At 45.9% G+C, this 260,206-nt stretch overlaps 5 protein-coding genes across 14 annotated transcripts in view; 2 read left to right on the top strand and 3 right to left on the bottom strand.

Annotated features, from left to right (window-relative positions):
* The first annotated feature begins 34,309 nt into the window (after nucleotides 1-34,309).
* On the top strand, nucleotides 34,310-178,135 carry CLPB (ClpB family mitochondrial disaggregase). 2 transcript variants are annotated; one of them, XM_061380738.1, is made up of 17 exons: nucleotides 34,311-34,857; nucleotides 38,891-38,942; nucleotides 68,786-68,872; nucleotides 89,835-89,938; nucleotides 96,266-96,355; nucleotides 111,560-111,688; nucleotides 140,124-140,221; nucleotides 153,626-153,740; nucleotides 163,231-163,308; nucleotides 164,530-164,585; nucleotides 170,194-170,238; nucleotides 170,604-170,765; nucleotides 175,968-176,124; nucleotides 176,892-176,965; nucleotides 177,131-177,250; nucleotides 177,340-177,444; nucleotides 177,821-178,135. In XM_061380738.1, the coding sequence occupies exons 1-17, from the start codon at nucleotides 34,455-34,457 to the stop codon at nucleotides 178,067-178,069; spliced, it is 2,124 nt and encodes a 707-aa protein (XP_061236722.1). In that variant the 5' UTR covers nucleotides 34,311-34,454; the 3' UTR covers nucleotides 178,070-178,135. The 2 variants fall into 2 exon arrangements, with proteins under 2 accessions (XP_061236723.1, XP_061236722.1); XM_061380739.1 differs by lacking the exon at nucleotides 96,266-96,355 and having other exon boundaries at nucleotides 34,310-34,857.
* Nucleotides 178,136-210,232: 32,097 nt separating this feature from the next.
* On the top strand, nucleotides 210,233-216,194 carry PHOX2A (paired like homeobox 2A). 2 transcript variants are annotated; one of them, XM_061380735.1, is made up of 4 exons: nucleotides 210,233-211,977; nucleotides 214,145-214,334; nucleotides 214,872-214,906; nucleotides 215,174-216,194. In XM_061380735.1, exons 1-4 carry the CDS (start codon nucleotides 211,761-211,763, stop codon nucleotides 215,671-215,673), a joined length of 942 nt encoding a protein of 313 aa, XP_061236719.1. In that variant the 5' UTR covers nucleotides 210,233-211,760; the 3' UTR covers nucleotides 215,674-216,194. The 2 variants fall into 2 exon arrangements, with proteins under 2 accessions (XP_061236719.1, XP_061236718.1); XM_061380734.1 differs by lacking the exon at nucleotides 214,872-214,906 and having other exon boundaries at nucleotides 214,145-214,332; nucleotides 215,224-216,194.
* A 71-nt stretch (nucleotides 216,195-216,265) lies between these two features.
* Nucleotides 216,266-231,224, bottom strand: INPPL1 (inositol polyphosphate phosphatase like 1). Its single transcript, XM_061380733.1, has 29 exons — nucleotides 231,118-231,224; nucleotides 229,916-230,317; nucleotides 227,104-227,167; nucleotides 226,862-227,012; nucleotides 226,513-226,633; nucleotides 226,145-226,285; nucleotides 225,806-225,899; nucleotides 225,611-225,700; nucleotides 225,342-225,440; nucleotides 225,079-225,229; nucleotides 224,882-224,988; nucleotides 224,486-224,588; nucleotides 224,207-224,403; nucleotides 223,800-223,917; nucleotides 223,123-223,219; nucleotides 222,710-222,848; nucleotides 222,496-222,595; nucleotides 222,308-222,396; nucleotides 221,994-222,075; nucleotides 221,772-221,861; nucleotides 221,092-221,205; nucleotides 220,867-220,955; nucleotides 220,361-220,448; nucleotides 220,113-220,268; nucleotides 219,791-219,869; nucleotides 219,557-219,697; nucleotides 217,580-218,252; nucleotides 217,191-217,324; nucleotides 216,266-217,085 (listed from the first exon to the last, which is right to left on the bottom strand). Exons 2-29 carry the CDS (start codon nucleotides 230,110-230,112, stop codon nucleotides 216,995-216,997), a joined length of 3,795 nt encoding a protein of 1,264 aa, XP_061236717.1. The 5' UTR covers nucleotides 230,113-230,317; nucleotides 231,118-231,224; the 3' UTR covers nucleotides 216,266-216,994.
* A 1,669-nt stretch (nucleotides 231,225-232,893) lies between these two features.
* Nucleotides 232,894-236,628, bottom strand: LOC133226807 (folate receptor beta-like). Of its 2 annotated transcripts, none has more exons than XM_061380736.1 (5): nucleotides 236,495-236,628; nucleotides 235,168-235,341; nucleotides 233,939-234,127; nucleotides 233,691-233,826; nucleotides 232,894-233,541 (listed from the first exon to the last, which is right to left on the bottom strand). In XM_061380736.1, the coding sequence occupies exons 2-5, from the start codon at nucleotides 235,315-235,317 to the stop codon at nucleotides 233,255-233,257; spliced, it is 762 nt and encodes a 253-aa protein (XP_061236720.1). In that variant the 5' UTR covers nucleotides 235,318-235,341; nucleotides 236,495-236,628; the 3' UTR covers nucleotides 232,894-233,254. The 2 variants fall into 2 exon arrangements, with proteins under 2 accessions (XP_061236720.1, XP_061236721.1); XM_061380737.1 differs by having other exon boundaries at nucleotides 235,168-235,258; nucleotides 236,495-236,616.
* A 17,907-nt stretch (nucleotides 236,629-254,535) lies between these two features.
* The window catches only part of LOC133226804 (folate receptor alpha-like), a 21,518-nt gene continuing 15,847 nt past the window's right edge, over nucleotides 254,536-260,206 (bottom strand). For 6 of the 7 annotated variants that reach the window (XM_061380728.1, XM_061380726.1, XM_061380729.1 and 3 more), the window contains 4 exons: nucleotides 258,508-258,681; nucleotides 257,371-257,559; nucleotides 255,051-255,186; nucleotides 254,536-254,918 (listed from right to left, as the gene is read on the bottom strand). In XM_061380728.1, the coding sequence (XP_061236712.1) occupies nucleotides 254,638-254,918; nucleotides 255,051-255,186; nucleotides 257,371-257,559; nucleotides 258,508-258,681 (780 nt within the window). In that variant the 3' untranslated portion in view covers nucleotides 254,536-254,637. Of the gene's footprint in view, nucleotides 254,919-255,050; nucleotides 255,187-257,370; nucleotides 257,560-258,507; nucleotides 258,720-260,206 lie in introns of all 7 variants that reach the window. The other variant, XM_061380731.1, reaches the window with a different exon arrangement.

Raw genomic sequence — 260,206 nt, 5'->3', positions numbered from 1 at the left:
ATTCCCATATATTGAATTTTTAATTTCAATTATTTTATGACTTTATTTCTAGAAAGTCTATTTTTTTCTTATTCATGCATGCTTTATAATTCTTTATAGTTTCTTATTTCCTATACATAGTTTAAAAGACTTTCTGCTGTTTATTTAAGTTTATAGAATATGGTATTATATAAACTCTGATAATTCTACATTTGGAATTTCTTATGCATCTATTTCTGCTGTCATTTCTGCAGGCTCTTGTCCATGGTACCTTATTTTTGTGTGTAGTTAATTATTTTTCACTGTGAGTCAATTGTTTTCCTTTGAATTGTATTTGTTAAACTTTAAAAGGGTTTTCTATTGAAATGTAACTACATCAGTAAAGTGCACAAATCTTAAGCTCACTGAATTCTTACTTATGTGTATATGTGTGGAACTATCACCCAGATCGAGATATAGAATATTTCTAGCATCCCCAAAGACTCCTTGCACCTCTTCCCAATCAGTACCTACACCTACAGTAACCAGTTTTCAGATCCCATAACCATACTTTCATTTTGCCAGTTTTTGAATGTCATACACATGGGATCATATAATATGATCTTTTTATATGACTGGCTTATTTCACTTAACCTCATGTCTTTGAGATTCATCCCCGTTTTTCGTATATCAGTAGTTGATTAGTTCTCCCGATTGTTTAATGTTTCATATATTTATATACATATATATTCTTTAAATATTCTATATGATTCCTTTGTCAGATATAAGTATTGCAAATATTTGCTCCCAATGTATAGCTTGCCTTTCTACTCTCTTAATGATATCTTTTGATGAACCAAAGTTATTCATTTTAATGAAATCCAATATGTCAATCTTTTTTTAAATAAGAAAGCTTTTCCATCTATATTTTCCTATAGAAATCTTACTGCTTTGTTTTAAAATCCACATTTAAGTCTGTGATTTCTCCCAAATTAATTTGTGAATGTTGTGAAGAAAAAGTCAAAGTTCATTTTTTTCAACTTGGTTTTTCAATAAACCCATTTATTTACAAGACCTTTGGTAAATTTGAGTGGAGCCTTTGTCATAAACCCCACACATAAATATATGTGTGAGTCTATTTCTGGATTTTCTATTCAATTCTTTTGGTTGATTTGTTCTGTTTTTGTTGTTGCTGTTTTTCCCAGAGGAGCAATAAAAAGCTGTATGAAGGAAGAATGAATAGTCTTGCCACCTCCCCCTCTGAGGTAACCACCACATCATTGGTCTGGGAGGCATTTATCTTTCTTCCAGCTCTTACAAACATACGTGCTCGTACACAGTGTGCAGTTACAAAATTTTAATCACATGAGGACATGTTTACTTGTAAAGTGAACAGAGTAGAATTTAAATGTTTATGTACCAAACAATAATAACAGTAATGGTAATAACTAACAGCACTTGCCATGCACCTCTTAAGTGCTCTTCTAAGTGTTTTACATTTGTGAATCCCCGTAACAACCTTAAAGGATAGACACAAACTTTTACTCCCACTTTACAGAAGATGAAACAGAGGCACAGGGAAGGTGGAACTTGTCCAGTGCCACACAGTCGATACAGAGTGGAGCTAGAATTCGAACCCAAGTTCTCTGGTTCCGGAGTCCATGCTAGTAACCAAAAATGGTTAGAACCCGTTATATTACCTCTGTGAGTTACTACCTTATTTATTCCTTGCTCACCACTATGTGTTTTCCTGATATTAGGGCCAAGTTCTTTTCAGCCTCCAGTCCTTTTCAGTCCAATCGACAGTTTCTCCATACTCACCACTCTATTAATTGTTATTCAGTCTTTAACTGTCAGCCCAAATGTTCCTTCCCCGTGAAGCCTGCCCTGACTTCCTACACAAGGCTGGCTTCCTCTACAAAGATTTCGCAACTTCCAGTCTTATGCTTCTCCTCTTCAGTACCCAGCATGTACTTAGTGACTTCTGGAATAAGTTTTTTAAGCAGCTGTCTTCCTTGCCATCCCTCTTCCCCTCTATTGGAAGCCTGTCTTGTTCACCTTCAGGTGCCCAGAACAACTCCTGACCCACAGTAGGTGTGCGTGAGACTTGTCATGTAGCAGACCCATCAGGAGGCGGCACAGCCTGGAGACCCCTCTGTCTGTGGATTCTAATGTGGATGAAATGAAGGTGCTAGAATCATACAGATAGCCCTGAGTTAAAATATTGACTCAGCAGGCTGTACAAAGTTGGACTAGGACTCTCACATTCTGAGATCTGCTTTCTCTCCTATGACGTTGGGTTGATAATATTAGCTCACACATACAAGAGTGCCTGACGCGTAGTAGGTACTCAGTAGTTAGATGAGTTACTTGAGTGTTTTGGGAAGAATTAAAAGTTAATTTTTACTTTTCTGTACCTCTGTTTTATAACCTATAACATGAAGTCTGTAACATGAGATCTCATCTATCTGCTGGAATTATTGTGAGAATTCAAGGAGATAATTCACGCACTGCACAGAACCCAGTGTCTGGCATAGAGCAAATGCTCAATGATGGTTAACTATGATTATTATGATGATTAAAGAAGGCTGAACTGTGCTTTTAGAGAAGAATCTTGAGAGTCCCTTGGACTGCAAGGAGATCAAACCCGTCAATCCTATAAGAAATCAACCCTGAACTATTCACTGGAAGGACTGATGCTGAAGCTGAAGCTGAAGCTGAAGCTGAAGCTCCAATACTTTGGTCACCTGATTCGAAGAGCCGACTCATTGGAAAAGACCCTGATGCTGGGAAAGATTGAGGGTAGGAGGAGAAGAGCGAGACTGGGGATGAGATGTTTGGATAACATCACTGACTTAATGGACATAAGTTTGAGCAGACTCTGAGAGATGGTGAAGGACAGGGAAGTCTGGTGTGCTGCAGTTCATGGGGTCACAAAGAGTCGGACACGATTGAGTGACTGAATGACAACAAACGATTATTACTGCCATGAGTAAAGCACCTTCTGCGGTGTATATCTAGTGGGTATTCCTAGATAGATGCTGTCTAGTGTTACTGACTTGGCCTGGGCCACGTTCTGCCCAGTTTCTCCTAGATCAGTCCTGGCCCTAGGTGCTCTCCTAAGTTCCAGAGTTGGTACTTCTCAGACACCACCCCCTGGTCACTATCAGCTACTGCAGCCTCAGCCTTGGATCTTCCCCTACTCCAGGGTTATCCTTCCTGGTTCCATCCAAACTTTAAAAACACCTCTGTGCATTTCCTTGGGAGACCAGGAACACTGGAAACAGAGCAGAAGAAATAGATTTGGGAGATAATTCCAGAAGGTATGTCCAACAAGACTTTATGACCAATTAGATGTCCAGTGGGGGAGGGAAATGTCCACCTACTAAGACAGTGATTCTCAGCTAGGGTGATTTCCCCCAACAGAGGACATCTGGCAATGTCTGGAGACATTTTTGGCTGTTCACTACTTGGTAGAGGGGGTGTCACTGCATCTAGTGAGTAGATACCAGGGCTGCTACTAAATTCAGTGCCTAAGACAGCCCCCTGACAATAAAGAATTATCTAAGCCTAAGTGTCAGTAGAAATATGCTAGTTTAGGATGATTCTCAGAGTCCTACCAGGGCATTCAGGGCATCAAGAAAAGCTGAGAAAAACCTGCCACGTGAGATCTCAGTACTGTGTAAAACTCAAGGCTCGGCTAAGTCTGAGGAAAACCCTACCCATAACCTAACACAGCCTGTACACATCACAGGCTTCTGTGATCTAAAATCACAGAAGAGGAAACATTATAATAGATCATTTATTTCTTCAACTTACACTATTAGTGATCCCAACATATATCTTTAATGCTGGTCCTAACAGTATATAGTTATTAATCACATCAAAGGACTTAAACACAGAATATACATCAGATTAGCTAGAAATTCTCAAAGGATTATATAATCTTCTAGTTCAATTAGGAGATTTGAATTTCTATGTGGATAACAAAAGCAGTAACTAAGAACTAAGGAAAAGATTCCACTTTTAATGCTTCCTAATTCTTGCCATAACAAAGGAAGTAGTCAGCCCCCCATCTGTTGCTTTTACATCTGTTCTCCACTGAAGAAAGGGTAAAATCAGGAAGCAGGTGAGGACTTCTGCTCAGCAGGAAGCAGCAGGACCAGGAGACCAGGAAAGAAAGGGGAGAAATGCTTCAGAATGTCAGCCTCTCAAGATTTTTCCAGCCACACACATCGGTGAAAAATTCAAGCAGAGGGGCTCTTCGGTCCACTTCTCCTGACTCACAGCTGGAATCCCCTTTCACCTAACAGGAATTTCTGAGACACCCAGAAAGATCCCAGGGACATTGTCCTTTTGTTCTCAGGAAATTCAAACCCAAGAAAGTCTCAGTGTTGTGCTGTTAAGTCTGATGGGCAACTTAGTCTCTTCCACTTCTAGGTCTCAGTGTTTCAGGCTGCAAGTCCTCATTTCCAAGCCACCTGGGCACCCTGGGTGCTGCTCCCTGTGAGACAGCCCTTTTCTGACGGATCCTGGAGCACCTCTGATATCGTGGGGGCCCCCTGCGCTTGTCTCTCTTTACCCCTAAAAGATTCTGACCTCCTGGAAATTCTATTATTTGCAACAAATTCTTTCTCTGCCCAATAGGACTTTGTGAAATATTTGTTATACTCACATGTTAATTGTTTTTCTGACTCTTGTTGAAATCTGGCTTCGTTACCAGTGTCTGGTGGTAATCATTTGATCTAACCAACTGGGTAGCATCTTTTCTCGGCCGCCCCATTTATCAGGTCTCCATTAAGACCTGATGTGAATTTTAAAAGCTTGTAAAAACTCCTTGCAAAGGCTCAGAGCTCCCCTGGACTCACTCCCCGAGTTTCTGTTTTCTGTTTTTAGAATGCTTCTATTATCTAAAGAAATTTCAGAGTACACTTCTATAGAAATATCCTAGAGTCTAATCAGAACTTAAAATTCTCCACTTGTGAAGTCTCAGGGTCCACTGAACTGGTTTCTGACCATACCCCTTAGTCTGTCCATCTTTCATTTTCTTCCTCCTAGTACACCTTGTTGACCTAAAACAGACTGCCAGGTAATTCTCTAGCAAATGTGGGTTTATTTAGGATGAGCAAAGAAGAGCAATTTGGTGTGTGCAACCATGGCAAGCCATGTGCAAGTCCTGCAGGACCAGGGAAGAACTCTTTTATAGAGACAAAAAAGGCAGTTGGTATGCCTATAAAAAACAAATAGTCCATGGCTTTTTGTTGGTTGAGTCCTTACTAGGAAAGAAGACAGGTCTTTCTCCTTCCTGTGGGCCTCTGCCACTGTCACAGTGTGTGAAAGACCCCTTTATGGCCTCCCTCTCATGCTCATTCTCAGTCATTCAGCTGTGTCCAACTTTTTGTGATCCTATGTTCTGTAGCCTGCCAGGCTACTCTGTCCATGGGATTTTCCGGGCAAGAATAATGGAGTGAGTTGCCATTTCCTCCTCCAGTGGATTTTCCTGACCCAGGGATCAAACCCACATCTCCTGTGACTCCATACATTGGTAGATAGATTCTTAACCACTGAGCCACCTGGGAAGCCATGCTATGGCCTCCCAACTCTATTTAATTGAATTTCTGTTTGATTTTTCATAACCTCTTGGAGAACACCAGTTCCCCAATCTCCCTATATCTCCACAGCTACTGCCTCAGTTCATCCACCTGGATATTTTCCCAGATTACTATGACAGCCACACCACTCTGCCTGGACCAGCTCTTCCAACTCCCCTGACCCTTTCCTTTGCTGCACATTCCAGTTTTGTCCATGACTCCTGCCCAGCATGTCTTTCTGACCCTCTGCACAGCAGAAAGGTTGGGAGCTTGGCTGGACTAGAAACTGTCTCAGCTGCTCTCTATTCTGGGATACCAGCCCACTCTTTCTTCTGCAGATGGTTGGCGGCCCCATTGTTCTCAGCTTTGGTGGCTTTGATAGCAGAGTACCCCTTCTATTTCATCATGGCCCCACTGCTCCCACCTGGAACACAGCTACTGGAGAAACAGCTAAAATTGTTGTCATTTTTTAAAAATTTCAAGGTTAATATTTAAAAATTTTTCCAAGTCAATGTGTAGAAAAATATGGAGCTTTGTGTAGGCTTGTACTCTATAATCACATCTCATGAGCTAATATTTTAATGACACCTCCTGGATAATAATTAGCTCAGCTCCTTACTTGTCATCTGCAAAGTACAGTCACTGTTCCAAGCTCACCAGACTCTGTTTTTTCCTCTTTTGTTCCCCAGTAACTTAGATATTAATAGTCTTCATTTGGAAAATGCTTCTTCCACCCATGCTAAAATTTCACCCTTGTACAGAATTTCCTAAGTCTTATTAGGTGTACTTTGGTTGTGAGAGCAGACTTAAGTACAGTAACAAAAGAAATTGTCTAATCTTTCATTTAAATACATTGGATTCAGCCAGAAGAATCTGGCTAATTGCAGTATTTTGGTAAATAGCTTTTATTTTCTTCTTAAGAGCCTAGAGTATAGATCTATACTCTGTTGGTTTCTTTTTATTTTTTTAAATTTCATTTTATTTAATTTTTGGCCACACCACACAGCATGTGGGATCTTAGTTTCCTGACTAAGGAGTGAACCCATGTCCCCTGCATTGAAAGTGCAGAGTGTTAACCACTGGACCACGAGGGAAGTTCCCTCTTTTTATTTTAAAAGCATTTGTAAAATAAGGGGGAATGCAGAGTTAGCCAGCTCTGGCTTATCCATACATTGAGCTTTACTGACAGTCTTTTCAAAGCAAACTTTGACATTTCTCAGTGATTTTAATATTTGAATGTTGAGAGAATTCTGTGGGCTCATCTAAATGTCAAATTTTGATAAGGTTATGCTCTGTCCCAAGAGCCCTATAATGCCTGAATCAATGCTGCTGTAGTGGGAACCATTGCTCTAGGGGTCAACTGAAGGACAAGAGGGAAAATAGCTGGTATCACCTAAGCTTCAAAGAAGACTGGCTCATAGAGAATCAAAATTGCAGATTATTATAAAAACTTCCTCTCTGTACTCTGTGCTCCTACTCTCCTACTGAGCAGACAGCTGAGGCCAAGGCTCCGTTTGTCATGTGACTTTCATAAGCTTTCATTCTAACCAGTAGGCCAAGGTGGCATTTTGCAGCCCAGTGGTTAGCGTCAACTCAGACTCAGTATCTAAGGTATCTAATAGCTCCCAAAAGTGTGGGACATTCTCCTTTCCAATGCATGGTTATTCTAGTAATTGGCTTCAGGTCTTTCTGTGGGGAGGCTTAGAGGAGAAGTTTATAATATACTCTTGAGAAACCTGTATGTAGGTCAGGAAGCAACAGTTAGAACTGGACATGGAACAACAGACTCGTTCCAAATAGGAAAAGGAGTGTGTCAAGGCTGTATATTGTCCCCCTGCTTATTTAACTTATATGCAGAGTACATCATGAGAAACGCTGGGCTGGAAGAAGCACAAATTGGAATCAAGATTGCTGGGAGAAATATCAATAACCTCAGATATGCAGATGATACCACCCTTATGACAGAAAGTGAAGAGGAACTCAAAAGCCTCTTGATGAAAGTGAAAGTGGAGAGTGAAAAAGTTGGCTTAAAACTCAACATTCAGAAAATGAAGATCATGGCATCTGGTCCCATCACTTCATGGGAAATAGATGGGGAACAGTGGAAACAGTGTCAGACTTTATTTTTCTGGGCTCCAAAATCACTGCAGATGGTGAATGCAGCCATGAAATTAAAAGACGCTTATTCCTTGGAAGAAAAGTTATGACCAACCTAGATAGCATATTCAAAAGCAGAGACATTACTTTGCCAACAAAAGTCCGTCTAGTCAAGGCTTTGGTTTTTCCAGTGGTCATGTATAGATGTGAGAGTTGGACTGTGAAGAAAGCTGAGTGCCGAAGAATTGATGCCTTTGAACTGTGGTGTTGGAGAAGACTCTTGAGAGTCCCTTGGACTGCAAGGAGATCCAACCAGTCCATTCTGAAGGAGATCAGCCCTGGGATTTCTTTGGAAGGAATGATGCTAAGCTGAAACTCCAGTACTTTGGCCACCTCATGCGAAGAGTTGTCTCATTGGAAAAGACCCTGAGGCTGGGAGGGATTGGGGGCAGGAGGAGAAGGGGACGACAGAGGATGAGATGGCTGGATGGCATCACTGACTTGATGGACATGAGTCTGAGTGAACTCCGGGAGTTGGTGATGGACAGGGAGGCCTGGTGTGCTGCGATTCATGGGGTCGCAAAGAGTCGGACACGACTGAGCGACTGAACTGACTGAACTGATGGCTGTATTGCAGGGTCCTTCCTTAAAGGGACCCAGCCTTTCCTTCAGTCAAGGGCCTCTAGGCCTGTCCACAGCCTTTCTACCCCTGGAACCTATTATGGTAATTCACCTACCTTGACTGTGAAGTAAAGAGCCACCACCTGGCCTCCGCCAATCCAGAATCCTGTTAGTCTCAGGGAAATGGGAAAGCCCGGTTCTAAGGTGGGATCTCCCACTACCACTTTGGCCATGCTTTTCACTGGTGCTTTCATTACTATGCATATGGGGAATGTAGCATCCTCTGGCCCTTCCCAGGGTATGGATAGGGTGGCTGGGGAAACTGGACATTTAGGTTCACTCCAAGATTCTTATCTCTCTGAAATTTTGGCCCTTCAACACCTTATTATCTGTAGGCCACCACTGAGTCCAAGCTTCAGTAAACTAGCCAACGAAGCTGTTAAAGCTAATTGTGGGTGCTCAAGTTAAATTCTGTTGCTTGAATCCATATAAATACACCCCCAATGTTAATATGATGCCTATTCAAACTTATATTTCATCCTCTTCAGTCTAATGTACTTAGAATCTACTTCCACCATGATATCCAGCTTTAATGAAACAGTCTCTACACATTCTGACCTACATACAGGCTAGCCACGAAAAGAAATAAATTTTAGAACTTTCAAAATAACATAGAGTATATTAGGATTTTGAAAAAAACTAAACTCCTGTTGGACAGGACACTTCTCTTTCAGCTCACATCTATCAGTCCTTGTAGAATATCTTTCCATTTCTCACAATCAAAAATTGCATGGTAATATTGAAGAGCCTTATCCACTTAAATATGGAAATAAGGACAATAAAGATCCTCCAGAAGAGTTAGTGCTTTGAAACAACACATAATGCGTCCAATTAGAAACATAAAAAATCATTTTAAGGAGTAGTACCCAGGCTAGTAGGACTCGACTTTGCTTATATAACTGGTTCCTAACCTATATTAGAGAGCAGATCACTTTGAAAATCTGACAAAAGCTATGAATCCTCTCTAGAGAAAATGTATATAGATACAAAATATGTATTCAATATTCAGGTGCTCGAGTCCCTCATTATCCTGTTCATGAACCCATAGTTAAGAACCCATACCTTTCTGGAGTGGCTCAAGGTATTAAAAACATCTAATAATAGAAAGTGTCCATCAGAAGATTTTTGGGGACTTTCCTGGTGGTCCAGTGGTTAAGACTCTGGACTCCCAATGCAGGGGGCCTGGATTCAATCCCTGGTCATGGACTAGATCCCATATGTTGCAACGCAGACCCAGTGTAGCCAAATAAATAAACACATTTTTTTTTTTAAAGAAGATTTGTTGGTTAGACATGAGTATAGAAAAAGGAAGCTCATAAGCTACACACTATCAGTGTCCTTTCAAATATCATCAATGGAAGAGAGGACTCTGGTTAAAAAATCCATCAAATGTTCTCGTCCTGAGAGCAGGACAGGAGAGTCATCCTAAGTTAATCTGAAGCCATTAACCACTCAGATGATCAAATTCCATTTGTTCTGGTCTCATGCACACTAGACAAATTTCTGTTTATCATTTGACCCCTTGGGTAGCCTGCCTATGAGTCAAAAGGGCTTTGACCAGAGAATATGAACAGAAAGAATTCCAGTATGAATTAGCAAATTGGTATTCTGTCCTTTCCTTTAATAGGCATTCTCTGTGAGTTTGGTTAATTAAAGTCCACATATAAAAGATAATTCTACGTTTCTGAACTTGCATAGCAGAGGGAAATACCTCTATGAAAGATCACTCTTGATTTCTAAGTCTGCAAGGCAGAGAGAACGTAATAGATTTGTCAAGTTTCTAATTTAAATCTCTCAAAGGTGTTGTCTTAGGACAAAGAATCTGCCAGAGTCACTGAGCTTATTAATTTTATCCTGGGCCTAAATAAGAAGAGTAAGATGTAGAATTTTGAGACTATTCTACAGAACAAAGGGATTTAGGCTATTTATATTACCTTCAGGAATTATAGGCACCAGTTACAGTCATGCAGTTTCCCATGACAACCAATTATTATGCAGTACTTTGAGATTCAAAGTTTCCTACCAGAGGAAATAATAAATTTTTGAAGATCCATGTTTTAAGGAGACTTTTCAGATAACCTTACAAAGTTGCTCTTTAAAAAGGCTATAAAATATTGAACAGGATGGATACAAATAAAAATCCTCTCATGAAAGATATAGTCTTGTGACTATTCTCAGCCTTCATCTTTCTCTAACAAGGTCTTGAGAATGGCTTCATTGCTCTGAATTCCATCTCTTATACCTTAAAAACATTTTCTCTTCAGACTTTCTCTTTACTGGCAACAAGCAGATAAGACTACCATCTCTGACTTCAGACAAGATTTTATTAGACAGAAGTCAGTGGAAAATGCAAGATATGTAGAAATCTAGGAATTCCTAGTTCGTCAAATGTGAAAATAATAAATTGTAGGAAAAATATTCATGTACCACTCAGTGCATGAATGTTCTCCTAAACCAAGTCTAAAAACTCTCAGTCTGGTATCTGAGTCCTTAAACACATTGCCCCCTAGTCCCACCCATATGTCGTCTTTCTCTCAGAGCAAACTCTGTTCCAGCCAGCTAAACCCGTGTCTTACTGTGGATTCCCTCTGAATCTGACTGCAAGACGCTAATGTAGGTAGTTTATTTAGAGGGAGAAGGGGCCATCTGCAGGGGAGTTAGGGAAGTGACACCGGAAGGCAGCCAGTGAAGGGTGTGTTACTAAGCCCTGCAGCTTGAAGGCCAACTGGAGCTTAATTCCACAGGAGAATTCTGGAAAAGGGTACAAAGCATACCTCAGGATTATCTCACTGAGAGATAGGGAACCTGGGGTATTTTCCTCCAAACTGCATCAGTCTTTGGCTGAGGGCTGGGAGTGCTAATCTCCCCGACACATCCAGCCTGCTGAGTGTGGGTGAGCAAGACAGCTTTCCGTGGTTCTGGAGCAACCCTCAGGTACAGAGATGGTGAGGTCTGAGGGAGACACAGGCTGGGCACTGAGAGTGTCTGCTGTATTTTGTCCCTGCTCTAAATTAGTCTGTGCACTCCAGGCTTCTCTCCAAAAACCAACTTCCTTTCTTTCTTCAGAATTGTCTGGAAATCTTTCTCTCCCAAGAAGCTTTCTCTGAGTAACCCAAGCCCACTCTCAGGGTATCTGCTAAGGGTACATGCCTTGAATGAGTGAAGGAGACTCCTACTTGGAGAAGTGAAACAAAGTGCCCTCCACCTCCCCAGCCCCTGCGGGCAAGAGCTTTGACAAGTGGACAACGTCTTTATAAAGAAAATGGTGCTACTGCTGAGGCAGCTCCTACAAGCGTACACAGCTTGGCGGGTAGTCAGGGGTTGAACTGCGAATTAGCAACCTTCACTCACCAACTCAGCCAGGCATTGTTAGGCAGTGCACATACTGGACAACAGTACTGTGGCAGCCCCGCCTACTATGATCGTTCCTTTGCTCTAGAGTCAGCCAGAACTTACATGTAGTAGAGCTGTCCAGTGGAGCTTGATCAGATAATCAGTGTGTAAACTTGGCAGCAGTTCCCCAAGTATCTGTTTGTATTAATTGATGTATTTTGTGACTAAAATTACGGAGAAAGTAGGTGGTCCAGAACCAACTGGGGAAGAGACAGAGGAAAATGTCTCTAGGCTTCCCTGGCGCCCCAGTGGTAAAGAATATGGCTGCAATGCAGGTCACATGGGTTTGATTCCTCAATCAGGAAGATCCCCTGGAGAGGGAAATGGCAACTCACTCTAATATACTTGCCTGGGAAATCCCATGGGCAGAGGAGCCTGACTGGCTACAGTTCATCGGGACTGTAGCCCGATGTAAGACATGACTTAGCGACTAAAACCACCACCACCTCTTCCTGAGACCTGCAAATATCCCCCACCAAGACACTGGAACAAGATCCTTGTCTAAACTTGACATGCCAAATGTCCATTTCATTTCATCTTCAAAGGGATATAAAAGGAGGAGGCAAAATATTGAGAGGAAACACTCACGAACTGTTCACCCATTGAGAGCATGTGGTGAAACCTGAAATGGGTAGCAGTTCTGAATGTAGGTATCTGCTCACTGACTAGGTACAATGGGAAAAGTTCAGTGGATTCTTTTTTCCTCTTAACCGTTTAAAGTTACAATTTACAACATTATGAAAATTAACTTAAAATTTCATCTAAAATCCCTTTACAAAGAAACTATTTTAATATCTGCGCTTCCTTTTTCATTTCTCCTCATGAATACGCACTTGCAATTTTTACAGAGTCATCATTTTAACTGCCACATAATGTTCTAGTACCTCTAGTACCATGACTTGTTTTTCACTATCCCAAGTAAATTTTTATAAGCATCCTGTTTATAGATGCTTATCTATAGTTAGTAATCATTGGCCATCTTCCACATCCCAGAGACATAAAAGCCTTTCTGGTTTCTAGCTTCTGCAGCCCTTCTCTAAAGTCAGGCTCACCCCATCTTCATGTTTAGCCTTACACCGGGCAGTAGAGTGAGTCCTGACCTTAGATGTGTGGTAGTTAAGCATTTCTGGCTCAATACTCACTGGTACAGATGTCACTACTCTGGCACCTTCTCTGTGCTAGATGCCAGACCAGGTTCAGGGAATTACAAAGATGTGTGAGAGAGATTCCTACTCTCAATTATTTTCTCATCCTGAAGTCTCAGAGTGCTCTTTTACAGACCTGCACCCATTATGCTGAACTCAATAATACTGAGTCACTGGAAGTGTAGCAGAAGTGTCTATTTCATATAGATCTGTTTTTTCCTACCAGCCAATATTTTGTAGTAGTTAGAAGTCTGAGCTTTAGATTCAGACAATTAGAGCCCCAGTTTTGCCATTTACAACCTGGGTGGCTCTGATCAACTTAATCTTTCCACACTTTGGTTTTCTTATCTGCAAAATGGACATAAGATCGTGATTATCTTCATAAAGTGGCTGTTGGAGTTAAACACTAAAAAGAGACACATAACACATAACACTAAAAATAGAGTCTTGCTCATAATACCATTCAGTAAACCCATGACTTGTACAGGGTCAGACATAGGGCTACCACTGAGAGACAGCTTTCAAGTTCAAGGCTTGCCCCACTCCACCCTGAGCACCAGGGAAGCTGGAGGGATGGAGAGAGGTTCTGCTGCAGGGGTCATTCTCATTGACTTGTTTTATCCATCAACATGACCAGAGTAACAGTTCCTCTGAGACCAGTTAGCAACTTGGCACCCAAAGAGCCTTCCCTCTATCCTCCTCAGCACCAAGGCAGGAGCAGACAAGCAGTGTGGAAAGAGGGAAGGAGGGGGAGAGAGGGGGAAGGAAAGAAGGAAGGAAAGGGAGGGAGGGAGGGAAAGAAGGTGGGATGGAGGGAAGGAAGAAGGAGGGAAAGAGGGAGGGAGAGAAGGAAGGAAGGAAAGAAGGGACAGAGGGAGGCCCAACTTTGGGCCTGGTTGGGGAGAGCAGAGCATTAGGTGAAGGCCCAGGAAAGCCTCACAGAGCAAAATCTTCATAGTGAGAATGAGAGGAAGCACTGGAGTCATTTAATTCTGAGTTAAATGGCAACCCACTCCAGTACTCTTGCCTGGAAAATTCCATGGACGGAGGAGCCTGGTAGGCTATAGTCCATGGGGTCGCAAAGAGTTGGACACAACTGAGCAACTTCACTTTTTTTCTTTCAAATTCTTGGAATACCACGTACTTGCTGAGAGAACCTAGTAAATTGCTTAACCTCTCTGGTTAACCCACATTTCTCACCTCTTAGCCCCTGCTGCTCCACGCTCAGCCACACTGAACATGCTGTGTCTCAAACATGCGTTGCACACAAGAAAACTACTGTCTCTGCAGATTTGCATGTAGCTTTCCCTTTACCTAGAGTAACCTGTTCTCCCAGCACCCTCGGCCCATCCTAGCTGTTGCAGTCCCTTTCTTCTGGCCAATTCTGGCTCTTCCTGCAGAGCTCAGCTCCAATGTCACTTCCCTGACCACTCAGCCTGCTGTGTGCTCCCAGAGACACCGGAGTTGTCTCTGCTGGAGCATGTACCATGCTGCTCTGATGTTTCCTGTTGACTGTGGGCTCCATCCAGAGCTCCATACCCTGATGGCTGTTTCAGTACCTTGGGCCTCACTGCTGTTCAGTAAGTGAGGTTGAATATTATTGGAACTGTGTCAGCTTTAAAGGGTTGGTTGGGTCAGCTTACCCAAAAGGGTAAGCATTCAACAAATATTTGTTGAGAAGAGCAGAGTGAGGGAGTGAAATTGAGTAGAATGGTGGCTTAGAGGGTAAAAATCTGCCTGCAATGTGGGAGACTTGGATTCGATCCCTGGGTTGGGAAGATCCCCTGGAGAAACGAATGGCAACCCAGTCCAGTATTCTTGCCTGAGAAATCCCATGGACAGAGGAGAGGAGTCTGGCCATCTATTGTCCATGGAGTTGCAAAGAGTTGGACATGACTGAGTGACTAACACTTTCATTTTCTTTCACTGATTATATTTAGCCACATTATCTTTAAAGTCCACAAGATGTCAGTGTTTCTACCTGAGATAAAGGAATGCAATAGTCTGAGATGAAAGGCACTGTCACTGATGCCAGAAATTAATTTAAAGTGAATATTGATATACAGATAATTGATTGATTGATTTAACTGAATAGGCAATATATGCCCATGCCACAAAATTCAAAATGTCTATGGTGAAATGAGTTGGACTGTGAAGAAAGCTGAGCGCCAAAGAATTGATGCTTTTGAACTGTGGTGTTGGAGAAGACTCTTGAGAGTCCCTTGGACTGCAAGGAGATCCAACCAGTCCATTCTAAAGGAGATCAGTCCTGGGTGTTCTTTGGAAGGAATGATGCTAAAGCTGAAACTCCAATACTTTGGCCACCTCATGCAAAGAGTTGACTCATTGGAAAAGACTCTGATGCTGGGAAGGATTGGGGGCAGGAGGAGAAGGGGACGACAGAGGGTGAGATGGCTGGATGGCATCACCGACTCGATGGACGTGAGTTTGAGTGAACTCTGGAAGTTGGTGATGGACAAGGAAGCCTGGTGTGCTGCAATTCATGGGGTCGCAAAGAGTCGGACACAACTGAGCGACTGAACTGAAATGAACTGATGGTGAAAAGTAAATTCTTCCTCCCTCCCTGCTTCCTTTCCTAAGCACCACCGCCCCCCACCACCCCAGCCATTTTGTCTACCTCAAGGGCAACTATTTTTATTATCCTTCCAGAGATATCCTAAGTATGTAATCATATAAATTTTTTTTTCCCAAATAACGTCAGTGATTGTATACAAGTGTTCTGTGCCTTGATTTTTCTCCACTTAAAATGACTCAGAGTATTCACATTAAAAGAGATAAGATTACCCTGTTAGGAAATAATAATATTTTTAGCTGTTCCTAATAGATGGCACCCCACTCCAGTACTCTTGTCTGGAAAATCCCATGGACAGGGGAGCTTGGTAGGCTGTAGTCCATGGGGTCGTGAAGAGTCGGACACGACTGAGCGACTTCCCTTTCACTTTTCACTTTCATGCATTGGAGAAGGAAATGGCAACCCACTCCAGTGTTCTTGCCTGGAGAATCCTAGGGACAGGGGAGCCTGGTGGGCTGCCGTCTATGGGGTCGCACAGAGTCGGACATGACTAAAGTGACTTAGCAGCAGCAGCAGCAACATATTTACTGTAAAATATATATTTGCCAATCTGATAGATGAACCATATCTCATTACAGTTTTAAAAAACCGTTTACTCGACTACAACTATGTTTACTGACATACAGTAAACTGCATATAAATTTAGTGTTGACCTGTTTAGCATGTGAAACCATCACCACGACCGAGATAATAAACATACCTCATCACCCTCAAAGGTTTCCTTGTGATCCTTTCAATCCCTTCCTCCCACCAACATTTCTTCCCCCTCCCCATGCATCCACCATAGTGCTTTATGTTACTATAGTTTTTATTTCCTAGGATCTTATATATAAACAGAATAATATAGTATGTAGACTTTTAAAATCTGATTTTCATTCAGCATAATTATTTTTAAATGCACCTCTGTCATTCCTTGGAGAAGGCACTGGCACCCCACTCCAGTACTCTTGCCTGGAAAATCCCATGGACAGAGGAGCCTGGTAGGCTGCAGTCCATGGGGTCGATAAGGGTAGGAAAGGACTGAGCGACTTCACTTTCACTTTTATGCATTGGAGAAGGAAATGGCAACCCACTCCAGTATTCTTGCCTGGAGAATCCCAGGGACGGGGCAGCCTGGTGGGCTGCCATCTATGGGGTCTCACAGAGTCGGACATGACTGAAGCGACTTAGCAGCAGCAGTTGTATCTGTTAGGTAGTTAGAATAGGGAAAAGGAGTCCAAAATGGCGGTGGCTAAAAGACAAGGAAGGGAAAAGCCCGAGAAAATAGAACAAAGGAAGGTCAAAGGAAGGTCCGAGGACCGGAGTGAAGACCTCAAGTAGAACAAACAGCACTCTTGGCTAAGCCCAATTTGCATAGGGCAGGCCCAGGGGGAGGAAAAAACAAAAGGAAGAGCCAAAGTGCTTTCTCTCTCTCTCCTGTGTGCATGGGCTCTTTCTCTCTATCTCCCCTGCCCACCACCCCCACCCACCCCCACCCCGCCTCCATGCACTGGGGCGTTCTTCTCTTCGCGTCTTTGGGTCAGCATGCCCTCAGGCCTGGAGGATGAATTCTCCCGCCATTTTCTAAATAAAATAGAGCTGTAACACTGATTTGTCCAAGAGCTATAACACAGTCTGTTCGAGACCTGAGCGTTATAACACGGTCTGTCCAAGACCTGAGAGCTGTGACCCTCCAAGGGCTTTAATGTCCGTCACTCCAAATCTTTGTTGTGATGAGACAGAACTGAGGCGCATACACTCGCCTGACATATCCATCCATTGTGTAGATATACCACAATTTGCTTATCCATTCTTATACTGATGAACATTTAGATTGTTTCCAGTTTATAACTATCACAAATAAGACAGTGACTTAGAAGTCATTTATGTTTCTATTTTACTTGAGTAAATACCTGGAAGTGGAATGACTGAATCACGTGATAGGTGTATGTTGAACTTTTAAAGAAACTGCCAAACTATTTTCTAAAGTGATTGTACCATCTTACATTCCTATCAGCAGTGAATGAGTGTTTGGTTGCTCTTCATTCTCACCAATATGTGGGGTCAGCATTTTTAATTTTAGACACTCTAACAGAAGTGTTACAGTAATTCATTCTGGTTTTAATTTTCATTTTCCTAATGAGTAATAATATTGAGGGTCTCTTCATGTTCTTATTTCACTCTGATGAAGTGTGAAATATTCAACATATTTTCTCTTTTTAAAATTGGGTTGTTTTCTTCTTATTGAGACTTCAGAGTTCTTTGTATGTACTAGTACACGTCTTTTATTGAATATATGATTTTCATATATTATCCCCCTTTTGTGGCTTTTAAAAAGACTTTTGATTAATTGCCTATATTATTATTACATAATCCTCAGTAGATAAGTCAGACTTCTGTTCTACGGGTGGGGATATTGAGGTACAAAGTTGAAAAAGTTTACAAAAAGTATTTACAGTATTCATTTATCTCATTGGATTTTGCAGAAATCAGCTATAGAACTTGTGTAAATTCAGTATAGAGTGGCACTGGCTCCTTGTAAGTTGGACTTTTTTTTTTTGGCTGTGCTGGGTCTTCGTTGCTGGGCAGGTTTTTCCCTATTTGCAGCCAGCAGGGTGGTTGTGGTGTGCAGGTTTCTCGCTGTGGTGGCTTCTCTTGCTGCTGAGCAACAAGAGAAGGCTCTAGGGTGTCTGGGCTTAGTTGCTCTGAGGCATGTGGAATTTTCCCAGATAAGGGGTGGGACTGGGGTCTCCTGCATTGGCAAATACATTCTATACCACTGAGACACCAGGGAAACCCTAAGTTAAACATTTTGATAGTCAGTGGTTAGGTTTTTTTCCCTTTCTCACCAAATATAACTCCCAGTTAATGTACAATTGTGTCTTAAGCCATCCCTCTTTATATCCTGATACCTTGATGATGGGCTTCCCAGGTGGTTTAGTGGTAAAGAATCCGCCTGCCAATGCAGGAGACACGGGTTCAATCCCTGGGTGGGGAAGATTCCCTGGAGGAAGAAATGGCAACCCACTCCAGTATTCTTGCCTGGAGAATCTCCATGGACAGAAGAGCCTGGCAGGCTACAGTCCATGGGATCACAAAGAGTCGGACATGACTGAGTATGCATGAACCTCAACAGCGGCTTTTGCAGAGTACAAGTTTTCAGTTTTGATGAAGTCTAATTTATCTCTCTTTTTTTAATGAATGTTTTTGGTGTTGTATGTAAGAAATCTTAGCCTTACTCAAAGCCACAAAGATTTTCTCTGTTTTCTTCTAGAGCTTTTAGAATTTAGGTTTTACCTTTGGGTCTATGACCCATTTTGAGATCATTTTTGTATATGGTACAGGATATGGATCATTATAGTTTTGATTCGTACGTTTCTTATCACAGGTGTTGTTGAGCATGTTTTTGTATTTAAATATAATTTTCTTTCTTCTGAGCTCTTTAGTCGAGTCCTTTGTTCCAGGCTACTGTGATTGGATATGCAGTTCACGTGCAGCTCAAAAGCCTAAGCCAATAGAAGAGGTGGAAGCAGAAATCTGGCAGCACAGGACTTGCTGAACCCCTTTCCCTAGTTCATCCCCAGGAAGACCCTGCCTCCACTGTGCACAAGGTGTGGTATAAACTAACACAGGCATCGCTCCTGCCCATTTATTTCTTTTCTTGCAGGTCTTTTCATATTTTATAGGCATTCTTTTATTACTTAGCCCTTCATCACTATGGTGCGAATATATTTTTCCCAGACTGTCATTTATGTTTTTCACTGTTTATGGTATTTTTCCATCATAATTATATTTCATAGAGTCAAATATACTAGTCTTTTCTACTGTGGGTTCTGAATTTTGTGTCATACTTAGAAAGCTTCTCAATTTCAAAGTCATTTTAAAAACCATATAGTGTGTATTCTAGCATTTTTATGGTTTCTTTTTTCACATTTCAACATTTTGATTCAGTAGGCATTTATTTTGGTGGAAGGGTTAAGATTGAAATCCAATTTTTTTTCCCAATTGGCTCCCTAGTTGTCCCAACACCATTTACTAAATAATTCACCTACAGAGTTTTCATAAACAAATTTCTCATCCTTAGTGTAAAAAGTAACCATGTTACTCTGCCCAGAGGCTACATACTTCACTTTGAGTCCATGAGAAAGAGGCAGATGAGAAGAAAAGGAGGTGATATAAGAGATTTATTCTGCAAAATATTTCCCATGCGTGGTTAATGCTCATGATCTCTACATTTACAACATGGTACATTAAAAAAAAATCTGTTGTGATAGCAATAACCTCAGCCATCAGAAAAAGATTAAGTTATATTCACTACCTTCTATTTGTTAATACAGGAAAGTGGGCAATGTATTTGAGGAAAAGAATAATCCAGAACATTTTTTGCACATATGCTTACACACATAGACACAATACACACACACACATTTTGTTCCTCAGGAAAGCATGCTGTGTAATGGCTTAAAGTTTGGGCTCTGAGTCAGACAGATCTCGGAATTTTAATAGTATCTAACTTCTAGGGTTAAAGTAGCAATTAAGAGAATTTGCTCATATAAAGTGTTTATTAGCTCAGGGTTCAGAATAAATCTCAGCATTCAGTACACATTAACTTCTTCTGTTTTTGGAAAATGCTTAAATATGTTTCTCCAGAATTTCTCAGATGTGGCTTACAGGTTGTTGTTGGGGTAATGTGCCTTAATTGACTAGAGAGATAGCATGAAAGAAAAACAAACTACTCAGCAAAACCTGGGGGAAACTTATCTGAGTATTTATATAAATAACAGGTGCAGGTGGGTTATTTGGCACAATGGTTGGAACATAGAAAATACTTAATAAAATTTAGGTGCTATATCAATAACCTCAGATATGCAGATGACACCACCCTTATGGCAGAAAGTGAAGAGGAACTCAAAAGCCTCTTGATGAAAGTGAAAGAGGAGAGTGAAAAAGTTGGCTTAAAGCTCAACATTCAGAAAATGAAGATCATCACATCTGGTCCCATCACATCATGGCAAATAGATGGGGAAACGGTGGAAACAGTGTCAGACTTTATTTTGGGGGGCTCCAAAAATCACTGCAGATGGTGATTGCAGCCATGAAATTAAAAGACGCTTACTCCTTGGAAGGAAAGTTATGACCAACCTAGACAGCATATTGAAAAGCAGAGACATTACTTTGCCAACAAAGGTCCATCTAGTCAAGGCTATGGTTTTTCCAGTGGTCATGTATGGATGCAAGAATTGGACTGTGAAGAAAGCTGAGCGCCAAAGAATTGATGCTTTTGAACTGTGGTGCTGGAGAAGACTCTTGAGAGTCCCTTGGACTGCAAGGAGATCCAACCAGCCCATCCTAAAGGAGATCAGCCCTGGGCGTTCATTGGAAGGAATGATGCTAAAGCTGAGAAACTCCAGTACTTTGGCCACCTCATGCGAAGAGTTGTCTCATTGGAAAAGACTCTGATGCTGGGAAGGATTAGGGGCGGGAGGAGAAGGGAACGACAGAGGATGAGATGGCTGGATGGTGTCACCGACTCGATGGACGTGAGTTTGAGTGAACTCTGGGAGATGGTGATGGACAGGGAGGCTTGGCATGCTGCAATTCATGGGGTTGCAAAGAGTCGGACATGACTGAGCAACTGAACTGAACTGAACTGATTACTAGAAAATCTGTTCATCCACTTATTCAAAGAAGAACTGTGGGAGAGTGTGCACCGAGTTAGAGGTATGACAGTATCCAGCAAGATCCACAGGAAATTAATTGTTTCCAGACCCTATTCATCAACCCCTAGGTACAGAGCTAATTCTGTAGCTCTGTACCTTTGACTCATGAAACTAAAAGATCTTTGACTCATGAAACTAACCAAAATAAGCTAACCAAAATAAACTATTTGTCAGCCACATTTGATATTTGAAAGAATACCTTATTTTAAAATTTTATGTTCTGCTACTGTTAACTGACCATATAACTTGTAGAAAAAGAATTGTTTTCAAAGGTTTCCACTGGAACACCATAAGAGGATCTGGGACTGTAGCCACCATTATCCATGTAAGCCTGAAGTTTCTTTGAGAACTCATGTATTTTATCTCCACCGCCCCAAATCATGTAAATGGTGTATTTGAATTCATACCATAGAATGCTTTTTGAACCGAATGATGCCTACCCAAAATGGAAAGGAGCATGATGTGGTGGAAGGAGACTTTGGAATCACTAGGAAGAGGACTCTCATCCTAGAGCCATCACTCACTAGTTTATGACATGGACGAGTCATTGAATCTGTTTCTCCATCTATGAAATGGGGAATCCCACTTCATACTTATTGTCAGAATTACATAAGAACATTCATGCCTTCTGTGTGCCAGTCACAGTGCAATGTGCTTGGGATATATAAATAAGACATGGACCCTATCCTCAAGGAGTTGAGTGGGTACTCAACAGATATTTTGTTTAAAGGACTAATAAATTAATAGTAAACTCTTAATACATGTCAGTTTCTTCTTCATTTCCCCTGCCTATCCCAAGTGCCAACTGATTTGAAATTAGACTAGAGTACATTTCCCTTTTAAAAAACATTTTATTTTGAATTAATGTTCAGTTCAGTTCAGTTGCTCAGTCATGTCTGACTCTTTGCAACCCTATGGACTGTAGCATGCCAGGTCTCCCTGTCCATCACCAGCTCCCAGAGTTTACTCAAACGCATGTCCATTGAGTTGGTGATGCCATCCAGCCATCTCATCCTCTGTCGTCCTCTTCTCCTCCTGCCTTCAATCTTTCCCAGCATCAGGGTCTTTTCCAATGAGTCAGTTCTTCACATCAGGTGGCCAAAGTATTGGAGTTTCAGCTTCAGCATCAGTCCTTGCAATGAATACTCAGGATTGATTTCCTTTAGGATGGACTGGTTGGATCTCCTTGCTGTCCAAGTGACTCTCAAGAGTCTCCTCAAACACCACAGTTCAAAAGCATCACTTCTTTGGCACTCAGCTTTCTTTATAGTCCATCTCTCATATCCATACATGAGTACTGGAAAAACCATAGCTTTGACTAGATGGATCTTTGTTGGCAAAGTAATGTCTCTGCTTTTTAATAAGCTGTCTAGGTTGGTCATAGCTTTTCTTCCAAGGAGCAAGCATCTTTTAACTTCATGGCTGCACTCACCATCTGCAGTGACTTTGGAGCCCCCCCAAAAATAAGATAGGACACTGAAAGAGGAACTCCCCAGGTCAGTAGGTGCCCAATATGCTACTGGAGATCAGTGGAGAAATACCTCCAGAAAGAATGAAAGGATGGAGCCAAAGCAAAAACAACACCCAGTTGTGGATGTGACTGGTGATGGAAGTAAAGTCCAATGCTGTAAAGAGCAATATTGCATAGGAACCTGGAATGTTAGGTCCATGAAACAAGGCAAATTGGAAGTGGTCAAACAGGAGATGGCAAGAATGAACATCGACATTTTAGGAATCAGCAAACTAAAATGGACTGGAATGGGTGACTTTAACTCAGATGACCATTATATCTACTACTGTGGGCAAGAATCCCTTAGAAGAAATTGAGTAGCCATCATAGTCAACAAAAGAGTCTGAAATGCAGTACTTGGATGCAATCTCAAAAACGACAGAATGATCTCTGTTTGTTTCCAAGGCAAACCATTCAGTATCACAGTAATCCAAGTCTATGTCCCGAACAATAATGCTGAAGAAGCTGAATTTTAACCATTCTATGAAGACCTACAAGACCTTCTAGAGCTAACACCCAAAAAAGATGTCCTTTTCATTATAGGGGACTGGAATGCAAAAGTAGGAAGTCAAGAAATACCTGGAGTAACAGACAAATTTGGCCTTTGAGTACAGAATGAAGCAGGGCAAAGGCTAACAGAGTTTTGCCAAGAGAAAGCACTGGTCATAGCAAATACCCTCTTCCAACAACACAAGAGAAGACTCTATATATGGACATCACCTGATGGTCAATACCAAAATCAGATTGATTATATTCTTTGCAGCCAAAGATGGAGAAGCTCTGTACAGTCAGCAAAAACAAGACCGAGAGCTGACTGTGGCTCAGATTATGAACTCCTTATTACCAAATTCAGACTTAAATTGAAGAAAGTAGGGAAAAGCACTAGACCATTCAGGTATGACCTAAATAAAATCCCTTACAACTATACAGTGGAGGTGACAAATAGATTCAAGGGATTAGATCTGATAGACAGAGTGCCTGAAGAACTATGGATGGAGGTTCATGACATTGTACAGGAGGCATTGATCAAAACCATCCCCCTGAAAAAGAAATGCAAAAAGGCAAAATGGTTGTCTGAGGAGACCTTACAAACAGCTATGAAAAGAAGAGAAACTAAAGGCAAAGGAGAAAAGAAAAGGTACAACCATTTGAATGCAGAGTTCCAAAGAATACCAAGGAAAGATAAGAAAGCCTTCCTCAGTGATCAATGTAAAGGAATAGAGGAAAACAACAGAATGGGAAAGAATTAATTTTAGATTTACAGAAAGATTGCAAAAATAGTACAAAGAGTTTCCTTATAGTCCCCATCCCACTTTCTCAGCTTTAACATCTTAAATAGCCATGGTACAGTGATCAAGAACAGGAAGTCAACATTTGTACAATATTATTAACTATAGCATATATTTGAAATTCACCAATTTCCCACTAACATCTTTTTTTTGGTCCCCAAATCCTATCCATGTTCACACAAGGTATTCAATGAACTATCACTCCTGTGATTATATTTCTTATAATTTAACATGGATTTATCAAGAGAGAGATTACTTGGGTGGACCTGACCTAATTACTTGAGGCCTTAGAAATGACAGGGTCCTTTCTGAGGTCAGAGAGACTGCAAATAAGAGTGGGTCTCAAGTGGTGGTCACATGGCAGAGACCTGAGAGGTCCTCATCTGACAAGAGCCAGCATGACAATGGGAACGTTAGTCCCACAGCTGCTAGAAAATGATTTCTGCCAACAGCCTGGAGGAGATTGGAATTGTGCTTTTCTCTAGTTGAACTTACAAATGCTGCTATTGCTGACCAACACCTTGACTTCAGTTTTTGTGAGGCCTTGAAAAAAAGGACACAGTTAAAATATGCCACACTCCTGGCTGACAGAAACTGTGATATTAAGTAGGTATTGTTTCAAGCTGCCAAATGTAAGGTGATTTGTTGTATAGCAATAAAAACTAATACAGATATTGATCAGTTATTTATAGACTGTCTCTCAATTTAGATTTGTCTGATGTTGCCTCACGACTGGAGTGGGGTTATATGTGCTTGGCAAGAATGCCACAAAAATGATACTGTGTTCCCAGTATCAAAGGATTAATGATGTCTATATCTTTTTTCCTTTTTTTTTTTTTTTGGTTGTGCTGGGTCATTGTTGCTACACGTCTCTTGTGGTGAGAGGGGGTCACTCTCTAGTTGTGGAGTGTGAGCTTCTCACTGGGGTGGCTTGTCTTGTTGTAGAACATGGGCTTAGTTGCCTGTGGCATGTGGGGTCCTAGTTCCGTGCCAGGGATTGAACCCATGTCCCCTGCGTTGGCAGGTTGATTGTTAACCACTGGACCACCAGGGAAGTTTTACTATGTCTTTTTACAAATCCTGTTTGTCCTCAAACTTTGACCCACTAATTTTAGCATGGTTTGAGGATTTTGTCTGAAATGTTTATAACTGTGATATCTGCATAATGATGATCTCTATTTCCTTCTTCCTTCTATCTATATTAATTCAGTTTCTATTGTAAGAAAAAGCTGTCTCTTTACCTCATTCCTCCCCCAATCTATTTATTTATTTGATTATATGTATCAGTATGACCTTGTGGATATTTGTTTTACTCTCTGGGTAAAAAACCCATACTGTCATTATTTTTTGCCTGAGTGTTCTGGTTTGGGTCATCAGTAAGTCCTTCACGTTGGCTCCTGTGTTCTTTTGATCAGCATGTATCTGGTTTTTCTTTCCTTTCTGGCACACAAGATAGTCCTGTGTCATTTTGTATTTTTCCTACCCCAGTTCTGAAGAGAACCATTTCTCCAAGGAGAACTGTTTCCTTTAATTGGAGGATAGTGTTTGGATCTGGGTAGTGGTGTATTCAGTGTTTAAGATGTCATTGCTTCTATACTCTCTCAGGAGACAGAGAGAGGTCATATATGGAATATACTAACCCATACATCAAATTGCCAACATCGCTGGATCATGGAAAAAGCAAGAGAGTTCCAGAAAAACATCTATTTCTGCTTTATTGACTATGCCAAAGCCTTTGACTGTGTGGATCACAATAAACTGTGCAAAATTCTGAAAGAGGTGGGAATACCAGACTACCTGATCTGCTTCTTGAGAAATTTTTATGCAGGTCAGGAAGCAACAATTAGAACTGCACATGGAACAACAGACTGGTTCCAAATAGGAAAAGGAGTACGTCAAGCCTGTATATTGTCACCCTGCTTATTTAACTTATATGCAGAGTACATCATGAGAAACGCTGGGCTGGAGGAAGCACAAGCTGGAATCAAGATTGCCGGGAGAAATATCAATAACCTCAGATATGCAGATGACACCACCCTTATGGCAGAAAGTGAAGAGGAACTCAAAAGCCTCTTGATGAAAGTGAAAGTGGAGAGTGAAAATGAACATTCAGAAAATTCAGAAACATTCAGAAAATGAAGATCATGGCATCCGGTCCCATCACTTCATGGAAAATAGATGGGGAAACGGTGGAAACAGTGTCAGACTTTATTTTTTTGGGCTCCAAAATCACTGTAGATGGTGATTGTAGCCATGAAATTAAAAGACGCTTACTCCTTGGAAGGAAAGTTATGACCAACCTAGATAGCATATTCAAAAGTAGAGACATTACTTTGCCAACAAAGGTCCATCTAGTCAAGGCTATGGTTTTTCCTGTGGTCATGTATGGATGTGAGAGTTGGACTGTGAAGAAGGCTGAGCACCGAAGAATTGATGCTTTTGAACTGTGGTGTTGGAGAAGACTCTTGAGAGTCCCTTGGACTGCAAGGAGATCCAACCAGTCCATTCTGAAGGAGATTAGCCCTGGGATTTCTTTGGAAGGAATGATGCTAAAGCTGAAACTCCAGTACTTTGGCCACCTCATGTGAAGAGTTGTCTCATTGGAAAAGACTCTGATGCTGGGAGGGATTGGGGGCAGGAGGAGAAGGGGACGACAGAGGATGAGATGGCTGGATGGCATCACCGACTCGATGGACGTGAGTCTCGGTGAACTCCGGGAGTTGGTGATGGACAGGGAGGCCTGGCGTGCTGCTATTCATGGGGTTGCAAAGAGTCGGACATGACTGAGCGACTGAACTGAACTGAACCCATATATACTTACATATGGATATTTCTCTATGAATATATCTGTATATATTTTAAAACCATGAGTTTATACTGAATACCCCTAATTCCAATCCAATGCCACAAGGTTCATTTTGGCTTTCTCTCTTTCTTACTTATAGCTTCTTTCTCTAACAGTGAAAAACCCAGCTTTAATTATCTCCTACATATCTAATTATTTTGTTTAAAAATGAGTGTGTTGCTGTTTTTCAGGAAAAGTGTTTTCCTTAGAAGCCTGCAGAATGGCTTCCAACTTTATCCTAGTGGAAAGTGACCACAGCAATGGCACTGATCTTCCACTTTCTGCCTCCTCTTGAACCCCAATATCTCTAGTCACCTCACCACAAACTAAATGAAATGAGTTATCTGTGCTCCAACCCAAGAGCTAGAAGCCCAGGTAGGGTAACTACAACCTGATACAATAAATTCTTGCATTCTGAGCAGACCAAAAGGAAGTCATCATGAACTGATGATCTTTTTAAAAAATATATATTATTTATTTATTTTAGGTTGTGCTAGGTCTTCGTTGCTGTGTCCAGGCTTTCTCTCTAGTTGCTGTGAGCTGGGCCTCCTCTGTCGGGTGCATGGGCTTCTTACTGTGGTGGCTTCTCTTGTTGTAGAGCACGGGCTCTAAATGCGTGGGCTTCAGTTGCAGTATCCAGGCTCAGTAATTGTAGTGCACAGGCTTTGGCTGCTCTGAGACATGTGGAATCTTCCTGCACCAGGGATCAAAGCCATGTCCCCTGCATTGGCAGGCAGATTCCTATCCATTGTACCACCAGGGAAGTCCCTGAACTGAAGATCTTTTTAAATGTTATTAATGTGACCTAGGGGATTTTGAATTGTTTGTTGAAGAATTAGAATTCACTGAGTCCTGGCTGATTTTAATGGGTGATTCCCCCATGCTGCTCCACTACTTCTCATTCAGCCAGGCATTGATCATTTAACCTCTCAGTACTCCCTACCAAATGCTAATAGTGATTCAACCCTGCCTTGCTCTTTCAAAGATGTTATTTGTGAAAACCATATGAGAGAATAACTGGATGTGTGCTTGGAAAGTTAGGCAATTGTAAGTAAACTGAAGGACCTTGGAATGTGTCTGCAGCAGAGGAGTTGAACACTGCACACTCACTCTGTGACCCACCTGGTAATGGAACTCAGAGACTGCTTTCCCTGTTGCGACCAACCCTAAGCTGGGAGGCAGAGATACTCTAAGAATACAGGGAAGGTGAAGCTGCGATAGTGAATAGAGTGGCTAAAAAGACAGATAACATGGGAATCTCTTAAAATAGGAAAGTCAAAATGCTTCATCTATTGCGTACTTTTAAAATATTCATTCATTCAACAGTTATTTACTGAGTGCCTTCACTAAGGGATGAGGAAATGAGGAACTCCATTTCTTCCCACAAGCAGTTTACAGTAGGAGATCCAGTAAACCCCTAGAGCGGGGAATAAAACAGCTGCCATTTCTTGAAGATTTACTGTGAGCCAGGAATATTAGTGGTCTACATATTATTTCATTTAATACAACTAATTGCCTTGAAGGTAGGTATTATCTTTGATGATAATGAGGAAGTTAATAATCAGAGAGAGAAGACATACAGATGGCTAACAAACACATGAAAAGATGCTCAACATCACTCATTATCAGAGAAATGCAAATCAAAACCACAATGAGGTACCATTTCACACCAGTCAGAATGGCTGCTATCCAAAAGTCTACAAGCAATAAATGCTGGAGAGGATGTGGAGAAAAGGGAACCCTCTTACACTGCTGGTGGGAATGCAAACTAACACAACCACTATGGAGAACAGTGTGGAGATTCCTTAAAAAACTGGAAATAGAACTGCATTATGACCCAGCAATCCCACTGCTGGGCATACACACTGAGGAAACCAGAATTGAAAGAGACACGTGTACCCCAGTGTTCATTGCAGCACTGTTTATAATAGCCAGGACATGGAAGCAACCTAGATGTCCATCAGTAGATGAATGGATAAAGAAAGCTGTGGTACATATACACAATGGAGTATTACGCAGCCATTAAAAAGAATACATTTGAATCAGTTCTAATGAGGTGGATGAAACTGGAGCCTATTATACAGAGTGAAGTAAGCCAGAAAGAAAAACACCAATACAGTATGCTGCTGCTGCTAAGTCGCTTCAGTCGTGTCCGACTCTGTGCGACCCCAGACACGGCAGCCCACCAGGCTCCCCCGTCCCTGGGATTCTCCAGGCAAGAACACTGGAGTGGGTTGCCATTTCCTTCTCCAATGCATGAAAGTGAAAAGTGAAAGTGAAGTCACTCAGTTGTGTCCGACTCATATTGAACCCATGGACTGCAGCCCACCAGGCTCCCCTGTCCATGGGATTTTCCAGGCAAGAGTACTGGAGTGGGGTGCCATTGCCTTCTCTGAATACAGTATACTAATGCATATATATGGAATTTAGAAAGATGGTAACAATAACCCTGTATGCGAGACAGCAAAAGAGACACAGATGTATAGAACAGTCTTTTGGACTCTGTGGGAGAGGGAGAGGGTGGGATGATTTGGGAAAATGGCATTGAAACAGGTATAATATCATATATGAAATGAATGGCCAGTCCAGGTTCGATGCATGATACAGGATGCTTGGGGCTGGTGCACTGGGATGAAGCAGAGGGATGGTATGGGGAAGGAGGTGGGAGGGGGGTTCAGGATGGGGAACATGTGTACACCCGTGCCAGATTCATGTTGATGTATGGCAAAACCAATACAATATTGTAAAGTAATTAGCCTCCAATTAAAATAAATAAATTTATAGGTAAAAAAAATCAGAGAGGAAAAGAAATTTGTCCAAAGTTACACATGTAGTAAACACAAGAGTCATAATTGAAATTCGGGTCTGCCTTCAGTCTAAAGGTCATATTCTAATATGACCATGCTAATATAGTGAGAGTAAGCTATTCAGTGAATGAATACGTATTGAGTACCTCTTTGTTCCAGACATTGTTCTAGTGATGTGAAAGTGAAAAAAAGAAAAGTCCCCTCTTTCCCTGGTGGTTCAGTGGTTACGAATCCACCTTGCAATGGAGGGGACTTGGGTTTGATCCCTAGTTGGGTAAGTAGGATCCCACATGCTTCAGGGCAATGGAAACCTTGAGCTCTATGCCATGGCCTGTGCACAGGCTAGAAAAGAATTTCCAGACATGAGGCAAAATGAAAGGAGAATAAAATTTATTATAGTGGGAGATGCTATTCTAACAGTGGGCCAGCTCAAGAGAGAGCCTACCCTTTCATGAGCTAGTAGCCAATTTTTATAACCTCAAAACAGAAAATTCCTACTAGAATGGTGGCATTAGGTGATTGGCTAGGCTGCTATTGGGTGGTTAATAGGGTGAGTATTTACCTAATTAGGGCCAGGGAACTGGCGGTTTAGATCCACAGGCTCACAGCAACAGTTGCTATGGGGCTCAGTCAGTTCCAGAGATTTTTGTCCTGACTTTGGTACAGGGCTCCACACTCTAGAGCCCATGCTTCACAACAAGAGAAGCCAGCACACCACAATGAAGATGCAGTGCAGTAAAAATAAAACAATTATGTTAAAAGTCCTGTCTTGTGGGACTAACTTCTACTGGAGAAAGACAATAAACAAAACAAATATTTAGTATATCAGGTGGCCCTTCCCTGGTGGCTCAATGGTAAAGAATTCACCAGCCAATGCAGGAGACTTTGGTTTGATTCCCGAGCCGGGAATATCCCCTGGACAAGGAAATGGCTACCCATTCCAGTGTCAACTACAAATTGATACTCGACAAGAGCATTACCAGCAACCAAACAACAGGGGCATTTGCCTCTGTGGAAACTGTGTCTTCCCTGATAGCTCAGTTGGTAAAGGATCTGCCTGTAATGCAGGAGAGCCCAGTTTGATTCCTGGGTTGGGAAGATCCCCTGGAGAAGGGAAAGGCTACAAAATCCAGTATTCTGGCCTGGAGAATTCCATGCACTGTATAGTGAATGGATTCTCAAAGAGTTGGACATGACTGAGCGACTTCCCACTCCAGTGTTCTTGCCTGGAGAATCCCAGGGACAGGGGAGCCTGGTGGGCTGCCATCTATGGGGTCGCACAGAGTCGGACACGACTGAAGTGACTTAGCAGCAGCAGCAGCAGAGCGACTTTCACTTTCTGTGGAGATTGAACCTCATGCTGCTGCAGCTGTTGACCTTTAACACCCTCTGAGGGAGTTCAGGGTGGAGTGAGGTACTCTGTGCTCCAGGGAATCTATCTGATGGGACAGGTCTCTAGATAGTTGGATATTTTTCAAGAACTTATTTCATGATTCCAATCCTTGCATCTCCTCATATCTAGAAAAGCACTAAATCCCTTCATGATGACATCAGATCCTTGTGACTAGTAGAAAACCTCTTGTAAAGTAACCGCTTGATTGCATTGATTTCCCCCTTCACTGAAATCTTATATATTGACCTTCCCCGACTGCCTTTTCCCATCACTTCATGGCAAATAGGTGGAGAAACAGTGGAAACAGTGGCAGACTTTATTTTTGGGGGCTCCAAAATCACTGCAGATGGTGAGTGCTGCCATGAAATTAAAAGACACTTACTCCTTGGAAGAAAAGTTATGACCAACCTAGACAGCATATTAAAAAGCAGTGACATTACTTTGCCAACAAAGGTCCATCTAGTCAAGGCTATGGTTTTCCAATAGTCATGTATGGCTGTGAGAGTTAGACTATAAAGCAAGCTGAGAGCTGAAGAATTGATGCTTTTGAACTGTGGTGTTGGAGAAGACTCTTGAGAGGCCCTTGGACTGCAAGGAGATCCAACCAGTCCACCCTAAAGGAAATCAGTCCTGAATATTCACTGGAAGGGCTGATGCTGAAGCTGAAACTCCAGTACCTGGGCCACCTGATGTGAAGAGCTGACTTATTGGAAAAGAGACTGATGCTGGGAAAGATTTAAGGTGGGAGGAGAAGGGGACGACAGAGGATGAGATGGTTAGCTGGCATCACCAACTCAATGGACATGCGTTTGAGTAAGCTCCGGGACTTGGTGATGGACAGGGAGGCCTGGCATGCTGCAGTCCATGGGGTCGCAAAGAATTGGATGTGACTGAGCAACTGAATTGAACTGAACTGAACTGATTGCCTCTTTGGAGCTATCTCTCAGAGCTATCTGAGGTGCTGCCTCCTGGGCTGCAGTCCTCATTTTGCCCCAAATAAAACTTAACTCGAAGCTCTCAAGCTGTGCATCTTTTTTAGTTGACACCAGTATTCTTGTCTGGTAGATCCCATGGACAGAGGAGTTTTCGGGCAACAGTCTATGGGGTCACAAAAGAGTCAGACATGACTTAGCAACTAAACAACAACAACATGTCAAGTGCTTCATGATATGAAGACAAGTAGGCAGGATAACAGAGAAGGCAATGGCACCCCACTCCAGTACTCTTGCCTGAAAAATCCCATGGACGGGGGAGCCTGGTGGGCTGCAGTCCATGGGGTCACTCAGAGTTGGACATGACTGAGCGACTTCACTTTCACTTTTCACTTTCATGCATTGGAGAAGGAAATGGCAACCCACTCCAGTGTTCTTGCCTGGAGAATCCCAGGGACGGGGAGCCTGGTGGGCTGCCGTGTCTGGGGTCGCACAGAGTCGGACACGACTGAAGCAACTTAGCAGCAGCAGCAGCAGCAGCAGGCAGGATAAGAAAGATGTGGAAAGGAAGATAGCTTATTTAAATAGAGTCATCTGGGAAGGTTCAGATACTTTGAAGTAAGTGCAGGAACAGGATCTAGAACTGATATAAAAAAGAACCTTCTCAGTTACAGAAGATAGACCATTGCCCTTCTGCTTCCCATAAGAATATGGAGTAAAATCTGAGGGTCAAATGAAACAGGAGGGAAGGAGGCAGGGCACAATCTTTGAAAGAATGACATAGCCCGAGGACACAACATAAACTGACTAGAATCAAATGGGCCTAAGATGGCAGATAAGTCAACTTAGACTAGACCTTGATCCTCAGTATATACTCATTGTAGTACATCAGCAAGGTAAATGACACACCTAGAGGTGCCTTGACAGTTCCCAAAGCCAACAATCAAAGACCAAAAAGTGGGCAGTGGCTCAATTCCTGGAAATCACTCCTACCCCCTCACCAAAATAGTTAGGGAATAATCCTCCCTTGCTGTTGTTCAGTTGCTCTGCAACACGCCGGGTTTCCCTGTCCTTCATCATCTCCCGAAGTTGCTCAAACTCATGTCCATTGAGTCGGTGAGGCCATCTAGCCATCTTGTCCTCTGTTCCCCTTCTCCTTCTGCCTTCAATCTTTCCCAGCATCAAGATCTTTTCCAGTGAGTCAGTTCTTCACATCAGGTGGCCAAAGTACTGGAGCTTTAGCTCCAGCGTCAGTCCTTCCCTGAATATTCAGGATTTGTGTCTTTTAGGATTGACTGGTTTGATCTCCTTGCAGTTCAGGGGACTCTCAAGAGCCTTCTCCAACACCACACTTTGAAAGCATCAATTTTTCAGCGCTCAGCCTTCTTTATAGTCCAGCTCTCACATCCATACATGACTACAGGAAAAACCATAGCTTTGACAATTTGTATCTTTGTCGGCAAAGTGATGTCTCTGGTTTTTAATACGCCGTCTAGGTTTATCACAGCTTTTCTCATTCGCCTGTGAAAAATAACCCAGCCTATAAAAACTAACCATACTGCATTTCAAGACTACTCATGCCCTCTGCAACAGCCCACATTCTAGTTTGTGGAGTGTGTTTCTCCCAAGGCTGCTCTTCCTTCTGAGAAGGCTGGAGCTCTGTGGAGTGTGCTTCTCTTTAAATAAATCCACTTCTCACCTAGAAAAAAAAGCACTTCATCTTTCGCCTGCTCACGGGTTCAATCAGGGGAAATGAGGGCAGGATGAGGGTGCAAGTATCAAAGAGGCGATGGCTTGGAGTTGAAGGCTTGAGCTTTACGTATTGATTTATTGACAAATTCTTTTATTTTTGAGCCTAAATTCCCTTCCCTGTACACAGGAATAATAGTCCTAGCCCAGCTTCCCTTATTCAGCTGCCACCTTAAATATTTTAGGTAAGTGGGAAAGCAAGATTAGGCATCAACTTTTTAACAGAAAGGATGTCTGTGTACAAAAAACAAAAAGAGAGAAAAGAAAAGGAGTTCCTATTTCAGGTGCATCCGTTACCCTAGCTATCTTTGTGAAAAGCAGTCCCAGGCTAAAAAGAGATACAGGCTAAAAGAAGCACAAGTTTCATGACTGGCCTCTGCTGAAGAGTCCCGTTTAATTTACAATACTCAGAAATTGCATCGCATGTTTTAGCTAAACTTGGAAGACGACTCTGGGACTCCCACCTTAACTCTAATGCCCGGGCCCTGCTAGGTGTTTCCCTTCTTGCCACGCCCCCATGTCCAAACTCCATTTCCCAATACGCCCCAGGATGCTGTAAGTCTGCAGTCATTATGACGCAAGTTCCACAGCCTTCTGGGCAGTGTAGTTTATTTCTCCCCCCGCTACGTCAAGGTCTGCGGTTAGGGACTACCACTCCCGTGAGGTAGTGCGTAATTCCACTCCGCGGCGTCTTCGAACGCGCCGCGGCAGCCATGTTGGAAGTGGTCAGCACAGGGGCCGGCACCAGAGGGTTATCGAAGCAGCTGTCACGATGCTGGGGTCCCTGGTGTCGAAGAGAACAGCGCCGGCGCCGCGGCTCCTTCTTCAGCTGCTTAGGTCCCCATCGCTCCGGAGCCACGAAAGTGCCACCGGCCAGAGTGTGACCACCGGGGGTCGCGGGGAGCCTCAGTGGCTGAGGGCGGCCGTCGGGGGGCACCATGGAACGTCGCCGGCCCTACTCACCGGAGGAGGGGCAGCCACTGGAGGGCGCCAGAGAGGACGTACCGAGACCCCCTGCCTTGCAGCTGCCACGTGGGGACGTCTTCCTAGCCCCGAAGACACACTCCCTGGGCAGGACAGCTGGAATGGAGTCCTCAGCAGAGCCGGCTTGGGCGTGTGGGCCCTGGCCACGGCGCTGGTGGTTCATTGTTACAGCAAGAGCCCGTCCAGCAAGGGTGATTATCGGGACAGTCTGGTTTTGTGCAAGTGAGAGGCGGGAGGTGGGTCCTGAGTCCATGTGGTTGGAAGGTGGGAGTTGCTTATAGATTTAGACCACTAGAGCTTCAGTCCTGGTAGGACCCAGACATAATTTGGCTGAGGAGTTCAGTGCCTCCGAGTTGTGTAATTTCTCAAATTATGCAACTGTTACTGTATTAGAATAATAATTGCATGCGTGCCTAGTCGCTTCAGTCGTGTCCTACTGTTTGGGACCCTGTGGACAGTAGCCTGCCAGGCTCCTCTGTCCATGGGATTCTCCATGCAAGACTACTGGAGTGGGTTGCCATGCCCTCCTCTAGGGGATCTTCCCTACCCAGGGATCAAACCTGCGTCTTCTGTGTCTCCTGCATTGGCAGGTGGGTTCTTTACCACTGGCGCCACCTAGGAAGCCCATAATAATAACTATTGTATTGTAATAATACAGTTATTAAAGGTCAGCCTCTCTTCTTGGAGTATCACCTTATCCATCTGTACAATGGGAGCATTGGACGAAACATCTGAAATTAGCATGTGGCCTATTTCTCTACCATTCTACCTGGTTCAGTTCCTCCTTTAAGAGGTCTCCAGGGAACCTGTTTGGCTTCCCATGTGGTGCAGTGGTAAAGAATCCACCTGCCAATGCAGGAGATGCAAGAGACGTGGGTTTGATCCCTGGTCTGGGAAGATCCCCTGGAGTAGAGAATGGCAACCAGCTTCTGTATTCTTGCCTGAAAAATTCCATGGACAGAAGAGCCTGGCACGCTACAGTCCTTGGGGTCCATGGCCTAAGAAGGGAAGAGACTTGGTTTCAGTGCCAACTTTGGCTCTGCTCTCTAGATTGTTTCCCCACAGGTGAAGGGTGATTTCTCAGGTCTCTTACAGTGCTGTTATTCTGATTCCTTTTGAAGTTCGGCAGTGTGGGTGTGTTCATCAGGGAGACTCCTAGGGTTCTGCTGTGCCTGGTCTCAGGCATGAGGTGATCTTGCTATGTGGGGAAGTTGGCAGGACAAGGAATACAGGGAGGTGGCTCTCTAGAGAACCAGAGCAACCACGGGGGCTGGCTGACCCAGGTTGGCATCACCCCTAGGTGCATGGAGCCTAGCAGGGAATGGGAGATCAGGCAGAGAGCTAGACTTCTAGCCTACATGAATCCAGCTACTCAGGTTCTCAGCTCTTCCTCAGAGAGAAGAGTGAGGCATGGTGTTTCAAGATTCCATGCATCTCAAGCTCTGAGACTTTGGACCAAGAGGAGGGACGCCCTTGATATTCATTTGTTTATTCAGCAGGATGTGGCCAGCTGTATAGGAAGAGCCTCAGCAGGGAGTAAGGTCACCTGGGGTCTTGTTTTGGTCTACCTTTAATTGCCACGTGACTTTGGACTTCTGCTCTTTCTCATGGTCCTGTTTCCTCATCTATAAAATGAGGGTGTTGAAACAGAGCTCCTAACGGTTCTTCTAGCTTAGCCACACTATGATTCTGTTACTTCCACACCCACAGAGGTATAAATACCCTCTGTGCGCCTACTTTAAAGCTTGATGTGGAACTCCTGACTTAACACAATGCCAGTTAAGGGGACGGTGCGGGCCTTTATCGGAGAAGGCAATGGCAACCCACTCCAGTACTCTTGCCTGGAAAATCCCATGGATGGAGGAGACTGGTAGGCTGTAGTCCATGGGGTCGCTAGGAGTCAGATACGACTGAGCGACTTCACTTTCACTTTCATGCATTGGAGAAGGAAATGGCAACCCACTCCAGTGTTCTTGCCTGGAGAATCCCAGGGACGGGGGAGCCTGGTGGGCTGCCATCTATGGGGTCACACAGAGTCAGACACGACTGAAGCGACTTAGCAGCAGCAGCAGCGGGCCATTAGACCTGTGCATCTGGTGAGTCATCTGACAGTGTGTTTTGGGGGATCAGAAGGCCAGCATGGTCAGGAAAGCCTTCCTGAATGATTGGAGACCTTCCTTGAGGATGGGGAATTTGAATTTGAGTTCTGAAGGATAAGGCAAGAGATGAAAAGGAGAGTGATACTGTGAGCTCCTTGAGAGCAGGGAGTGCGTCTTGATATTTTCAGGTTGATGCCAGTTCCTTTCCTTAATACTTTTGCATTGTCCATCATAGTCCCTGGTATTTAGTGTAGGTACTTAGTAAATGTTCCACAAGATGGTTTGTATTCTATGCAGATGTTTCCAGGAACAAAGCTCAGGTCAGCATAGTACGTTTAGAGGCTAGCAGTTTGTCCAGCCTGGTTGGAGGAGAGGAAGTCTTTCAAATGAGGTGAGAGCAGATGGGGTAGGGTCTGGATATCAGGCATGAGGGTTTGGAAGGTTTGAAATTCTTTAGGTGATGGAAAGCCATGGAAAATTGATGAGCAGGGAATGTCCCAAGTCCAGCAGGTTTACACAGATGGGGAGAAAGTGTCCAAGGTCTTGCCTCAGAGCTTTTGGGGGGCTCCAGATTGGACTCTGTGGCATATGAACCCCAGCAAAAGACACTGGGGTTTTTTTTTTACCAAAATATATGACGTTTAGCAAACCATGACCAGTCCCAACGCTTCTGACTTGCCAGTTCCCTTGTCTCCTGACTTGAGAGTTGTGAGCCAAGGCCCTCAGTGCAGCATAATCAGTACTGCCCTTTAGGAGCCAGGGGACCCCGGTTCTAATCTCAGTTCATTCCTCATTCCCTCTGGGACCTTGCAGAAGCTACTGTTTTTTTTAAAGAGTGAGGGGAGAGAGAATACTGCAGTATCTGAGGAAGGCTTGTTCCCCTTCCAGCTGGGGGCTGCCCAAGCATGCCTAGGTGTATGCTGGGGGAGCAGCTGGGGAACCGAGGAAGACCTGGCCCTGGAGCCTAGAGCAGGAGGTGGCATGGAGGCCTATGCATCGGTCTGAACCACAGGACTGGTTTGCATATGTCTGATAAGGTGGGTATTGTACACAGGAGGTTAGGTGAGTGAGCCAGGTCATACAGCAAGTAAGTGGCAGAGTTAAGACTAGACCCAGGTCTGCTCTTCCACCCTGCCCCAGTGCGTCCTCTCTTTCACTTGGTGATTCTCTTGGCTGGATTGAGAGCTCCCTGAGACAAGGCTGGGTCTGAGTCTGTCTGGTGCCCATCAGTGGGAGCTCAGGACCAGCTGAGCTCAGTGTTGCAGCCTCCTGGGAGAGAAAATGTGCCTCTGCTGTTGGCAGCTTTTCCTCATGGCCACAAGGTGGTGCCAGCAGCCCACACGCTGCCCAGGCCAGGCCAAGCTTGCCATTGCCTTTCTACCAGGCCTGGTGACTCCTAAGGGATGGATTGGAATCCTCTACTTTGGCTCTCCCTTCGTTGGGTTTGGCACTGGGATGTCTGCAGGCTTTTCAACCGTTATTTCTTTAGCATCCTTGTAAGGCTGTCAGGGCAGGGATTAGTGCCCCTGCTTTATAGTTGGGGAAGCTGGCGTTGAGGGGGGAAAGGCCGCCACAGAACAGGGTGAACAGTGGACGGGCTGTGGTGGAGCCTGGCTCCTGCTCAAGGGTCTCTCCACTCTCGGAGGGGTCCACACCCCTGCCTGCTCCTCCCTATTCTGTCCTCCTCCTAGGTTTGTGACCTGTAACATCAAGATTCAAAACTAGGCTGGTAAACTGAAGTTGGAAGAGAAAGTGGGGCAAGGTAGGGGGATGATTAATAATGTATGATAGTTACATAAACCTGCAGAGCTTTATAGCTAATGAAGGGCGAAGGCGTTCACACACGTTTACTGTTGGCCACACGTGGTACTAACACATTCCTTGGATCACCTGTGTGATGAGAGTTCTGAGTCTGGGCTCTAATGGAAAGATGTGGAAGACAGGTTGTTAACAGAGGCTTTCACGTGGACAGGGGAGGACTAGCTTTCTCTTTGTGTATCTTGGCATCTTTTTACTTGTTAAAGCCCATGTATCTGAAGTGCCTTCCCTTCCACTGTCTTTCTGGGCCCTCCAGGAAGCTCTGAGGGTTGGCCAGGGATCTGATTGGTGCCCCCTCTCTCTTCAGATGCAGCCCTGATGGAAGCTGCTCGAGCCAACAATGTCCAAGAAGTCAGCAGGTGAGTATCGAACCCCAGGCCTTGCCCTCCCATGCAGGAGGCCTGAGTGGGGTGGGGCCCTTGCTCTGGTGGTGATGCCTTGGAGGAAATCCTCACACTGAGCTGGGAACCAAACTCACTTCCTTGTAGTCAGTGAGTCACTTGGGCTCCTTTGGCCCCCGCCCTTAGGTATCTTAAGGTAGAGAGTCAGCCCCTGTGTCATTTTTTCTGGCCCCAAACAGCCCCGATCCCTCAGTTGTTCTGTTCTTCTGAGGGCGTGGTTTGGGATCCCTCCTACATCTTGTGGGTTCCTCGGTGAATCTTCCTCTTTGTTCTTGTTTCTGTGGGATTGGCCACAGGTAATTGCTTATTGACCAGATGGAGTGCGGGTGGGCAACAGTGGAGACACTTGGAGGTTTGGGAGGGAGCTGGAAGAGATCTTTCTGCCAGAGCCACCTGCCTGCGGGGCTGGGTGCCTGTGCTGGGTGCCTGTCTGAGGGCTGACTGCATTTCTCCAGCTTACCTAGCTCATCTGTTCCCCTAGCGACCACTAGCGGCCAGTTAGATCGGAGGCTTGTTCCTGCGCAGGGACAGGACTTGACCCAGGCCTCAGCCAGGTGCCAGGGCAGAATAGAGTCTGTCCTGGATGGATGCTCTGACATGGGGCATCAACGTGGGGCTGTTCGTTAGGGGCATAGGCTTCATTCTTGGTGAAACTTGGTGCCCGGCATTACTGAACTTTGGCCTTTTTTTTTCCACTGCCTTTTGTGTAGAGCTAGGTGGCCGTGGGACACCCTCCCTTCCCTGCCGCCATGTCCACATTTTAGACAGGAAATTAGGTGATTGGAGTGGCTATCACCGCACCCAGCGCCGCACACCCGTGGTGCTCCTCCCCACTCCAACTGCCTGAACGTGAAAGAAAGTGTTGAAAGGCAGCCACAGCCCCCATCAAGACTTACTGCTTTGATTCCCTTTCATTTTATCTGCCATATTACTATTGACTCTCGAGGGTGCTTTTGAGTATTAATGTTCAAGGCTTAGTTTTTAATAAACCACTTTTGGAAGTATGGGCTGGGAGTTGTTTCGTAGCCAAATAAATATGATGGAGCAGTAGTTTAATAAACATGCGATGATGCATCTTGAAAACCAAGCACAGATGTCAGCTTGCTGTTATAAGAGCCATTCATAATTGCAGGCAGTGTTTGGCATATTCATTCCCTCAGAAACAGATGAGCATCGTTTCCTTCTGCTGCAGTATGGTGGCACGATGGGTGGCAGCTGGCTGTGCCCCTCATTTAAGGCCTTTGCTGACCCTTTAGTCACCTGTTGATGACCGCTAGGTGACTGCTGCCAGGCTGCTGCTTTCCTCTGGCAAGCCAGGACAGGCCATGCATGTGCAGAGCAGCAGGGCTGTGAAAGCATCTGTTCTCACCAGGGGAGGCTGTTTTGGTCAGTCCCTCAGTCGTGTCTGACTCTTTGTGAACCCATGGACTGCAGCACACCAGGTTTCCTGTCGTCCGGTATCTCCCGGAGTTTGCTCAAACTCATGTCCATTGAGTCGGTGATGCTATCCAACCATCTCATTCTCTGTCATCCCCTTCTCTTCCTGCCTTCAGTCTTTCAGTCTTCAAACTGAAGAGGCCTTCAGCCTCAGGGTCTTTTCCATCAAGTCAGCTCTTCTCATCAGGTGGCCAAAGTATTGGAGCTTCAGCTTCAGCATCAGTCCTTCCAATGAATATTCAATATCAATATCCAATGAATATTGATTTCCTTTAGGATTGAGTGGTTTGATCTCCTTGCAGTCTAAGGGACTCTGAAGAGTCTTTTCTGGCACTGCAATTTAAAAGCATTAATTCTTCGGCGCTCAGCCTTCTTTATGGTCCAACTCTCACATCTGTACATTACTACTGGAAGAACCAACCATACCTTTGACTGTACGCACCTTTGTCAGCAAAGTAATGTCTCTGTATGCTGTCTAGATTTGTCATAGCTTTTCTTCCAAGGAGCAAGTGTCTTTTAATTTCATGGCTGTGGTCACCAGCCGCGGGGATTTTGGAGCCCAAGAAAATAAAGTCCATCACTGTTTCCATTGTTTCCTCATCTGTTTGAAGTGGGCACTGGATGCCATGATCTTCATTTTTTGAATGTTGAATTTTAAGGCAACTTTTTCAGTCTCTTCTTTCACCTTCATCAAGCGGCTCTTTAGTTCTTCTTCACTTTCTGCCATAAGGGTGGTGTTATCTGCATATCTGAGGTTACTGATATTTCTTCCTGCAATCTTGATTCCAGCTTGTGCTTCATCCAGCCTGGCATTTTGCATGATGTATGTACTCTGCATAGAAATTAAATAAGCAGGGGGACAATATACAGCCTTGACGTATTCCTTTCCTGTTTCACTTAACCCCCAAGGGCTGATTGATTTAGCTCTTTCAAATACACATTTTTCTTAATAACGATTAAACCTCCCACCCTCAAATTACAGAAAGTGATTGAATTTATGATATGTGTGTGGTTCAGAACATTTGTTCTTGCCTATGTGGCTAGTGTCTGCAAGGATTTCCCTGTATGTCCCCAGTCTCTAAAAACATACAGTCTCTTGTGTGTTTTTCTCCTGCCTCCTCTTGTCCTATCCCTGTTGATCATGAAGACTCAGTCAGAATCTCCCTTCACCCCTTGTGAGGGAGGCAGAGATGAGCAAGGCACAGACCCGGCCCCTCAGAACTGACAGTCTCCCTTCACCTTCATCATGTGGTCTCAAGGAAACAATCACAGCTCTTCCTGCTCAGAGAGCTGGACCTACATGAAGTGGGAGCCTGACCACCCTTGCTTGAAGGAAACTTCCTTGAATTCCTACCACAGGTCCTTGTTTATTTAGCCTTTTTACACTCCAGACTCTGCACAGGTGCTTAACACTACCATTAATTTCTTCCTATCTGTGTCCTGGCCTTTAGCTCTACCCAACAGAGCTGCTAATACCAGGATAGAATTCCATTCTCAATTTTTAAAAATATTTACTCATAGTTTATACACAGTTGGGTCACCACGTGTATGATCTGTGTGGTCAAATCAGTATTTGGAATAAAACTCAGACCTGGAGTAATGCTGTCTCTCCCTCCCTTTTCTCCTGTCCCCCTCTGGGTTATGGGCTGTGTGTGCCTCTGCCTTGATGATCCCCTACCTTCCTAGAGCCTTGGGAGAGCTCTTGCTAGTGAAGGGAAGCAATCCAAAGCTCTTCTGTTCGGAGGTGGGGGGTTTCATCATCTTCTAGACGCATACTCTGGAATCTGCAGTTTCTGGGTTCTAGGTGTGGGCCCTCCACACAGACCGCTGTGTGTACACTGTGCTCCTTACACCTTTGCTTAAAGCCTCCCAGCCTTCGCTCAAGTACTTCAGACTCCTCCCAGCTGAGTGTGATCTGCCCATTGCCCTGCACCTTCTGCTGGCCTGGCGTGGGGGCGGGGGCGGGGGTGGAGGGGGGTTGGTGGTCAGGTCATCTAGGAAGGGCCGTGCCAGCCGTGCAGGAGAAGACTGCTTTACTAGTAGAGAAGTTGGAGGTCAGGTGGGAGAAGCTGGGCTGAACATCAGGACTGAGGAGGCACTCAGCCCATGAACAGGAAAACCAGTGTGGTTCACACACTGCCCAAATCAGGAACAGATGAGGGATCCTCAGGCAGCGTGAGATGATCAAACCAACAGCTCTGAAGTGTGGGCACTGTTGCCTGTTTTACGTGGAGCTGGCTAACCATTCGTGGTGTGGGCCTGCCTGGCTAAAGGCACAGGGAAGGTTCTGCCACTCACCATGTTCTTCTTTATATTAAGGAACTTTGGACTGGCCTTCACCTTAAACACTGGATTGTGTGCCTCCCCATGGCAGGGACAAGGTCTGGTTCCACACGTGTCTTATCCTCTTTTCCAGTACAGTGAAAGTTGGGGAAAGCTACTTTTTACTGACTTTCTAGCAAACCGGAAGCAGACAGTCCAGAGTCTTATTTTCAAACTCCAGCTGGCTATATCAGAAGGAGACTGGATCTCTTTTCCTTCCCGTCCTCCTCTCCTTTCTCTTTGTGTGGCAGCTGTTTCCTTCTTCCCCCAAGGCACTTAAACATCGTTTGCAGGTCCAGCTGTGGCTCTTCAGGAGTGGGAGCCCGGTCCTGAGGCCCCATCCCACCTGTCGGCAGCGTGAGCAGGTGGCCCTGCTCCTGGGCTCAGCCCACCCCACTCCTGGCTCCTGGACTCAGGAACCACTCAACCGAAACCTAGGGCCCAGGGCAGTCTGAAGGCACATCTGTCCAGGATCGGACAGAGCCAAGTGAGGAGCCGTCAGGGCTGGGAGTAGTGAGGCCTCCTATTCTTGCCGCAGAGATCACATTTCTTTTCGAACAAATCTGGGTGAAAGACTATACCCCTGCCCACTTCCCTTCTCCCAGCAGGGAGCTAGGGCTCTGCTGAGTGCTTAACTCAGTTGTTTCCATCGGCACAAACATTTTTTAAATGAAGAAAATATGGTGGTATCAGTCTTGAACTTCAGACTTCCTGCCCTTTCTCTCCAGGATTCATTTGTTTGTTTGATGAAAGCTTACTGAGCACCTGCCACATGCTGGGTGGTTTACCTGGCATCAGGGACAACTGACCAGACACACTTCCTGCCCTCAATTAAGGAGTCTGGGGAAGACTGGTAACGCAGCATGATCTGTGCTGAGACAGGAGGGCTTCCTTGGTGGCTCTTATGATGAAGAGTCCACCTGCCATGCAGGAGACCCAGGTTCAATTCCTGGTCGGGAAGATCCTCTGGAGAAGGGAATGGCTACCCACTCCAGTGTTCTTGCCTGGAGGATTCATGGACAGACACCATGCTCTCCAGTAACTATGCAGGTCCTTAGTCTGTGTCCACTCATAGTGCTGAGACAGGAGCCCAGCATATGGCCCTCATCTACTGGGCGGACCGGAGAAAATGTCCCAGAGGAAATGACGCCTGATCAGAGTCTTAAAATATTAGGAGTGTTTAGCAAATAGAAGGCAAAGGCATTTTAGGCAAAAGGAACAGTGTAAGTGATAGCACTGAGGCTGAGGCAAGAAACAGCCTACGTGTGTGGTGAGGAGGGGAAGCTGTATACTGTTACACTGTTCGGTGTTGCTGGATCAGGGTCTGAGGCCAGGAGACACTGGAGATGAGTAGGGACCTGGTTATGGAGAGCATTGTCCCTTTGTCCCTCAGTCACTCATCTGTCCAGCCTGTCTCTTCTGCCTAGCCGTGAGCTGAATTTGTGTTGGTGGCAACAAAATGAGGAAGGAGAAGCAGTCCTTGCTCTGAGGAGCTCACTAATCCGCTTCTCAGGTGAGGAGGGAATACTTAAGTCAAAAATTGAGAACCAGCAGAACAAGGCACAGGTTGCCCAACTTCTGTAAGCCTAAGTGATGTGGAAATGATAATACCTATAACTCATAATAGAGTTGTTCGTGTTTATTGTTAATAATAAATGTATTATGTTCAGCCAAAATATCTGAGTGCTTATTAGGAGATAGGTATTGGATTGAGTGTGGAGATACAGTGGTGAACAGGATGGGCACAGTTCCTGCCCTCCTGATACTTACAGTCCAACTGGGAGCCAGGGACTATGCAGTTACAGTTACGTACTTTAAAATGAAGTACAATTTGCCCTTTGAACAAATGGTGCTGGGACAACTGGATATCGCCGTGTAAAAAAAATACAACTGTAGCCCTACCTCATCTGTACACAAAAATTAACTTAAAATGGATCATAGATTTAAATGTAAGAGTTAAAACTATAAAACTCTTAGAAGAAAACATAGGAGTAAATCTTTGTGACTGTGGGCTAGGCAAGCCTTCTTAGATATGGCACCAAAAGCACAGGAAATCAAAGAGAAAATGAGATAAATTGGACTTCAAAAGTAAAAATGTTTGTGTTCAAAGAACACTTTCAAGAAGGTGAAAAGTCTCTCCCACAGAAAGGGAGAAAATATTTGCAAATTAGTAAGAGATTTGTATTAAGAATACAGAAACTCAACAATAAAAAAAGATAGCCCAACTTAAAAGTGGACAAAGGATCCAAATAGACGTTTCTTCAAAGAAGATATTCAAATTGACCAATAAGCACATGAAAAGATGCTCAACATCATTAGTATTAGGGTGCTTGTGCTTAGTCACTCCATCATATCTGACTCTTTGAGACCCCATGTGCTGTAGCCCACCAGGCTCTTCTGTCCATGAGATTCTCCAGACAATACTGGGGTGGGCAACTATTCCCTTCTCTGGGGATATTTAATACTAATCAAAGCCACAATGAGATACCACTTCTCACACATTAGGATGACTGTAATCAGAAAGACAGATAATAGCAAATGTTGGTAAGGATGTGGAAAAGTTGGAACCCTTAAATATTGCTGGTGGGGATGTGAAATGGTGTAATTGCTTTGGAAAGCAATTGGCAATTCTTCAAAATATTAAACATATGACCCAGCAAGTCTACTCCTGGGTGTGTACTCCAGAAAAATGAAAACGTACATGGATGTACTTGGTACAAGAATGTTAATAGCAGCATTATTCATAATAGCCTAAAGAGGGAAACAGCCCCAAAGTCCATTAACTGATCAGTGGGTAAATAAAAGTACGATATAGGCATACAGTGGAATATTAATCAATATGAATATTGCCTGTGTGCTACATTAAAGAACCTTGAAATCATTATGCTAAGTGAAAGAAGCCAGACACAAGAGACCACATATTAAATGATTCAGTTTATATAAAATGTCCAGAATAGACAAATCTATAGAGACGGAAAGTAGATTGGTGATTGCCAAGGACTGGAGAGGCTGGGGTTGGGAGGGAATAGGGAATGACTGCTAATGGGTCGAGTTTTTTTGGGGGGGCTAATGAAAATGTTCTGGGGTTGGTAGTCAAGATCACAGAACTCTGAATCTACTAAAAACAAGTTGTGCACTTTTAATAGATGTCTTTTATAGTATGTGAATTATATCTCAGTAAAACTTTGTTAAAAAGTGAAGCACAAGACACTTGGGAGTCTAACCTTGAGTATGAGAGGGGTGGAGGGTGGGGGTATGTTATCAGTAAGCTAAAGCATCTGAGTGAGGTTAAAGTGAACTCTGAAGGATGACGAGAAAGCTAGAAGAATATTGAGTTAAAAGGACAGTAGGCCCTGAGTCAAGAAAAGATGGAAAAGAATTGAGGGAAGTCCAGAATGACTGGACTGTAAGTGGGAGAGGGCATGAAATAAGGTTGGGGAGTTAAGCAAGGACCATATCACACTGGATCTGTTGGCCATGGTAATGGTTTTTATTTTTACTAAGAACAGTGGGCAGCCATTGAAGAATTTTAAGGTGTGTGTATGTGATAGAAAGAGAGAGAGAGACATGTGGTGACATGATCTAGATCTGTAATTTTAAAAGATCACTCTGGCTGCTCCATGGAGAATAGATTGATAGGGAGCTGTGGTGGATGCAAGAAAACCAGTTGATAGTGACTGAAGTAGTCCAGACCAGAAAGGATGATTGCAGGTGGTGACTTGGAGTAAGGTGTCAGTAGCAGAGATGGAGGAGGTAAGTTAGACAGGACTTGGTGATGTTCAGAACAGTATCAGTGCCTGGTATGTAGGAGGTACTCAGTAAGTGAATCTTGAATGAATGAATTTGCATATAGTTGATGAGGGAGAAGAAGGTGTTAAGAATGAATTTCTGTTTTCTGGCTTGATCAGCGGTGGAGATGCTGTTGCCGTTCTCTGAGATGAAGCTGCTGGGGGAGGAGGACTGGGTTGGGAGGAAAAGATTGAGTTCAGTTTTGAACATGTTGAATTTAACATTTCAGTGAGAAATTCAAGTGGTGATGTCAAGTAGACAGTTGAATGGAACCTTCTGACTTTTCCTGCTGTACATGCTATGCTGCCTCAAAGATCAGTCTAAAGATTGTTTTGACATCTTGTTTTGATTTCTGGTTTGATGGTTTTAGACATTAAAGTACTTCATACCAGCTAAAACTTGTTTATTAGATACCTTTGGAAAAAAGTCTGATTTGATTTGCAACACAGGAAAGAAGAAAGGGTTGAGTTTTGTTGGAGGCCAAACACATTTATTCTAGCTTTGCATTGATGGCTTGGTTTGGTTCTTGTCCCCGGATGCCCCAGCTTGGGGCTTGAGGCACTTGCTGTCATTGTGCCAGGATTAAGGTGTCCAGAATGTACTTAGCTCCAATATAGGTAAATGTTCTGCACGTTGATCCAAGGATTTTATCTAATTAACAAAAACCCTGGCTGGTAAATACATTTGGCTGTCTCGGGGCCTCTGAGAGGCTATTTATCGATTGTTGTATCACTTTGGCTGGATGGGAAAATATTAATGATGGCATGAGAGCAACCAAAACATCCAACTCTCTTAACCAGTAAATATGTAAATGTTCTTGTGGCTTGCAGTAGGTTGAAACAAAAGCTTTATTCTAGACTGAAGGTCAAGGCCGCACTGGCATCACTCTTGTAATTTGAAGCTTATGAGTGTATCTTGAATGCTAGGGTATAACCTACACAGGTTTCTTTTTGAATGCTGGGATGTTGGAAGGCAGCATACTGTTACCAAAAAAAAAAAAAAAAGTACAAGGATTTTAGAATTAGAAGACCTAAGTGCCACTTCTGTCACAGTTACTGTCTTTGGGACTCTTAATAGATCATGAAAAAAATTAAAGTGTTAGTCGCTCAGTCATGTTCGACTCTTTGTGACCCTATGGACTATAGCCCACCAGGCTCCTGTGTCCATGGAGTTCTCCAGTCAAGAATACTGGAGTGGGTAGCCATTTCCTTCTCCAGGAGATCTTCCCGACCCGGGGATTGAACCCAGTTGTCATACACTGCAGTCAGATTCTTTACCATTTGAGCCACCAGAGAAGCCTTTAATAAATCACAGACCTTCCCTTTTCGAATCTTTGTTTCAACATCTTGTTAATGAGGTCCCCACTGAGAACTTTGAAATATAGTTCTCAGTGTTAAACTCTACAGAGAAAACTGAGCCCTTTGGGGAGGGTCCAGATCACGCACTCAAACTCCAGGGCTTACTCAAGTGGGCCTTTACCAGCCTAGCAATATTGCAGAGTGGTCCATGGTCTGGCATGTTTTCTGAGGTGTGAACTTAAACAGAATCTGTTTGCTTGCTCCCTGGTGATAGAAAACTACTGGGGAAGATTGGGTTAGCAGCTTTTTCAGAACTTTATGAGTAGGTGAGTTGTGGAAACAGCCAGTCAGCTGCTGAGAACCCCCGAAGGATCAGGTTGTTGGCCAAGCCCAGGAGCAAAGAACAGCCAGGGCCTACTGCAGTGGCTTGCGGCAAGGAGGGATGCCCTGAAGGGAAGCCCAGCCCTGCAGTGGAGCCTCCAGTGCTGGCCCCACTGCTTCTTGGCTGTGTGGTCTTGAGCTGGTAGTCCCTTAACTTCCTCAGTAACCCTGACTGTAAGATACTTGCCAGGCCACCCTCCCAGGAACTCATGAAAATTCCAGGAGGGTGAACTCCTGTGGTCTAGAGAATTATTCATCCTTTGGGTCATCAGTGTCACGTCTTCCAGGAAGCCGTCCCTAGCCCTCCAAGTACTTTTATACTTCCTCTGTGATAGCACTTATCACCCTCTTTTGGGATGGATCATCTGTTTCCTTCTCTCTCTTTCTCTCTCTCGCTCTCTCTTTTTCACACACACACACACACACACACACACACACACACACACACACGCTACTGTGAGTTTTGGAGGTGGCAGACCATTGCTGTGTTGTTTATCACTGTTCACGTAAATAGTTAACAAATATTTATTGAGTATTTTTAAAGTGTTTTGTAAATGGTAGGAGTTAAGCAAATGTTAGTAGTTATTTACAGTCATAATAAACTTGTAAACAAAAGAATTGACATCCCCCTAGGGAAAAAGAAAATTAAAATGGTGATTTAATTCAATCATTTATTTATTCAACAAATAACGCCTACAGTGTGTTGACACTGTGCTAAGCCCTGATGGATCCGTGATAGGCCAAAAATGTACAGACCTTGTCTCATGAAGCTTAAAGCTTAGTCAGACATTAATCATGTAAATATGAAATTACAGCTGTCACAAATGCTGCAAAGGAATGATATAGAGAATCTCAAGTGTCTCTGAGAGATTTCCTCTGGCCAGGGAAAAATTCCCAAAGGAAGTGAAGGAGTTAACTTAGGTGAAAAGACAAGAAGAGCTTTCCTGGCAGAGGAAACTTTTGTTTATAGAGGCCCCATGGCGGGAGGAACAACAAAGCAAGTGTGAAGCAGCGGCAGCTGAGTTGGTGTGGTTGGGAGGGGATTGCACATCAATTCTGATTGCTGAGAAACATTGGGAACCACTCTGAGTGCCTACCAGCTGTGTGTGTCAGCATCTTCTTGGGCACTGATCTAGCCACGGAGGCAGTGAGGACGCAAAACTGCAGTCCCTCAGGGCTCCCCAGCAGGGGCAGCTGTCTGGCTCAGTCTCCCAGCCACCATTGTTATGGCCCAAGTGCTGCTTCTCCAAAGGCCCGGCTCAGTCATGGCCATAACACAAATCCTACCAGTGAGGAACAGAGAAATGTAAGAATATTGAAATTAGTCAAACTGATATGTTATGGGTTTACCGTATTCAGTTTAGCAGTTTGCCTCACAGTTCTGCTGTCTCAGAAAATCTTACTTTTGAACTTAAACTTGTCTACATCCTGGTTCCTTCCCTCTCCTCCTTTTGGAAAAGGGTCCCAGGCCCAAAGTCCTACTAAGGCATGTAAAGTGGTTCTCTTCTTGTGCCTCTGTCAGTGGGTCTGCCTGAGAGGTTTTCATATCATTAGCAGGAATCCTCAGTTCAGTTCAGTTCATTTCAGTCGCTCGACTTTTTGCAACCCCATGAATCGCAGTACGCCAGGCCTCCCTGTCCATCACCAATTCCCGGAGTTCACTCAGACTCACGTCCATCGAGTCAGTGATGCCATCCAGCCATCTCATCCTCTGTTGTCCCCTTCTCCTCCTGCCCCCAATCCCTCCCAGCATCAGAGTCTTTTCCAATGAGTCAACTCTTCGCATGAGGTGGCCAAAGGACTGGAGTTTCAGCTTTAGCATCATTCCTTCCAAAGAAATCCCAGGGCTGATCTCCTTCAGAATGGACTGTTTGGATCTCCTTGCAGTCCAAGGGACTCTCAAGAGTCTTCTCCAACACCACAGTTCAAAAGCATCAATTCTTTTGCATTCAGCTTTCTTCACAGTCAACTCTCACATCCATACATGACCACTGGAAAAACCATAGCCTTGACTAGACGAACCTTTGTTGGCAAAGTAATGTCTCTGATTTGGAATATGCCATCTAGGTTGGTCATAACTTTCCTTCCAAGGAGTAAGCATCTTTTAATTTCATGGCTGCAGTCACCATCTGCAGTGATTTTGGAGCCCAGAAAAATAAAGTCTGACACTGTTTCCACTGCTTCCCCATCTATTTCCCATGAAGTGATGGGACCAGATGCCATGATCTTTGTTTTCTGAATGTTGAGCTTTAAGCCAACTTTTTCACTCTCCACTTAGACTTTCATCAAGAGGCTTTTTAGTTCCTCTTCACTTTCTGCCATAAGGGTGGTGTCATCTGCATATCTGAGGTTATTGATATTTCTCCCGGCAATCTTGATTCCAGCTTGTGCTTCTTCCAGCCCAGCGTTTCTCATGATGTACTCTGCATGTAAGTTAAATAAGCAGGGTGACAATATACATCCTTGATGTACTCCTTTTCCTATTTGGAACGAGTCTGTTGTTCCATGTCCAGTTCTAACTGTTGCTTCCTGACCTGCATACAAATTTCTCAAGAGGCAGGTCAGTTGGTCTGGTATTCCCATCTCTTTCAGAATTTTCCACAGTTTATTGTGATCCACATAGTCAAAGGCTTTGGCATAGTCAATAAAGCAGAAGTAGATGTTTTTCTGGAACTCTCTTGCTTTTTCCATGATCCAGCGGATGTTGGCAATTTGATCTCTGGTTCCTCTGCCTTTTCTAAAACTAGCTTGAACATCTGGAAGTTCACGGTTCACATATTGCTGAAGCCTGGCTTGGAGAATTTTGAGCATTACTTTACTAGCATGTGAGATGAGTGCATTTGTGCGGTAGTTTGAACATTCTTTGGCATTGCCTTTCTTTGGGATCGGAATGAAAACTGACCTTTTCCAGTCCTGTGGCCATTGCTAACTTTTCCAAATTTGCTGGCATATTGAGTGCAGCACTTTCACAGTGTCATCTTTCAGGATTTGAAATAGCTCAACTGGAATTCCGTCACCTCCACTAGCTTTGTTCATAGTGATGCAGGAATCCTGGCAGTAAGGAATTCAGAGTCTGAGGAAACAAGCTTTGATTCCCAGTGGTGAGTCTCAGAAGACAGGGTTTGGATCCCAGCTGTGCCATTCGTTAGCTTTCTGTGGCCTTGGGAAAGTAGGCTAAGATTCTAGCCCGAGATTCTTCATCTGCAGAGTGGGATGGTGATTGACCTACCTCACACGATTGCTGTGAGTATTCAGTGAGAAAATTAAATGAGAAAAACCAGCGAGTGCTATGCCTAATATTTACTAGGTGCTCAGTGCTTAGTAAGGGTTGTTTTTGAGTGTTGTTAATTATACCAGGTTTTTTCCCCTGAACTAGCAAAATAAGATAATGGATAGAATTCTCTGGATATTCAGTTTTTACCCTCTACAGTTTTATTAAGCTCCTAGTGTGATCATTCAGAAAGACCCGAACTAATGAACACAAGGTAAATGAATTAAGGTGAAGCAAAAAAACACCCAACCTATCACCTTAGTTTTATTACTTTTTTTAAGAACCCACATTTAGTCAGAGTTTCATTTAATGTTTCTAGCATATTACTTTAACAGTATAATTTTGTATATTTTTAACATGTATTCTTTGTATGTGTATATTAAAATACATAAAATAGTAATGTTTTAATAACATTAACTATTACTAATAGTGGCTGGTGTTTATTAAATGCCTTTTTTAAAATAGGCATTACATGAGACTTAAATTACTAAATCCTTAACAACTGTGAAAGTAGTATAGCCCCATTTCACAGATGATAAAACAGAAATTTGGATTGCTTGAGTAATTATCTAAAGTTGCCCCCCTTAGAAGTGTCCTAGCACTTCATTTTATAGATGAGGATGCTGTGAGGCCTGAAGGAGAATGGAGCTTGCCTGGGTCACAGTTTCCTCCCAGTGCTTTTCCAGGCTTCAGTTCAGTTCAGTTCAGTCGCTCAGTCGTGTCCAGCTCTTTGCGACTTCATGAATTGCAGCACGCCAGGCGTCCCTGTCCATCACCAACTCCTGGAGTTCACTCAAAGTCACGTCCATCGAGTCAGGGATGCCATCCAGCCATCTCATCCTCTGTCGTCCCCTTCTCCTCCTGCCCCCAATCCCTCCCAGCATCAGAGTCTTTTCCAGTGAGTCAACACTTCACATGAGGTGGCCAAAGTACTGGAGTTTCAGCTTTAGCATCGTTCCTTCCAAAGAACACCCAGGACTGATCTCCTTTAGAATGGACTGGTTGGATCTCCTTACAGTCCAAGGGACTCTCAAGAGTCTTCTCCAACACCACAGTTCAAAAGCATCAATTCTTCCGTGCTCAGCTTTCTTCACAGTCCAACTCTCACATCCATACATGACTACTGGAAAAACCATAGCCTTGACTAGACTGACCTTTGTTGGCAAAGTAGTATCTCTGCTTTTGAATATGCTATCTCAGTTCAGTTCAGTTCAGTCGCTCAGTCGTGTCCGACTCTTTGCAACCCCATGAATTGCAGCATGCCAGGCCTCCCTATCCATCACCAACTCCCGGAGTTCACCCAGACTCAAGTCCATCGAGTCAGTGATGCCATCCAGCCATCTCATCCTCTGTTGTCCCCTTCTCCTCCTGCCCCCAATCCCTCCCAGCATCAGAGTCTTTTCCAATGAGTCAACTCTTCGCATGAGGTGGCCAAAGGACTGGAGTTTCAGCTTTAGCATCATTCCTTCCAAAGAAATCCCAGGGCTGATCTCCTTCAGAATGGACTGTTTGGATCTCCTTGCAGTCCAAGGGACTCTCAAGAGTCTTCTCCAACACCACAGTTCAAAAGCATCAATTCTTCGGCACTCAGCCTTTTTCACAGTCCAACTCTCACATCCGTACATGACCACTGGAAAAACCATAGCCTTGACTAGACGGACCTTTGTTGGCAAAGTAATGTCTCTGCTTTTGAATATGCTATCTAGGTTGGTCATAACTTTCCTTCCAAGGAGTAAGCATCTTTTAATTTCATGGCTGCAGTCACCGTCTGCAGTGATTTTGGAGCCCAGAAAAATAAAGTCTGACACTGTTTCCACTGCTTCCCCATCTATTTCCCATGAAGTGATGGGACCAGATGCCATGATCTTTGTTTTCTGAATGTTGAGCTTTAAGCCAACTTTTTCACTCTCCACTTAGACTTTCATCAAGAGGCTTTTTAGTTCCTCTTCACTTTCTGCCATAAGGGTGGTGTCATCTGCGTATCTGAGGTTATTGATATTTCTCCCGGCAATCTTGATTCCAGCTTGTGCTTCTTCCAGCCCAGCGTTTCTCATGATGTACTCTGCATATAAGTTAAATAAGCAGGGTGACAATATACAGCCTTGATGTACTCCTTTTCCTATATCTAGGTTGGTCATAACTTTTCTTCCAAGGAGTAAGCTTCCAGGCTTAGGGAGATGTTTTGTAGCTCAAGGGAGAACCATTTCAATCTGCCTTACTAGGACTGTACAAGGTTCCTGAAGATGAATGTCAAATCTAGATCCCTAATCTCTCCTGCTCTCAACTCTGCTCTTCATTGACAGCGCCCCTCCCCTCTTCCCCGCCCTGCATTCCTGCCAGCCAAGCCCGACTCCCCTCCATCCCAGGAACCCCCATTTCAGTCAGAGTTGGCTTCTCTGGTCCTAAACATGCAGCTTACTTCTTCCTACCTGTTAGCTTTTGTAGTGCTTCCAACTCCACCCATGTTCTTTTATTTAGATCCAATTCATATTTTATTGCCCCCTTCAAGCCTTTTCTCTTCCAGAAAGCTCACCTTCCCTAGTAGTAATAGCTGCTGTTTATTAGATACCCATTCTGTGTATGTGCACGAGGCAGAGTACCAGATACTGTATATGTATTATCTTCAGTTCTTGCTGCAGTTTTGCAAAACAGATTGTGCTGTGACCATTTTCCACATGGGCTTCCTTGGTGGCTCAGACGGTAAAGAATCTGCCTGCAGTGCAGGAGACCCAGGTTCAATCCCTGGGCTCGGAATGATCCCCTGAAGAAGGGAGTGGCAAACCACTCCAGTATCCTTGCCTGAAGAATCCCATGGAGAGAGGAGCTTGACGGGCTACAGTCCATGGGGTCACAAAGAGTCGGACACGACTGTGCGTTTAATACCCTGCAGCTGATAAGGACTAGAGCTGTGATTTAAACCAAGTTCCACATGAATGCAAAATGTATGCTTTTCTCATTGCAGTTAACTTATCAAAATTCCCAAAGCCTCAAAGTCTGAGCCAGATGGTATCATGTTGAGTCTTCACCTCCTTGTCTTTTTCCACAGTTGCTTCATGCCTGTGTCTCCTCACCCAGGCCATGCTGTCCCAGCCAGGTGGACAGCATCTCTTCCTGCCTCCACCATGGCTACTCACACAAGGCTGATTGGGCACTCAGAAAGCACACAGTACAGATGGAGTCTGACCAGTTGATTGACTGATTGAATGAAACCTTGTTTATTCTCCAGAGTTTCCCCAGCAGGGTCCAGCAGCTGGGCAGACTGACTGGTCTCCATGATCCTCCATTCATGTGGATGGGAGGCCCAGGAAGGCTGCATAAGAATTCCTCTCTGAGGCTGAGCTCAGGCTTCCATCTCAATGCCCTTTTGTTTGTGGGGATAGCGCCCAGGCCTCCTGGGAAATCTGTGTATTTGACCAGCCTTTGCAGATAGTGAGCAGGACCAAATGTAAAGCACACATAGTTGGAGGAGCCCCATGGAATCCCCACGGGTCAGAGTCCAGCAGGCAGAACAGTATCCTTCCCAGGGCCACTGGGACTCAGGTACAGCCCCTGATGGGTCAGACAGAACCCAGGGCACTGTTGTCTTCAGCCTCACTTCCGCTCCAGTGTTCTTGTCTCCTCTTCAGGCTCTCTGATGGGCACCATCCAGTCCGCAGTTGGGCTCCTCTAGGTGTGAGGGATGCTCTATCTCCTGAGTAATAAGCTTACTCTGAGTAAACATTTACTCATTCACTTATTCTTTTTCCTTTTGAGATATAATTCACACATCATAAAATTCATCTTTTTAAAGGATACAGTGCAGTGGCTTTTTAATATAGACATGAGATTATGCAACCATCTCTGTGTCTTAATTCCAGAACATTTTCATCACTACCTCCCCCCTCCCCCACCAAAACCCAGTCCCATCAGCATTCGCTCCCCATTCCCCGCTCTCCCGGCCTCTGGCAACTACTAACTGACTTTCTTTTCCCCTGGATTTCCCTGTATGGGTATTTCATATAAATGGACTCATACAATATTTGTCCTCTGATGACTGGCTTCTTTCACTTATTATGTTTTCGAGGTTCACCTCTGTTGTAGCATGTACAGTACTTTGTTCCTTTTTGTGACTGAACAGTATTCCATGTATAGATATATTACATTTTATTTACACATTCATCAGTTGATGAACATTTGTGTTTTCATTTTTCAGCCGTTATGAATAACACTGCTATGAACATGTGTGTACAAATTTTTGTGTCAATGTATGTTTTTATATATCTTGGCCAGATACCTAGGAGTAGAACTGCTCCATGTGGTAACTCTGTGTTTAACATTTTGAGAAATGGTCAGACTGTTTTCCAAAGTAGCTATACCATTTTAACATTCTCACCAGCAATATAAAATGTGAGGCTTCTGATTTCTCCACACCTTTGCCAGCACCTCTTACTGTCTTTTTATTAGAGCCGTTGTGTGAAGTGATACCTCTTGGTGGTTTTGGTTTGTATTTCCTTGATGGCTAATGATGTTGAACATCTTTTCATGAGTTTTTTTTTTGGTCATTTGTACATTTTATTTGGTATTTATTTATTCTTAAGGCCCATTATGAGCAGTATGCCCCATTCAGCATTGAATCGTGATGTATCGTGATGACCTTTGCCTTTCAAAGAACATTGGTAAGAGAATTGTAATTAGTACATACAAAAAGTTAAGTCTCTATAGACAAGAGGGGCATTCAGTCTGGGCCTGGAGATGTTAGTATTTGGATATAAGGAGCTGGGTAGAAAGACATTCTGGGCAGTTGGAGTAATGTAAGCATAAGCACTCTGTATGGAGGATGAAATGGCAACCCTCTCCAGTGTTCTTGCCTGAAAAATTCCATGGACAGAGGAGCCTGGCAGGCTATCTGGGGTTGCAAAGTGTTGGACATGACTGAGTAACTGAGCACACACAGCACTTTGTTATTAGAAAAATGCTTTATGTTGTGATGAATTCCAAGGTAATATTATGAAAGCACCTGGCATAGCACTTGACACCTGGTGGGCTGCTGTTACGTAGTTAGCTCTCTCTACAGCTTGCCTCTTTGGTCCTTGTTCTGTCCTCTAAGACTACACAGTTCCCTTTCCCTGTTCCAGACTTTTGAATGTTAATAGCTCCAAGCCAAATAAACCTTGGTTCTCCAAACTGTGGTTTCAATTCTTCTCTCATCCTAATCATTTTGTAATGAAATGGCCACAAAGTTTTTGGTGCCCTATTTGAATTCTGGTGTGGCGTGACTATCATTGTGTAGAGCAGGGCAGTGATCCACTTTTTAGAGATTTTATGAGGCTGTTAACATGGCCTGAGTTTGCATTAGCTTTCTCGGCAGATGCATTATACTCTGAGAGTCTGTTAAGCTTGTCTGCAGAGAACTAGGACTTCCTATACTTCTAAGACCTATTGATTAGGTTTGTTTGCCAAGGTTGTTTTAACCTAAAGTCAAGACCACTTTACAGTGTTATATTGCCATGCAGCTGTGAAAGTGGTGGTGGTACTATGGAGACTACCATGAAGGGATCTGGCCTTTCTCATCTTCAGTCTAAGAGAAGGGGTCCCTTCCAAGGGAGAAGGTTCTAGACAGCAGAACTAATCAGAGTATCTCCATTCATCATTTAACTTCCTTTCTATGTAAGGCTTTTCCTTTTTTATTTTTTTTATCATTTTCTGTCAGCTGATTGTTGTTCAGTCGCTCAGTCATGTCCAACTCTTTGTGACCTCATGGACTGCAGCATGCCAGGCTTCCTTGTCCTTCACCATCTCCTGGAGCTTGCTCAAACTCATGTCCATCGAGTCGGTGATGCCATTCAACCATCTCATCCTCTGTCATCCCCTCCTGCCTTCAGTCTTTCCCAGCGTCAGGGTCTTTTCTCCAGGGTCAGCTGATTAGGCCCCACAGATATTTGTGCTGATCCCAGGCTAAATGTGTGGAAAAAGAGAAGAAGTTGGGATATATACCCTGGAAGGCAGTGTGGTTCCATAGAGAGAGGGTGGGTTCCAGCCCAGGCTGCCACTTACTGACTATTTGATCTTAAGCAGGTCAGTTATCCTCTCTCTTTATGACTCCTTCTCTAATCACAGGACCAGATAAGATTATAAATGTCAAGTGCCTGGTGCGTAGTAGGCTGCTCTAGAAACACAGACTCTTTTGAACACCACAGTTTAAGAGTTTTGAAAGACCGGAAGAGCTAAGCATGTTGTGTGGTCACTGACCCTCTACAAACAGCTTTCAAAGCACCTGTGATCCTTAAAACACTTATTTGTGTTCCATTTCCCCACCACCAGTTCAGACCAGGAGCTCCTTGTGGGCAAGATCCATGTCTGATTCATCTGTACCCTCAATGCTCAACACAGAGCCTGACTTGGAGAAGAGCCTACTTTGTTACTGGGACAAACCTGAATTAATGAAGGCCAAATTTTGTTCCTATCTAGAGGGCCAGATACTGTGGTTGGCTTTGCACAGTCCATTTTTTTACTGAAAATCTCATAGGGTTCTGGAGCTTAGCAGTAGTAGCTCAAGTGCCAACCCAATTTTAGAAATTTGGGCTACTTCTGTGTCTCACTGCCATAGGATAACAGGCTTCCTGGCAACACCCAGCTGCCCTCTGTGGCAGCCTACAGGCCTGCTGTGGTGCCAGTAGGTGGCACTCATGGCCCTTTCCCACACTTCAGCTGCCTAGACAGTCCTTGCCTTCTTGTCACCACGGCAGCTGCTGAGTGGGACTTAGAGCCCTGAATAGAGGTACCCAGATAGGGGTGCCCTGGACCACTCCCTCCCCTTTCTGGCCTTGTATTGTTGGATTTGTGTTTTATTGAGCCCCCACCGTGGCACACACTGCTTGGGGAAGCAGAGCTGTCTCCCATAGAAGATCCCAGGAGTGCATTAAGGGAATCTGTGCTTCTGCGCATCCTTTCTGGCATGGCTCATGCCTCTGCCTCCAAGAAGTCATGCCTGTGGCCCTTGCTCTGCACTACACTCACAAGGTGCTTGCTTGTAATTTAGCTGTTTGCCAATAACTATGCAGTGAATACCTTGAAGATAAGAACACTGTAGAATTCATCAGAGTCCTCGGTATCCTGCTTACAGTCCTGTAATAACCAGTCTCGTGAAAAGTTTGTGCAGTGAATAGGTGAATAATAGGAAGTGGTTCCTCAATAAATTGTTATCCCAAGTGAAGAAGTCTACAGACAAACTAGCCTTATTCTGCAAAAATGTGTGTATCATGAATATATATCAAAGAAAGTTTGAGGGACTGTTCTAGATGAAAGAAAACTGAAGGCACAGGCAGTGTGTGATTCCAGTTTTGATCCTGGCTTATATCTGAGTCTGGGGTGAAGGGTGGATTGCTCTAAAGCATATTGTTTGGATAATTGAGGAAATTTGTATGGGTTGTATATTAGATAAAAATATTTTGTCAGTGTTAAAATGTACCAAATTTAATCATTACTGGTTAGTGCTTTGTAAGAGAATGTCCTCATACTAGGAAATACGTGCTGAAATATTTGGGAATAAAGGGGTATGATGTCTGAAATGAATTCTCACGTGGTCTAGGAAAAAACAGAAAAGGAGTGAGGCAAAATGTAATGATGTAATGAGAATCTGAGTGAAGGATATACCTGAGTTTTGTGTGTGTGTGTGTGCATGCTATTTTTTAAGTGCTGTGTGAGTTTGAAATAATTTCAAAATAAAAAGTTAAAAAAAAATAATCTATGCACTTTAATATGTACCAAGTTCCTGCTAGAAACTATAAGAAAGATAGGACAAAGTATGGTCCCCCCCAGCTTTGGCTTTTATTTTTTTAATCCAGCAGTATTCAGTGAAGTTCTGATACAGCTCCTCCGCTGTGTGCCTTTGAACACATAGAACAGTGGTAATGATGATAGCTAACACTAGAAGTGCACGTACATTTTTGGTTACCTCGGTTACCAGACTGATAAGGTAGGACGGCCGAGGTTCAGAGGTTAGCATGACCTGCCCACAGTCACACAGTCTGGAAGAGACAGGTGTGGGCTTATGTCCATATCGGGCTGTTCCAAGGCTGGTGCTTTCTGAGCCTCTGTATGTGTATCTATAAAAAGAAAGGATTGGGTAGACTGATCTCAGCACATCCTTCTTTACATTCAGAAACTGAAAAACTTTATGCGATTGGAAGTTAACTGGTTATGAAGCATGCAGGTACGTTACGCAGTGCACCTTCCTTGTTGTCAGTGCTGCATAAGTGCCAGTGCTCCCGTCTCACTGCCCACCCACTGCCCTCTGGAGTAGTCCAGGTATGGCAGTGCTGGGATGGGCCGCCTCACCAGGAATGAGAGCATCTGGAGAGATTCCTAGGGGCAAGGCCCTGAGGCGCCCTTGAAAGAGAGTGTTCAGTTGAAAGACTGATAGCAAAAGATGCCAGAGAGGCCCCGTGTCTGTGGAGTTGTAGCCCTGGGACCTGCCTGGAATTACCTAACCTCGACCGGGTTCTGAGAGCAGCCTTTCCTCCCTCGCCCCACCCTTCCCGGCCCACGGCTACCGGGTAGATAAGGCACAGATGGAGGATTCTAGCCCCAGGCACCTTGCCTCTGCTCAGACAGCAGGGCCTGGTGCTGTTATTACTGTAAACAGGACCTTCTGTGAGGCTCCAGCCAGGGCCCTGTAGCCCAGATAGCAATCATGATTGCGTCTGCATGGCTCACTGCTTCCAGGCCTCTGGTGCAGGTGGGATAGGGCTCCCCACCCTTCAAGCCCCTCCCCAGCTGCAGCTGAGGGCAGGTCATGTGAAGGGTCTGGAAACCAGATGGAACAATGCACGATTGAAGTTCAGTGGCTGCTTTGTATTGATTGGTCATAAGGAAGGAAGAAAAACCAAGTGGTACCTCCCTCCCCTGAGTAGAAGAGCTGATCAAGCCAGAATGACTCAAAATGCCCTGTATCCCTGTCTGGGACTCCCTCACTCCCGCCAATAGACAGCAAACCTGAGGAGTTCTCTCTTCTTTGGAAGTGACGCTGGTGCCCCTGACTGCTAGGAGTTCACTTCTCAACTTCTTTGATGCTGTGCGTATTTTAAATCTAAGATTTTAGTTCTGGCAGGGACTTGAGAAATCATTTAATTCAGTTCCCTTATTTTACCACAGAGAAAAGTGAGGCCCAAAGAGACAGATTTGTCTAGGTCACACAGCTAGTTGTTGAGAGAGCCATGACTAAAACCCATGGCCTCCAGCCTGTGTCTAAGTATCCTCAGCCCTGAGAGTGAGAAGCCACACCTATACCTTCCACATGTATCAGGAACCTGAGTTCTTGGGAACTGACAGGCATATGAGTATAGGGGAGAGATCTGTGTAGACATTTTGTAGAATGCCACAGGCATTTTGTCCAGCCCCTGAGCCACTGTGCCAGCACCAGGAGTCAAGAAACAAGGCATTTCTAGGGGGTCATGCTGACTACTGGGAATGTGGGACAGGGAAACTGACAGCTGTAGATACGGGCTAGCATAAGCCAACAAGGCTTTCTTAGGGAAGGCTTCTGGGAAGAAGAAGGGGCAAGTCTTTCTTTTTCTTTTTTAAAGTGATTTCTTTTTTCAAATGATTTTTTTTATTGGAATGTAGTTGGTTTACAATGTGTTAGTTTCTGCTGTATAGCGAAGTGAGTCAGATGTACATATACATATTTTTTCAGATTGCTTTCCCTACAGGCCACTATAAAGTATTGAATAGTGTTCCCCGTGCTATGCGATAGGCTCTTATTAGTTATCTATTTTGTATATAGTGTGTGTTTGTCAATCTCAAGCTCCCAATTTAGTCCTCCCCTACTGCCTTTCCCCCGTGGTAACCATAGTTTGTTTTCTACATCTGTGACTTGATTTCTGTTTTTTTTTTTTTTTTAATCTATTTTCGGTTGTGCTGGGTCCTTATTGATGCGAGGCTGGTTTCTTTAGTCGCAGTGAGCAGGGGCTGCTCTTTGTTGGGGTGCCTTGTCGTAGCAGTGGCTAGTCCTGCTGCGAGGCACAGGCTCTAGGTATGCGGGTTTCAGTCGTTGCCACCCTGCAGCGTGGGAGCCCATGGTTCCAGCTCTCGGGCTCTAGAGTGCAGGCTTGGTAGTTGTAGTGTACAGACTTAGTAGTCACGAAGCAGGTGGGATCTTCCCGGACCAGGGATCAAACCCTTGTCTCCTGCATTGGCAGGTGGATTTTTTACCACTGAGCCCCCAGGGAAGCCCCTGATTTCTGCTTTGTAAAAAGGTTAATTTATATCTTTTTTTTTTTTTTTAGATCCCACATGTAAGTGATATTACATATTTATCTTTCTGTGTCTGACTTGCTTCACTCAGTATAACAGTCTCTAGGTCCAAAGTTTTTCTTTTCCTAAGAAAGTTGTTTTTTTTTTTTTTTAAGGAGTAATAATATGTTCATTGTTATAAAAAATACAGCAACAAAACTTCTAACAATAGAGAAGCATTCACAGTAGGAAGTGAAAGTTTGACTCCCTTCCGCACCTGAGGTAACCGCTGCTGCCTGTTTGGTCCAGAGCCTCTGGACTCTCCTGAAGATAGATGGGATAGCTGCTGCTTTTTTATCCCCCCATGATTTGTTACTCTCCTGTGGAAATCATCAGCTTTGGGGCTGCTGTTGATGTTCAGTCGCCTAGTCGTGTCTGACTCTTTATGACCCCATGGACTGCAGCACGACAAGCCTCCCCGTCCCTCACCATCTCCCAGAGTTTGCCCAAGTTCATGTTCATTGCATCAGTGATGCCATCCAGCCATCTCATCCTCTGATGCCCTCTTCTCCTTCTGCCCTTAATCATTCCCATCATCAGGGACTTTTCCAATGAGTCAGCAGTTCACATCAGATGACCAAAATACTGGAGCTTCAGCTTCAGCATCAGTTCTTCCAGTGAATATTCAGTGTTGATTTCCCTTAAGATTGACTGGTTTGATCTCTTTGCTGTCCAAGGGACTCTCAAGAGTCTTCTCCAGCACCACAGTTTGAAGGCATCAATTCTTTGGTGTTCTGCGTTCTTTATGGTTCAGCTCTCACCATTGTACATGACCACTGGGAAGACCATAGCCTTGACTCTACAGACCTTTATTGGCAGAATGTTTCTGCTTTTCAACGCACTGTCTAGGTTTGTCCTGCCAAGAAGCAGGAAACCTTTATTCTACCATTGCCCTTGCCTGGGAATTTGAGACCATCCTAGAAATCCACAGAAAATTTGGAGCACTTATATTCTGAGTTCTGTGTGCGCCTTGGATATATCATCCTAGTTTACTGTTACTTCCATAAAATGGGGTAGATACTCATTAGAAAATGATGATAACAATAAAATAGGTTCTTCCATTTATATAATGCTTTATTGCATACCAAGTGCTTTTATATATTTTTGTCTCGTTTCTTCATGGTGCCCCTGCGTGACATACGGAGAAGGGCTGGTGGTGTCCTCTCCCTTTTTTAGCAGTTGTGGAACAGGCTCAGAGAGCATGAGCTGTTACTCAGATGAGACCAAACGAGATTCAGAGAAGCTAAGTCACTCGTTCGTCCACGGCTACCCACCATGAATTCCAGCTCATGTACAGCTTCCAGGCAGTAGCGCGGGGCAGGAAGATAAATGCCACAGCCTGCGTGTGAACCGAGGGGTCTCTCATTTATTTTCATGCCCTGCGCTGCTGCCTGGGAGTTGTACACGAGCTTGAATTCAGCTCTGGACTGCTAGTGTGTGGTTTCCTCTCCATCATCTCCCCTGGGTCACCCCCAATTAGTGTCACCCACCACTGCCCTGCCAAGCAGGAGACCTAGTTCATTAGGGAAGGGCCTTCCACAAGTCTGGAGTGCGTCCAGAAAGGCCTGCGGTGCCCACCCCCACTCCTCAGCCCCCGGCCACAGGCTGCTCTGTCCTGAGTGGCAGCCTGCATTAAGCATTCCACTCATCATCTCAGGGATGATGGAATCCTAACCTTTTCGGAGACACCGTGCTCTGTCACAAGCATTGCTCTTTTTAAAAGAGATTAATTCACTTGCCGCACTTTGTCCGTTGGTGAAAATCACAGGGGAGAGCAAGGGTGGCTTTCTCAGGCCTCAGAGGCCCTTTCAGCTGCTCTCAGCAGGCATCCACCCGCCCAGCTGTCCCAGGACTTTGAAATGACTGCCCGCTGGGCATTCACTTGCAAAGCAACAAAATGAAATGGAGGAGACCTGGGTTTGTGAAATCCTAACTTTTGGGGCTGCCCTGCACCCTGGGGGAAGTAGGGGAGGGGCCCACTCAGCTCTGAAAAGGGGAAAAGTTGTTTGGAGTTGGGGTCACTTGTTTTTGTTTGTTCTGGTCCTTCCTTGATTCACCAGGTGCCCCCACTCCTTGTGGAGTTCTGCCTTGTGGTATCTGTTTTAATCCTTACAGCCACCTTGCACAGTAGGGATCAATAGCCCCGGTGTCACAGCTAATAAGTGACAGAACCAGAATCTGAACTCCAGCCTTTGGACTCCAGGACCGTTACAGTAAAATTTACATCCTAGGAATGATCCCTCGGGTTTACAGAACCCTTTCCCTCAGATTGCAGTACTTGTGTGTGTGAGTGTGTGTGTGTGCACTCAGTTGTGTCTGGCCCTGTGCAACCCTGTGGACTGTAGCCCACCAGGCTGCTCTCTCCATGGAGTGGGCCTGTAAAGAGACTGAGGCTTAGAGGATAATATACCTTTCCTGGGGTGTCAGGAGGTGGCAGAACTAGAACTTGAATGCAGATCTTCTGCCCTGTGCTCTTTCTACTCTGTTCATTGAAAGGATAGCAAGTTTGGAGAAGCCTTCTCTCCTGGCATTTCCTCCTCTTAAAAGAAAACCCTGCAGTATACAGAAAAAGGAAACCTCAGCATGCTAATATGCATACAACAAGTAGCTCCAAATTGTTGCTAATCAGAGACATGCAGATTAAAAGGATAACATGAAATCCCTTTATACTTATTGCACTTACAGTGATTAGGAAGTTGGCTGCTGCCAAGTGTCCATGATACACAGGAACACCCCTGTCCTGCTGGTGAGAGGGTAGATGGAGCAGCTGTCCTGAGGAGGACTCTGGTGCTATTTAGTCAGATTAAGTGGTGTAAACCCCATAACCCAGGGATCACACTCTGAGTACATGCCCTGAGAAAAGACTCACACAGGTCCAAAAGGGCATATGCAACAGGATGTTCTTTGAGTGTTGCTTTTGATGACCAAGAGATGGATGTTACCTGGGTTGGTATGCCTGGGAGAGCAGAGAGGGAATATCTCTGATGGATGTGCTGTGGAGAATTAAGTTACAACTTAAAATGGAATTGTTATATACTTAGCAATGTGAACATATTTTAAAATGCAGTTATTTGTGGGAAAAAGTAATAAATACACACATGCACATTAAAAAAAGAAAACCCTACTTGGCTTAGGTCTTGGGAAAAAAAGGATTTCTGTCTTGTCTTCTCAGTAGCCAGCGTCAGCCAGGCACAGAGTAAGTGTGTGCCTGTTTGTTGAATAAATGAACAAAAGAGTGCCTGGCGCTGGCCTGGCCAAACTACCCAGGTCATCCTATGTGACCCTGTCTTAGAATTCCTGGGTACTTGCCAATTTGCCACTACCAACTTGAGGCCAGATCGCTTTGTTCCATCACAGAGATGAAAACAGGTTAGGGTGGCAGGCAAAAACCACTCTGTAATGAGTACCTGCTATATGCCAGGTACTGGGCTGGGATCCCTGCAAGTCAGAGATTATTGTCCCTACTTGATAGGTGAGGAAATTGAGACTCAGAATTTATTTGTTCAGCATTATCTAGCTGGACTAGAATTTGAATCCAGGTCTGACTTACTCCAGAGCCTTCTATTCATCTTTTTATTACACTACACTCAGCCCTTAAGGGGCAGGAAGAGGAAGTATCTCAATCTTTTTTCTTCAGTACAAGGTAATGGCACCCCACTCCAGTACTCTTGCCTGGAGAACCCCATGGACAGAGGAGCCTGGTAGGCTGCAGTCCATGAGGTCGCTAAGAGTTGGGCACGACTGAGCGACTTCACTTTGACTTTTCACTCATTGGAGAAGGAAATGGCAACCCACTCCAGTGTTCTTGCCTGAGAATCCCAGGGACGGGGGAGCCTGGTGGGCTGCCATCTATGGGGTCGCATAGAGTCGGACACGACTGAAGTGACTTAACACCAGCAGCAGCCTCCAGAAGAGTGCTGCTTCCAGAATTATCAGGGCCCAGGCAGGGAAATGCGGGTCACTGACCCAATTAAGGCATAAAGGGTTCTGGCTTCATTGAGTTTCTTCTGTCCAAACTCCTGTGTTAGCTCATCTCCCTTGGTCTATGTTATAGCAGCTTCCAAAGTGGTCTCCTTGTCCCCATTTTCTACTCTGTCTTCTTTTAGACTCAGCTTGCTTAAGCTATTAGGTTAATTCTGTAATTTCTTTTACCCCAAACTTCAGCGACAACCACACTTGCCTGTGGTGAGCCTCTAAAGAATGGCAAATAGGTTTCCTTTTATTGATGGTGGCTAATTGGAGCCAGTGTTGCGGAGGCTCTTTCAAGGGCTCCATAGGAAAGAGCTGTTAAGAGAGATTTGCGAATTCTGACTCAGATGCGGGAGCCCAGGACCACATGCCAGGCGTTTGTCAACCCTTTAGATTGAGTTTTTAATGTCGGGTCCACTATTGATTTTCTGAGGACCTATGAACCTCTGGATGTTGTATGTAAAGAAAGTTTTGTGGTTTTTTTTTTTGAGTGTATGTGTACCTATGCACTTTTCTGGAAAGGGTCATCAGCTTTGGTCATATTCTCAGAGGAGTCCATGGCTGGAAAAGGTTTATGCCCACTGCCTTGTCCTCCTAGCTTGGCTTTTGAGACCCTCTGTTAGGCCCTGCATATCTTGGCAGCTGCCTGTTCCTGTGCTGTTAACTGTCACATGGATGGATCTGCCTGGTGGTCTCTTTGAGTATACCTTCTCATTGCTTCCCCTGCTTCTGAACAGTATCTTATGTCTTTTGCCGTGACTGGCATGCATTTCCTCCTCCTCCCCTAAATTGTTCCTGTTCTTCAAGACAGAGTTCATGTCTTTCCCTCAGAAACCTCTGATTTGCTTCAGCCCTTCCTGATTTTCTAGTCTTGTGGACAGGGCCAGAAACATGAAGCCTGCCAGCCAGAATCACAGTTAAAATCAGAACTCCAGTCTCTCAGTTCTCAGAACCTTGCGCTCTCCACGGCACCACTTGACCTGCTATACAAGGGAAGGTTTTGTCCAAAAAGAGATTTTTGTCTCAGAAAATTACCCCCAGGGTTCTTAGCCTCTTTAACATTTTTGACTGTGGACACTTGTTTTTGCATAAAAGATGCTTAACAGTAAGTGGTAAGGTAAGAGGCCAAGGATTTTGCCCAGAAGAAACCTTTCAAACTAGAGGTGAGAGAAGAGGGTTTCCCAGCCTCCTATCTCAACACTTTACCCTCACACTTCGGCCTCAGTTCTGTAAGACCTCTTTCAGGGCCTCTTATCCCCCATGCTGCCTTCTACTCTGATCGAGAGGGTTTACCTCTGCCTGAAACATTCCTCCCCTCCCTTGCCCTCTTTTGTCTGGCTAACAGTTCTCATCACTTCCTCTGAGAGGCCTGATGGGTCATTAAGACTTGGTTAGGTTCCCTGGTTGTACACTTGTAACCTGCAGCCCCCATCCAAGCACTCGTCAGATGTGTGGTGATGTGCTTGCTGGTCTGTCTCCCCTCAGGCTTTAACTGCCTGTCTCATTGCCTGCAAAGGCAGGGAACAAATGAGTTCGCAGGCTGAGTGAATAAATGAGTACATGTTGTGTCTGTTCATCCTTCCAAGCCTTCATCACCTGCTTACTTCAACAGCACAGACATTAGACTTGGCTTGGTCCAGAGGGGCAGCTACTACAGTTTATGGCGTAAGAATGGAGCTAGGACTCAACCCCAAGCATCTGGACTCTCTGCCAGTGCCCTTTTGTCTGGAACCCATTGATGAGTAGACAGCCTCCCAGTTCCCCCAAACACCCATTCCCAGTACGCAGCTCCTGCCTTGTTGGTGAAACGCTCTTGACTGCTGGTCTCCTCCTTTCCTGGCCTCCTTCAACACTTCTGGTGGGAGACCACACACTACAGGCTTTGGTTTCCTATTATCCTGAGTCTTCCCTCCACAACTAAATTCCCGAGGGCAAACCCCCTGTCTTCTCACACCCCTATTCCAGAAATCAGCACAGGACCAAGTGCATATCACGCTGACTTGTTGGAGTCCATTTAGTCTTTTGTCTTCCATGTTACATGGAGCCAGGTTCAATGTAGAGGAGGGGTGGTGAGGTGAGAAGGGTTCAGGCTTCAAAGCCATGTTGACTTGGGTTCCAGTCACAGTATTGCCCCTTACCTAGCTTTGTGACCTTTATCGAGTCATTTCACCTCACTGAGCCTGTTACCTCATCCATGAAAAGAGGAGATTAATATCAGCTTCTTAAGCATGTGTGAAGCGTGAACGAGAGAATGTGTGCAAAGTTCCCAGGCAGTTCCTGCTTGTGGGAGGTGCTCAGTAAGAGCTGGTTCTCTTTACTCCCCTTCTCTCTGTCTACCCCCACATTATAGGGTCTCCTGCTACCAGGACCTAAAATACTCCAGGCTTTTAGGGGTATGGTTAAAACCTCATGCTTGTTCATTTATCCAACAGCTGCTGAGCTCCTACCACATGCTAGGCACTGGCATGTAGAGTCAAGTAGGTTCACATGGACTTTCCTAGAAACCTAATCTAGCATTTCTAACACTCTTTCCATCTTTCCTTGGGTTCAAAGAGTTCCAATTCCAAACAGCCACCATACAGATAAACTTGAGAAATGGGATCCTTCTATAAATTGGTAGCTACATAGATGAGAAGTGTCTTTGGACATTTGGTGCTAAGCACGGAAGAATTCTAAGGACAGAGATCTGTGGACTGGATGAGTCAGGAGAGCCTTGTTGGGGGAGAGTCCCCCAAGCCAGGATTGTACTTTGTACTTCCCATGAAAGTAGATTAAAATAGGCAGAGAGTCAGAGAGAGAGCATTCTGGATGGAGGGAAGACACATTCTTTCCTCAGAAGGCTGGAAGGATAAGAGTGGAGGCTGACTCATTTAAGGGGAGAGAGAGAGGAAGAGGAAGCGTGGGGTCAGAGGATAGTGACCAGAGGAGCTGGGATGGGTATTTGGTTCTCAGAGGTCCATAACTATTTCCAAATCTATCTAGCCTCCCTGTTGATTTTTCATGTCTTCCACTCTTATGTCCATGATAAACCATACACTGAAAATATTTCTGTCTCTCTCTAGACTATTGTCGGAAGGTGCAGATGTCAATGCAAGGCACAGACTTGGCTGGACAGCACTAATGGTGGCAGCCATCAACCGAAACGACAGGTGAGAGATCTCCTTCCACCCTCCCTTTGCCAGAATCTGCAGACCATGATCCTGAACCTTCTCCTACCCTTGGCCTGTCCCTCTGCTGTCTTCTCCAGAGGCAGGGAAATGGCCTCAGCCTAAAGGACTGTTCTTCACCTGGTGCAGTGGAACTTTCAGGAGATGTGGAGTGGGAAGCTCTAGCTCTGGATCCCAGCTCCATCATTCACTGACATTGTGACCTTAGGCAAGTTGTTTGCTTTACCAAAGCAACAAAATGTTTGAGAAGCCTGTTGTTAGGGGTTAAGTATACATGTTTAAGTTATCATCATGATTCTGCCATCGTGTCTTTTCATGTTGAGCAGTCCGCAGTCACTGTCCCCAGCAAGGACTTCTTTGGGCTGTTCCTTTGGAAGTTCTGATAGAAATTAGGGAAGGTGGGGTGTTCTGCCCTCTCATTGCAGGCTCTGCTATTTTCCTGCCCACTCCCCTAGTGCCCCAGCATGCAGCTGTTGGGTTAAGGTTGAAATAGTCTACTTTGTACAGAGAGTGAGCTCTACTACTCACAGCCATCCACATGATATGTATTAATTTTGCCGCTGAGACAACTGAAGCCCAGAGAGGCAGAGTGATTTGTCTGAGGTCACACAGATAGCATTTAGAACCTCGTCTGGCTTCCTGCAGAGTTTATGTTTTACTGTAACTCAATGCTGCCTCCCTCTGCCAGATCCCAGGCTCAGGCTGGATGCTTTGAGTCTCTAGTTGTGATTGTGCAAAAGAACTGACTGAAAAAGCAGAAAAAGATGCTTTCAAAGAAGGCAGACTGGGCACTTCAGTAGCAGCTGCAGATATTGATCGTGGGAGGTGCCAATTTTCATTTTCCCTTCAAGCAGATCTTTAAGGCTTTTATCTGCCAGCACCGACCACCTTTGTGCGAGTCATAAAGGTGGTAGAAATCAACCAAACTGGGACTTTATCATGTCGAGGTGGCACTGCCTCAGACTGGCTGAGAGACTTAGCTGTAGTGACCTAGTTCTCTCTTCTCTGCTCCTCTGTCATGAACTTGATCTCAGCACTCTGTCTCCTTATTTGCCTCTTTAGCTCCAAGCACATAGTCTTTAAAAGAAAAATTTGATGTAAATTGGCTCTACAAGTCAGAGCCTAGAGTCCAGTCCTGGCTCCGACCCTTGGTTGAATTTCAAAATTCTATTCCTTGTTTCTTCACCTGAAAGCAACTATTTCTGCAAACATTTGGTAGATAACTCCTCTGAGCCAGGCTCTGTGTTAATCACTGCGGAATCAGAGGCCTTGGGAGCTCATAGTCTTATGTGGAAAAGACAGGCAGGTAGAGAAGCAGAGTATAGTGTAATCAATGATGTCAGAGCAGTGTGGACAGGATTTTATCAAAGCAGAGGGCGTGAGGGGACTGAATCTGACAGTAGAGCAGATAGATTCTCACTGTATTCTTGTGAGAGTCAGATGAGATAATGTATGTGCTACAGGTTACAAATGGTGAGAAGTTATTCTCTGCTGCTAGACCTGTCCACACACAATCACAGTGGTGTTTGTTCTACCACTGATAACCTGCTTCTCCTGCCTCCACCCCCAGTGGAGAAAGACTCCACCAGTCTTTCCCAGCTTGCAGGTATCTCTATCTGCAAGAGATAACCAAGGATGGAGAAAGGGGAGTGGGTGTGAGCCCTTCTATGTGTGGTATTTTCAGCACTGATACAGGATAGGAAATAACACTAAAAGTAATGCCAATCATTGAGCAGACAGCTAATAGATGTGCTTTGAGGACACTTCTCTCTCAATCTAATGAGTTGTTGGTTTAACTGATTGCTCTGTCTTTATCCAGGGCCATTAGCAAATCAGTGATGCTCATTGAGCAAAGTGAGAGTGTTGGCTTGTATTTACTTGGTTCCTGGGACTAATTATTGGTGTTTTAAGCTTCTATTTTGTGCCCTCCTCTTCCTTCCAATACCCAGCGAGGACAGATTTTTACAGAAAACAGCATACTCTCAGGTTAGATTTATTTATTCATATCACAAAAATTGTTTGGTACCTTCTTTTTACCAGGCACTGTTCTTGATAGACAAATATCCCTGTCCTCAAAGAGCTTATTTCTATACAAGTGCTGGTCCTTGGGTAGAAAGAGGCAGAAACAAACAATAAACAGTAAATACAGTGCACAAGCAAGCTATATATGTTAGGAGATAAGAAGTGCTAGTGGAAAAAAAGTAGAAGTAGAATCTGGTATGCCAGGAATATACTGCTCAGGGTGGATAGGCCACATTCCTAAAGTGCTGTGGGAGTCTTGAAGGATTATTGTGTCCATCCCAGCACAATCTGCCGGTGTTTTTCCATATTAGAAGTGTGCTGATCCTCATCTTATCAGTCACCAAACCTGTCTGGAATCATACTGACGAGGCCTGAAATGCCACTACCTTTGAACTGGGTTTGTATCAAGGAAGAGTAGAGGGGCAGCAACCTGGGATTCAAGGCAAAAAACAGAGAGCCTTTACCTCCTTTCCAGTGTTGGCAGCCCACAAGCTCAAGGGAGATATCCTGAGAAGAGCCCAGGCGTTTCACCCTCCACTGCCTTTAGTGCCTGGCTGCTTAATGTGTTAAGTCCTTGGGGATATGAACACGATAGTCTCTATCCTTAAGGAGATAACTTCTTGTGAACTTTTATATATACATACATACATACATATATATATGTATGTATTATTTTATTTAATTTAGAATGGAGAAAGTGTTATTTAGTTTTGAATAGAAAATATAGTGCTATAGAACAAAGAAAATCATTTATCCCCTCCGTTTATTTCCAAAAAGGGTTTGAGGTGACTTAAATTAAAAAACAAACATAGATGTACACAGGAGAGTTAAAACTGGATCAAGATCAGAAATCATATTGGTAAAAGGAAAGATAATTCTATCAGAATTGAACTTGAGATTTTCTTTTCCAGAAATAGGTTTGTTGTTTTTGTAAAAATAATACAGAAAAGCAAGGAGCCATCAGGTGAATTTCCTCTGTCTAGAAACCAGTCACTATATATCTATATCTGCGTGTGTCTAATTTTACATAAATGGGACCCGGATGTACTCTGTCTAAGTCATGTAACTTGTGGAATAGAGTATAAATTTAGTTTGAAGTTTCCTGACCAGGCAAAAAAGGATACAGAGAATTTTGGTTCTTCTTGCCTGGAGAATCCCAGGGGCAGGAGAGCCTGGTGGTCTGATGTCTGTGGGGTCACACAGAGTCGGACATGACTGAAGTGACTTCACAGCAGGAGAAAGAAACTTGGTTCTGATGTACCTTTTTATTATCATGTTAGGCATCCAGCAACTTAAAAAAAAACTATACTGTGTCAGGTGCTGATGTGCTGGGCTAGAGGGCCTTCAGATACTAAGTAAGCATCCCAGCCTTTGCCTTAAGAAGCTTACTTGGACTGCTAACATCAAGGACTTGAGCATTGTGATGGCCATTGTCTTCAGTAGCCGTCCTGCCAAAGATTTACCAACATTCTGCTAGGACAGTCCTTTCACCAGCCTAGTAACAGCTTGGGTGTAGTATTGCCTTGAGTCGTCGGCAGGGGCGGGCCCCTTCTCCATAAGCCTCATGCCAGAGGCACTTGTTTAGCCTAAATCTGGGTGCCTCATTCCATGTTGCACTCTGACCCAGCCCAGCTAAAGGCTAAGCCACAGGGTCCAAGGATGACCACTGTAACTTAGCACAGCCTCTACTGGCTCGTGCAAATATACCCAGCCTTCAGCTAAATTCAATTAGTTTTTCTTTAAGAACGGAAAGAAATCCAATTTTACTAAACATGGACAGACGGTGGAAGGCACTTTGATGTTACAACTTCTCAGTGATGCTTTACTTAGTCACAAGTTCATAAGCAAGAAGGCTTAATTACTTGGGAAAACACGGGATTAAAACTGGACACAATGGCAGAGTATCCGCTCTTGGGCAACTTGATTCGAACCCATGCACCGAGTTCGTGTGTGGTGCAAACTTTGATGTGCGCGGTGACAAGCTGGAAGTCATGACCCCCTCAGGGACGCTCCTTCAGATGGCATTTGCAGGATGTGTAGGCGGAGAGGCAGGGCCTGCCAGGCCTGTTTGCTCTACTTTGATGTCCAGGCAGCCACAGGCCCCACTGTTTGCTCTTTCACTGAGGGATGGGTTGGGAGCCTCCTACCTTTCCCAGTGGACAATGGCCAGCAATGGAGTGTGACAACTGTTGACCATTCCAGGAGCCTGCCGGACCAGAACAGGGCTTTGGGAGGTGCCGAGCCTGGGGGGCCTTATAGGACAGCCGTTTCTCCAGATGTAGCTTTCTTTAAAGCCCAGTGGTGGTCAGGTGCTCATCGTGGAGGTGCAGACCATCTTGTGAGTTCTAACAGGTACTGAGTACTGCTTGGCCCTTTGCCCAGTGGCACTAAGGTAGTTATAAACTCAAAGTTTGTCTTTTCTGTTTTCTTGATCAACATGTATGTTCAGGGGATAGTGGTTTGGAATTGAAATGGTACGATTTCTGATTCCTCAAAAAAGAAGCTGTGAAAACACGTCTGATAACAAAATTATCCAGAAAGTATGAAGAACTCTTGGACACAACAGTAGTTAAAAGATAGCCCAGTTTTTAAAAAATAGGCAAAAGACTTGAGCAGATACTTTACCACAGAAGAGATCGATGGGAAATAAGTACGTGAAAAATACTCAGCATTTAGGGAAATGCAAGTTAAAATCATAGTGAAATGCTATTCCATTTGACCAAACACCTATTCCAATGACCAAAATTTTAAAAACTGACAGTACCAAGTGATGACAGTGATGCAGAACAATTGTCATAACTGCTGATGTGAATGTGTAATGAAATAGCCGCTTTGGAAAATATTTTAGCAATTTCTTGTAAAGGTAAAATGTACATTTATCATACAGCCCAGCAATACCAACTCCTAGGTATTTGTCCATGAAAAATAAAAACATATATCTTACCAAGAGACCTGTATGCAAATATTTATAGTAGCTTTATTCATAATCACCAAAAACTCAAAATCACCCAAATGTCCATAATCTGATGAAAGGACAAATTATAGTACATCCATACAGTGGACCTCTCAGCACTGGGGGGGAAAAAAAAGACTAACTTCTTGTACAGGTAACAACATGGTCAAATCTTGAAAGTCTTATGCTAAGTTAAAGCCAGACAATAAAAGCTACCTTCTGTATAATTCCATTTACGTGACAGTCTGGAAGAGGCAATATTATAGGGACAGAACTCAAGTTAGTGGCTGGTAGCATTTAGGAGTTTAGGGAAGGACACAAAGGAACTTTTCGGGTGACAGAAATACTTTAGAGTGTTAATTCTTAATTCTGGTGGTGGCCATACAACTCATCAAATTGTACATCTTAAAAGGATGCATTTTACTATGCGTAAAAGATGCTTCAATAAGCTGACATTAAAAAAGTTTTTCAAATGCCACCATCTTTCTCTATATTTTCACTGTTAATTGTGACCTTTGGTGTACTGAGAATTCATGATTGTAGTGTTAAAATGAAAAAAATCCATACTGTTTGTGGTCACCTAGAATGTTTTGAATCCTTATTGCTGGTGGTATCTTACATTGCAATACTGTATGTTCTAATTGTGAAGAGTAAAGACTTACGGAGTCACATGACCAATGAATAGTGATCAGTTCACTTTGTGAGTGGTATACGGCAGGCTCACAAAGTGTCATAGGGTTCTTCTTCATAGCAAGGAGAAAGAGCAGGGCTCAGGACTGGGAACTTGCCTCATCCCATATTATTCTTGGGTTCTTTGTTCCTCGACTGCTGTCCAGGGAGGACCGCCTAAATAGTATGGCCATTGGGGTGCTTCAGGAACCAGGGATCCTGAAAGGGTGGGGCGGTGGTGGGGCGATTGAGATTTGAGCCCGCTTGGGCTTGCTGGTTGCTTTGAAAACCCCTGCCTCAGAGAAGGTGAGTCCACCAAACAGAGAAGGAAGCTCCAGCAGAACTGTTTGAAATTCCCCACAAGAGTCTCCCTCCCTCCTGCTTTTTCTCCCGGAGTGCATTTCATCAGCATCGGAAGGACCGCTTCCCGGCACTGCCTTCCCTACTTGGCTGGGGTCCCTGAGGAGCTGAGCTAATGAGTGGATAACACGCATTTGCCAAGGCCTTCCTGGATGTGGTACCTGGGCTTTGTTAATTTTAAAATGCCGCCATCCTTGGCCAAAGACCATTTAATTCCCTCTCATAGCAGTCACTTATTTTTAGCATTGGCTTATTTTCCCTCCATCTTACTAAAGGGAGGGGGACATTATACCCTATCTTTAAGAACCCAGCAGCACAAGCCAGATTGCTGACCCTCAAGAGAGGTTTTATAGCCCTCTCTGTGTGGCTGACAACTCGGCAGGTGTTCTCTGAGCATAGAACTGATGCTGCTCTTGCAGCTGGACCAGGGCAGCCTCCTTGGGAAGCTCTTCTTTGCTGGCTGGCCAGAGGCTGAGCAGGTAGAGCACTTTGGACCCATGCTTCAGCTTAGGTCCTTAGGAGGCCTGACAGCGTGGAGGTCTAGCCTGTCTTGGAGGCTTCCAGCCTCTTCCCAAGATCCCTAGCCTATTCTCAGCCTGGCTGCTTGCTGCACAACGGTGCTTCCTTTGGCCTAAAGAGGCTGGCTTTGTGCTGTCTCATCCCCTGACCGTAGTGATGATGATGGTTGTGGTGTCTTCTGTGTGCCAGGCCCATGTCAAATACTTCCAGTATTGGCTGTGATCCTCACTGCAACCCTAAAAGGGATGGATTATTATCCCTGTTTTACATATAGAGAAAATGAAGTTCAGAGGTGCTCAAGCTTGTCCACTGGTGAAAGGGGGAGCCGGGATTTGAAGCCAGGTCCCTCCGAACCCCAAACCCTTTTTCTGTCCACTAGACTGCACTGCCTAGGGAAGATTCAGGATCAAAGCCATGTCAGGACCAGGTGTCAAGTCAACTCAGGCAAGGTTTCTTGATGACCCACTATGTGCTGGATGATTTTGAGAAATTTAAATACCAACAAACTACTCTCCTTGTCCTCAGAGAAGAAATAAAACAAGCCCCCTATAACTGTAGAATGAGGCAAAGTATGGTCAGTACCCCAGAGAAGACCAGCCTAGAGTGCTGGGGAGGGGGCGATCATGAAAGGAGGCCCTTTCACATGAGGTGGGCCTTGAAAGATGGACAGGATTTTGATCGGTAGAGGTGGAGAGTAGAAAGACAGCATTTTTGGAATAAGGACCATTGTGAGGATAGGCTCCTAAAGGTAAGAAAGTAGAGATGTACCAGAGTTGATAGGAGGCACTGGTAGGATCTGGAGACCAGTGAGCGTACAGGAAAGCCTTATCCAGCACAGGCCACTGTCCTCTCAGGCTGAGACTGTCCATCCAGCATGTGATGGAGTTGTGAGCTCGAGAGCTGAAAGATTGGGGTTCACATCCAGGCTCTTCCTCCTATTGATCTTGACAAATTCTTTCACTTACCTGTGATTGTTTCCTCAACCGTGATACAGAGATAACAAGGTGAGCTACTTTAAGTTTATAAATATATGTAAAAGTGTTTAGAATGATGCCTGCCACATAATAAGCACTGGAGAAGAGTTTGCTACTTTAGTTAATAGTAGAAGGCAATGGCAACCCACTCCAGTACTCTTGCCAGGAAAATCCCATGGACAGAGGAGCCTGGTATGCTACAGCCCATGGGGTTGCTAAGAGTTAGACATGACTGAGCGACTTCACTTTGACTTTTCACTTTCATGCATTGGAGAAGGAAATGGCAACCCACTCCAGTGTTCTTGCCTGGAGAATCCCAGGGACGGGGGAGCCTGGTGGGCTGCCGTCTATGGGGTCGCACAGAGTCGGACACGACTGAAGCGACTTAGCACCAGCAGCAGCAGTGTAGTAGTAGTGGTAGTGTCTTAATTATTATTATGACTAACTCTGCTGCAGCTGATTGTGGGTGACCTCATGAAGTTAGTAAATTTCGTGCAAGTAGACCTGTCTTTGAGGGAGGTGGCGCTATTACTTGCTTCTCACCAGTATCTCTTTTGTGTGATGCAGAAGCAGTAGGGCTTTGGAAATCCTTTTTCTACTCCTTTTCATCTCAGAAGCCATGCCTAGAACATGGGACCCCAGACCAGAGCATTTTGACGTGAAGCTGGCTATTGTCCCAGGTGGCCACCTGCCTGGTGAAGAACAGTTCCCAGTATTTCCCAGCAAGGAAAGGTGGCTGAGGGTGCTGGCCAGGTGCCCAGAATGCCAGCACTATGCCCCAAGAAAAGTGTGCCGTGCTTGATGTCTCTCCCACCACTGCTGCTGTGGCTGATTATCTCTGAGTAACAAAGAGTCATTTCTAATCCCATTTAGAATCATTGCCCAAGATAATCCTGTTTCATAGTAATGATATTCCAATTCCAGCATGCACCCGTTTCTAGTTTGGCAGACGCGTGCCTTGACCTCAGGCCACCCAGGCACTGCTCCTGGGAAAGCGATGCCAGCTCATTTGCCTAACCTGACAGTCTCAGGGTACCCACCCACTTTTCCTCCGCTGTATCCCATCCTGGGGTTCTGTGTTCAGGGCTGTCTTCACAGAGAGGATCGGTTGGGACAAAAAGAGCACCCCGTGTTCATCCCCTTCAGCAGCCTGGGGAGGAGTGTTCCATTTCTAGGGACTGTGATGTGGTGCGCTCCTGCACCTCCTCTCTAAAGACCTCAGACCCACTCTGTGCCATGAACTGTGCTCATTAGGGCTGCCAGGCTGGTGGCTCGGGGATACACAGTAAATATCAGTAAATACGGTGAGTGTGCCTGGGATGCAGCAAGGTTTTGGCTGTCTCTCATGCTATCTGCGTGAATAAAATATGATGTAGCAAATAGTTTAGCCAAAACTAATGAATGGTGAGTGATCTGGTTCATTGTTCATATATGAATGGATATCAGGCTGGAAAGCAGACTGTGCTTATGAACCACAGGGTTCTGTCCTATTCACTAGTCATATCACTGATTCTAATGAGACCAGTTATAAATGACAAACAAATTGGCAAATTAAATAAAGCTGATATGTTGGGTGAAAGAATTGGGAATGTGAAAAAAGAACTCAATGGGAGAGAGCAATGGTTAAATCTGTGGTGATAAAAATTAATAGGGGGGATGAGTGTTTCAGTCTGCAGTTAAAACCAAAACCAATGGTAACACCCAGGGCAACCCAATTTAGCAGTTCTGGCAAGTAAAGCCCAGGAGCTGACTGCAGCCTCAGTGTGTGCACCAGCAGTGCAGTGTTAAGGCCTCAGAAGTGAATTGATAAATATTTACTGGTTTGTACTCTGCCCTGTGTGCAAAGGAACAGATGGCCAGGCACAGTCCTTACTTTAGGGAGCACAGTCTAGATGTGTGTGACAGAGTAGTGAGGGCCAAGGGCTCCGGAAAAAGGACCTGAGTTTAAAATCTAGCTCTACCTCTTACCAACTGTTTCCTCATCGGCAAAGTAGGAACAATAATGGCACCTGCCTCAGCATCATGTGGTTGCAAAGATTAAAATGCACTTAAGACAGCCTAGTGCATAGTAAGTGTAGGAGCCCCAACATGCTCTTATGGATGATTTGCCTATGGAGAGCCTGGTCTAGCCCATACTGTGGAAAGAATCCCTAATAACCAGGGCCTGACCACTCTGGCCCATTGGTTTGGCGACTGAGTATTATGAACCACAGATTGAAAGGTATGGACCTGTGTTTGGAACTAGGTGAAGAGTGTGAAATTGCAATTGTCCTGGAAACCCTGTAATGGATAATCTTGGTTTGGTGGCCCACTTAACGTGTCATGCCTTCCTTGAGCTTTGCCCAAATTATCTAACCTTGTCTGGGCCCACTATTGATTTTTGACCCTTGTCTATCTAAATCAGATTCCCTCTTATTAACCCAGCTAGCTTTACGACTGTCTGAAAATATCACTGTCCCTGGTGCATAGTGAGGGCCCAGCAACTATGGGATGTTAGGACAGACTAATGGATGGTCAGGTGGGTGAGAACCAGTGTGGTTTAGGGGAATGTGCACCAGATAGTAATGAATTTGAATCTTGGTTCCTGTGTTTATTAAACATGTACACTTGGACAGCTCATGTTATCTTGCTGAGCCTCAGTTTATTCATTTATAAAATTGACTGGTACCTCATTGCGAGTGGTTATAATGATCTGGAATAGTAAATGTAAAAGTAAATGTAAAGTGCTCAACCCTCTATGGCTGTTTTATTATGATTATTGATCTTTGCCTTTCAAGGGAAGTAAATAAAATATCATCCTCATTCAAGAAAACTGGGACACATTTTCTATACAGGTACCTAGCTTCCTACCTAATCTTTAGTTTGTTTCCCAAGGAAGCTGGCTTTAAAAAGAAGACTGCACCCCATCCTCCCAAAAAAGAAGAAAAGAAAACCGCCCTCCTATTTCCCCACTACCCGCCCCTGCCCCAAGCTCATGGCCCCCCACCACAGGATCTCTAGATTCAACACGTGCCTTTGGTCGGCCACCCTGCTTTCCTGACCTCCCATAGACTGGCCAGTAGACTGAATGAGCCACAGCTCATTTGACTTCCAGCAAACCTCCTGAACTGTGACCTCTTTGCTTCCTCCCCTCACTGAGGTGTGCGCTGAGTTGAGAATAGGTCAACTCTTTGTCTTCTCCTTGGGACACAGTGACCCTGTGCTTGGATGTGGGGGGTAAAGGGGAGGGGGAGTCAGAGGAGCCTCTCCAGAAGCTCCACATTGTGTGGGGCCGACCTGGAGCTGGGATCACTGCCCTTCTTGCTTCACCAGCTCCAGCTGCTCACCAGCCGTCTCTGACACGTGCCTGGCCCAGCCTAGGTCTGAGCTCACACCACAGGTTTCCTCCCTCTTTCCTAAACAGTGTGATGACCCAAAGCCCCTCCGGCCACTGAGAGCAGAAAGCCAATCAATGCAACTGCCCTCTCAAGCTTTGTGAAAAGTCTTGAAAATGGGAGCTCATCTAGGTCCATATGAGCCAACTTCCTAAGGGTGTGTCCACCTCTAATCTAATTACAGCCTAATCAGCTAATTAAAACATGCCTCGTGGGGGCTTTTGCTCCACAGGGACTTCTGTGAGTCTCAGGAGCTGCAACTTAGAGACCACCCTCCAGTTCATTTCCTCATCTTTGTTTGGGAACTGCCTGGTGTAAGTCGGGAAGGGTCTGGTGCTCAGGAGAGGAAGATGGGGACGTTTTCCACAGCTAAGCTGCCTGCAACCCAGTTTGGACCCTCAGGTGGGAGAAGGCTGGGAAGGGCTAAGACAGTTGCCTTCCACCTTTCTCCCTTGTTTCTCACCAAATGAATTATTTCATTTATTCATACAGTCATTCAGAAAGCATCTGTTGACCACTTATTGTGATCTAGGCATTGGGCAAGAAGCTAGGAAAGGTTGAGACATGGCCCTTGCCCTGTGGTCTACTGGGAAAGGTAAATAAAAATAGACAGGCAATCACGATATGATATGGTGAGCGGCACCTTCCACTTGAGTGAGAATTGGGTTCTGTGCAAGCAGGAAGGGCGTGCACCTGGGCTGAGAGTCAGAGAGGCCTCAGTTGAGTTATGACTATGTCACTGAGGAGCCCTGAAGGTGAGTGAGCACTAACCAGTAGAACGGAAAGTGGGGCGGTGGGGGGGACTCCTAGCAGGAGGGATATATTTGATGATCTTTGGTGTACTTCAGGGAGTTCATTGATTTCACTGGGCCCTTAATTTTTCAGCCCCCAAGATCACTAGATCAACATAGGAATTAGAAGTTCGGCAGTTGAGAGACTCCCTGAAGGAATAAACTTTTAGAAGAAATGAGGGCAGGAAATCCGACCCTTTTAAGTTTTTTTGGTAATTTTATTTATTTTTGGCTGTGCTGGGTCTTCACTGCTGCACAGGCTTTTCTCTAGTTATGGTGTCCTAGCTCCTCATTGCAGTGGCTTCTTTTCTTGTGGAGTACAGGCTCTAAGGCACCCAGATTTCAATGGTTTCAGCTCATGGGCTCCAGAGCACAGGCTCAGTAGTTGTGGTGCACGGGCTTTAGTTGCTCCGTGTCATGTGGGATCTTCCCAGATCAGGGATCAAACCCATGTCTTCTGCACTGGCAGACATTCTTTTTACCTACCACTGAGCCACCAGGGAAACCCCTCAACTCTTTTTTAAAAATCATCTATTCTTGTGTCCAGCCTGTTGCTTCTAACTGCTGCATCATGTTTTATAGACCACATTTAACTCACTTGTTTCCTCAGTGATGGACACTTGAGTGCCTGCAACTCCCCACTGCCACAAAAGGTGTGGGGACATCTCCCATGTTTGGACCTGTGTAAGAATTTCTCTGAGATACATATACTCAGGAGCAAAGTGCTGGTTTATTGGGTCAGGTACTTGAGTGTGACAAATATTACAAGATGACATCTGGAATGGCTGCATCAGTCTGTCCCCAGGCAGTGCCTGAAGAATCCAAGATCCTCATGCCTTCACCAACACTGGGTATTTTTCAGCTTTCTCACTTTTGTCAGTATGTTGAATTTAAAGTGCTATCTCATTTTTAAATTATTTTTAAAGCAAGTCCTTGTTGGTTATCTGTTTTAAATACAGCAGTGTATGCATATCAACCCCAAATTCCCAATAAAGTGCTAGCTTATTTAAAAAATTTTTCATTTCTCTAATCACAAATGAGCTTGAGAATTTCTTCATATACTTAATCATCTTGTTTGTTTCCTCTTCTGGGTGTTTTTGCCTCATTTTTCTGTGGGACTTCCTGATCCTTGCCTTGTTGCTAAAACTTGAATTGAGGCAAGTCCTCCAGACTGTTAGCTACCTGGGAATCCATAAAGGGAAGTAAGAGGCAATATAGCTGAATGATAAGAACATGGACTTGGTAGCCAGACTGCCCTGGTTTGAATCCTACCTGTGCAGCTTACAACTGAGTGACCTTGGGCAGGTTACTTACCCCTTGGTTTCTGTTTAACCTCCCTCATAGGGTTGTTGTGAGGATTAAATGTTAGTATATATAAAGTATTAATATTTAAAATAGTGCCTGGTGGGTAGGAAGTATATACAGATGCTAGCTCTTATTATTAGACCACTGTCTTCTTCCTACTTAGCTCTACTGTACCCTTGAGAAATTGAATACTTATACCAGCAGGCAGTAAGAGAAAGTAGAAAGAAAACAGCTCTCAGCCTAGACTCAGAGCTCACTACTCCTACTCACTTGTATAACTCTTACCCAGGTCTTGGGTTCTGGACCTGCGTTTTCCTCCCTACCTGAGGCCAGTCTTCAATACCTGACCATTTCTGACTAGTCAGATTTCCAGGCCTGCAGTACCCGCCAGCCCCCCAGCCTGGCTAGCTCAGTCCTGTTGCTCTTCCTCTCCCAGCCTGTCAGCTGGATACTATCCCTCACAATCTTCACCTTCAGTATTCACACAGCTCAGTCTTTTTGGTAAGTCAGCTCACTTGGGCACAGATAAGACCAGAATAGATTGTGATGGACACACAGGAAGGCATGTACTGCTACCAGAGCCAAGTCACTAAAGGCCAACTCTAAACCTCCATCCTCTCGGGCTGCATACATTCTCTGGCTTTCCGGGTTAGTATTGGAAGTAGGGTATCTGGAGATTATCTCTAGCCTTTGAAGTTGATACTGACATTGGTAGGCATGTCTTTCCACAGACTACCAGAGGCCAAGTTCTGAGCTGGCTGGGAGAATTGCTGATGTTTGTAAGCCTTTGCCCAGTGAGAACCTGTGGAGTAGTCAGCATAATTCCTTTGAGTGTGTTACAGAAAAACATGAGTGAGTGGAATGGTGTACCCTGCCCCCTTTAATCCAGCTATTAAAAGCATGAAGACCTAGCCCGAACTAGGTACTGCCGATTTGGCACCAGCTGTTGACGTTTAAGGTAGTGATACCTAAACCGAAACCTCACGAGTGACAACCATCATGCCGGCGCCAGAACAGAGTCGGCTGCAGTTATTCTTTTGTGGATCACCTTGAATAGCAGTGCCTGCCTGCCTTTGTACCATCAGATCCGGTAACCCCTTGTCAGGCAGGTGGGCCAACTCACCATCCCTTACATGTCACCTTCTCCCAGATACATTTCTGAATTGGGGGTTTGTTTTGGCTTCAGCAAAAACAACGTCAGAGACAGAAATCTCTTCATTTCCAAAGTCTCCTCATTGCTGCTCCTGGTGTCTGCTTCTTTTGCCTTCCCTTGGCCTCATACTAGTGTGTTTCTTGGTTTCTGGTTGTTGACTTGTTTTGTGTCTGCTGTTTCCCTCTGTCTCTAGTCCTTAACATATGACCTGGCTTTTGGCTCTCTGCCTCACATCTCTGCTGCCTGGTCTCTGGCCCTTGGCTCTGTTTTGACTATGAACTTCTTGGCACTCCCTGGGCCTGACATGCTGCTAAACCTGTTCTCACCAGCCTTGCCCTAGGTTTCTCTTACCCGGCTGGCCTCTTACCCTATTTCTGCCCTGCTGCATATCACAGGTCCACAAAGTTCTTTTTTGTCTTCAAAGCTAACTATAGTCATGTAGTCCTTTAGGCTGATCTGGACTGACTTCTCCAAAAAAGACCTGATCCCCATGGAACTCTGGGTCAAATGCTTTTCAAGTATGAGATGGCTCCTGGACAAAAAGCTTATTGCTGTCTGATAAGTTGTTTGGTGCCACTCTGGACCACAGAACAGCCATGGTTCTTTTAGTCCTAGCTCTACCCCACCGTGGGGCTGCTGCCTTTTGCATTTATGAAAAGTGAAAGGAATCTTCTCCAAGGTTGCAGAATGAGTCACTCGCTTGGATGCTTACCCTCCTTGTCCTCCAAGTTTGTGAAGTGAATTGCCCATTCCTTTTGATTGGGTTAGCAGCCCCAGGGCCTAGCCTCATCACTTTTCTCTCCCCATCCTGCCAGACCACTGTCTGCCCCCTGGGGCCAAGGGTAGCATACTTGGTTGCTTGGACACGTCTTGCAGCCTGCAAATTGGACAGATGGAATCAATACTCAGGAACCTGGAGAGGCCCAGGTAGCACAGTTAGTGACACTAAATGCCTAGAGGGACAGCCTGCCCTGGGAGGGGTTGTGATTGAATGGTGATTGGACATAGCAGCTGAGCATTAACCAAATTATGTCCATTTGAGTTTAGATCGACAAACCCTCCTCACTTAAATTTTAAAACAAGCCAACTTGAGTAGAATATAGAAGAGCTGCCTTCTTAACACAGTGCTATGGCAGCACAAGTGCTGGGTATAGATTTGGAGCCCACTTTAGCCTATGTAATTATCACTAAGATTATATGGACACAGAGAAGAGAGCTCATATTTGTGAATCTCCTTTGATGTGCCAGGCACTGTAGAGTTTTTATCTGATAACTTACAAGGGGGAGGCATCATAATCCCTATTATTCTAGTAAGGAAATAGAGTTTCAGAAGTGTAATAATTTGTCCAAGATCACAGTTAGTAAGTGATAGTGTACTATGTTATAAAATGTACTTGTTATAAAATGTCACACCATCTTCCCTATTTGTGTGTCAGTTCATAAGTCTCTTGACTTGCCTACAGCCCAACCATAGGGTCAGGTACACAGTTATAATAACTAATGTCTGTTGAGCACTTATTGTGTGTCATATACTATGAAAGCACATTTTATGTACTAACAGAGTCATATGAGCTAGATATTCTTAATATCTGATAATTATGATACAGAGTGATTTTCTCATTTCATCATTTGTTCTACATTTATTAGTTGTCATTCTACAGTAAAAATAAAGCTTTCCCTTCCCCCTCACCCATTGACTATGTGGACTCTTGGAATCTTAGTGTGCAATGGGTGATAGTCCGTTAATGTCATTATTCATGTTGATGTTCATATTGACTCAGAGTTTTTTAAATTTATTTATTGATTTATTTTTGGTTGCACTGGGTCTTTGTTGCTCTGCGTGGGCTTTCTCTAGTTGCAGTGAGCAGGGGCTGCTCTTCGTTGCGTTGCATTGCTGTGCACAGGTTTCTCTTTGCAGTGGTTTCTCTTATTGTGGAGCACGGGCTCTAGATGCGCAGGCTTTGGTAGTTGTAGAATTTGGTCTCAGTAATCTCAGCAAGTGGGCTCGTAGTTGTGGCACACAGGCTTCAGTTGCTCCGAGGCATGTGGAATCTTCTGAGACCAGGGATCGAACCAATGTCCCCTGCATTGGCGAGCAGATTCTTCTCCATTTTCCCCAGAGAAGCCCATCTGTACCATGGTCTCAGATTTTAAAGCCAACATTATAACCACTGTGCCATACTGCATCCTTTGCCATGAGATATTTTTCTTACTGCCTGCAGTTAGTTTGCCCATCTCTAACAGCCTTTTTGAACCCTCTTAACTTTTCATCTTCTGGGAAACAGGAAGACTAATGACAGTCCTTTCCAAATTATTTGTAAACTATATAAGTAAATTACAATAAAAGATAGAAATGGTAAGGACCTAACAGAAGCAGAAAATATTAAGAAGAGGTAGTAAGAATACACAGAAGAACTATACAAAAAAGATCTTCATGACCCAGATAACCACGATGGTGTGATCACTCACCTAGAGCCAGACATCCTGGAATGCAAAGTCAAATGGACCTTAGGAAGTATCACTATGAACAAAGCTAGTAGAGGTGATGGAATTCCAGTTGAGCTATTTCAAATCCTAAAAGATGATGCTGTGAAAGTGCTGCACTCAATATGTCAGCAAATATGGAAAACTCAGCAGTGGCCACAGGACTGGAAAAGGTCAATTTTCATTCCAATCCCAAAGAAAGGCAATGCCAAAGAATGCCACACAGTTGTACTCATCTCACACGCTAGTAAAGTAATGCTCAAAATTCTCCAAGCTAGGCTTCAACAGTATGTGAACTAAGAACTTCCAGATATTCAAGCTGGATTTAGAAAAGGCAGAGGAACCAGAGATCAAATTGCCAACATCCGCTGGATCATCAAAAAAGCAAGAGAGTTCCAGAAAAACATCTGCTTCTGCTTTATTGATTACACCAAAGCCTTTAATTGTGTGGATCACAACAAACTGGAAAATTCTGAAAGAGATGGGAATACCAGACTACCGCACTTGGCTCCTGAGAAATCTGTATTCAGGTCAAGAAGCAACAGTTAGAACTGGACATGGAACAGCAGACTGGTTCCAAATCGGGAAAGGAGTACATCAAGGCTGTATATTGTCACCCTGCATATTTAACTTATATGCAGAGTATATCATGTGAAATGCAGAGCTGGATGAAGCACAAGCTGGAATCAAGATTGCTGGGAGAAATATCAATAACCTCAGATATGCAGATAACACGACACTAATGGCAGAAAGCGAAGAAGAACTAAAGAGCCTCTTAAGGAAAGTGAAAAGCAGAGTGAAAAAGTTGGCTTAAAACTCAACATTCAGAAAACTAAGATCATGGCATCCAGTCCCATCACTTCATGTCAAATAGACTGAAACAATAGAAACAATGACAGATATTATTTTCTTGGCCTCCAAAATCACTGCAGATGGTGACTGCAGCCGTAAAATTGAAAGATCGTTGCTCCTTGGAAGAAAAGCTATGACCAACCTAGACAGCAAATTAAAATGCAGAGACATTACTTTGCCAACAAAGGTCTATCTAGTCAAAGCTATGGTTTTCCCAGTAGTCATGTATGGATGTGAGAGTTGGATTGTAAAGAAAGCTGAGCACCGAAGAATTGACGCTTTTGAACTGTGGTGTTGGAGAAGACTCTTGAGAGTCCTTGGACTGCAAGGAGATCCAACCAGTCCATTCTAAAGGAGATCAGTCCTGAATATTCATTGGAAGGACTGATGCTGAAGCTGAAACTCCAATACTTTGGCCACCTGATGGGAAGAACTGACTCATTTGAAAAGACTCTGATGCTAGGAAAGGTTGAAGGCAGGAGGAGAAGGGGACAACAGAGGATGAGATGGTTGGATGGCATCACCGACTTGATGAACTTTAGTTTGAGTAAGCTCCGGGAGTTGGTGATGGACAGGGAAGCCTGGTGTGCTGCAGTCCATGGGGTCGCAGAGAGTGGGACACGACTGAGCAACTGAACTGAACTGATAGGCAAATAGTCTCCAACTAAAAACCTGACAGTGTCTGCTGTGAATTACATATCTGACTTTTAGATGTGAATTTTAGCTGCTTAGAGACCCTTCTCATTTCTCTTTAGGATCATAATTCATAGCCTGGATAAATTGCCTATAAAAGATAATTCTTAAAATCTTTTTAGGTGAGGGGTATTAGAGTCAGGAGACTGACTTGACCATGTTACTTATCTATGAGGACTGTGTGTATGTGTGTGTGTGTGTGCATGGGAGTTACTGAAATTCATTCATCCATTCAGCAGATAATTGGGCCAGGTCCTGTGCCTATTGAAGGTTATGAAATTCAAACCAGTTAATACAGGGAAAACCAACAACACTACTGACTACAGATACTGAAAAACTTAACAACAGAGAAAATCTAAATTACAGTTTGGCTTTTTAATAGTTACAATAATTAGAGTAATTTTTAAATTTTTATTTATTTATTTTTGGCTACATGTCACCACATGACTTGTAGGATCTTAGTTCTCTGACCAGGGATTAAACCCAGACCTGGTAGTGAAAGTACCAAATCCTAACCAGTGGATCACCAGGAAATTCCCTAGCATAATTTTTTTTAATGCTTGCAATTTATGCCTTCAAAAGCATTAATAGTTTTGAAGTCCAGTGAGCAAAAGATGAACATACTAAAAGAAAAATAGGCAAAGGACATTATTCATGAGAATAAAACCAATTGATTATTATAATTCATGAAAAAAGAAACACAACTGATTGCTAAAGATTTTTTTAGAGTCCAGCTTCACTAGTAATCAAAGAAATGCAAACTGAAACAGTGATGTGATTCCATTTTCTGTCTAACACATTTTCTGTGTCCAGATTAACACACTATTAAAAAGAAAAAAATGCCCTATTTGATGAAAGGGCTCCCCTCATAACTCAGTTAGTAAAGAATTCGCCTGCATTGCAGGCTGCCCTGGTTTGATTCCTGGGTCGGGAAGATCTGCTAGAGAATGGATAGGCTACCCACTCCAGTATTCTTGGGCTCCCCTTGTGGCTTCAGTTGGTAAATAATCCACCTGCAATGTGGAGACCTGGGTTCAATTCCTGGGTTGGGAAGATCCCTTGGAGAAGGGAAAAGCTACCCACATTCTGGCCTGGAGAATTTCATGGACTATTGCAAAGAATCAGACACGACTGAGTGACCTTCAGTCACTCACTCACATTATGATGAAAGGAAGGCACAATAGTTACCCTCATCCTTCTTCTTTTGATAGTAGAAAAAAAAATCACATTCTTTCTGAAAGGCAACTTAGTAACGTTTATCAAAAACCTTAAAAATGTTTATAGGTTTGATCTAGAAATTCATTTCTTAGGAATTTATTCAAAGGAAATTGTTATAGAAATATTAAAAATATTTATAGTTGGAGATTGGCTAAATGAAGTATGCTGCTGCTAAGTCGCTTCAGTCATGTCTGACTCTGTGCGACCCCATAGATGGCAGCCCACCAGGCTCCCCTGTCCCTGGGATTCTCCAGGCAAGAACACTGGAGTGGGTTGCCATTTCCTTCTCCATGAAGTATAGACAAGCCTTATGGTAGAATACTGTGCAGTCATTAAAAACAATGTCATAGACAAATATATAATAAATGGAAGAGGTATGTATATATTTAGGGAGAACTTATATATGACCCCATTTTTTTTTGTAAATAAAAATGTGCATATGTTGGAAAAAACTGCAAAGATGTTATATATTCTAAAACAGTTTTTTTTGATTAGCTGTATTTTCTAAATTTCTTATAGTGAACATGAACCTTTTTTGTTAGAAAAAAAAGTGGGGGGAATTATTAGCAGGAACATCACATAAGACAAGGGAAGCTAACATATAAAGAGCACTTCCTGGGTCAAGCACTGTGGTTGGTGCTTTATAAATTCACCTAATCTGATCTCACTGTGGAGCCTCCTGCCTGTCGTCTTCTCCCTTCAGTCCATTCTCACACGGCTATAGGAGTGATTCTTCTAATAGCAAAGATTTAGAAGAGAACACACCAAACTATAAATAGTAATTACTCCTGGAATTTAGATTGAGGAGATGGCTATAAGAGACTTTCATTTTTCAATTTAGTATTTCAATATGATTTGTACTGTGTGTGTGTGTGTGCATACATATGTAAGTGGGGAGGAAAAGCTTGTGTTGCCATGTCACTTCCCCAGCCCTTCAGTGGCTTACCTCATCTCCCACTTCTCTTCCACTTACACCCTCTGCTCCAGGTCCACTTTCTTCAGATGAAACTTCGTGCATTTTTGCCTCCCAGGATTTGTGAATGCATTGGGTCCTCCCACTTCACCAACCTGGATCTGGTTATTCAGCCTTTCACGTCTTTAATATCACATTCCCTGGGATGCCTTTCTTGATCCCCTCCCTTGGTTTCCTACCATACATGGTACTTTTCCCATCATAGCCTCCATCACACTTTGCTAGAATTTTATGGTAAATGTTGTCCTTCTCTGAAGAGACTGTAAGCTCCCTAAGGTCATGGACCCTAGTACCTAGAACAGTGACTTGAACATAGTAAGCATTTGATAAGTAGTTGTTGAATAAAAACACTTCATATTTTATAGTTGTGGATCCTGAGCCTTAGGGAGGTGTTAGATAACTTGTCCAGAGCCTCTCAGCCAGTAACATATCAGAGCCAACTTTGCTACCCTTGTGTTCGATACTTGTAAAGTTCCTGTTCTTTCCACTGTACCACTCAGGTGAACAGAGGCAGAGCCAGTCCCTAAACATGCCTCAGAATTAGAGTCTTTACTTCCTGGACCTTTCCTGTTTGTGACACTTATGTCTGTCTGATTTCTTCCAGTGTGGTGCAGGTCCTGCTTGCTGCTGGTGCTGACCCAAACCTTGGGGACGATTTTAGCAGTGTATACAAGACCGCCAAGGATCAGGGAATCCATTCTTTAGAAGGTAAGTGTGGACTACTGTGCTGTTCTGCGGGCCCTCCCCCCTGCGGCTTCTAGCAGCCGTTCTCCGTGCCAGTTCTACCAGCAACTCAGGTGAGAGCCTGCAAGTCGCTCATCCTCTGGGGACTTATGGATAACCCAAAGGCTTGGGGCAGATCCCCTTCACAGCCCCCTCTAGCTCTGTAATTTATGTCACTTCACGTCTTAAGGAATAAAATAGAGGCCTGATTTCGTAACTGAGGAGAGGAGTAGGAAAACCTTTTAACTGGTATTCTGCCAAAAGTGCCTCAACCTGTGGCGTCTCAGATGAGTGGACAATGAACCAGGTTTCCGTAAGATAATTAAGGCAACTGTGTGGAATGTGGATTCATTCTTTCTCTACTTCCTGCGGACTTAGCCTTCCCTAGCCCTGCCCCAGGACTAGAAACCAGCTTTACTGGTTCCCTTAGCCTCACAAGTCCCTCCACACTACCCTGAATACTATTTTTTCTCCCCCTCCTGTATGTGGAATATAGTCCTCTCTCTAGCACTGGCCCCTCAACTTACTCAGTGATCCAGGAAAAAGAGTGGACCTCCTCTGTACCTTGATGTCTGTGCTTGTAAAATGGAGTGGTCATCATTGCCGTGGTGGGGTATTGTGTGGGTGATTGCTTGGACTTCTCCAGAGGAAGGAGCCAATGTGCACATTTATCAGGGCTTGGTCACATCTGTTGGAAGGTACGTGGGCAAGTTAGTCTGAATTGCCTCTGGTGAGTAGTTTTTCGAAAGTGGAATTGAGAAGAGGGCAGGTTGATCTGACTGCAGACAGAGATGAATATTTTACGTTTGAGCTTTGCTTGTCCAGATTGACTCCGCCGCCCACCCATTATCCTGGCTTACTCACAGAGCCTGAGATTCCCCTCACTTTCCCGCAACAGGACAGCTAAGCTGAGGCTGCTTTAGAGTTTTCAATGATGCCAGGAGAGACAGCCTTGCTGACTGTTCGAGGGTCAGAACATTGACCTGAGGGGAGGTTCAGCAGAGGGGAGAAGTATGTATGCTCAGCCCTCAGAACCGTCAGCAAGGCTGCCAGACTGACGTGGGTGTGTGGTAGCCTAGGGCGGAAGTGTCATTGCTGCCCCAGCAAAGTTTCTCATATCAGTAGCATGAGAAAAATGTCAAAAGCAGCAGAGCATTGCTACCCAGGTGAAATGTGAAGTTGCCCTCCCCTGCCTCTCCACCTCTGAACCTGCTCCTTCTCTGTCAAGCTCCCTTGCTGTAGCCCGATCCTCCACAGAGCCTTCTCTGCAACCTGTCCTCTGCTGCTCCTTTGAATGTTCTCTAAATCTTAGCCCTTTATATGGTTATTTGAACTCTGATCTGCTCATATGTCTTTTCTTTCCTCGTGAGCTGACAGTTCTATGTGCAGGCTGTGACCTATGCCACCTGGATTCCTCACTGAGCTGGGGGACTTATATTCATTTTGTTTGCAGTCGAGGAGAATTTCATGAGTGCCAGACTTGCCCTATATTTGCAGCCTGATGTGTGGGAACTCAGCTTAAAGGCTGTCTACCATTCACTCAGATGCAGCATTGCTACCCTCAGCTCTAGCTTCTGTTCCGGTGCTTTCACCAAAAAGCAAGGAGGAGCATTTGCTGAGGGGCAGGGCCAGGTAGAAGGGAAGGAACTATTCAGGGGCCTTCTCATCTGCTCTTGGGATCCAAACACCGCCCAGTAAGCATTTTTGATTTCACAGAATCTCAGTACTGTGAAGCCATCTAGTCCTGCCTCTGCTGTCACACCGGTCCCCACCCCTGCATTTCAAGTTTTGAACCTTTATGTTCTGGGGCTTCCCAGGTGGCTCAGTGGATAAAGAATCTACCTACAGTGCAGGAGTTGCAAGAGACGTGAGTTCGATCCCTGGGTCAGGAAGATCCCCTGAAGGAAGGGCATGGCAACCTGCTCCAGTATTCTTGCCTGGAGAATGCCATGGACAGAGGAGCCTGGCAGGCTGCAGTCCATAAGTCACAAGAGTCGGACACGACTGAAGCGGCTGAGCATGCATGCACCTTGGTGTTCAGCTTTCCAGGATGATGCTCATGTTCAGCATTCTAGATCAGTGGCAGCACACTTTTTCTGACAAGTGCCAGATAGTAACCATTTTAAAGCTTTGTGGGCCAGTTGGTCTCAGTTGTGGCTATTTAGCTTGGCCATTGTAGCATAGAACGTAATACACAAATGAGTGTACATGGATGTGTTCCAATAAAACTTTATTTACAAAAGTTGGCAGCAGGCTGGATTTGGCCCATAGGCTGTAGTTTGCCAACTTTGTTTTAGATATTTTCTTTTTTCTCTCCTTCCTTTCTCTTTTCCTTCCTCCCTCCCTCCCTCCCATCCTCTCTCCTATCCTTCCTCCCTCCTTCCCTCCCTCCCTTGCTTCCTTCTCTTTCTTTGCCTTTTTAATCAACCTCCTTTGAATTTTTTTAACTCTTGTGCTAGCCAGCCTACATTCTAGGTAGGTAGGCAACAGAAATATTGGAACAGACTAATATATCTCTCATGAAATGCAGACTGAAATATTAACTATCTCTTAATTTATATGATCTGCAAATTTAGTGAATAGGCTTTCTATGGACTCATTTACTTATTCAAAAGTAATTTTAAAAACTTAATTGATTATTTTCCTATCTAGCAGGGACTGGTCTCAGCACTGTAAGACAAGCAAGGTCCCTGCCATCATGCACTTCATGTGCCAGTCTTTGATTACAGTGTTTATAAGGACTCTATTAAGTACAGAGCCCTGGAACTCATTCATGATCAGGATAATTTAGAAGCATTATTCAACAGTCAGAATTGTAAATCCTCCAAACTTCTTTCTTTTCTAGCCTCCATTTCTCCCATCTTGTCCACAAAATTGTAGGAGATTCTCTCAGATTTATTGCTGAAATAAAGACATGTTTAACATTTGTCTTAATTTGTTGCATAGGAATCCTTGCCCAGCAAGATGTTAGGTTATTCTGGCATGGTTTTGTATTATCCCTAGCAAACCCACACTGGTGCCCAGTAATCACCTAAGTGTTTCAGAACCATTAAATATAAATAAATTCTAGATTTAAGCAATAACTATCAACAGTCATTCATAAGTTCACTGCTCTGTGGCTTGAAAGATCTAACTCATAGCTTTTTCTCCATTTTGAATTCCAGGCTGCCTTTGCTGGCTGTGGTTTTCTGGCAGTTCCTCTGATTTCCCTGGTGTGTCAGTGTGGATGTACTCTGCACTTGGACTTCATGTGCTCTGCTTTCTGACTCGGAACCTGGAGAGTGATGGTCCTTTATAATCATCTCAGAGTTCTCCTCTCCTTACTAGCCTAAGCCTTTAGCTCCTTGATAAACATACTTTTCTTTCCTTTTCCCATTTAGAAATATCTCATTCATTCATCCATTCAACCAGTATTTATTGATTGCCTACTGTATGCAAGTCACTGTACCCAGCTCAGGGTCATTTTCACTGAGGAAGTAGACAAAAACAAGAGTCTTGGTTTTTGGGTTTTTTTTTTTTTTATTGGATTGACTTTTTCATGGGAAACTACCTGACCTGGGGATATGTGAGGAGGTTAAGGAGAAGAGTTACAAGCCCCTTGCCCAGAGTGTGTGCAGGCGAATTCATAGGAAAGTTCTTCAGTATTGGAGCATAGAGTCAGTGCCATCTAGTTCACTAAATTTCTAATAGATATTTCTGTGGGGCTCAGCCTGTGGTCAGTACTGAAGGGAAGTGTTGAGTTACAGTTTGACTTTGGCAAGACCTCCCTAAACCCCTGTAATATATCCCTTGTCTACTTTTTCAGTATTATTATGAAGTTGAAGAGATGTGATGTGTGAATCATAAAGTATTCTACAGTTACAACTGCTTATTAATTTGGTTCATTTATAATTAAGCATGTACTTCCTGAGTGCCAGGCACTCTGCCAGATGCTGGGAATAAATTAAAAGGAATATATATGATCTAGTCCCTCAATATATATGATCTGCTCTCTCAGTCAAGTAATAAGACAGACCTATGAACAGGCATCCCAGTGCAGACTGATAAATGCAAAGGTAGATGGATGTACAAAGGATATAGGTAGCACTTGTATAGGTAGTGATGCCCTCTTCCTGAGGGCAGACTGGTGTCTGGGAAGTGTCACAGGGTAAGTGACTTTGAATTGAGTCTTAAGGTTGAGTCAGAGACTGCCAGGCAGGCTAACCAGGATGGACTTTCCAGGCAGAAGGAACAACACATGCAGAGATAAGGGCTAAGTGATAGCAGGTAGAATCATCTGCCACAGTACTTAGAACAGCTAGAAGTAAGACCATAGGGGGAGGCAGGGTTCTACGTGGGAAGGACCCTGTAAGGCAATTCTAGGGAGCTCATAGTGTTTTCTAAAGGCCACTGAAGGATTTCAAGTAGAGGAATGCTCAGTTTACATTAGCAGTTTAGATGGACCATTCTTATGGGATGGGAATGAATTGGAGAGGAGAGGTTAGCAATGGTTCTTAATGTTTTGATCCCTTTGAGAACTGGTTGAGAAACCATGGTCCTCTCCCTCAAAATGCACTTCTCACTTCTGGGGATTTCTAAAAGAAATATTTGGGAGTGGAGAGAAATAGATATTTGAAAAAGGAGGATATTGAGTACTCCATGGAATGTGGGAATTGATGGAAAAGGAGGCACCTGTCACCTTGGTTTCTGCTTTGGATGAACCATTGGATGAGTGGGTCTGCAGTTCAAAGACATCTGGCAGCATTTGCTTGGTAGTTAAAATAATGAATGTGACTGAAACTGCTTGAGGAAAGGGGTTAAAGCAAAGGGATAGGAGGACAAGTCCCTCATTCAGGATACCAGCATTTAAGGTGTTGGGAGGAGGAACAAGGATCCAGGCAAGGAGACTGAAAGGTATTGGAGAAGTTGCGTGGTTTTCTTCTCTCAGAGAGGTGCTCTGTGTCTGTCCTGCCTGCTCAGAATAGGCAGAGCCTAGAGAGAAAAGAAACCTCTTTGTTGCTGAGGCTTTGCTATCAGCTGCCTCCTTCACCATTCCTGGTGAACTGCTTCTCCTGTTTGGTATTTCTCTAGCAAGAAGCCTGCTCAGCTGGCATGTTACAGTGTCTTCCACTCTTGTCAGTTTTGGTGTTTCAGGGTAGAGAGCAGGGCTGTTGGTGCAGGTGTTAGTGCAATAAGGCTGTTGGCCTCATTGGCTGACTGTTCTGTTCTCTTCAGCTCTCGGAATGTCATCTTCAGAGGCACAGTGAGGCTTCAGAGCCAGGAAGTTATGGTTCACTTAAGCTCTGCAACCAGTCATGGGACCTTAAGCCACTTGAATTTTGGTTTTCTCATCTATAACATAGGGATGACAATACCCATCCTAAAGAGTCATTTGAATGACTAGAAATAATCGCATGTAAAGCACAGTAGCATATGATGAAGAACTTCTCTGTGGAGTTGGGTCTTTGCTCAATGAAAGGCAGGAAATTTGCCATAGAGGTACTGAGCAACTCACCACTCATGGGGTACTGACAGAGGCTGGCTGGCTGGCTGCCCATCAGGGATTCTGTAAAGGGTCATTAGATTATATTGCTTCCAGGTTCCTGTCAGCCATGTGATTTCCAAGGTTCTGGAAACTTTAGGCTTATCTTCAGAGCAAGTAATGTACTTTGAAGTAGGATTTGAGCCAGGCTTTGGATAGTGGAGAGAGGAGAAAAAAAGAAAAGATATTCTAAGCAGGGATCACGCTTGAGCAAAGGCACAGAGGGGACACATGAAGGGGAGCTTGGAGATCACAGCTACTTCTCTACCACTTCATCCCCTGATTCTGACCACATTCTATGCGGTGCCTTGAGCCCCACTCTAGGAGAGTCCCACTTGTAGCTGGCTGCTGGGTGTGGGCCCCAATCCTCAGGTGGAGGAGGCAGTAAATTAGTGGTAACAGTAAACAAGTCACCCAGTCAGGGATGCCCCTGGCTGCTTGTAAGTAACTGTTATAAACCTTGGGTGTCTGGGGCTGTCAAAAATGCACGCGAGCACTCTGAGCGCCTCTCATATACACAATTAAAACAATAAAACACGGCAGAAACGTAGCCAGAGCAGGCTGTAAATCAGCTTCTCTTCTCAGCTCCAAGTGGCGGCTAAATAAAGATGAGTTGTGCAGAAGCTGGGTTGGCACAGGGCCCTTCCTGGGATAGGGGCCTGCTTTGCCCCGCTGGACCTGCCAAGGCCAACCCTAACCCCACCCCCAGCCCGGGTGGCTCTCTTCCCATAGCTCCAAGGGCTGCAGGTCCTGGCCTGCTCCAGCTGACCTCCCCATCTCTGTGTCTTCAGATGGGGGACAGGACGATGCAAGCTGGCACATCACAAACCAGTGGACAAGTGCCCTGGAGTTCAGGAGATGGCTAGGAGTCCCCACTGGCGGTAATGGAACTGCTCTCTATAATATTTTTCCCTCTCCCCAGAACATTGCTAAGGAGTAGTCTTACCTTAGCTCATCTATTCAATATAAGTTAACACCCAGCACCCACTGCATGCCCAGCCCTACCCAGGCACAGCAGAGAGAATCTGTGCCCTTGGAGACAAATTGAAATGGGAATAATAATGGTTCCAAGGACATAACGGAGAAGGCAGTGGCACCCCACTCCAGTACTCTTGCCTGGAAAATCCCATGGACAGAGGAGCCTGGTAGGCTGCAGTCCATGGGGTCACTAAGAGTCGGACACGACTGAAGTGACTTAGCAGTAAGGACATAAGAATCACCTGTCTCTGCTGCTCCCTTCAACAATTGCCCTCAATCCAAAGAGTGGCTTGGCCATCACCTGTGTGACCTTGGGCAATTGTCTATATCTCTGAGCCCTGATTTTCTCATCTATAGAGAATAAGATTTTTTACACCCTAGATGTAGCATGTCAAAAACACAGATTCCTGCCCCATTCCCAGATCCTGAGATTTTAATTCAGTGTGTCTGGGGTTGGACCTGAAATTTTGCATTTCTAACAGGCTCGCACTCTTTGAGTAGGTGATCTAGGCTATTTATGCTTGAACTGCTTTAAAAAAATTCATCTGGACCTTCTCCCTGGAAGAGACTCTTTTTTTCACTTGAAGTTTCATTCTTAGAGAGTCTGTGTGCTTAAGCATGGTATTATGGGTGTACAGAACACTTAATAGCTGTGACACCTAGGGCAATTTTCTGTACCTCTTAGAGGCTCTGTCTCCTTATATGTAAAATAAACATTAGTGGGAGAGTTAGAAGTAGTATGTTTATCCTTAGCCTAAAACCTAGAACATAGAAGGAATTCCATTAATGTAAATTTCTGTTTTTATATCATCATCATTATCGTCATCATACTCTTATAAAACTTCATTCAGTGTCTCTGACACAGTCTTCCAGTGCTTCAGTATCTCTACCACAGCCTTCAGCGGTAGCAAACTGTTATCTGTGAAGAGCTAAACATTATCTTCGAGTTCAAGGGATGGCTTGGCCATCACCGGTGTGACCTTGGGCAATTCTCTTTATCTCTCTGAGCCTTGATTTTCTCTTCTGTAGAGAATAATATATTCTATACCATAGGCTTATTACGAAGATCAAATTAAAATACTTATTAAATACTTGAGAAAATACAAGGTATCATACACATATAAGGTGCTGGCAATAATAATAATAAAGATTGATGACGTGACCAAGATTATGTTTGACAAGGGTCCAGTCAGAGATGCTGATAACAAGGACTATCAGAGCTCAAAGAAGAGAATCTGTCTGAAGCTTCAGGAAATAAAATGGTATTTGAGCCTTGAAGTATAAGAAGGTTTTATAGAGCAACTGAGTTTTATAGCAACTGAGTATAAATTGTGTATAATCAGAGAAGTGTTTGAGCTTCCCTGATGGCTCAGCTAGTAAAGAATCCACTGCAGTGTGGGAAACCTGGGTTCAATCTCTGGCTTGGGAAGATCCCCTAGAGAAGGGAACAGCTACCCACTCCAGTATTCTGGCCTGGAGAATTCTGTGGACTGTATAGTCCACGGGGTCGCAAAGAGTCGGACATGACTGAGCGACTTTCACTTTCACTTTTTCAGAGAAGGGCCTATGTTATGTCCAGAATTTTCAGAGGTGGGAAATGGAAAAAATATATTTCGGGGCAGCAAGTAAATTTGTTAGGGTGAAGCATCCATACAGCAGAAGATTCATTTTAGAGGGTAATGAGCAGTAAAGGTGCTGCTTTAAAGTGAGTAGGCTGGGGCCAGATCCAGATGCTTGGACTTAACCTCTTAGGCAGAGAGGAGCCTTGCAGGTCCTAGAGGAGAGGGTACTACAGGAACTGACTCCTTCCACAGTGGAGAAGCAGGGGGAAAGTGATGGTAATAAGATGTGATGATAATAGCTGCAGCAGCAGGTTACATTTATTGGTACTTAATTTATTGCATGCTCACAGCAACCCTGTGACGTAGGCACTGAGGGAAACTGAGGCAGAGAGATGATGTCAAATGCCAGCAGAACCATCTCATGCTCTCTAGAGAACCCAGCACCAATGTCAGGCAATATGTGCCCCACACTTGGCTCAAAACCTCTGATTTGTCCAAAGTCTTGGAAAATTTGGGAATCTGCCAGGCCAAAAGCTATTTGGGCAAGTTATTATTTTTAATAACGTCCCTGCCTCTTCCTCATCATTGTCAGAGCCTTGTCACACCTTCAGCACCAGTGGTTCTACATGTCATTTCTCAGCAGTGTCAGCCCCCGTAGAGTCACTCAAATGGACAATGCACTATCTATCCTTTAGGCCTTTTGGCCAACTTCAGGATTAAGTATAGCAGCTAGTTAGGTTAATTGTTTCCATCCTTTTAGCCCTCCACATCTATATATATGTTTGACTAGGAGGAGATAGACTAGTTGACATGTTTTATTAAAAATAATAAATTTGATGCATTTATAAAAATAAGGCAAAAATGGGATGGGGTGGCAAAGAACTATAGTCTTGTGATTTTTAACTGATTTACATATTTTGTATATAAATGTTTTTTCATCAAAAGTTCCAAATCAGGGGTGGGTCCCACACACCACGCAAAATATATTAGAGACATTTATATGGATAGCAGGAAGGGAGACAGAGAGCTGAAATTTTCCAGGCACCCAGTGATTGATGGGGGCTGAGGCTCCCCCTGACGCTTTATTGAGTTTCCGATGATTATCTCTCGCCGAGACATTTTTTACAGATGACGGTCGAGCTGTCACAATGGACCATGGGGGAAAAAAAACCAACAATAATAACACTTTAATCTTTTTACTGCACTGCTCCCTAGTATCTCAGATTCATCTTCCCTGACGCACGCAGTTCATTATTCTGCCCCTCCCTGGATGGGAAATAAAGGGAAATAAATATATATGTAGACACACTTACCCACATACATACACACACACCGAGTGTATATAAGAGACCACCCCAGAACCAGAGAGATGCAGAATTTATTGTTCTTTTTGCAAATGTTGAGGTTTATTAGTAGAGATGCTGGGTTGGCTTGGAATTGGCTATTAATTACAGCATTTTGTATTTGTTTTTTATTGCAAGTTTTTAGCATCTTGAAGAAAAGGCAGAAGAGAGGCAAGCAGGTATAGAGATGAGGAGCACACAGGGACCAAGTTTGGCCAACTGAGTAGCACAGCTGGCAAAGAGGACAGGCTCCTTCCTCGTATTGTGGCCCTGCCCAGAGGAGCCCTAGACCTGGAAGAACCCTGCTTTGGTCAGGATCAGCGTAGGAGCAGGGGGATGGGAGATGGTGAGCCCAGGGTAATTATAGGACAAATCACAGGGCTCTGGATACCAGGGAGGATTAGGAGAGATGGGAAGTGGTGGAAATGTTGGTGGGTCTTTGCTGCTGCTGCTGTTAAGTCGCTTCAGTCATGTCTGACTCTGTGTGACCCCAGAGATGGCAGCCCCCCACACTCCCCCGTCCCTGGGATTCTCTAGGCTAGAACACCGGAGTGGGTTGCCATTTCCTTCTCCATGGTGGGTCTCTAGCTAACAGTATAACAGATAACAGTAACAGATTCCTAAGAGTTTGCCCATGTTTAGATTTTGGTTAGGTGCAGGTGAGACGTGGGCTCTGGAAAGCTCTACCTGAGTCTGTGGTCAGATGAATGTCATAGGCCAGAGAAGATGCCACACTGACTGTCTGGGGTCACAGGCAGAGTCAGCAACCTTTCATCTTAAGGTTCCAGGCCGACCTTCCTGCTCTCCCCCTTCTCTTCCTTGGGATGAGAGAAGATGGGCTTGGGGGTCCCTCTATGGGAAGGCTGCCCTTGACATGTCTCCAGTAGAGTAAATGCTAGCTCAGTCTTCTCTTTAATTCATCAAACCTTTCTGACCTTCTGCTATGTGTTGGGTCTCATGTTACACTATGATTAGGTATAATGAGGTAAACAGGGTCCTGTTCTTAAGGAGAAATCTTCTAGTCTATGGGCAGGGAGCATGGTGTTTGTGAGAACCATTTTTAAGTGGGGTCTAACCCTCTAGCCACAGACCAGCCTAGATGACCATTCTCTAGATGAAGGGCAAAGAGACCTGTAAGACACAGGGTCTTTCAAGATCCTCTTTTCTACTTGGAGAGACATATTTATGGAACACCTGCAATGCTCAAGAGTGTATGCATGAAACAGTCTGAAAATACAAAAGATTATGTAAGAGAAAATGTTAACCAATTTGATGTGGACTGCACAATACTAGAAGGCAGAGAGGAGAGGGAGATCAGTGAAAATCAGACTTCTTGAGTTGTAAAAAATGGGTAAAACATTTATCTCCTTTTGTAGATAAACAAAAGGAAGAAATAGTGAAGCTGTGGTATAGAGAACAAAGTAACAGCCTTGGAGGTAAACAAACTAGCTTGGTTATTGACTGCCACCATGACCAGAAATAAGCTACATAACCTCTCTAAGTGCCAACTTCTTTTACTAAATAAGAATGATGACAGCCTAGTGTGATTCTTTCAAGGAAAATAGTTGTAAAGTTCCTCACACAGTACCTGGCACATAGTAAGTGCTCAGTAAATGGAGGCCATTATTTTCTTATTACTCCGAGTTTTAAACACACACACACAACTCTTAGTCCTGGGATATTAGCCTTCAGAACTCACCTGTGACCCTCCACTAAGTATAAAATGGGCTCTCTGCAATGAGCCTTACCTATCCTACAGTGTTACCATAAGAGGTGGTTCTGGCCGTGGTTAGAGTGGCATCAGAAAGAGGAGAGGGGGACCGCACCGGTGGTACAGTAGTTAAGAATCCACCTGCCAGTGCAGGAGACATGGGTTCGATCCTGTTCTGAGAAGATCCTACATGCCGTGGAACAGCTAAGCCTGTGCGCCACAACTGCTGAGCCCCTGCTGTAGAGCCTGTGAGCTGCACCTGCTGAGCACACGAGCTACAACTGCTGAAGCCCATATACCCTAGAGCCTGTGCCCTGCAGCAAGAGAGGCTGCCACAGAGAGAAGCCTGAGCACTACAAGGAGGAATAGCCACTGCTCGCTGCAACTAGAGAAAGCCCACACACAGCAACAAAGGCCTAGTGTAACCAAAAATAAATATGGTAAATACATAAATTTTTTAAAAAGAAGAGGAAAGGGCACAAGAATAAATTTATTACCATGTATTGCACCTTAAAATGGCAACCCACTCCAGTATTCTTGCCTGGAGAATCCCATGGACAGAAGGAGTCTGGCGGGTTACAGTCCATGGGGTCGCAAAGAGTCGGACAGGACTGAGCGACTTCATACACACACACAGTACATGCCAGGCAATGTGCTCAGTTCCTTACACTTTTTAATAGAACAGCTTTATTGAGTAATTTACATACCACATAGTTCACTCATTTACAGTGTGTAATTTTGTGGTTTATAGTATATTCACAAGAATTGTGCTGCTCTTACCACAATTTTAGAACATTTTCATCGCCCCATAAAGAAACCTCATACCCGTTATCAGTCATTCTGCACTTCTCTTAACGCTCTCTAGCTCTACACAACCAGTAATCTACTTTCTGTTTCCATAGATTTACAATTCATATAAATGGAATCATGCAATATGTGATCTTTTGTAGCTGAATTCTTTTTGACTTGTTTTCAGGGTTCGTCCGTGTTGTAGCATGTATCAATACTTCATTCCTCTTCATAGCTGAATAATATTCTATTGATGGCTATACCACATTTAGTTTATCCAGTTATCAATTGAGAGACATTTTGGTTGTTTTGACTTTTGACTATCATGAATAATGCTGCTGTGAATGTTTTTGTACCAATTTTTGTGTGAACATAGTGTTTTTTATTTTCTTGGGTGTATATCTAGGGTTGTTGGCTCATATAGTAACTCAGTACTTAGCCTTTTGAAGAACTACGAGACTGTTTTCCAAAGTGACAGCACCATTTTACATTTCCATCAGTCACGCGTGAGGGGTCCAGGTTCTCCACATCCTCAGCAGCACTTGTTACTTCCTGTCTTTTTTACTTTAACCATTCTAGTGGATGTGATGTGGTATCTCATGGTTTTGATTTGCATTTCCCTGATGACTGATGATGTTGAGCATCTTTTCATGTGCTTTTAGGCCATTTGTATATCTTCTTTGGAGAAATACTTTCTCAGATTCTTTTTCCATTTTTAAATTGGTTTTGCTGTTCAGTCTTGTGAGGTAGGGTGATGATATCTATCTTGCAGATGAGAAAACAGATTCTCAAAGATGTTAATCTGATCAAAGTTGTACAGTGAGTTTTGCTTACCAGTCTGACTGACTCTGACCTTTATGCTCTTTCTGATACATAGTGCTGCCCACTGAGGATCCCTGGTAGGATCCTTTCATGGTGGTGGGGAGTTCTCACTAGCAGGAAGGGAGGAGTTAACAGTTTATTTAGAGACATTAGGACCAGGTAGGAGAGCCTCTGAAAGTCAACAGGGGAATGTGGATATATTACAGGTTACAGAACAGGGGAGGATATTTTAGTTTAAAAATTACATGTTAGTTTGTACCGTTTCCTAGGTATAGTCACTTCCTGCGCCCTTCACTGTATCACATCATTTCAATGTTCACAGCAATACAATCTATAGATATCAGTGCTCCCATTTTATCAGGGAGAAATTTGAAGCTCAGAGGTCTGGAATAATTTTCCAGCATCACCAAAGTTTAGAATCCAGGTCTTTCCACCTCAGTATTCTGAGCTCTTCCCTTTCAGTGATACTTCGTAAAAGATTCTTTCAGTGTTACTTGCAGCATTTGTAAGCTCTTCAGGGCAGGGCCTCTTTATTGCCATGGCCCAGCCCATGGAAAGTATGCAATACTTTGCTGGATAAACAAGGAAACAGACTAGAATATATGGTACAGGAAGACCTAATTTAAGTTGGATTTTGGCAGGGAGAGGCAGTTTGAGTGAGACATTAGAGGTCTCCAGTATCCCAAGACTTGGTGTCTTAGGGGGCTTTGCTTTAACTTTCTACACATGGGATTTGGGAAGAACATTCTGGTGCCCAGACATCCTTGGCTTCCCTAGAGTGGAATCAGGCATTTGGAAATGGGATGGGTTTGGCCAGCCTTGCATCTTTCTTGTGATTATGGTTTCAGTGTGTCTGCCCTCTGATGCCCTCTCGCAACACCTACAGTCTTACTTGGGTTTCTCTTTCCTTGGACTTGGGGTATCTCTTCATGGCTGCTCCAGCAAAGCGCAGCCGCTGCTCCTTACCTTGGACGAGGGGTATCTCCTCACCGCCGCCCCTCCTGACCTTGAATGTGGAGTAGCTCCTCTCGGCCCTCCGCTTCTTGGACGTGGGGTTGCTCCTCCCAGCTGCTGCCCCTGGCCTCGGGCGTGGGGTTGCTCCTCCCAGCCGCTGCCCCGGGCCTCGGGGGTGGGGTAGCTCCTCCCGGCTGCCATCCCTGAGAATTAGAATGCGAAGGGCCCTCAGAGACTAGTCCAGTGCTTCTTACAAGTTACCCACATGATTCTCATGCCACTAAAGTTTATGAACCATGGATGTGAGAAAAACTCCTCACTTTAAAAATAAGGAATCTGGGACATGGAAGGATTGAAATACATAGCAAGTTTAGTGGAAACCATTTTTAAATCCAATTCACTTTTCTCCTGGTCTTTTGTTCTTGCTGTTCCCCATGCTGCTTAATTTGTCAACAAAAACTGTTGCCTGCCTATAGCTTTCAGAACAGAGTCCAAACCCCTTTCAGGATCAGGCCTCTGTCTGCCTGGGCAACCTCATCTGCGCCCATTGCTCCACCCGCCTTCATTCAGCATTCCAGGTTCATTGGAGAACCAGTTTCTTGTACAGACAGGTAATGCAATTTCACCCACTGTCATTTGCAAACACCACTTCCTTTCCTGGAATGCTCTTCTCTACCTCGTCCTCCAGACAGTTTCTGCCTGGGGAGATTCCTCCCCAAGCCACCTGACATGTGTCCGTCTTTGCTGCCACCAGACCGTGTGCACACATGCCTCTCATAACATTCACTGTGCTGAGGTGCTCAGTGGTGGCATGCTCCAGGGCAGGGGGTGAATGAGGGCTCCTCTGTGCTCATGGCTGAAGCTGCATGAAATACTGAAGTGATGCTGGGTGGGATACATATAAAAAATGTTATGAACTAGTTTCTGTCATCCATGAGGAAACTGGGGAGTCAGAAGGGAAATTATAACACAAAAAGGTATTACACAAAGTGTTGTAGACAATAAACAAACAAGTAGTAAAGTAGTAAATAGATACACGCGATCAGCATAACAGGCTTCCAGAGCAGAGCTGGGGGGACAGGACCTCCTGGAAGATAAGGCCTTGAATTGGACTTTGAAGAACAGGGAGGGCTTAGAGAGGAAGGAGAGCCATCCAGGCTGGGCAAGGGAATGAAAAGCCTTGCCTGCCCCAGGAACAGTGATCCAGTGCAAGGAGTCCCCCTCTTGACCCATCCCCTGGCTAAAAACAAGCACAACAGTGCCCGCAGAAGCTGAGGAGGCAGCTTGGTGATGCACTAGGAGTGAGGATTTGGCAAGGTAGTAGATACAGAACACCTCATGGGAAGGAAGCTGAGAGCCCAGAGGCTTCCTCCTGGAGACTCTCAATAAGAACTTAGCTTAGTCCCTGAGCTTCATGCCAGGTGGGCTGATGCTGGGGTATGTGAGGATTGAGCCTGTGGGCACTGGCAGAAGCTGTGCAATATGGAAGATGGAGCCAGGCTGGCTCAGGACCGATTAGCCATCTGAGTTGGGCAGGCCACCCAGCCTCTTTACTTCTGTCTCCTCCTCTGTTCAATAGAATAATACTTGACCTGTCTGTCTTAGGCTGACCTGGGGTGAGGGGACAATTGCCTTGAAGTGCTGTCTAAACCCTTAAGTGCTGCACAAATGTAAGGGTTCTCCTCATGTTCATCAGGTTAGTCGTAAAGGTTCCCCCTCATGGAGACATGCTCCTATTTTTAAAGGCACTCCATGGCAGTAGATGACATGAGTTCCTGGGTGTGGCACGTTGCCTTTCCTCCTCACAAGGCAATGATAGTAAAGCTTTTGTTACTGGGAGACCACTCATTTTGCCTCACTTAGCTTTTTTCAAAGTCTCCTCCAATAGACTTAGCAATGTGAGGACAAGAACCATGTGTGATTCACTTTTGTATCCCCAGTGCTGACCCCGGGGGAGGAAGCAGCATTACTACATGTTTGTAATATTTTTTAAAATCTGTTATCAGATTTGATTCTCATTTAATATTCAAATTATTGCTTGTCATGCCCATTTTACAGGTAGAAGACCTTAGTAAGTAGCAGATCTAAGATTTCAGGACTGTGTGAGTCCTTTACCTTTGATTACTGTTTCTCATCATGTGAGGCAGTGATTTGGGGGCAGAGGGGCGTTGTCTTGTTTTGTTTTGCAGTTTCAGCAGTGCTAGCCCACTCCAGTGTTCTTGCCTGGAGAATCCCAGGGACGGGGGAGCCTGGTGGGCTGCCGTCTATGGGGTCACACAGAGTCGGACACGACTGAAGCGACTTAGCAGCAGCAGCAGCAGCAGCTAGTGGTCAAGCTATAGGGAGGGCTTTGGGGACCCCTTTCACCTCTCCTGACTCCTTGACACTGCTGAGTGCAGGAAATCCTGCTGTGTGTACATCAGCTGCACACCTGCCAAGGCCCCCAGGCTGACCCTGGCCACAGCACCCCAGCATAGACTTTGCGCCTCAAAAGGCAGAGGTGGGAACAGAAGGATGACAAAGTAATACTGTGTCATTCTCTCTGTGGCCACAGGGGTGAAGGGACAGGGATGGCTGGCCTGGAGGGGAAGCAGGAGCTTGAGCCCATCTCCCCCTGTGCTGGAGATGGGCTGGTGGATGTCTTTGTTGGGAAGGGGATGGTTCACTGGCTGAGGACCAGCTGTACACACTGGGCCTCAAAAGACCACCGTGGTGGCCAGCTGGTGAGCTGGCCCTGAATGAGTCACTTTAGCTTCTGTGGGTCTGCTTCCTCTTTCTCCACAAGAGCAAGTAAGAATGTGAGGGCGTATGCTGCACACACCTCCTCTTTCCCACCTTTAGACACTTTTTTTTTTCTGATAGAGATCTAATGATCTGGGGGTTTCAGTAAGATCTCCTGGGACAGGGCTTCTAAAGCTGGGTGACAAGGGGAAAAGAGCTTACTGCTAAGAACACAAAATGGGTCTAGCCAACCTGGACAGGGTCCTAGTTCCACCACTGACTGGCTGTGCACCTTGCTCTATTTCAGCTTCCCCATCTGTAAAACGGGGAGAGTGAACTTCCACCTCACAGGGTCGTTCTGAAGTAAATAAGTAAAGGGAATGCTTTATATGTTGTTACGCACTGTTCAGTTCCAGAGTGTTCCATGGAACACCAGTGCTGCAGGATTTTAACGGGGTGGGTGGAGAGGCTGCCAAACATAAAACTGCTGAGTAATAACCAAATTAGGGCTTCTCTGGTGGCTCAGTGGTAAAGAATAGACCTGCCAATGCAGGAGATGTGGGTTCGATCCCTGGGTCAGGAAGACCCCCTAGAGAAGGAAATGGTATCCCACTCTAATGTTCTTGCCTGGGAAAATCCCATGGACAGAGGAGCCTGGTGGGCTACAATCCATGTGGTCACAAAAGACATAGCAACTAAACACCACCACCAAATTAAATAGATGGTTCTTACTCAGAACTGTGCCTCTTGGAGGGGAAAAGTGTATGCAGAAATTCCCAGACCTTTTATTGTAGAGAGAGTACACTTTTGGAAGCATAAGACTAGACAGTAGGGATAATAACTGACAGTGGCTAAGAGGTACTCTTAGGTCCTGTTCCAAGCCCCTTTACTCACAGTGTCTCATTTAATCCTTATGATATCCCATGAGAGAACATGTTACTCATCTCTACTTACAGGTAAAGAAACTTGGCACAGAGAGGTTAAGTAAGTTACCCAAGATTACACAGTCAGTAAAGTGAGAACTGGGACCCAAACACAAGTGATCTGGCTCCAGAGCTCACTTATTTAACAGCTATACTCTCCTTCCTCCATTAAATACTGTTGGCTGGTGGTATTATTATTATTCCAAAACAAGGTAATAGTAGGGCCTTAATTACGTATTATGTATGCATTTGCTGATTCAACAAGTGTTTGTCAAGCATATATTTGTGGCCAGACACTGGGGGTATAACTGTGGGGAAGACAGTCACACTTCCTTTCCTCATTGTGCTTTTGGTTTAGTGGGTAACATAGTCAGGTAATCGGGTGATTGCAATGGAATGGGTAATATATACTGTAATTGGGAGATGCCTGAAGTGCTAGGGAAGCTCTTGGGAGGAATAACTACCTCAAACTTAGCAAGAATCACTGGAGGAAGTGACTTTTAATCAGAGGCCTAAAAGTGAATTGAAGTTAGTCAATTGATGGCGTGAGAGAGAGGGAAATGTTCCAGGCAGTGGAATAGTATTTGCAAAAGCTCAGAGGCTAGAAAGAGCATTAGGAAGGGGATGGTGAGATGAGACCTCAGAGGGGAGCAGGGACTCTCTTCATAGACATTCCTTATTAGCTGGGCTGTGACACTGCCACTATGCTGATGTTTGTCCCTGAACCAAATAGCCCAGCTGTGCCCCTTGAGTTCTTGTGCTTTTTATGGTAAGCATCCCATGTATAACTCTGTCTCACACTTATGATTTGTCCGTTCAGTGGTCTGATTCTTGCATCAGATGTTAACTTCTTAGAGTCAAGAAGGGTATCTTGTTCATTAGTATATCTCCAGAAGCTTCCACCATGCATGGTGTTCATTAAGAATACAATTTGAATGGATGATATCTTTTCTTTGTAAAATGGGTTATACCCTTCCTGCTTTCTTGAACCAACTATCCCTTTTCCTCATGTTCATCACTGTATCTAGCAGTTAATATCCTGTGTGGCAATTCAGTGGTGCCCTACTGGCTCTTGAGGTACTGTACTCTCTGGCTTCCTCTTTCAGGTTTTTGTTGTACTGTTATTTTCCCTCCCCGCCTGGTGAGCTCTGGACTGTGATCCACATACTTGATTCTGAAAACTTCTTCCCAGCCTTCTAGTTTGCTGCTTCTAATCTGCAGTAGGCTGGAAACAAAATCCCTTGCCATGATTTGATAAGACTGTTCTCAACTAAGAGTTTGAGTTAATCTTTGAGTTAGGTCCTGAAGTTAGGTCCTGCATGAGAAACATGCAGATACCATTGTACATTGGACATATCTATTAGCTAATCAGAGGCCTTCTTCCTGTTTACCCTACTCCAGGAAAGGTCAGATAACACTCCAGGGGTGGGGGTCATCAGTTGGGAGAGCCTCTGGTGCAGAAGAGCTGATGGACCACTGATTCACCAGACCATAAGGAAGTATGGTCTGTTCTCCAGTTGCATACTCCAACAACTTCATTTTGACCAAACATTTGAAATACTACCACCTAAGCCATCTTACCTGGGTGTTATCTACAAACCTCAGGCCGATCTCTGTTAGGGCAGGTTCCATAGAGAGTATGTTGGCACCTTCACTTGAGCAGGGAAAGAAGAGAGAGTGTAAGCCAAGGCTAGGACCAGAACATCTGGGCTCTGATTCCTTCATTTGCAAAATGAGGGTGAAAGCATGATGTGATGGGGAAATAGCGTGAGGACTCAGATTAGACCTGGGCTCTAATCCTCATGCAACCACTTATTAACTGTATGACCTCTGTACTTTAGCTTTCTCATCTATAAAACGAGAATTATAATGCCTGTTTCCCTGGTGGCTCAGTCAGTAAAGAATCTGCCTGCAATGCAGGAGACCAAGGTTCAATCCCTAGATTGGGAAGATCCCCTGGAGAAGAAAATGGCAACCCACTCCAGTATTCTTCTCTGGAGAATCCCATGGACAGAGGAGCCTGGCAGGCTACATCCATGGGGTCATAAGGAATCAAACATGATTGAGCGGCTAAGCAACAAGCACTATATAAAGTAGTTAGGGGAATTACATAGATTGTGTGAAATGACCATGTCAGCCAAAGAGCAGAGAAGGTCAGTTGTTGTTCTTCAGTTGTTCATTTGTGTCCAGCTCTTTGTGACACCCTGGACTGCAGCACACCAGGTTTCTCTGTCCTTCACCATCTTCTGGAGCTTGCTCAAACTCCTGTCTATTAAATCGGTGATGCCATCCAACCATCTCATCCTCTGTCATCCCCTTCTCCTCCTGCCTTCAATTTTTCCCAGCATCAGTGTCTTTTCTAACGAGTCAGCTCTTTGCATCAGGTGACCAAAGTATTAGAGCTTCAGCATCAATCCTTCCAATGAATATGCGGGATTGATTTCCTTTAGGATTGACTGGTTTGATCTCTTTGCAGTCCAAGAGATTCTCAGGAGTCTTCTCCAACACCACGGTTCAAAAGCATCAATTCCTTGGCACTCAGCCTTCTTTATGGTCCAACTCATGTCCATATGTGACTACTGGAAAAATCATAGCTTTAACTAGATGGACCTTTGTTGGTGAAATAATGTCTCTGCTTTTTAATACACTGTCTAGGTTTGTTGTTGCTTTTCTTCCAAGGAGCAAGCATCTTTTAATTTCGTGGCTGTGGTCACCATCTGCAGTGATTTTGGAGCCCAAGAAAATTGTCACTGTTTCCATTGTTTCCCATCTATTTGCCATGAAGTGATCTAGGTGAAATCTCTGTTAGGTTTAGGAAGAAGCGTGACAGTCTGCTGGCTTTTCAATAGGAAGTTCAGTTTTGTAGGAGGGGGAAATGCATAAACTCCGTTCCAAGACATCTTGGAAAAGAATGGCTTAAGAATTGTCTGGTGCTTTTGACTACATAGGCAAGGTTCTCTCTTGACTGAATTACATGCCTTTATCCAGTAGGAAGTAGGAGGAGCCTGCCCTCTGCAGGCCCTGTGCCGTGGACTCAGGGAGGAGCAGGTACAAGTAGGTAGGACCCAAATTCCACCTCCAGTAAACTAAGCTCAGGAAGGAACATAAGGCAAGTACACTGATAATTTCTACATGAGGCAGAAAGAAACCCCATCACCTTCACAGGATAGATATTGTTCTGTAGGGTCTTAGTTCCCAAGGAAAGGCCCCAGAATTTAAGTAGCCTTCCAAATATTGTCCATACTGGGACTGTTGAGGACAGCAAGCATAAGTCATGACTATCCCGATGAACAGGCACATGTGTGATCAGTAACCCAGAGGGTCCTGTAAAGTGATGCAACTGATTTTAGGTTATTTTGTATCAATTTAGAGAGAGAGAGTCACTAATAAAAACACTTGAGTGAGCCTAGGGGTTTTTGGTTCTTTGACACATGCAATACTTGTTCTTTCTGCCTTTAAAAAATGCTCGCAGTACATTTTATTAAGGGAAAAAAGGCAGATTACAAAATTGCAATATATTAATTCCAAATTTGTAAGATATACATGTAGGATATATATGCAGGTATCTTCTATCTACTAATGTCCATATCAATATCAATATAGATATCAGAGGACATATACCAGAATATTAAATGCCATTTCTCAAATTGCTGAGATAATCATGCTTTTTCTCCTTTATACTTTCCTGTAGTTTCAAATTCTTAATGGCTTTTATAAATTTAAAAATCCTTTACAAAATATTAAATATTAGATTGTAAACATCTTCAGAGCACAGAGGAGGCATGTTACTGTTCTGCTAAGAACACCCTCTGTCTGCCTCCTGACTTGCCCTCTGTCTTGCCCTTGCCTGCTTTTCTTCACCCTTCAAGACTCTCATCTTTTGAGATCCTTTCTTCATGCCCAAATTGAGCTAAGCTCCCTTCTGGCTTTTTATATCATCCTGTTATATAATAGCATTTATCTCAGGCAATACTGTAAACATCAGTTTATTGTCTGCCTCCTTTGTCAGGTTAGGTTAGGGACCATATCTGATTCATTTCTATGTCCCCAAACGAATCTTATCACATAATAGATGTCAGTAAACCTATGTGGAATTAACCGGGCTCTGTTTTTCTTCCTCTTTCCCAGCACAGATGGCCAGGCACATAGTAGGTGCCATTATTTGTTTATTAAGGAAGTAGATGAGTGAATGAGGGAATAAAAATGCCAAGAGGAAGAAAGTGAAATTGGTGGCTCTTGGCATTTGTTGCTAATGAAAGGGTTTGTGTTGCTGTCCCCCTAGTCCTGGTCACCCGAGAGGATGACTTCAACAACCGGCTGAACAACCGCGCCAGCTTCAAGGGTTGCACAGCCCTACACTATGCTGTCCTCGCTGATGACTACCGGACCGTCAAGGAGCTGCTTGATGGAGGTGAGAGCATGGGTGAGTGGGGCGGAGGGCTTAGTCGGCAGGAAGTGTGGACTTAGCTGCCTCTCTCCTCCAGGAATGCCAAGCTTCCCCAAAGCCGTGTTGCCCTCCCAGACTGGAAAGCCTCAAAGCTGCCTGTACTCTGTGACAGTGGCCACGTGCATGCGGGATTCACCCTCATGTGGCTGGAGTGTGTTCTTTGCCTACGGTTGTGTGGTGTACCATGCCATCCTTCCTGAACGTTCATGCTCTGAGTTTTGCTTGTTGCGTTCCCCAAAAGTATCCTCTCTTCTACCCTGTGTCCTCCAGAGCAGGACTGGTGGACCAAGGGGGGAGAGCCTTCAAATCTCTACTAACCTTAGACTCAAAAGACATCCACCTTGATCCCCCTGCCCCACCCCAGTCTAAATCAGGCCTCTTCCATCACTCTGGTTCATTGCACCCTATTCTTTTTCCATGGTTGCACTTGTTGCAATCTTGAATTTTGTGTGTGTGTTCAGTAGCCTTCTCCCTAACTTGACTCTGAGCTCTCTGAGGGCGAGAACTATGGCTGATTCATTCTAGCACCTGACATAGTACCTAACACACAGTAAACACTCAATAAATCTTTATCAAATGTTTGACTACCCTTCTTTTGGAGAGCACTGATGTATTGGAGGGATAATACATACCATCCCCATACTCAGGCTGGTCTGGTCCTGTCCAGATCTGGTACCTGCCAGAGGCCTCCCAGGCAGTCACTTGCCCTTATCTTACTCCAGCCTCTCCTTTGGAGAGCGAGGAAAGCATCCTGTGAGGATGCATGGTGCCCAGGCCCCTGAGTTGGTATGGCACTATGGCACTGACTTCCTGTTTTATGCCTTCACTGCACTTTTTGAAGGTTTAGGGACCCTCTCTTGGGCCTGGACACCAAGGCATTCCTTGTCAGTGGTCATTCTTCATAGAACCTGGGAGCTCGAAGGATCTTTGGAAGTCCTCCAGTTTACCTGATTGCCCGCCCTCTCTCCTCCTGGCAGAAACCTCTCCAGCAGCTAGCTGGCTGGTCTTTCTTTGAAATCTCTCAGAGACTGAGGGAACCCTCCTTCTTCCCTGGGAGCCCATTCCATTTTAATTCTGCTGTGACTGGTTTAAATAGATTCTTTTAAGTAGGTATGATTTTCTTAGTATCTTCTGCCAGCTGTCCTCTGCAGTCAATCACTGTTTCAAAACCCCATCTTCAAATAAAGTACTTTCAGCCCTAGAATCTTCGCCTCTCTAGCCCAGTGTCCCCATATCATCTTCTAGTGTTTGTGATTGGACTGGAAGGGTTTCCCAGTAATCCTCAAGTCCTACCACCTTCCATCCACCACAGTCACACTGACTTAAGACCCAGGCCTGGCCCATAGCCGCAGCCTACAAGGGACCTGCCCCAGTGCAGCCAGTGTGCACCTTGGTCTGGGAATGAATACTGCGAGGGGCAGCACTGCTCACGGATATGGTGACAGCATCTAGGATGACTGGTGCTTTTGGAGCAAGAACTCACTGTTTACAGGAGCAGAGACTTAGAAAACGTCCCCAAGTAACATGCTACTCACTTTGTCCTTTGGAAAGCTCTCCAAAGAGAGACATTTGTAGCTAAGAATTAGAACGTTCACTATGGGGCTTCTCTCTGCTGTGCCTTAAAATCAATCAATACCCCCAGCTATTGTCCAGTGGTTTACATTCCCCACTTCCCATCAGCCCCTAAATGGACAAGAAACTCATTCTACAAAGAGTCCCTCTCCCCAGCCTTGCAGATCGAACACCTTTAAAATGAAGAAGCACGGGCCTTTTATGAAACACCCCACCCTTACCCCCCAGGCCAAGGCTGGCCATTTGAGCCGTTCCAGGGGCATGGTTCCTGCCTGTTGACTTGGAACAGATGCCCTTAGCCCCCATCTTTACACTTCACCCACCTGCCTTTTTACCCAGAATCCATTTACACCCCCTGCCCTAGCCTCCCAGCCTCAAGGGCCAAAACCATTAACCCACTGATTTCTCCCTTCCCGACCTGAACAAGTGGCCATCCCTCAGGGCCTGCAGGCTTGCCAACTTCTGACCTCCCTCCCCCCTTGACCTCTCTTGGTCTGCTTGTGTGTGTGACCAGCCAACCGAGAGGCAGGATCCTGTTCCCTTGTCCTAGGGGCTCTTGCCAGTAACATTTCCAAAGTTTCTGACCTCAGCTGACCTCCAGAAGGTTTCAGGGAGGGCAGCCCCTGATTTCCTGACCGTCCAGCTTTTTCAGCCTATATTTGCCACTGGCTTTGCTGCAGCACCTTAGAGACTTTCTCTGTGAGACCCAAAGCAGGCCTAGACATGGGGCCAGCCTGTGCTCATGGGATCCACACACAACTCTTGTCCTTAAAATTGCTCAGTCCACAAGGATTTAGGGCCCCCAGATCTTAGAGGGTTGGAGCTAGAGGGGGCAGCCGCACTCACCCTCTGATCAGCAGTCCCCACATGAGAGCTGGGGGAGGTCCAGGCAGCAGCAGCAGTCTGGTAATGTGGGAGGTTCTCTGACCCCTTAAGAGGCAGCATGGAGTAATAAACAGGGCTTTAGAGTCAGGCCAGCCTGGGTTTGAATCCCAGCTCCCCCACCTACTAGCTCTGTTGGCTTAGACATGTTACCTTATCTCTCTAAGCCTCAGTTTTCTTGTCTGTAAAATAACAGCTGGGAGGGGCTTTCCTGGGGTCCAGTGGTTAAGAATCCACCTTGCAATGCAGAGGACATGGGTTTGATCCCTGGGTCAGGAAGATCCCATGTACTGTGGAGCAACTAAGCCCATGCACCACAGCTGCTTAACCAGCACTCTAGAGCCCCTGAACTGCAACTACTGAAGCCCACACACCTAGAGCCCATGCTCTATGAGAGAAGCCACTGTGGTAAGAAGCCCCCACACTGCAACAAAGAGTAGCCCCCGCCCACCACAGTTAGAGAAAGCCTGCATGCAGTAGTGAAGACCCACCACAGCCAAATGAGTAAATAACATCTGGGAAGCATCACAGGGATTAGTGGGCGTGAGGATTAGTGATGACGTCTGTAAAGGTCCCAAGTACAGATAGATTCTCCATGATTGTGTAAAGAAATCAAATGCTCACCCTGGCAGCTATAATCCCATTCCTTCCCCATGAAATCTGTACTCCTATCTAAGACTTCTTAATTCTGTTTCTGCCTACAGCTTCTCCACCCTGCCCAAAACACCATCATACTCCCTCTCTTCTCAGCTTAGATCCTCTAAGGAAGCCTCTCCAGGTGGTCTGGTCTGCTCTGACAGTGCTGCCTCTGAACACTTCACTGTCGCGATGGGTGCTTAGCACAGAAAGGCCACTTCATCTTCAGGAGGCCCCATAACATAGTGAGAAGAACACAAAATTGGGGATCAGACAGACTTGGGTTTAAATCTCAGCTCTTTAGTGTGACTCTGGGTAAGCCAGTTGTCACCTTTGACCTCAGGGCATCTAAGGTGGATCTGGCAAACTGTCCTGAGAGAGGCGCAGACTGGTGGAGGAGACAGATATGGAAACAGGCAGTGACGGCAGGCGCGTGCCCCAGCAGGGTTCTGGACAAAGGGCTCTGGGGAGACCAAGGAGGAAATACCTGCTTCTGCCTGGTGAGCAGGGAGGTAGGGTCAGTTACAGAAGGCTTCCCAGAGGATGGCTTGCTTCAGCCTTGTCGGGGAAGGCAGTGAGAGTTTGCCAGATGGATTTGTGTGCAAGAGTTCTGAGTCCGGTGCCAGCTTTATACCCCCAGCCTCCACAGAAAAGTGGATCCACTGGCTTCTGTGGTTTTCCTCTTGAAAAATGCTGCTTCTTCGTGGGTCGCTGTCTTATGAGCAGAAAGGCCTGTTTTCAGCACTTGACTGCCACATACAGGAAAAGGTTAGAGGAAGGAAGGAAAGGCAGGACTGCTGAAAAGACGAGTAATTTGAGAAGGTGGGGAGCCTCCTTCCTCAAGCCCCTGGAGCTGACTCATCCCTGTGGTTCCAAGGCCGTTAAGGTGCTTTCACAGCTTTTTCGTCCCAGGAATGTGATCCTACTTTCACAGATCCATTTTCCTAAAACGTATCTCTTACCATGCAGCCTTTCTCATCCAGGGTTCCTCTGGAAAATTAAACTCTAATGCTCTCAGGCATCTGTTATACACAGGGTTATTAATTTCTCTCCTATCTGAAGTGGTACAAGTTATGTGCTATTCCTGGGAGAATTGAAAAAATCATTACTCAAATAATTTCCCAGTTGTGGTTCAGAGGAGAAGCCCCAGATGAGAAAGGCTGCAAGGAAGGAGCATAAACTGTGGAGTCAGGATCTGAATACAGCCCTGCCACTTAATAGCCATCTGTCCTGGGGAAGCTGTGACCACTCTGAAGTCCTCTTTCCTCATCTGGAATAAGAGTGTGCCACCTACCCTTTAAGGTTTTGTCAGGATTGGGCATGTGTAGGTTCCGCAGAGTAGGCATTCTACATATAATGTGTTACTAACTTCAAAACACCCAGCACTTACATATTTTTTTTAAAGGGAATCCTACCCATCCTAATTTGTTAACCTGGTTTTAGAGTTGTTCTACTTGCCTGGAAAATCCCGTGGATGGAGAATCCTGGTAGGCTGCAGTCCATAGAGTCGCTAAGAGTCGTACTCGACTGAGCGACTTCACTTTCACTTTTCACCTTCATGCATTGGAGAAGGAAATGGCAACCCACTCCAGTGTTCTTGCCTGGAGAATCCCAGGGACGGTGGAGCCTGGTGGGCTGCCATCTATGGGGTCGCACAGAGTCGGACACGACTGAAGCGACTTAGCAGCAGCAGCAGCAGCAGTCTGACCCTCACTTAACTTTTTTCCCACTGCTGCCCTAATGGCTCCAGTTACACCATTATAATGTCTGTTCCGTGTTCCCACCTCAGTGCCTTTACCCTTGCAGGTCTTTCTGCCTCTCCTTTCCCTTCAAGACTTTGTTTCTCAGCCTAGCAGAATGGTTTCTACCAGCCAGTACCCACCTCTCATGCTGCCTGCCTTCTAAGGTCTGCCCTGTTCCCTGGGATTTGGGCCCAGCCCCCCTCTACTGCACTGAGGTTGATTGAGGACGAAGACTGTGTGTTACTTTCCCTGCCTTCTTTGCCACAGTGCCCCGCCCATAGTTCAATACCTATTTGGATGCGCCAGAACCTCCAAAGCCACTGTAGATTGGATACCACTGGAGATGTGGTGTCTTTGATTCCTGGGCCACTTGCTTTAGTGTCATAATATATCTGACTTTCTAGAGCTTCACGTATGAAGCTGTCTTAGTCACAGTGCCCCTCCCCTGCCTTTTCAGCCACCAGTGTGCATCACCTCAGAAATGCCGGGCTTTCTGACACCTAATGATACCTTCCCCAGTGCTTCCCTTAGCCTCTTTCCTACTTACTTTCTTGGCTCTTCCTCGTCCCTCTGTCCAAGTATAGGGCTCAGTTGTTAGTGTTAACCAGCCGTCCTTAAATTCCCACCATCACTGCCTAAGGCAAGGAACCTTTCCAGTGCTGGTATATTCCCTTTAACAGCCTGTTAGTTTGTTGTTGGGGCTAAAAACTTAAAGCTCTGTTTCTTGTTCCACTTCAGTGTCTGCCCATCTGGCTGCGCTGCCCGATGTGGAAGGGATTGGTTTTGCCTCAGGCTGTGCTCTCTGGAAATGTCATCCTCTGATTCTTGCCAGCAGTACAGGGAAGGGGAATGAGCCCTGGGTGAAGATCAGATGTTCTGGCTCTGCCACCAGCAAACCCTCTCTCCTTTAGGCAAGTCCTTTCTCCTCCATAGTAAAATAGAGAGATTAGGGTAGCTGATTACAAGGACCTCTTCCAGCTCCCTGGGTGAGTCTTCTCGTTCATTTTTCAAACACTTAACTGAGCATCTCTCCTGTCACGACTCACCCTCAGCACCTGGGAAGTAAAGATGATCCAGACATGGTCTTTGCCCTTAAGGAGCTCATAGGTCGGTGAGGAAATCAGACATTTTAGCCAAAAATTGCCATCTGGTGTATTAATGGAGGTGTATAGAAGGTGCTAGTGGAACACAAAAGACCATTTAAATCTCTGAAGAGAGCAGGGAGAGCATGCTATAGGAGATGGAGTTTACACGAAGTCTTAAGGGATGAGTGTGAGTTTACCGGGTAGAGGGAGAAAGGTGCAGAGGGACCAGCATGTTCAGAGGTATGGAGTAGGAAGCAGCATGCTGAATTCAGAAGAGCTGAATTTGTAGGGTGTGGATTGAAGAATGGAAAGCAAGAGCCAGTAATGAAGGCCTGTAACATAAGATATGCTGAGAAAATAGAACTTTTCCTCCAATGGGAAAGTTCAAAATAGACAAACCATCGCGTGTAAGAAGTCAATATGGCAGTTACCCTCAAGAGGGCAGATAGTGACTGGGGAAGGACACACAGGGACTTCAGAAGTGTTTAATGTTCTGCCTCTTTATCTAGATACTGGTTATACTTCCACCTTGGGAAAATTCTTTGACCTGTATCCTTATGCACTTTTTGTACTTTTGTGTATATACATTAGACTTGAAAGAAAGGTTAGAGAAAAATAGGGGAAGAAATTGATTAGGAGGAGCAGGGTTGAAGAAAGGAAAATTATTTCATTTGAAAGCTATATTAGGGACTTCCTTGGTGGTCCAGTGGCTAAGACCCCATGCTCCCAATGCAGGGGGCCCAGGTTTGATCCCTGGCCAGGGAACTTGAACCCACATGTTGCAACTAAGTGTTCATATGCCATAACTAAAGATGGAGCATGCCGGGACCTGGCACAGCCAAATAAATAGAGTGGTTTTTTTTTTAAGCTATTTTAATTGTCTAGGTGGAGCCTGAAGCAAGGCAGTTGCAGTGGGAGAGGAGGACTGATCCCAGAAAGATTTAGGAGTAGCATCAGTTGGATCAGATGGTGAGAGAAAAGGAGCGGTCAAGATTGGTCCAGATTCTGGACCAGATGGCCGGTAGATGGTATGTGCCTGTGCTGAGGTAATGAATACTAGAAGGAGGTATGGGTGGAATTGAGGTGCAGAGGAATGACTAGTTCTGCTTTGAACATTTTCCTCCTCCCTCCCTCACACTTTCAGATTCCACGGTCCAGTGTTCTAACTATTCCTTTGCTTCTTTCTTCCTTCTTTGTACTCAACTTGATGAAACACTAACCCTACTTAAACCCAATTTCTTTTTACTTCATTCTGTATCTGAAGAGCTGAATATTGCTTCAGGAAAAAAAAAAATCATAAACCATGCTAACTGGACTCACTTTACATTTATGTTCATGAATTTCAGACACTCAATACTGCCAACCACCCCACTATACTTCTTGAGTAAAATCACAGTCTTGTTCTGGACCGAGACAACTTTCATATACCTTCTTTCTCCTCAGACGTCCAGCAGTCTCCTTCCCTGACTCCCAAACTAATGATTTCACCTCACACTTCATAAAGAAAATGAATTGCAGTCATAAGAGAACTACCTTACCATCCCACCATCACTTCACCAGCCTCCCTGCCTCTGTACTCCCGTGTGTTGCCATCCTACCTCTACAGTGGAAGATGTTCCCAATTTCAGCTCTGCTTTCTGCTCAGGCTTCTATTTCCACTTGCTTTCTCAATTACTTCGTTCCTCCAATGATCCCATCCTGCATTGTCTGTTTTCTCCTCTCTGCTGGCTCATTCCCATCATCATGAAAACATGCCTTAATATCACCCATCTTAAACAACAAAGCAAACTAAAAACTTCCTTGACCCCCATATCTACCTCCATCTGCTGCCTCATTTCTCTGCATCCCTTCACAGTTAAAAGTCCTCAAAAAAAATTACTGCTAACCACTGAATTCACTTGCCTGGCTCCAGTTCTTTCCTCAGTCTCAGTGTCACCATGGCCAAAATATACTTCTGTTTTTTCCCCCAAAATTGATATTCCCCAAGTCTTCCCCATCTCAGTAAATGATACAATCATCTATCTAGTTTTCAGGCCACAAATTTTAGTCATGTTTGAGTTCTCTTTCTCATTTACAGTACCTGTCAAGTTGTTCAGTAAGTCTTGTCACCTGTGCCTCTAAAGTAATCTGGAACCATCCCCTTTCTGCCATTCCCATTGCTGTAACTCTAGTCCCAGTGCAGGACGATCCAGTTCTCCTGGATAATCACCACAGTTTCCTAACTAGTCTCACCATTTCCACTTTTGTCTCCCTGAATCCATTTTCCACATAACTGCCAGGAGAATCTTTTTAAAACGTAAACCCTGTCTTTCTGTTGTTTAAAATCTTCCGTTGGCATACCAGTGAAACCAGCATAAAATCCAAATTCCTTACCATAGCCTGCAAGGCTCTACGTAGTCTAGACCCTTCCTGCCTTCTGTGACCTCATCTCTAGTCACTCCCTCACCCACGGTGTTCACTCCTCTCCAGTGACACAGGCCTTCTTTCATCCCTCAGCCACACTGAGCTCCTTCCCATCTCGGGGTCTCTGTACCAATCTCTCCCAGTGATGGGAACACTCTCCCCTTGGGAATTCAGGTCTCAACTCAAATTCCCTTCCTCAGAGACCTTCTTGGCCACCATAGTAAAGTAGCTCCTCCAGTTACTTTGCATCGTTATTACCTTATTTTATATTCTTTGTGGTACTTATCAGTCCCTGAAGTGATCATGTTTGTTTGTATGTTTATCATCGGCCTCTCCCCCCTACTAGGATGAAAGCCTTACCATCACAGAGACCTTGTCTCTTTATTTTACTGCCATATTCACAGTTCTTAAGGAAAAAACCTCACAGCTGGCAGATGGTATGTGAGTTACAAATAGCTGTTGACCAGCTGGGGGACCTGTGGGACACACTTGTAGAGATGTGTAGTGGGCAGTTGGACAAATGAGTCTGAAGCTCAGGAGAGAAAGGACTATAAGTTAAATATGAAGATTTGAGAGCTGTCAGTCTCTTGAGGGTGGTGGACACTGAGTTGTCTGTGAAGAGTTGTAGAGCTAAAGAGGCCCAAGAACACAACTGAGAGAGCCTACATTTCAGGTGTGAGCACATAAGAAGAGGAGTCAGTGCAAGAGATTCAAGGAAACGGGAGAAAGGAGAAGGAAAAGAGAGTTGGGGAGGGGTTGCAGTGATGCTCCAACTATCTGAAAAACCTGTCTTCTGCAAGTTTTATTTTTTTTAAACATTTTAGAAAAATTATATTTTAAAGGGCATACAAGATACAGGCCCAAATTTGTCATCAGGTTCAACAGGCGAAATTACTCTTAAGTTGGTATAAAAGTTTCTGGACACTTACTCGTACTTACTGTGCTTATCTCATCGATGACTGGTAACAAAGTTCACAGACCAGCACCAGTATGTGGACTGCACTTCAAGCCTCATTGCTCTAACGGTACTCTGGGCAAGAGGGGAAGACGGATGAGCTGAATATAGCCTCTGCCCTCAAGTTGCTTAAAGTCCAGAGGGGTAAGCAGTTTGGGATACACAGACACATTACGTGGTAGAGAGATCAAAGCAGTACCATTAGGATGCAGGAACTGGAGACCGTGGTCTGCCCCAGCTCTGCCACCATCTCATCCCAGGAGGACCTCCAGCAGATCACAGCCTCTCTGTGGAATCACTTTTTTCATCTGTATGATGAAGAAATCATATCAGATTACTGGATGCTAAAGTTTTCTTCTGGTTATTTTGGATACGGACCTAAAAACCCTCCATGCCAGCAATTTTCTGTGGAGGGATAGAGAGTGACTTGTAATGGGTGCTAGGTTTCTTTGGGGGATGATAAAAGTATTCTAAAATTAGATTATGGTTATACAACTCTGTAAATATACTTAAAAAAAAACCCCATTAAACTGTATACTTTAAATGGGTGAACTTTATGGTATGTAAAGCTATTAAAAAAAAAGGAAAGTGATAAAATCCTCTATGCTACTCAAAACCAGAAAAGATTGGCTTGGATGGTGCCTGGTTGTAGCCTTGGACTAGTTGGTCCCATAGCTAATGTGCTGTATAGGAGGGGACCCTCTGATAGAAAAGTTTCTTTTTAAAGAATACTATTAAAAAGTTACCTGAAAAACTTTCTCTTACCCATACTGGTATTTTTATCGGTTTCCAGTTATTAATTTAACAAGTATAGCACACCCCATTCTTTTTTTTTTTTTTTTTGGCTGAGGCACACGGCTTGCGGGATCTTAGTTCCCCAACCACGGATTGAACCCACACCCTTGCAGTGAAAAAGCATGGAATCCTAACTAGCCACTGGACCACCAGGGAATTCCCAAATTATTCATTCTTAATGAAGCTTAGTCTGGCAGGGTATAGACATCTAGGCAAATAATCACAAAATTATTAGCTAATTACCACTGAGAGAAGTAGTATTAAGGAAAAGTAGAAAGTGGTAGGAGTGTAATGGAGGCCTAAGCTAGTCTGAAGCAGATGAGGGAGGTCTTCCCTGAGCAAATGGTATAAACATGGAAACCTGAAGTGTAGATGTCAACCGGTCACTTAACTTGAGGAAAGCCTGTGGAGAGTGACAGCCATTAGTCATCCAGAGAGATGCAGCCGTCCAGTCAGGGGCACAGTGGGGAACGGAGGGATTCTGTAGTGATGCCATTGCAGTTCACATAGTAGGTCAGGGCTAAAGAGGGTCCTTAGTGACCCCAAGGCCTGTCCTCTGCCTTTGGCCTGGGCAGTGCAGAATGATGAGCTGTCCCTAGGGAAGGGTGTTTCTGTATCCCAGATCTGTGGATATAGAGGAGTCGCTGCTTTAGTTGAGTTAGAGATGAGAGTGCCTGGGCGCCAGAGCCCCAGCTCTCCAGAGCCACCTGCCACCAGGCACCCGCATTTCATCAAGGCTTTAATCGGCTCCTGGCAGTCCTCAGATGAGCCTGGCTGGTATCCGGCATGAGCTCATCACCAAGAGTGGCAGCTGGAGGCCAAGGCTCCCTTGGGTGAGGGAGAGGTCAGCGTTTGTTGGGCCAGGTCTGTTCTGTGTTCTCCTCCACCTGCACTGGGCCTGGAAACATCTGAGTAGGATTCCAGTTTCCCATGGCAGGGTCGGCTGCCCTTTGTCAGCCCACTCGTGCCCATCCAGTGAGTGTGCTCTTGGGTAGAATGCAGAGAGAAAGGGCAGCACGGGTTTTAAGAAGGAGAACCTTAGTCCATAGAGGTCAGGACCTGCAAAATAGCAGCGGAGGTCCATCCCAGGGTAAGATGGGTCAGAACCAAAGTTCCCTTCCCTAAACGAGTTCACATCTAGCTTTCATATACTCTGCTGTGTTACACAGAGGCCTAGCAGCGTCCCACGGAGAACACAGCAGAAATGCTCTCTGTAGGCTGATCCCACAGTCTTCTGCCTGAACATCATTTTGGAAATGAAAAATTCTTTTAAGTGCAGCCAAAGAAAGGAGTCTGTCACTTCAGGAATCCTTCAGAAACTCCCTTAGTAATGAACCCTATGCAGCACTAATGTGACCTACACTAACTTGGCCTTGCAGTGGATGGAACCTTGAGTAAGTCCCTTCCTCCTCACTGGGCTTCGTTTTCCCCACCTATAAAGTTAGTTGGATTGCAGTCTCAAAGCTCCTTTTAATTTTCATATTTTGTAATTCTGAATGAATAATTGCCCTCTGATTTAATTGCAAATCTAAGTATTCACATTTATTCAGCAGCTATTAATTAATTTCCTGCAGCTGACCACCAGCATCCCTTAGAAGAGGTTCCTAGAAAGGTTACTCTGCTCTTAAAGCAGCCTGTATAATTTCTTTATCACTCTTAACACAGCAAATAGCTATTCAGTTATCTGATTAATAGATCTTGCCTTCATTACACAGGTTAGGGTCTGGATCTGCAGGACTTATATCCCTAGCACCTTGCACTATCCTTAGCACATGATAGATGCTCAGTGAATGTTTGCTGACTGAGTTTATTTATAAATGCGCACCAGGCGTTGCAGGAGTAGAAAGAAAGATACAGGCCCTTCCTTCAGACTGCACACTGTAGAGCGCTGGTTCAGTGAAAAGGCCCAAACACAAAGCACGCTGAGAACACCATGACAGTAGGTAATGAAACTCTAATAAACAAAGGCCAGGAAGCAAAAAAACCAGTGAATGTAATAAATGAGGTGAGGAGGGGAAGATCAGTGTTGGCATTGTAGAAGGCTTCATGGAGGAGAAGGCCTGGAGGCAGATCCTGAAGGACAGGCAGAATAGATCAGCAGAGGGAGGAGGGAAGTTTTTCAGGTGTGGGAGGAGCAGAAATGAGCCTTGCATGTTTGAGACCTGGAGGAAACTGGCCACCTGTCAGATGGTGAGCAGGGGAAGGCCGGAGCATGGAGGACCTTGGGGTGAGCCTGAGGACTTGTGCTCAACTCTGAAGCCAGTAGAGAGTCCCTGAAGTGATTGTCTATTGTTGGCTTGTTTAGCGCTGCAGTGATTTTTACTTTAAAAAATGTGGGGGGAAAAAATCAACATTTCAAGCAGTACCAGGGGATGTGTAGTGAAAAGGAAATCTCCATTCCACACCCCTGGTCCCCCTCAGAAGCAGCCACTGTAGCTTTCCTTAGGTAGCCTCCCTATTGCTGCTGCAAACAGATGATCACAAACTTAGCAGCTTAAAGCCACCCAAATTTAGTAACTTATGGTTCTGGGGATAAGTCTAAAATGGTCTCATTGGACAAAAATCAAAGTGTCATCAGAGTTGTGTTCCTTTTTGGAGACTCAGGGAGTATCTGTTTTATTGCCATTTGCTGCTTCTCAAGGCTGCCTTGTCTCAGACATTCCTTATCTTGGCCCCTTCCATCCCCAGGCTAGCACAATCCCTCAAGTCTTTCCCACGTTCCACCACTCTGACACTGACTCTTCTGCCTTCTTCGTTTACTTGTAAGGACTCTTGTGATTATGTTGAGCCCACCTAGATAATCCAGGGTAATCTTTGCATCTCAAAGTCAGCTGATGAAAAACCTTAATTCCCTTTTGCTGAGTAACTAATATATTCTCAGGTTCCAGGGATTCAAACATGGACATCATTAGAGGTCATTATTCTGCCTGCTGCACTGTCAGAGATATTTTATAAATGTTTTATTTTTCTTCCTGTTTTTGAATAGTTAATTTGCACACAGTACAAAATTCAAAAGGGTGAGCGCTCACTCCACAATTGACCAGCAACTGGCATTTCTGTGATCAACAAGAATTCCTTCTCTCTCACTTATTTATTTATTGTTATGTGTGCTTATGGATACTATTGCTTTAGGGTTCTATAATGTATTACTGCCCTTAGTGGTTATATTGGTGCTAAAATTATCTCAGATTTGGCCAGAGTGCCATACCTGCATCTTTTTTTTTTTTTTTAATTTCCGTATTTTCTTGCATAACTAGATGTTTCAATCTTACCTTATATCCACCTTGTCATTGCCCTGGAATCAGCCATTTCTCTGAGAGTCCTAGAACTTTTTTAGTGGGCAATTGTATTGGAGACCAAAACATGAGTACTAGGTGTACTTATTACACACACGCATATGCATATACACACTATTATGTATATGCATATTATATGCATATGCATGTACCTATTTTAGAAGTCCTGAGAATACCAATACCTCCCATTCCAGTCCATCATTACAGGGTTCTTCCTTGTCCTCACACATTTCACATTTCTGTGTCCCTTCTTCTGTAGTGAGAATTCTGACTCCAAATAGCACTGATACACAACTCATTTGTTTAATCCTATAATATATCCAAAAAGTCTTCAGACCTTCTTCAGCCAAACCACTATAGAAAACGAACTACTAAAAGAGTTCAGGTCAGGATATGTTTATAGTTGGCCCAGCTACTCCATCCAAGGCTGAGGGTATATAGTCAAATACTAGTTCCTTGGTTATTTAGGTGGGTGTTTTTCCTTTCAGGGTGTTTATGTTGTTAATTTGAAATGCAGTTGGGTTAATTTTTTCAACGCGCTTTCAGTTTTAGGGTTTTTCTCCTCTACCTTTCCTTGTTTTAGTTTTGTTGTTTGAATATATAGACCATTAATCTTTTTCTAAAAACTGTACAAAAAGGTATAGTCAGAGAAGTAAACCTCCCTCCTGTGTGTTGCTTTCAACCTTTTCCTGCTCTCCTCAGTAAGCCCTGACCCCTTGTGTAATAGATAACCAATTTTGATTGTTTTCTAGTTTGTCCTTCCTGTATTTCGTTGTCTAAGCCAATATATATATGTTTTCTTATTTCTCCTTTTTCCTACATAAAAGATAATGTATTATACATGCTCTTTGCAGTTGCTTGTTTTCACTTAACCATATTTTCTAGAAGTCACTCGGTAATCATTTCACAGAGATCGTCCTTATTTTTTGTAGTCACATAGTAATCCATTGTGTGTATGAACTATATATGCTGTGCTTTGGTAGTTAAAAATAATGCTATGTGAATAGCATCTGACATGTACATTTTGGAATAATGGGAGGTGCATCTACAGCAGAGTTCTACAAGCGCTATTGCTAGGTCAAAGGGTAAATGTATGCCCTTGGTTAGGTATTGCAAATTTCTCCTCCATAAAAGTTGTGCCTTTTGCATTTCTACTTATATTGTGTGAAAGTGGCTGTGTTCTCACAGCCTTGCCAACATTGTATATTGCCAACCTTTTGAACTTTTACCAATCTAATAGGTGAAATAGAGTACTTTGGTATAGTTTTAGTTTGATTCTCTTACTGTGAGTGAAATGGGCACCATTTCAAATGTTTAAGAATCATTTTTCTCCTTTTTTCAATTGTCTGCCAAAATGTCTTTTGCCTATTTTTTTCTAGGACTTTTGGGTTTTGTTTTTCTCTTGATTTTTAAAAGTTCTTTGCAAGTTAAGGATATTAGCTATTTTTCTGATATATGTTACAAATATTTTCTTCAGTTTTGTATTGATACAGTTTTAATGCTTCTCATATAATCCTAAATGTACAGCCAGGATTGAGAACCACTGGGATAGTTTGTAAAGATTGGAACAATTTTTTTTCTAAAAGAGAATGGATGCAGACAGAAAGGGACAAGGGCTGAGTACTCAACCTTGAGTGTCACCCATGACGGGACAGAAGAGTGACTAGGAACCTGCAAAGGAGACAAAGGTTTATCATAACTGTTACAGTTATTCAATCAGAAAATATTTATTAAACTCCTACTGGATGCCAAGTGCTGTTCTGGTCATGGGCTATCATAACAAATCCTCATTTTTAATTTGTGCTTCTCTCATCACTTTCTAAAAAAAGTTGTAAGTTTCCTTTACCTATGTTCATCCATCTGGTTTGCCATAAAGCCTAGACTCTGAGACAGATTTGGTAAAGTCCTTAGAATTGATTAGGGAAAAGCCCCTTTGAGAAAAAATGGAATCATTAGCACCAGCAAGAAGCTCTGGGTTGAAATGGTTTTCTTGGTATAGATTTCAAGTCTATTCCCTGTCTTCTCCTTTTCCTAATCTCCCCACTACCCTTCCACTTTTATTTTTGGTGATTGTTGCCTGGTGACTGTGGTTGGGCATAATATTAACTGGAAGACTCCTTTTGGCAGTGGCTTCTGATTTTTTTTTTTTCAAGCAACAATTTTATGAGGGAGATAAGTAATTCCTATCAAACTTGATGCCAGGGTGGTGGTGGTGGTGGTGAAAAGCAGACATCAGTGATGAACACACAGTTCCTGTGCCCAGAACTGCAACCTGTGATGTTTAATGTCATAGTTAAAGGTACTTGCCTCTGTACTCCTGATTCTCTTCCTGCTGGGAAGTGCAGTTAGCAGACTGTTTCATCAGTTTCTGTTTCTGTGGTTGTTCTCAAAGCCAACTGTAAATAAGGCCTCCTGTTTTCCTTAAGGTTAGAGTAAAGGTCTGTATATTTGAGTGTATTTCATGCCAGTGAGCCTGGCTCAACCACCGCTCTGATGTACTAATGCTTCTCATTCAAGCAGAGGCTTTACTTAGCTTTGGCAATAGACCTGTGAGTGGAAGCATAAGCCATCTCTTGATAACCCCTCTTCCCTGCTATGGACATTAGGCTGGGATTGGTCAACAGAAGCTTAAACATCTGGTCAGTTCAGTCCTTTGGGGTGGTTGGTGTTTTATAGACAACCCATCAAGATTGATTGGCCTCATAACTGAATTAGCCAGATGTGTGGGCATTGTGTGCCCTTTCCTCAGCCTCCCTTCAATGCTGTTAGATGGAAGCAGACATGCGATTAGCATGTTTGAGGATGGTGTGTTTTTAGCGCATGAACAAAAGCTGCTGCCTTCTGCAGAGACTGTGGCTGTGCCCCAGACATCAGCAGTATAATTATGACTGCTAAATTCAGCCCAGACCCCAGGCTCGGCTGCCTTGGTCTCAGCTGTCTTTGCAGAAGGGGGAGGAGGGGTGCTGAAGCCTGGGGACCCGAGCTCTTATTATAGTCCACTTTGAACTCGGCTTTATCCAGAGTCTTTCCCTCCCTACTGACAATTGCTCCCAGCTGCTTTCTGGTCACAGAACCTCCTGCCACCTCTGAGGATAGTCTGTGCTGGATTATGGGGAGAGTGGGAAATGAGGCTGACCTCCTGAAAGCCCACAACTTCCAGGAGACTCACCCCAAATGAAAATGAGCTAAGGATCCCCCTACTTCCAACACTTACATCACGTGCTATTCATCTCTTGTTGTTCCAATTGCTCAGTCGTGTCCAGCTTTTTGTGACCCCATGGACTGCAGCATGCCAGGCTTCCTTGTCCTTCACTGTCTCCCAGAGCTTGCTGAAACTCATGTCCATTGAGTTGGTGATACCATCCAACCATCTCGTCCTCTGTTCCCTTCCCCTCCTGCCTTCAAGCTTTCCCAGCATCTGGGTCTTTTCTAATGAGTTGGCTCTTCGCATCAGGTGGCCAGTTTGGCGCTTCAGCATCAGTCCTTCCAATGGCTTTTTAGGATTGATTTCCTTTAGGATTGACTGGTTTGATCTTCTTGCAGTCCAAGGTCCTCTCAAGAGTCTTCTCCAACACCACAGTGAAAGCATCAATTCTTCAGCGCTCAGCCTTCTTTATCCCTCATCTAGAAAACGCTTGCCTTAGGGTTGCCTTGAGCAGAAAATCTTGGCAGGAGTTTTTGCTTTTTGCCCTTTTGCTCACCTAACTCCATATGTGAAATACATTTGAATGTTCATCTCCATGTTTTTGTACCACCTGTTTTCTAACCAGACCAGCCTACACATTTGCCATAGAACAAATCAGGCATTTTTGTGTCTCTACTAGTTTGTGATGCTTCATATTCTGTAGACCTCTCATACTCAATGAACCAAACCCAGCCCTGTCCCCCAGACTTTCTTCCATATTTCCTAGTTGGTGAATGGCATCATCAATACCTGTCACCCAAACAAGAAAGGAATTTTAAAGTGTCTGATGACTTTGCCCTCACTTTTTACCACACTCATCTTTCTTAGAGTTTTCTCTCAAGTGCATCTTCTCCCCTCTGTCCCCATACTCTGGTTCAGACTTTGTCCCTCTCACCTAGACTGTTGGAAAAGACTTCTTGGTCTCCCTACCTCTAGGCTCCTTTCCAAACCAACCTTTACTCTGCAAAACCCCACTACTGCACTGTTTGGAAACCTGCAGTAATTTCTTATGCTTGTGAGATAACGCTCAGATGTCTAATTTAGCATGCACATCTCTCTGTGGTCCACTGGGAATCTTCTTCCACCCTATCTCCAAGAGCAGCTGGGGATGATTGCTTCAGGATTGGGACCAGCACTTGATAGGCTAACCAGGGCCCTGTCTGCAGCCAGGTGGGCCTGGGCACACAGGAGCTGTCTCTGCCATAGGCCCAGTCAGCTCCTCATTCCCTGAAGGGAGTCTTTCCTGCCTCCAGACCTTTGCTTGCTTACTTTTCTGTCACTGGAATGCCCTTTCCCCACTTCTCCACCTATCAAACCCCCACTGAGCCTTCAAGAACCAACTCATTTATGTCTCTTCTTGTCACTTTTCCTGGTTTGCTCACGTAAAGTGAATCGCTTCTCATGCTGTTACCCCACAGCAGTTTTAGGAAGCCTTTTTTTCTTTTCTGGCCATACTGTGCAGCATGTGAGATCATAGTTCTCCCACCAGTGATGGAACCCATGCCCCCTGCAGTGGAAGTGTGGAACCCAAACCACTGGACCACGAGGAAATTCCCTCGGAAGCTATTTTATTGTTTTAGAGATTACAACTGAAGTTTCAAAAAACAGAGCTTAGCATGCGTCTCCTCTTATTCTCTCTTCCCTCTGTTCTTCTGATTCTGCTGCCAGTAGAGCCCTAACTAGGTCTCTAACCTATGGAAGGCCACTCAGTCTCCCTTCTGTCTACTAAAGAGAAAGGGGGGCTGCCCCCCTGCTCAACACCTCCATCTCTGCACATATACCATTAGTGAGACACTTTATAGGAAGGGGTACTTAATAATGATAATTGTAGTAAAAATAACAATAGCTGTCATTTATTGAGTTCTTACTTTGTACCAAGCTCTGAACTAAGGCTTTATCTCTTTCAATACTTAAAATATCTTTGCAAGTTTAACACTCTTATTACCTATGTTTTCCATATGCATGCACAGAGGCATTAGGCTGTTAAGTAACTTGTTGTTTATTCCATATTCCATATTCCACCACTAGTAAGTGGCAGAGCCACTGTGGAATCTGTGATTTTGATCTCAAGAGCAGAACTCCATTTGTGTTCCTCGACCCTATACAGGATTCAGCATGAAATAGGTACTCTGGAATGTTGGTTGGTTGATCACATGAGTGAATGAATCAGTGTTCTTCCCATTGAGCTTGTCTTCAGGCTTCAGAGAGACTGGCTGAGCATCTGTAGCTTATGCCAAGAAGTATGGATTTTGTCTCATCTCCTAATGCCCAGCTGTACACAGACATGTTCCCTCCCACTCAGTAACAAACTGCCTGGAACTCTTTCCCAGCTCATATTTACAAGAGAATGTGATAAATTCCGTATTGATCCCTCCTGTTCCACTGTAAATTTTGCAAAAGATGATTAAATAGAGCAATAGAGTCTGCAGGCATTGTGGCTCAATATGTTGTGGAGTGGCGTATCGACCTCCTCCATCCAAAGGCAGCCAGCGCCTAGCCCTGCTGCCCCAGACCAGTAATTAAAATCCTGGGAGACTGGGATTTAAAATCCAATCATATCCCTGAATCAAGCCTTCTAGCCTCCCCATGTGACGAGTGCAATAAGGTAACGGCAGGAGCATGTTTATGTCTGTGCTGAAGCAGTCCCCATAGGGTGGGTAAGAAATGGAGAGCTGAGTAGGCCTCTGACTAAATCACTTCACCCTGACACCACAGCCACTTGTAAGACAATCTGTAGGCACATAAACAGTCCCAGCCAAAAACCAAATTTTGGGCTTCCCAGGTGGCGCTAGTGCTGAAGAACCTGCCTGCTAGTGCAGGAGACATAAGAGACATGGGTTCCATCCCTGTGTCGGAAAGATCCCCTGGAGGAGGGCATGCCAACCCACTCCACTCCAGCATTCTTGCCTGGAGAATCCCATGGACAGAGGGGCCTGGCAGGCTACAGTCCATGGGGTCACACAGAGTCAGACATGTGAAGCGACTTATTTGGGGCTCTTGAGAGCAAGACATCGGGCACAAAAATTCACAGACTGTGCTTCAGTGTATACTTCTGTTTCCACAGCCAATAGTAGGTTTACAGAAGTGATTTGACCTTGATAAAACCATGGCCTTTGGTAACCAAACGTGTTTGAATTTCCACAGAAACTCTTTGATTTAACCTAAGCCAAAGCCAGCCTCCCCTATGCTGAGGCCTGTAATCAGAACACAAGTTACTGTTGGAATAAACTTGTCCATCTGCTCTCAAGAGAACCAGGAACTCCCTGAGGGCAAGGACAGGGTCATCTTATTCACTTTTGTGTCCCCAGCACCTGGCACTGGGCCAGACACATAGAGCGCTCTCCAGAAGTATCTCTGAATGAATGCAGAAACACAAATTAACAATCTTGATAAAACCTCTGTAAACGGATGTGTAAATAGTAGACCTGCCACACAGTCATCCATTCAGTGCTTGAACACTTCCAGTGCAGGGGGAATCGCATTTGTTCCTGAGGTTGCTCACATTCTATCTTTGGATTTTCTGATGCTTAGCAGTTTCAAATATTGAGCCAAAATTTGCTTGCAAGGGTCTTAAAGTTTTACTGTTGGGTCCATGTAGAATAAATCTAGTCCCTGTTGCACATGATGGCCCTTCAAATACCTGAAAATGCAGGCATGTTTTCCTGAGCTATCTTGCCTCTAGCCTAAACCTCCAGTTCCTTAAACCACGTTTTTCCACGTGGCTTCTAAACCATTTCCTATCTCAGTCACTCTTCCAGAACAATCTCTACTTTGTCATTCCAAATCCATGACTTCCCATTTATTGCCATTCATTTTCATCTCATTTGTTTAGCTCTTAATGTCCGTCTTCTACATGTATTTGGACCTCTTCCCACGCAAATCTGAAGTCTAGATAGATTTGGTGACTAGGCCATCCCCATATCAGGGGTGAACATACTGAACCAGGACCAAGCCTTTTTGCTGCCATTGGAAACTTTCTTCTGTGACCTCTGATCTGTCCGTCGCTCCGCCCTGCCCTGTGGGTCTGGTTAGTCCACTGTCACTCACGAACCCTCCACACGGAATGGCAGTCGGCCCACATTTCTCCATTGTGTGCTCAGGATTGTCCCGAGACACCCCAGGATACGTCGCCCTTATAATGGGGGAGGGGATTCATCATCCTTTTCTCCTTGTCCCCCTGACACCATACTATATTGTCATTGTTTCTGTCCCTATCTGTCTCCTACCAATCTGGGTTCTCCATCTGGACAAGAACCAGTCAGATTCCGCTGTGTGTGGCCATTCCTGCCTCAAAGTCAGTAATCAGTGATTAATGAGGGCTGGGTCCAGCCAGGAGGCAAAAGCTCTCTGTTCCATGAACTTCAGAAATCCACCTCCCTGAAGACAAGGGATCCACCAGAGTGTGTGTCAGAGGGTTCAGACTTCCAAATGACCTGGGGACCAACTTATGTGGATCATCATTCACCCTGGAGAGGGGCGTCCTGACTCGGAAGAAAAGGAGTTCCATTTTGTACCCTTTCAACAAAACTGTCTACCCCAAACCTGCCTCTGGAAACACCCCCCAAACTTGGCTTTGGAGCATCTGAGCATGTTGGTAGGGAAGAGGAAAGATGATTTGTCCCTCTTTTTGAGTCATCGGACCTTTGGAAAGTAGCACAATGTGGTGGAAAAACCAGATGGCTTCTTTTAAAAAAAGAAATCAACATTTTATTATGTAAAATTTCAAACATATATTTCTCTCAAAAAGAGAATAGTATAATAAGTCCCAGATTTACTGTTTATCTGCTGAATGACCATGGGCAAATTATTTTAGCTCTCTAAGCCTCTATATTCTTAGGAGTCTTTGTATGGTGAATAACTGCATATAAAGGCCTTAACACCCAACACATGTTAGCTTGTCTTTCACCTTGCTCTTCTACCACACTCAGTTAAATCATTTGTAAAATGGAAAAAATAATACCTCTCCTACTTTCTTCATCAAATTCTTGTGTGTTAGACGCTCAGTTGTGTCCGACTCTTTGCAACCCCATGGACTATAGCCCTGCTAGGCTCCTCTCTCCATGGGATTTTTCAGGCAAGAACACTGGAGTGGGTTGCCATTTCCTTTTCCAGGGGATATTCCCAACCCAGGGATCAAACCTGAGTTTCCTGCATTGCAGGCAGATTCTTTACCATCTGAGCCACCAGGAAAGCCATATCAAATTCTTGTTAAGAATTAAATAGGAGGAAGTAGTCAGCACTGTGTATGGCATATAGTCAGTGCTTAGTAAAAGTTCTTGGTTACCTGGGAGGCATATCTTCAGGTGCGCATGTACGTATGTATACAGATTCTGTTGGAAATGGTTAGTGTGGTCTAAGGGAAAAGTTCAGGAACCACAGCTCTATTCCCAGTACTGCTGTGCTTCCTGCAGCATCCTGGACAGGGCTCCTCTCTTTTACCTTCAACCTCTGGGAACACACGGAGAATCAGTGCATCTCTGACCTGAGGAGCTACACACAGATTACCTGGGAAGACTAGACAGGTGGACTCCTAGAAATGGGAGGAGTGGGAAGATAATAGGAGCCCATGGATGATAAGCACTGAGAGTTGGAGGGGTGGAGAGGCTCCCCGGAGAAGGGGCCCTGAAGAAGGGGTAGGGTCTGGATAGTCAGGGAGACGAGGGACCAGGGTACTAGGCCTGAGGAGTTGCCCGGACAGTAGTGTGGAGGTGAGTGAAGGTGAGTATGGAGACGGGGCAGGCGCATGGCTTCTCTCGTGTGGCCACCCCATCTCAGAATGTGTCCTTGATGGGGAGCTCACAGCCAAAGAGAATGAATCACTCCACACTGATACCTCTGATCATGGGGGAAATTTCCCTTATTCAATAGTAACTTCTAATTGGAGATAGTAAACAGACTGTTGAAATAGTAAAAATTAGGATGAAGGTGCTAAAGGAGTCAACAGTAAAAATGGGACTTCTCTGGTGGTCCAGTGGTTGAGACTGTGCTTCCTCGGTTGGGGATCCACAAACTGAGTGGTGTGGTTCAAAAAAAACATGGAAATATTGGAAGAATGAATGTATAAGTTATTACAAACATTGTACAGTTTGTACAGTCTTTTCTCCCCCCAGCTTTTTATCTTTTTACACTTTTTACACATCTTATTCAGTCCAAATAGAACCCCTTGAGGTAGGCAGGGCTGTGCTCATGACCACCAGAGAAGTGAAGCAAGACCCTAGTCACAACCAGGGAGCAGTAACCCCCGTCTGTGCTGGCTTCCAGGCTGTGTACTCTTCGGGGACAGGGAGGTAGCTGCAGGTGGAGAAAAGGGCAAGTCATGAAAACCAGGTGTGGTAGATCCGGATCCCTCAAAGGCCAGGATGGCCAATAGGACTGCAGGGGTGGGAGGGAGTGGGGGAGCCTGTCAATATTATTGATAATATAGGCTCACACATTTGTATAGGGCAGTTACTGGGTTTGGTTTTTTTGGTTTTGTTTTTTTTTAAGCTCTCTTCTTTGCATTTTGCATCATTGTCTTGTCTTTGATATTCACAGAGGTAGCAGAAAGTCAGAACAGAGTGGTGTCAAGGGAGGAGGGAGTAATGTGCCTTTTCGCCTCTGCCACCCCAGACTTGCTGTCAGCCCCTTGCTGTCAGGAGACCTGAATCCCATCTCTCACTCTGGTTCCACACTCTCCCCAGGAAGGGCAAGTGGGCCTCTCTCTGCAACCACTTCCTCCCCACTTCCCACCACAGAGATAGATAGAGAGTGTTGGGTCTTGACCTGACCTGCCACCTAGATGAAGAGGTTTAGAACTAGCAAAGAGACTGAGGACTTTGGTCCACTGGGATAAGGAACATGGTCACATACTTCACTTGCTATGAGAAGGGCCTTTCTGGGGCAGGAAGAATGGCCATGTTGTGTGTGGCTCTGGAAGATAACACCTGGAAAGAAGTCCATTCATTTGGTAAATCTTACTGAACATGTGTTCTGTGCTGGCCCCTGTGCTAGGTAGTCAGGATATAGCAGTGGATCAGCCATGGACCCTGACTTCTGAGAGTTCTCAGTCCTGTATGGAGACCGACTGTTATAACATAGTGATCAATGTAGTAAGAAAGAAGCAGAAAGGCTCATGGAGCACAAAGGATCGCACCAAATCTGGGGTGAGAGGGAAATAAGGAAGGTTTCCTGGAGAAGAAGCCTGAACTGAGTCTTAAAAGATGAATGGGTATTTATAAGAAGGCCAAGGTGAGAGTGGGGTTAGAGAGAGAGGTTGGGGCTCATGCAAAAAGAATCTGCCCTCAGTTTAGTGCGGGAAACCCCTTGGCAGGCAGTGAGCTTGGAATGGGGCTCTGGACATGCTTGAGGAAGTCAGGGTGACTCACCTGTTCCGAATGTAGTCGAGGCGGGTCACTTCTTAGGGAATTGGAAGAACTCACCATTAAGGTCTATTTTGCCTCAGAAAGCCTATAAGGCTGTCAAACCTAAGACAGGTGCTGTACCAAAGAAGAGTAGCAGGCTCCCTGGGCCCCCGTGGGCCAGGCCCTCTCTCCCGTCAACACCAGCTCCACTCCCTTACCCTGCCTTGGGTGTTGAGACCCCAGCCTGTCACTGGCACCAGCCAGGACCTGTCCATGACCATCCACCCCCATCCTACTTTCCTGGCCCGAGCCCTATTGACAGATCCCCCAGAATCTGAAGGAATTCAAGACAAATGGTTAAGAGGATGGAGTTAATAAAATTTGAAAAATTGAGGCCTGTCACTCCACTGAACTTTTTTCAATACCACTGACAGAAACATATTTCCCCAATGAGTGACCTTCCACAGCTGTAGCGGGCAGGCGCAGCCGCAGCAGTGCTGCCAGGAAGCCAGTCTGCTATTTATCAAATATTATAAGCTGAGACACACTAATCTGGAGCAGGGGAGGAGTCCTGCACTATACTGCCTGGGGTGCTCCAGGTGTTGGCCCCAGCCCCAGACAGCCAGTGGGAGGTGACGGATGGCCTGCGATTAGCTCTCCCCACCTCCGCCCAGCCCTCTGACTTACTCCCAGGAGCCTGACCCTCTAGACCAGCTGCTTGGCCCGGAGGGGCCCTGGGTGGGAGGCATGGTGAGGTCAGGCCAGGGCATGGGCCATCCTGATGCCCCTGGAGAGGACAGCCGGGTGAGGCCCAACGTGGTTATTTATTGGAGTGTAATGGTTTGTGGCCATTGGTCGTGGAGGTGAAATCGATCAGTTGTAGAAGTCAGGTTCTATCAATTATTACAGCAATTAGTCAAGTCAGAACATCAGAGCAAGGGTTCGGGGGCTGAGGGACTAATATTAGATGGACATTACCCATGGTGCCCCAGCCTCAGCTTTCCTAAACTGGGAGCAGACATGCTGACCCGAGGCTCCAGAACCTTGGGGAGCCTGGCTGGCTTCCCGCCTCGGTGTGGCTGGGGTGAATCTGGGTGAGAGCTCTTGGGCTGGAGACAGACCGAGCACTGCTTTAAACGGCATCCCTGTGCTGGCTGGCCCAGTGCAGAAATGTCCTACCTGTCCCATCCCATCCTTTATGAGAAGTGACACAACTCCTACTAGAAATTACTCAGTGGCCAATGTTTATGGCACACATTTTTCATTCTGTAAGCAAATATAGATCACTGACAGCACTTGTTTGAAGCAGCTAATCTCACCCTCTGTTCTTTCTTCCACTGTCTTCCTCTCTCACCTCTCTCCTTCTCCCCCTCCCCTTCTCTCTCCTATTTTTTCCTCTCTTACCCAGTTCTCTTCTTCTCTTTGCTCTTCTTTTCTTTCCCTTCCAGAGGTCTCTCCCACACCCTCCTGCCACTCTAGCCCATATTCAGTGACAGAGCTCCCCTTGAGGCTGCCTCAGAGAGGAGAGGCCTTTCCACTGAGTGATTGTAGCTCTCTTCCAGCCCTAGCTGTGGTCCAGGAGCTTTGAGGAAAGGGACGATGCTGTCTGCCCCTGCCTCTCAAGCCTTGAGTGCTGAGCGCCAGACAGAACAGGGCTGGCTGGGAAACTGGGTCAGGTGAACAAGCCCCTTAGCATTGTGGTCTTCTTGCACCTCTCTCTACAGGCCTGCTGTCCCTCCTTCAGCACACTGATCACTCTCGGCCTGAGTTGTTGTTGCATGGTCGTCTCTCGTCCCTTTTAGCTTCTGGAGAGCTGGAACTGTGCCTAGACTCTAGATAGCACCTAATCTAAAAGATGGGACCAGGAGCCTGCAGAAGAGACAGAGAAGGAATGGTCTCAGGGGTGTGAGGAAAACCTGAAAAGTGGTTTATATAACTCAAAGGAGAGAGTGGCCAAGGTATTGGTTGCTGCAGAGTGATCAAGAAATATTAAAAAAAAAACCCAAAAACTATTCATTGGCTTTGGCAGTCTCCCATCTCCCTATGTACAGGGCCCTGATACACAGTGCCCAGTAAGCAAGCACCAACAGAATTGAAAGAAAGAATAAGGCTCCAATTGAGCTTTGAGGACTTGCCTGCTAGTTAGGAAGACACTCTTCTCATTAGGGAGGTTGCATTTTATCCTATAAGCAGTGAAAACCATGGAATGATTTTTCACCAGGGGTGTATTGTGGCTGCCCTGGTTGAAGTGTGAAGAATTGTAGTTAAAAAAACCTGGAGTAGGTTTGACTCCTGAGCCAAGCAAATCACCAGCTTTGTGACCTTGGGCTAGTTATCTCCTTTGAGTTTCCACATAGCACAGGAATTTTAATTTCTACCCCTCAGGATGGTTGATAATATATATAAAATACAGAGTACATAGTAAACACTAGTGGCTATTATTTTTATCATCACCACTTCTAGATACATACTCAAGAGACATAGAAAAATACATCCACTCAGACAGACTTGTACACAAATATTCATAGCATATTCATAATAGCCAAAAGGGGAAAGCAAATCAAATGCATATGAGCTTGATGAATAACAAAATAAGGTATGTCCACAGGATGCACTATTATTCAGCCATAAAAGAATGAAGTACATGCTATATTCCTACATTCATGTTGTGGCATGAATGACATGTGCTACATCATGGATGAACCTTGAAAACATGGTAAATTAAGCCAGATGCAAAAGACCACACCATTTATGTGAAATGTCAAGCGTAGGCACATATAGGGACAGAAAGCAGACTAATGGTTTCTGGGGTTGGGGGAAGTGGCGAGTGTCTCTGATAATGGTGATGGGGTTTCTTTTCAAGATGATTAAAATGATCTGGAATTAGATACTGGTGAGGCTTACATGATGATGGAAGTGTATTTAAAACTACTAAATTGTGTACCTTGAAAGGTATGTGAATTGTGATTAAAAGTTATCTAAATATTTTATTTTGTACTAGCTTCCTATTAGAAAATAGAATCATGTAAAAAAGTATTAATTTTTCTAACTGATAATAAGCTTCCTTGGTCTGGGTCATGCTTCACGCTCTCTGCTCCTTTCCCCTCCTCCTCCCATGCTTCTTCCTCTGCAGCCGCGGCAGACAGCCATGTGTAAATGCTTAATAAATGACAATCATCATTGATGAGTTTATAGTCCTTAAAGAAGCAGAGAGTTTCAATAGGAATGGTTTTATATCGTGATATGAATGCTGCCTCAGCCTGGGATTGAGAAACACTGATTTTTACTGTCCATCAGCAAACAGTGACTGAATATCCCCTCTGAGCCAGGCCTCATGGTGACGCAGCCTTTCCTGTGCGTTTAGTGTCCCTGGCCAACTTACTACATCCTCATGGCAGGGACTGTGTCTTAACCCTTATTGAAGTATAGACAACGCACTTCCTTAGCAATAAAGGTCAAGGAGTATTTGTTTGTTACTTTAATGTTCCATTTAACACATAGTTCTTGAGAGGGGTGCTTTGGGCCAGGACCAGATCTGATTCTTCCATGTCCTGAGTCCCAGCTCATTCAGGGTTGGACAGATTGAATGGAATCGTCAGTTTTCGAAGAGAAGAGTGAGGTGCCCAGATCTGGGCTTTGGGGAGGAGATTCTGACAGTGTGGGGGTTAAAGTAGCCTATCTTCCATGACTGTCAAAGCTCTACACCAAGCAGACACTTTACACAGGCTCATCAGCTGCCTAGCTGCCGGCACTTATAAGTGAGAGAAGGTAGATACATGGCCCCAAGTAAGCCTCTTCTTTTTGTTATACTTCAAGTTCTTTGTCTTTGAATCATGGGAACCAATGACTGGAGGAGAAGCCTGCCTGAGTGCACACGCAGCAACAAGTAGCACAGGTGAGGGCTGGCACAGTGGGGTTGCTGATGATGGCCAGAGCTCAGCTGACTCTAGCAGGCAGGAAGTGAGCAGGGAAAAGAAGCATTAAGCAGAGGGAGAGGCAGAGAGCAGAAAGAAGGGGCCTTGTCATTACCTGGGATACTCTGTGCTTTAGATTTCTATATGATTTTTGTGAATGAATATTCATCTGTATACAAACAAATTTGATAATGCAGCCATTTTAATGAAGAATGCATTGGAGTTGGGGTGTATTAATCTGTATGTGTATTGATATATTTGTTAGCATGTTCAGCTGTGTATATTTTTGTGGGCACAGCACACCTATGTGTGTGTATAACACATCTGTGTGTGTGGCAACTCTCTGTGGGTAGTGAGTTTTTGCATGTATGCATGCACATGTAGGAGCCTTAATACCCTTACTTCTGTGTCAGAGAAGACCTAGAGCTCCTCTCTCAGAGTAACTTGACATGTGTTTCAATCTCTTAGGTTTTGTTGCTCCGTATTTCTGTGAGCATTCCTTACACTGAAGTCAAGGCCTCTGCCACCTCCCAGGGAAGGCTGAGGGTCCACTGATCACTCACAGAGGCTCTGTTTCTCCTTCTCCTCCTGTCAGGAGCCAATCCCTTGCAGAGGAATGAAATGGGACACACACCCTTGGATTATGCCCGAGAAGGGGAGGTGATGAAGCTTTTAAGGACTTCTGAGACCAAGGTAAGTCTCAAAGAAAGGAGAAGGCCTGTGGGCACTCCATGCTTCATTTCATCTTTCACTCATTAAATTATGTCAGACTCTATACCAAAGGCCACTTCTCCTTAGAGGATTATTGTCTATTTAAATACAAATCCAGCCTCCTCTTATCAAGAATAGGAGGCATCCCCTTTACTGACCAAGAAGCAGCCTGGGCCACTTCTGGCTTCTGAGGACTAACTTTTAAATTCAGTTTCTGAGGTAGTGAGCCTTCCAGCTCCTTCCATGAAGGAGAGGGGAGAGCAGGACAAAATCTTCGCCTCAGTACTATTTCCTCAGGTCTCATGCACTCTGCAGCCTCATCAAGTAACTCTTTTCCATCATCTCTCCTTCTAGAACTTTTCCCTCAGCCCTTCCCTCCATATACACTCCAGAGATCCTTATGTAGAGTATGAGGCAAAACAATCTTCATCTTAATTTGATTTTCTCATCCAGACTTTGAACCTTCTAAAAACAGGCTGCCTTCTGTTCCTCTCAGCCACCCAGCTATAACTTAGAAAGTACTTGGCAGAATCTAAGAACTAGAATCACAAATGTCAGAGCTGGGACCTGAGAAACCATCAAGTCCAGTAGATGGGAAATCTTATCAAAGTAAAATAAATAAGTCAGAGGAAAATAGAGCTGTTCTGGTTGAAGGAGAGCCTATCCTTCCCCCCTGGGTAGCCTCCATGGAAGCTGTGCTGTGGGGCACACATTTTAAATCTCTGAAACCTCGATCAAATGATTTCTTTTCTTCCTGGGGAAACTGGAGCCCAGGGGTGTGTTGTGACTTGCCCTTGGTCCCAGAGCGAGTTAACATCAAAACTGTTACTAAGATCCCATGGTAGGTTCACTGGCAGGACAGGAACTGGAAGCTTGGTTTCTGACTGTCAGTCTTGGGCTTTTTCCAGCTTCGTGGAATCTTTCTCTGGCAAATTGGCTGCAGTACTTTGAGATGATTAAGAGTGGCAGGTCCCACCTAGTGGCAGACACTCTGTGTGTCTTGAGTAAGAGCACTTAGGTTAGGTCACCTGACTGAGCACTCAGCTGGGGTTGTGATCTCACCCCCTCACTGACTGACTGACCTCGGGCAAGGGCTTCTGCTCCTGAAGCTCAGTTTACCTCTGTGAAATGAAAACACTGTGACTGAATGAAATGAAATGAAAACACTGGTTCCATTCAATATACCGCTGGTCTGTGTAGCGTCAGGATAAACTAGGTCATGCTGTTGTAACAACCCCAAATTTCAGTGGCTTAAAACAACAAAGATTCATTTTTACCTCGTGCTACACGTCCATCATCCATCATGGGTCAGCAGAGGCGGGCTCTGCTCATCCGCGATGCTGAGGGACCTCACTGCAGAGCAGCCACCCTCTGGAAGAGAGTACCCTGGAGAGCCGCCCACCGGCAGCTACATGCTCATCCTGGAAGTAGGACCCTTTACTTCCACTCACAACTTACTGGACACAGCTAATCCCATGTTCCTGCCCTAGAGTTGGGTCTGCTTCCCCTATTCTCTAAGGAAATCTCTGAGCACTGTTTCACATCACCTCAGGGACTACATCCCTGTCATTGTCTCCCCTTTGAGGCCAAGCCACTGTCCCCTGAGAGCCAGCGCTGCCCTTGGCCAAAATTACTCCTGTTTTGTCAGGTCGTGTGACATAGGGCCAGCACTGGCCTGGTCACGTAAAGCAGGAGAACAGACCTCTTCATATCAGCAGGGATGGAAGGGTTAGGGCTGCTGAGGGACCCTAATGAAATTTGGCTGCCCAGGAAATGTCTTGATGTCAGCCATATCAATACAAAGTCAGTGTCCCAAATGAGTAAGTGGCAGTTGCTGCCTCTGTGCCAGTCAGATCCTTCTAGACCACAGAGGGCTACCTTCTGAGTAGAGTGAGCTCTCAGAATCTGTGCAGAGGTGGGCAGCAGGCAGGCAAGCAGAACTGTGCCATGAGAAAAGGCTGAAGGCAGTGGGGCATCTGGCCGGGAAAGGAGAGATGGCACGTGGGCACAGAGACGGCTGTGAGGAGGAGGGGAGAGAGGAAATGGATTCAGTGCCAGGGCTAGGACAGAGCCAGGCTTAATGGGTGGCTGCTTCCAGAAGGAGCCCCCTCACAGAGCTGTGAGCCAGGGCAGGGGCTGCCTTTTGAGGCTAGAAGACCACTCAGAGCCAGCCAGGGGTTTTGTCACCTCTCAACATGAAGACTCTTTCTCTGTCATCACCTCTCTGCATTTGATCCCTTTACACAGGCTGGATTTCCTCTTCTGTAATGTTCAGCTGTCTGCTGAGCACCTCCACCTGATTGCTCTGGGGTCCCCTCAGATTCTACCCACGTGAACTACCCTCAGCTCTCCCTGGACATCAGCAGCATTGTCTTTCTCTCAGTTGCTCAGCATCTCCATGGTCTCCCATTCTTTCTGCTCTGCTCTTTTTCTCCAGGTTGCAAAAAAAACTACCTCTTCAAAACTGTGAGGAAGAGTTTCAGGGGGGAAACACTGCTTTAGATTGGGTTATGTCACCCTCTGCCAGGAAGTAAGTATCAGCTCTCGAGTTCAGGGCCTATGTCAGTGACATAATGATTCAGGCCTGGAGGGTGCTGAGGCTCCAGCCTCAGACCTCATGTCCTGGCTCTTTGTCTAGACATGGATTACCACCACTCTGATCTTATCTTCCTCCCCTTCTGTCCATCCGGCATCTCCCTGCCATCCAGCTCAGCCTCTTCCGCCTTTACTTGCCTCTCTATAGTCAAATATATACTCTTTATAGAAAATCTGTAATTATAAAAGTCATCTTTCCCATTATGGAAAATCTGGACAGTATAAAATGAAGATAATTAAATAAGTCAGTGCATATTTATAAATGACATCTGTATGCCAGGTTCTGGGCTAGGTGGGAAGAAGATATCTGGGTGAACCCCTCAAGGAGCTCACAGTCTGGTGAGGAAACAGACAAGTAAAGTGTGACACCACTGAGTCATCAGTCCCAGGGAAGCCCAGGGACTGTGGCAACCCATGGTGGCTTCTAATCCTGCCTAGGAGATCAAGGAAGGCTACCTGAAAGAGATGTCAACTGAACTGACTCTCACTTAAAAGCATTTTAGCCCTACTATCTGTACATAACTATTATTAATGTTTTTAATTATTTATAGTCATAGTAGGTACCATTTATCAAGTGCATCTAGGCACTCTGCCAGGTCTCGAATATATAATTTTTCTAATGCTGTAACAAAGCTATGAGGTAGCTCTTATTTCCCCCCCTTTTACAGGTGAGAAAACTGAAGGTAAAATAAAACGTGACTTTTGAAAATCAGGCTATTATAAGCAGCTATTGAGATACGAATCAGACCATTCCTCTTATGATACTACATTTACCTTTTCTGGACCATATCTATACATAAGTGGGTTTTTTTTCTTAGCCTGGTTGATAGCCTACTGTATAAACCATGGGCCTCAAACTGGCAGCCACCTTTTATTTTGGCAGTTCAGAGTTTTTTTTAAATGTGAGTGTAATGCCTTAGAGGTTGTAATGTGGACTCTCCAGCCACAGGTATCTGTTTCCTATCGTGTTATGTGCTTACCTGTCAGGCATTTATATTTCCTTCTTGGTCCTGAAGGTATTTGAGTTATGACCCTAGTTCCATGTTTGGAATCTATGTTTTTTCACTTATTATTTCTTGATGGTTTTCCCATTTTAGAATTATCCATAAGCCTAATTTTTAATTTTATTCTGCCTTTTAAAATATGTCACTTATCTAAGAATCTCTGTCACTTTAAGTGGCCTAAATGATTTGTTTCTCATGGCTTATTTGCTTAGTTCTCTGAGCAGTCTGTGTGTGTGGAAGCCTCCTAGGCCCCCTAAGAAGATCGAGAGGTGGATGAAGCCCAGCTCCTGTCTCCTGAGCTGGGTATCAGGAGAGGAAGATGGGGAGAGGCAGGCACTCTTAGCTCTGATACCCACAGGCTGACTTGTGCCTTAGGAGGGGTCCACACAGAGCTTGTGGGGGTTCTAAGAAAGCATGGATCACCTCCAGGCAGAATGAGCAGGGCAGGCTTCACAGAGAAGGTAACCTGTGATCTCACTTTGAAGGATTTCACAAGCTGAAGGGTTTAATACTTAAAGCTTAGACCATTTTCACATCTTAACTAAGAGACAACAGAGAGATGGAAATATATCTCTGCGCACATGATGGCAGATAAAACAAAAATATGGGAAGCTATTCCATGATGAATATTCAGCTGAGGGGGACGTGCTGGTGGCAGCCCGCATCTCCACTCCCAGATCCTCACTCCACCGAGACTCACGAGGAATTTATTGCTCATTTTAATCACACCCAGAGAATGAATTGGCAGGAATATTAGGCAGATAGGTCTATCATATATATTTTATTTGCATATCCCAGTGACAGAATCACAAGCACATTTCCTGTCTGTGTATTTTTTCATTTGCTGCAGGGGTAGCTGGGGATGCAGGGCTCCCCTGGGCCCCGCATTCCGGGCTGCACGCCTGGGTGCTCCCATCAGATCTGGAGGAAGCCATCAGGAGAGAAGGGGTGAGGTATACAGGAACGTAGAGGGTTATGTTCCGCCTGGCTTAGGATGAAGAGAAACCCCCTTCCCTGCCTCACCGAGCCTGCTCCCTGCTTCGCATCTCATTTCAAGTGCTGGTGTGCTGCATGCCTGGCTCTGTGCTTGGCCCAGACAACACCATCCAACCTTCGTTATAGGTTCTCCATGGGCCAGACAGAGCACTCCATGCTTTATGGGGATACACCTTTGCATTCTTTCTCTTTTAACTTTTAAAAAATCGTTTGTTGAAATGTATTTGTATAAGGTACTCATAACTATACAGCTCACTGTTAATTTCACAAACTGAATATACCTAATCAAGAAGTAGACTATTACAAGCATTCATTTGTATCATACTCCCTTCCAGTCACTATCTGTCCCTCAAGGGTAAGCATTGTCCTGATTTATTTCACTTTTATTTTTACAAAACTTCAAAAATAGTACAGCAAATTCCCATAAACTTCCACCTATATTACTGGTTGTTAACATTTTATCATACTTGCTTTATTATGTAGAGATGAATAATATAAAGATATATAATTTTTCTGAACTATTTGAGAGTTATATATACATGATCCCCTTTACCCCCAAATACTTGTATGAAGGTCCTAAAAAATAAAGGACATTTTCTATATAACCTCAATACAATTCTCAGAATCAGAGCATTAATATTAACTAATCTACAGATGTTATTCACATCTCACCAGTTGTCCCAATAGTTCGTTTTACAAGGAAAAAAAATTTTGGATCCAAAGTTGGATTCAGTTGTCACGTCTATTTAGTCTCCTTTAATCTGAAACAGTTCCTCAGTCTTTCTTGACATTCTAACAAGTACAGGCTGGCTATTTTGTAGACTGTCCTCAATTTGGGTTTGTCTAATGTTTCTTTATGATTCAATTCAGGCTGTGCATTTCTGGCAAGAACACCCTCTGGTGTTTATTTTCAATAAATTCGTTAGGTATCCCCATGCTAAAAGTAGGAATATGAAATTTGTGTTTTAAATCTCCTTTCCCTAAATAGGCTCTGAACTCCCTAAAGGCAAGAACGGGTCTTTTCTTATCTCCGGGGTGGAAGGTGCAGGCACTGGAGTCAGACTGCAGGAGTTAGTGTTCTGCCTTTATTACTTGCTACCAGTGGGACCCTGCTTTAATTACTTCCTCTCTGGATGATGAGGGAGGAGATCCTCTGACCTCCTTAGGGCTGTGAGGGTAGAACAGCTGGTCCCAAATCAGGCAAGATTCATCAGTTCATACTCAGACTAAGGAGTGGAAGTTTGAGGAGTAACAGGGTATTTATGTAGTCTCTAAGTCCCACCCTACAAGACACGTGTTAATTACATAAGGGGAAGATGATGGTGGAGAAACTTGGCACAGCCCACCTTAATCAGATGATCAAAACTAACATCCCCAGTCACAGGTACATCATCATCATGTACCTCCTGATGTGACACGCTGAGGAGCATACAACCCATTTTCTCACCTCAGCCCCTCTTTGCCCCTCTTAACCGTCTTGCCATTCTTGTCTCTGGAGCAACCCAGCTATTTGCAGAGGAGCAACGTGATCCAGTTAACATGTTAAAAATACTGATCTGGCGGCAAAAGGAGGATCAGGTGGAGGAAAGAATGGACCCTGGGATGCTGACATAGCGGTCACCAAGTCTTCATGGGACTGATGCTGGCACTGTACCCAGCTTTCCTCAATACGGATGTGGACTCTGAGCTAGTTCAGGAGACTTTCAAGTCCCTTAGGTGCCCCTCTCATCCCCCATTCTCCCCTACTGTCTGCTCGACGTTTCCCAGCCTCCTTTGTTGGACCCCCTGTGCTCCTCTTGTCATCACTCCCTCTTCTCAGGACTCTTCCATCGTCCCACACCTGCCCCCTGAGTCTCATCTTCTGCCCACTTTGTTGACCTCCCCACCCAGGCCTCTCTGCCTCCCCCAGCTTCAGGACATGGTAGAAGCCCTGACTATGATGTGAGTTGGGGTGGATCTAGGAAGTCAGGAGGATGGGGCATATCTGAGTCTGTGAGAAACCAGGGGGCTGTGTGCCCTGACTTCCCTCTAAAGGCAAGCTGCATCTTGGACTCTCTTTTCTTCCCTCTGCCACACTTTTCCTGTTTTTTCCCCAGGGTCTCCTGCCGACCACCCCTGCCCCAGCTCCCCTCTCAGTAAACACATCGCTAGGTTTATTATCAGATTTGTTCCCTGAGTAATGCCCAGCAGCAGGGGTGCTGCCATACCCTTCTCCCTGTAACTCTCACCCACAGAGCTGCTCTGCCCAGCCACCCACCTCCTAACAAGAGCCCAGCTAGGCTTCGCCTCGGCCTCCCAGCCCTTTCCTGTAAATGCACTCAGAGCCAGGAGGGGTGCCATATTAAATCAAGAATGATGAAAACCAGTGGCTGTGATTATCCAGCCGAGATGCAGCATAGGAAGCTGGTTGCTGCTGGCTCCAGGTGAGGGCTTCTGAAACTAATTGCATGTGGCTTTTATTAAGAAGATGATCACTCTCCCTCTCCTGCTCTCCTGGTGGCTTCCTTCTAGTGCATCTCCACCCAGTGTCCTCTGCTTCTGCAAGCTGGGTCACCTACCCTGTCCCCTCCTCTACTGGAACCCTGTTGAAGCAGAGCCTTGACCTCATTCCCTGTAGTCTTCTTCCCCATTTCCACAGAAGCCAGGAACAACAATAGCCCACATTCATGGACCCTTACCAGGGGCCTTCTCTTTCCTCTCAAAGAAAATACATACAGACCAAGTAGTTTCCTTCCCTAGGTTCTTCCACTGGTTAGCTCTCCACAAGCCTGAACTCATAGCTCACACTATTAAAAAGTCATTCATTCATTCAGCATTTTTTTTTTTAATTTTGGCTGCCTGAGTCTTCACTGCTGCGTGTGAGCTTTCTCTAGTTGCAGCGAGTGGGAGCTACTCTTCATTGCTTGTGTGGGCTTCTCACTGTGGTGGCTTCTCTTGTTGGGGTGCACGGGCTTCCCTTGGCATGTGGAATCTTCCCAGACCAGGGATCAAACCCTTTTACCCTGCATTGGCAGGCAGATTCTTAACCACTAGACCACCAGGGAAGTCCTCAACATATTTTTTTAATATAAGCTCTGTGCTAAGCATTTGGGAAAGAGCATGAAGTAATAACCTCATACGTGGTTTAATCCCATTGTCCTATACATTTTTTTTTTTTTAACTGCTTAAACTATCCAGACACTTCATTTTAATTCTGAATATGTTTTATTTTATTTTTTTTTTTTAGGTTTCTTTTATTTTATTATTTATTTTATTTATTTTTTTTGCGCATTTTTAATTTTTAATGTCAAGCTTAAAGAAAAGTTCCAAAAATAATACAAATAATATCCATATAACCTCTGCCCAGATTTTTCACTTGTTCTTATCATTTCACCCCATTTCTTTATTATTTGTCTGCTCCCCACCCAAAAAGTTTTTTTCTAAACTCTTGGAAGGCCTGCTGCAGATATCATGGTTTTTATTCCCATGAAGTATCCCACATACTTCAGTACATATTTCTGAATTTCTTAAGAATAGGGATATTCGGTTAATAACTGTAATAGTACAGTTGTCAACTTCAGTAATTTAACATGGATAAAATACTTTTATTAAATCTACTGTCTGTATTCTAATACTGTTAACTGACCCTCAGTGTCCTTTTTAGCACTTTTTCCTTCTAGTACAAGATCTAGTCCAGGATCAGATATTGCATTTCATTGTCATGTTGATAAAGTCTCTTTTAATCTGGAACACTTTTACAGCCTTTCTTTGTTTTTTATGATATTACTTGTTAGGATTTGTCTTACATACTGCGGTGCTCCCATGTTGGGTGGATATATATTTATAATTGTTATATCTTCTTCTTGGATTGATCCTTTGATCATTATGTAGTGACCTTCTTTGTCTCTTTTCACAGCCTTTGTTTTAAAGTCTAATTTATCTGATACGAGTATTGTGACTCCTGCTTTCTTTTGGTCCCAATTTGCATGGAAAATCTTTTTCCAGCCCTTCACTTTCAGTCTGTATGTGTCCCCTGTTTTGAGGTGGGTCTCTTGTAGACAACATATGTAGGGGTCTTGTTTTTGTATACATTCAGCCAGTCTTTGTCTTTTGGTTGGGGCATTCAACCCATTTACGTTTAAGGTAATTACTAATAAGTATGATCCTGTTGCCATTTACTTTATTGTTTTGGGTTCGAGTTTATACACCATTTTTGTGTTTCCTGTCTAGAGAATATCCTTTAGTATTTGTTGGAGAGCTGGTTTGGTGGTGCAGAATTCTCTCAGCTTTTGCTTGTCTGAAAAGCTTTTGATTTCTCCTTCATACTTGAATGAGATCCTTGCTGGGTACAATAATCTGGGCTGTAGGTTATTTTCTTTCATCATTTTAAGTATGTCTTGCCATTCCCTCCTGGCTTGAAGAGTTTCTATTGAAAGATCAGCTGTTATCCTTATGGGAATTCCCTTGTGTGTTATTTGTTGTTTTTCCCTTGCTGCTTTTAATATTTGTTCTTTGTGTTTGATCTTTGTTAATTTGATTAATATGTGTCTTGGGGTGTTTTGCCTTGGGTTTATCCTGTTTGGGACTCTCTGGGTTTCTTGGACTTGGGTGATTATTTCCTTCCCCATTTTAGGGAAGTTTTCAACTATTATCTCCTCAAGTATTTTCTCATGGTCTTTCTTTTTGTCTTCTTCTTCTGGAATCCCTATGATTCGAATGTTGTAGCGTTTAATATTGTCCTGGAGGTCTCTGAGATTGTCCTCATTTCTTTTAATTCGTTTTTCTTTTATCCTCTGTGATTCATTTATTTCTACCATTCTATCTTCTAATTCACTAATCCTATCTTCTGCCTCTGTTATTCTACTATTTGTTGGCTCCAGAGTGTTTTTAATTTCATTTATTGCATTATTCATTATATATTGACTCTTTTTTATTTCTTCTAGGTCCTTGTTAAACCTTTCTTGCATCTTCTCAATCCTTGTCTCCAGGCTATTTATCTGTGATTCCATTTTAATTTCAAGATTTTGGATCAATTTCACTATCATTATTTGGAATTCTTTATCAGGTAGATTCCCTATCTCTTCCTCTTTGGTTTGGTTTGGTGGGCATTTATCCTGTTCCTTTATCTGCTGGGTATTCCTCTGTCTCTTCATCTTGTTTAAATTGCTGAGTTTATACATTTTTATCAAAAAGTCTGGTCCAGTTTCAGAAGTTTCTCTGAAGAGCTGTATACGGCTCCAGGCGTAGAGGGGGTTGTACTCGAATCAGGGTGTGCTCAAATTTAGGCCATAGGTTGACTCTTTCCCAGTACTATTTAGAGAGCTCCTGAGAAACCTGACGCTCACCCCCATAGAAGTCCAGAACCCTTTCCCATTGCTCAAGAAATTAACAATACTAAGATAACCTAAAATCATGACACTGAAGAAGAGTTGCAAAAGGTAGAAATGTTGCCCTGGAGAAGGCTCAGGGAGGCCATGATGGTAGTACCCAAACCAACAGAGTGGTGGGGAAACTCCTGTTAAGCTTTGCTTGCAGCAAAGGAAGAAAAGGTGTGTTTTGTGAGGCCCCACAAACCAGTGGATGGAAAGCACCTAGAGGAGGAGTTCTCTACCATGTAAGGGAAATTGACAGGCACAGCTGAGACACCCCAGGCAGTGGAGGTGTCCTGAGAGCTCAGTTGGTGTTGAGACTGCCCAGCAGACTCAGGGTTCCTGGGGAGAAGTCTCAGGAGCCACACTGGGTCCATGGGGGCATCCTAATGGACCTAACTCCTGGCTTCTGCTTAAGCCAGAGCGCTTCTTCCTCTTATCTGTGGGGCTCCATGCAGATTAAATTAGTTCTAGCACCAAAATAAAAACAAAGGCACTGGGTTAGAAAATTAGTTATCAAAATGCAGTAAAGAAGTAGTTAGCAAAGTTTATCAAAGGCCTGCACAGGCCAGATACTGTGTTGGCCCCTGAGTCTCTCACACAGCTACTTCTGCATATACATTCGCTGTGTGCCAGAGACCTGCCCAGTGCTTCATATGCATCATCTCACTTAATTCTCACCAGCATCCCACAATGAGTACCATTGCCATGCTAGAGATGAGGAACTGAAATTCAGGGAGTTGAATTAACTCCCCAAGGTGAGCTTACTGTTAAGTAGATTTGTTGTTGTTGTTTAGTCACTAAGTCGTGTCCAATCTTTTTTGACCCCATGGACTGTAGCCCCCCAGGCTCCTCTGTCCATGGGATTTCCCAGGCAAGAACACTGGAGAGGGTTGCCATTCCCTTCTCCAGAGGATCTTCCCTACCCAGGGATCAAACCCATGTCTCCTGCATTGGCAGGTGGATTCTTTACCACTACGCCACCTGGGAAGCCCAAGTAGATTAGGTGAGGTTTAAATTCAGGTCTTTCTGGGGCAAAGCTGGCTTCTTTCTGCCACACGATGTGCCTCACTATGAGCCAGAAAGGTATCAAACTTCATATGGGGACTGCTGTAAGAAGTCAGTAAGACACTACACAGAAAGTTCGGATTACCATGCCCGGCACACAGCAGCCATCTCACAGACGGCAGTCACCTCATTCACTTGGCAGCACAAATTGAATCCTTCTGTGATCCAGGCCTGTGCTAGGTGCTGGAGTTACAGGGATGAATAGAGCATGGTCTTTGTCACTACTTCCTCATGTGTGGAGTAAAGAGATAGAAACAGGCAGTTAAACAAGTGCTCTGGAGGTGCCAGGGCAACAGGCTCTTTAGACAATTTGGTATTTAAGCTAAGATCACTTAGAGATGGGTGGGAATAGAGAAGACTTATGTGCTGAGGGAGCAGTGCGGACAAAAGGCCCAGAGGTGGGAATACCCATCCCTGAGGGGAAGTGACCTAGCAGACAGACCTCACAAACTCTCGGAGGCCAGGTTCCTTCTGCATCCTGCCTGACTGCAAGCGGGCCAGGCCACTGGCTGGTGCTGTACCGGCCTGTATGTGTTCATCTCTCCATCAGAGCCTTTCAGCCCAGTGGACCCAAGTGCTGAGAGGGGCTAGGTGGACAGGGAGGAGGAGGAGGCAGATATATGGCTGGAGTCGGCAGAGCCAGGTGATGTATGTGGTGCCTGAGGGAGCTGCACAGTGACGTGCTGGATTCCAACCGGCAAGCGTTGCTCCGCTGGGATCGGTGCCGAATTATTGCTCCATATGAAACCCCAGGACTGATGGGAGCTTTCAGTTACAGACTGATAGCAACAGCCAAAATTGGATTGTTTGCTATTTATTTTTTTTAACTTCTGTCAAGGTCACTACCATAACAGGAAAACACTGCCCAAGTAGCAGGTATTCTTCATCCACTCTGCCCGCAAGAGCAATCTGCAGCCACCACTTTTGTGACAAGGCCTTACCTTGGCAGCTCGCTTTCTAGAAAGCTGTCAGTGTTACAGGAGCCCTAGGGAAGAGAAGCCCCCGGAAGACCCAGGTCTTTCTGTCTCACTTTAAGGCCTGCTTCCTGCCCCCAGCGCCTGGCCTCCATCGATGCTTTATCATCAGACCCATGCACTCACCCCCCAACCCAGTCTCCAGATAGTGCCACAGCTCCCAACTAGCCCAATATTCCAGCTCCTTCAAGTCTCTCACCTCCCAGAAATGTTTTATGTTTTATGTATCCTTCCCTTCTCTGTACTCCTACACCACCCAATCTAGCTGTTAATTCCTCTTTGTATCTGTCATCAGCTTCATTTTTGTAAACTTTCACCAGCTGCGTCCACTGTGCCAGGACCCATGCCAGAAATAGCAGTGAGTAAAATGGGGCTCATAGTTGATTTGTAAGACACAATCACAAATATGCAGCAAACTCATTTTCAAGTAGCTTTTTTCAGTGATAGATACAGGGCTAGGTGTAGGCACACATGCTTTAGAACCACAAGGGAAACGGCTGATCCTGCCTGAGAAGTATTCATGTACACACCCTGCCTCGCCTCCCCTGCCTGACTTAGATAGAGCTCTTTGAAAGCAAGACATGGCTCTTTTCCCCTCCCTTTCAGTGGGACAAAGCTCAAGCCTCCTGCTTCTGTCTTTTCTGAAATGGACCAAGCCAGAGGCCAGACACCTGCCAGGCACTCAGCATCATCTAAACCTGCCAGGGGCCAGTCTTCCTCTTTGCCCCTTCCCCACCTTTCCATCATGGCATACACAGTGCCAGGAATTTAGCAATTGCTGAATAGTTGTGTTTAATTGAAAAATGCAGTATCATTGACTTGAAGGGTGTTCGTAGCTCTGGTTTGAAAACCAAAATGGTTTTCAAGAGGGTAAGCAGAAAATGAAAGGAACCTATCTATTTGTAAGCACTTAGTGCTTACTAGCCATAGCACTAGACACATTCTGTATACAGCATCATATTTAATCCCCAATTTGCAGAGGAGAAAACTGAGCATAGTAACTTGCTCCAGATAATCACATCTTATAAGTGAGAGAGCTGGGATTCAAACCAAGTCTTCTGTCAGACTCCAGACTCAAGAGTTAATCTAATGAGTTGGCAAAAAAGTTCATAAGATCTTATGTGAACACCATAAGAATCGTTTGGCCAACCCAATACTAGCAGTACTTATTTTACTAGCAGGGCGAGCCAGGACCCCTGAGCAGTGGCCACCAAGGTAGGGAAATGAGGTGAGGACTCAGACGAGGGGCTGGGAAAAGAATGAGCCAGAGCTGTCCATCAGAACCCCCAGAGGCCCAGACCCTCTGCTTTTTCCCCCTGGGTTGGGGGGATAGAATGAAACTAGGGTCCTCCTGGGTCCGGCGCTCCTGAGCCGCCTTCCATCTCTCGTCTCTCTCCACAGTACCAAGAGAAGCAGCGGAAGCGGGAGGCCGAGGAGCGGCGCCGCTTTCCCCTGGAGCAGCGGCTGAAGGAGCACATCATTGGCCAGGAGAGCGCCATCGCCACAGTGGGCGCAGGTGAGTACACGCACACCGAAGAGGGTGTAGAAGTTTGTGGTCTGCTGTAGTGAGGTGTGGTCCTGCCATCTCCAAGCTGAGGAGAAGGGGCTGTTATTGTTACAGCATAGCATTTGTGAAGTGCTTTCTGTGTACCAGGCAGTGTTCTAAGCTCTTTGCATATGCCACGTCATTTAATCCTTACAATCCTATGAGGTTGGTCCCATTGAATCCCCATGTCACAGATGAGGAAGTTGAGGCAGAACACTTGAGTAATTTGGTCAAGGCTTCTTTCTGTGCTTTGAATTTAACTCTGACGTTCATCTGATCTACTGACCCCACCCCACCCCCGCTTTTCAGGTGGAGAAACTGAGACCCAGAGAGGAACAAGAGCTTTCCCATCACTAGTATTGTCATAACTGAGCCAGAACTAGAGCTTTGGTCTCCTGTCTCCCGGCGGGGACTGTGCCATCCTTCAATATAATTTGTTGGAGGCTGGCTCAATTCTGTGGAAAACATCCCGTGCAAGTCTTGAGTGCCTTCTTCTCTACCTCAGAAGCGCTTATGCCACCTTGGGATCTAGACCGTCTGCTGATATCACCCCTCATCTCCTGACCTTCCTGTGCATGCATCTCCAGTGGAGAGAGAGAAAACTGGGGTTGTGCTCAGGATGGTGGCCTCACCATTGTTCTCCTGAGGTGCATGGCTCCCTGAGGGTAACCTCAAGACAGATGAGGCAAGGGCAAGGGAACCCTATTTCTGACTTAGACAAGGGAGTATCTCCCAAGGCAGTGGTTCTCAAAGTGGTCTCTGGACCAGCAGCATCAGCATCCTCTGGGAACTTGTTAGAATGTAGATCTGATCCCAGACCTGTGGGATCAGGAGCTCTGGCGATGGACCAGAACTCTATATTCTGAGAGGCCCTTCAGGTGAGCCAATGCTCAGCTCAGCTTTAAAAGCCTCTTCCCTGCGATGTCTTGGTCAGGTGCATCCAGTGCCGCCTCTAGTCCCACCACATGCAGCCCAGCAGCCGCCACGCCCAGCACCACACTCTCTCACTTGTGAAAGGAGACATGAAGCTGAAATTGTGGAGTCCCAGAGGAGTCAGTGCACAATGAAGGCAGTCATCCCTGTGACACACTGGGCCCAGCCCGTCTCCATCCTCCTCACACACCAATGGGACTCATGGTCAGGTCATGACCTGACCATCAGCAGTTAAAAGGAGCCCATAGACCAGATCTGCCTCAGCAGCTGGAGGGCAGAGACTACCTGCAGGCACACCCAGGAGCCAGGGAAAGCTTCTGTGAAGACACAAGTCCCCACTACTCAGGCCCAAACCTCATCAGGCTGCCCTTTTGGGTCTGAATACAGACAGCCACCCTCAGCTTGGAGGTGGCAACCCCCCACTTCTTTGCCAAGGCCATGTCTGAGGTAAAAGGAGAGGAGACCTTGGGAGCTCTTGGGTCAAAGAGAGGAGGAGGAGCCCATTGGAGAGATCAGTGACTGAGCCAAGACGTGAGAAGCAGGTCCTACTAGAGTTTCATGTCCACTTGGGCCAGAACTATAGATGCCATCATGGTATTTACCCTCCACTTCTTACACAGCCGTTTCTTCACATGTTGCCCACTCCTCTGATCTCCTGTTTCTCACCAGCTTCTCAAGCCCATAAGTTGAGAGACTTCCAGAAGTAGTTAGGGGAGGGAGGAGGACATTAAAGTGGAAAGAATTCAGTCAGCCAGGGCTCAAATGGCAGGTAGGCCACTTACCAGCTATGCAGCTCAGGCTGGTCACTCAGTTTCTTTGAGCATCAGTTTCCTCACCTTTGTACCAGGGATCCAGACTCAGGACTATAGGACTGTAAAGCATATGCTATCTCCAGTATGTACCAGACAGTTCTCAATAAAACCCAGTCCCCCTCCTCTAGATGTTTACTGTCCAGCGTTGGGCACTGTGCTCCATAGGTCAGGCCCTCAGTTGTTTCCATCAATCCAAGACTGATCCCTAGTCCCAGCCCCAGACTGGCGTCTTCCCCTGGTCCTTCTCCTTGTCTCTCCCTGCTGCCAGCCCAGAGCAGGAGTAGATGGTTCCACTTCCCACCTCCTAGGGGCTGTCAGAATGTCTGCCAAGTGCCTTGTCCTACCCATAGCTCCATCTGTCACCCACACTCTGCCTCAGATCTGGAACGCTTTCCTCCTTGTCCTGTGGTGTGTAGGGTGACTCTGCTATGCCTCCAGTGCTGCTGGAAAAGACACAGAGGGTGTGGGGGCCTGGGCTGTGGGGTTAGTACATTCCCTTCCATTTGTAAGGTGGTAACTTTTCGCCCACCTTGCTAGAAGCCCTGCAGCCAGGGATCACACTCATAACAGTCAGAGTGTGTTCAGCTTCCAGCTCCCGTGAAGCATGAGGCACTCTCTGGGTCGGAATCTGTGGCAGGGCCTCAGCACTGAAGCAGGTGCAGGAGAGTGGGGCGGATCTAGAGGGCAGGCTAGGGTGCTCCCTGAGTGCTCTCAGCTAGTGTCAGATGTGTGCTGGCTGGGTGGAACCTGGCACCCCAGAGGTACCATGAGGGTGGGCAGCCAAAGAAGTGCCGCAGAATGAATTGATTTGATAAATGGCCATTTATTACCCTCACGAATTGGCTGAAACCAATTTCGGTCACATCAACCCCTGGTAAGTGCTGGGATATTGATTTGTGCAAAGTAATACAGTGAATTTATCAGTGTGATCCCCAGCTGCAGGGCTTCTAGCAAGGCTGGCGCACAGTTACCATCTTACAAATGGGGGAGATGAAGCACCGACCCCACAGCCCAGGCCCCCATGGCCTCTCTGGTCTTCTCGGGTCACTGGAGCCAAAGCAGGGCCAACATGCAGACCACAAGCCAGAGCACTGACATCAAGTGTGAGGTTCTTCTTCCAGAATCCCAAGCTGTTCTTGATCATGGGGAAGGGGAGAATGCCTGTTCTAGTGGGAGCTCAGAACCTCTGTGCCCACCATCCTCAGAAAGGCAGCCAGCTGTCTGTTCAGATCTAGACTCTGCTCCCCTCCTCCACCTGGTCACCTCCCATGTTCCTGTCTCAGTAAAGGCCCCACCATTCCCTGGTCTCCTGAGTAGAAGCATAGATATTTCCTTGGCTCTTCCTTCCCCTTAAAGCCCTTCAGGTTCTATCATTTTACCTCTTAAATAGATCTCACACCTAGCCTCTCCCCCCATTCCTAATACCACTGAGGACCTCCAGCTCAGGACCTCAGTGTCTTCTGTCTGAACCTAGTGGTGGTCTCCTTGTTGGTCTCTCTGCCTCCTTTTCTTCCCCTATAACCACTTCTCCCTAGCTGGAGTCAGCTTTGTACAGTGTAAAAACAAAACAAAAAAAACCTGTGTAAAATTCTTGAGTTTCTAATGCCCTGGCCTGGCATTAGGGCCCACCCCTGCTGCCCTCCCCCACTTCCCCAGCTGTCCCCCTCCCCCACTGCACACAATGGCTATTTCTGCCGCCCTGCACATGCTGCGTTGATCTCCTGCCTATATTTGTTGATGCTGCCATCTCTGGTTGAAACTCCTTTCTTCTGGCCCCTTGCCCACCCTAGCCCTGCCCGTCTCCCACCCTCGGGCTGGTTTTTATATTTCAGGAGCAATAGACTGTAGACTCCTGAGGGCAGAGACCCTGACTGAATCATTTTTGTTTTCCCAGTTCCTGGCGCAGCCCTCCAGTCGAGGTGGATGCTTAGTGCAGTTTGTCACATTAATTACTTTGGTTATGGCCCTTTGTCCATCTCTGTGATGTGCTCTGAGGAAAGAAGAGAAGCTGTTAAGCCTGCTTCCTAGTTGTTCACAAGCACACTAAGAATGTGAGTGTAGCAAAATCGTTGTTTACAACACCCATACTAGTCAGCCTTTGACCCTTTGAAGTGACATCCCTTTCCCCAGACCTGCTCCAAGAAGCCTCTTCTGGGCAGCCTGCACCCGTGGAGGCTTCGCAGTGGCTCCCTCTGACCAGAGGCCTATGCCTGAAGCCCATTGCATCTGGTCCCCATTGACTCTGAAGTCTGTGAACTCCCCAGGGAAGCTCTACCACCTTGACCTCTCTTCTAAGCCTGGCTCTGACCCAAATTCAGAACTTTAATATCACCCATATACGCACAGTAGGTGCACCATCCTATCTCATACTCCACCTCCCTCTTTGACTAATCCAGAAATGTAATCTTCCTGAGTGCTGCAGCTAGCTTTCTGGACCCTCCCTTGGAGTCCTGTTTGTAATCTGAGAAATACATCTAGATCGTCCCTGAGTTGTAGAGAGGTAGTGATTAATTTAGAAAACTTCTTAAGTTCCACCTCCCCACTTCAGGAGTCCCTCCTGTGCCCCTGCTCTTATTGTCTGGACTGCTCTGCCCTTCTGCTCGCCTGCCAGGACCTGACCCTTGCCTTATCCAGGAAGCTTTCCTTAACTCTCCACCTGGTGCAGGGCCTTTCTATGCACTTCCTGTGGACACTTTTTTTTTGTTGCGCTTACCACGTAGCATCAGTTTGTATGTCTTTCTCCCTGCAAAAGTCAGAAACTACGTCTCTTTCAGGTCTGTTTCCCCAGAGTTGGCACACAGGTATGTAAAAGGTTGTTGAACTCAAGTAAACTCAGATGAACAAAGTCTAAACACGTCTTGAGGTTCTGCCTCCCCTGAGCACAGATTCTGATCTCAACCTCTTTCTGGAAGGGTGTCAGTCTTCCCTCCAGTGGTCCCTAACCCATAGGGTCCCTAACCTTAACCTAACCGTAGCCTGCGAGGCTTTCACACACAGTGGGTGGGCTCAACAAAAGCTATTCGCAATTTTAGTACGTTAACTCCTCGGTAGCAATAGTTTGCCTTCAGAAAGAATACTCCTGACAGACTAGAAAGAGCTTTTCTCTCATCATCCACCAAACCCAGGGCACCAGAAGCAGGCATTTGTTGAGCTATGCCCCTTGAACCTGTAAGCTTAGACAGAAGATACTAATAGACATTTAGGTGACTGAACTGTGGAATTCCTGTGAAGGATAGGTTCCCCTAGGAGGTGGCACAAGCATGGGGCAAACTGTTTCAGGTTAGGTTAAAAAAAAATCTGCTGCATCAATAGAACTTATCAGGAGAGATGAGTCAGCCTACCCAGACTCCCCCAAACCTTGAGCTAGATGGAGGCAAAGGCCTGGCATGGGAGGAGGAGGCAGTTCTTTTGTCTCACTTGGGTTTTGCACACCAGAGCTTTCCTCCTGGAATGTCCCATCATATCCAGGCTGCCTAGCCATCTCCCCCTTGTGCTTTGGCCCCCAAGTCACAGTCAGAAACAGATAGCGTTTCCCACACTTTTCATAGTACTCCATACCACTTGGCGCTCACAGTTTTCATAGCAGCGTTCAGCCAAGAGGTGCAGACCTGTTCTCGGTTTCTTTGTAGGTGCCCCAGCACTCGACACAGAACTTTTTTGCTGAACAAATGGATAAGACTCCCTGAGGGAAGTTAAGAAGAGAATGGAAGCCTTCTTTACCCAAGGGTAGTAGTAACCCCTTGGAGCTGTAAGAGACTCTTGGATCCAGGCATCACTCTTCTCTGTAAAATGGGAGCTGAAATATCTGTTCTTTGCCCCTTGTGATTCCAGGAAGACCAACAATTAATTCATTTAGTCAGCACACATTATACCAGTGTTTTGCAAAAGTCCCTCAGGAAATAGGCCTAGGACATGCACCCACGAAATACACAATCAAATCGGGACTTACCCTCTCCCTGATATGAGGGTGCACAGATGAAACCTTCCCATTGTCCCTCTCTGAACCTCAGCCTCGTCCTCTGTAACATGGAGAGATACTCCTTACTTCTCTGAAGTATTGTAAGGATGAAAGGGCTATCTGTAAAATAGCACGGCTAATGGCTTGTGCCCCCACTGCTGCTATGACTACTGTTATTTTTATTCTTATTCTTTTTTTTTTTTTTTGCAACTTACAAATCACTTTCATAACCATTAACTCATTTTAATCTTCATGAGGGGCCGACTGAGCACGTATGGCTAGTCCCATTTTAGAGATGAAGAAACCAGGCTTCTAAAGGAGTAAGTGTTGAGCTCAAAGTCAGCTAATAAGTGACAGAGCCGGGACCCCAAACTAGATCCTGTGGCTCCTGCCCTCCCTACCGCACCGCCCCGTCGATGAACACGGGGGTTATTGGGGCAGGTGTGATATGGAGTCATCTGGAAGAGTTGTTGCAGGAGAGATGTAGGATGAGTGGCAGTGGTCCACATGGCCAGAAGACCCAGCAAGGGGACCCTGTCACTGGTCCAGCATATGGAGAGGCTGCCAAGCCTGTTGGAGCCCCAGAGATGGGACAGGCCAGATGGGCTGAGCTTCCTGCTCAGGGGACCTTGAGACCAGAGAGCACTGGTCAAGAGATGGTCAGGGGCAGGGGCTCCTGAGACCATGTATGGAGTGACTGAGGCAGCCAGACTGAAAGACTACAGAGGAGCAACTTTCCAGGTGAGGTGAGGGAATGAGGGGGTGCTGTGTGGGAAACAGCCAGGTCCTCCCTCTAAACTCCTGAACCACCAGTTCAGGTTCAAGAGCTGGCCAGCACGAGGGGTAAAGCCCAGGTCCATTTATCTACCTGTGTAACCTTGAGCAGGTCACCTCACTTCTTTATATGTATGATCTCATCTGTAAAATGGGAATCAAGTTACGTGCCCTGCCTGCCTCGTGGGTTTGTAACCAGCCTCAAATGAAGTTATGTCTACAGAAGTTCTTTATAGGCTCTGAAGTGCTAGCAGAGGAAGTTGCTGCATTTGCTTGTCCACAGTGAGAGCATGAATATCTGTGACCACATCCCAAGTGGACCCAGCCAGGTCTCTGTCCCAGCCTCTGCCCCAGCCTGACAGGACCCTAAGGTGCCCAGTCTTAGCCCTCAGCCGCCCTACCAACCACACACCCGGGGGCCCGCCTTCTTCAGTCTTTTCTAGCTACTTCCATTTTTCATTCTGTCGGACACCATCTGCTTGGCCGTTTTTCTCTTCAGATATTATTAGAAATATCCAGAGTTGTAATTGTTTAATGGTTGGCATTTTGCCTGTTTCACGGGGGGCCCAGATTGAGCCCACCCCAGACTCATGCCCTGAGTCCAGCAGAATTGACCAGGGACAGCTGTGCAGTGGAGTCTGCTTGGCATTATAAAGAGCTCTCTCCCAGGTGCGTTATTAGAAAAGAAGGGGGGAAAGATGGCCCCAGGCGTAATCCAATTCCATGTTCTCCATGGTGTTTTTGAACTGTTTAGCCCAGAGGCATGTAGCTCTTGGTGGGCTGGGAAGCTTCGTGAAAGAGAAGTCAAGATCAGAACCCAAGGTTCACAACACCTGGGGAACTCTTCTCCCCGGGCTCCCCATTTGAGTGATGCCTGGGTACTTTGGCCTCCCCAGATACCCCCATGAAGCCTGAATCTAGTTTATGTTCAGCTTCTTTCAAACCTAGATTCTCAACTTATTCAACTTTTGGAGAAGTGTGACTCCTTTCAGATAAGCCCCCATTCTCACCTTTGCCTCAGCACACATCCTACACATATATTCACAGAAGTCTAGCCTTTGTCCTTTTATAGGTCTCTACCTTCCCAAACACCCTCACCCACAGGGTGTTGCTTCTGTCAGAACACTGGGGCCTCCCCTTTCGCCAGGCTAGGGCTTCTTTGTCTTCATGCCTAGCCTCTGGATACCTGCGAGGCCTGTGGGTTCCCCTCATGGCCATTCTTCCAGAGGACCAAGCCAGTCAGTTCAGAGATGATCTCAGCCTAACCCAAGGGAGAGGTTAGACTGAGTGGTTTCTCAGACTCCTCTCAGAAATCTCAGGGAGAGAATCCAGGCAGGCAGAGTGGCTTGTCCGGTGTCCACCGACAGTTTCTGTTTCTTCTGAGGCCAGAACTAGAAAGTATCTTAGGAAGAAGCATTAGAGTTTGAGGTGAGAAAGCCCACAGTGTGGACATGTACTCCTGAGACAGGCATTCGAGACCTCTGTGGTCTGATCCCACCCACAGCTACTCCTGTTCATTCCTGTCCCCCCCACAACCTCTGTCATACTGCCACCTCTTCCCGTTCAGATCCTGCCTAGTCTGATCTGTCATCATTTCCACTTCTTCTGAAGGCCTTCCCTGACCTCCCCAGCCACTTCCATGAAACCCAGAGACACAGATTATACCACACAGTGTGTAGTATGGATGATCTTTGCACCTCAGAACTGAAGACGCTTCCCTAAGACTGTCAACTCCTCCTCCATTGACTTGTCCTCCAACATATATTCCTTTGCTCATCTCCCCTCAGCTCTCTGAGGAGCAGACCATAGATGTTGTTCCATCTGCAGACCAACCTTGACATTGCACAGTGCTCTCACCCCTTCCTGCTTCTGAGTGCGTGTTTCCATTTATGCAACCCAAATTAATCCACTTTTTATAACCATATGTGACCAAAATAGAAGATAGGTTTAGCAATGCAACTCTACCATCTCCACCAGTCAGCTGGTAACCTACTAGTTGTTGTGACTTGGGCAGATATCTTTATCTCTTGTTTCAGTTTCCTGTTCAATCTGATGGAATTGAAAATAATATTTTCTACTCAGGGTTATCTGAATGGGTCTTGAGTAATAAAATGTTGGCGATTTTTCCATTGGGCCTAGGAGATAACATTTATTTAATCATTTATTAAATAAATGATTCTTCAGATGGTTCTGCCTCATTCTGCTCCTTACTCTTATACTTGGGTGATGCTTCTGAGCCTGGTTCTCCCACTCTGTGTGGCATGCAGAGCCCTTGATTATATATTTCCTCCTGGAGAGGAGAGGTCAGCGCTTACTGTAACAGAGCTGAGCCCCAAGAAACTTGGTACATGTCTGTTCCCCTCCCGCACCTCTGTCCATTGGAGGCCATGGTTGTGGAGGTGCTAGCAAGTGGCTCACCCTTCCTTGCCCTGAGCTCCACAGTACCCTTGACTGGCTTCCAGAAAGTGCATTTGGCTATATTTCCTAACAGCAGACCTTACTTCCCCCAAATGGGAAAGAGTTCAGAGCTCACACCCCCGTCCCCAAGGCCCTGCCATGGGCTTCTGCCTCTCCCATTTGCATAGGGGGAGGCTCAGCCGCCAACCAGTTGTGAATAGATGGGTTACCAGCCGGGATCTAAAGTTCCTCTCCAATTCTCCTTCACCAGTCAGTCCCCCACCCCCTTCACCTCCATTCACCATCCACCAGCCTTTCAGTTTCCCTGGCAACGCTGAGTGCTCATCCTGGAAAACTTTATCCGAAATCTGCTCTGGGCAGCTTTCCAAATCCATGCTAACCTGATTAGGTGTCTCTAGGGGCCTTGCCAGCTAATCAGATTAGGCAGCACTAATGGTAGTGAGGACTTTGAGTGGGCGCAGAGCAGTAAAACATATTGTATACTTAGTGATAATTATCCTGCCTTTTGTGTCATTGATTTATCTGCCTCCCTCCCTGTCCTCCCGTCTTGTGTGTTTGGCCATAGCGATCCGGAGGAAGGAGAATGGCTGGTACGACGAAGAGCACCCCCTGGTCTTCCTCTTCTTGGGATCATCTGGAATAGGTAACAGGGAGTAGATCAGCCTGTGGGGAAGAGAGCTGGGGGAGCCCCAGCTGCTATGGGCCAGAGTCACACGACCCTCCTCTAGTTCAACTCCAGTTCCCAAAACAACTGCCTTCGAATTACAGAGCCAGCAGAGGATCATCTGTCACGTTGAAACAGCTGGAATTATGCCTGTCCCTCTGGAAGCTGTGGTGCAGGGCCTGATTCACCAGGAGGGCTAGGCCCTTGGGGGCCTGTTAGTCCTGGTCCAGCCACTCTGCAACCCCAGACGCTGCCCTGTAGGAGTAGTTGAACTACCTCCACTGCCCAGGGCACCAGCCTCATCTAGTGTAGCCTGGGCCAGAACCCTCTAGGAAGCTAAAGAAAGCCACTGATGGTCAGCACAGTGCTAAGTGCATAGCAGAACTGGTTGCAGTGAAGTTGGTTGGGGATTTTTATAGCCAGTTGGGCTGGATTATCTGAAGTGTTCTCACCCTCTCACTGTCCACCCTCACAGTCCCACATCGCTGCCCTCCCATTGTCTTTATGGGGAATTACATGCATTTGTAGCTTCCTCTTCCCCCTCAGCATCTTCATGGATGCTGCCTCTGATGTAGGGTCCCAAAGGGTTACCATCACTTCACACTATACCATAGACCTTGAGCCATACTAGACAGGCAGTGACTTCCAAAGACTTGACCATCATACCAAATGGCCCTTCAGAGCCATCACTTTGGTATCGTCATCCTTTCTTTATGTTACAAAATAAAGCTGTAAAGCCAGGGAGGGGTGGCTTCTATCCTCTCCCAGCCTCTGTTTGGCCTTGTGGCTCCAGGGCCTAGCTTAGATGGCAGGACCATGGATGTCCAGAGAGAGACAGTACAATGAGCCAGGGAGTCAAGGTGCTTCTAGGAAAAGCAAGGTTTGTGCTGGGATTCGAAGGACAAGATGGCTCTGGATTGTATGAGACAACCTCCCACTTTTAGATGCTACCATAGAGAAAAAGTTTCAGTCCCCATCCACAGAAAAATCAAGATACAATGCAGACTCTGATTCTGGTCCCAGATTTACCATCAGTTTTCCCTTGGTGACTTTGAGAGTCACCCTTTCTGTTCTGTTCCCTTCTATAACATGTATTATTTCCAGCATCCATGCATTTCTAATATTCTAATATTTCTAATATTCTTTGATTCCAGGAGATAGTCATCTCCTAACCCAATACTTCTCTTTTCCTTCTACTAGGAAAAACAGAACTGGCCAAGCAGACAGCTAAATATATGCACAAAGATGCCAAAAAGGTAAGGGCTGGAACTAGGCGCAATTGGCAGGCCGTGGAGAGCTCGCAAAGTGTCCATCCCCTTGTTCAGACTCTGGCTTTCCGAGACCTGCTCAGTTTGACTTACTAAGGCTGACAAGAAATTGTTTCACACAGAGAAAAATGTCAGAGCAGTCCTTGGAGACTGCAGAAACATTTCAACTTAAAAGCAGACATTTCTCTTCCTCCTAGCTTCCCAGTCTGGAGGCGTTGCAGGTTGCCCACAACCCTGGGTACCCTTGCCTAATTTCTGTGGAAAGCCTCCCTAGCTGAGGCAATAAGGAGCTGCCTAGAACTCTGCCAGCAACAGAGTCCTGGCCAACTCCTGTCCTGTTGTGGCCTGGCTCCCCCTTCACCACCTCTCTGAGGGCCTGGCAGCCACAGAAAACAAGGTAGCTGAGGCTGTGTCCTGCTGAGCTGTGTCCATGGTCCCTTCTGCTGACTGTGCCAGTAGCTATGAGCTGCCTCACCCAAAGCCAGGGCAGACCCACTCGACAGGCAGGCAGGCAGGCAAGAAGCAGCACACGGCATGCTAATATGTTCCAACTGAAACGGCTTTTTTAGGCCAATTCATCAGGTTGGCAGCGATTGAAACAATTAGCACTCTGGAAAGGGCCATAAACTAGTGAGACTATTAGAGAAGATGTAGTTACGGGCAGGAACCACCTGATTAGGGATGAAGAATTCTGAGTGGTTTAATTTTAATACTGTCAGAAAGGTTAATATTTAATTACAAATTATAATCTCCTTATCCAAGCTGTCTTAATATGTCTTCATAAACAGTGGAAGTAGAAGGAAAGTATCTGCTGACTTGCTGGTGTAGAAAGGAGAAAGGGCTTGATAAAAGATGGACGATGCAAGTCTTTTTTCAGTTGGAGCATCTAAACGAGAGGCAGATTTCAACTTGTGAAGGGTGTCCTGAAAGCTGACGATGGCATCCTTCAGTGCATGCTTCACCCAGGAGACGGAAGTGCCTACCACCCTCTCCCCTTGGAGATAGTGGGCTGGGTGATCCAGACTCTGGAGTCAGCCATTCCTTGGCGCAGGTTCTGCTGGCCCTAGGCATGTTGCTTTACCCCTCCAAGTTTCAGCTATTGCCTCAAATAAAGCTAATCAGTCCTGTGTCTAAGATTACTGTGAGCATCAAGTGAAATACTGTGAATCACAGCGAGCTCAGGCTCTAACACCCATCAAGTACCTGATCCCTTGTCTCATATTTATCCATCACTCCATCCTTTCACAGCACTCCCATCTACTGTCTTATTTGATTTTACAAGGAAAATAGTTTAAATGCCAAATTAGAACCACTTTTCAGATGAGAATACTGAGACCCTGCAACGTTAAGGGCACCTGTTAGGCGAAGAAGTAAAATGAGAATCCAGTCTGTCAGCTATTCTCTCAAAACTGTTCTCTGCTGCAAGAGAAGACTAGATTATAAACCTGTCCTTCTTGTCCTTGTGTCACATAGGGAGACGAGGGGCGTGAGAATATAATCATCCATATATTTTTAAATCAGAGTTGGTACTTTTATAAAACTCCTACTTTGACCAGCCCTGTGGATCAACTCATTACAACACCTGTGTTTAGCACGGACATTATCTGGCCATGTAACAGGCATGTTTGAGACATGCCTTTATAATCTGAGGATTCTGAACTGTAAGCTTGTCTAACCAGGATACCTGATGTTGCCAGGATCCAAGGACTGATGTGTGGGGAGTGTCATCTACAGGCCCCAGTGTAAAGGAGGGCTCACTCAGTGAACAGGCACTGGCCTGGGAGTCGGTGACTTGAATTCAAGCTCTGGCTTTCTTGTACCTTAGTTTCCTCATTTGAAAAGAGTCACTGATACCTCCAGACTTGGCTACCTCACAAAGACTTGTTTGCACTTTTTTCTTGTTTCGGCAACACCACACAGCATATGGGATATTTGTTCTCTAACCAGGAATTGATCCCATGCCCCCCTGCAGTGGATATATGAAGTCTTAACCACTGGACTGCCAGAGAAATCCCTGTTTGCACATTTTTATAATTTCTTTATCAGACCTCCTATGAGTTTTTTTTTTTTTTCTCTTATTAAACTCCACTGTTTTTCCCAAATTGAGCAGCTTCGTTAACTTCCATTATTAGAGTTAATAATCCTTGAGAAAAAAACCTTAACGGCATCCTGTGATTTCATCCTGAGATAGGGTGGTGGAGCTCTAAAGACCACAGTTATAGTATGATGAAGGGATCAAGAGCAGGGATCTGAGTTCAGCTCTAAACTACTCTGTGGAGTTGGCTGAGATCTCTGTTTACATCAGTTTCCTCATCTGTAAAATGGGTGCAATAATGGTACCTATCTCAGTGAATTATCATGAAGGTTAAGTGAGATAATGATGTAAAATGCTGTACACTATTCTTGGCACATTAGTAAGCAATCAGTACATGTTGGATACTATTATTATTACTGGCTTCCTTGGTAGCTCAGACGGTAAAGCATCTGACTGCAATGCTGGCGACCCGGGTTCGATCCCTGGGTCTGAAAGATCCCCTGGAGAAGGAAATGGCAACCCACTCCAGTATTCTTGCCTGGAAAATCCCATGGACTTAGGAGCCTGGTAGGCTACAGTCCATGGGGTTGCAAAGAGTTCGACAGGACTGAGCAACTTCACTTTCACTTTCACTGTTGTTATTATTGTTGCCTCACTTCTAGATAACCCTAAGCTAAGATCATGTGAAACCAAAATTATTCCCGCTAAGAAAATCAAGCCCTGAGATTTGTTCAGAGTTATTTAGCAAATCAGTAGAAGAACTTAGTAACTTGACATAAGAGTAAGTAAGCACTGAAGTCTATACTCCCTCTTATCGTAGGACATTGACTGACACTGGTTCTGGGCACAAAACTCAGAACCCTTAAGATGAAGATGCCAAAAGCCCAGCTGATTGAGGGAGTGGGACATATGAAACAACAGAGTATAGAGGCTAAGAGCACAGACTTGGAGCCAGATTGTCGGTTTGAGACCCTGGGCAAATTACTTTAATCCGTGACAGTCTTCTCATCTATAAGGTGGGGATGGTAATAGTACTTATCTCTTAGACTTACTCATGTTCTAAGCCCTTTAGAACGTGGGTTCTAGCTTGCTTAGAACATTGCCAAACACATAGTAAGCACTCAGTGAGTCTCAGCTGTTATCAGATGCCCATCTCACGGCTTCCAGCCCATTGCTTCCAGCACTCCCAGCTTCCCCATGTCTCTCTTCCTACCCTCCCTGAAGCCTATGTCTCTCTTGGCCAAGCTGCCTGGGGCCCTGTGAAGATGCTTACTGGCTAATGCTTCATCATTGATAGCAGTGATCACCCCACATGGCCTTAAGAATTTCTCCGGGGTCTTTCCCACCTCTTGGGTTAGGGCCTGTCCTCAGGCCTCTGGTGAAACAGGGAGAGGACGTAGGGTGAAGAAACAGCACCTCTAAAAGGGAAGGCAGCCTGGTCAAGGCCACAGACAGTGGAGAACTGGGGTTGGAAGCTGAGTCCAGGGCTCTTTCTGCCGCCCTATACCTCAGATACAGAGTGACAGGACAGAGAAAACTAGAATACTTCACAGACTGAATTTCTGACCAGCAGCTGAACTGCAGTATGGCCTGCATTTCAGATATAGCCATTAATACCTCCCTCTCAGGTCTTGGCACCCGCTGTTCCTCAGCTTTTAAGAGAAGTGTAGTCAGTGGGTGCCAGTAGGAGAGGAACCTGAGGAGTCTCTGGGGAACCCTTATCTGGGTGGAGAGACAGGGTACCTCTGAATCCCCTTATAACACCCTAAGTCCCTGAGTTCTTCATAAAAAGGAGAAGGCATTCTGCTTGTGTTAACTCGCAAATCCCACTCTAGACAGTATTCTATCCCTGGGCCTAATTATGGTAGGGCCTCACCCAGGAGGCCACCTCCCTTGGAAAGCACCCCTAGGCCCAACCGTGGAGAGAGAAGGGCTGCAAGCAGTGTTGTGGAGAGCACTTGAATGACGTGAAAACATGTAAATAAATCAGATTTATTAGTTTAAAAGAAAAGTAAACTAGGGTGTAGAGAAAAGGGAACCCTCCTTCATTGTTGGTGGGAATGTAAATTGGTGCAGCCGCTCTAGAAAACAGTATGGTGATTCTTTTTTTAAAAAAAAGCTAGAGTTATATAATCCAGCAGTCCTACTCTTGGGCATATATCTGAAGATGATGAAAATTCTAATTCAAAAAGATACATGTACCCCAGTGTTCATAGCAGCAGTATTTACAATAGCCAGGACATGGTAGCAACCTAAATGTCCATCAATGGAGGAATGGATGGGGAGGGAGGTTGGAATATTATTAAGCCATCAAAAAGAATGAAATACTGCCATTTGCAGCAACATGGATAGACCTAGAAATTATCAAACTATATAAAGTAAGTCAGAGAAAGACAAAAATCATGTGATATCATTTATCTGTGCAGCCTAAAAAGTGATACAAATGACCTTATTTACACAATAGAAATAGACTCACGGGCAGAAAACAAACTTGTAGTTACCAAAGGGGAAATGGGGAGCAGATAAATTAACAGTTAATTAACAGATATACACTGCTGCTGCTGCTGCTAAGTCGCTCCAGTCGTGTCCAACTCTGTGCGACCCCGTAGACGGCAGCCCATCAGGCTTCCCCATCCCTGGGATTCTCCAGGCAAGAACACTGGAGTGGGTTGCTGTTTCCTTCTCAAATGCATGAAAGTGAAAAGTCAAAGTGAAGCCACTCAGTCGTGTCCGACTCTTCGTGACCCCATGGACAGTAACCCACCAGGCTCCTCCGTCCATGGTTTTTTCCAGGCAAGAGTACTGGAGTGGGGTGCCATTGCCTTCTCCACAGATACACACTACTATGCATAAAAAAGATAAACAATAAGGACCTACTGTATAGCACAGGGAACTGTATTCAATGTCTTGTAATAACCTGTAATGGAAAAGAATCTGAAAAAGAATATATATGTGTCTTTGTGTGTGGGTATAACTGAATCACTTTGCTGTACCCTTGAAACTAACAGCTTTGCAAATCAACTATACTCTTTGAAAAATAGAAGAAAACTAAAGCAAAGGGACTTGTGCCTATGTAGACTTGCAGAGTGGAGGACACCATGGAGCTGTCTGGGTGTTTGTTGCTCCCCTCCATCTCATCATGGTCCACGCTGGTGGTGGCTGACTTTGTCTATGTCAGCCTGTCCCACTCCGGTGCTCCTAGAGGACAGAGACATACATAGCTCTAGTGCTCAGCACACACAGGACGCCTTCAGGAAATGTGTGATAAGTGGATGATGCGGTAATCAGGCCTAGTAGAAGCCTGGAAAAAAAAGACTTTCCAGGCCAGTTTAAGGGCAGGGACGTGACTTGGATTTATTAAGGTAGGGAGTGAGGGAATCATTTAGGGGATGAGTGGACAGAAAAGGAGACAAGGAGCCAGAAAACACTGTCATGAGAACGGGATAGAAGATCTTGGCTTGGTGTGGCTTGAAAGCCCAGAAGATATTTGAGATGCTCTCCTCCTTAGCCCTTCCCTCTGCCTTCCTACCTTCAAATGGACTCGTGCTTGTTTCCACACAGGGTTTCATCAGGCTAGACATGTCTGAGTTCCAGGAGCGGCATGAGGTGAGTGAGAGTCCTTGGGGAAGTCTGGTTTGGAAAGCCTGTCAACATGACTCTGCCTGGGTATTTTGATGTGACTTGTCATTCAAGCCTGAGATAATTACAGCAGCCTTGGAATTTGTCCTTTGGGGACATATGTACACAGTGGGGTCCATCTGTTTTGCATAGGATTTGCTCTGAAGAATAAACATAGAAGAGATCCAACTGCTCTCCTATCACAGCAAGATTCCTTCCACCCCAAGAGATAACCTCACCTTGTTGAAACAGGCAGTCTTAACAGTATACAAAGCCAGCTTACCGTGCATGCCCCGTATTGGAAACTGAAAGGATGGAAAGGCCTGCCTAACTTAATTCTCTCCTTCCGCCAGGTAGCCAAGTTCATCGGGTCCCCACCAGGCTACATTGGCCATGAGGAGGGTGGCCAGCTGACCAAGAAGCTGAAGCAGTGCCCCAACGCCGTGGTGCTCTTTGATGAGGTAGACAAAGCCCACCCAGATGTGCTCACCATCATGCTGCAGCTGTTTGATGAGGTGAGTCATGGGGCTGGGTTTGGCTGGGGGACACCTGTAGGTATGAGGGGGCTATGAGCAGCAGGACCTGTGGATCCGGAGTCAGTCGTTCATCAAGTTCCTGCTTCTCAGTTAGCAGATGTGGCTTCACCCCTTCTCTGGACCAGGGCCCAGACTGGGCACTCTAGGAAAAACAAGCAGGGCCCAAAAGTTGAAATGTTGTGGCTGCCCAGGTCCCTTTTAAAGAGAGAATGGGGCAGAAGTGCCAGGAGAGAGTGAGACCTGAATTTTTAGTTCCAGCTCAGCTCCATCTCTAGGAACCTCATGTGAAAAACAGGGAGGCTGGATCCAGTAAGCTCCAAGAATCTCACTCAGACGGCTCCTGCTCCTTCCTTCCATCATCTTCACCAGTTCTTTAAAATGTTAGTAATGTTACTGCTGTCTGTGACCATTGCAGTGATGATGGAATGGTGGTGCCCTGGCTTATGGAGTGTTCTTCTTCTGAACAGCTCCCGGCTCATCACAAACGAGAACAGTCTCCCTCTCAACTGACCGAGTGAGCTCTAGATGAGAACAGCTTCCTTTTATTCAGCAGTCTATGCAGTAGGCTTGTGCTAAAGATGTTACAGACTTTATTGCTAATCATCACAATAGCCAGGCAAGGTAGTAACCTTTTATAACAGATGTAGAAACAAGTTCAAGAGGTTGTAAATGACTTGCACAAGGCCACAGAGCTACTGTACAGAGGAGCCATAAATGGTCTCAAGATACATCTGGTCCCAGAGCCCAGGTCTCCCCGCTGTACCTCTCCTTATCTTGAGCAGGGGAGGGAGGGCTTACTGTCAGGGGAGGGGCTGACATCCACCTGTTCCAGGTGAGGCCTTCCTTCTGCTCCCATGCAGAGGCTGTGTTAGCCAGCACAAGGGCAGACCGAGTCCAGCCCGCCTTTCCACTCAGCCCCATCCAGCCCTGGGAAAATGGAAAGGGGTTTGCTTCTCAAAATCTCAGAGGTTCGCTGATGAGATACAGGAATGGATACCCCTGGACCAAATAGCACACCAGGTACCAAGCCAGCCAGAGCCAGATCCAAGTGTCCCCACAGCTGCCCACTCACTGGCTTCCCCTCCGAGCCCAGCATCCTTGGCTGCCCCAGTTTTATTGCCCTCCTCCTAGGCTCTTATCTGCTCCCTATCCTGAGAACTCCTACTGAGGAATGAAGGCCAGTCCTTCAAGGGTCACATATTCTGTTTCCCACACCTGTGCTCTGATACTCCCCCAACTCCATTCTAGACTGTTAATAGGATTCAGGTACACAGCTTATGGACGAGACCCAAACCTGCCCTATCAGGTAGAAAAGGGATGCGATAAAGTGGGCATTTTTGTACTTTATGTGCAAGGCACTGTTTTATGAACTCCTTTAATCTTCCCGATAACCATATGAAGATAGTCATTATTACTACCTCAGTGTGGCAAATGTAGAAACTGAGATAAAGTGAGATAACTGATTCATCCATGGTCACACAGCTGGGAAGAGAAAATCGAGGGTTTGAACCCAGGCACTCCAGTTCCTAGAACCCACAGCTTAAATAATAACTCCCAGGTACCTAGTCTTTCCAGGCATTCTCAGAGCCCCCAGCACCAGGAGAAACACCCCATCAACTAACTTAATTCAGTATGTTAGGGTTGGCAGTAGACACCTTGTGTGTAGGCACAGAGAGGCGTGAGGCAGCCTGCTCCATCCAGAGGACTGCAGCCTTTCAGTAATTGCCCGACTGCGAGGGAAGGTGAGAACAGAATGGTGGAGGTAGATGGGTGAGATAGACAGGGGCAGATTAGAATCTCAGGCAAAGGAGTGTGGATTTATTTGCTGGAGAGTAAGAAGCTTTCAAAGACTTTAGGCAAGGGAAAAGCATGATTGAATTTTCCTTTTATAAAGCTCCTGTAGGCAGCAGTGAGTAAATGGACTAGAAGGAAGAAGAGGGACCAGCGAGGAGACTGTTGAAGAGTCCTAGTGAGGGCTGGGGAGACGTGCTCTACAGCAGGGCCATTGGATGGAGAGAACTCCCAAGTGAGGAGACAGGGAGGTGACAAGGGTGACCAGTGGAAGTGTCTCTGGCCTGGGTGACCCATGGGTTCTGCCGCTATCAGAGGCAGGGAACACAGAGATGTGAGCAACAGATTGAGGAAGGTGAGGAGCTAAGGTTCAGAAGTGTTGAAAATGAAATACCTGGGATACAGCCAGATGGAGATGTCCGGGAAGTTGCTTGTCTGGAGTGCAGGAGAGGTCTGTGCTGGAAGTAGACTCAGGAGTGCTTCAGCACAGAAAGAGTCACAGAAAGAGTCACAGAAAGAGTCACAGGCCACAGGAATGGACGAGCGCTCTCACCTGGTGAGAGTCTGGTAAGCAGAGACGAGGCTTGCGACCTCTCCGCAAAGACCCAGAGAGGGAATTGCCAGAGAGTAGGAGGCAAATTAGAAGAGTGTGGTTTAGTGCAGGCAGGCAGAGGGGAAACAGGCAGAACACACACAGCCCCTGCCTCAGTGCTTGGGAGTGAGGGGGAGACAGGCAGCAAAAAGCAGTTCAGCCACTGTGGTGAGTGCTGCCCTAGGATCAGTAGGACTAAGGGGCATAGAGACTCGCGCCCCCCACCCCAGATCCACCCATCCCAGATCCCTCAAGCTTAGGCCCAGAAAAGTGGGAGCCCTAGCAAAGCTGTCACCAAGCAGAGCTAATGCAGCTCACTTCCCAGTTGACCCCAGACCTACAGCACAGGGCACAAGTCCCAGGAAGCCCACTCTCTGTGCCTCCCTTCGAGGACAGAAATGGGGGGCCGGTGGGGGAGCAGCCCCTGTGACCCTGCAGTGAGCATTCACACCTCACCCGCATGCGTGCACTCCAGTTGGGAGGCGGGTCAGCCACAGCTCCCTCTTTGGGACACATTTTATTGCCAAGGACTCTGAGGAGGAGGCACAAACACTGAAAGTCACCCTTGGGCCAGTCATGCACTGCACCTGCTCCCCTGGCCCGCCAGGGACCCATCCCCAGGCCCCGTTATGAGCAGAGCTTTGATCTCTCAGAACGGAATGGCCGCGGGTTATTGCTCTGGCCAGTATAGCCTTGTGTGCACTCAGTCCTCAGGGACGAGCACTGCGAACACAGCGGGGTCATCCACGCACACGCAGACCTGGTCCCCAAAACTAGAACTGCCCTCAGTGGATCTGTCGTGTTGTAACTCGTAGGCAGGGGGTGAAGTGGGGAGCTAATGGCCAAGCTCAGGGACATCTGCTTGTACCCTTCCTTCTCCTCTTCCCACTCAAGGCTGGGACGGGGGAATGACCACGACTGGATCTCAAGGCCCCCTTTGAATAGATGCCCTTGGAGCTAACACTTCCTGAGAGGCCTGTGCCACGGGCCAGCGTAAAGTGAGGCAGAAGAGCACTTGGTACCATGCCCAGTACACAGTAGGTGCTCAGTTAATGCACATGCCTTTCTTTTTTTACCTCTGAGAGCTAGGGCTAGTCTGCCTTTGCATCTGCTTTAGAAGCAAGGGCTGACCTTGAGTGAGGCCCTCGAAGCCAGGGAAAGGAACATACTTAAGAAGGAATGGTTGCCTGAGGCTGGGGTAGGGCCCCGCATCACTGGCCTGGGGCAGGGCCCCTCAGGCTGTCAGTGACCTCTCCCTGGAGCCATGCTCTCAGAATTGGCAGGAGCTATGCTTTGTCTGCAGCCCCGGTGAATTCCTAAGAAGGTGTACCTCTCCCCACACCTGACCCAGTAGCTTAGCTTCTCTCCAGTCAGGATCAAAGGATGCAAACTGAATTTAGAAGAACTCTGAGAAGTTTTTATTTAGGAAAGAAAATTTCACAAAGCCTCCTTTATCCCACATTGTTGGTATGGCCCCAGGAGCCTGGTGTACAGTGAAAGACAGGGGTGCTGGGGTGAGCCTGTTCAGTAGAGTCTCAGCTGGACTGTGTTCCAGCTCTGAGACCTTGTACAAACTAAGCTCTTGGAGCCTTAGTTTCTTTGTAGGGGTGGTGAGGATTCTAACAGTCTGCAAGCAAGTGCTGAGGGCTGCTCTATGCCAGGCACTGTTCTAAGACCCAGTGAGAACAAGACCCAGCCCCTGCCCTCACAGAGGTACCGAGTAGGGCCCTGGGGGTGGCTGTGGGTGCCCATCACAGCAGACTCCACCAGTTCCTCTCAGCAGGGCATTGATTATTGCTTTTATATGTCATTGTTGTTCTTTAGTTGCTAAGTCATGTCCAACACTTTGGCAACCCTGTGGACTGTGGCCCACCAGGCTCCTCTGTCCATGGGATTTCCCAGGCAAGAATACTCGATTGGGTTGCCATTTTCTTTCCAAGGAATCTTCCCAACCCAGATCAAACTCACATCTCCTGTGTTGGCAGGCGGATTCTTTACCACTGAGCCACTAGGAAAGCCCCTGTGCTTCTTTACAAATGACTGCAAAGTGCTGTTGTACCATGAGAGCCTTGAGGTTTGCTGAGTGGGCGGAGTTCCTTGCCCTTAAGCTGAACGGCCCTGGACAACTACACTTTTCTAGTTCTTCTGTCTCTTCCCTTTATTGTTGCCCCTTTTCTCTTTCCTTGGTGCATTTGCGTCTAGTAAAGATGCTTTCTTCTGTGTCACTTCTAGAAAAAAACGAAAGATTCCAAGGCAACTTCCCATGTTGATTAAAGGAAGAACATTATTTTTTATCTTAGGCCAGAGGATGGCTCTGAAGATGCAGAGATGATACCTGTTTCAGTTCATTTATCTGGTCTTCACAGTGGCCCTGTAGAATACGCTGTGACCTCCTATAGCAGCCTGGCCTTCCCTTTATCATAATGCCTAACCCACTGAATTCTAACTGCTTGTTTCCTGGCCTCACTCCTCTAGACTGGAGCGTATCAGGCTCAGTGAGTCCCCAGTGCCCCAACACAGAGCTCCACCCACAGCAGGCCTCCAGGAGAGTGTGTTGGATGGCTGCTTATACAGTCAGACTGGCTTCTGGGTGCCCTGAGAGATGCCAGGCAGCAGATGCAGTCTCAGCTGGTGGCTCTCCCAGCAGGTGAGCACTGAAACCAAGGTGTGAGAACAGTGCTCAGAGACCCCAGAGGAGGGAGCGCTAACTGCCAGGGGGAGAGGGTTCTGGAGAGACCTCCTGGAAGCGGTGCCCGGCCTTACCGCTCCCTGACCACGCAGTTGCTATTCCTTCCCAGGGCCGGCTGACAGATGGAAAAGGCAAGACCATCGACTGCAAGGACGCCATCTTCATCATGACCTCAAACGTGGCCAGTGACGAGATAGCACAGCATGCGCTGCAGCTGAGGCAGGAAGCTTTGGAGATGAGCCGTAACCGGATTGCCGAGAACCTTGGTATGGCACGTGGCCCACGTTTTCTTGGCAAACAGTCAAGTGACACGGCTGCCACGCTGCTCCGGGGGAAGGATGGAATCGGGGTCCCAGGGTCAGATGAAGGTCCTGGCTGGCATCTCCCCCTCACTGGCCCTGACTAGATACCAAGCACCCAACTAGATAGTGGAGGGAGGCCAACAAACAGTGCCCCTACTTCCTCAAGAAAGCCCCAGGCCTCTCGGGTAACAGGAGGGCTCCAGACAGAGGCAGGGACAGAGCCACCCCAAGGTGTGGGGCCAGGAAGAGGGCCAGGGTCTCAGGGGACTAAAGGGATGTGCACTTAACAGGGAGGGACACTTTGGTGCAGCAAGGGGCTGGCAGGTCAGAAACCTGGAGGTGGGCACGGGTGGGCCCTGGAAAGTGCTGGAAAGGGGAGTGTGTCAGGGTGGACACTGCTTCTATCAGCCTTCTGTCTAGGATTGAACTCTCCAGCCCCCTTCTTACAACTCAGGACTCAAGTCTCAGTCCTGACTCTTCTCCTCTCCCCTCCGCTCCTTCATGCAATTCCTACTGCACATGAACACTGGAAGGGCCTGGGAAGTATGCAGTCCAGTCCTCTGATTGTGCAGGTGATGAGAAGGCCGAAGCCCAGAGGGCGCAAGATGTTGACCAGGATCACACAGACTGTCAGGGGCAAGAGCAGGCTCTTGTCATGGAGCCAAGGTGCAGCACAGCTCCCAAAGGTCCCAGGTGTAGGGAGCAGGCAGTTTATGTTTCTGTCTCCATAGGGGACGTCCAGATCAGTGACAAGATCACCATCTCAAAGAACTTCAAGGAAAACGTGATTCGCCCCATCCTAAAAGTAAGAGTTCCTTGTCCTTCCCGCTGGAGCCTCGAGTTGGAGGGGATCACCTTAGCCATCGTGAAGATGTGGAAGCCCTCCCATCCATATCTTCCCCAGTAGGGTCCACTAATTCCATTACCCACTCTGGGTCACTAAGCTCACATCCCTAACCTGGCCCTGCAGGCTCACTTCCGGAGAGATGAGTTTCTGGGACGAATCAATGAGATCGTCTACTTCCTCCCCTTCTGCCACTCGGAGCTCATCCAGCTCGTCAACAAGGAGTTGAATTTCTGGGCCAAAAGAGTAAGAGCAGGGACTGCCCATGGGTGGGGGCGGAACATCTAGAAAGCCCTGGGCCACATGCAGACATGCTGCTGTCTGACTTGTCCCAGGCTAAGCAAAGGCACAACATCACTCTGCTCTGGGACCGTGAGGTGGCAGACGTGTTGGTCGAAGGCTACAATGTGCACTATGGCGCCCGCTCCATCAAGCATGAGGTGAGTCCTGAGAGGACCTCCACACCTCCCTCTCTGTTGCTCCTAGACCCATTCGCTGGGCTCCCAGCCTGCCCAGGCAGGCTGGGGTTGTCCTTACCCAGAGCAGATGCCCCTTCAGAACCAAAAACAATATAATCAAGTAAAACCCCTGTCCAAGAGGGGAAATGAGTTTGAACTCCTACCAGCGTCAGGGAACTGGGGCTAGGAACCTCAGAAACTGACTACTGACTTGTTAGTACTGTCCTGCAAGCTCGTGTTGTTAGCCCTTTGCAGATGAAAAAACTGAAGCTTGGAGTAAGTTCTTGCCCAGGCAGCAAGTAACAGAGCTGGGCCTCCAGGCTTTGGCAGTGACGACAGCTTCCCCTACTGCCTGCAGGTGGAGCGCCGAGTGGTGAACCAGCTGGCGGCTGCCTATGAGCAGGACCTGCTGCCGGGGGGCTGTACCCTGCGCATCACTGTGGAGGACTCGGACAAGCAGCTGCTCAGGAGTCCTGAACTGTCCTCATCCCAGGCCGAGAGGCGTCCCCCCAAGCTGCGGCTGGAGATCATCGATAAGGACAGCAAGACCCACAAATTGGACATCCAGGCACCACTCCACCCTGAGAAGGTGTGCCACACCCTCTAGCGTCTACCTACCTGCCCATACGTGCCCTCAACACCTAATAAAGCCCCCTTGGCTGTGGCATGGTGACCGACCTACCTTCCCCTCCTGCTTCTCACCCCTCTGCATCTAGCCTAAGGCCTGTTACCTCCTCACAGCCCCTGGAAGATGCCTTCTCAGCCCCACCCTAGCCCCTTCGTTGTGGGGCCCACATGTGCTCCTAGGTCTCTGGGAGGGGAGCTGCTCCTCTGTCTGCTTTATGGCAGGGAGAAGAGGGAGTTCCCTCATCCCTGTCCTTCAGCGTGATCCTCATGTCCCAGAGCCTCTGGAACTTTATCGTGTTTTCTGGAAGCTCAGAAGTATGGCAGCTGAGAACAGATCTGGCTGGAAGAAGACAGGGACCAGGCTATGACCTGCTACCCTCTGCTGGCTCTCATGCTACTGAGTCCCCAGAATGTCTCCACAGGGAGCAGAGAAGTCAGAGGCCCAGACACAGAGCTTCTGCATTTAAGCCATTGCTTCCTCTTTCCCATGCCCTAGAATTCCAAGGGGAAGGGACTCTCGGAACCCTTCCCCCTTCCACTGCTGTGTCGTAGCTACTGTTCCTCCCTGCCCCACGTTCAGGGGTCAGACCAGACCACGTCTCTCCAGCCTCGGAACTAGGCCAGCATTGGGCATCTTTAGGAAGAAGGCTGGGTACTACCCTACCCTACACGGGGCCTGGACAGAAGCACCAAATGACCAAGCAAGCTTAACTCTGCGGGTTCTCTTGCAGGAGACCAACAACATAGACAGTGGAGAACTGTAGGGGGAGGGATCCTTGGGTCGGGCTGTACCCAGATGGCCATGGAGTCTGCCTCAGCCCCGTCTATACCGTGGTCCTAGCTAAGTGAACATGGGATAGACAGCTCCCTCATGCAGTCTGCATGCTAGTCACTAAGCAGAGGACTGCACACCATCCCCCAAGGCTTTCCACACACCAGGCGTGTTCGGCCTCAGCTTAATTAGCAGGGCACAGCAAGGCTTGGTACGTACATCCTTGGGAACCATCTGCAGTAGCCACCATTGAGGACCATGCCATCAGCCTCCCCTGAAGGGCCACTTTGGAAACCCTCCTTTGGTGTCAGAAAGTCTCTTCCAGGAAGCAGAAAATGGGGACAGGAATCACAGTCCCCCGAGTGGTGGAGGAATATCATGACACGGCGGGTGGGGGGCAGCCGGAAACTGGAACATGGGCTCCAGCAGATGCTGCAACAGGCACCATCCAGCCCCTCAAGGAGCTGTCTGCCGCTTTGTACCTCAGTGACTGCCACTCTTTGTTTATTTATTAGTAGCAGTTTTTTTTGTTGTTGTTGTTTTACTTCTTGTTCTGAAATAATTTTAGACTTACAGGAAATTACCACACAATAGTAGAATTCCATGCACCCTTCATCAACCCATCTGTTAAAAATTATTAAATTATAATTATTAAAACCAGGAAATTAACATGATATGGTACTACTAGCTAATCTCTAGGCACTCAGATTTTGCCGTTTTTCCCACTGATGTCCTTTTCCTGGTCCAGAATCCAGTCGAGGATCCCGTGTTACGTCTTGTTGCGTTTCCTTTATCTCCTTCAACCTGTGACAGTTCCTCCATCCTTCTTTGCATTTTATGATCTTGACACTTTTGAAACCTCCAGGTCAGTTAAATTTGTAGCGTGTCCCTTAATCTGAGTTTGTCTGCTGTTTTCACATGCTAGATTGAGGGTCTCCATTTTGGGCAAGACTAGCCCTCAAGTGATGCTGTGCCCATCCTTATAACTCAGAGCAGGTGATACATGCTGAGGTTGTGTATACCAGTTCTCCACTGTAAGATTACTAATTTTCCCTTTGAAATGAATAAGAATCTCACGGAAAGATAGAAACTGTACAGATGTCTTATTTATCCATAGAATTTTGCCCGTTGATTTTAGCATCCATCATGTAAATGTAAACGCGTTAGTCACTCAGTCATGTCCGACTCTTTGTGACCCCATGGACTGTAGCCCGCCAGGCTCCTATGTCCTTGGGATTCTCCAAGCAAGAATACTGGAGTGGGTTGCCATTTCCTTCTCCAGGGGATCTTCCCAACCGGCTCTTGCTTTTAACAAACATTAATATTATATTTGCCTAATGATGACATTGTTTTCTTATTCCATCTATATGTATTAATTGGTATTCTTCTGTAAGGAACAGCTGTCTCTTTTCTCCCATTTATTTATTTCAATAATTTACCTATAAGTAAAAACTAATGAATACTTGTTTTAGTCTATGGGTTGTAGCCTACTAATAGTACTAATAGAATTTATTTCATTGCTCATATGGCCTAGATTTGGCCATTGGGAGCTCTTGAGTTGGCTCCTGTGTTGTTTCAATGTTGCCCCATCGTTTTTTTAGTATTACCTTATTTTCTGGCACCACAAGGTGTTCCAAGGTTACTTACACTTTTCCTGTCCCAGCCCTGACTTCAGCCATTTCTCTAAGCAACTCCTGATGCCTCTTATTTGAGAATGGTACTTAGAAACCAGGGTGGTATATTCATTGCTCCTGGAGTATCATTGCTTCTAGGCCTTTTCAGCACACAAAGCTAGGAAATAAATATATGTGTATATGTTAACACATGTGTCACACACAGCTGAATTTATTACTAATCTGTCCATCTGTATATTATTAAAAACCATGAGTCCATATTGATGCCTACAAGTCTAACCCCACACCACAGGGCTTGCCATTATTATTAGCACTTTACGATTCATTCTCTGCTTCTTCCTCTCCTGCTATTTCTGTTTCTTCTCTCATTTTCATATTTCTTTTCTCATTCTCATTTTCTTCTCTCTCTGTTTTCTGTTCAGACTCCCATAGAGGCTCTAATTAAGTCAGTCAGTGACCATCACGTGTAGAGCACTCCTGTTGGATAAAGTTCTTATGCCCAGCTGTCCGTCTCTTGGTTCAGTCAGCTGTGGCCAGGACCAGCAGACATACAACTGAAAACCAGATAGCTTTTATACAGGAAAACCCAATGACTACCTTTCTGAGAAGAGAATAAGGGACAGAGTAGACCTCCGATTCTAAGAAGCTTGAGTATCACTTCTAGAGACTCAGCTGGGCCTTGTAGGTGATGTTGGACGCCTGCCTTATACTTTCACAGCATCCTCGACAGGACTTAGCTCAGTTGCATTACTTGTTCTGTGTTTGCCTTTGTCATTAGAGTGTAAGATCCACGAGGGCAGATACCCAGTTCTACTGACTGTCCTGTTCATAGAAGCTGGCACAGAGCCTTCACATGATGGCTGCTCCAGGTGTTTGGATGGATGGGTAGGCCCTGCAGCAAGCACGGATCTTCACAGTGAGGCCCAGGACACAACAGTATCCTATGTTCGTGGAGCGAACATTTGTCATGTGCTTGTGGCCAGGCAGCAGAACTTGAGAGGATAGGGCAAAGTAAGACCCCAGACACCTTACTGAGTATCTAGAAATACATGAGGCTGGACTTGGAAGTAAAATACCTTCATTGTTCAAAAGGAAAAATTCAAAGGTGCTTAGTGATTGTTTTAGGAATTTAGAAAAAAAAAACATTTAAACCATAGGAAAAAAGATAAAACCTGAAGTTAAGTAGAAATGCAAAAAAAAAAAAAAAGGATAAGTAGAAAATGATTCTTTTTGGAAACACCAATAAAATAGATTTTCTCAGTCTGATAAAGGGGAAAAGTGGAGGGGGACAACATCAGACATAATCATATATATGGAAGAGTTTTAAATAATTTTAAGGTAAGTCTTGTGGCCACAATTTTGAAAACAGAGCAGATAGATCATTTCCTAGCAAATACTGACCCAAGGTATAGTTTGAATAAGCCAATTAATTACCAAAAGAAGAAATTGGAAAAGTGATTGCAATTTTACCCTTTTAAAAGATTCCTCTTTAAACTTTTTATTTAAAATTTATATGGAAAAGTATACAAATCACAGTTATGCAATTCAGTGAATTATCACAAAGTTAATAACACTGTAGCCATAACCCAACCCAAAAAATATATCAGTGTGATTTTTAATTACTATATAAACTGCTTCAGATCATTGGAAAAGATTAAAAGATGCTCAGTTGATTTTTAAAGTGCAGTGTAGTATTAATACTCAAACCCGATAAACTGCCAAAAAAGAATGCCATAGTGTAATCTCATCTATGACTATAGGTGTAAAAATTCCAAATAAAATTAAGTTGAACTTTATAACATGATTACATAAGGTTTATTTTAACATTATTAACATTATTACATAAGGTAATACAAGCTTCTATATCAGGAAATATTACTAATATATTAATCTCAAGAACATGAATATTATTTAAATGTCTGTAGATTAACATTTTCTTATTTTGATAATATTTCTTATGAAGATATCCTTGTTTTTAGAAAATACACATTGAAATATTTAAAGATAAAGACAATTGGCAAATGTTTCAAGAAACTAAATTATATACATACACATATGTATGTATACAAGTGTGTGTGCTAAGTCGTTCAGTCGTGTTCAGCTCTTTGTGACCCCCTGCCAGGCTCTTCCATCCATGGAATTTTCCAGGCAAGAATACTAGAATGGGTTGCCACTCCCTTCACCAGGGGATCTTCCTGACCCAAGGATCAAACCCGAGTGTCCTGCATGGGCGGCCAGATTCTTTACCACAGAGCCACTTACACTCATAAAAAAAAATACAGAGCGATTAAACACAAGTATTCTCACTGAGGAAATCAGTGAAGGGTATACAGGAATTCTTTGTATTGTTTCTGCAGCTTTTCTATAAGTCTAAAATTATTTCAGAATGAAATTTTTTAAATGAGAAACATTTAATCAGTATGTACTGAAAAAGCATTTGACAGAATTTTACAGCTTTAAGTATGATTTGATAAACCTCCAAGTAAAAGGAAAAGAAACTGTTCATCAAAAACCAATAGTAAATATTAAAGTCTGAAATAAGAGTCAACATTGATTTGAAAATTCAGTTGAAAATAATTAGGCAATAAAAGTGAATAATTGGTATATGTATTGGAAAATAATAAATTGTTTTGCTGATATGTGACTGTGTGTTTAGGAAATCTAAGAGGCTCTAAGTAAAACCTATTAGCATTAATGTGGAAATTTGGTAAGTGTCTGAATAAAAGATAAATGTACAAAAATCAATAGCTTTTTTCTATTCCAGCAATAATCAACTAGAAACAACAACAAAAGTATTCCATTAACAGTTGAAATAAATAGGTATATGTATTTGCTCACATATACATAAAGTAACTCTGAAAGAGAGAATAATTGGGTAGAGAGGAAACAGCAATGGAAGGGTAAATTAACTATTTTTTATAATTTTAAATTGAATTTTGAACCTTATTAATGTATTACCTGTTCACAGTTATAAAATACTAAGAATAAATTTAACAAAAAAGGAAAATCATATTGAAGGGCATAGCACATGATCTGACAAATGAAAAGATATGGTTCTTGGAAAGAACCTATATAATTGATATACTAGATGTCCATCAGCAGATGAATGGATAAGAAAGCTGGGGTACATATACACAATGGAGTATTACTCAGCCATTAAAAAGAATACATTTGAATCACTTCTAATGAGGTGGATGAAACTGGAGCCGATTATACAGAGTGAAGTAAGCCAGAAAAAAACACCAATACAGTATACTAATGCATATATATGGAATTTAGAAAGATGGTAATGATAACCCTGTATGCAAGACAGCAAAAGAGACACAGATGTATAGAACAGTCTTTTGGACTCTGTGGGAGAGGGAGAGGGTGGGATGATTTGGGAGAATGGCATTGAAACATGTATAATATCATGTCAGAAACGTATCACCAGTCCAGGTTTGATGCATGATACAGGATGCTTGCGGCTGGTGCACTGGGATGACCCAGAGGGATGGTATGGGGAGGGAGGTGGGAGGGGGGTTCAGGATTGGGAACACTTGTACGCCCGTGGCAGATTCATGTTGATATATGGCAAAACCAGTACAATGTTGTAAAGTAATTAGCCTCCAATTAAAATAAATTTAAATTTTAAAAAATTTTCATAAAAAAATAATATACAATTCAGAACTACTGTTTTCTGGGTCTAGGAGATACAAGTAGTAGCCTATCAGTTACTTCAGTTCCACCTGGAGAGTGTGCAAACTAGAGGATAAGTAAATGTAACTACTATCACTGTATACCCTAAATAGAATCGTAAGAGAATGGAAAGAGACGCATCGGTATCTGTTTCTGGACTGCACAGACTGTATGTGACTCTGGAGAAAAGGAGAAAGTGGTGGGAAATGCTAGAGAGGCAAGTATCCTGACTTCACAGTGCTTTGAATGCCATACTAAGGGAATGAAACAGCCATATTGGTATTTTTAAAAGAACTTTTTCATTGCAGTATGCAGAATGTTTTGGGGTGACTTCTAACCAACAGAGTAGTCCCAGGCAAACTTCCTTCCCACATCAAGTATAGAAATATTGAATATTATGTAGCCAAAAAAATGTTTGACACACAACTGAACTTGAAACTGAAAATGGGAAGTCCCAACGTGCCAGAAATGAACGGAAACCCAAAAGTCAGAGGATGTGTGAGAGTCAAGGTCAAAGAGTTTATCGAGACTGGGGACCCACCTATTGGCTGAGTGCTGGGCCATCACCACTGAAACAGGAGTCTCAAAGGACCACTTCCTTGTGAAATGAAGACCAGAAAAACCCTGTTAGTTAACCTGGGGATCAGTAGGGAAATACAAGAAAGTCTCACATCACTCAGGGTTACAGGTAGAAAGACTCCTCTACAAACAAATATATTTGCCATTTGTGAGAATGTGGTCCAAATTCACAGTACCCAAGTGTTACTAGAATGTCAAGATGAAAAATTAACAAAAAGCCAGCCCTGGGCTATAGAATCCCTTGGAAGCAAAGACAAAACTGTTCAGTAAGGATATTCTTGTAACCAAGTTTTCACAAAGGAACCTTTGGGAAAACAAGTCCAGTTGAAATGAGCATACAGGGAAAACATCCTCAAACAAAGGAGGAGAAGAGAAAGGGAAAAAAAAAAAAGCAAACCACCACGAAGGAGAAGAAACATAACAGATGCCACCAGTAGAAGAATCTGCACTCCAAGAATTGTAACAGATGAATCTGAATTTAAAAGAAGTATGTGTAAAATGTTTAGAGAAAATAAAAGGGAAAAAAATGTTTAGAGAAGTAAGGGGAAGATTAGAAACTATAAGGCAAAAAAGGAGGGTATGGTGAACTTGAAAAAAGAACCTTCATTCTAGGTGGTTTTCTCAGATTTATTTCCGTGTTTTTCACCCCCAACAATTTTCTCTATTAGTGACTTTTGGGCTCCAAAATCACTGCAGATGGTGACTGCAGCCATGAAATTAAGACGCTTACTCCTTGGAAGGAAAGTTATGACCAGCCTAGATAGCATATAAAAAAACAGACATTTCTTTGTCAGCAAAGGTCTGTCTAATCAAGGCTATGGTTTTTCCAATAGTCATGTATGGATGTGAGAGTTGGACTGTAAAGAAAGCTGAGCACAGAAGAATTAATGCTTTTGAACTGTGGTGTTGGAGAAGACTCTTGAGAGTCCCTTGGACTGCAAGGAGATCCAACCAGTCCATCCTAAAGGAAATCAGTCCTGGGTGTTCATTGGAAGGACTGATGTTGAAGCTGAAACTCCCAGTATTTTGGCCCCCTGATGCGAAGAACTGACTCATTTGAAAAGACCCTGATGTTGGGAAAGATTGAAGGCAGGAGAAGGGGATGACAGAGGATGAGATGGCTGGATGGCATCACCAACTCAATGGACATGAGTTTGGGTAAACTCCGGGAGTTGTAACGGCCAGGGAGGCCTGGTGTGCTGCGGTTTGTGGGTTTGCAAAGAGTCGGACACGACTGAGCGACTGAACTGACTGTGTGATCCTAATTGATTTAGATATGAAATAACAGAACCATTAAGTACTGAATCTCTAAAGATTTGGGTCACCTGCTGGGCTCTAAGGAACTGACCTGGGACAGGGGGAACACCCCTTCAGTGTGGGGTAAGAGGGCAGATACCAGTGTGTCACCTCTAGGGCCATGATCAGAAATAAGGAACGCACCCTCCATCATAATCCTGGAACTGTTTGCCCACCATCCTCCAAGAGTCATTCCAGTCCAACCCCAGTATGCCTCACAGGTTTATCACAGTAATTTCAAGAGGTATGAACCTCAGTGGTCATCTGTACCATCACCTCATCACATAGTGTTCCCTTGCCCAACGCTTCCCTGTGCCCCCCCAGCTCTTCCTTCAATCAATAACATTTTTTTATATAAGCATTTTGTTGGAATGTTTGTGCCGTCTCTTCACCATTTTGTCATCATTTTTACTGAAGTATAGTTGATTTACAATATTGTATTAGTTTCAGGTGAACAGCAAAGTGATCTGTTTATACCTGTGTGTACTTTTTTTTCCCAATTCTTTTCATTATAGTTTATTATAGGATATTGAATATAGTTCCCTGTGCTATACAGTAAATCCTTGTTGTTTATTTTATACATGGTAATTTGCATTTGTTAATCCCATACTCCCAATTTATCCATTCCCATGCTTCCACTTTGGTAATCATAAGTTGTTTTCTATGTTTGTGAGTCTGTTTTTATTTTGTAAATAAGTTCATTTGTACTTCTTATACTCCACATATGAGTGATATAATATTTATCTCTGCCTGACTTACTTCACTTAGTAAGGTAATCTGTAGGTCCATCCATGTTACTGCGAATGACATCACTTCATTCTTTTTTATGGCCAAGTAATATCCTAAAAAGCCTCTTGATGAAAGTGAAAGAGGAGAGTGAAAAAGTTGGCTTAAAGCTCAACATTCAGAAAACAAAGATCATGGCATCTGGTCCCATCACTTCATGGGAAATAGATGGGGAAACAGTGGAAACTGTGGCAGACTTTATTTTTGGAGGCTCCAAAATCACTGCAGATGGTGATTGCAGCCATGAAATTAAAAGATGCTTACTCCTTGGAAGGAAAGTTATGACTAGCCTAGATAGCATGTTCAAAATCAGAGACATTACTTTGCCAAAAAAGGTCCATCTACTCAAGGCTGTGGTTTTGTGGTCATGTATGGATGTGAGAGTCAGACTGTGAAGAAGGCTGAGTGCTGAAGAACTGATGCTTTTGAACTGTAGTGTTGGAGAAGACTCTTTGAGAGTCCCTTGGACTGCAAGGAGATCCAACCAGTCCAGTCTAAAGGAGATCAGTCCTGGGCATTCTTTGGAAGGACTGATGCTAAAGCTGAAACTCCAATACTTTGGCCACCTCATGAGAAGGATTGACTCATTGGAAAAGACTCTGATGCTGGGAGGGATTGGGGGCAGGAGGAGAAGGGGACGACAGAGGATGAGATGGCTGGATGGCATCACCAACTCAATGGACATGAGTTTGAGTGAACTCCGGGAGTTGGTGATGGACAGGGAGGCCTGGCGTGCTGCAATTCACGGGGTCACAGAGTCGGACATGACTGAGCGACTGAACTGAACTGAATATTCAGTTGTATTTATATACCACATCTTCTTTGTCCATATCTCTGTTGATGGGCACTAAGGTTTCTTCCATGTCTTGCCTATTGTAGACAGTGCTGCTATGAACATTGGGGTGAGTATATCTTTTGAAATTAGAGTATGTCTTTTTCAGATGTATGGCCAAGAGTGGGATTGCTGGATCATATGGTAGTTCTATTTTTAGTTTTTTAAGAACCCTCCATACTGCCTCCTTAGTGGCAGTATCAATTTACATGCCCACTAACAGTATAGAAGGGTTCCCGTTCTAATAATTAGCAGTGTGGAGCACCTTGCCATGTGCCTGTTGGCCATCTGTATGTCTTCTTTGGAGAAATGTCTGTCTGGATCTTCTGCCCATCTGCCCATTATTTTTTTATGATTTGTGTGTGTGTGTGTGTGTGTGATTGAGTTGTAGGAGCTGTTTGTATAGTTTGGAAATTAAGCCCTTGTCTGTCACATCATTTGCAAATACCTTCTGCCAGTCCATAGGTTGTCTTTTCATTTTGTTTATGGTTTCCTTTGCTGTGCAAAAGCTAATAAGTTTGATTAAGTCTGATTTGTTTATTTTTGCTTTTATTTCTATTGCCTGGGAGACTGACCTAAGAAAACATTGCTGTGATTTCTGTCAGAGAATGTTTTTCACCCTGACTGTCCCCTGAAGATATTGTTTACTCTGGCTGTCCCTTAAGACGCTTCTTCCCCTGTAGCCCTCATAGACAGAAGCTGCTTTTATCATCAGACGCAGCAAGTGAGCCCCCACTGCTTCTCTGTGATTATTGCTCATCCTTTCTCCTAGCTTTTTTTAATTCAGCAGGTGACTATTCCAGCCCTTCTGTCATTGCCCTGTCTACTGATCTCTCAACAACTGTGCCTCATACAAGGAAGATCTTAGGCCCCATATCACTTTCTCCCTTCCTCAACACATGCCATCATTCCTGGTGGCTTCAGCTTCCCATGAATGATTTATCCAAAACGCTACTTTGCTCGCATTTAGTGATTTTTTTTATGCCCCTGCCCACCTCAGTCACTTGTATCATGGTCACATCCGAATTTTATCAACAGTAACTGTACTTCCTCCAAAACCCCCATCCTTCTCCAGCCAATCTAGTATCCTAAGTAAATAAAGAACTTTTACAACTCAACAATAAAAAGAAAATTTAAAAAAGTGGAAAACAGACATCGGAATAGACATTTCTCCAAAGAAGATACACAAATGGCCAATAAGCACATCATTAGCCATCAAGGAAATGCAAACCAAAACCATGAGATATTTCTACACACCGACTAGAATGGGTATAATAAAAAAAAAGAGAGACAATAACAACTATTGGTGAGGAAATGTCTAGATAGATAAAAGAGAAAGTAGATTAGTGGTCGCCTGGGACTGAGGGAACGGGAATGGGAATGACATTACGGATACAGGACTTCTTTTGAAATGATGAAAATGTTAGGGAATTACATACTGGTGATGGTTGTACAACTTTGTGCAATCGCTGAATCATACGCTTTTTCAAAGGGTAAATTTTATTATGTGAGTTATCTCAATTTTTATATCAAAAGACTATACTTTAAAAAATCCTTTAAAATAATTTTGTTTGTTTTTGGCTGCGCTGGGTCTTTGTTGCTGCACACAGGCTTTTGCTAGTTGTGGTGAGCAGGGGCTGCCCTTCAGTGCAGTGCCTGGACTTCTCGTGGCAGTGGCTTCTCTCGTTGCGGAGCATGGGCCCTAGAGCGCATGGGCTTAGTTGCTCCCTGGCATGTGGGATCTTTCCAGACCAGGATCAAACATGTGTCCCCTACATTGGCAGATAGATTCTTAACCACTGGACCACTGGTTAGGGTCTGGAAAGTCCCTGAAATAAGTTAGTTATAATGTATCAAAGTTAAAGGTCAAGAGAAGGAAAAGAAAAGCCACAGACTGAAAGAAATATTTGCAAAACATATATCTGATAAAGGACTGGTGTCCAAAATATACAATGAACTCTTAAAAATCAACAGTAAGAAAATGAACAACCAGATTACAAAATGGGCAGAAGATCTGAACAGATATCTCTCCAAAGAAGATATATCAATGGCAAATAAAAATATAAGATGCTTAACATCACATGTCATCAGGGAAATGCTAGTTAACAAGCAAAATACCACCACACACCTATTAGAATGGCCAAAATCCAGAACACTGACAACACCAGCTGCTGACAACAGGGGAGCAACAGGAACTTTCACTCATTGCTGGTGGGAGTGCACAAATGTGTAGCCACTTTGGAAGACAGTTGGCAGTTTCTTACAAAGCTTTACTTTCACCATACAATCCTATAGTCATACTCATTGCTATTTGCCCAAAGGAGTTGAAAACTTACGTCCACACAAAAACCTGCACACAAAGGTGTATAAAGCTTTACTCATAATTGCCAGAACTTGGAAACAGCCAAGATATTTTCAGTTGGCAGATGCATAAGCAAACTGTGGTACATCCAGACAGTGAAATATTATTTAGCACTACAAAGAAACGAGTTGTCGGGAGGAGAGGGATAGATTGGGAGTTTGGGATTGACATGTACACATTGTTTTATTTAAAATAAAAATAACTCTCTGTGAAAAAATATTTTTAAGGAAAATAAGCTATCAAGCCAGAAAAAGACATGCTGCTGCTGCTAAGTCACTTCAGTCGTGTCTGACTCTGTGCGACCCCATAGATGGCAGCCCACCAGGCTCCCCCGTCCCTGGGATTCTCCAGGCAAGAACACTGGAGTGGGTTGCCATTTCCTTCTCCAATGCATGAAAGTGAAAAGTGAAAGTGAAGTCACTCAGTCGTGTCCGACTCTTAGCGACCCCATGGACTGGAGCCCACCAGGCTCCTCCGTCCATGGGATTTTCCAGGAAAGAGTACTGGAGTGGGGTGCCATTGCCTTCTCTGGAAAAAGACATGGAGAAACCATAAATTCATATCACTAAGTGAAAGAAACCAATCTGAAACAGCTACATACTGTATGATTCCATTCTGGAAAAGGCAAAGCTACTGAGAGAGTAAAAAACTGTAGGGTTGCCTGAAACTTGAGTGGGGAGCAGAGATAAACATGTAAAGTACAGGGAGTTTTTAAAGCAGTGGAATTATTCTGTATGATAAAGATGGGTACTTGACATTAAACATTTGTCAAAACCCATGGAATGGACAAGAGTAAACCCTAATGTAAACTACGAAATTTGGTTGATAATGATGTGTCGATACTGGTTCATCAGTTGTAACAAATGTACCATTTTGATGCTGGTGTTGATAGTGGGGAGACTTTGGGGCAGGGCTGGGCTAGGTGTGAAGTGTGGGAATTCTGTATTTTCCAGTCAGTTTTGCTGTGAATCTAAAGCTACTCTAAAAAATAAAGTCTATTAATTTCAAAAAGCAAAACCACATGTTAATACAGCTGTATCAAAGAAGTCAGGAGTCATATTTTAAAAGATTAAAATTACAAAACTGTCTTAGCGTCATCCTCCACTTGATTTCTGTGGCTTCTCTGGGCATACTTAGACACAGAAGAGATGCTTACCTGGTGCTTGCTGGGAGAGCAAATCACTCAGTAAGCTTTCTTATGGCATAACCTCATGATTTGAGATTTTATCTTTGGTAGCTTCTTCCCATTATAATAACTCCTTATCCAGTGGCCTTTTCCTGACAATTAAATATGTAAAAGAAATATAATTTCCTGGTGACTAAAGCATACAGCTTAGAGCCCTCACAGGCGGCAGTCAGTGTGCTCAGAGCAGTCTGCGGGTCGGGCAGAAGCGCGCTGTCTTCTGTGACCCAGGTCTCAGAGGTCCCACACCATTGTTTCTACCGTAGTCTTGCCATTAGAAGTGAGCTTTCTATGGAAAACAGGATGGAGGGGCCTCGAAAAATTAAAAACAGAACTACCATATGACCCAGCAGTTCCACTTCAGGGTGTTGATATTGAAAAGACATATGCATCTCCATGTTCACGGCAACATTATTTACAGTAGCCAAGGTTTGGGAGTAACCTTCCCGAGTCCACTGATGGACGAATGGATAAAGAAAATGTGAGCTATAAACACACCCTGGAATATTAGTCAGCCATTTAAAAAGAATGAAATCTTGCCATCTGGAACATGAATGGACCTTGAGGATCTCACTTATATGTGGAATCTTTAAAAAATGTTAACAACAACAGAAAAAGTTATGGATACAGAGGAACAATTTGGTGATTGCCAGAGGCATGGCAAGATATGGAGGTGGGTGAAATGAATTAATGGGGTCAAAGGTACAAAGTAAATTTCTAGTTATAAAATAAGCCATGGGGATGTAATCTGAAAAAAAAATGTAACTGTGTATGGTGATGGATGTTAACTAGATATTGTGATCATTTTTGCAATATATACAATTGAATCATTATGTTACACACCTGAAACTAACAATGTTATGTCAATTAAACTTCAGTACAAAAAAATCAAAAGAAAAAATTCTGAATTGCATCTTGTACCCAGAAAAGAAAGTAACATATCTCTACTTCTCTCCTGAACTTAAGAGGAGGGGAATTAAGCTCCGTCTTCTAAAACAGCAAAGAATTTCTATGCATATATTTAAACTACTGCACATGTCTGTCTGACTCTTTGTGACCCCATGAACTATATATAGCCCACCAGGCTTCTCTGTCCATGGGATTTTCCAGGCAAGAATACTGGAGTGGGTTGCTATTTCCTTCTCCAGGAGATCTTCCCAAGCCAGGGATCGAACTCGGGTCTCCTGCTTGGCAGGCAGATTCTTTACCACTACGCCACCTAGGAAGCCCAGAAGGCAATAGAGTGACACCTTTATAAAGTGCTAAAAAAAGGAACTGTCAACTCAGCATTCTATACACAGTGAAAATGTCTCAAAAATGAAAATTAAATACTTTTTCAGACAAATGCAGGTTAAGAGAATTCATTACCAATTAGACTTGGATTACAAAAATATTACAGAAAGTTCTTCAGGAAGATGGACTGTGATATCAGAAAGAAGCTTGGATCTACATAAAGAAATGTAGATCTCCGTAAGTGGTTAAAATGTAGGCAAGGCCTGGCCTTGTTTCAGCAGTAATTCCTACTGCTTTCCACTTTGCTTGGAAGGACCACACAGCTTTGGAAGCCCAAACAGATGAGTGTGCTGATGGTCTCCAAACAGGTAAACGCATCTTTGATTGCATAGGATCTCTTCTCTGTAACCCAGGGAACCTTTGGCATGGTAATTATAAAACCTCACTAGGGACTTGAATTCTCTTGGAATGATGGCATCACTGAAATCCTACCCTTTCCAGGAAGTCTCATCAAAGAATTAGAAGTTTCAGTAATGGCAGATCCCTAGGTGAAGCAGAAACAATATAGAAAACAACAGGAAAACTACCCCCCCAACAATCTATGATATCTCGAGAGATAAAAGAGAACATAGCCATGAAATGAAAACAAGATTCTTCTTTTAAAAGTAATAACAGAAGAGAATAACTTCTGGAATTTTAATTTTTTTAATCCATAAAATAATTGGAAGATAAACTTGAGAAAATCTCCCAAGAAGTAAAACAAAAAGAAATGGAAAATATGACAGGACATATAAAGTTAGAAAAAGCAATTAAGAATGCCCAACATCCAATAAGAGTTTTAAAAAGAAAGAAGAGATTAAGTGAGGCAGAGAATATTATCAAATAAGTAGCACAAGAAACTGTCCATCACTAAAGGACATGAATTTTTAGGCTGAAAGGACCCACCAAATGACCAATGGTTGAAAACAGATCCTTACACAGGCATATCACCATAAAATATCAAAACCCTCAGGACATGAAGATTCTAAAAGATTCCAAAAGAAAAATAAATTCACATACAAAGAATAAGGAGCCATATCAACATCCCTCAAAAGCAACATAGGAAGCTAAAAGACAGCGGTGAAATTACAAGAGAAAATTATTTTCAACTTAGAAATACAAACCTAGCCAAATTATTAATCAAATGTAATGGTCCAGTAAATGTGTTCAGATATGGTCTCAAAAAATATTCCTACTTTGCACCCATTCTCAGGAAGCTACTTGAGGAAGTGCTCCATTAAAACAAGGAAATAAGTCAAGATAAAGCAAGTCACAGAATTCAAAAAGCGGGGGATCTGGCCCAATAGATACCCAAAGGCATATCGCAGGACAAAGCTCTATAGAACAACAGATAGTCCAGATTCATGCAGGAGGACAGAAGGTATATTAGTCAGCTTTTTCTATGTAATAAAACCTCTAAACCTCAGGGGCTTACAACAATATTTTTCATGTTCATGGCTCTACATGTTGGCTAGGGTTCAATCAATACAGCAGTGCTCGGGTGGGCTTACCTATAGATTGAGGTTTAGGTTCAAATCTTCTCCCCATGTTTTCTCGTTCTCCTTGAACCAAAAGCTATCCAAACCATGTCCTTGTCATGGTGGTATGTGGAAACTGAAGAAGCAAGCCAGATTACACAAGCACATTGAACTTCTCTGTTCCCCTCATGTCTATTAAAATTTGTGAGCTAAAGCAAGTCACAGGGCCAAGCTCAACATCAATGGGACAGGAAAATATATTCCTCCTACTTTGAGAAAGATACTGCAAAGTCACATGGCAAAAGCAGAGGTGTATAATTCTCTAAATGGAAGGAAGTGAGGGACTGGAAACAGTAACCAGTCTGCGCCAGAAAGCTCCAGGAGAGATCTCTCCAGGAAATAATAATAATAATAATGGGATGGATAGAAGACCTGACATGTCTGACTGTGTGGAAAAGAGGATCTCCAAGAATTTTACAGTTTCTTAGGAGAGTGATAGTGATAGGCTTAGGAAGCTAAGCAAATGAAAAACAGGTTATTATTGGGACTTCCCTGATGGTTCAGTGGCTAAGACTTTATACTCCCAGGGCAGGGGGCCCAGGTTCCATCCCTGTAGATCCCGAGTGCACAACTAAGAGTTCACATGCAGCACTAAGACCCCACATGCTGTAAGAAGATCGAAGGTCCTGCATGCTGCAACACCCAGAACAGCTGAATAAATTAAAATATATTTTTTTAAGTAGGCAATTATTATTACTTCTTGGAAAAGCAAAAATTCATACAAGGAAATTAATTTAATCGTGGTACATATTTTATGCATACATGACATCAAACAGTCCAACCAAATGACATAACTACAATTTGTGTGCAAATGCATTTTTTTTCAACTACAGTTTTTCATGTACTTCAAGACACATATGTTGTAAAAACTGGAATCTGAAAATCTGAAATCAAGATCCTTCAAAACCACTACCAACCAGGGAATGGCTGTGACATAGTTATTGCCATGTGCAAACATGATAGCTGTTTCCAGTGGCATGACTGGATAGCTGCCACTCCTGGAGATTTCAGTCCACACAGCATGTCAGTATTATCTGAGGAAAGAATGTAAGTCTGAGTTTTCATTTATACCTTCTGGAAAAATCAAGAAAGCGCCAATATCAGAACTTGCAGAAGGAAATATCAATGGTTTGGAAGAAAATTACTGATGATTGTAGATCCCTCTCTGTATCACCAATACTCTTGAAGTTTCAGAGTATAACATTGTGTAAAATTAATTAAATGTGGGCACTGACATGTTTAAAGCAAAAAATAATTCAAAAAATGGGACTCTGACATAAGTGTTAGAAATACTTGAATCAATTTATTTGCTTATATTTTTCTTTTTATTGCTCACAAGCACCAAAGTATATAATAAATTATACATCTAAAATGTAAAAGATCTCTTTCAATAAATATAAAAATTTAAGGGGTAAGAAAACATTGTGGTTATTTTGGTTATTCTTTTTCTTTTTAGTGGTATATAAAGGTATAACTTACAGTCAATGGTGTCTTAGATTCCATGAAATATGGCATATTGGGATATTAGAGTCACACTGGGGCCTTGGGTGGTGTAAGTTATAATTATTCATAGGAGGAAGCCAGTAGTCTAAAATCAGCCAATCAAGACATCACAGAGTAAACATTATCCTGGAAGAACACACTGTCTGAGATTAAATCCCAGCTCTGACGTTTGCTAAGCATGTGACTTTATGTAATTACCGAATCCCTCTGTGACTCAATTTTTCTCATCTCTAAAATAGGAATAGAAATAATGCCTACCATATAAGATGATTATAAGGATTAGACAGTGCATGCAAAGCACTTAGGATCCAGCCTGACCCATTGTAAATGTTAGCTAAAATTGTCATTTATCTAAATGTATGGAGAGCAATACCAAAAGATACAGCTAAAATGATTTAGAGAGTGGATTCTGGGTTCTGAGACTAGAAGTGGGGAGAAAAGAGAAGTTTTTCATTGTGTCCTGATTAGTTTTTAATTCTATACTTTTAATTTGATTAAATCTTTTTTCTTTGTTTCATTTTTAATAAAATAATTAAGAATATACATGTAAGTCAGTCACAGACCTAAATGTAAAATACAAAACTATATAACTCATAGACGACAACATAGGAGAAAACTGAGGTGATCTTGAGTTTGGCAATGACTGTTTTTGTTTGTTTGATTGATTTTGGCCATTCTGTGCCACTTTCAGGATCTTAGTTCCCCAACCAGGGATTGAACCTGGGCCCCTGAGTGAAAGTGCTGAGTCCTTACCACTGAGCCACCAGGGAGCTCTCAAATGACTTTTTGGATATAACACCAAAAGCACACAATCCATGAAAGAAAAGAGGAAGTTGGACTTCATTAAAATTAGAAACTTCTGCTCTTCAAAAGAATGGAAGAACAAGTTACAGCCTAGGAGAAAATATTTGCAAAACACATATCTGACTAGTATTTAAAATATGCAAAGAACCCTTAATACTCAATAATTTTTAAAAGCCTCATTTTAAAATAGGCAAAAGGTCTGAACAGACATCTCACCAAAGATGATGTATCAAATACCAAACACATGAAAAAATGTTCAACATCCTGTTACTAGAGAATTGCAAAGTAAAACCGTGAGTTACCACTACACATGTACCAAAGTGACTAAAATCCCAAACACTGACACACCAACTCACTAAGACATGCAGGGTACCTAATACTTCCTGCTGCTTAGATTTCATCTGCATTTTATCATAATCATAGTGGACTGGTGTGATGTCTCATTGCATGCTAAGGTAATCAAAGTCTCTGTGGACTGAACTGTGGCCCAGAGGCAAAGTTAAGGTGGTCCTGAAGCAAAATGGTGAAGACACACTACTGCCCTTGCCAGGCTGAAACTACTTTTGGCCTTCTTAGCTTATTGAAATAGAGGAAAAACATTTACAATTTAATAACTTATTTATAGGTGGCAGAGGCTCTATTGCTAGACTCTTTGCTCTAATAAAGAAATCATACCTGGGACAGCAGCACAATTGGAGTCATCACCTGTCTTAACACTTCAATAATCCGTGTCGGGTGAGTTAAGTAGGAATTAGGTGAGTAACAGGAATCACCACCTATGAATGTTCAGGTCTTGGATGGTTACCAAGTCTTGCGTTTCCCCCAACAATGCATCGTTACTTTTTGCTTATAATTTTGATAGGAAGACTTTCTTTTTAATATTTATTTATTTGGCTGCCTAAGGTCTGCAAGGAGATCCAACCAGTCCATTCTGAAGGAGATCAGCCCTGGATTTCTTTGGAAGGAATGATGCTAAAACTGAAACTCCAGTACTTTTGCCACCTCCTGTGAAGAGTTGACTCATTGGAAAACACTCTGATGCTGGGAGGGATTGGGTGCAGGAAGAGAAGGGGACGACAGAGGATGAGATGGCTGGATGGCATCACTGACTCGATGGACGTGAGTCTGAGTGAACTCCGGGAGTTGGTGCTGGACAGGGAGGCCTGGCGTGCTGCGATTCATGGGGTCGCCAAGAGTCGGACACAACTGAGCAACTGAACTGAACTGAACTGAAGGTCTTAGTTGTGGCACATGGAATTTTTGTGGTGGTGTGAGGACTCTAAGGGCTCAGTAAGTTCAGTGTGTAGACTTAGTTGCTGCATGGCATGTAAGATCTTAGATCTCTGACGAAGGATGGAGCTCACATCTCCTGCATTGCAAGGCAGATTCTTAATCACTGGAACATCAGGGAAGTCCACCAACCCCTTCAACCATAATAGCCATATTAAAAAAAAAAAAAAAGCCCTATTCCCTGGACTAGAAAGACATATTCTACCAACTGCTGTCTCTAGTCTATACACTCTGGAACTAGAAAAATCATGGGGTTTAAGGGGTTTACAGACTGAACATATGGTGAAGTAAGTGAGAATCAAGTCAATTTACCACTTGTTTCCACTCTGAATGGTAGGCCAGGGTGCCAACTACAGTCCCAATTAGCATTACAGCCAGTGTCAATAGTCCCAGTGTCACAGTTTTCCTATCCATTTCCTAAGGCTGCCCTAACAAAGTAGCACAAGCTGAGTGACTTAAAACAACAGAAATGTATTCTCCCACAGTTCTGGAGAACAGAAGTCCAAAGCCGAAGTGTCGGCAGGGCCGGTTCCTTCCGAGGCTCTGAGGGGCATCCATTCCATGCCTCTCTCCTAGCTTCCGGGGGTCACCAGCAGTCCCTGATGTTCCTGGGCTCACAGTTGCATCACTCCAACCTCTGCCTCCGTCTTCACATGGTGTCCTCTCTGTGTGTCTCTATAAGGACATCAGTCCTACAGATGTCCTCTTCCTATAAGGACATCAGTCATTGAATTAGGGCCCACACTAATTCTATATGACCTCATCTTAACTTGATTATATCTGGAAAGAACATATTTCCAAATAAAGTCATCTATTCCGAAGGTACCTGGGTGAAGACTTCAACATGCCTTTTTGTTGTGTTTTGTTTTGTTTTGTTTTTTTTAAGGAAAACTATGTTTTACTGAATTGTCAGTCTTGGATTTTTTAAAATTTTTATTTATTTATTTGGCTGTGTCGCGTCTTAGTTGCAGCAGGCAGGATCATCCTTGAGTCCAGTGGGATCTTTGATGAAGCACATTCTTAGGTGTGGTGCACAGGCTCAGCAGTTGCAGCACACGGGTGGGCTTAGTCCTCCACAGAATGTGTGTTCTTAGTTCCCCAACCAGGAATTGAACCCAAGTCCCCTGTATTGCAAGGCAGATTCCTTACTGCTGGACCACCAGGGAAGTCCCAAGATATATCTTTTTGAGAGACATAGTTCAACCCATAATTTACCCTGAGAAATGACTACAGGTCCCACTAGGGAAATCTTCAGGAATATATAGACAGACATTTATACATCTCGTCTAAGCGTGCTTGCTTTCACTTCATTCTGGGGACTCCAAGGCTGTGAACTAACCCAGGCCTGGAAACTGGGTGAGAGGTCATAACTCTGCATCTTGTCTTAGGCTGCCCTCTGCTCACCAGTTAATCAGGACTTTTGGTTTTACATATCAGAATATTAATGAACTGCCCATATTCTTTGGCCCAAATATAGTCTCTCTTGAGCATCACAGGCCTGCAGAACCAGATGCTACAGCACTTTCCAAAGATGCCATCACTCTTTGATAAGTGTAGTTCTCAATACCTTGGTGGAGAGAATGTCATCTGGGCCCTCCAGGGGATGGAATTGGGGGTAGATAACTTATAAACCTAGAAGGAGGGTTTATAAACCAACACTCCCATCTCCCAAAGTGTTTGAATTCTTTCTTCTTCATTGTATCAAAGGATTCTCAATTTCATTTAACTTCATCAGTGAATCCAACTAAAAAAAAAAAAACCACCACAATTGAATCCACTATACATCCACCAGGATGGAAAATATTAAAAAAAAGACTAAGACTATCTGACTTTCAAGAGTATGTGGAGCAACTAGGATTCTCATACACTATCAGTAAAAGTATAAAATGGCACAACTCCTTTCGGAAAACTCTGGCAGTTTCTTAGAAAACTAAATACAACATCTATCCTATGACTCAACATTTCCATTTCAAGAGGAATGAAAAAATAGATCCACACACAAAAAAACTGCACATAAATATTCATAGCAACATGATTGATAATAGTCCCAAACTAGAAATAACCTATATGTCCATCAAAAGGGAATGGCTAAACACACCACAGTATTAGCTGGCTGCTGCTGCGTAACAAATAGCCCCACCACTTAGCATCTCAAAACAACATTCATTTCAGCTCACAAGTCTGAATTTCAAAGTCTGGCACAGTTCTCATCTGCCAGAATGTGGCTGGACTATCATAGGCTTTGGATCTCAGGGTGTCAGCTGAGTTGCATTCCTTTCAGGAGGCTCTGAGGAAGAATCCAGTCTCAAGATTATTCAGGTTCTTACTGAATTCAGATTCTTGTGACTGAAGGTCTGAGGTCCTGTTTTCTCACTGGCTGTCAGCTGGAAATCACTCTCAACCCCTAGAGATCACTCACATTCTTTGCTATATGGTCCCTCCATCCATCAATGAGGAATCTTCCTCCTGTTAAAGGTCTCTCATGCTTCAAATCTCTCTGACTTCACTGTTGAAGACTTCTTGACCCAATGTAAAAGGTTCGTTTCATTAGGTCAGATCCACCCATATAATCCCCCTTTTAAAAGTCAAATGTGCTGGGACTTCTCTCGTGGCCCAATAGTTAAGAATCCACTGGGCAATGCAGGCGATATGGGTTGGATCTCTGGTCGGGGAACTAAGATCCCACCTGCTGTGAAACAAGTAGGCACAAGTGCTGCGACCAGTGAGGCTGCGCATCTGCCCCCCATGCGCCACGACCAGAGTCCGCGCGCCGAAGCGAAAGATCCCCCGTGCCACGGCTGAGACCCGACACGGCCAAACAGCTAAATGTAAATATTTCTTAAAAAAAGAAAAGCAGGCCATCCCTGGTGGTCCAGTGGTAAAGAATCTGCCTACCAATTCAGGGGACATGGGGTCGATCCCTGGTCCTCTAACACTCCACATGCTGTGGGACAACTAAACCCGCAGCCACAACTACTGAGCCCATGGCTCTCCAGAGCCCGCGCTCTACAAGAGAGGCCACCACAACGCGAAGCGCGCTCACTGAGACTGGAGAGGAGCCCCTGCTCACTGCAACTGGAGACAAGCCCACACAAAGCAGCAAGACCGAGTGCAGTCAAAAATAAATCAATAGCTTTTTTAAAAAGTCAAATGTGCTCCATGACAGAACCTAATCGTGGGGGTGCTATCCCATCATCTTCACCACTAGAGATTGTACCAGGAGGCAAGAATCTCGGGAGACATCTTAGAATTCTACTTACACAGGAATAGTCATTCAGTGAGATACTACTCAGCAATGAACTATCGATACACACAACATGGATGAATCTCAAAAATACTATGCTGAGTAGGAGAAGATTTACACAAAGAGTACTCAGAGGAATTCAAGAACAGGCAACATTAATCTGTAGTGGGGAAGAATCAGAAGAGTGGCCGCCTCTGAGGGAGTGGGCTTGGGATTGATTGGAAAGAGGCATGAAGGAGTTTTCTGTGATGATGGTAAGGGATTGGGCTACACAGATGGATGCATGTGTCAAACTCATTGAATGGTACACTTAGCTTTATGCATTTCATTATGTATGAAAATTTTACCAGAAAAATTAACAATATTTTCTCTACTTAATGACATGCATGCTGAAGTGTTAGGGGCCAAATGTACGAATGTCCGCAACTTACTGTGAATGTATCAGAAAAATACAACAGATTGACAGATGGATAGAAGAATGGATAGATGGGTGGATAGGTGATATAATAAGATGTTAGACTCTAAGAACATGTTGATGTATGGCAAAACCAATACAATATTGTAAAGTAATTAGCCTCCGAATAAAATAAATAAATTTATTTAGAAAAAAAAGAAAAGATAAACTCATCTTTAAAAAAAGAAAAAAGGCAATTAGAGCTCCCAGCTGTTATAATCAGCACACGGAATCCAGGCTCTCTGGTAAGTGCACTCATATTGGTCAGTTCAGCCTAATTTTAAATTAGGTTCCTCACCCTTAGTCCTGTACTCTCAGAATCCATTCTCACATATATTTGCCAGATTTTATTGATATACATTTGAAAAATCTTTAAATTCTTTTAGTGGGAAGGACTTCTTCCCACTAAATTTGAATTTGACCTCATATGTGACTCTGATGCATGTCGAATCTGATTCTGATAATGAGTGTGGAGACAATTAAGTCAGTGGGATGGGGCATGAGGAGACTTGGCTTCCTCTTACACATAATTCCCCACAGGGAAGTCTGCATAGTCTTCAAACAAGTCAAGTGATCCCATTAGACAGGGAGAGGGTGCTGAAGTCTCTGGCTATCTTCAGCAGTAAGTTGGGGTTGTAACAGAGATACTAGCTGTCTGCTGTGGCAGATGGCCTCAGAAGTGACTCCCCGAGATCCCTGCTTCCTGATGCTCAGGCCCTTGGATAATCCCCACTCCTCACATGTGAGCAGTAACTTGCTTCTTAGGAAGAGAAATGGCCAAGTGACAGTATGTCATTTCCAAGGCTAGGTTATAAAAGGCTGACTTCAGTCTTGCTGGCATTTCTCTGGCTCTTCTTACATGTTTGCCCAATGGAGAGGCCCATATGGCAAGGAAATGAGGGCAACCTCTGGCCAACATCTGGCCAACATAAGTAAGGACTCGGCCCTTCAGACCAACATCCCTGGAGGAAATGGGTCCTGGTGACAGCCATGTGAGTGAGCCTGGGAGAAATCATTCCTTAGTCAAACCTTCATTTGAGATTGCGAATCTGGCACCTAGATTACAGCCTTGGAGGTGGCTCTGAAGCTGAAGACTCAGGTAAGCCATGCCCAGATTCCTGACTCACAGGAACTGTGACTTAATAGATGTGTGTTTTTTAAGCTAATAAGTTTGGGGTAATTCGTTATGCAGCAATGGATAACTAATACAGTTGCCTAATATCCATTCTATCCTTACTTCTCAGCAATAAAGACTCTATTTTATTTGTAATACTAATGTACATAGCTAAAATCATGCCTTTCCTAAATTCTCAGTAAGTATGATGTGACCATACGGCTGAGTTCAGGCAGAAAAGAAGTAAGCAGAAGTTTTGCATGGAACTTCTGGAAGGTTCCTTATAGGGAGATAGCTCACTGAGAGATATACTTTTTGTTTTCCTTCTTCCTTGTTTTTTTTTTTTTTTTTTTTTTAAGAACAGCAGCCAGTCATAATCCTGGGCAGGGGGATGTCTGGTATTTCTGTGGCTGGCGGTGCTCTTGGGGTTTTTTGTTTGGTGTGTTGTTCTTTATCAATGAATTAACTTTTGGTTGTGCTGGTCTTTGTTGCTTAGTGGGCTTTCTCTAGTTGCTACAAGTGGGGGCCACTCTTTGTTGTCATGCATGGGCTCCAGGCATGCAAGCTTCAGTAGCTGTGGCACACTGGCTTAGTTGCTCCATGGCACATGGACTTTTCCCAGACCAGGAATAAACCCACAGCCCCTGCAATGACAGGTGAATTTTTTTTTACCGCTGTACCACCAGGGAAGTCCCTTCTTCCTCATTCTCACTGCCTAGAAAGTGAATGTGATGACTGGAACTCCAGCAGCTATCTTAGAACATTTGAGGTTAGAAATCACACTCTAGGAAACAGAATGGAAGGAGGAATATGAGTCCCTTGTGCCCACTGAGCAACCACACCAGCGATGGCCCCACTGCACCCAGAACTAGATCTTGCTGCAACCCCATTTCCCCTGGAGAGGATTCTTATGGTCGCTGAGTCCTCAGTTCCTTAGCTATAGACTCCTTAGCTTAGTCTATGATCAATGTACATGACTGGCTGAGAACAGGTCAAGCATCTGCAATGTGGTTTTTTAAAATTTATTTTTAATTGAAGGATAATTGCTTTACAGAATTTTGTTGGTTTCCATCACACATCAACATGAATCAGCCATAGGTATACATATGTCCCTTCCTCTTGAACTTCCCTTCCATCTCCCTCCCCATCCCACCCCTCTAGGTTATTACAGAGCCCCTGTTTGAGTTCCCATTAGTTATCTATGCAATCTTGTTTTCAAGGGAAGTTCAAAGAGTAAGTATCTGGAATATATTAGGTGGGGAATTCCCCTAACTTAGAACATGGTTTCAGATGCTGGATGTGGGGGGGGGAAAAAAGCCAACTCTCTCCTACTGTCAGATCAGAGTGCCTAGAAGAACTGGGGGAACCCCACTTCTCTCATTCCTCTGCGTGCTAAGTCACTTTGGTTGTGTTCAACTCTGCAACCCCATGAACTGTAGCCCACCAGGCTCCTCTGTCCATGGGATTCTCCAGGCAAGAATATTAGAGTGGGTTGCCATGTCCTTCTCCAGGAGATATTCCTGATCCAGGGATCAAACCCGCATCTCTTATGTCTCCTGCACTGGCAGGTGGATTCTTTACCACTAGCCCCACCTAGGAAGCCCAGTTCCTCTAGAGCTTCCCAAATATTCCCATTTCATCTGTCAGTCACTGTTTCCTAGTCAAATATATTCACTCTAGAGTGTGGCAGAAAACTGGAGTATGGCCAATCTGCAGGTCACGTGACTATCCTGCTACGGCAGCCTCAGACTGCTGGCCACGGAAGAGGCTTCCTTATGAGTTAGAATCATCCTGCTGTTCTTCATCTGTTTGTCTTCTCTCTCTCTTTTTTTTTTAAATAATTTCATTTATTTATTTTTGGCTCTGCTGGGTCTTTGTTGCTGCTCAGACTTTCTCTAGTTGCAGTGAGTAGGGGCTAATCTTCATTGCAGCTCACAGGCTTCTCATTGCAATGGCTTCTCTTGTTGTGGAGCATAGGCTCCAGAGCACAGGCTCAATAGTTGTATCTCACAGGGTTACTTGCTCCGAGGCATGTGGGATCTTCCCAGATCAAAGACCGAACCCTTGTCAACTGAACCCATGTCTCCCGAACTGGCAGGCAAATTCTTTACCTCTGACCCACCAGGGGAGACCCACTTGTCCTCTTAAAGCACCTTCTCAAGGTTGCCAAACACCATTTTTAAAATTTAATCCTCTGAAGTTGCAACCACAAGGCAAAGGGGAAAGTTGAGGTTAAGTTCTAAGAGAAATCATGCAATAGTTTTCCCAGTTACTTCATTAATACCTAACAAGGACATCTCATTTCCAGGCTCAAAGTGGAGGGATTTCTCACTGCATCCCACTCTGTATTAACAAGGCTGCTGCTGCTGCTAAGTCACTTCAGTCATGTCTGACTCTGTGCAACCCCATAGATGGTAGCCCACCAGGCTCCCCCGTCCCTGGGATTCTCCAGGCAAGAACACTGGAGTGGGTTGCCATTTCCTTCTCCAAAGCATGAAAGTGAAAAGTGAAAGTGAAGTCGCTCAGTCATGTCCGACTCTTAGCGAACCCATGGCTGCAGCCCACCAGGCTCCTCCATCCATGGGATTTTCCAGGCAAGAGTACTGGAGTGGGGTGCCATTGCCTTCTCTGATCAATTAGACTAGTTCCAGTTTTTAGGGTCTGCCATTGGCCTCACTGCATACCATTATATCAATTTTTTAATTTGAATCTCTTTGTTTGGAAGTGACAGAAATCCAACTTGAAATAGATTAAACATAAAGAAGACTGTATTGGATAACAAAATTCAATGAAGGGCTGAATAACTAATTTGCAAAAATAAGTAAGGATGTCTCCAGAATAACTGGAACTAGGCTCTTAAATTCTAATATGAGCCTCTATAGCTTTTGTCTCAACTTTTTATTTATTCTTTCTTCACTGCCTCCGTCTTCCTTCCCTTCATGGGGGAATATGGCTGGAAACATTCCCTGAGCTTTATATCTATAGCTTTCATCATTCAAAAGAGAATGACTTAGGATTTCCTGGTGGCACAGTGAATAGGAATCCCCATGCCAATGCAGGGGACACGGGTTCAATCCCTGGTCTGGAAAAATTCCACATGCCGCGGAATAACTAAGCCCATGTGCCACAACCACTGAGCCCTCACTCTAGAGCCTGCGAGCCACAATTACTGAGCCCACATGCTGCAGATATGGAAGCCTGAGTGCCAAGAACCTGTGCTCCACGAGAGAAGCCACGGCAATGAGAAGCCCGTGCACCGCAGAGAAAAACCTTCGTGCGGCAACAAAGACCCAGTGCAACCAAAAATAAATAAATAAGCAAAAAAAATTTTTTTAAGAGAATGACTTCTCAATTCAAATAAGAAAAAATGATGAAAAAGGGTTTTATTGACCCATCTTCAAACAGGTAACCACACCTGGGACCAGTTATGGCTGAGGGTAGGATTGTATAAGAACAACGGTTCCCTGGGTAGCCATGTGGAAAGAGGAGACAGTTCCCAAGAGAAGAGCCGTGCTGGGCTGGCCACACCACAGATGACTACTATGGCAGCCCTCAGGCAGGTCCCTTCCCACGCGCAAAAGTTTGAAGAAGCTTGGCAAGGTATGGCATGTTTGGTAAGATCAAACCCTTTTTTAAAAAAAAAATAGCGAACTCACCTCACCCTCTATGTGTCATTTTCTTGCCCAGACAACTAAGACATTTTAAGGAAAACCTCCCCATAAATAAGTGCTTTTGTGCCCGCCAAATCGGAAGATCCCTAAAGAAAGCATCTAAGGGGATTCCCTAATGGTTCAGTAGTTAAGACTCGCTTCCACTGCAGGGGGCGCAAGTTTGATCCCTGGTCATGGAACTAAGGTCCTGCATGCTGCATGGCACAACCAAATAAGTAAAAAAAAAAAAAAAACATTTTTAAGTCTGTCTGAAAAAAAAGAAAGCATCCAGGATTAATTTATCCCCATGTATCTGCCGCTGCTGCTGCTAAGTCGCTTCAGTCGTGTCCGACTCTGTGCGACCCCAGAGATGGCAGCCCACGAGGCTCCCCCGTCCCTGGGATTCTCCAGGCAAGAACACTAGAGTGGGTTGCCATTTCCTTCTCCAATGCATGAAAGTGAAAAGTGAAAATGAAGTCACTCAGTCGTGTCCAACTCCTAGTGACCCCGTGGACTGCAGCCTACCAGGCTCCTCCGTCCATGGGGTTTTCCAGGCAAGAGTATTGGAGTGGGGTGGCATTGCATATGTCTAGTGCCCCCTGTTTCCATCATAGATCAGATACTCGAGAAATATTTGTAGAACTGAGTTAAGATGTTTTCTCATTCTTCAGAGATCTCTGAAGGCTAAATATTTTGGGTGTTTAGGATCCCTGGAAAGGCCTAATGCTATCAGTTACAAATAAAAATGGAAATTAATAGAAGACTGGATAGCCTATGGTACTAGTGGGGAAAAAAATAGTCAACAAGGGGAGAGTTGTCCCCATTACAGAGAGATGAACAAGAAACTGCAGTTTTGTTTTGGGTTTTTTTTTTTTTTTTTTTTGGCCATGTTGCTTGGCTTGTGGGATCTTAGTTCCCCGACTAGGGGTAGAACCCAGGCCATTGCTGTTAAAGTACTGAGTCCTAATCACTGAACTGCCAGGGAATTCTCAAGACTATAGGTCAGGTCCTGATAGACAGATTGGGAATATACAGTTAATATGTTTGCCTCCAACCTTCCCTGGACCAGAATTTATAGCAGGAGAGAATAGCTATTTGGAAGAAGGTTACTGATGGAGTTGATACTGATAAATGCAAGTGAAAGGAGTTCTAAGGTCCTTAAGCAAGACCAAAAATGTGTTAACTTTTCACTAATAGATAAACTCCATCCCTTACTAGAAGGCAGACATGGGTGTCTGATCAAGCTGGGCTTCCGGTCACAGTTGTTCAGCAATGACACTGCGGCATTGCTTCAGAGGCTGAGAGATGCGTGTCTAAGGCAGGAGGAGCCAGTGCTCCTTGCTCTCCCCCTAGAGGAGAGGAGGACTGGCAGGAGTGCCCTGGATCCGGAGATCAGCCTGCTGCCCACACTCTGAGCCCCGAAGGGCCTTGCTCAGAGTTCGACGGAAGGTCAAGATCTGTGCTGGCTTGCAGAAGTAGCCTGGGAGTTCTCCAAATGACCACAGGCAGCAAGAGTTCTCCAAGGCATGAGTCCTTTCTCCTCTGCTCTCAAGGTAATTCCACTGTCCAGGCTCACAGAGCTGGGACCAGAGCAGTAGAGAAGTCAGTCCCCACTGCACCCTCTCATCGGGGTCCTTTTTGCACACCACTCTCTCTGTGGAAGGAATCCCCCATCACAACACACTCCCACTGTTTTCACTTTTCCTCCAGGACCCCTCGCTGGGCATCAGTTTCCTCACCGGCATAAAATTAAGGGATTCCGGCTAACTCTGCAGTGTGCTGGTATCTTCTGAAATCTTGAAGGTAGAGGTGATGCTGTGGTGCAGAGACAGGGGTCCGTGTCTGGATTACATATCTCGGTATCAGGTGTAACAGATCAGAGGAGCTCAACCAGACTGTGGTCTGGGCCTATCAGTCACGGGCCTCAGTCACTTGGTGAGAGAGAGAGGGGTGGTGGTGGTGGTGGCTAACTTATTCAATGGTTACTGTGCGCCAGGCACTATTCACACACTTCAGATATTTTAATTCACTTAATCATTAAAGTAAACCAGGTTACAGATGAGAAAGGTAAGGCACAGAGAGGCTGAGTAACTCCCCCTGTCATCCAGCTTGAAAGTGGCAGCGCCAGAGCTGGAACCCAGTGACCCAGAACCCATCATCAGCTACGGAAGTGAAGACATGCTCAGCGAGACAATGTTCCATGTCAGAGCATTTTTATTTCCCCAAGAGTGCACACATTTGTGGGAGGAGGGTCTCAGTTAGAAACAGCGTCCACATCAGATGACAACCACTAGCCTCTCTGTTCTGAGGCCCTTGCAGAGCCCAGTTCATTCTACCTGTCTCCTTTTATGCTGAGTTCTCAGCATATCTCACACACACGCAGCCTGGCCTCCAAAGTTGCCCCACCTACACCATCTGAAACACCTGAACCCAACAACAGACAGGGTTCAAACATTTTCTTGGACTTCACCTCAGTGTCAGGGCCAGCCTCAGCACAAACAGCTCCTTGCAGAGACAGGAGCCTTCAACTGCAGAGTCCTGAGTCAGGAGAAGGGCAGCTTCTGCCCAGCTGAGCCAGCAACAGGCATGTTACCACAAAACTTCCAATCACTACAGCCATTTGTTTGATTCCCTGTAAAGGTGTCAAGCATTTACGGATTATATTGGTCCGAACTCTTGGCTGTGTCAGAAGCCCAACTTAAATCGGTTTAGAGGGAAAAAGGAACTTAATGGCTCCATGACCAAAGTGTAGACAAGACAGGGATGGATCATGGAAACGGAGACAGATGGAACCAGGGCCTCGCGTCCCTGCTGGTCCCTACACACACGCATCAGTTGCCCCTTTGCTTCTACTTTGTCCTTGTGGAAGGGATATGGCCCCTTGAAAATTCCTCGGATGAGGAAGGACTTTCTCCCAGGCAGAAGGCTGGCCCAGAGGGAGGGAGTTTCCTGTCCTTGGGGAGTGAGGGGATGAAGAAGGGAGGGTGATCCCTTTCCAAAGAGTGGGGAGTGGGAGTCCGGGATGGGATTCCTTTCCTGGACACAAGGCAGGACTCCCCAACACAAAGAGTTCAGTCTTGCCTTCACGAATCATTCAACAAACAGATATGGGAAGGCCTGCGATAGTACCGTGATGTGCTAGCCACTGTGGAAAGGAGGGCTCCAGAGACGGTGATCAACATGAGGACACAGTTCTGCCCTATACCTTGCACTTTGCTGCAAATGCTTCACCAAGGTGAGTAACCAAGAGAAGGAGGTACTACGGGTATCAGGGAAGGCTTCCGGGAAGCAGTGACATCTAAGTTGAGACCTAATGACAAAAAAGTGTCTCCCAGGTTTTGGCTTTTTTTTTTTTTTTTTTTTTTTTGGGTGAGGGTAAGGGATTGGGAGGGGAATGTGGTGGAGAGGAGACTGGAATGAACATTCCAACCGGAGACAACAACTCTGAGCTAAAAGATCAATGTGTGAGGGCTGCAAAGAAAACCACGGTGAGGGGGAAGCAGGCTGGAGCACTGGCATGGAGGACCTTGTGGGCCAGAGTGAGAGCTTGGACTTGATCCTGAAGACAGTGGAGAGCCACGGGAGTTCTAAGGAAGAGAGCAGTGGCACTGTCTGATTTCCAATTCTGAGATCCTTTGGTTCCCTGGGTCAAGGTGCACCTCCCACACGGGCAGAGAGAACATTCTGAGTGAGTTTTAGTTTAGACCTCCTAAAAAGTAACTAGAGAAAACACCTCAAGCCCCCTACAAGCAGTAGTTACAGAAATGGGGGATAGGTGTTAAAGAATGAGTGGCCGGGAGGGTGAGAATGATCTGAGGGTGGGCATGCTCCCCACTGTGTAACTAAGCTAGCGGGGAGGGAACTAGGGAGCCCTTCTCTCATTCCCCTAGGACTCTGGCTGGTACCGAAGGGCTGCCACTTCCTTGCCTTCTTGCTGGGTCTCCACTTCTTCATGGGCAGGATCTGCCAACACTGGGAGCAGGAGGCTAGGGCTGGGTGAGGAAGCTGCTAGATCCTCCTCAGGCGAGCTGCAGGGGGTGAAGAGTTCTCTGTTCTGTTCTCCTGGATTCTGTATCCTGTGGCCCCACAGTATGGAGGCCAAGGGCTAAGTCCGTGGAGCACACTGTGGCCAGGTCCAGACTGAATCTAGGTGGTTTTCCTGAAAAAGAAAATGGCCTCTGGAGGAGGGGGTAGAAGCTGAGAGTGAAACGATTGTTTGGTTACTGCCTGGTCTTGACCTTCAACACACACACGTACCCACATACACACATACTTTGTGCCCAGGGTGCTAGGAACCAGAGGTTCACACCAGCAGCAATAGGGGGAGGGACTGAGCTATGGGACCTGGGGGAGGGGAGGGGCAGGCTGGGCCTTGAAGGTGCGGGGCAGGGCTTCGTGGCCTTCAGGACAGGCCAGGATAGAGGCGGCCCTCCCCCTCAGTAGCTTCAGGTGGCTCCTTCACAGCAATCCTTCTGCCCGCCAGGCGCTCCAGCTGGTGGGTCTCAGTTCTCCAAAGGCTCTTTCTCTCCACCCCTTAGCTTCTGTTCCTCCGCTGTGTCTGTCCCTGGCCTTGTCTCACTAAGACTCAGTCTCTGTGTGTCTGTCTCACTATCATGGCCCTGTTTTGTTTCATCTCTCTCTTGATCTCCATTGCAATCCTTGTTTCCAACTGTGTCTCGTCCATGTGGCTTCTGTCTCCATGCCTGCCTCACTCGCTTTCTCCATCCCCCCTCTGTCTCTCTGTTATCTTTGTCTCCTCTGTCTCTCTGCCTTGTCCCCACTTCCATCCTCACCTTCCTCTTCTACATGTTTCACCTTGGTTGCCACCTCTGTTCTTGTCTCCCTTCTGCTCCCCCCGCCCCAAATCTAGCTCTCTCCTCCATGTCTCATCCTTGTCTCTGTGAACCCTTATCTCTTATTCCTTTCTCCATCTTTCTCCATCACTGTTTCTGTCCCTTTCTCTCCCTGTCTCCGACTCTGTCTCCTCTCTTCATCCACATCCTCTATCCCCATCCCAGGTCCCATCTCTTTCTCGTTCTTATCGCCATTCGCCCTCCTGAGCCGCCTCCGTGGTCCCCTCCGGGATAGGACCTCGATGGGGGCGGGGCCGAGGGACTGAATCAGAATAACTCGGTTAACTGGACGAATTGAATTAACTTCTTAACACGAGCGAGCGCCGCCAGGCCTGTTTCCCCTCCCTTCTGCGGGGCCGCAGGTGGGGAGGCCAGGGAGAGGGGTCGGGACCCTACGGCCTGGCACGATGCATACACTGAAGGTCTGGTCCGGACTGGGGCGGGATGGGGACTCTAGGGATGGGGGCCCGGGCAGCCTGCCCTGCATCTCTCGAGCCCTAAGAAGGCGGCGGCTACCCTTTGGGTGGGGGGTCGGGGAGACTGGGGGCGGGGTCTTGGCCGTCCAGACCCCGCCCCGACGAGCTCGCCCCGCCCCGCCCCCTCCGCGGGGTCCTGCGCGTTAAAAGGCGCGCGGGCCGGGCTGGGCTGCACTTGCGTTGCACCAAAGCGGAGCGCGGCCGCGACGGGGCGGGCGGTCTCGCGGGCGCTCAGAACTGGCCTCGGGTCCTCAGCGCCTGGCGCTCCAAACCCCATCTTGACCCCAATCCGGCCTGGGACCCAGACTCCGACCCGGCCAGGCCCGGTCCCCGCCCCCGCCCCCCGGGCCGATGGACTACTCCTACCTCAATTCGTACGACTCGTGCGTGGCGGCCATGGAGGCGTCCGCCTACGGCGACTTCGGCGCCTGCAGCCAGCCCGGCGGCTTCCAGTACAGTCCTCTGCGACCCGCCTTCCCCGCGGCCGGGCCTCCCTGCCCCGCGCTCGGCTCCTCCAACTGCGCGCTTGGTGCTCTACGGGACCATCAGCCTGCGCCCTACTCGGCAGGTGAGCCCAGCCCTGGTCCAAACCTCCCTGCAGATCCTACGGCACCCCCAGCCCCTGCCCATTCGGCAAGTGGTTGCGACGGTCCCCTACAGCCGCCACAATCTCTGCCCTAGCCAGATCCTCCAACTTCCCGCGGGACCTACAGCCTCTCGAGTAAGAGGAGGTTCCCTAGGCAGAGTTGAGCCCCACCCTCTCATCCTTCCTGTTCCTCTTTCTCGCTGCTGTATCCCTATCCTGTGCTCTTCAGGTCAAGGAAATAAATAGATCCCTGGTCTAGCCCCAGACTCTTCACCAGGCCCTCCCCTGCCCACAGGCAACGATTGACCACCAAACCTCTCCATACCCTGTATCCTTGGAAGATTGCTCCCGGCTCAGGCCAGTCAGACTGCCCATCCTTATCATCACCACCCCACTTCATGCCCGGCCCCAGCATGGGCCTGGGCGGCAGATGAGCTGCCCAGCTGGGAGCCTTCCTAGAGCTCCAACACCATCAAGCCTCTACTGCCTGGTTTCGAACCCATCCTACATGTGCCCAAACCCTCTTGCACCACTGAAACCCATTCTGTGGCCAGAAGAAAAGGATGCTCAGGTCATTAAGCCACTTTCATTTCTCCATTCCCCTGGAGATTTTCCCAGCTAGAGTCCTGCAGAACCCAGAAGCAGCCCCATGAGATGCCCAAGCCTCCTTCATCCAAGTCTCTAACTGAACCTTCAACCTCATGAAGGCTCTTAGCCACCCTCATCTCTCCAGTTAGAGTCAAAGCTGCCCCACCCAATCTCATTTCCTTGCTTCCTGGGACCACAGGACTCAGTAGAAGATTGGGACCGGTGTGATGGGGAGGGATAGTGAGAGAGACCTGAGCTTGGAGAAATGAAAACCAGGGAGAAACTGGAGTCAAACTGGAACAGGGATAGGGAGATTGGGTACTTGGGGTCATATGCACATGGGGACTGTGGAGATAGAAACAGAAAACGGGGAGATGGGCCCCCAGAAAGCTGGAAGTCTGAGATGAGGAAGATGGGGACAGATACACAAAGATTGAGCAGAGATGGAAAGATCGGAGTCCCTGGGAGAAATGGGGACCCAGGGCTGGGGCGATGAAATAAATACCAGATGATGTGGACAGGAATTATGGGAGATGGGGACCCGGGGAGACTGAAAACAGAGATGAGGAAGATGGGGATAGGCATGAGGTGCTGGAGACAGGATTAAGGGAGATAGAGAACTAGGGAGACATGACAAAGATACTGATAATGGAGATCTCTGGAGAATGGGGAGACCTAAACAGGGGCTGGAGACAAGAATGGGGAGGTAGTATCAGAAATGCTGCCTGCGGAGCAATGGAAAATGGAAGGGGCACATGGGAGACTGCACAGAAAGAGTGACGGGTAGGGTTGGGGCTGGTTTTTGGAGGAGCTGGTAGAAAGAGGTGCCTGGGAGGAAGAAGAAGGGCAAAGAGAAGATGGAGGAAGCTGGGAGGGGAGAAATAACCCTTCACAATGGGTACAAAGAGAAGAATGGTCCAGAAGGGGAAAGTTGCGGATCGATGAGGATGGAGAGAGATGAGGAAGAGGAGAGGGGGACACCTGGAGGAGAATGCGATGTGAAATGGGGCTGAGGAAATGAGGCCTGGGGAGAAGAAGGATGCAGGGTGAAGATGGCCAAATTTTTAAATGTCAGAGAGTCCGTGGCAGGGCTGAAGGTAGACCTAGGCAGGAGAGTCTCAGTTATCCAGCTGCAGTCCATGAGACTGGTTATTGGAGAGACAGGGTGTTGGCGAGACCTCACAGACAGCGCAGGCTAGGAAGGATAGAACAGGATCAGAAGTCAGGTCGATTGAGGGTCGCAGGGGTGGGTAGACTGGTGGGAGGTGGAAGGAACGCTGCGGAGGGCAGCGACAGGTCAAGAGTCTTGACAGAGAATCAGATTTTTGGTTCCCTAGCTGCAGCTGTTGGGTCCCAGGTCTCCCCGCGCCCTGTCCGCCTTCATCCCTGCCGGCTCTATCCAGCGGTGGTGAAGCGATCTGAGATTGAGAGGGCCAAGCCCAGGGGCCAGGTCAGGGGTAGGGGACCGTAAGCGATCCCTCAGGCGCAGAACCCAGCGGGCCGGGCTCGACTCCTCACATCCCGACCCTCGTTGATTCCCCCCTCCCGCACACATCTGTAGTGCCCTACAAGTTCTTTCCGGAGCCGTCGGGCCTGCACGAGAAGCGCAAGCAGCGGCGCATCCGCACCACGTTCACCAGCGCGCAGCTGAAGGAGCTGGAACGCGTCTTCGCCGAGACTCACTACCCCGACATTTACACGCGCGAGGAGCTGGCCCTCAAGATCGACCTCACGGAGGCTCGCGTGCAGGTGTGTTTTCGCGGATGTGTGCGGGGAGCGCGCGCGCGCGCGGAGCAGGGCGGGAAGTTAGTGTCTGACACCTGGGGGTCCGCGGGACAGAGGGGCCTCACTCGGGCAGCCGGCGGGTGCAGCCTGCTGGCAGAGAGCTAGGGCCAGGAGCCAGGGCGTGGGCTGGCGGTGACAGGGCAGGAGAGCACCGGCAGCCCCGGGAGGCAGGCGGCGGGCAGACGGGGCCTGAGGCCTTCGGCAGAACGGAGCTATTCAGCGTCACGATTTCCCCTTGTCTCCCGGGTAGGGCTGAGCACGGCAGAGTGATGCTTGGGAAGCCAGGATGGAGGACGAGTGGGTAGAGGGTCAACTCTAGGTTGGCCTCGGGGCCAAACGAGGCCAAACAGGGGGAAAGCCAAACCTATGAGCCTGGAACGCCCGGGGTTCAGGGTAGGCGCAGGAGCTGGGTCGGGACAGACTTTTGTCGATCTTATAAATCTGAGTTCAGATGTTCAGCTGGAGCGCATTTACTGAAGACCCTGAACAAAAGGTTTCCCAAGTGCCCTAACCCGCTCTCTACAGCCCCGGGCTTCTTGTAGGGAGGAACTGGGGCAAGGGCTTTGGGATACGAGGAGAGCGAAAACCGAGGCCGGTCCAGGAGGCAGAGAACACCGGGAGGCGGCGGGGTCGGCGGGTGGGCAGATCCTAAGGGGAAGACGCTGAGGACCTGGGGGAAGAGACCAGTGGAGCAGGAGAGTGAGGCGAGCCATGAGGAGGGCAGCGAGCAGTGGTGGAGGGCCGAGGGGCCAAGACTCGGAAGGCTGGTTGTCAGTAATCGTGACCCGGCCCCTTCCGGACGGAGGTCTCACTCGCACCTGGCGGTCCCGGGCTGACCGGTCCCTGTGCCCGCAGGTCTGGTTCCAGAACCGCCGGGCCAAGTTCCGCAAACAGGAGCGTGCGGCCAGCGCCAAGGGTGCGGCGGGCGCGGCGGGAGCCAAAAAGGGTGAGGCGCGCTGCTCGTCTGAGGACGACGACTCCAAGGAGTCCACGTGCAGCCCCACGCCCGACAGCACCGCGTCGCTGCCGCCGCCGCCCGCGCCCGGCCTGGCCAGCCCACGCCTGAGCCCCAGCCCGCTGCCCGCCGCCCTGGGCTCCGGGCCCGGACCTGGGCCGGGGCCACAGCAGCTCAAGGGCCCGTTGTGGGCCGGCGTGGCGGGTGGTGGGGGCGGCGGGCCAGGCGCGGGCGCAGCGGAGCTGCTTAAGGCCTGGCAGCCAGCGGAACCTGGGCCCGGGCCCTTCTCGGGGGTTCTGTCCTCCTTCCACCGGAAGCCCGGCCCCGCCCTGAAAACCAATCTCTTCTAGCCGCTGGCCTCCAGAGGCTCCGGGCCTGCCTACCCCTGCCCCTCCAGGGCCCGACAGCCCCTTCCCATCCCAGGTCTGCCTGCTGGCCCCACTCCCACTGTGTCTGACCCCTCCGTGTGCCCTCCCCAGCTTCGGAGACCAAGCCAGGGCTACTCTCGTCTTCACCCACCCCCATTCCGCACCGTGGGGGTGGGGGTGGGGGAGGGTACTTTTCACTGGGATGCCCTCCAGGAGAGCTCAGAGCCCCCTGGCTCTCTTTGAAAAGGGGATCAAACAATGCCTGCCCCAACAGTGCTCAAAGGTGAATCCTCAAATGGAACAGCCCGGCTTCCTCCCCTGCCTCTGCAGCTGGCTGGGTCTCCCCTCGGCTGGTCATCATTGGGATAGAGTGGCGAAAAGGGTCCCACCTCGGTTTTCTCCCTCACTCCTCCCCACCCATCCTCAGCCGGTCTGGCACAGAGGGGAGGCCCTGAGATGAGCAGAGCTGCCAGGGCATCGGGACAGAGGGGCTTCCTCTTTCCTGTCTTTTTTGTTGTTGTTGCTGTTCTTTTCTTTGAAAAACTTGTAATTTATTGAGGTGAGTTTTGCTCAATCCAAATAAAACTTAATTTATTGACATCACACTGGAACCCTTCGGTACCCATGAAGGGGATAGGCTGCCTGCAAGAGCCCAGTTCCCCTTATGACCAGCGAGGAACCCCCAGCTGCCACACAGCTGCAGTGCAGGTGGTATAGACCAGGAGACAAAACTAAGCAAACTGGCGCTTTGTGGCCAAGATTCTTTGCCCCCACCCAAACCAGCCCTAATAACATTAAAGTGCCCGCCCTCCCTAAACCCACACAGAAAAGCTTAAATAAACCCCAGCCCGGTTCTCGGGCTATTCCTTCATTTCCGGACGGACACCCCTGAGAGGGGGTTGGGAGAAGTCCCAGCTGAGCCCCTCCACCAGTGGTTCAGCCTGGGTGGAGGGTAGCAAGAACAACGGTGAAAGTGGGGACCCAAGACGTACCCATATGGACCCCATGACCCCCCTGGGGCTGGAGGAGTGGCCCAGAAAAGGAGGACAGCACCAGAATAACCGAGGTCCTCGGTAACCATGGCAACTGACCTCCGCAGCCCTGGCTCTAAAAGGTGAGGGGTAGGATGTCCTAATTAGGACAATGATTGGGCAAATGACTGGGCAGTAGGGAACACAGGTCCCCAATAAATAGGCAGAAAAGTACTGCCCCGACCCCTTATAACTCTTAAACTTCAGGGCTCCGGCTGGGCCTTCAAGGGCGGGTTTGGCGCTCAGTTCGCAGCTTCAAAATGCCACCGCGGTCACTTGCTGAGCTGCAGGGTGTCCAGAAGGAGGCGCTTGTGAGCCGGGTCCTGCACCCCAGCTTCCTCCAGGTCTTCTTCAGTGATGTCGCTGTAAGGATAAGAGATGCTGGGAGAAGGGCCAGGTGGTCCAGAGAGCCCCTAGCTCCGCCCCCAAGGCCAGTCCCACCCCATCCACTTCCAGTCCCGCCCCCACCTGAGAAACTCCAGGTCGTCCCAGCCATTGTGCACCAGTCCCTCCTCATAGCGTTCCAAGCCGATGGCCCTCAGCCAGGCTCCCATGCCTGCCTCACCCAGCCCGCCAGCCCGCCCGACCTGCGGGCACGGAGCCTGAGGGAACAGAGCAGGTTAGAGGCAGCACTGAGGGGGCCTGCACACACAGGACTTGCAGGCAGCCATATTCTGCCGCCTGCTCTGGGGTGGGGAGAGAGGCATAGCAAGGGGCTGATTCCTGCGACCTTCAGCTCCCCAGTGCCCAGCCCAGGGCAGGGGGACACCACTGAGTGCTGAGTGGTGAAGTAAAGAGATGCCCCCACCGCAGGCAGGCACACTCTGCAGGCACACAGCCACCCCCGGCCTACACACCTCTTCTGCCAGGTCCTCCTGGATGCTCTCCCGGATGCGAGGTGGAGGGAAGCTGAGAGGCCGGCCGTAGTCCGAGGGCAGCCCACGGGGCGGCTGTAGCTCCAGGGGGCCTGGCAGGAGCATGGTTCGGCCAGGCCCGGCGGGAGCATAGTCCACCTCACTCAGTGTCTTGGCCATCTGCAGCACTGAGCAGGAGCGATCATCCCCACTGGCTACATCCCCCAGGAAAGTGCTGGCGGGTGAGGGGCCTGGCGGGAGCGGGGGTCTTGGATGGGCCTTGGGAGGTGGTGGGCCACGAGCCTCACCCCCACTGCGGCCCCGGATCACTGGCCCTGGCAGAGGATCCAGACCAGGGGGCAGGAAGATGGCTGAATCCGGCAGTGGTGGTGGTGGAAAGTCTGGAGGGGGCAGTGTGCCCCCAGAGTCCTCATCTGATGAGCTCCCCTCTCCTGCACGAGGAGGCCGATGGCGCCCAAGCTGTGGGGCAGGCACTGTGATGGCCACTTTGTTCTTGGTGGCAGGTGGGACAGGAGCCCTGGCAGGTGAGGGTGGCTCCGGGGGCAGCAGCTGGTGTGGCACCCCTTCAAGGACGTAGTAGGCAGGGTTATTGAAGCTGTTCTTGGGTGGGGGGGCCACCACCCCTTCCAGCTCTGGAGCCCCCTCTGGCTTCAACCTGGGTTTGGGAGCAGAATAAAATCAGGGCCCAGAATCAAGGGGAGAAGGGCAGTGGGTGCGGTGGAAGGAGCACCGGGCGGGGAGTCAGGAGATGTAAGCCCCCACCCCTAGACTTGCATGTGACCGTGGGCACGTCACCTTCCCTCTCTGCCCCTTTGTGTCTTCATCTCTAAAACTGGGGAGACAACTGGATAACCCCCAATCGTCCTTGCCTCACTCGCTAAGAGTCTCCAACCTTTTTTTGATTTTGTAACTGTAAAAGCTGTAAAATGGGTGAAAACAGAGGCCAGAAGGCAGAGCAATAAAAGCCTTCAATGAGAATGACCAGCCAGATGTGGAAAGCCCTGGAGGCACCTGAGCCCAGTCTACTGAGGAATCTTACTCACAGATTCAGGTTAGTTTTATTCAAGGCTGAAGATAAAACCAAGGTGCCTGATAACAGCTGAAGATGACTGAAAATGCACCAGGAGTCTTTATGTTCAAATGACAACTGGATATAATTAAAAAGCAAGCCTCACTTTCCCAAAGTATGATCCATGGAACACTATACTTGACCTTGACCCTTAAACAACATGGGCTTGAACTACAGGGGTCCAACTCTATGCAGTTTTTTTCACTACTATGGTATTGCACGATATATGAGCCACATTTGCTGAATCCATGCGGAACTTCAGATACACAGGAACTGGGGATCCAGAGGGATGACTATGAGTTATACACCCCTAACCCCTGCCATGTTCAAGGGTCAACTGTAGTTCCCCAGGATATTAATAGTTATTGCATGGAAAAGTTTCCTGGCCCATTAAGTTTGGGAAACTATATTCAACACAGCTGAAAAAGGATTTCCTTCCTGTCCACAAGCTCAGAGCTTTTGCTGATACTATTGTGCACTGGGAATATCTAAGAAAAGAATCTAGTAACAACCATTTCCCAAACTCATTTGACAACAAAGCGTTTTCCAATGGGGCATCTTGTAGGACAGTGTTCCACAGAACGCCCCAGGGAAATCTGCTGAGACACAGGCCTTCTCCAAACAGAAGGCTCAACTTAAGTATCTAAGGGAGCTGTTGCAGAAACCATTTCTAAGTCTATTTTTTAAGACAGAAGTGAGAGGAGAGGCTGACTGTGCTCCCTTTGACTCAGAGAACCACACCTTCAGGAGGCCTGGCTGGCCAGTGGCCACGGGTGTAGGGCCCCACAGAGACCCAAGCAACAGATGATCCCCAGGCCAACCCTGAGAGCCACGCACAGTGATGGATCAAGATGGATAAGGGATCGGAATGACAAGTTTCCTTCTCTCACCTGGGAGTCAAGGGCTCCTCCCGGGGAGCAGCTCGGGGCGGGGCTGGGGGCCTCCCAGTTGGTGGTGGCTTCTCTGGTTCTTCAAATAACTTGGACAGGGGGCAGGAGGCCTCTGTGGAGGCTGGCTTGCGGCTCCCTGACCTGCAGGGTGCACAGGGGAGGGAGATAAAGCAGGAGCTGGCCACAAGTCCCCAGGCACCGCTTCAAGTGACTCCCCACAGAGCCCCAGCTCACCGGGGATCCTGGCTGCCTCGGGACACAGAGGGGGCTTTGCTCTTTGCTCCTGCCTCGTCCTTATCAATGCTGATCCACTCTGTGAGGGGAAGGGAAAGGAGACTTAGAAGGGACCTGGGGTCCTGCACCTCATAGACACCCATGGGCTAGCTAGCCCCTTCCCAGCTACTCCCTAGGGCAGGCCCACCCCCCAGACCTGGCTGTACAACTGCCAAATGTTCCAGGGATTCCAACGCCCGCCCCGCAACCCTGGTCCTCCTCTCCTAGACCTGCCCACACCGCCCCATTGTATGCCCCAAACCCCTCCCAATGGAGCCCCCACCATAGAGTCGCTCACGGGTGCCCAGGCGCTCTGTGGGCACCCGCACCTTCATGGAGCCACGGATGTTGCCTGTCTCCTCGCCGCGGTGGGACAGGAAGGTCAGGAACTGCTGGGCTGTGCTGCCAATCATTGACTTGAGCGCCACCACGCACTCCCCTGAAGGGCAGATGGAACAGACCAGCAAATTGCCAAGCCTTCCTAGGGCCCTGCTCGGCTTTCTGTGCCCCTCAGCCCCCCTCTGCCCTCACCATAGGATTCGTAGCCGTCCATGGACTTGACTGTGAGCAAGAGGTGCTGGTCTTGCAGGTACTCGATATCAGCCAGAATGGGGTTGAGCTGGGAGCAGAGAGGCCCAGTGAGGAATAAAGCACCCCCCACCCCACTTCCTGCCATGACTGTGGCTCATCCCATCCTCAAGCTTGTCCATGCTCACTCCCGTCCACCTGAAGGAAAGATTTCCATGGGCCTTTCAGAGCACTCAAGAGCCCTGTAACTAACTGATTTTCTGCATCAACAATTGCCAACACAGCATCTGACGTTTAATGAAGCCTTGAGAAGTATCTATGGAACGAATGAGTGAACTGCAACTTGGTCTCCAAACCCCTCTCCCTCCGCAAGTAAAGCACATGCCGTCGTCCTCACTCATGCCCACTCCTCGCACAAGCCCACACTGTGGGCTCTTCCCACCCTCCCAGGCAGGCTCCAGGTGGCATCTGGCTGCACTTCCCTCTGTGCCCTCACCCCCAAGCCTCACCGTGGGCAGCTGGCGTGAGGACCACTGCACCTTGAGGAAGTTGATGTTGTCACTGCTCTGGGCATCATTTTCAAAGCTCTTCTTATATTCTGGTGGGGGAGGGGACACCCAACTGAGTGCCACCTCTCAGCTTCCCTTCCCCCTAACTAGGGGGCTGCCCACTCTGGGCACCTCAGGCCTCCCATCCCCAATGACCCACACCCAGCCCTGGGCCCCGCCTCAGACCCTCCAGACAGGTAGAGTAGAACTCGATGAAGAACTTGGTGCGGCTGGCCGTCTTCACAATGGCCTCAATGCTCTCAAATTCGATGTAGGCCTGGTCTGAGGTCTTTGAGAGCCCTGAGGGGCAAAGGGAGGAATGCAGACAGGAGGGCTGAGAGGGTGGCAGAAGGAACAGGACACAGACACTGAGCACTGGGGCAGGGAATCTGGAGCCCTGGCAGAGCAGGAGGGAAGGCCAGGAGGGGCCTCCTCCATCCCAAGCAGCCCAGGGAGACCCCAAAGCTTGGACCTGAGGCTGGGACAGACAGACAACCCAAGAATCAGAGACCATCTGAGAAGGGGCTGGGAACCAGAGTGCCTACAGGATAGGCCCACCAACAATCCACCATGCCACTAGGCACACGGGTACATGAGGAGCCCCAGGCAGGCAGAAACATGTACACAATTACCTCCATACGCACACACCTGCTCACAGGCATATACCTCTCACGGTGACTCAGGAACACAGACAGCTTTACACATCACATATTCAGACACATTCCTGCACATGCATGTATGTACCCGCCCCTACACACCCACCCACACACACACACAGATATATTCAAAGCTATGCACACCCCCCAGGCTAGCACCTGCACCCACCCAGATGGATGCCGCACCCACAGCACAGCCAGAATAGCCACCTTTCTTGGAGATGAACTGAGAGGTAACTCCAACCTCAAACGTCCCAAACACGGGGGAGTGGTCGCTGGTGACGATGTCATCTGTGCAACCTGGGGGAGGGGAGTAGGAATGGGGGCTCAGGGGAAAGCTCCTTACTCTCTGCTCCTGACTCCTAAAGCCAAGGCAGAGTCAGGTCAGGGACCACCCGGGATCGCCCATCACCCTGTCCGGGAGGCTCTGACCATAGGAATTGCAGATGATGTGGGTCTCGGGATAGGATTTCCAGAGAATCCGGTCACACCATGAAGGCACGTTGGTCCGGACCTGGGGCAGGGTCAGCAGTGTGGTCAGGGGTCAGCTGGGGGTTGCTCAGCTGAGGCCCATGCCCCTACCACACTGGGTCCAACATCCACCTCCAACACCCAGGATCACCCCCAAGGCCTCAAGGGGCCATAAAGGCTGGAATGGTAAGTGCAGAGGCTTGACCCCACACACACTCTTGATTCACCACAGTCCTGGGGGGTCTCCTTGGGCCTAACCCATTCTCCTCACTCACCCCAGTTGGCTTCTGCTTGTGCCAGGCATACGTGTCCCGGGAACCCCGCTCATAGCGGTAAGTGGGTGGGAAGGAGATCTCCTCCTCACCTAGGAAAGGCAGGGATGGAGGGGTCAGGGCCCTGAAGACCCGGGGATCCTACTAGGACCCTGGCCCTCAGGGACTGCCGCTACCGCGCCCATACTCACTGAATCGAAGGAAGACCTTGTGCTTTTCCCGCTCCAAGTTGAGCTGGTCCACCCTGAGCAGGGGCTCAAACTCCTTCCTGCTGATGTAGTTCAGGATCTCCTGAGGGGAGAGGGCACATAAAAGCTGGGGCCTTGCCCTCTCAAGCCAGAGGTGAGAGCCCAGTTAGGCCCCAGCCCAGCCTCCCTACCCACCACCCACGGGCCCTGCTCACACCTGTATATCCATGTCCAGGCGGTAGTTGAGGTCCCCGAACCAGAAGAGGTGAGTGAAGCGCAGAGATATGTCAAAGGCGCTGAGCTGCCGATCGCCCAGCGTGAGTAGCCGCAGGATGTCCAGGTAGTTCTGGTTCCGCCTGTGGTAGGGGTAGGGGGAGCTCCAGGGTCAGATGTCAGGCACAGACATGTAGATAAGAAGTCTCTGGCTGGGGTTGGGGACAGGGCAGGGATCAGGGTCCCTGGGGACAAAGTCAAAATCAGGGATAGACAGAGGGGTCCTGAGTTGAGGTAAGGAAGGAGGCCTTGGGGGACAGGGATGTAGGAGGGTCGTGGACTAGAATACGGGAGAGGCAATAGGTCTCAGGAACAGAGGATAAGGCTAAAGAGATGACTGGGAAGGCACCCCCTCACCGGGCAGTCTTCTCATTTCCTGAGGTGAGGTGACAATTCACAAAGCCAAATGAGGTGCCATTGAACATGAAGGAGACACCCACGGCCCCCTTGTTTCCTGTCAGGGCAACAGAAGAATGTCTGGGTCACCCTCGGTGGGCTCCCAACTTTACCCCCCACCCGTTGAAGCAGCAGTGGAAAGATCCTCCCGACTCCCCCACAACATAAGGCAGGCAGTTCCCTGCATACACAACCACGCCTTCTCTGGGGTCCACACCGGGCACTTGCAGCCCCATCTGGATGGTCTGAGTCTGTCTGCACGTGAGAGCAGAGTCCCTGGAGATCACAGGGACCCCGGTGGTGAAGGGGCAAGGCTTTGTAGATACTGAGCACAATCTATCCTGAGGTAGCACACTGGACTGCAAACAGGGAGACCTGGGCACTATGCTGGTCCCAGGCTCTATCACGTGCTAGCCTGTGCGACCTGGGACAGGTCACTTGACCACTCTGGGCTCGAGTTTTATCATCTATGAAATGGAGATAATTATCCTGGCCATGCCTCCTGGTAGGGCTGGAAGAGATTTAGAATATGAACATGCTTTGCAAAGTTCAAAGAGTTCTATAGATAGGAGACCCTGGACCCTGGCTGGAAAGGAAGCAGGAAGAGTAGCCAGAGGGACCCCACCCTCTCTCCTCACCCAGGGTGTTGGCAATGCCGGTCTTCACGCTGGACGTACTGACATGGCTGATGCGGTTCTCGTGCTCTGGCTTGACCAGCACGGCCACCTTGATGTTCCACAGAGACTGCATAGCAATCTGGGGAGAGGGTGCAGGGTCACCCCTGCCCCAGGCTGGGCCACTGTCCCCACCTCCCTCACCCTCACCCTGCCCAGCCCACACTATAGACGGTTCTGGAAACCACAAGGTAAGAAGGCCTGCCACACCTTTTCCTGAGGGACCAGAAAGAGTGGCCTTCCCACAGCATAAAGGACTCAGGGTAGACTTCCTAAAGGATATTCCCAGGGACCAGAAGGAGAGCCAGTCAAGCTGGGGGGAGCCAGCCAGTGTGTGGGGAAAGGAGCTGGACACGACAACACCCCCTCACCGGGCGGTAATCCAGATCCGTGAGCTCCTTGAGGCCCCCGCGGAGCAGGTCCAGCCACTCGCGGTCGCCCACCGAGTTCTCCTGGGTCCCAAAAACATAGATGTCATGGGGTATGGTCACCGTGACCTCATCCAGGGTCTTCCCCAGACCCTTCGATGTGAACCAAGATGTCACATTTTTCGGAGGCGGCACACTTCCTGGAGGTGGAGGGGACGGGGCAGTCAGGCCCCTGCCTGGAGCCCTTCCTCTCTCCCACCCCAGTCCCTCCGCAGGCCTGACCCATGTTCCAGGTGCCTATGAAGATGGAGATCATGTCGGGCTCGTCCTGCTTGGAGTGCTTGTTCTTCATGAGCTGCAGGAGCTGGCAGAAGGCTTCACGCTTCTGCAGGGGACAGCGGTCAGTCAGGCACAGGTGGGCAGCCAGGAAGTCCCCTTCCACGGGCCTACCCTGCTAGGTGGCCGGTCTTTCAAGGACAGGGACACACCTCTGGCTCACCACCACACCCCCACTCCTCAAGCATACAGCAAGTGCTCAGTAAATGTTCACTGAATGATTATCAGCCCACCCTCGGGCCGCCCACTCTCAGCACACATACTCTCCACCCCATCATCTTTTTCCTCCCATCTGGCAGGGACCCCTGCGGCCCCCGGCGGCCAGGCCCATGCGCTGCTCACCCGGGCGCTGACGAAGATGAAGTCCTTCCGCTGCGTCCGGTCCTTCTCCTTCTCAAACACGACGCCCAGCTTGTTCTGGACCCGCTGGGACTTAATGAGCTGGCGGACTAGGGGATGGAGAATGGGTCACACCACCCTGTGCCCACAGACCCAGGGGGACCACCCTGCTGCCCAACCTGGGTTGGGCCCTGGCTCACTGCGGTCATGCGTGAAGGTTGTCCAGTCCTCCTGCGAGTCCCGCTGTCTCCTCAACAGCACCAGCCGCCCACCCTCCACGTCCACACTCAGTGTGAACTTCTGTGACTTCCCGATCTTGGTCAGGTCACCCAGGGTCACATCCAGCTTCACCTGCAGGCAAGGAAGTGGGGGTGCTGCTGAAAAGACCTGGGGAGCAGGTAACACCCTCTTCACCTCCACCGGCTCTCTGCCCTGGAATGTCCCCCCACCCCCCGCTATGTACCTCAAAGGCCTGCACAGGGATGGTCTTGGCCTTACGTGTGGATGGCTGCAGTGGGGCCGGGGGGGCTGTGGAACTCATGTCCTGCAGGGCCTTCAGGGCCTGGAGGGGGCAAGGGCAGGGCCAGGTCAGGAGCCTTGCTGAGGGCAGGGGCAGGGAGGGCCACTGCTGATGTTGGTGTCAGTGCTGAACTACAGATTCAGGGTTCAGATCAAGACAAGGCAAGTGGCCAGGTGAGGGGATCAGGGGTCAGAGATCAGGAGTCAGGGCACCTTCTTCTGGATGCCTGACAGGAAGTCCTTTAGCACTGACAGCTTCAGCACCAGGCTCTCTAATTCCTGCTCCCCGGTCTGTGGTGGGTTCTGCAGGGAGAACGAATGAGGTTTGTCCATGAGACCACCTAGCAGGAGCCCCCCGCCCAGTCCCGGAACACAAACCCACCCCCAGAGCTCTCTCCACAGTCCCACCTGCTGCTGCAAAAGGCGGGTCACCATGGGTGAGCTCTGCTGGTCAAACACCTTGGACAGGATCTCCAGACCTGACAGGACCTTGTCCACCTCACTATGGAGACACTAGGTCAGAACTCCTCACTCTGACCCAGGTACAGGGAAAAGGGGCTGAGTGTGTAGGAGTTTCAGCTGCCCCCATGAGGATACAAGGGTTCAGGTGAGGAAGAGTCAGGAGGCAACAGCAGGCTCTCTGTACTGAGCCAGAGGTCAAAGGTCAGGGCATCTGTGTAGCAAGGGAGCGGGAGAGGACAGCTATGAGGTAAGGGTGGGGCGCATGGCATTGGGTGCCCCAGGTACCTGTGCAGCCTCCGGCATGAGGTGGCGAGGGTGCGGGTGAGGTGTGGCAGGTTGCTGGCTCCGCCCCGCACGGCCTCCAGGTCCAGCCCGTAGCTGCCTTTCAGGTACTCATGGGAGACAGTGCTCAGCCCATTGGGAGCACTTGGGGGAGGGGTAAGAGGTCAGTGGAGGCCCGCTGATACTGTCCTAGCACCCCACCCCCTCCCCAGAGGAGATGGTACAAGTGGCAATGAGAGTGCAACAGACCAGGGTGTCTGCCTCCTGGGGGTCGGGGAGGGGGTGCCTTAAAGGTCTTCCCACCTTTGTTGAGGACATGGTTCTCAGAAAAGACAAGGACTGCCTGCTCAGGAGGGATTGGGGGGTCTCACCTCTCAGCAGCTGGAGTTGTGGGGGTCTCAGGGGCTGCTGGGGGGCTGCTGGGCCCCATGGGGGCAGAAATGCTGGTAGAGCCAGAGCGCGGGGGCAGTGGGGGCTTCTCGTCCTCCCCATCTGTGGACAGGGGCCAGGAGGCAGCGGTATGAGCCTCCTGCTCTCCGTGAAGTGGGGGGTGGGGGTGGGTACCATGGCTGTCAGGGAGTTCCATGGAAGGGAATAAATGGCCCAGGCACCAGAAGAGTGGCAGGGGGCTTCAGAGGAGGCAGGTTGAGAAGATGGGGTGGGAAGTCACGGGGGACGTCCGGTGAGGGGCAGGGAAGGTACATGGCACCCAGGCAGCACCTGAGGCGTCACGGTCGTCCGGCGGGTCCGGCTCTCGCTCCCGCTCCACAGGCAGCAGCAGGGCACACACCAGACCCTGGTTGGGCTGGGCATACAGGCTGATGAGCTCCCCCAGGGTCTGGAAGCGTCGCACTGGCACACCCTGTGAGGTCTGCAGGCCGGGAAGAGTGGGAGAAGAGTCAGTCACCTGGTCCCCAACCTTAGGCTAGAATCAAGGACGGGGTCAGGGTCCAAGCTCCTACCTGCACAGCCAGGAAATCTTCTCCGTCAGGTAGAATTCGGTATGTGTGCACATGCTTCTGATACCTGATGGCAAAGCAGGGGGTCCAAATCTGTCTCCCCCAGGATGGCATCTAAGTCCCAAGGCATCCGTTCCTCCTGCCAACCAGCGGGCCCAGCCCCCGGGGCCCCTTGGCTAGGTTTCCTTGAAACTGTCTACCCAGGCTGCACAGGGTTAATGATGGGGCCTGTCCACTCTATCCTGCTGGTGCTAAGCAGAGCAGGAATGACCGGACCCCACCCCAGACCTACATATGCTCCACACCCACTGCAAGGCCGGGGAAGCAACAGGCAGCTCTTTTGTGGCTTCCACAGCTGTCTAAACAGACCCTCTGGGCTGTGGTACTAGTCTGGGCCCCCCGCCAGAGTAAGAGTTCTCAGACGCCTGGGTAACTCGTCTGCGTGCATGGGTGACGTGCTATCACAAGTGTGTCTGCTGCCTGTGTTTACGCTGGTTGTATGGTTCTGCTGGAGTCAGGTGTGTCTGAAGCAGTCTTGCTGAGCGGATGTCGGGATACCACCCTAGGGCTTTCCTTTCCCTTCCTCAGACACCAGGAAATTGGGAGGACACATGGGGGCCCCCGGTGGGGGACCTGGGCCTCTAGGAGCCCCAAGCAGAGGAGGGGCACGAGGGGTGCTGACAGATGGCAGCAACAGCTGAGCAGGTGACAGCTGAGCCTGGTCCAAATGGTAGAGCCCGCGCTCGGTGGGGGTGGAGGACTTCTACAGCCACGCCTCCAGGCAGGCTTGCCCAAGGGAGTCACCTGGACCCTGTGTCGGGCAGTAGGTGGGTACCGGCACTAGAGAGGATCAAACGTCCACTTGAGGAGACCCTATACCCTGGGCACAGGGCCACCCTCTCCTCTCAGGAAAACTCTCCTTTTGGGGACTCTCCTGACCACTGGCACAAACTGTGTGGGTATCTGTGTGTGACTGGGTGTATTGGTTTGTGGACTGTGGGTCTGTGTTTATAACAATAATAGCATCCCATTAACTGCGTCCGATCTCTGTGACAAGCCAGGTACTCAATGTCCTACAGACATAATCTCATTTAATCCTCACACTTTAAGGAAGATGTTATTATTATCATCCCCATTCTCCAGAAAAGGAAACTGAGGCTCAAGGAAGAAAAGTGATTTGCCTAAGGCCACAAAGGAAGAGGCCCAGCTAGCATTTAGTCAGGACAGAGACCAGGACCTGTATCCTGGCCTGCTTGTCGGATTGCCTGTGACTCCAGGGGCAGGGGTGTGTCTTCGTTTCCCCTGTACACAAAGTTGTCATGTACAGGTAAGCAAGTTTGTTTCTGATCACCCACCTCTAGGCTCCTGAGATGCAGGGAGTAACCGGAGACAGCTGGTAAAGCTGAAGCTCCCACACACAGACAGACCCCCACCCGACCCAGCCCCTCCCTGGTAATGGAGCCAGAATTTTTCCCTCCTGGGACAATAATGCTCCCCGTCCAGACACAGGCCCAGCTGTCCCCCTCCCACTCAACAGCTGACCTAGCACCTGCCTTCCTCCCCTCCCTAATTAGGGGGCTGGTATGCAGGACTCTTAAGATATTCATCTGCCCAGGCTGTCCCTCGTCAGTCTCCCCTCTTGGGCCTCAGACGTGGGACATAAGCTGAAACTTAAGGGACATAAGCCCCTTCCTCTTCAGGTCCACTGCCTAGGCCAGGGTTTCTCAACCTCAGCACCACGAACATTATGGACCGCATTCTTCTGTTGTGAGGGATGGTCCTGTGTGCTGTCGAACAGCATCCCTGGCTTCTGCGCACTAGAAGCAGGTAGCACGATACCAGTTGCGACAATCAAAAATATCTCTGCCAACTGTCCGGAGGGGTAAAATCAAGCCCAACTGAAAACCCCTGGCCTAGGCCAGTGTACCCCCAAGATGTGAGGAGAACAGAGGGGAAAGAGACAAGGATAGGGACTTGGGAGAGCTCATGGAGCTGAGCAACATAACTAGAGTTAAACAAAGCAGCATCACAGCTTCCCACTCACTACCTCCCACTCCAGAGGCCTACAGGAGCCCACCCAGTGGCTGATCTGGGTTGGGGGGGGCTGCAGCTCAGGAAGATTCCAAAACCGAAAGTGCAAACCCACCCAACACCACCGCCACACATGGCTGATGGGTAGAAGCACAAAACCAGGCCCACTCGGAGAGCTGCCAAATCTAGCCCCACACTCAGCACCCACAGCTCAGGCCTAGGGCAGCCGCATTCCCAGAGCTAGAGCAGACACACTCACTCACTGATTCATGAAATAATGACAAGGCCCCATACAGCCTCACCTCCCCTTCTCCTCCACACTACCCTGCCCCCCAGACCAGTCATACATATCCAGGCAGGCCCCAGTCTCAGTCCTGGGATTCAGAAAGTCCCCATAAGGAAGCTGCTGGGCATCCCCCCACACAGGCCATCAGTTCCTCTGGCCCCGGCTCCGAGTCAGATACCTGATCCCTTCATAAACACAAATGCACACAACCTTGGAATGTACACCCTCACGCCTGCCTGGAGGATGCCTGACCCGGTCTACCAGAGACTCTGCATTTTCCCCAATTACAGCCACCTGGGGCAGCAGGACCCCACATACTCTGCCCCCAGACACACAGCAGGAAGGAAGTGCTCCCAGCATCCTTCATTAAGTCCGGCAGAAAGCCAAGGTCCTCACTCTGGGGGGCGCTGGCGTCCCACGGTCCCAGGCCCTACCCCCACAACACTCAAGGAAGCCCGGGCCGTGCCCCCGCCCGCTCGGAGCCCCGGCCCCACTCACAGGACGCAGAGAGCAAAGGCTCCCGCCACGCTCTCGCTGTCTCGGACCAGGAAGCTGCCATCGCGGCCTGCCCGGGCCAGCAGCTCCTCGGCGGCGGCGCGGCTCAGGTCGCGGTGGTACCAGGCGGGGGCCGGGCTGCCCAAAGCGGCCCCCGGCCCAGCGCCCCCCGGGCCCGGCGCTCCGCACGCGGAGGCCATGGCCCGCGCAGGGCTCAGCGCCGCCCGCGCCCACCGTCCCGCGCCATCCGCCCCGGGACGCTCGGGGCTGAGGCTGGGACCGGGCCCGGGTCCCGGGGCTAAGGATCCGCCGGCGAGGCCGACCCGGAGATCGGAGCTCCGCGTTCCGCCGCGCTTGCCGCCGGGTTTGCCGCGCAGCCGACGCCGCCAGCAGCGCCGGCCTCAACTTGAAGAGAAAGAAAAGTTTGTTCAGAGGCGGCGGGGGAGGGGCAGGAGCGGAGCGCCGTGCCGAGCGGCCGGCCCCCACCCCCACCGCTCGGCCCGAGGCTCGACCCGCCCCTGCCCCCACCCTCTTCCCCATGGGGAAGTTGCCCTCTGCATCCCACAGGACCCAGGACCCCCCAAGTCCCAGGGCCTCTCAAACCCCACATGATCCTGCCCCGCCATCACCAGAGGCGATCCAGCTCCTAACCCCCGCATCGAAGCCCAAGTCCCCCCCATCCTGCGCCCGACACTTCGGGATCCCGACCCCTTCCTTCTACACTGGCAATTATACAACCCCCCAACTCCCATAAACGTTTGATCCCACCCTCAAATCCTTTCCATTCGGACTCCCTACAGACTCGTAGGATCGAGTTACCAAAATCTGCAAAGGATCCCATGATGAACCTCCTGCCGTCCCCTCTCTCCATCATCCCCAACTCCCTTGAAATCTCCTCTTAGACCTGAACCCCCAAACTACTGGGTCCAAATCCCGTGGGGGGATCCCTACAAACCCCCAGAAGAGCTCCAGTGTCCTCGAATCCCCAAGCACCGTCCCTGGCAGCCCCTCTCAGCCCAGGCAGAGCCCTTCCCCCTCTCGGCCAAGTTCCCTGGCACCATCCCCCATACCCGCAGGCCCGGGCCTTGAGGGGTTCAGCAGTCAAGAGAGCAGGCCTCCTTTTGCCCACACAGAAGAAAGTTCCCTCAGCCCCCAGGGCTCCCGACCTATCCCTAGAGCCTCGGCTGCCGTACTCAGACTCCCACCTCCTGGGCTGCTCCGAAGCCCCCTTCCCCGGGGAAGCGGCCCTGGACTCTCAGCGGCCACTTAAGATGGCCATCCTCCGCCGCCGCACCCCCCTCGCCTTCCGCCCCGCCCGCCGCTCCGCCCCCGCGGCTCTCCGCGGAGCCGGGGGTAGCACCCGCGCGCCCCGCCTCGCCCGGGCCCAGCGCCTTGATCCCAGAGCTGCTGACCGGCCGATTGACCTCGGGCAGGTCACGGCGCCTCTCCGAGCCTCGCCTTCCGGCTCTGTAAAATGGGGATAACGTTTTGAGGGCAGAGTCCACGGGACTGTGCTTGTAAAGCTCTCGGCACGGGGCCCGGCATCCAGTGGGCGCTCCCGAAAGGCGGCTATTTTTATTATTAATTAAGGAGTAACGAAGGTGACAGCTGTGTAAACTGTAAAGCGCGGCGGCGGAACGAACGGGTATTATTAGCACCCGCCCCCGCCCCAGCTACTCCCTCCAAGTCAACAAACTTGAGCCTGTGGGCGGGACGCGGAGCCAGGAGCCCCCTAGACCGGGTTCGCTCCGTCGTCCCCTGGCCTCTTCCCCTCCCACCAGGAGAGGTAGGGCCCACGGGCCGCCCGGAAAGGTCAGCAGCTCTTAGGAGGGTCTGGCCCACCCCTCCCCAAAAAAAGACCTAGCCGGTGGCGGCGTCTCCTGGGAGTCCGCTTCCTGCCCCGCCCCTCCGCCCCCTGGATCCTTAAAGGCACAGGCCTCCCGCCTGGTTCCCACTGCCGCCAACTCAGGCCGCTGTCAGAGGATCCCCTTTAACCTGGGAACTTTCACTTTGCTGAATAAAATCTGTGTATGGGTCAATTTCAAAGAGTTCCTTTCTCTGTTTCAAATATACAGTGACTTTACCCAGCTGGAGCAAAACCAGGGACGTGGAGAGGGGCCTGTAGGGCCTTCCAGACTAGATAAACGTAATGACTGAGACCCACCCACACGAGAAACAGTGTCTCAAGACCTCTCCAGTAACCCAATTACTCGTCCTCTAATCTGTGGCCAACTTCCCCCTTCAGTAACCTCTTGTTATGAGGAGGCGAGAGAGACCTAGACTGAGTCTTCACTCCTGGCTTCTAGTTTCAAGTTGAGGACACCACCTGCCTGGAGTTCTCATTCAGGTACCTGCGCCTCTCTGAAGATAACTGTGGTTGGGATGTGGAGACAAAGGCTTCCTCCAAGGGGAAGCCGGAGACCCTGAGATAAACTGAGGCCCAATTCCTGGGGGCTGTGTAACGACAGAGCAATCCTCCAGGAGAGGCACACCTACTAGTCCTGGAGGGGACAAAGGTACCTACCAATCCTGGAGGGGACAAAGGTGTCGGGGATAGTTCCCGCCTCTGAGAAGCCCTAAGAGTTTCCGCCCCTCTTCCAGGACTCAGCAGAGCTGAACTAGGGCTAGAATCTGCAGTGTTTGCTCTGCAGGAACCTCACAAACTGCCTTCTTCTCTGAGGTGCCAAGCCCCAACTCTGCCCCTTCAGTCAGTATGATGGGTGAATTTGTTTACACACACACACACACACACACCCCCAGCTTTCCCTGGACTCCAATCCCCAGTTTTCCCATATCAGCACAAGGGAGCATAGAGCCTGGGGAAAAGGGCTTCCTCTGGGACCCAATATAAATAATGAAGTCCTGGACTTGGCTGTCTCATTTGGGGCTACAAGGGCCACAGGATCCCTGAGGACTAATAATGTGCAGGCACTGGGCACACATGCTTTCTAGGCAACATTTCACAACTATGAGAGAAGGAAGGATTATTATCTTCACTTTATTGAGAAGGAAACTGGTTTAAGAAAAGTTAAGCAACTGATTCATTTTCACATAGTGAGTAGCAGAACAAGCTCATGTTTTGTTTCTCTAATCTGAAGGAATCCAAAAACTGTGGAATCTGCCCTCTACCACACACAAACTCAGAACCAAAATAATTCATCAGACTCAGATGTGTTGGTCTATTTATTAGAAGTGGCTGTCAGAGAAACCCCAAGCCCCATCCTGGAGCAGGAACTGGATGACAAAGGGATGGATGATGAATGGAAGCATGCTGACGGCTCCCTCATTTGTGGGAGCTGAACTGAGCCCAGCCTGGTCATCAAACCTGGGGACAGGCTGGACTCAGTCATGGAGCCAGAGTGACAGCATCAGGGCCAGGCAGAGCAAGAGAGGTCTAATACCCTGGGGCCAGGCCTCAGCAGTCAAGGCCAAGGCATAGAATCTTGCCACCTCCTCATTGGGGTTGCCCAGGGCAGGGTCGAACCACATCTGGATGCAGCGGCCACTGCCCCGGCTGTAATTGCTGAGCTTGTAGGAGTGACTCCAGAGACCCTCACACAGGGCTGCAGGTGTGGGGAAGTAGGCCTCAAATGTGCGGCAGATGGTCCCAGTTGGACACTTATTAGATCCTGCAGGGGGAGAGAGGGTGGGCACATACATTCTGTCCCTAGGCCTAAAGCTTAACTCTGGCCACCCCTAGGAATCCTTGCTCAACCCCAAATCCTCAGACCCCCATTCTCCACCCCACACCTCCATCTCCCCGCCCCCCAGCCCTCACCTGAGGTCCAGTCCCAGCCCCTGTGCCAGTTGCTCTTGCAGGTGTAGGAGGTGCGGCAGTCTTCCCACCAGCTCTGACAGTCCTCTTTGCACAGGGGCACGTTCAGGAACCGTTCTTTGCGCCACTTCTGGTTCACCTGGGGGAGAAGGTAGGGGCAGGGAGGCTCAGTCAGCCAAGGATGTTGGTAGGAACAGCTGTGACTGAGTTGGGGGCAGCCTGCTGGGGTGAAAGGAGGGAGACCCCAGTACCTCCTGGATCCAGGGCCCCAGATTGGGTGAGCACTCGTACAAACAGTTGTCCTGAATGAAGTGGCGCTGGCAGGCGGGTTCCATCTTGCCACAGTGGTCCCAGGTAAAGTTATACAAGGAGGAGGTGTCCTTGTGCAGCTCCTGGCTGACTCTGGCAGAGCAGCAGGCGTTCTTCTTCCAGGGGGTGCACTGGGTCAGGAAGACACGAGACTAATTGCCTCCAGACCACAAACTCTGCCACCTCCAGCCTCTTCCCATTTGGCTCTTCTTGTTCTCCTGTCTCAGGCAGGTTGTCCTAAGAATGTTCACTATTAGGACCCTTCTGTCCTTGGCCTCCAGAAACTCCTGTCTTGGGGCAGACACAGTTACAAGACTGATGGGGGCAGTGAGAGCCTGGGAGAAGCCCTGTCTTGGGAAGACAATAGCTATCATTTATACAGTGCTTGACACTTCATACAAAGTAATTTATTTATTCCCTAAAAAATAATTACTGAGTACTTATTTTATGCAAGTTACTGTTCGAGATACTGGGAATACAGAAGAGAACAAAACAGGCAGAAATATATGTTCGGGTCAAGGGAGACAGTAAGAAGCTAAAAGAGAAAAAAATCAGGATCTGATCAATTATATGGATAAAATAACAGCAGGGAATAGAAATATGGAATGATTGTTGAAATTTGAAAGAGGGTGGTTGTATTAAGCCTCATTGGAAGGTGGCTTTTCGAGCAGAGGAGGAAAGGTGTGCTGCATCACAGCATGCAGTAATATATGTTGACATCTCTCACCTTTTAAACCCCTGGGAGTGCCCACCTCAATCCTACCCCCACCCCATCACAGGGGCAAGTCCTGTCCAAATCCTCTGGGTGTCCACGTGCTTCTCTGGGCCTCAGTGTCCTCCTTTGTATCAGGTGGAGGAGAACATCATCTACCCATATCGTGGGATCTCTGGGAATACGAAACCATGCACAGAACACACATGACACCTGGGAGGCGCTCAGTAAGTGTTTATTCCATGTTGTTGCCAACATGGGATCCTATTCTGAGCAGGCCACCTCTGAAATCACATCAACTGCACCCCATCCTGCCTTCATCTTCTCCCACAATGGTAACTCAGGATGTGAGTGTATAATGGAAGGGCTTGACCCCTCAACCCCTCCCCCACCACCCTGACTTCCTCTTCCTTGTCTGAACAAGCCCCCTCCCAACCCAGAGCCACACTCCATCCTCACTTGGTTGTGCAGCTTGTCCTCAGGGCCGGGTTCTGCCTTGTGGTGCTTGGCATCCATGCAGACGTTGAGCAGGTCTGTCCGGGTCCGGGCACTGCACACAGAGGTCATCCAACCCAGAAAAAGCAGAAGTGGTGTCAGTTTCCAGGGCATGTCTTTCCTTTCCTGCAGAGTCAGCTGTGGAGGAGACCAAAGTCTGAAGGGAGAGAGCCCCTCGCAGGGTCCCCGCTTTGCCTCCTGCCCCAGTCTCCCCAACTCCAAGGTGAAGGATGGGGTCAGATCCTGTTCCTTCAGTGTTGGGGTCCTGAGGCTCCTTGAGGCTGGAGTAGAGAAGATTGGCAAGGGCACCGGCTCCCTCACTGTAAGCTTGGGGAGCTCAAAAGGGGATCTGGGATTAGATTCCCTGGGGGAATCTTCCCAAGTTGGAGGAGACTCCTTGTGCCCCTACCTTCTCTCTGGAGTGACCCAAGAAAAGTAACTAAATAATTCAGGTCCATGCTCCACTCTCCAGAAGAGGACACAGCCTCATCCTGTGTCCAGCAAGTGCTCTGCCTTCACACCCTTGATCACCCTGGTTTCCATGCCAGCTTAGAAACCCTGTTAGCCTGGCATGGCAGTGACCCAGCTCTGCTGAGTTCTCCGGTTCAGCATGAGGATCAAGGGAGGTACCAAACAGGATGGTGATGGTTAAATAATACAGAAATGACGATGGGGGTTGTTTTTAAACAGCTTTGCTTTCTCAGACTTTTTCCTTCCCTATTTTCTGAAAATCATTTCCTTCCATCATGACTCTGGTCTCCTCAGCGACTTCTGGACAAATTAACCAGATCCCTGCCTTTATCCTTCAAAGAACAAATGCAGGATCCTAAGACAAGGGACAGCATAAAAGTCCCCCACATTGGAGTTGCTAACCGGACAAGAACTTAAAGTCATGGGAGACACCCAGCAAAAGCGACAGCCCCCTACTCTGTTCATGACAGACCCTCACCTTCCACCCCTCACCCACCTCCTGCATAACACACCTGTTCCTTTAGACTGTCACCGGGGGACCTAAGAACTGATAATGGAGACCTCCCTCTCTCTCACCATCCCCCATGTTGTTCATCCCCAAGCCCTGGCAAGGGACTTGCCAAAAATTCTTTCTGGAATTCACTCCCGTTGGCTCTGGGTTTGGAGTAAGGTCTTCCCTCCTCCAATTTCTTCCCCTTTAAGTCACCTTCCCCACAGGAGCCAGAGTGCTCTTTCTAAAGAGAGATGTGTCCCTGCCCTGTGTGCCAACCTGCCAACTCTCCTGAGTGCCCGTCGCACTTCCCTCCTTGGGGCAACTTACCTGAGCCTCCTTTGCTACGAGGGTCACACGCAGCTCTGACTGGATTGGCCTTTCTCCAGGCTGGCAGCAGCTCTGTGGTCTCTGTCCTCAGCGCAGGATAGACTGACTAAGAGCTCTGGTAAGTATAGATACAATTTCCTCTTTCAGCTTCTCCTGCTCTTCCTTCTCTTTGGATCCCACCCTCTCCAAGTTTCCTTTAGTCTGTCAAGTGAGCCATTCGTGTTTACACTCATCTCTCTATTTGTTAATTTAGTCATTCCAGGGTCCACACATTCAACATTCATCAAAATCTAGAGTGGATTTCACACCAGTCAGAATGGCTGCGATCCAAAAGTCTACAAATAATAAATGCTGGAGAGGGTGTGGAGAAAAGGGAACCCTCTTACACTGCTGGTGGGAATGCAAACTAGTACAGCCACTATGGAGAACAGTGTGGAGATTCCTTAAAAAACTGGAAATAGAACTGCCTTATGATCCAGCAATCCCACTGCTGGGCATACACACTGAGGAAACCAGAAGGGAAAGAGACACGTGTACCCCAATGTTCATCGAAGCACTGTTTATAATAGCCAGGACATGGAAGCAACCTAGATGTCCATCAGCAGATGAATGGATAAGAAAGCTATGGTACATATACACAATGGAGTATTACTCAGCCATTAAAAAGAATACATTTGAATCAGTTCTAATGAGGTGGATGAAACTGGAGCCTATTATACAGAGTGAAGTAAGCCAGAAAGAAAAACACCAATACAGTATACTAACGCATATATATGGAATTTAGAAAGATGGTAACAATAACCCTGTGTACTAGACAGCAAAAGAGACACTGATGTATAGAACAGTCTTATGGACTCTGTGGGAGAGGGAGAGGGTGGGAAGATTTGGGAGAATGGCATTGAAACATGTAAAATATCATGTATGAAGCGAGATGCCAGTCCAGGTTGGATGCACGATACTGGATGCTTGGGGCTAGTGCACTGGGACGACCCAGAGGGATGGTATGGGGAGGGAGGAGGGAAGAGGGTTCAGGATGGGGAACACATGTATACCTGTGGTGGATTCATTTTGATATTTGGCAAAACTAATACAATTATGTAAAGTTTAAAAAAAAAATCTAGAGTGGGCTTCCCTGGTGGCTCAGTGGTAAAGAATCCGCCTGCCAATGCAGGAGACATGACTTCAATCCCTGATCCAGGAAGATCCCATGTGCCTCAGAGCAACTAAGCCCGGGCACCACAGCTACTGAAGTCTGCCCTCTAGAACTTGGGAACCGAAATTCCTGAGACCCATGCACCCTAGGGCCTGTGCCCCTCAACAAAAGAAGCCACCACAATGAGAAGCCTACGCAGCGCAACTAGAGAGGAGCCCCCGCTCTCCACAACTAGAGAAGAGTCTGAGCAGTGATGAAGACCCAGCACAGCCAAAATAAATAAAAATTAAACTTAAATGTTAAAAAGTCTAGATAATTTGCTCATCTCCAAGAGGGGATCTGAATTTTTGACCCCAAGTGCTGACTTGAGGGGAATGGGACCTAGTGAGGAAGAACCCAGGCTTTGCAGCCAGGATGGAACCCGGTGATAGCTCCATCTCTCCCACAGCTATAGGAAATGTTACCGAACCTTTCTCAGCTTCAGTTTGCTCACAAAAAAACTGTTAAGAATTATATGTAGAAAAGTCTGTCATATACTGAGTAGGCTTAAAAAAAATTTTTTTTTTCAATTTAACTATGTGTGTGTGTGTGATGTCACTCAGTTGTATCCAACTCTTTGCGACCCAGTGGACTGTAGCCCACCAGGCTCCTCTGTCCATGGAATTCTCCAGGCATGAATACTACTGGAGTGGGTTGCCATGCCCTTTTCCAGGGGATCTTCCTGACCTGGGGATCAAACCCAGGTCTCCTGAACTGGAGGCAGATTCTTTACTGTCTGAGCCACCAGGGAAGCCCAATTTAACTATAGTTGATTTATAATATTGTATTAGCTTCAGGTATACATCTTCATATTCTTTTCCATTGTAGGTTATTACAAGATTATTTTCCATTGTAGGTTATTACAAGTGTGCAGCTGTTAGTCCCATACTCCTAATTTGTTCTTCTCTATCCCCTTTCCCATTTGGTAAGCATAAGTTTGTTTTCTATGTCTGTGACTCTGTTTCTATTTTGTAAATAAGTTCATTTGTATTATTATTATTTTAGCCACACCACACAGTAATGTATTTTTTTTAGATTCCATATATAAGTGATATCATATAATATTTGTCTTTTTTTACCTGACTTATTTTACTTAGTATGACAATCTGTACATCCATTCATATGCTTCAAATAGCAATATTTCATTCTTTTTATGGCTGAGTAATATTTTATTGTGTGTGCATCAGTTCCTCAGTGTTGCTCAGTCATGCCTGACTCTGCGCCCATGGACTGCAGCCCACCAGGCTTCTCTGTCCATGGGATTTTCCAGGTAAGGATACTGGAGTGGGTTGCCATTTCCTTCTCCAGGGGATCTTCCCAACCCAGGGATCAAACCTGGGTCTCCTGCACTGCCGGCAGATTATTTACTGACCGAGTTATCAGGGAAGCCCCTGTGTGTGTATATGTGTGTGTAAAAACATATGTATACACACCACATCTTCTTTATCCATTCATCTGTTGATGGACATTTAGGTTGCTTGAGAAGGCTTGAATGGCAGAAATCAGGTTAATTTATGAGCAGCCAGATGAACCAGCTAGAAGTTGAGGTATAGCAGTCAAGGGTCACAGAGAAAAATTGTCTTGAATCTGATAAATGATAATACCTCACCATCTTCCATATCTGTAAACATAATTAAGCAATTTTGTAGCCTTTTAAACAAATGTGGTAAAATATAGACTACTGAAAATTTACTGTCCTATTTTAAGCTTATGGTTCAGTGGTGTTAAGTATATTCATATTGTTGTGCAACACATCTCTAGGCCATTTTCATTCTGTAAAACAGAAACTATTTCCATTATATCAGCAGTCCCCCATTACCTCTTCTCCCCAGTCGCTGGCAATGGCCATTCAATTTTTTATGTCTATGAATTTGGCTACTCTTTTTGTTGTTGTTGTTCAGTTGCTCAGTCGTGTCCGACTCCTTGCAACTCCATGGACTGCAGCACGCAAGCCTTCCCTGTCCATCATCACCCGGAGCTTGCTCATACTCATGTCCATTGAGTCGGTGATGCCATCCAACCACCTTGCCCTCTGTCACCCCCTTCTCCTCCTGCCTTCAATCTTTCCCAGCATCAGGGTCTTTTCCAATGAGTCAGCTCTTCGCATCAGGTGGCCAAAGTTTGGGAGCTTCAGCCTCAGCATCAGTCCTTCCAATGAGTATTCAGTATTGATTTCCTTTAGGATGGACTGTTTGAATCTCCTTGCTGTCCAAGGGACTCTCAAGAGTCTTCTCCAACACCACAGCTCAAAAGCATCAATTCTTCAGCACTCAGCTTTCTTTGTAGTCCAACTCTCACATCCATTGGAGAAGGCAATGGCAACCCACTCCAGTACTCTCGCCTGGAAAATCCCATGGACAGAGGAGCCTGGTAGGCTGCAGTCCATGGGTCTCTAACAGTCAGATATGACTGAGCGACTTCACTTTTACTTTTCACTTTCATGCATTGGAGAAGGAAATGGCAACCCACTCTAGTGTTCTTGCCTGGAGAATCCCAGGGATGGGGGAGCCTGGTGGGCTGCCGTCTACGGGGTTGCACAGAGTCGGACATGACTGAAGTGACTTAGCATCACATCCATACATGACTACTGGACTAGATGGACCTTTGTCGGCAAATAACGTCTCTGCTTTTTAATATGTTCTCTAGGTTTATCATAGCTTTTCTTCCAAGGAGCAAGCATCTTTGAATTTCATGGCTGCAGTCACCATCTGCAGTGATTTTCCCTCATATAATTGGGATCACACATTATTTGTCCTTTTGTGTCTGTCTGATTTCACTTAGCCTAATGTCCTAGGGTTCATCCACATGTCAGAATTTCATTCCTTTTTATAGCTGAATAATATTCCATTGTATGTATACTACAATGGATAATATTTTATCCATTCATCCATCCTTGGACATTTGAACTGCTTCCACATTTTGGCTATTGTGAAGAATGCTACCATGACATTGTTTGTTTTTTTTTTGGCCACGCCACGTGGCATATGGGATCATAGTTTCCCTACCAGGGATTGAATGGCACCCTCTGTGTTGGACGTGCAGAGTCCAACACTAGACCACCAGGAATGTATCCTGAAGAATGCTACTGTGAACACAGGTATACAATTATCTCTTTGGGACACTGCTTTCGATTCTTTTGGGTATATAACCAGAAGTGGAATAGCTGGATTGTATGGTAATTCTATTTTTAATTTTTTAAATTATAGCATGCAGGGTCTTTTAGTGTCAGCCTGCAAACTTTTAGTTGTGACACGTGAGATCTAGTTCCCTGATCAGGGGTCAAACCCAGGCCCTGTGCCTTGGGAGCTTGGCGTTTTAGCCACTGGATCACTAGGGAAGTCCCTCTATTTTTAATTTTGAGGAACTATCATACTGTTTTCTAAAATGGATGCACAATTTTATATTTCCACCAACAGTGTACAAGAATTTCAATTTCTCCACATTCTGGCCAAAACGTATTAATATCTTCTGTTGGTTTGTTTGTTTCTTTAACAGTAGCCACCCTAGTGGGTATGAGGTGATATGTAACTGTGCTTGTAATTTGCATTTCTCTAATGATTAGCAATGTGGAACATTTTTTCATATGCTTGTTGGTCATTTGTATATCTTCTTTGGAGAAACGTCTATTTGTGTTATTTGCCCGTTTTTTAATCAGTTTACACGTCTTTTGTTGTTAAATTATAGGAATTCTCAATATATATTCTGGGTTAACTTATCAGACATATGTTCTGATTCTGTATTCTGTATGTTGCCCTTTTATTCTTTTGTCTTTTGCTGCACAGAAGTTTTAAATTTTGATGTAACTCAATTTATCTTTTGTTGTTGTTGTTACTTTTGCTATATCTAAGAAATTATTGAAGCTCTTCCCCTAAGTTCTCTTATAGCTCTTATGTTTAGGTCTTTGATCCATTTTTGAGTTAATTTGTGTGTGGTGTAAAATACGGTTTCAACCTAATTTTTCTGCATGTGAATATTGAGTTGTGCCCCAGCACCATCTCTTGAAAAGATTATTCTTTCTCCTATTGCATTGTCTTGGCACTGTTGTCAAAAATCTGGGCTCTAGGTTCTATCCTATCTATCTTCTGCTACTCCTGCTTTGTCTGATTATTGTTTGTAGTAAGTTTTGAAATCAGGAAGTGTGAGTCTCCTCAAATTTGCTGAACTCACTTGTTAATAATCATGTGTTTGAGGGTTCCTTAGGATTTTCTATACAGAATGTCATGTTATCTGTGAATAAAAATAGTGTTACTTCTTGCTTTCCAATTCATGTGTTTCTTATTTCTTTTTCTTCACTAATAGCCCTGGCTACAACCTTTATACAGCATTGAATAGACAAGATGAGAGTTATAATTGTCTTATTGCTGATCTGAGGGATAAAGCCTTTTGGCTTAGAACAGGATGTTAGCTGTGGGTTTTTCATAGAAGTCCTTTATCACATTGGGGAAGATCCCTTCTATTCCTAGTTGGTTCAGTGTTTTATTTTGTTTTTTTAATTAAAGGATTTTGTCAAATGATGTTCCTGCATCCACTGAGATGATCATGTGGTTTGTATTTTATCCTAGTAATATGGTGTGTTAAATCAACTGATTTTGAGATGCTAAACCAAGTTACATTCTTTAAATTCTCCCAGTTGGTATTGGTGTATAATCCTTTTCTATATGCTGCTGAATTCTCTGATGTTTTGTTGAGATTTACATCTTTATTCATAAAAGATGTTGGTCTGTAGGTTTTTTTCTTGATATTGTTTAATTTTATGAGTTGGGGGGTGTTCTCTCCTTTTTTTTTTTTTAAGAATTTGCTAAGGATTGGTATTCATTATCCTTCAAACATTTGGTAGAATGCATCACTGAGGCCATCTGGGCCTGAACTTTTCTTTAAGGAAGTTTTAAAATTACTAATTCAGGGACTTTTCTGGTGGTCCAGTGGTTAAGATTCTGAGCTTCCACTGCAGGGGGTGCAGGTTCTGATCCAGATACTAAAATCCCACATGCCAAGGCATGGTCAAAATTAATTAACTAATTGATTAAAAAAAAAACTAATTCAATCTCTTTACTTTTTATGCTTGCTAAGTCACTTCTGCTGCTGCTGCTGCTAAGTCACTTCAGTCATGTCCAACTCTGTGCAACCCCATGGACTGCAGCCTACCAGGCTCCTCCATCCATGGGATTTTCCAGGCAACAGCGCTGGAGTGGGGTGCCATTGCCTTCTCCGTAAGTCACTTCAGTTGTGTCCAACTCTTTTCGACCACATGAACCATAGCCTGACAGGCTCCTCTGTCCATGGGATTCTCCAGGCAAGAATCCTGGAATGGGTTGCCATTTCCTCCTCCAGGGGATCTTTCTGGCCCAGGGATTGAACCCAGGTCTCCTGCATTGCAGGCAGATTCTTTACTGTCTGAGCCACCAGCAAAACCCCTTTACTAGCTTCCCTGGTGGCTCAGAGGTTAAAGTGTCTGCCCGCAATGCGGGAGACCTGGGTTCAATCCCTGGGTCAGGAAGATCCCTTGGAGAAGAAAATGGCAACCCACTCCAGTATTCTTGCCTGGAGAATCCCATGGACAGAGGAGCCTGGTGGGCTGCAGTCCATGGGGTCACAAAGAGTCGGACACGACTGAGGGACTTCACTTTAAATATTTTACTTATTTGTGTGTCATCTTTGATAGTTTGTGCTTTTCTAGGAATTTGTCCATTTCATTTGTGCTATGTTATCTATTGACTTACAGTTGTTTATAATATTGTTACAATGCTTTTTATTTCTGTGGGAATAATAGTAATATCCCTTCTTCTATTCCTGATATTAATAATTTGATTCTTCTCTCTTTTTTTCTTGAAATCAATGTAGCTAAAGATGTATCAATTTTGTTGACTTTTTCAGAGAACCAACTTTTGATTTTCTTCATTTTCCCTGTTGTCTTTCTATCCTCTGTTCCATTTATTTTTGCTTTACTCATTATTTTTTTCATTTTGATAGCTTTGAGTTTATTTTGTTTTATTTAGTCTGTTTTTATTTTTTTAAGGTAATAGGTTAGGTTACTGATTTTAAATCTTTTTTTTAATATAGGCTTTTATAGCTCTAGATTTCCCTCTAAACAATGCTTTAGCTGTATCCAATAAGTTTTGATCTTTTAAAATTTTTATTTATTTATTTTATTTTTGGCTGTGTTATGTTTTCATTGCTGCCTGTGGGCTTTCTCTAGTTGTGAGGAGCAGGAGCTACTTTTTAGTTGCCACATGCAGGCTTCTCAGTGCGGTGATATCTTTTGTTTCCGAGCACGTGCTATAGGCCTGAGGGTTTCAATAGCTGTAGTGCCAGGGCTTAGTCGCTCTGTGGCCTGTGGGATCTTTCCAGAACAGGGATCGAACTTGTGTCCCCTGGCAGGCAGATTCTTAACCACTGGACCACTAGGGAAGTCCCATAACATAATATATATATATATTAAAATTTTGAGTTCTAACTGTTCATTGGGCTTCCTTCATGGCTCAGCTGGTAAAGAATCTACTTGTACTGTGGGAGACCTGGGTTCAATCCCTGGGTTGGGAAGATCCCCTGGAGAGGGGAAAGGCTACCCACTCCAGTATTCTGACCTGGAGAATCCCATGGACTGTATAGTCTATGGGGTCGAAAAGAGTCGGACCTGAACTGTTCATTGCTAGTATGTGGGAAGGCTAGATTGACTTTTGCTTATTGACCTTATGTCCTCCAACTTTGTTATAATCACTTATTAGTTCCAGGAGTTTTTTGGTCAGTTCTTGCAGATTTTCTACATAGGCGAACATGTCATCTACTAACAAAGACACTTATTTCTCCCTCCCCAACTTGTATAGCTTTTTCTTTTCTCATCCTAAGCGTTGGTTAGAACTCCCAGTATCCTGTTGAAAAGGAGTGGTGAGAAGAGACATCCTTCTTGGGAAAGCCTCAAGTTTCTCACTATGACATATGATGTTAGCTCTAGGGCCTTTTGTAGATATTCTTTATCAAGTTGAGGAAGTTCTAGTAAATTTTTAATTTCAGTTATTGTACTGTTCTGCTCCAGAATTTTCTACTTCCTTTTTAAATAATTTATATCTCATGGATATTCTGTATTTGGTGAGATGTCATTTTCATATTTTCCTTGACTTCCTTAGACCCAATTTCCTCTAGTTCTTATTTATAATACCTGATTTAAAGGTATTATATCTTAATACCTTATCTTTGTCTAATAAGTCCAACATCTGGGCTTCCTCAGGGACAGTTTTTATTGACTACTTTTTTCTCTTTGCTTGGGCCATGCTTTCCTATTTCTTTATATGTCTAACATTTTTTGCTGAAAACTGGATATTTTAAATAATATATGGGAAAACTTCAGAAATCGTATCTTTTCAACCAGAGCTTGCTGTTTGTGCTGTTTATTTGTTTATTGATTTTCATGGACTACTTCTAAAAAGTCTGTTCTGGTATATGGTAGTCACTGAAGTTTCTGCCTGGTTAGCTCAGTTGTCAGCCAATGATTGGACAGAGCTTTCCTTAAATGCCTTGAAGCAATGTCTCCTACTCTTTGCTAAGGGACTCTGTATTCTGGTTCAGGCAAGCTTCAAATGCTCTAGCAGTTTACTCTGCCTTATTCGTCACTACCTGCGTGAGCAAGGCCTCAAGGTCACCAGAGTTAAGGGACTGGTGCCTTCTCCGGTATTTCCTGGACATACTCACAGTTCTGCAAATGCACATAAATTTTAGGATTCCCAAGTAGATGTCAGAGCTTTTCAAAGCTCTCTCTTGGCTTCTCATTCCCTAATATTACTTTTAAGTTTTTTTTTTTTTTTTTATCATACCTCTTGTTTGCCACAACTGGTAGGAGGCTGGGATGTCAAATAATTAGCTGTTGCTTGTTTAGACAAACACCTGGGGACGGGGTTTCTCACTGAGTGGGCTCTGAGTCAGACAAGCCCTGTGAATGGGGCTCTTCACAGAGCTTCCAGACAGATCAAGCAGTGACAGTTCTCTTGGAACAGAGCTTTTTGGGGAATTTCACACCCACTCTGCCCCCTCTAGTGGCTGCTAGGTCACTGGTTTTTGTAGTTATTACTGGAGTTGTGAGATTGGAGAAGGAAATGGCAACCCACTCCAGTGTTCTTGCCAGGAGAATCCCAGGGACGGGGGAGCCTGGTGGGCTGCCATCTATGGGGTCGCACAGAGTTGGACACGACTGAAGTGACTTAGCAGCAGCAGCAGCAGGAGTTGTGAGACTGCCGATTTTGGATACTACTGTGGTGTTGTGGAGAGGAGGATCGGAAAAAGCAAATAAAAATGCCACAAAGTTCACTGTTCTAGTGATATTCAGCAATTTTTCTTGAATAAATTCTCCTTAGATTTTTGAAAGCTTTGGTTAACTTCCAGAGTTCTGGAAAAGTTGGATTTGACAAGTTTTTCCAGTGTTACTGCTTGTATGGAGGAGTGGATTTTCAGATGTTCTGACTGTCATTCCAGAAGTTCTTCTTCAGATTCCTTCTATTTAAAGAAGCATAAAGCTTTAAATAATATTGGTCACTTGTAAGTAAAATGGTCTTTGAGTACATAGTCTACTGTTAAAATGAATAATAAGTTAGTTTTTCCTGTATGTTTTGCATGTATAGCAAAGTTACGTCCTTACCAACCTAAACTTAAACTTACTTTAAAAAAAAAATATATATATATATATTTATTATATTTATTTGGCTGTGTTAGTCTTAGTTGCGGTGCGTGGGCTCTAGAGCACATGGGCTCAGTAGTTTCAGAATGCGATTTAGTTGCCCCACTGCATGTGAAATCTTGGTTCCACAACCAGGGCTCGAACCAGGTCCACTTTATTGGAAGGTGGATTCTTAACCACTGGACCACCAGGGAAGTCCCTGAATTTGAACTTTCACTTTTCAAAAAACATGTTAATTTTGAGGGCTTTGTACTAACTTGCATCATGCTCTTAGGTCATGATATAACATAAAACAGGAGGATCCCTCATTTTTAGAGAAGTTAAACTCTTAGAGACAGGTTGTTACAAAATATAGCTGTCATATTAATAATATAGCCAAGAGTGAGGCTATTTCCTGACAACACTTTTTTGTTTGTTTCCCTTCTCCAAGATCAGGTCCTAAATTCAGAATAATAAACCTATCAAGACGTATTTTATACCAAAATCATCTTGGAACTTACCAGACAGCTGCTAGAATACATAAAAAATTTGCTCCCTCTTGGCACAGCACTCATAAGTAAAGAAGGAGACAAGGGAGACAAGGAAGGATGCTAAAAATAGGTATAATTGGTATGCTCCATGTTTTAAAATCCAGCTTATCAGTATTATGAGAGCTTCCCTGTACATCGTGTTCATGTTGTAGAGAAAGATGTTAGAGCAAAGAAAAGAACTCATCCTTTCTAGAGGATTTTTATACAAGGTAATGGATTATGACTGTGAATGTTTAGTGATTGCAGACTTTCCCAGATGAGTAAAAAGCACACTCATTTTCATAAGTAAGGGTTTGCATGATGATTGTCAACAAATCTATTTCCAGGATGATTTTATTCTTTAAGATGACCTTCTATTATTGATAGTAATTTTCATGTACAACTTACAAAACGGGCTGTAAGGTCCTCAAGATTTCTAAATACACCCACTGTGCATCATTTACAGAGCTGAGGCAAATAGAAAGGACAAATGGAATTATAAAAAACAGGCTGGTTAAATTGGCTGAGAAGACAGACTCTCCTTATCCACTTCTCCCTCTCCAGGTTCTAATAATATGTTCTTCTCAAAACAGCCATCAACTGAGACCTTGTGGAATACAGCAGTCAGCGGTAGGTTCATGTTCTGTTGGTGCAAAAGAAATTGCAGTTTAAATCATTATAACTATGCCTAAACACACCTTTATTAATCAAAATAGGAGCAATCACAATCAACATATTTTTGCCAGTGAGAAATGAGCTTGTTTATTCCTGTAGCATAAAATTTGTGCTTCAGGATTCAAAGAACTCCTAGAAAGCATTTTCCACCTGCTGCTGGTTGTGGACACATTTTCCCTGCAAAAGTTGTCAAGATGCTTGAAGAAGGGGTTGTTGGTCGGCAGGAGGTCAGGTGAATATGGCGGATGAGGCAAAACTTCATAGCCCAGTTTGTTCAACTTTTGAAGCATGGTTGTGTGATGTGTGGCTGGGCAATGTCCTGGAGTAGAATTGGGTCCTCTCTGTTGAACAATGCAGGCTGCAGGTGCTGCAGTTTTCAGCGCCTCTCATCAATTTGCTGAGCATACTTCTCAGATGTCATGATTTTGCCAGGATTCAGGAAACTGTAGTGGATCAGACAGGCAGCAGACCACCACACAGGAACCATGTTTGGAGCTTCTCACTCCAGCACTGAGCTGGGCATCACCGGTTGTCATATAAAATCCACTTTGCTTCGCATGTCACAATCCAACTGAGAAATGGTTCATTGTTGTTGCATAGAATAAGAGAAGAGGACACTTCAAAACAATGATTTTTTGATTTGCAGTTGGCTCATGAGGCACCCACTTATTGAGCTTTTTCATCTTTCCAATTTGCTTCAAATGCCAGATGACTATAGAATGGTCGATGTTGAGTTCTTCAGCAACTTCTCATGTAGTTGTGAGAGGATCAACTTTGATGATGCTCTCTGTTGTCGTCAACTTCCGGTGGCCAGCGACTACACTCCTCATCTTCGAAGCTCTCATCTCCTTTGCAAAACTTCTTGAACCACCACTACACTGTATGTTCATTAGCCATTCCTGGGCCAAATGTGTTGTTGATGTTGCAAGTTCTCTCTGCTGCTTTATGACCCATTTTGAACTTGAATTAAAAAATTGCTCAAATTTGTTTTTTGTCTAACATCATTTCCAATGCAAAAAAAATGCAATTATTTTTGCACCAACCTGAAATTACACCCCAGTGAAAATTCTTCTCTCTTTTATTCTGATACTAGAAATTAATAGATTGACCAAATCTTGGTTCCTGCTAACAATGGTTTCTCTTCTCTCCTCTTGTTTTTCTAAAGATCCTACCATAATTGACTGACTGGAAAATAGACTCATGAATCTGATGTCACCACCATAAACTAACGCTTGGATGATTTAACCTGTCAGAGCCTTGGAACTTGCAATCTCCAGAAAAATTCTAGCCCCAAAGAAGGAGACTTCTATGGAGACAGATTCAAGACACAAACAGGTAATCAGAAAACATTTTTAAAGAATTAGGGAAGTTGATGAAGGCTGTATGATTGTGGTCATTGTGTTGGTATTTTTGGTAATGTGCTTCATGTTCTTTTTTTGATTAGTCATATGATACAGCCCTTTTTCATTCTCCTGGCTGTGGTCTCTAACCCTCAATTTAGTAGACCATACTTGTGCCAACCACAATAAACATTCTCCCTAAAAAAAATTCTTGGTCAATGGGCCACTATCCTAAGCATCCACATTGGTATCGTCTACAACTATTCCAAGAATTGACTCCCTCCTTTATTGCCACGTTGGCCCAACAAATCTCTCAAAGTTCATGATGGAATAGAGTTTGGCTCAGATGATAGATTTTTATGGTGCCAGTCACTAAATTCCTTAGAGTATATCCCCTCATGAATACACTAAACAGAAATTCAGAAATATGTAAAATTCCTTATATACTGCCATTGCAAGGGAGTGTATTCTATAGGCAATCATTCATTTATTCATCCATGTATTTATTCATTTTGCATATCATAAAATTTACACATTTAATGCTTACAGTGATTTTCCAGAGTGGTGCAACCTCACCATAAATGAGCTTTAGAACATTTTCATCCCTCCTTATGCCCATTTATAGTTAATCCCTGTTCCTAAAATCCAGCCCCAGGCTACCACTAGTCTACTTTCTGTCTCTCTAAGTTTGTCTTTTCTGGAACTAATGGACTTCCACCTAGCATAAGGTTTTTAAGGTTCACCCATAATGTAGCGTGTACTAATAGTTCATTACGTTTTATTGCTAAATAGCATTTTGTTGTATGGCTACAACACATTTTGTCTGTCTACTCACTAGTTCATGGACATTGAAGTTATTTTCAGTTTGGGGCTTTTATGAATAATGCTGCTATGAACATCCACATTTGTGGATTTGTTTTTTCATTTCTCTTGAGTAGTTGCTTTGAAGAAGAATCAATGGGTTTTGCTTAACTTTTTGAGAAACTACCACACTGTTTTCCAAAGGACTGTACTATTTCACATTCCCATTAGCAATACAGGCTGGTTCTAGTTTCCCTTCATGTTGGTGAACATTTGTCATTGCCTGTCTTTTTTTTTCCCTAAGTATTTATTTATTTGACTGCACTGGGTCTTAGCTGTGGCCCACAGGATCTTTGTTGCAGCCTGTGGGATCTTTAGTTTCAGCATATGACCTTTTAGCTATGGAATCTAGTTCCCTGACCAGGGATCGAACCTGGGCCCTCTGCATTGGGAGCATAGAGTCTTAACCACTGGACCACGAGGGAAGTTCCTACCTGTCTTATTTATTGTAACTATTCTTGTGGGTATGAAATGGTACCTCATTATAATTTTAATTTTACATTGTAATTTTAATTTTAAACAACAGAATCATTTGTTTCGAAGGCAAACCATTCAGTATCATAGTAATCCAAGTCTATGCCCTGACCAGGAATGCTGAAGAAGCTGAAGTTGAACTGCTCTATGAAGACCTACAAGACCTTCTAGAACTAACACCAAAAAAAGGTGTCCTTTTCATTATAGGGGACTGGAATGCAAAAGTAGGCAGTCAAGAGATAGCTGGGGTAACAGGCAAATTTGGCCTTGGAGTACAAAACAAAGAAGATCAGAGGCTAACAGACTTTTGCCAAGAGAACGCACTGGTCATAGCAAACACCCTCTTCCAACAACACAGGAGAAGACTCTCTACACACGGACATCACCAGATGGTCAATACCGAAACCAGATTGATTATATTCTTTGCAGCCAAAGATGGAGAATATAGTCAGAAAAAACAAGATCGGGAACTGACTGTGGCTCAGATCATGAACTCCTTATTGCAAAATTCAGACTAAAATTGAAGAAAATAGGGAAAACCACTAGATCATTCAGGTATGATCTAAATCAAATCCCTTATGACTATACAGTGGAAGTGACAAATAGATTCAAGGGATTAGATCTGATAGACAGAGTGCCTGATGAACTATGGACGGAGGTTTGTGACATTGTACAGGAGGCCGTGATCAAGACCATCCCCAAGAAGACAAAATGCAAAAAGGCAAAATGATTGTCTGAGGAGGCCTTACAAATAGCTGAGAAAAGAAGAGAAGCAAAAGGCAAAGGAGAAAAGGAAAGATACACCCATTTGAATGCAGAGTTCCAAAGAATAGCAAGGAGAGATAAGAAAGCCTTCCTCAGTGATCAGTGCAAAGAAATAGAGGAAAACAATAGAATGGGAAAGACTAGAGATCTCTTCAAGAAAATTAGAGATACCAAGGGAACATTTCATGCAAAGATGAGCTCGATAAAGGACAGAAATGGTATGGACCTAACAGAAGCAGAAGATATTAAGAAGAGGGGGCAAGAATACACGGAAGAACTATACAAAAAGATCTTCATGACCCAGATAACCACAATGGTGTGATCACTCATCTAGAGCCAGACATCCTGGAATGTGAAATCAAGTGGGCCTTAGTAAGCATCACTATGAACAGAGCTAGTGGAGGTGATGGAGGTGATGGAATTCCAGTTGAGCTATTTCAAATCCTAACAGATGATGCTGTAAAAGTGCTGCACTCAATATGCCAGCAAATTTGGAAAACTCAGCAGTGGGCACAGGACTGGAAAAGGTCAGTTTTCATTCCAATCCCAAAGAAAGGCAATGCCAAAGAATGCTCAAACTACCGCACAATTGCACTCATCTCACACGCTAGTAAAGTAATGCTCAAAATTCTCCAAGCCAGGCTTCAGCAATACGTGAACTGTGAACTTCCAGATGTTCAAGCTGGTTTTAGAAAAGGCAGAGGAACCAAAGATCAAATTGCCAACATCCACTGGATCATCGAAAAAGCAAGAGAGTTCCAGAAAAACATCTAATTCTGCTTTATTGACTATGCCAAAGCCTTTGACTGTGTGGATCACAACAAACTGTGGAAAATTCTGAAAGAGATGGGAATATCAGACCACTTCACCTGCCTCCTGAGAAATCTGTATGCAGGTCAAGAAGCAACAGTTAGAAGTGGAGATGGAACAACAGACTGGTTCCAAATCAGGAAAGGACTACGTCAAAGCTGTATATTGTCACCCTGCTTATTTAACTTATATGCAGAATACATCATGAGAAATGCTGGGCTGGATGAAGCACAAGCTGGAATTAAGATTTCTGGGAGAAATCAATAACTTCAGATATCCAGATGATACCACCCTTATGGCAGAAAGTGAAGAAGAACTAAAGAGCCTCTTGATGAAAGGGAAAGAGGAGAGTGAAAAAGTAAGCTTAAAACTCAACATTCAGAAAACAAAGATCATGGCATCTGGTCCCATCACTTCATGGCAAATAGATGGGGAAACAATGGAAACAGTGACAAACTTTATTTGGGGTGGGGGGGCTCCAAAATCACTGCAGATGGTAACTATAGACATAAAATTCAAAGATACTTGCTCCTTGGAAGAAAAGTTATGACCAACCTAGACAACATATTAAAAAGCAGAGATATTACTTTGCCAACACAGGTCCGTCTAGTCAAAGCTATGGCTTTTCCAGTAGTCATGTATGGATGTGAGAGTTGGACTGTAGAGAAAGCTGAGTGCCAAAGAACTGATGCTTCTGAACTGTGGTGTTGGAGAAGACTCCTGAGTGTCCCTTGGACTGCAAGGAGATCCAACCAGTCCATCCTAAAGAAGATCAGTCCTGGGTGTTCATTAGAAGGACTTATGTTGAAGCTGAAACTCCAATACTTTGGCCACCTGATGTGAAGAGCTGACTCATTGGAAAAGACCCTGATGCTTGGAAGGATTGAGGGCAGGAGGAGAAGGGGGTGAGAAAAGATGAGATGGTTGGATGGCATCACCGACTCAATGGACATGGGTTTGGGTAGACTCTGGGAGTTGGTGATGGACAGGGAGGTCTGGTGTGCTGTGGTTCATGGGGTCACAAAGAGTCAGACACGACTGAGCAACTGAACTGAACTGGACCATAAAGAAGGGTGAGTGCTAAAGAATTGATGCTTTTGAATTGTGGTGCCAGAGAAGACTTAGAATCCCTTCAGTTCAGTTCAGTCACTCAATCATATCCAACTCTGCAACTCCATGGACTGCAGCAGGCCAGGCTTCCCTGTCCATCACCAATTCTCTAAGCTTGCTCAAATTCATGCCCATTGAGTTGGTGATGGCATCCAACCATCTCATCCTCTGTGATCCCTTCTCCTCCTGCCTTCAATCTTCCGCAGCACCAGGGTCTTTTCCAACGAGTCAGTTCTTTGCATCAGGTGGCCAAAGTATTGGAGCTTCAGCTTCAGCATCAGTCCTTCCAATGTATACTCAGGATTGATTCCCTTTAGGACTGACTGGTTTGATCTCCTTGCAATCCAAGGGACTCTCAAGAGTCTTCAACACCACGGTTCAAAAGCAACAGTTCTTCAGTGCTCAGCTTTCTTTATGGTCCAGCTCTCACATCTATACATGACTACTGGAAAAACCATAGCTTTCACTATATGGACCTTTGTTGGCAAAGTAATGTCTTTGCTTTTTAATATACTGTCTAGATTGGTCAGAGTTTTTCTTCCAAGGAGCAAGCATCTTTTAATTTCATGGCTGCAGTCACCATCTGCAGTGATTTTTGGAGCCCAAGAAAATAAAATCTGTCACTGTTTCCATTGTTTCCATATCTATTTGCCATGAAGTGATGGGACTGGATGCCATGATCTTCGTTTTTTGAATGTTGAGTTTTAAGCCAGCTTTTTCACTCTCCTCTTTCACCCTCATCAAGAGGCTCTTTAGTTCCTCTTTGCTTTCTGCATAAGGGTGGTGTTATCTGCGGTTATTGATATTTTTCCTGGCAATCTTGATTGCCTTGGACAGCAGCGAAAAGATTAAACCAGTCAATCCTAAAAGAAATCAACCCTGAATATTTATTGGAAGGAGTGTTGCTAAAGCTGAAGTTCCAATACTTAGGCCACCTGATGTGAAGAGCCAACTCATTGGAAAAGCCCCTGATTCTGGGAAGCACTGAGGGCAAGAGAAGGGGGCAACAGAGGATGCGATGGTTTGATGGCATCACCAACTCAATGGATGTGAATTTGATCAAACTCCTGGAAATAGTGAAGGACAGAGAAGCCTGGCATGCTGCAGTCCGTGGGGTCACAAAGATTCAGACATGACTGAGCGACTGAACAACAACAGAATATAGACAAAGCATCTATACCTTACAGGAATAAAATATATAAAGAATTTTGGACAGTGCCCAGCAGATAGTATTAGATGGTCTAATAGCAGCTGTATTAGATGGTCTAGAACTCTCTCAGTCACCCTTCACCTCTTTCCAGCCAGCTGTCCAGAACATGCTGTCCATGCTGGACACTTCCATTCCCCTCTCTTCTGTTGGAGAGCTGAGAAAAGGACAGAACAAATATTCCAGTTAGCCCAGGAATACTTGGATCCAATTCAAATGATAAAGTCCTCTGCCTGGCTCTAGATTAAAGCTGCAGTGAAAAATGAAATTGAGAGCTATGAATATCCCCTAGATTGGAAGAATAAAGTTATTTGGCAAGATCATAGCAAGTATCAGAACTGAAAACTGGCCAAGTCTAACTAGTTTTAGTCAGTGGTACTGGAAAGCAAAAGTCACATTTCCATTCACGTTCAAATAACTTATGTGACACATGTAGGGTGATTGACTTTTTATTCAAACAGTTTCCACCAAGGAACAAACTGACTGTGGAGCTTAACGGGGCAGGGATTTCCAGGTGTCAAAAAATAATAGGAGCTCAACTGAGCAGCCAGAGCAACAATAAGAGCAGGCCGCAACGCAGAGGCCAGGCCTCATGGAGCCCAGCCCCATTCATGCTCTCAGCATAGAATCTCGCCACCTCCTCGTTGGGGTTGTCCAGGATGGGGTCGAACCACATCTGAATGCAGCGGCCGCTGCCACGGCTGTAGTTGCTGGCTTTGTAGGAGTGACTCCAGATTTCATTGCACAGAGCAGCAGGCGTCGGGAAGTAGAAGTCGAAGCGGTGGCAGGCAGCTTTCACTGGGCACTGGTTGTACCCTGTGGGGAGGATGCAAGTCTGTAGCCACCGGGTCCAGAATCACCTCTTGCTCCACCAGCCCCAAAACTGCAAGTCTCCATAAACCCTTCCACACCCCCCCCACCCCTTCCAAACCCCTGCCCAGCCCTCACCTGAGGTCCAGTCCCAGCCCCTGTGCCAGTTGCTCTTGCAGGTGTAGGAGGTGCGGCAGTCTTCCCACCAGCTCTGACAGTCCTCTTTGCAGAGGGGCACATTCAGGATCCGTTCTTTGCGCCAGCTCTGATTCACCTGGGTTGGGAACCAGGGAAGGAGGGCTCTAGTCAGCCAGGGATCTCAGCTGCTACAGCCCTGATGGAGTCCAGGGCTGAGAGAGAGGCAGTGACTCCACTGTTAACCAAACTCAGTTTTAGCTGCTCTCTGCTCAAAAGCCAGTAATCAATGGGACTTCCCTGGTGGTACAGTGGGTAAGATCCACCTGCCTATGCAGAGGACATGCATACAGCCCCTGGTTGGGGAAGATCCCACATGCTGTGCAGCAACTAATCCTATGCTCCACAACTATTGAGCCTGCGCTCTAGAGTTGGAGAACTGTAATGGAGCCCAAGCGCCACAACTACTGAAGCCCTTGCGCCCTAGAGCCCGTGCTCCACAACTAGAGAAGCCACTGTAATGAGAAGTCCATACACTGCAACCAGAGAAAAGGCCACACAGTAATGAAGACCCAGCACAGCCATAAATAAATAAATAAAATTATAAATAAAAATATGCATTTCAAAAAAGAAAAGCCAGCAATCTGGAGAGGAGTTAATTCATGTCCTGAGACCAGCTCTAGATTATGTTCAGCCATGCTCGCTTTTAAAGGAGAAAAGGGGAAAGAACCTCAAGGAACCATTAAGGCAGGAAGTTAGATTATGCATTGTTCTCCCTTGTGCACCGACTGGCTGACTTCAGATACCACATTGCCCAGTGACTTGCCTGCAGGTTTGCTAAGGGAGCTGCTGGAGGTACGGAGTTAATCATTTTTTAGCTACTTAAGTAATTCTTCATCCTTACTTTTTTAATCTAGGAAAAGAATCAACAGGTTAGGCAAGGCATGGTATCTATTCAGGAGAGCATAAGTCAGGAGTTAGGTTAAATTGCCTGGTGATTTCATCCCTATAATTAGGTTGTTTTAAGGTTAGAGGAACCAGAGATCAAATTGCCAACATCCATTGGATCATCGAAAAAGCAAGAGACTTCCAGAAAAACATCTACTTCGGCTTTATTGACTATGCCAAAGCCTGTGTGTGGATCACAACAAACTGTGGAAAATTCTTCAAGAGATGGGAATACCAGACCACTTCACCTGCCTCCTGAGAAATCTGTATGTAGGTCAAGAAGCAACAGTTAGAAGTGGAGATGGAAAACAGACTGGTTCCAAATTGGGAAAGGAATACGTCAAGGCTGTATATTGTCACCCTGGTTATTTAACTTGTATGCTGAGTACATCATGAGATGCTGGGCTGGGTGAAGCACAAGCTGGAATCAAGATTGCTGGGAGAAATATCAATAACCTCAGATATGCAGATGACACCACCCTTATGGCAGAAAGAAAAGAACTAAATAGACTCTTGATGAAAGTGAAAGAGTAGAGTGAAAAAGTAGGCTTAAAACTTCAGAAAACTAAGATCATGGCATAGGATCCCATCACCTCATGGCAAATAGATGGGGATACAGTGACAGATTATTTTTTGGGCTCCAAAATCACTGCAGATGGTGACTGCAGCCATGAAATTAAAAAATGCTTGCTCCTTGGAAGGAAAGTTATGACCAACCTAGACAGCATGTAAAAAAGCAGAGACATTACTTTGCCAACATAGGTTTGTCTAGTCAAAGCTATGGTTTTTCCAGTAGTCATGTGTGGTTGTGAGAGTTGGACTATAAAGCTGAAGAATTGATGCTTTTGAACTGTGGTGTTGGAGAAGACTCTTGAGAGTCCCTTGGACTGCAAAGAGATCCAACCAGTCCATCCTAAAGGAGATCAGTCCTGGGTATTCATTGGAAGGACTGATGCTGAAGTTAAAACTCCAATACTTTGGCCACCTGATGTGAAGAACTGACTCATTTGAAAAGACCCTGATGCTGGGAATGACTGAAAGCAGGAGAAGGAGAAGACAGAGGATGAGATGGTTGGATGGCATCACCGACTCAATGAACATGAGTTTGAGTAAGCTTCAGGAGTTGGTGATGGACAGGGAAGCCTGGTGTGCTTCAGTCTATGGGGTCACAAAGAGTCAGACACGACTGAGTGACTGAACTGAACTGATGGTTAGAGGGGAACAGAAATGGGCAAACAGGAAAGGGGCAAAAGAGGTACTCCCACGACCCTCCTCAGACCAGAATTCCTGGAGTGTCCCTGCAAGTGGCTGGGGGTGGGTCAGCTAGGGGGCTGTCCTCTGCTGAAGCTCCTGTCTGCGGGGCTGGTGCCCATACCTCCCGGATCCAGGGCCCCAGATTAGGTGAGCACTCGTAGAGACAGGTGTCCTGAATAAAGTGGCGCTTGCATGCAGGCTCCATCTTGCCGCAGTGGTCCCAGTCGAATCTGTACAGGCTGGAAATATCCTTATGGGCTTCTATGCTGGTGTTGACAAAGCAGCAGGCATTCTTTTTCCAAGGGCTGCACTGTTGGGGGGGGCGGCGGGGAGAGGGACTCAAGGGTGATCCTTCACACCCAGCACAACCAGAATATTCCCGCCTTTCCCCTTCAGTCCTTGATTCCCCAACAGTCTTCAGAGAAACATCAGGTGGAGGAACCCTTTTTGGGGGACAGGGTTTTCCAAGACTGTGGGATCCCAGGGGTAGCAGTCATCACAATATTCATTCATTCAAATTTTTATTGAGCTCCTATTTCTAACCCAGGCATTTTTCTAGGAACTGGGAACAAAATGAAAACAGCACTGGATAATTGCTTTGGGCAAAACAGGAGAGGAACAGGACATTTCAGTTTTCTGGAATGACCAGATTAAGCCTCTTTGGGAAGGCTCACCTTCAGATAAAGATCTGAAGGTGAGGAAGCAAGTTAAATGAACCACAACCCCAGTAGAGTTCTAATTACAGAAATACACAATGATCTTATGAATGAATGAAAACCCATGGCCTAGAATTTAGTATAAAAGCAGAATATTAAGGGGACTTCCCTGCTTGTCCAGTGGTTAAGAATCTGTCTGGCAATGCAGGGGATATGGGTTTGATCACTGATAGGGGAACTAAGATCTCCATATGCCACAGAGCAACCAAGCCTGCAAAGAGCCTGTGCTGTGGACCGCAATGAAGACCCCACACAGCCAAATATAAACTTTTAAAAAAAATTAAAAAAAGAAAATCAACCCCCTCCTTCCCCTCAAAAGGTCTCTCCAGGCCTGCTTCCTGATTTGAGTAACACGGAAACTCAACAACCGAGAAGCTGAGCTCTAGGCATTGTTCTGACCACACTGGGCACGCAGTACATGTAAAAGAGTCGATGCAAACTGAAGAAAGAGCTGTTCAGGGAACTTCCCTGCCTCCACCAAGGACGGGGGTAGACGTTCCCTGAGGCAGCTCTTCCCCATCCCAGATGACCCCTCGGCCTACCTGTCCATGTAACTTGTCCTCGGGACCTGGTTTTTCCTTATGGTACCTGGCATTCATGCAGACGTTGAGAAGCTGAGTCCCGGGCCGGGCTGCCCCCACAGCAGCCACACACACTAAAAGGCACAGCAGTGGTGTGATCTTCCAGGCCATGCCTGTCTCTGAAGAACCAATTTCCTTGAAGGCAGCAAGGAAAGTCAAAGTGGGTCCTCAGGCTGTTAATAATAAATTAGGAGGGTGGGTGGAGTCTAGGGCGGGATTGAGCCCTAGTAACTCTAATCTTCCTAGTCTCAGGAAGATTGGGATCAGACACAGCCTTTTGAGACAATACCTTCCTGGCTTTTCTACAAGGTCTTGAGGATCAAGTGGTGCAACTGACAGGTGGAGTTTGGGCAAAATTCAGAAATAGCCAGAAGATTGCCAGAGGTCCACAATCTCTCCTTTGAAATCCGTGAAGGCAAATATTTCAGAGTTTAAACTTTTAAGATTTGTTGGCTGAAAACACACACAGTGTAAGAGCTATTGAGTTGAGTGAACCACACATCTCGGTAGAAAGTTGCTTCTAGTCACAAGGTAAAAAAAAAAGGTACCTTTTTTTTAAATTGGAAGAGAAAGTGAAAGTGAAGTCGCTCAGTCATGTCCAACTCTTTGCCACCCCATGGACTGTAGCCTACCAGGCTCCTCCGTCCAAGGGATTTTCCAGGCAAGAGTACTGGAGTGGGGTGCCATTTCCTTCTCCAGAGGATCTTCCCAACCCAGGGATTGTAGGCATTGTAGGCAGACGCTTTATCATGAGCCACCAGGGAATTGGAAGATAATTGCTTTACAATGAACCGACTCATTAGAAAAGACCCTGATCCTGGGAAAGATTGAAAACAAAAGGAGAAAGGGGCGGCGGAGGATAAGATGGTCAGATAGCATCATTGATCCAAGGGACAAGAGTCTGAGCAAATTCCAGGAGATGGTGAAGGACCGGGAATCCTGGCAAGTTGCAGCCCATGGGGTCGCAAAGAGTCAGACGACTTAGTGACTAACAATAAAAACAATTGCTTCACAGTGCCGTGGAGGTCTCTGCTGTAAATCAACATGAATCAGTCATACCCTCTTTCTTGAGCACCCCCCGCCATTCCACTCCTCTAGGTTGTGTCAACTACAAATGGGCACTGAGCCTTGGCAAGAGCCAAGAGCAGTGGCAGCGCCTGCACAAGGGCATTTGCCACCTGCCTCTGTGGAAATTGAGCCCTGTGCTGCTGCAGCTGTTGACCTTCCACACCCCCTGAGGAAGTTCAAGGTGGAATGTGCCCCAGGGAATCCGGTGGGACAGGTCTTTAGGTAGTTAGATATCTTCAGGAGTTGATTTTATGATTCCAATCCTTGCATCTCCTCATATCTAGAGAAGCAATAAATCCTTTCATGGTGACATCGGATCCTCACGACTAGCAGAAAACTTCTTGTAAAGTAAGCAATTGATTGCATTAAACTCCTCCTTCACCAAAACATATATTGACCTTCCCCGACTGCCTCTTTGGAGTAGTCTCTCGGAGCTATCTGAGGTGCTGCCTCCTGAGCTGCAGACCTCATTTTGCCCCAAATAAAGTTTAACTTGCAATTCTCAAGTTGTGCATCTTTTTTTTAAATTTATTTTTTAATTGAAGGATAATTGCTTTACAGAATGTTGTTGTTTTCTGTCAAACCGCAACAT

Source organism: Bos javanicus, chromosome 15 (genome assembly GCF_032452875.1).
Source record: "Bos javanicus breed banteng chromosome 15, ARS-OSU_banteng_1.0, whole genome shotgun sequence".
Taxonomy (NCBI): Eukaryota; Metazoa; Chordata; class Mammalia; order Artiodactyla; family Bovidae; genus Bos; species Bos javanicus.
Note: the sequence above shows the minus strand (reverse complement) of the source record. Positions and strands in the feature narration are given on the sequence as shown.

What these genes read in the sequence shown, in the direction of transcription:
- CLPB (XM_061380738.1), top strand. Translation starts at nt 34,455, where the DNA reads ATGCTGGGGTCCCTGGTGTCGAAGAGAACAGCGCCGGCGCCGCGGCTC. An exon ending in CATCGCCACAGTGGGCGCAG is followed by an intron (nt 153,741 to 163,230) that starts GTGAGTACACGC and finishes GTTTGGCCATAG; the next exon opens with CGATCCGGAGGAAGGAGAAT. An exon ending in TGCACAAAGATGCCAAAAAG is followed by an intron (nt 164,586 to 170,193) that starts GTAAGGGCTGGA and finishes GTTTCCACACAG; the next exon opens with GGTTTCATCAGGCTAGACAT.
- PHOX2A (XM_061380735.1), top strand. Translation starts at nt 211,761, where the DNA reads ATGGACTACTCCTACCTCAATTCGTACGACTCGTGCGTGGCGGCCATG. An exon ending in GCCTGCGCCCTACTCGGCAG is followed by an intron (nt 211,978 to 214,144) that starts GTGAGCCCAGCC and finishes ACACATCTGTAG; the next exon opens with TGCCCTACAAGTTCTTTCCG. An exon ending in TCTACAGCCCCGGGCTTCTT is followed by an intron (nt 214,907 to 215,173) that starts GTAGGGAGGAAC and finishes TTCCGGACGGAG; the next exon opens with GTCTCACTCGCACCTGGCGG.
- INPPL1 (XM_061380733.1), bottom strand. Translation starts at nt 230,112, where the DNA reads ATGGCCTCCGCGTGCGGAGCGCCGGGCCCGGGGGGCGCTGGGCCGGGG. An exon ending in TCAGTTCATCTCCAAGAAAG is followed by an intron (nt 221,206 to 221,771) that starts GTGGCTATTCTG and finishes TTTGCCCCTCAG; the next exon opens with GGCTCTCAAAGACCTCAGAC. An exon ending in GGACGGCTACGAATCCTATG is followed by an intron (nt 220,269 to 220,360) that starts GTGAGGGCAGAG and finishes TCTGCCCTTCAG; the next exon opens with GGGAGTGCGTGGTGGCGCTC.
- LOC133226807 (XM_061380736.1), bottom strand. Translation starts at nt 235,317, where the DNA reads ATGCCCTGGAAACTGACACCACTTCTGCTTTTTCTGGGTTGGATGACC. An exon ending in AGGACAAGCTGCACAACCAA is followed by an intron (nt 234,128 to 235,167) that starts GTGAGGATGGAG and finishes TTCCTGACCCAG; the next exon opens with TGCACCCCCTGGAAGAAGAA. An exon ending in GGGCTGGGACTGGACCTCAG is followed by an intron (nt 233,542 to 233,690) that starts GTGAGGGCTGGG and finishes CTCCCCCTGCAG; the next exon opens with GATCTAATAAGTGTCCAACT.